Source organism: Podarcis bocagei (assembly GCF_964188305.1).
Source record: "Podarcis bocagei genome assembly, chromosome: 4".
Taxonomy (NCBI): domain Eukaryota; kingdom Metazoa; phylum Chordata; class Lepidosauria; order Squamata; family Lacertidae; genus Podarcis; species Podarcis bocagei.
Window position 1 is genome coordinate 37,934,350 of NC_138128.1, and position 227,127 is coordinate 38,161,476.

At 42.9% G+C, this 227,127-nt stretch overlaps 11 protein-coding genes and 2 long non-coding RNA genes across 27 annotated transcripts; 5 read left to right on the forward strand and 8 right to left on the reverse strand.

Moving 5' to 3' along the window:
• Positions 1 to 5,814: 5,814 nt before the first annotated feature.
• Positions 5,815 to 34,271, reverse strand: UBXN7 (UBX domain protein 7). 3 transcript variants are annotated; one of them, XM_081192668.1, is made up of 11 exons: positions 34,004 to 34,269; positions 28,087 to 28,234; positions 25,045 to 25,112; positions 22,256 to 22,321; positions 18,133 to 18,245; positions 13,217 to 13,363; positions 12,967 to 13,057; positions 12,258 to 12,385; positions 11,154 to 11,544; positions 10,650 to 10,729; positions 5,815 to 9,971 (listed from the first exon to the last, which is right to left on the reverse strand). In XM_081192668.1, the coding sequence occupies exons 1-11, from the start codon at positions 34,074 to 34,076 to the stop codon at positions 9,810 to 9,812; spliced, it is 1,467 nt and encodes a 488-aa protein (XP_081048794.1). In that variant the 5' UTR covers positions 34,077 to 34,269; the 3' UTR covers positions 5,815 to 9,809. The 3 variants fall into 3 exon arrangements, with proteins under 3 accessions (XP_081048794.1, XP_081048796.1, XP_081048795.1); XM_081192670.1 differs by having other exon boundaries at positions 33,936 to 34,008; XM_081192669.1 differs by lacking the exon at positions 22,256 to 22,321 and having other exon boundaries at positions 34,004 to 34,271.
• A 3,431-nt stretch (positions 34,272 to 37,702) lies between these two features.
• Positions 37,703 to 45,461, reverse strand: RNF168 (ring finger protein 168). Of its 2 annotated transcripts, none has more exons than XM_081191219.1 (7): positions 45,117 to 45,461; positions 42,646 to 42,983; positions 41,687 to 41,763; positions 41,378 to 41,554; positions 39,542 to 39,648; positions 38,990 to 39,077; positions 37,703 to 38,763 (listed from the first exon to the last, which is right to left on the reverse strand). In XM_081191219.1, exons 2-7 carry the CDS (start codon positions 42,944 to 42,946, stop codon positions 38,059 to 38,061), a joined length of 1,455 nt encoding a protein of 484 aa, XP_081047345.1. In that variant the 5' UTR covers positions 42,947 to 42,983; positions 45,117 to 45,461; the 3' UTR covers positions 37,703 to 38,058. The 2 variants fall into 2 exon arrangements, with proteins under 2 accessions (XP_081047345.1, XP_081047344.1); XM_081191218.1 differs by having other exon boundaries at positions 44,942 to 45,461.
• Positions 45,462 to 48,263: 2,802 nt separating this feature from the next.
• On the reverse strand, positions 48,264 to 61,517 carry SMCO1 (single-pass membrane protein with coiled-coil domains 1). The gene is made up of 3 exons (XM_081192041.1): positions 60,063 to 61,517; positions 49,998 to 50,147; positions 48,264 to 49,489 (listed from the first exon to the last, which is right to left on the reverse strand). Exons 1-3 carry the CDS (start codon positions 60,110 to 60,112, stop codon positions 49,105 to 49,107), a joined length of 585 nt encoding a protein of 194 aa, XP_081048167.1. The 5' UTR covers positions 60,113 to 61,517; the 3' UTR covers positions 48,264 to 49,104.
• Positions 61,518 to 62,136: 619 nt separating this feature from the next.
• WDR53 (WD repeat domain 53) lies at positions 62,137 to 67,647 on the reverse strand. 5 transcript variants are annotated; one of them, XM_081192039.1, is made up of 3 exons: positions 67,529 to 67,647; positions 64,560 to 65,050; positions 62,137 to 62,921 (listed from the first exon to the last, which is right to left on the reverse strand). In XM_081192039.1, exons 2-3 carry the CDS (start codon positions 65,037 to 65,039, stop codon positions 62,346 to 62,348), a joined length of 1,056 nt encoding a protein of 351 aa, XP_081048165.1. In that variant the 5' UTR covers positions 65,040 to 65,050; positions 67,529 to 67,647; the 3' UTR covers positions 62,137 to 62,345. The 5 variants fall into 5 exon arrangements, with proteins under 5 accessions (XP_081048165.1, XP_081048164.1, XP_081048163.1 ...); XM_081192038.1 differs by lacking the exon at positions 67,529 to 67,647 and adding an exon at positions 67,084 to 67,186; XM_081192037.1 differs by lacking the exon at positions 67,529 to 67,647 and adding an exon at positions 66,976 to 67,114.
• Positions 67,266 to 73,451, forward strand: FBXO45 (F-box protein 45). Its single transcript, XM_081192040.1, has 3 exons — positions 67,266 to 67,696; positions 68,601 to 68,957; positions 70,451 to 73,451. Exons 1-3 carry the CDS (start codon positions 67,382 to 67,384, stop codon positions 70,634 to 70,636), a joined length of 858 nt encoding a protein of 285 aa, XP_081048166.1. The 5' UTR covers positions 67,266 to 67,381; the 3' UTR covers positions 70,637 to 73,451.
• A 9,278-nt stretch (positions 73,452 to 82,729) lies between these two features.
• On the forward strand, positions 82,730 to 90,868 carry NRROS (negative regulator of reactive oxygen species). 2 transcript variants are annotated; one of them, XM_081192619.1, is made up of 3 exons: positions 82,730 to 83,245; positions 86,048 to 86,159; positions 88,571 to 90,868. In XM_081192619.1, the coding sequence occupies exons 2-3, from the start codon at positions 86,064 to 86,066 to the stop codon at positions 90,521 to 90,523; spliced, it is 2,049 nt and encodes a 682-aa protein (XP_081048745.1). In that variant the 5' UTR covers positions 82,730 to 83,245; positions 86,048 to 86,063; the 3' UTR covers positions 90,524 to 90,868. The 2 variants fall into 2 exon arrangements, with proteins under 2 accessions (XP_081048745.1, XP_081048746.1); XM_081192620.1 differs by lacking the exon at positions 82,730 to 83,245 and adding an exon at positions 83,397 to 83,634.
• Positions 90,869 to 92,591: 1,723 nt separating this feature from the next.
• Positions 92,592 to 100,399, reverse strand: CEP19 (centrosomal protein 19). Of its 5 annotated transcripts, none has more exons than XM_081192782.1 (4): positions 99,850 to 100,399; positions 97,496 to 98,923; positions 94,867 to 95,021; positions 92,592 to 94,191 (listed from the first exon to the last, which is right to left on the reverse strand). In XM_081192782.1, exons 1-2 carry the CDS (start codon positions 99,977 to 99,979, stop codon positions 98,565 to 98,567), a joined length of 489 nt encoding a protein of 162 aa, XP_081048908.1. In that variant the 5' UTR covers positions 99,980 to 100,399; the 3' UTR covers positions 92,592 to 94,191; positions 94,867 to 95,021; positions 97,496 to 98,564. The 5 variants fall into 5 exon arrangements, with proteins under 5 accessions (XP_081048908.1, XP_081048910.1, XP_081048911.1 ...); XM_081192784.1 differs by having other exon boundaries at positions 92,592 to 93,012; positions 94,074 to 95,021; XM_081192785.1 differs by having other exon boundaries at positions 92,592 to 93,009; positions 94,039 to 95,021.
• Positions 100,400 to 100,508: 109 nt separating this feature from the next.
• On the forward strand, positions 100,509 to 111,092 carry PIGX (phosphatidylinositol glycan anchor biosynthesis class X). The gene is made up of 7 exons (XM_081192807.1): positions 100,509 to 100,648; positions 103,084 to 103,183; positions 104,071 to 104,128; positions 104,887 to 105,028; positions 106,169 to 106,379; positions 106,619 to 106,719; positions 107,557 to 111,092. Exons 1-7 carry the CDS (start codon positions 100,643 to 100,645, stop codon positions 107,713 to 107,715), a joined length of 777 nt encoding a protein of 258 aa, XP_081048933.1. The 5' UTR covers positions 100,509 to 100,642; the 3' UTR covers positions 107,716 to 111,092.
• Positions 111,093 to 112,574: 1,482 nt separating this feature from the next.
• On the forward strand, positions 112,575 to 161,964 carry PAK2 (p21 (RAC1) activated kinase 2). 3 transcript variants are annotated; one of them, XM_081192664.1, is made up of 15 exons: positions 112,575 to 112,790; positions 143,575 to 143,785; positions 145,197 to 145,297; positions 145,702 to 145,852; positions 147,307 to 147,338; positions 148,575 to 148,673; positions 149,552 to 149,681; positions 150,899 to 150,962; positions 151,759 to 151,807; positions 152,937 to 153,049; positions 153,778 to 153,895; positions 154,958 to 155,057; positions 156,904 to 157,100; positions 157,284 to 157,421; positions 158,267 to 161,964. In XM_081192664.1, the coding sequence occupies exons 2-15, from the start codon at positions 143,599 to 143,601 to the stop codon at positions 158,351 to 158,353; spliced, it is 1,566 nt and encodes a 521-aa protein (XP_081048790.1). In that variant the 5' UTR covers positions 112,575 to 112,790; positions 143,575 to 143,598; the 3' UTR covers positions 158,354 to 161,964. The 3 variants fall into 3 exon arrangements, with proteins under 3 accessions (XP_081048790.1, XP_081048792.1, XP_081048791.1); XM_081192666.1 differs by lacking the exon at positions 112,575 to 112,790 and adding an exon at positions 113,031 to 113,133; XM_081192665.1 differs by lacking the exon at positions 112,575 to 112,790 and adding an exon at positions 113,270 to 113,406.
• LOC308586330 lies at positions 147,519 to 148,558 on the reverse strand. The gene is made up of 2 exons (XR_014007819.1): positions 148,214 to 148,558; positions 147,519 to 147,959 (listed from the first exon to the last, which is right to left on the reverse strand). It is a non-coding gene; the product is annotated as an uncharacterized lncRNA (long non-coding RNA).
• A 1,760-nt stretch (positions 161,965 to 163,724) lies between the features above and the next one.
• Positions 163,725 to 174,293, forward strand: LOC308586301 (aquaporin-12-like). Its single transcript, XM_081192806.1, has 3 exons — positions 163,725 to 166,018; positions 168,948 to 169,064; positions 171,771 to 174,293. The coding sequence occupies exons 1-3, from the start codon at positions 165,412 to 165,414 to the stop codon at positions 171,959 to 171,961; spliced, it is 915 nt and encodes a 304-aa protein (XP_081048932.1). The 5' UTR covers positions 163,725 to 165,411; the 3' UTR covers positions 171,962 to 174,293.
• Positions 167,701 to 169,065, reverse strand: LOC308586339. The gene is made up of 2 exons (XR_014007828.1): positions 168,954 to 169,065; positions 167,701 to 168,824 (listed from the first exon to the last, which is right to left on the reverse strand). It is a non-coding gene; the product is annotated as an uncharacterized lncRNA (long non-coding RNA).
• LOC308586221 (galactose-3-O-sulfotransferase 2-like) lies at positions 173,218 to 188,401 on the reverse strand. Its single transcript, XM_081192627.1, has 4 exons — positions 188,122 to 188,401; positions 182,451 to 182,561; positions 178,828 to 179,743; positions 173,218 to 175,664 (listed from the first exon to the last, which is right to left on the reverse strand). Exons 1-4 carry the CDS (start codon positions 188,148 to 188,150, stop codon positions 174,825 to 174,827), a joined length of 1,896 nt encoding a protein of 631 aa, XP_081048753.1. The 5' UTR covers positions 188,151 to 188,401; the 3' UTR covers positions 173,218 to 174,824.
• Positions 188,402 to 227,127: the final 38,726 nt, after the last annotated feature.

Genomic DNA, 227,127 nt, shown 5'->3' on the forward strand with positions numbered 1-227,127 from the left:
GGTAACAGACGCTTCAAGTTACGCGTTTTCGGTTTGTGCACTGCGCCGAACCCAGAAGTACTGGAGTGGGTTACTTCTGGGTTTCGGCACTCGCGCATGCACAGAAGCGCTAAATCACAACCCACGCATGCGCAGACGTAGTGCTGCAGATTGCAAACGTGCCTCCCGCACGGATCACGTTCGCAACCCGAGGTTCCACTGCACATGGCTCAATTCAGAGCCCTCAAAATAAATCATTTTTAAAAAAGTGCTCTCATTATCACCCACCCATTTCCAAATTAATCTGGACAGAGTTTGGCCAGCACTACGTGCATCACCTTCACAGTCTATAGACAAATGTTTATCTATGGCGGGTCACTGCAGTCTGCGCCCTCTGTGCAGCTCAGCTTCAGATGTGCCTGGTTGGTGTGTGTCCCATGTAAAGGTATACTTGCTGAACTAAGAGGGTGGAAAGCTTTGAAGTGGATGCACCCAGGATGTCAGGGAAGACCTCTATGGAAATATCTCACAGGGGAAGAATGACACAAGAAAAAACCAAGAAAAGTCAATGCACTGCTATAGTGCTCCACTGAGCCTCTTGGGCTTGCTGATCAGAAGGTTGATGGTTTGAATCTCTGTGACAGAGTGAGCTCCCATTGGTCTGTCTCAACTCCTGCCAACCTAGCAGTTTGAAAGCATGCCAGTGCAAATAGATAAATAGGTACCACTGCAGCGGGAAGGTAAACAGTTTTTCCATGCACTCTGGTTTCTGTCATGGTGTCCTGTTGTGCCAGAAGCGGCTTAGTCATGCTGGCCACATGACCCAGAAAGCTGTCTGTGGACAAACGCCTGCTCCCTTGGCCTGAAGTGAGATGAGCGCCACAACCCCATGGTCACATTTGACAGGACTTAACTGTCCAGGGGTCCTTTACCCTTACCCTTTTTAGTGCTCCATATTTCAGCTCCAGATTAATGTATCATTATATGGGTCAACCATTCTCAACTGACTTACAAAAGTCAGGTGGTTCCACCAAGAATAACAAAATTCCCTTTATAGTTATATACAGTGTGTGCGCGCACGCACACACACAACTCACCACACTGAAACAGCTGAAGTGTATAAATCACATTGCAATTTTCAGGGAGTGGAGGAAGAGGAAGGTTAATTTTTGGCACCACTGGGGAAATGTTGCAACTCACTCTTGTGTTCCAGCTACGTCACGCCAGCCACACAACTCTCTGTTTGGATCAGCTGTCTTGAGAGCAAGTCTGGTGTGGTGATTCTACTTTCACATTTCAGGCACTTCATATAGTGTTAGAACTCCTACAGAGTTCACACCAGTGCTAACAAGCGAACTACCACATGCTGATGTATCATCAACAGCAGCTGGCCTAGTGCCACTTATAAAACCACCATGACAGCTGTCAATCACTGAAGAGCTCAGAGCGCTATTTTTTATTATTATTGCATTAATAAATTATTATTGCAGATTGAGTGCCTGAATGCTATAGCAAGAATTTTAAAGTGATGGCCTAGCAGAGTGGGGCAATATTTGTACTCAAAGATATTTTGCTGCCTGAGACAGAGCAGCATATGTTGCCTCCCACCCCCACAGCTCAGTGTGTAAAGTACCCAAGGCAGGCCACATTTTGTGGGGAACTGAGGCAGAAAAACCAACAAGCCTCTCTTCTCCTCTAACACAAAAATGGTAACCATAATAAATTAACTAATAATTTGCGAAGCCATTTGTGAAATCGGCTGCCTCACTCTACCTAATGGGAGAACCAGCCTGCTCCACTTCAGGCAGCAAAATGTTTTTGACCATTAATGCCAGTTGCCAAAGCAAGATTTTAGCAAAGCAAACCTGCACACACACCAAAAAGGGCATAAAATAACCAGTACTGTTTTCTCTTGAAAAAGAGAACCATGAACACCTCCCTCATTCTCTTAGAATGGCAATGGTACCCACCTGAGAGGTGCCAGAACCATCAAGTTTCAGCTGGGGGGAAAAAAGCCCTGAAAATAACTATGATGGTGCATCCTTAGAACTATGACTAGTTTTATTCTCTCTTTTTTAAAATTAGTATTCCAAATTATTACAGATCAAACTCAATTACTTTAATACAATTTATTAAAATCAGGTTTCCCGCTCCTGTTGCAAACATATGTCGATCATTTCCTCCCATAGCTGCATCATCTCTTATTTAATGTCAAATTGATCCTTCACTTGTTGTTAGTCCATTCTTGCAGCTGACCACATTTTTTCCCTCCTTACAAACAGTGCATCTGTTACTTCTTATAAATATAAATTCCATTTCACATCTGTAGTCCTTCATATACATTGTTGTGTCAGACCTGGTGTGCTGGGAGAATTAATTACGATCTTCCCTTGTTCAGTTCTTTGCAGTGTTAATCTGGACGGGACAAAGTCACATTCCATTCCCTCCGCTGTTTACTGACTAGTGTACGAGCTGCGGCCATAAATAACTCACAGAGTGCATGTCCAGTTTCCGCCATTAAAATTCCGCTCTGGAGTTCTTCCTCACACAGTTAAAAACAAAATCTTTTCTCAAATTCGGCCTCTTGCCAGATCTATTCGGCAGCCGTTCATTCACCTTGCTCTGCATTGCTCCCTCACACTCCTGGTCCAATCCAAAGATAATTTTAAATAAAGTCCATCCAACCTCGGTCGAGGCGGGAGGGCATAAATTGCTGTTAAATTCATTGTTGAGCATAACAGACATGGTAACAGACAGAATAACATAGCCAAGGCTACACACGTCTCTTTTATTTTACAGGGGAGGACAAGAAGAAAAACGACCATTTGAAAACCGTATGAAAGCACAAAGTACCTTGTCCTCCTCCTTCCTTTCCCGGCTGTTGTGAGAAATCTCAAGCTTCAGGAAAAACATTCAGATACAGTGGTACCTCTAGTTACGAACTTAATTCGTTCCGGAGGTCCGTTCTTAACCTGAAACTATTCTTAACTAGAGGCATGCTTTCGCTAATGGGGCCTCTTGCTGCCGCTGCACCACCGGCACACAATTTCCGTTCTCATCCTGGGGAAAAGTTCTCAACTTGAGGTAACTCTTCCAGGTTAGTGGAGTTTGTAGCCTGAAACGTTTGTAACCTGAGGTGTTTGTAACTCGAGGTACCACTGTACCTTCAAAGAGCCAAGCTCAGTCCCTTTGGCAGCTGATTGATTGCAGCACATTGTCATATGTCGGTCCAGGAGCGCCTCTTTATTAAGGCCAATATTCCAGATTAAGGAGGAACCAACCACACATCATGCCAGAGGCGGAGGCTCATCCACGACTAGTTTCATTCTCATGCTTTATCCTGGACTTGCACTTCTCTACAAAAATTGCCACAGTATCCACAGAGAGGGCAGGTATGCACTGCAGACCTTTCTCTGGGTCTTTCTAGACCATTAATAACACATGTATGGTCCTCTAAATGTTCCTGGGCTCCAACTCCCATCATTCCTGACCAGTAACTATATTGGCTGGGGAGAACTGGAGTTGGGGTCTAGTAGGGGGAAAGAGCCTTGCTCAGGGAAAATCCTTTTTTGAAAAAAGGATAGGGCATGGATTCAAACAGTGGAAGAGTCACTACAGTATTGGTTAAATAAACAATAGGTGGGGATTTCAAACTGCCATGGGTGGGTAGGAGTGGAATTAGTGCATGTTGTTCAGTATGTTTGCTGGGCTGATATTACCTGGATGTATTTGTAGTATTGATAAAGTCTAGTCTAGGGAAGATGAGTGCTGCCTCCACTCCCCTGAAGAAGTTGGGCCATCCTTATCTTTCAACATATTTCTTCATCTGATAATTTAAGCACTCCTATATTAGCAGTACACCTTGCATCACACGTGATTATTATTGAGCAAATGAACTGCTGCCTAAAGAGAGTGGGTGTGCCCTGGTTCTCCTCCCACTCCAAATTTGTCAGCTTTAAAAAATAAATCTTGAAGTTGCGTAAGAATTGTCCATCTAGCAGCCACAATCACGCCTCCCTTGTATCAGCGTAACTTGCAGTTTCCATGTTCTTTCCCAGTGTGACTCTTGCAATCTCGTTAGCAAATGTACAGGTTTACACGACTATGGAAAATACGGTCAGGCAACTTTAACTCTCTGAACCACAATGAGTGAGCAAGTGAGTTGCCTCAGTCTCCACTTCAGTACTCTATTGCTTTCTGAAACATAACATTCTCGCACACACTTGGAATCACGGCACATTGAAGAGGAAACATTTGCTCCTCTTTAATATAGGTACAATTTTGACCCTTATTACACAATATGTGCAGATTTCCAGATGTTTTACAACTAGTCACAATCTCAGGTTCCTCATCTGTTAAATGAGGCAAATGTTTTATAGCATGTCTTTTAAACATTTAGGGTTGTTTTCAACTAGTTTCTTCAGAGCAGACGCAATGAAATTAATGAACCTAAGTTGATAATGATAATTACTTGAAATGGGTCTACTCTGAGGAAACAATAGTCGACAACCCTTAGTTCAGGCTTCCTCAACCTCGGCCCTCCAGATGTTTTTGGCCTACAACTCTGATCCCTAGCTAGCAGGCCCTGTGGTCAGGGATGATGGGAATTGTAGTCTCAAAACATCTGGAGGGCTGATGTTGAGGAAACCTGCCTTAGTTCCTTAACAAATGCTACATAATATGTCCACAGGCTCAATGGCCAAGCATGTTTTGCATGCATAAGGTTCCAAACAGGATTAGAAATTACCCTTGTCTACAAATCCTTGATAGTCATTGCCCGACTAATGACTGACTCAATCTAAGGGAACTGAGAACAGGCAGGGGACGCTTTGCCAGCTTCTAACAGCAGAACTGAGCGGTGTCCCCTTCCTCTCAACCCCACTATACATGTCTACAATTTTTGAACAACATTTATAACCTAGGTAACTGTCTTGCCAAAGGGAAGGTGGTTCATTTAAAATGAGATTCAGAAGTAATACAAAACACACAAGTGGCTGAGATTAAAGGTTTTATTCTAAAACAGCAAGCAGTGTATACATACAAGGCAAGCACTTCAATCTGCCACCTGGAAGCCCTCAAGAAGCACGAAGAGACTCCCCCAGATAGCCTCAGATTGCATGGCCTTGTGGCCCATTAGTCTGTGAAAAGCTTCAAAGAAACTCTGCCCAAACCGTCTGATTTTATAGATAGCCACCCCCTCCCAATGCCTCACTTTCTCAAAACAATGTACAACATCAAAGAAGATACCCAGCATTATCACCCACAACTTATGAGGCAGCTGTGTGTGTGTGTGGGGGGGGTGATTCACCTCCTCCCAACGTTCTAAAGACATCTAAGACTGTTCTCACACCATCAGAAAACTTAACAAGAGCAGGGGAGGGGGAAGGAACAGAGGCAGGAAGGGCTCCATGTCAGATAACTAATTCCTCAATATGATTTGTCTTCTGGATGCATTTCCCCTACAGTAACTAAATGTGAACATTGGGGCTTCAGTTCCTAAACACTCCTGCAACAGGAAGTACCACAAGTGTTAGGACATCTGTTGTCAGAATGGTTGCTTCTCTAAATCCTCCACTTTCTAATGCAGTGTATTAATCTTTGATATAAAAGAAGTCCTACCTAAAAGAAACGGGGGTAGAGGCAATAATCATATTGAAACAATCATTTGATAGCATATGCCCACCCTTGGCATCACACATTTATTTACTAGAAAGTCAGCAGGCAGACACACAGAGTTAGGTCCTTGTCTGTGAAAATTTGCCTTCACAGAAAACACATTTTTCCTTTTGTATCCCAGGAGAACTTATTCCCTTCTAAAAATCAACAGGCTAAGAATTAGTGAAAAGGTCTGCTTTATTTCCAGGATCATAATATTACAGTAGGAAGGGCATTTACACATATTTATAAAAATGCAGCAATTGTATATATATATTTATATATATGTATATCAGAGGTTGCCTTGAGTTTGGTCCTTCCCATCACAGCAAGCTGAAATCTTCTCTTCTCCCCACCCATCTTAGAATTCTCATAATTACAAAGGAAACAGCTTCTACTGAAAATGTAGCAGATCAGTTTTACATAGCTTAAGCTATAAAGTTTTAAGATCGCAACCCAACATTAAAAAGTCAACCAAATGTCTTGAAGGGTACCATAACTTTGATTATAACAGTATCCAAACCATATGCTCCCAGCTTAAATAGTTTGTAATTTAACACCTCAACCCCCCCCCCATAACCTGTCATTCTATTTTTAATTTCAGAATTCTTTTTGGAATTTGCCTTTCAGTATTATTCCTGTAGCATTATTAGTGTTAACGTGGTACATCTATATACATTTTGGAACATTTCCATGTGCTATGCTTGCCACTAAAAACTAGCTTCACAATCCTTGTTTACCTGTGTTGCATCAAAGACCTCTCTCTAAAATCCAGGTTTCAGGAATGATTTGATAGTGTTGCAGTGGAGGGGGGGTGGAGTGGAGAGAAAAGGGTATCAAAAGCCTCCTACGTACACATTTGCTTCTTCATCATAAGCTTCCATAGCAAAGCAAATCCACCAAAGGAACTGAATATTAATCTAGGGCCCTGAAATGAACTAAAGCACAGCCTTGCTAACATTGAAACATTAGAAAAGCTATTCTGGCTAACACAGTGAGGATTATCTTGTTAATAAATCTGCAGGCACCTGGAGGTAATCAAAAACTAGGTTCAAATGCACAGCACAGCTTAAACAATTTGAGTCCAAATATCTTCTTGAAAAGTACATGCTGAAATACAAGGCCTGTAAGAGCACACTATTAAGAACAGTACAGTTTAAAGTTTCAAATTGGTACGCCTTTTTATTTATATGCTGCTTTTCTGCTCTCAAGGCACTTTTTACAGGAACACTGGTGTCAAGACCTTCTCACCCCAATACATTGCATATCTTAGAACAATTCTGTATCACATGCCTGTTAAGCTGCTGAACTGCTTCAAGGATACAGTAAAACATAGGAAAGATTAAAAACCAATTCATCTGAAATACCTAGTACGTAGAAAAGGCATTTTAAACCATCAGTAAGTTGCCTAAATGGTGCCTCAGAAACTCAATCTCTCCACCCCCATGCCCCATTCTCAGTCTCTCTTTAGAGCTTGATATGTGGAATAAGGACAGCGAGAGTTTGCACAAATTGTCTACTCCCTAGATCTTACAATCCATTCAGTAGGATCTGATCATTCAGAAACCATGCAAGTCACTTGTGTACTTTGAAAGATGCTGCAGAAGAAGTAAACTGCTGAAAGATGCCTAGCTTAATGACTAACAATGACTAAAACCAAAAGGACGCTTACCTAACCCATTTCAAAGCATTTTGTAAAAGCCATCTAAAAGCAGTGGATTGTAACCAATGGCTTAGCAGACAGTGCTTCTGCTAGCTCAAGTCTGGCTACCCAGTTTTCATCAATTCCTTTACATACTGCAGGCCCCACTCTGTTCTGGAGGGTTCCCCAACCCCATAAGCAGCATCTGGGGAGACTTAGAAGGGTAGGGGCCATCAGTGAAAATCAGGTGCCCCAACTTCCACAAGTGGAAGCACTTCTGCTAAAGCAAAGCCACCACTGGATACAAGCCAGCTTTAAATTAAATCTTGAGGAAAGGGCCAACCTACTGCTGGTGAAAAGAGAGTGGGAAATGCACATAAGGCTCCTTATGCTTGGTGTACTTAGAATGAATGCAACAGTTACGGTCAGTAAGCAGTGAAAGGCTTGCACTAACCAATGCCTAAAAGGTTTAGCTGGGGAATAAGTAAGTTGGTGTTGACTATGGGATGGGGGGTGAGGACAAAGTAATACTATTACAACTTGGCAGAATTTTATCCAACCAAGTCATACTCAGAGTAGAATCACTGAAATTAATGAACCTAAGTTAGCCATGTCTATTAATGTCAATGCATCTACTCTAACATTGGACACAACCCATTGGACCTATTATGAGTATGACACGCGATGGATTCAGTTCTCTTTCCATAATTGCACTTTGCGATCTAACCAAAGCAGTAGAGTGCAAACAGCATCTTCTCCTCAGAGTAACATGCACCTTACAAATATATAGGGTGAGTGTGTGAGTCTCTGTTTTACAAACTAGTAACTAACCAGGCAATTATTTGACTTTACACTTTTAGTTTTAACAGGTAATGTCGCCTTTCATCCTTCGCTAAGATCATCAACTATGCAAATCAAATGTATGCTGGCACTGGTGTTTTTTTAAAAAAGAAGTTTCGGGGGTTTGTCAAAAGCTAGATTTCTGAACCAGCACTCAAGTATGACTCCGGTAATGTACTTTATTTGTGAATTTACACACTGCCAACAGTGTGGTTCTTTAATTATGGCCTTTGTGGTCAAATATCCACCAACACCTTAGAGAAGCAAGGGGTTAATTTTTTCCGCTGTACAATGTAGTATAAGCATTTTAATCTGCAAGAATGATCCTTGTGGGACCTTATCAAGTGTGTGGCAACAATATAACCATCTTTTGAACTGGGGTTCGATTACAGCAAGTTTTACCAAGCCGAGGAAGCCACACCATACCTACCGTAATTAAATGGACAATTACAACAAATAGTGGCAAGTAGCTGTCTGAACAACTTGAGCTTCAAGAACACCAATATTACTGCTTGAAACTATCTTATTTTATGTTGTTAGCATCTTAATTTAACTAAGTGTTTTTAAATTAACAGAAGAGCACAAGAGAAAGGCTTTCCTTAGAGCCGAGTACCTGTACAAATACACTGAAGCCCAGTGTTGACAGAATTCCAGAAAGGTACAGTTAATGAAAACAGCTTTTGAGTTATGACAGAAGAGGTTTAATAAGTTTTACATTCATGGTCAGTACCTTGCCATATTCCACTGATGGTAAAATCCTGACAGAAGATGAGAATCAATCCCGCATTCCCCCAGTTTTAATTGTGACAAGGAAAGAAGAAGCCCTGAAGCTATAGACCAAGCAGAGGGTTAGGAGCACAACGGTTAGGTTATACTAAACCTACTGACTACATCACCTTCTTTTAAAGCAACTCATCCCATCTGCAATAAAAGGAACACATACAAATAAACTCAAACATATGTTCTAAGGTGGTTCATTTTGCGCCTTTCTGGGAACTGTGCTTGTGATGACTCCCAAAGGGCTACAATGGGCAATGGATGGGCAGCTGTTTCCATATTTTTTTCCACATGTGGACAAGACTTTTGACACAAGCATCAGGGCATGTGCTAACTGCATTTAAAGTCTGTGTGCATGCCAACCTGTGGCAAGTCAGTTGTGTGCACTTGCCACCGCATGCAGTATTCGACTTTCAGCATATGTTGGTACCCCAGGGGGGGGGGGGAAACTTGTTTGTCATTGCATGCTGAAAACCTAATCCTGCACATGGCAGTGGGGACTAAAAGCTTTCTCAATGCAGCTAGCACATGCTAAAATGTTTCTCTAAAGAGAATATTTGGTCATGTGACCGGTTGAAAAATAAAATATATTAAAGAAAATATATTTCTTTTTTTCTGAGGGGAATGAGAAACTTTTCTTATTCTGGCTGTTCAGTGCCCCCAGCATGCTTGATATACAGACAGCGCTTCTGATTTTGATACAGCAAACATGCCTTCCTCCAGCGTCAAAGCCAAGCAAACCTATCCTGTTGTTTCCATATGGTTCATTTGCTAAGAGTAGCATGAAAGGCGGGAGAGAAAAGAGAAGCCAGCAAACTGCTGCCTGATTTCAGCTCTGTAATCCCATGGAGCCAACTGCACACTCGTGAGTTAATATTGTAGGCAAAGATAACATGGGTGGGCAAGGCTGGGAGTACTAATTCCTTTCCTGCACGAAGACAGTCTCTTGAGGACAAAGACCAGCCTCCTGTAATGTGATGTCATAGTCCAGATGGGAAAGTTTCCTTCGAGGAAAGTTGGTGAGGAGTTCAAAACGTTCATTGGGGTATCCTTTCGACTGTACATGTTTGATGAGAGCCTGGAGAGAAAGCAGAGACCAGTGTCTTAATGATGCAGCACCAAAATACAACAGGGTGGTATCCAATACAGTTCTTTTAGCACAAGGACTGTGCAACACAACTTACCCTCTCTCCTAAATCTGTTCTGGGGTTTCCCAGCCCTAGAACTCTCCCCCAACCCTCCAGAGAAGATGTAGGAAGATGACAGGGACAGGAAGTTCCACCACGCAAATGGAAATATTGCACTACTTTGCTGGATACCGTAGTTTTCAATGCAATGTATGACAACTTATTATGGAAAGCTACGTCAGCAAAAGGGCAGCAATCGCTGCTGTAGGTCTTTAACCTACACTCTGATGGCATTGCTGTTATCACGGCATATACTGTGTTGTGAATGCCTAAGTTAGCAAAAGGTAGTATGAAGAACAAACAGCCCAATTTGTCTGGAGCAGGACATTTGGACAGTAGAAAACTCTAGTCAAGAATTTGGGATCCAGTCTTGGATAGAGACCTGACAGAAGACTAGGCTGTTAAGAGGTGGTTAGAAGTCACACATGAAAAGGGAAAGCATATGTTGTACTATAAGAAGTGTAAGTGGGGAAAAACCAGGTAAACAAAAGCATGTCTGAAATGCACACAGAGACTGGAAAGGACATTAAGACCAAAAAAGCAGTGATTCTTCAATCACTTCTACTTACCAGAAGCTTAGCTTGTTCAGGCAGTGAAATTTGTTCCCTCTTCCCATCTGGATACCTTAGCATTAGCTGTGCCTTTGGTCCTAATAGAAGAAAATCACAATTAAAACAGAATACATGAACAAGCTTTAGCAATCTGTGTGCTGATAATTTAGTACATATCAATATGGAAATGTACACATTTCAAAAAGTTTCGAGTTCATGTGAGGGCTCATAGCTTAGTGGTAAGCTACATACTTTGCATGGAGAAGGTCCCAGGTTCAATCTCCAGTGAAGATACACTTAGCAGGGTTGGGAAAGGCCTTTGGCTGAAACTCAAGAGCCACTGCCAGCCAGAGTGGACAGTACTGGGCAATATGGACCAATGGTCTCACTCACTATAAAGCAGATTCATATTTTAATAACTATTCCTTCACCACCAGAATAAAAGCCCCATAATGGATTTAGCAGACTGAATATTTAACATTAGTTTTTTAATGATAGGAAACATTTAACCACCACACTTACCGTTCACATTAAGTTCCTCCACTGCTGCTTCTGGCTTAGCCCCAATCTCCTCTACTACCCCAGAATCCATGCAAGATAGTCCTCGGTGGTTTGTTACCACCTCTGGTTCAGTCCTTGCTGTGGGCTCAGGTTGGGGCCTTCTGCCTTCCTCTTTCCTACAGCCCAAATCCTTATGTGGAGATTTCCTAGACTTGGCAGGATTCTCTGGCTCATCATCATCAGAACCACAAACAGAAATAAATTCCTCACTTCCAGAGAAAAGCTCCGATTCAGACTCTTCATCTGATCTGCTTTCCTGCTTGACTTGGTCAGAGTCAAAATGTGTCTCCTGCAAAGATGCTCTGATGGCAGCTTCCAACTGGCTATCTTCACTCGCATCAATGAGACTCTCCTAGTTAATATGACCATAAAGCAAAAAGGGAGACATTATATTACACTGAGAAGTAGGACAGAGACAACAGAAAATTATTCCTCCTTTCTATGAATACTTTTGCTTACAAAGCAAAGTATTACCTTTTTTTGGATGTTAATGTGGAGCATGTCATCATCATCAATATTATGACCTGTCCTCCATCAGAAAATCCCATTAGGATATCAAACATTTCCCAAGAAGAAATTGGGACTTCTCCCCACATTACGCCACCACCGCTTGCCCACTCATCCCCCATCACCCTGTGGACACTTGCCTGGTTGCACTCCATAGCTGCTGTCGCCGCTTGCCCACCTAACCACCCTCCCGCACCATCCCACTGCTGTTCACTTGCATGCCGTCTTACTGGCTTGTGTGTATGAGTGCCTGCCACTGCACTCCACCACGCACTGCCCCTCATCTGTGTGCCACTGCTGGCTGTGTGCTGCCACACACGCATGAGGAGGGCCACAGTGATGTACTTCCGGAAGTGGCACTATACTTCAGGAAGCTTCAGTCCTCCTCATGTGTGTGCCTGTCTTTTGGTTCCCTGCTCTTTTCTAAGCTATTGGATGAAATCCGGGGACATCCCAGGATACAATCATAAGCCAGGGCTGCTTCCATAATTCTGGGATGTCCCAGTAAAAATGGGAGAGTTGGAGGAGCTCAACAACGATTATAATTATTATACTCACAGAACGAGAACGCTTCTGGGGAGGGCTAGTGGAATGTCCATCCAGTTGTCCATGCTCACCTAGGAACCCAGTCACTTGGTCCAAAAAAGAAGTTACATCTAGCTGGTGCCACTCAACTAGCTTCTGTCCTATTTAAAATAGTAATAAACCATACTTCAATAATTGGAGTTTCAAAATATCAGACAGAATGAAACAGTAGCAGACAGAATGAAACAAAATAGAAACACTGACTTTACAGAATTTACATTTGCAGTGCAAATATGCTGGAGATTTTAACTCATATGTGTTATTTAAAGAGGACTCCCAACATACTTGCAAAACGATTCTGTGAAGGGAACAGCAGGATCAATTCCAGTGGCTGGAAAGTAATAAATGCTAATCTTTCTCTTAACCCCAGATATCAAATAACCAACTGCACCTAATGGACTTAAAGTAACATGGGCAGAAGAACAGTGAACACTGACCCAGCTAGATCATACTCTGGTCCTGCATTCTAAAAGCAGTCAGATGCCTCTGGGAAGATCATGAAAAAGATGAGAAAGCAAAATCCCTCCCTTATTTGAGCTAAATGGAGATATACCTTGAAACACAGCAATCTTGATTACAAAGCAATCAGCTCCCAGTTTACAATCATTTCTAAAGGAAGGTTTTTAGGTATTATTTATAAAATACCCATAGCTGCAATAGAATCAAGTGTTTCACCTCTTACCTGTCCTAGGGTCCAGGATAGACACATAAGGGAAGTCGGCTAGTTTGTAGAACTGTATGTATCGTTGTCCTTCCTCACTGTCGTGGTACACCTATGGAACAGCCAAGATTTCCTTTTAAATGCTTGAAGAAGCAATTTCACAATATAGCCCAACTTGGAGCCACAACATAGCTAAAATAAAAATTAAATGTAACCCAGATACTGGCTCTTTTACTAAGCTTTTCGTCACTGAGGAAAGCAGCCTTCCCACCTGCCAGAAAATGAAGTGCTCTCTGATAAGGTTTTTCACAGCCTCGTTGCTCCAAACGTCACGGTTGAGACACTGACAGGCGAAATCTTGCACATTCTGTATGTTAATCATGAGCCACTTGTTCTGCATCTGACCACACTCCTTGGCCTGAAGACAGGAAACAACAGTAGGAACATTAGCCAAAAATGAAGGTCTAGCAAGAAACAATGCCAGCAATGACGGCTTCTACTTATTGTGGCAGGCTTCAATCAGGACTCAAAAAGGTAATCTGCAAACCAGCCTGACAAGCGGTGTGCAGGGTTAGAGAATTCTGCAGGTCAACTTGTCTTACTAAAGATCACACGGTGATTATCCCAAACTGCTGAATGTCAACATGTCAAGCATAAGAAAGTTTGGGGAGAAAGCATGGGGGGGGGGTGTTGAGGTATGGAAATCCAAACCCAAGAGTGGAACCTGAATAAAACATTATGTAATGAAGAACAGGAAACGAGTTATATTGATCTGACCGCAAGACAGACAAGTCAATTCAAGAGCCAAAATTGTGGTGGATTGGCATTATTGATAAACTAGCAGTTCCTTGTTCCATTATTCATTCCCTCTGGTTTTCTGTTTGTATATGCTATTTTTTTATATTATTGGAGCACCAAGAGCCACTTTCTGATGGTAATTCAGACTGAAAGTGGGGGAGGTGGTAGGGTTTGAAGTTGCAGGAAGAGATCTTACTGGTTTGAGTCACAAAGCTGGCATTGCCTGATTGGTTGGTTGCAAGTTAATGTAGGAGTTTGATCAAGAATGTAATTCTGATCGCTGAATTGCCATACCTGTTGAAAAAAAGAGTGCTATATCAAAATTTGGAATGCTCATATTTCCTGAATAAATAGGGGGGAAATGGTTGGGCTTCCTTAAAAGAGATTTTACTCATGGGTTTGCACCAACTGAATTCTTCACAAAAAGGAAACAATTCCTGATGATTTTGCTTTCTGGAAAATAAGATTTCACTTTGTAAAAGTGAAGTATCTGATCTATTGACTACTAAGTGATCAACGGGATAAATTGTGGATTGCAGACACACTGTCAAATCACGCTTCATAGCTATGCTTTGCAATACTTTTGCATGGGCCAGCAAACAAACAAGTCATTTCTCCCAATCAAAGAAAAAGGGTGTTACATACGAAAAAGGTCTGGAATTTTAAATATTACCACGTTTTAAAATGAACATTTGGTACTAGATGCTCAAAAAATAAGTGTACATTAAATAATCTTTTAGCTGTATTATGTGAAAAGTATTTAAATCATTTGATACACGAACTATTTGACTGAATCCAAAGTCGCATAATCCAAAGTTCCACTCACACAGCAGGGCTTACCCTTCCTCTTCTTCCCTCAATCTGTCTGAAGTGTCCTCAAGTCTCTGGAGCAGATTTCAGAAAGATACAGGGAGGAGAGTAAAGTCCTTTTGTGTGAGTAGAATTTGTTCCACTTGCACACAAACACCACTGAATACAACCCTAAGTTTTTAAGATTTTGTTGGCAGACGGTAGGCATTTAAGACTGAAAGCTGAAATAGTATTCTTGGATTAGAATTACTGCTTACACCTAAACAGTGAAGTGTGGACTCCTCCTGCCAACTGCTATTAAAATGTATGTATAATTTATTGTTATAACACAGCAATTTTCAAAGCTAGTATATCTTAGAAATTCACATGGTGCAAACTCAAAAATCTCTTTAAATGTGCAAACTTAGTGCTCACATTGTATATAACTAGTGAATTTGCCAATACATGAATTCAGGGTAATGTATTTTGCTTCTATAACCTGTAGCAGACTGATATATGGTTTATGCTACAATAATAGAAGTAAAACATCTGCTCCAATTTAGGCAAAGTGGCTGTAGCAAATTTTCAAAGTATTCCCAAAAGGACATGGATGCTTGAACTTAATAAATTAATTTAATAACTGAATTTTAATAACTGAATTTCTATTTTTTGCTCCGCACTGCTACAACCTTAGCATATTTCCTGTTTTCTCTCTCTCTATAAAGCTACATTTTATAAGGGTATGAAACCCCTCAACTCAGAGAGATGGGCATAAATGAAACAAAAAAAATGACTGCATCCTAGCTTGAGCCGATAGGTTGCTGATTAAATTCTTAACTATACAGAGAAGGTAAAGGAAATTTAGAACATACCAAGTTGTTGAAGAAAAAGAAGCACTCTTATCAATCACTTCTACATCACTTTGCAGTGTATAGGATGCTTTAAAACTCTTCTCAAATACTGTATAGCCTCACAACTATCTTATCAGAAAGTTTAGTCTGAAGTACTGACTTGGCTCAGAATTACCCTTTTAGCTTACTACCAAGCAAGGATTTGAAACTCATTTTCTCATGTGTGAACATGAGAAACAATAAAAGATACTGGTTTCTTTTTGCTTTAACTGATATACTGCCAAACCTGTCTAGATCTGGAAGAAGATAGAAGGAAAGCAACTTGAAGTAATTAATGTTACAGAATATAAACATTCCTAAAGCTGTGATGGACAAAGGGCCTCCAAGCTCAACAAGACACCACCACTGATGCACCAGACTACCTCTGCATTCACAGTTGTTTAGAAATATGTAACTGCATACTGGGTATCAATGGTGATAAAGTGCTGGGAATTTCCATCTGCTTCCTCTCTTCCCCATTCCAATACATGGAAAAACCAACTCATGCCAGTGGTCTAGCTGTGTGAGCCGTTTATGTAAAAGAGGAAACTCTTGTGAAAATGTGGCTCCTCTTATGAAGCAAGAAAACTATGAGACGGTTGCATCTCATGCCAAGTTTCTTCTTCTAATTTTTATCATAAACAAAATAACAAAATGCATTATTTATTATTCTATTCTTATCCCACTTCTCCTCCAAAGAGTTGAAGTGGCACATAATGCTCCTCCACATATTATCCTTGAAACAACCCTGAAAGCAGAGAGTTGGCGACCAGACAAAGATCGCCCGGTGAGCTTCATGGCCGAATGAGGATTTGTTAAAAGTACAGTACTGCTTAGAATCAGTAAAACATTTCACTCTTATTTTGTTTTTTTTTAAAAAAAAACCCAAAACATTTCACTCTTATTTTGCCTAAAATGATTTTACTCATTAAAAGGTGTAGATTCTAAAGGTGCTTTCAATGCAATACTATGAGGTTCCAGCACATAACGTAGAAAGAATTGATTGGAAAACGTGTGTTGATATGAATTAGTCTCCCTGAAGTAGAAACCCACTAGAATCTTACTTTGTAAATCTCTATCGTATTATATAGTAAACAGGGTGGGGGAGAGTAGACCCTGCCTAAAGGAACTATACAGCAAGCAAGAACATAAAACATTTTAATATAAAAGGCAATGCCAGATCAAAAACTGAAGGAAAATTAATCAGATGCAGGTATATGAAGCTTTATGAGGAACGACTCCATTAAAGACACAGAAGTTAGAGGCAGATTTTTACTCAGGACAGAAAGAGGTGTCATGACTGAGAGTAGGAAATACTACCACAAATTAGAAGGAACTGGAAGAGGATGACAGAATGTGAACCTTTGAAACCAGCTACATTATCGACCTAAGAGCAGCTTATACACAATTTGTTCAATACCCCTTGTTTCAGGAGCACAAAGTTGGGGCAAAAAGTACAGCAGATCTTGGTAGAAAATGATTTCTGAAAGTGGTTTCAATGATATGCAGAAATGGAAGGGTTAGAAGAGTGAGTATGATGTTATTTACACATAAAAATATAGAAGTTGTTTAAGTTCTGCAGCTGCAACAGTAATGCTACTTGCAACCAAGGATATGAACATTAGGCATGCATCCTTGACCTATTCTGCATACCCAACAACTAAAGTTTTTTGATTAACATTCAGTTTTGTTTAGTTCATATTAATGCTATATAAAATAGGAAGGGTGTTTTGTGAGCCCTCTTTAATGGGTGTAAAGTGTGTGATAAAAAAAGGTTTTTATGACAATTATTTAATGTTATCCTACTTTGTTCTTTAGCTACAGATATAAACATACTTACTTGTGTGCAAATTCCACTGAAAACTCAATGATATAAGAAGTTAATTAAAAACAAGACAGATAATTTACCAATCAAGCACACTACTGCCTACTTGTTCACAGCAGTTCTTCAGGATTTCAAGCAAAGATCCTTGCTAACCCAGCCAAACAGAGACCCCCAAATATCAAGGATTCAGCTTATGACATTATATACTTAAAGCCTTCTCTACTTTGGACAAAACTCCAAATATATCAAAACAAGTGGCCGATAGAAGGATTGGACAAGCCTGACAAAGAGAAAGAGCAACACAGTTTCCCAATGAACAGAAACAGGATTTTCCCATCAAATGGAGCTACGAACTGAGCCAGAGTATTTCCAATCATATTGGGAAGGGCCATAGCACAGTGGCAGAGCATCTATCTTGCATGCAGAAGGTCACTGTTCAATCCTTGGCATCTCCAGATAGGCCTGGGAATTGTCCCCCATCTGAAACCCTGAAAAATTACTGCTAGTCAGTGTAGGCAATAGTGAGCTAGATGGACTAATGGGCTTAACTCAGTATAAGGCATCTACTTATACCCCTAATTAGTTACAAATATACATATTGCTCAGTTATGGACAACACATCTTAAGAAAGGGGCGGGGGGGGGGAGAGGATATAGAAGATGGCAGAGGAACACAACTGCAGAAGGGTACTTTTTCAAAAATGAATTCAAATTGCTTAAAAGTTGCCTTCTGTGTCCAAGTTACATAAATACAACTCGTTGCCATCATGCTTAAGTGAATTCTTTAAGCATCATATTGAATTATCAGGCTGCAAATGTACACATATTCACATGCAGCTGGGTCCAGGCTACCACAGAGAAACTATACCAAAGCTCAGCAACCTACCGTTTCAAAACTTCCTTTATGCATCAGATCAATTGGAGGCCTGAAGAGATCTGCAAGGGTGGTGAGTTTCTTGTCTATTGCTCCTCCATTCCGCAACTCTTGTTCCTGCCGAACTGCAGAGCCCAGAAGAAGAAAAATAGGAGGTGAACAACATTTTTACTCCAACATGCTAAACTGCTTTTGGCAACTATAAACAAAACATTTGTTAAAAGTGCAGAAAGCTTGTTTTAAAAGATGAAATCAGAAAGGTAGAAGAAAAAAACAAGGGGAGAGTAAGAAAGTATAGAAGTCACATCTTAACATACTAACAAAGAGTTGTGGGGAATTTGAAAGCTTGAAGACCATTTTATGACATATTGGGTTGGCCCTTATATGGACTTTTGAATTTTTCCTATGAGCCAACATGACTATCATTACTCTTAGTCTGAAGCATCTTTTTTATTATCCTAAAATATTTTTTTCTGCTAAGTACTCTCTCTTGATAGCCCACTATATATTTCTAAGCTTAAGTCTCAGAGCGCAATATTATACATTTGTACTGAAAAACATGCCTCACTGGCCTCAATGAGACTTACTCCCATATAAGTGTCCATATAGAATCACAGCTTAAGCATTACTGAAATATAGCTCTTCTACTGGTAAAAATGCTCTTTTTTTCCTCACTTTAGTGTTAAGAGCAGCATGGTTATATTTTAAAAGCTTAACTGAAAATTCTACATGAGAAGTGTTAAGGGTGATTTCTTTTCAAAATAAGTTTATATAATTGCCAACACACATGGACGTGGGATTATATGCACATCACCCCATTTCAACTTATCAAAATAAATACAATTTGCTACCAAGAAGTCCTCTTATGGACTTACCAAAAGGTAAGGCTGATTGTAAGACTTGAGCTGATATTGGGAAATAGTGATGTTTTAGGTACCTGGGTCCCAAGCTACAGTATTTAGGGCTTTGTATGCTAGTACTAATACCTTTAATTGGGCCCAGTAGCTCAGTGGTAGCTAGCACAGTGCCTTCAGGACTGGTGAACACATGGTGCCATCAGGCAGCCCACTAACCAATCTGCAGCCAAATTCTGTACTAGCTGCAATTTCTGGACCGTCTTCAAGGTAAGCCCAACACAGAATGAATGGCAGTAGACCAGACAGAAGATCACTGGAGCATAGAGTATAATGGCCATGCTATCCCAGTCTAGGAGGAACAGCCAAAGCTGGTGAACAAGACTAAACAGGGCATAAGCAACCCTAGCCATAGAGGCCTCTTGAAACTCCAGTGACAGATTAGAACCCAGGAGTACTCCTAGACTATGGACATGTGCCTAAAGCCAAAATTGTGTATAGTCAAACCTCACTGGGTTCATTGGTGGAGGGACTGCCAAAGTAGTTTCTCCTGGAACTGTGCCCCCTTTCTATTTTATTTTTTCTTTGGTCCCACACATAAAGCTGAATGTGCACAAGTTGCGGGCTTACTGTTTAAATTGAGAAGGGACAGTAAGGTCTAATATTTAGCCCACTTTGGCAACACTAAAGGCTATTTCCATTTTAAGATGGAATATTTTAATAGATAATCTATTAAAATATTCCACAATATAGCAAAATCAGGCAGAATAATAAACTACAGAAGACTTGACAGAATCTGGCAATCCAAAGCAAACAGTTACATAGATGCAAATACATTTGTGACTATGAAGCCTTGTTAAGACATTACCCTGTTAAATATCATATTAAGCTTAAGTATGTTACCTACCTTGAATATAGCAGGTTGGGATGTAAACCAACCAACCCTGAGTGTCACTTTCCATACTTCACGTATTCATAGGCAATTTTATTTACATAGTCTTAAGAATTAACCCACACACCAAGAGATCATTGACACCTTGTTTCAATACAGAAAAGTATGATAAAGCATTTTTGAGGGACAAGGAAAAACATTTTTGATGTTAAAATGAGGGCTGCATCTGTTACAGCTGATCAAGAGTCATGAATTTATAGGACAATTTTTTTAAAAAACCCCCAATTAATTGAAAAGTTTACTTCTAAGAAGACTAATGCAACAAATACCTGAATTGACAGAATCCTGATAGCTGTAGTGTTGAACTCTGAGCAATACTCAAAACTAATTGAAGCTTAAATACCTGAACTAGTACATGAGACACCATCAAAAATGTTTAATTGGTACCACATCTGCTGAATAAGGGTGAATGAGTTTTAACTGTATGAGCTACCAAGATGCGTGTGCGTGAAAAATGGTCTCACGTACATTGATATGTGTGAACTCCCCAACTGTGGTAACAAGAACAAGAAAGGGTATGGTGGACATCTTATCTGAAGAAGAGATGGAAGACAATTATGGTGACTAATTTGAAAATGAACAAGTAAGACCATACATGCCCAGGACAAACTAAATAAGCATTTCACTTAACATGTGAAATTGCAGTGTTTCTTGTGAAGCTACTATAGTTGACACTGCCTTGCACAAAAAGCAGTGGACCAGACTCAACTCTATGGTATGTCATAGGGAACATTCATTTCCCTGGTGGTGTGGATGTGTCATTTGGGGTGGTCTAATGCCATGTGTGATAGCCTAATAACTATAGATCAAGGTCATTGCTCATTAATGTCCTTTGCACAAAAACAACTTTTTGCCTCAGAGAATGATGATGCGTCACAAAGGGGAGTTTCTCAGTGACAGAGATGTGATGTAAAGTATATTGGCTATTTATTCAGTATTTTGTTGAATAAGGAATTGGGAAACAACTTCAGTATAATAAAAAAGACAGTAGTAACTGCAAGGTCAACAACACCTGTTTTCCAACTACTAAGGTATAAATCTTCCAAAATATGACATTAAACTTTATTCAGCACACTTGGCACCAATTTCAGTCCTGGCTTGTGTATTAAACACACAGCCTCCAAAGAAGGCCAACATTATTTTATTTCCTCCAAAAGTTTGGAATTAAACTTTTGGCTAGCAATTTCCCCTTTCTTTTATTTATGCAAACACACCACAACCATTAACACAAGCTTTTATATGACAAAATATTTTTACAGTGGTGCCCCGCAAGACGAATGCCTCGCAAGACGAAAAACTCGCTAGACGAAAGGGTTTTCCGTTTTTGCGTTGCTTCGCTAGACGAATTTCCCTATGGGCTTGCTTCGCAAGACGAAAACGTCTTGCGCTTTTTTTTAAAGCCGCTTGAAGAGGCGCAGTTGCGACGGACCGTGCTTCGCAAGACGAAAAACATCGCAAGACGAAAAGACTCGCGGAACGAATTATTTTCGTCTTGCGAGGCACCACTGTAAAACAGGAATGGTTTTATTTATTTCTAGTAGAAAAATATACGAGGACTGGGTCTTATTTCACTTTGTATAGGGTTTTTGCATAAGCAACATGAAGCAGCAAGAGCCCACCCAAAAAAGATACAGAGACCTCCATGGCAATTCTTAGGACAGCTTAGGGGACAGGTAATTTTGGGAGTGGGGACGTTGTTGCTACTGGCAAAATGAAATGCAGACTCTGGATTTAATAAACCATGCTGCAGGAAACCATGCTGCTGCCATTAATTTGGTCTCAAATCTCAATTTAACTTTACATCCAAATTTTTTATTTAATTGTTATTTGAGAAGATGCAGTTTCTTTTTGTATAGTTTTTTCTTTTCTCTCTTTATCTTGACTCTTTTTCCTTTCCTTTTTCTTCTTTGTCTCTGCTGTAAATGATCTTTTATGTCAGTATTTTAAATCAATAAAGAATATTAAAGAAATAAAAATCTCAATCTAACTACACCATATCTAACAACTGCAGCCAAAAAGTGAACAACTTGGCTGGCTTCCATAGACTGTTTTTGACCTTCCTGCCCTGATGCAGGGGGCTCTTTTTACCTAAAAATTACAGACCTCATGTTTGTAATGCATATGTGGCTATGTTATACATATATGGCTACATGAACAGCCCTTAGTGGGATTTCAGGTTGTTGTTTTTGTGTATATCAGTATGCAGCTCCTGGGTGGAGTACACAATGTGGCCCATAGTACAAGGTCTAAGGGATCCACATTGTTAACCTCTATAAAGCCAATAAACAAAGAAAATGGCATGTGAAGACAATGATTCACAGATACCTACTTGTTTCTGTCTGGAAATCCCGAAAACCATCAAATATTGAACGAGCAGGTCTGCGTCTTTTTGGAGCTTATCAAGAACAGAATTTAAAACTCATATTAGTCATAAGAAACCTCTCAATGGAACTGATTTGTGGTAGAAAAGGCTGAAGCTTCAAGACAGATTTGAACTCATGGTGACCAGGTGATTTGAGAATACCAATAATGCATTATGTTAATATGTTACACACATGTGCCCATCAGGACATGATGTCCATGTTCCTGGTTATCAGGGTACTTGTAGATGTTAAATTATTTTAAATTTATAGGCTGCTTTTCTGCCTGAAGGCCTTTGAAACACATAAAAACAACTAAAATACAAAAGTATGCAACAAAGTATCATAGAAATAATAACACCTGGAACAGCGAGATATATCAGCAAAATGCAACATAGCAATAGAAACCAGCAGCAAAGACCCAGGCATTAAAAAAAAAACCCATCCAAAGCCAGTGGTACAGCAAAATAAAGTTTCCCCAGCCTGGTGAAAACTCCAACACGAAGCTCTAGGACAGGGATGGGGAACCCTTTTCTATCCAAGAGTTGCATTCTTACGTTGGCAACCTTTCAGGGGCTGCATACCAGTATTGGAGGCAGAGGCAAACTGAATGGAGCAACAGATAGGACTTTTAATATGTACAGTAGACTAAAGTCAGAGGTTTCTACAAATATTCCTCTTCATCCAAACAAGAAAGAGACTATCTACTTCAAAGACATATTAAGGCCAAGCAAAAGCACTCAAGGTTGATATGGAGCAAGTCAAGTGAAGACTATGGCTTGTAGAATGGTTGTAGCCTAGGGAGAATTCCAGGGGTCAACTAGAGAGCCATAGAGAGCAGCTCTCAGCCTCTGGGCCTGAGTGTCCTCTTCCACTACTGTAGGAAGATTGTGGAACCCTATATGGGTGCTAGCACTAACTGGGTGCTACCCATGTAACCCCCAACTGCACTTCTGATAATGGCATGATGCAGCATACACTGCTTGACCTGATCTCACTATACTTAATGGAGGAACAATTCCCAGAAAAAAGGTAAAAGCATGATTTTGTCCTATTTGTTTAAGCACATGCTATTTGCTAAGGCAATTTCTCAAAGTGGATTGAATCAGGAATTAGGCTATGCTCGAAACATGACACCTTTTGTAGTAGATTATAATGCATAGCATAGCTGGTAAGCCAATGAAAGCATTTGCCGCACTCTTTTTGCACCCAAAAATTGTGTCATAAATGGCAGACGACAGCTTTAGGGAGAGTGAGATTAGTTCTAATAACAATTCAATCTAAAAAGCAATGTGTGGCCAATTTTGGGGGGCCTGTGGACACATTTCCAAACTGGAGTAATGGCACCAAACACACACACACACACACACACACACACACACACACACACACACACACCCCATGTCATGGACCTGTAACACTGCCTATAATATAATGCTTTTTAAAAATCTAATTTCAGTGGAGTGAGGAAATGCTATAAATGCATGGGAAGGTTTCTGCTGGCACATGTGCCGGTGGTGCACCATGTGGGCGACCCTTGACCTATCTTGTTTCATAAATTAAATTTTTTAAAAATAAATTTATTTTTAACAATATTGGCTATCCCATTCAAGTGAACAGCATACATTAACCATATTGTAAGCATGCAGTGAATGTCTATGTTCTAACTGTTGTACTTCATTTTGCTACTTTAGATGCTTTATAGCAAAGACACCTTAAATACATTTATTGGGGCACCTTAAATACACATTATTATGACATAGGCTTTTGCAGAACCCATTTGCTGTTATTTGCAGCAGGCTAACACAGCAACTGTTCTAACATGTATTCAATACATTACTGCAGCAAATTTATTTATGGCACTTCACCTGTAAAACTGAGGTGCATCTTATGTAATATCTTATGTGATGAATCTTATGTCAAATGTTAGTTACCGCCCCCAAGTCTGCTGATTTCCTACAGTTGTGTAAGCAGCTTCATGTAACTTCAAGGGCTTCTCACCAGATCTTATGTTGACTTATTACTGCAAAGATACTTTTCAGTGTGTAACTTATAATTATCACATGGCTTCCAGTCATCAAACCCAACTGGCCTCTAGAAAATGCATTTCTCATTATATCCCAAAGTAGCAGCCTTTCCTTAAAGAGGCAGGCAGCATTTACTGTTAACTATTCCACTAGATTTTAAGAATACAGCTAATTGGTTCCCCATTAACTTATTAATATAATGGAAATCTATCAGTACATAATTTTGGAAACTATATTTAGTGGAAGCTATCATGTAAATCTTGGATTTCGGTTTCTAAAAACTCTCAGCTGCAAAATACTCAACAGAACACATTCCACAGCTGCAATTTCTTATGAACACATGTTAACACCATAAATTACTATTTATTTGCAGCCCTTCAGACGGAGTATTTTATTATGGATATTTTACTATAATGTTTTATTGCAAAAATTTTACTAGAAATTTACTTAGCAGCTAGCATTGACTTTTTGGCACCATTCCCTATCTAGAAAACGAGAATAGCAGCAGCAATGAGTATTTGAAATATCATTCACAGGAGTACCAATTATGTATGCTTAGTTGACAGCAGTGGGAATATGACTTTTGTATAAATACTTCAGTACTGCAAGAGCACATGCTATAACTATAGAGAGAGCAATGGATATGAGCAACCTAGACAAAAGGCAGTTTGGCAGAGTTCTTCCTTACTACAACATTTGGAAGGGTAAACATTAAAATGAAGCTCACTTACCACCAAATAAAGGCTCAGGTTCTACCAGAATTTCCTGTTTTTGAGGAATAGGTGCTCTAACTTCATCTCTATAAGGATTAGAAACATAGGTTTTTGAATATGACAGCAAGAGCTAGACTACACGCCCAAAATAGGACTACATTCATTTAATTAAACCAATACTTGGGGTCTACAATGCAGTAGAGGCAGAACAGCATAGGTGCTAACTATGTTGTACAAGGTTTGAAAGTGTATTATTGGAATGGAGATATTCCTGGTAGGTATCAAAGTAAAGATGCTCTTTAGTATATATGAAAAGGGATTGACAGTTAACACATTTTTGTGAGAGCCACCTCTTCTGTTTAACCTATAGATATGGGAATCTTTAGCTCCCATATCTAAGGAGCTGCTAACATATCTTGTTAAATGGGGATGACAGCTCGAGATGCTCAGAGTTGTACAAAAAGGTAGTGGGGGAGGAGGGTAATAAAATGAGGAATATAAGGAAGTTGCACATATAATGACATATACAGTGGTACCTCCGGTTCAGTACTTAATTCGTTCCGGAGGTCCGTACTTAACCTGAAACTGTTCTTAACCTGAAGCACCACTTTAGCTAATGGGGCCTCCTGCTGCCACTGCGCCGCCGGAGCACGATTTCTGTTCTCATCCTGAAGCAAATTTCTTAACCTGAAGCACTATTTCTGGGTTAGCGGAGTATGTAACCTGAAGCGTATGTAACCTGGCCTTCTGGGAAATGATCTATAATGAAATGAAAAAGGTACTTAAATGTACATTTCCTAAAAAATCAGAGGCCTTTCTCTTGGGCATTGTCGGCCAATTGGTGACAAAGAAAGATAGAAATTTCTTTATGTATGCCACAACAGCAGCAAGAATACTTATCGCAAAGTATTGGAAGACACAAGATTTACCTACTCTGGAAGAATGGCAGATGAAAGTGATGGACTATATGACATTGGCTGAGATGACAGGCAGAATCCGTGACCAACGCAAAGAGACGGTGGAAGAAGAATGGAAAAAATTTAAAAGCTATCTTAAGGACTACTATAAACTGAATGAATGTTAAAATGTTGTGGTTGCCAGAAGCAATAGGGTACAGGGATACAAGGTTAGACAATAAAAGAGGACTAAGATGACAGAGATTAGAAAGTAACAATTGGGAGTTGCTAGTTCAAATATGGACATTGGGATGCAGAGAGGGGGGGTATGGGGAAGTCCAAGAAAAGAGGTTTATGAAAATATCTTTGAAACTATTCTGTATGTTTGTCATTTTTTGTGTTTGTTTGTTTTTCTTAAAAATGTTGTAAAACCAATAAAAATTTATTTAAAAAAAAAAATGAAGCGTATGTAACCTGAAGCGTAGGTAACCTGAGGTACCACTGTATAGGGAAAGCGTAGGTGCATGTACAGGTGTTCCCGACATAGGCAGAGGGTCTGGAGCCCCACGTGCATAAGCAAAATACGCCTAAGTGGGGAGCACTCTCTAAAAAGCCTCTAAACACCATTTCCCCCTGTTCTCCTGCTTTCTTCACACACAACTCTCTCTTCAGCTGGAGTTGAAGCTCTGTGGCTGGCTGGAGAATGTGTAGGACAGAAGCTGCTGTGTTACCATGTGTCAGCTGTTAGGTGGGGGGGGGGATGAGCAACCTAAGCAAAGCCCCACTATGCCTCCAGTCTGTTTGGGACTTCCTCCACCCTCACTGAAGTCCTCTTTGGGTTCTGGGGAGGATCTCCTTGCAAGCCATGAGGACTCTACAGCAATCTCCCACCATTTCCTGGTTTGAATCTATTTATGTCCCAGTGCCACGCACACATGCGTTCATGTGTTAGTTAATCATGCACAGGTTGGGGGACACCTGTAATTGCAAAGGTCTTGCTGGACCCAGCCCCTATTTCTAAACCCACTTTTTTGTTTGGGAGTATGAATAACACATGAAATATTTTTTCTAATTTGTGTTATTTGCCTCTGTCCACATGCAAGATTTTAAAAATAAAATCAACTTTTCCCTTCTTGCTATATAATGCCAAAATTGTGCTTCAATTTATTTATTTAGGACTGCATCTAACATTAGAGCAAAAGGTAAAGGTAAAGGGACCCCTGACCATTAAGTCCAGTTGCGGATGACTCTGGGGTTGCGGCACTCATCTTGCTTTACTGGCCGAGGGAGCCGGTGTTTGTCTGCAGACAGCTTCCAGATCATGTGGCCAGCATGACAAAGCCGCTTCTGACAAACTAGAGCAGCGCACGGAAATGCCGTTTACCTTCCCGCTGGAGCGGTACCTATTTATCTACTTGCACTTTGACGTGCTTTCGAACTGCTAGGTTGGCAGGAGCAGGGACCAAACAATGGGAGCTCACCCTGTCGTGGGGATTTGAACTGCCAACCTTCTGATCAGCAAGCCCTAGGCTCTGTGGTTTAGACCACAGCACCACCCACGTCCCTAAGATTAGAGTAGACTTATGAAAACCCATTTCTGGGTTGTGAATGAAACCCATTTCTGGGTTGTGTCTTAGTTGGATACAACATTCATTCATTCATTCATTCATTCATTCATTCATTCATTTCCTGCCCTTTCTCCTAAGGTCCTAGGGCAGGTTACAGAATTAAAACACAATATTTAAACAATGTAAAACAACTTGCAATCATAAATATAAGCTGGGTCCTAAAAACATAAACTTCAAGTGTTACATATAAATAAATGTATTACGAGCCACCCTATAAAACAGATTATTTAGGCAACAAACAGTATGTTCAACTGAAACAACTTTAAAATGTAAGAATAATACTGTAAACAGATGTAGCCTGTCTACAAGTGGAGGGGGGAGGGAACTGATTAAAGTTAGTGCTAAATATAGCACTGTATGAACTGTATCCTGCCTGCACATCTGCCTTCCCACTTCTGACATGTAAGAACAACAGTAAGATGCAAGGAGTTTAGTAACTGAAACTAAGAACATCTACAGAAAAACATGTTGGTATCTGCCATTTCCATATTTTAAAGCAAATTATCCATCCTATGGATATTCACAAAGTTACATACTCTGCATGTGGTCGAAGGTTTGATACACTTGCAGAACTAGTGCTGGGTTCCTCTGCTATCCCTCCACCATCAAGGAACATAGTGACAGCCATTTCCAGATTATTGTTGCATGCTTCAAGCATATGCTTGCCTGCACTTTCAGTGGCACCTGTGATACAAAGAAAAGCAACATTAGTGCTCAGATTTTAAAAAGAAATTGGACAATACATGAGATCAGAAAGGTAAGCTTTTTTGTTTCTTAAATAAAATGACATTTCATAATACATTTGCTTTGCATGTTATGCTCTTTGAAATACCCAACTGAAACAGCAGCCTACACAAATGAATGAGGCAGAAATAGATTACCTTTCCCTCTTTTGTATCATGGTTAGTCATATTATTATTAATACTTATTAAAATTATATACCACCCTTCATCCAAAAATCAGTGTAGCTTACAACAAAAAACAGCATACGCTGTTCACAAATTTATATGAGCAGCCAATTTTCAGTAAGACAGTTCACAGGGCATTACAATTTACAGTGTCGAAGACTTTAGTCAGGTCAATAAACATCATATACAGGGGTTGGTTTTGCTCTCTGCATTTTTCTTGAAGCTTTTGAGCAGTGAAAATCATGTCCACTGAAGGATGAAAACCATTTTGGGATTCAGTTTGCTAAGATCCTTGCAACAATTTTGCCGGCTGCAGCTAACAAAGATATGCTTTGATAGTTTCTGCAATCTGTTTTATCACCTTTTTTAAAAAAGGCTGATAATTTTGGCATCCCTAAAGTCTACTGGGATCTCCTCTCTCCCCCAGATTTTTTCGATGAGCTTGTGAAATTGTTGTGTAAGTTCAATTCCGCCCACTTTGAAGACTTCAGCAGGTATCCCATCAGGTCTGCTGGCTTTGTTGTTTTTCATTTGGTTAATAGCTGTACACAACTCTCCCAGATTTGGAGATACTGCAAGCTCATCTCTAGTTTGTTTTTGTTTTTCAGCAGCTACGGGGAAGTTGCTGTTAAGGAGATGCTGGTAATGTTCTTTCCAGCGCAATGCAATAGCTTCTTTATCTTTTAGAAGTGTGGTACCGTCTGTTGAGCAAAGGGGGCATATGCCATGATTTATTGGCCCACAGATTATCTTTGTGGCTTTAAAGAAGCTCTGTACATGTCGGCTAAGTGCTGGATCTCTTGAACTTTTTTTATCCACAAGGTGTTTTTTAGTTCTCTGGTTCTTCTTTGAACTTCAGGCTTAGCGTTGGCATAGGGTTTTTTCTTAGTGGCGCAGTTTCTATCTCTTTGCCAGATCTGAAAGGCCTTTCTTTTTGTCAATAATGTGGTCGATCTCACTTTCATTCTCATCAAACCAGTCCTGGTGTTTCTAGGTTTGGTATCCAATAGTTTGTTCACAGGCTGCAATAATGGATGTTTTTAGTCCAGTGTTCCTAGATGTTATCAGGCAACTCCGAAAGAAGCTGGTCCTTAAGAGTCATTTATAATAATAATAATAATAATAATAATAATAATAATAATAATAATTTATTATTTATACCCCGCCCATCTGGCTGGGCCTCCCCAGCCACTCTGGGCGGCTTCCATAAAAACCAAAAATACAATAAAATATCACACGTTAAAAACTTCCCTGAACAGGGCTGCCTTAAGATGTCTCCTGAATGTCAGGTAGTTGTTTATCGCTTTGACATCTGCTGGAAGGGCGTTCCACAGGGCGGGCGCCACTACCGAGAAGGCCCTCTGCCTGGTTCCCTGTAGCTTTACTTCTCGCAATGAGGGAACCGCCAGAAGGCCCTCGGCGCTGGACCTCAGCGTCCGGGCAGAATGATGGGGGTGGAGACGCTCCTTCAGGTATACTGGACCGAGGCCGTTTAGGGCTTTAAAGGTCAGCACCAACACTTTGAATTGTGCTCGGAAACGTACTGGGAGCCAATGCAGGTCTTTCAAGACCGGTGTTATATGGTCTCGGCGGCCGCTCCCAGTCACCAGTCTAGCTGCCACAATCCCACTTTAATAGGAGCTTGAAGGTCTTGAGTGTTCATTTTGTGCCTTGGTTTCCTTCCTTGAAGCCAGCATTGAGGTATAATCTTGATAGCCATCATGGAATGTATTAATCAGTGATCTGTCCAGCAGTCATCGGCACTTGTCATAGCTCTGTTAAGGAGCACATCGTGGTGATCTTTAGACAATTACATAGTCTAAGAGATGCCAGTGGTTCGACCGAGGATGACTCCATGACGTTTTAAATTTATTTATTTTGTTGCAAGAATGTGTTGGTAATAACAAGGTTGTGCGCTGCACATATAGTCAAAAGTAAGATTCCATTCTGGTTGCTGTTGCCAATTCCTTCTTCCCAATAGTCCCAGGCCACAGATCAAAATGTCACCCAACTCTTGCATTAAAATCACCCAGGAGGATAATTTTACCCTCCTTAGATGTCTCTGATAGGATGGCATCCAGCTGAGAATGATTTTTTTTTAATGCCTTCATCGGCATCCGATCTTCAAGTTTCTTGAAGCACTGCAATATCGAAGTATTCTCTTGCAATGGTGGCAGTCCTGTGTTTGAGATGCTCATTACCAGTGTTGTCTAATGAAGTCTGTATATTCCATGTTCCAAAATTCAATTGTCTTTTATGACCACTGGGGAGGCAGACAATGTTTACGGCATCTTTTCTAGCCCTCCCCCTTTTTGGGGTGAGCAGAGTGGATCCTAAATAGGACTGCTATGTTGTGGATACAGCTGCCAAGCTACTCAACTGACTCATTCCTTGAATCAGAACGAATGAATCTGTGTCTACTGCCCATCTGCTGGTTCATGAATAGGGGCTTCCAGATTTCATGGTCCTGCCCCCGTTACTATTTGCCAATTGCCATGGGCCTTTTTTGGGTTTGGGATCGGTTTTTGGATGATGCCTGTGTATAATTTGTTTTATGTGTGTAGATCAGTGCACGCTGACCAACACAGTGTCTTCACAGTAATACTCTATTCTGATGGCATGAGTATCACGATGACAGGTAGATTTTTATCTGCTGCAGCCTTCATCTGCCTTCACAGCCGTTGTAACATACTGCTTGTTATCTTCTGCCTGTTCTGTCGCTGAGGACGTCTAGGATCATTCTAAAGTCTAGTTCCTCCCTTTTGACCTTAACGCCTTGAGTGATCCTGCTGGGAGTACAAGACTCCCGACAGCTTCACTCACAAGGGTCATAGGAATGTGCAAGCCCAATCATCACGACAAGGTGATGATCCAGTGGGGTAGATCATCATTAAACAAGGCGGAACAATCAGAAGTAACTGGGGTGGTCAGTTCTACTTCACTCCCATGTAGTCCAGGCAGAAATTAAAGGAGTAAGTGAATATGGTGCCTCCCATAGATAAGGTGCCTCTTTGCTGGGGCAAGGACTCCTAGCTATATTAAAATACCCCACAAGCATAGGGGATCATCCAGCTCAGTGCACCATCTCTCCTCTTTTCATGAGCTAAAACAGTTAAACCAGTCCTAGTATGCCTTCCCAACAAGTAAGTTCTCTTGATTTAAGAGGATATGCTTCAAAGTAAAAGAGCTTAAGATTTCTGCCACAATCTCTAGTTTGTACTATCTAGAACTTCAGCATAGTATTAACATACACATTGAGGTTGCAGATGCAAAACTTATTTTCAGCTCGTACATTAGTTGAAAACAGATATAAAACAATTTATATTTGTATCTAAACAGTCTTCCATTTTACACCTCTGTGCTTTGGATCATGTATGATGAGCATTCATTTAAATATGGCCAAATTAAGAATTCATCATTAACCCTTAAACAAATAAAACTATTTTTGTGTACTTTTATTATCTCAATGGGCATGAGAAAGTTGATGAACAGGATTATGCATCCCAATTAAGAACTCTTCCCAAGGGACATTTTTCCTGACAGACAGATAACAGGGGATAAATATTTTCTTGGTATATACTAAGATACATTTGTCTCCTTTTAATAGATGATATGCACTTCCTTACATTGAAAGGAAGTTAAATAGTGAACTTGACCTTTTCCTTTTACTAAAAAGGCAGTATGATTCTGTTTTCTTCTCTTTACTTAATTCTACATTCTAAATACGTTTAAGATGTGGAATTTAGTAAAATAATTATTCTCAGCCACAATACTTAATGTAGGCCTGTCATATTCACTACAGAATTAACACAGCAGCAAGTAATAACACCAGAATGATTTACAACTATACAGTGTAGTAATATTGTAATTTTTTGTCCCAAACACAGCAAATCTGAACTTACAATAAAAGAAGTTAGAAAAAGTACAGTCAATTGTATCTTTGTTATTCAACACACTTTTAGAGATAATAGTTCCCCACGACCACAAAGGAGGCAAACAGAAAGTTCCAATTACATCAGTAGACTCTACCCAGTAAAAAAAACCCTTCCTAACAAACAATACCTTGCTAGGATAAAGGGAATACTCAATACTATTATGGTCACTTAGGAGTTCTAACACCACATTTCAAAGGTACATTAGCTTCCCTAGGGTAAAGTTACTTTGACGTTAAGGATTCAGTAGCACAGACCAATTAAAGCAAGGTGATTTAACTTGGTGCAACAGATTATGAAAACAAAAAACAAAGATCTGCCTCTTGCAGCACCAGTTTAAACTGTTCATGTAATCTAACAAAGTTTACAGGGCAATTTTTTGTATATCTACTCAGAAATAAGTGCATGTAGAATTGCAGCCTTAATTTGTCAGTGAGTCCTAGAAAACATAGAGGGGGGATAACTTCATCTCAGGAAAAGGCTGGAAGAAGGTTGGAGAAGACTGCTAAGTGGTGGCCTAAGAGAAATTTGTAAAATTATGAACAATATATAGACAGTATTATCAGACGTTCTACTCTTTCAAGATTAGTATTCAAGATCATTAAAAAAACTGGCAGGCAGTAAGTTCAAGACAGAAGATGGACTTCTTTAAACAGTTCACTATTAATCTATGAAATGCCTTGCCACAAGACGGTCACTAACCTTAGAAACAATTAATGTGTTACCACTAGCTGCCTCTCCCCATGTCCTCAAACATCCATTGCTAGGGTGCATGTTACATTAGTAGAACTGTATTTTGTTGTCTTTATTATGTGCGTTGCCTAATGCATGCAGTTACAAATTTTCTCAAATACCCAGATATAAAGTGGTCCTGTAGAAATTGTTTCGTAAGTATCTGATAAGAATGAATACTTCTGTGGGGCAGTCTTCCTCTCACAACTGTAGAGAGTAGGTATACCCTTCCTTATCTCATTATCAGCCAATTAAAAATGGATTTTTGCTCTACTGCATTACTTGTGTCAATAATGACTCAACCCAGCAGCACAGAAAGCCAAAAAAGAAGGGAGGTCGGGAGAGGAGGTTTTATCTCAGGAAATGAAACGGGACGGGCATTTCTAAGCGTCAGGTCTCGATCTTCCCTCCACCCCCCAAAGGCAACGATCAAGCCTCAACTCCCAACTCCTCCTGGAGGATGTCACACTGCGGCCCGCTTGAGCGCTCTCCTTTTCGCTCTCTGCGAAAGGCATACTCGACCCCATCTTTTGCCCCCCCTACCTTCCTCCACAAAGGAATTCCCCCTCAACTCCCCGCTGCACATCGTACTTGCCCTTACCCGTGGCAAAGCACAGCCCCGGGCCCCTATTTCGACTCCCTCCACACAATCCCGTTTTCCACAGGAGAACCGCCACCCCCTCCCCGCTCCCCCCGCCCGCTCCCTCTGGGTCTCTCTCTCCTCTCTGCCTGCCGCCAACTCCGTCACAGACGTCGCCCTCCTCTCCTCTCCTCCCCCGACCCCAAGCAAAGCCCCTCTTCCCCCAGCCTTACATCCCGCCCCATAGCAGAAACGGCTCCAGCCCTCGCTTAAGCTTATTCCGGGTTTTCGCGCGCCTCACCCGTGATGGCGGTGAATTGCTGGATTAACCCCTTCAACGCTGAGGCGGCAGCGGAGCCCCCGGGCGCCGCCATCTTGCCGCCTCTACCGCCGAACAACAACACCCGCCACCTGCCGGCTGCAGTGCGCAGGCGCAGAACCACCGCACCCCAGTCTCCCCTTGCTCGCTTTCAACTTCAACAGTCAAGCTTTATTGGGAGCGCGACGTTGTGAGACACAGGGAAGAGGAAGAGGGGTTCTGTGTGCCGATGCTCGCGCTCCTGCCGTCCGCCCCAAACAGATGGCATCCCAGTTGCTAATCGACGCCCTCTAGCGGCCGGCGGATTGCATTTCCCCCTAAACTCGCGGCCGGCGGAAGCCGCTGGGAGATAAAGTGGAATCCGAGGAAGTGGCAGCGCAGTTCTCCTGCGGGACTCGGGGCAGGAAGAAGGCGCTTTATGGCAGCTCGCGCCTGTTGCCATTTCTGGGTTGTGTCATTATTGACACAAGTAATGCATATATTTTTAGCTAAGGTAAAGGTCTAGGGCGATATATTATTATTATTATTATTATTATTATTATTATTATTATTATTATTATTATTATTATTATTCTGTATTTCAATCAACTTGTTTTTATAATTGGTTGTTAGCCGCCCTGAGCCCGGTCTTGGCTGGGGAGGGCGGGATATAAATAAAAATTATTATTATCATTATTATTAATACCGTCAGGTGTAGTGGCAAGGCCTGCTTCCCTGGCATGTGCGCAGCCAAGGGAGGCAGGGGGGGGCAGCTGCCCCCCCATCAATAAAAACACATAGCTAGCTCAACAAAATCCTCGCTATGCCCATGCCATGTTCCCTGAGTTAGATATTGGAAGCCTGAAAAGTGAGATGAGTGCCGCACCCCATAGTTGCCTTTGACTAGACTTAACTGTCCAGGGGTCCTTTACCTAAAAATACGCCTCTCCCCCCCCCCCGCATATTCAGTGGCCTGGGCCCTGTGATCATCAGTGGAGGCCCTTCTTCAGAGGCAATGCAAGAACAGGCCTTTTCTGTGGTGGCTCACTTGTGGAACACTCTCCCGCCGGAGGCTCACCTGGCACCTTCATTACTTATCTTCTGATGCCAGGCGAAAACATTTCTCAGGAACTAGGCCTTTTAAAATATATTTATGGGAGTGGGGTTTATTGGTTTGTTTGGGGGGGTTGTTACGTATTTTCTGCTCTCATTTTGTATTTTTATGTTGTGAACTGTCATCTTCAGATGAAGGGTGGTATACAAATCTAATTAATAATAGTAATAATAAAGAATGGGCCGTCATCACCAACCACTTCATGGAAGGTAATGCACAGCCACAGAAAGTAGTGGGACTGACATGAGCTCCCTTCGAGTGGAGTCCCCATGGCACCACCTTGAAGACAAGCCAGATGCACCCTCTCCTGGTGGACCACATAAGCACAGCCATGTCCAGCTGAGCTAGGTAAAAAATCTGGAATGGAAATGGTAGCAATCATTTTTGTATATTGCTTTCATGCAGTATCTGTTCTAGTATCAGTGGAGTACTTAGATAAATATATACATTTGCGCCTCCTCCTGCTGGACTTATGCCTCAAAGTGCACTACTACATTTTTTACAATTATCCTATAAGCCATGGACAGCCAACATCGTGCCCTCCAGATGCTGTTGGACTAAACTCCCAGAATCCCTGACTACTGGTCACCATGAATGGGGCTGATGGGAACTGTAGTCCAACTTCTGGTTACCTCTGCTGTATAGGCATCATCATATAAGGTAAATCAGTATTTCCCACATTGCAAAAAGGACTGGCGCTTAAAGTAGTTAACCTAAGGCTATCTAGTTGATTCATGAAGTGAGTTTTGAAGCTGGTTCAGGTCAATTTGATTCCTAGTTTAGGTTACAATCCTAATCCATGACTGGAAGAAGTGGAAGTATGATGGAGCAGCACATCCAGCTGTGCTTGCACCAACCAGGGTGAAAGGTAGAAGTAGCAGGGAAAGGGAAGGTCATGCATGGACTCTGGAGGCCTTTGTGAGATTTTGGACAGTCCCACAAGATCTTGCGAGACCTTCCCAGAGGTCAGAGAGCTTAAAAGCTCTTTCTGCACAGAAGAAACCCAGTGTGCAATCTGTACAATTGAGTTCTGACTGGCCACCAAGCGCGTAAAGCTGTGATTGTGCAAGTTAAACGCATGCAAGTTGTAAGTCAACTATGTTTCTGGAAGTGAGTTCTGTTGCTTAAAACAGCACAATCCATGGACAAAATGGTGGTATCAGCATGTTGCTCTGAGGTTTGAAAATCTTAGAGGGAAGACCCCCCCCCCCAAATAGTCTGATGAGTACTGAACATGTTCAGTGGTCACAGAATACTGTTGATGAAAAATGGAAAAATGGGTGTGAGGGAATATCAAATGGGGTATCATGAAATTTTTTAAAACCTATAAATAACAATTAGAATGTCATTGAAGAGGGTATGGCTGACTGGAACACTGAGCAGGAACACTCCACAATTCTAATTCAGTATGATAAAAGCATTAAAAGCTTCTTAAAAAATGGTAGGCAGACCACCATGATAATCTCTCTGAAATGTGCAAAATTTGTTTTTAAAGTGAATTTAATCAATTGGAACTACAAAAAGTTATTTTTACAGTTTTCTATAAAGTGTACCTCAATGCAGTTGAATATATACAACATTGGATGCAACTTGGCAGTGCTTCAAATTAAGAGCAAACTACAGGCGAATCCCCACTTATGTAGCAGTTCCATTCCGGGATGCATGCAAACAGGGATTCCCCTGTTCAGCCCCCATTTCACCCCCTTTTGGTACCATTTTTGGTGTGCAAGTCAGAGAGAGGATGTGTGCTGATTGTGTGCAATTGGGGAGTTGCCTGTAAATGTGATGGAGCTGCTGTACTATTCAAACAGTCTGAAATAACGTGTTTGTGGAAGGAAGGAGATTACTTACTCTAATTGTATCTGAAGATTTACTTTCCAGATGATCTTAACTTCTGATTAATATACTATCTGCAGCAAATATTCCAAAAAAAGGAGAAAATAACTGAGAAGTCTTCTACATAACACTGGCCAGGAAATTTTTGAAGTAATCTTCATTTCGTCAAACTAACTCTGAGGTTCAGGAAGGGGTCTTTAAGTTTCATTTTTATCAGAGCTGTAACTAGTTTAGAGATTGTAGGACATTATAAAAATATTGCTCAGGAGATGGTTATTATGAAATTTAGAATGTGAAATATTCATTTGTATATATTGTGGAAATTATTTAATGTCACCATGTTTTTATGGGAAATGTACTTATTACTGTAAAAAATATGAATTAATTATTAAGGGGGGAATATGCACAGGCTCCATCTTCAGACATTACTTGAATATATGTTAAGATCCCCTACTGAACTGTGGAAATTCATTCAAGGTAGGATAGTTTTCTCATGAAGCTTGAAAGCCATTTTAATGGATTATGTTCTAAGCAAATAATTCCAAGAAATAGAGGGGGGGGGGAAACACTAGGGGGGGAAAATATGAATTCTTAAGTTCAGGGCAGATATATATAGGGGAAATGTGAAGGATGACATTTGGGTCATTTACTATGTGTTCCAGCAACAAAAATGTAAGTCTGAATCAACATCATCAACAGTGTCAAGGTTATACTGACCCATCAAACAGAGTGATGTCTCAGTTCAAGCCAAGTTTACATATTTTTTCAAATTTTCTTACTATTGTTGTGGTAGGGAACTGGGAGGGGGTAATAGGAAACTGGTTTGATTACACAGTGAACACTACATGAGCTGTAGTGCATGATGGTTTTAAACAAACCTCTCTCTTGACATTCAGAGCAACCTGCTACCATGCATGCGTTATCAAGAAGTGAATTGCAACAAGTAAAAGCAAGTGGGCATACAGCAGGCACAACTGATTCCCAATCAAGTTTCACATTAATTCTGAGAGCACTTGATCCCTGAAGAAATAATTGTTTGACTAGGTCAGCTTTTCAACAGTGCCCCTTCATTAACTCCAATCAATGTCATGAAAGTATTACTGTTCATCTAGTTTGTTGCAGGCCTCTTAAACATCTGAAGAATTGTTTTTTGCTTGCTTGAAAGCACTTCTGCATCTTTTGAGCTAGAGCTGTTGACACAATTCAAAACATTTCCTCCTTTTACAGAAGGTGACTTTGCCTGGAGCTGGTTAGAGGGTTTCCAGTTCTCATTGTGGGAGCTTCTGTGTAGTTTTCGTTTATCTGTTTCAAGTGGGCTGTTTGAAGACTTTGAGTTCTTTGAAAGCCTGCTCCGTTTCCTTGCAACTGGAGATTCTTTTACTGACTGAGATGTTGTAGGACGCAAATGGTATTCATCTGGAGACCCTTTTTTGCGATTTAGCATGTTCTGTTCTTTGTCCATTTCCCTCTGAAGCTTCAGTGCCAGACGTCTATCCTCTTCTTCTTGCTTTTGCCTTTCATAAAACTGCTGCTCCAAACTTATCTGCCTTTCTATATCATCCATCTCTTCTTCATCGTCAGTTTGTGAGAAAGTTCTTTTCCTTTTATCATTTAAGTATGAATCAACTGCTGCTTCAGGGAAGGATTCTTGAGATGTTCTCAACTGCATGTCTATTGTAAAACTCTCATTTTTATAGTCATAACCATCCGCACCTCTCTTTGCCTCCCTGATTGCCTGTGGAGATAGTGCGGGCATTTCATGCTCTCTTCCCTTTTCTCTTGATGTACAGATGTGTTTAGTGTTGCTGCTCTCCTGGAAGAAAGAAATGTGCAAATTATAGCTGTCAAATACAGTTCACTATTCCCAAAAGATTTTGCATGTACTCATGTTATAAATAAGAAAAAGAACTGGCATTCATATTGGCAATACGGAGTATGGAAATGTATGGGATATTAAAATTCCCATAGATATCACATGTGCTTATCTGAGAATCCTGAAATCTTTATACTCCACAGGAATCAAGATATGTATACATTACCTCAGAAAAGGAGCCAGAGCGTTCTCCTTGCAAATTTTTAAAGCACCTCTTTGGAGACAAGGAATTAAAGGGCTTTGGAGACAAATACCTTAAGGAAAAAGGAACATAAGTATACTTTTACAGCACGTGAAGAACAAAGTCTTAAGGCAAAGTCAACATAATCCTTAACTTAATACTATCCTATTTCTATTCAGAAGTAAGTCCTACTGAAATCAGTAGGTAAGTGGGACTAAGACTGCAGTCTAAGAGCAGAACATGTGGCAAAATGTTATAAAACTAAGCTTTTTTTATTGCTTATGCTGCCAGGAGCAAGGGTGGAAAAGCATGTGGTCAGAACCAGCTTGGGGAAGTCCAAACTAGGCCAAGTTTTCCAAAATGCACCACCTTCATATTGTTTTTTTAAAAAAACCACAACCCCATCAATTGAAAACTGCCAAAATAAAGTCATATCATAAAGCTCCTATTATCATACTGTTAAATTTCTCCTTCCATGGTGTATATAACGACTTATGTACCAAGAAACCAAGAGACAAATTACTGGATCCAACTTACTTTTTAATGTCCACAGAACTGCAGCTTTTGCTTTTTGATGTTTTGCCAGAATCAGAGGGGGAGGGTCCATGTGACAGGCTGTTCATTTGCTCCTCAGCAGAGCTGTTCTGTATTGACAAAAAAGCACAGCAATATAAATAAACATGTTTTTATACAGTCATTAATCTTTTGGCACAATTCAATACAATCCAAATACATGCAAATGATTTAAACCATTATAAACAAACTCTAATATATCCGTACTGTTCCCAACAAAGGAAACTCTTAGAGCCCTTATTTATATCATACAGAGTTCCCAGAGTGTTGAAATAAAATGCTAGCATGAGGCCATCACCCACCAAATCTCCCTAATAAGAGGGAGGTGTAAAAGAAGCATATGTGTGATAGAAGAGGGCAGAACCCACCCCCCTCAGAAACATCTGATTGAAGAATTCAGGGACAGAACCTCTGAGTAGGCTCTAATGTAAAACACCAATGAAAGAAACCACTGTTACTGAGACCAAACCCAGGTGGAACTTTCCTCCCATCTACAATAGAATCCAGTGGGTTTTCATTGCCACCACCTCCCGTTATGGAAGAAAATGGGTTTTGGCTTTTACCTGGTTCAATATGTGCTCATTTCGCTAGGAACACTTCTAGGTTTAATCTTAAGATTCATTCATAACAGGCATTAGATTCTTAACTAGAAGTAGGAATATTAAAGAAAAACGTTCACAAGTGAAGCCCACTAATTTAAATTAAAAGTTATAGGTTGGAATTTCCTGCATTTGTAATATAAATGTGTAATCTGTAGTCATTTCAAAACTTAGAATTCTTCCAAGTTACATCTTTTAATTTTTAACACAGCTTTTTTCAATTCCAGTTTAATCAGAATAGTCAAAGGGGAAACCAGGGGGAAATGTTACGTTGGGATAGTGAAATAAGCAGACTACCTAGAATAAATGTTCAATACACTGATAATATCTACTTTTTATGCAGAAAGCAGATAAATGTTGGCATCCATCTGCCTGAAAAGAAAATGGATTAGTCCTCCAGAGGTGATGTCAAACTGCTGGAGAATCATAGTGGCTGTTGTGGCTGCAGAGACCCGTAATTCTTAACTGCTGCCTCCCGCATTGTTTCTGCTGCATTAGCAGCCCAGAAGTGACCTCTCCAAGGTGCTAGCCTGGGCGGTATGCATGGAGGCCCTGGGCTGCTCAGGTGACAAGAGCCCTCTCTCTTAGCATCGCTAATGTGGTCCAAAGGGAAGTAGAGCAATACATTTGTACCAGCTTTCTGGCTGCAGGAGTTGCCAGAAAGAGGCATACAAGACACCATCCAACTGCCTTAAGGAATTTGAATCTATGTACTGTTTACTTCTTAGCCTTTTCTTCTCCCAAAGATGTCCCACAAAGTAGCAGGTAGAGGTATTTTGCTCTGGGTTTACTCCCAAAGCCTTTCCCTCTCCTAGATGGGCTGCCTTCCCATGCTGATGAGCCCCATCGTGGGGCATATATAGGTTCTTTAGATAAGTAACATTGAAAAGGTGCCTGGTATGTACCTTCAAATTTTAAGGCTTGAGAAAATAAATTGATGGTATTCTAAGTCACACTTTTTGGAACATCCCGTCTGCACAAGCATTATAGCTTGCCAAATGGAACAATCTTCCCCTCTCTTTGCTCTGTGCACTGTTCTGGGGTATTCTTTTGATCCCCTCTAAGCCAGGAGGCACTGGGGGCAGGCGGGGATGCCTCACTGCATAAGTGAAAGCCCTTATGCAGGACTTCAACTGATGGGGCGTATTCTGTCCTGAGAATTTAATTGAACTGAGTTATCTACCATCAAGCTGCTACTTACCAGATCGCAACTTAGTTTCCGTGCCAATATTTCATCTAGTAGTAATTGTTCTTCCATCTGTTTTTTCCTTTCTTCTGCTAGCCTCTGTTCTTCTTCCTCTTCTGCCAATAGCCTTTGAATATACTCTTTGCTTGCATTGCTTGCTTCTTCTTCATGAGCCAGTCGTTCTGCTTCTACCTGAAGTAAGAGTTTATCATAACTTATTTCTGACTTTTTCTTGCAGTTTAGAGACTGAATACCTTAGCCAAAAGCTTTTTCCTTTGACTGCAGCTTTTGTGGTTTTTTCTAAAAACAGCTTTCTAGATTTACCTTGCTTATCTCTTCTTCATACTCCTGTCTTAATTCTCCAGGTTTACTTAAACAGCGCACTGGCTGATGTAGGCACACTATCCAGAAAAGAAAAGATTTGAGAAATATAGTTATTAATGAACCAATGAAGGACTGTAGTTTTCCTATAAAGAAACATCAAGTTCCAATTTAATCTCAGTACTATATGACAGAATACACTTCTAAAGTCACATCAAAATGTAGTTGATCACTTAAGTGCTGTTCTGTCACTGACAGTTTCTGACTTCCTTGGCACTAAAGGATTAAGTAAACCTCCAATATAAATAAATAAAAGAAGGCTTCAAAGTTTTTCAAAAGAAACTGCAATTGTTTGTTTCAGCCCTTGCACTCTTTGATTTGACTTCTTTAGTAATGGACAAATTCTTGAACTAAGTTCCAAAGAACTACACAACTAGTTCTGTGAATCCAAAAGGGCTTTAAATGCTACTGAAATAGAAGATTAAAAAATAATAATAATTTGGCTAAAGGTCAAAGGAAACTTTTTTATTATTATTATTTCACTGGGCTAGGACAAGCTCTTAGTGTAAAACTAAATTCTGGCCCAGAGGTTTCAAACCCATTCATGTAGACAAGACTATTCCAATTCTGTAGTGCTCACTTTCAGCAATGGTTACTTTTCCATATTTTATTACTTCAGCCTTGCAAATAAACCAGGAAATGTTGGTACCCACAAATGTTTTACTATCCACCTGTCCACTATCCACACTGTAGGCATGCCAATGCCTTAAAAAACATTCCCCACCAAAGCAGTCCTTTTTGAGCTTTCAAATGTGTCATTGTCTCGCCACCAGGAGGATATCTTTACTTTCTCCAGACCACAAGGTCTGGATACTTAATTTACTGTGTTCCCAAAAGCATTATTCTAACCTTTTAAACATTTGTAACATATTTATAAGGCCATATATGCCAGGTTTACTCACTATCTTCTTCTACATCCTGTCCACTAATTCTGCGTTGGCATTCTTCTGGAAAATGTTTTTGAATCTTTTCCCATAATTCCAAATTAATAAGAGTGTTATTGCGGGCATTATATCGTGCCCAAGAAGAGACTCGCCGACGACAGAAAGGGCAGTACAGGCTGCTCTTTTCCACTGTAAGCTGAAAACAGGAGTTGCAGAGAGTGTGGTTGCATGGCAGTGTGACTGGTTCCAGTAAAATCTCCATGCAGATATTACAGCGACAGTCAGATAAGGACAGTGGAGCTTCCAATTTCTTCGACATGCTGTCTAAGGGAAGGTGACTAGTGCATCATCAGCATCTGAAACCATAACACAGCATCTACTTAGAATCATCAAAAATGCAGAAAGTTATCAGTATTGGCTCAGCTATTTGACTCTTTACCTTACAATGTTCTCAACATCCTTCTCTAGTCTAACATTTTTATCATACCTTTTCCAATGGTGTATGTTTGCTGTGCACACAGGGGTCAGCAAACTTTTTCCACAGGGAGCCGGTCCACTGTCCCTCACACCTTGTGGAAGGCCAGACTATCTATCTATCTATCTATCTATCTATCTATCTATCTATCTATCTATCTATAAAACGAATTCCTATGCACACTGCGAGAGGGGCAAGTAGTCCTCCTCCCGGCCCCAGCTACCTTCTCAGTTTGCCGACTGCCTCATTCACCCAAGGGCTGGCAGTGGTGGCGCGAAACAGGCTTCCTCCCCACCTAGAGAAAGAAGGCGCTGTGCTTACCTTCCCAGGGGCTGCTGCCGCTGTCACCGCCACCGCCACTTCTCGTGAAGTGGATAGGCAGAGCAAGCTCATCCGCTCTGGCCCACAGGAGCACCAGCAGGAGGAAGAGGCCGAGCGGCAGCGGCGCTGCCAATCAAATACAGCTGAGGTAAATGCGGCGTTTGATTGGCAGAGCTGCCACCGCTCGGCCGCTTCTGTCACCATCGCCGGGAGTCTCGGCTTCGCAGCGGGTTCCGGCTTCACGGCGCTGGCCCGATCTAGGAGTCAGGTGGGCCTGATCCGGCCCAGGGGCCTTAGTTTGCTGACCCCTGCTGTTTAAGTTTTACATAGAGCAGTCCTATCAACTATGAGCCTGCATCAACATATTTGGTGTTCATTCAAGAGCCTGTGCTTTGCTTTATTTTAGGATATCCTCTGCCAATTTACAGCTTGAGGTATTAGAAGTACTGGGCTTGCATGTTCCCCTCTCTTTACAACTGGGCAAGAGGAGGACTTCTACAAAGTTTAGTTTTGCTAAAGAATTGTGGCTTAGCTTTACATGTGGTCAGTGTCAAAACAACCAACTAGCCTTATTGGCTTCAGTCTTCTCTATGTATGTATATGGAGGAATACAGCAGAAGTCCTTATCTTCACTTGTTAAATGGGATGAAAACAAGCATGTATTCATGTTTTACTAACTGAAAGTGGTTGAAATGAATTGAAATACCAGTTTCCAGTCCAAAGAGAAACCTGCAGCTGCTTTTACATGTGCCTGTTAAGCTCAAAATTATAGTAAGAACCCTGCTTAGTATTATTGTTAATTTCAACAATTTGTTTAACACTTAGTCATAGTCATCTCTAATTCAGTGTACAGGAGGTCCAATAAGATGAAAAATAAATGAACGCTATAGAATCAGAATTCATTAAAAAAGTTTGTTGCAATAAAAAAACATCTTCAGTAAGCACAAGAAGATCACCAGGGAGGGGGCCCAAAATACTGAGAGTAAGGCTCTTTGTGGGTACAAACCATGCATCTGAGCCATGGGGCAATGGTGTGTGTTAACAGCAACTCCTCTGATGGCCCCAGTGATTAGGAATATAAAGGATCAGTCAGTCCCTGAGATATCCCAGGTCCAAGTTGCTAAAAGTCTTGTAAATTAATACAAAATCCTTGAACCTGGACTGGTAGCATATGGGCAGTCAGTGCAAGCTTCTGAGTACTGTAGTTACATGCATTTACACTGCATAAAACAGTATTTTCATTACAAGTAGGCATCATGCTGTTTAAGATATAAGTAGGCAGGTTTTTATTAAAAGCTGCTTGCCAATTTAGATACAAAAATGGCTTTACAAAACAATGTGCACAGATATAGGATACTGGTGCAGGAACATAGGTCAATTCAAAAAGCACTGATAATTTCTAAACTGAAAAATGGGGCGGGGCTGACCGTGAGAGACCACTCCCATAAACAAAAGCTTACTCAAGGTATGTCGAGTCAAACCACTAAGAATCCTATTCGCATTTAACCTGAAACTCACCTACATGCACCGTTTTCTGGTTCCCAACTTGTTTTAATAAGATTTTTTTTTGCCCGAAGACTACAGGTGTGTGTGCGCGCACAACAGGAAGTTTGGCCAGAGATATGTGTGCTCAATTCCCTTCCACGAACATTTCAGTGAATAAACACGGGAAAGTGCGGGCTGCGAGTCCTACTGTTACTGCGGTTGGTTCTCCTCGTCCTCCTCTTCTTCTCCTCACACACTTGGAGAAAAGTTCTTCAGCTTCCCCACTGTCAGGAGCGAAGGCCAAGAAGCCTCTCGACGTCCGCCCCACATTTCTAGGCCAGAGGCCTAGGAAACATTCGCCTCAGGGGGCCCCGGCTGACAAGTGGGAACTAAGCGGAGCCTGAGGCCGCGGGGCTTCCAGAACCGATTCACCGTTCCGACGCTTGACTTCCCGTTGCTAGGCGCCAAAATGGAGACCCCGGAAGAGGAAACCGCGCGCGAGCCCGGCGATTCGTTGTCCGCCTGTCTCGGAATTCTGACCCGCCACTTTCCCCCCCCCTCCCCTCCCGTTCCACGCGCGTGCGCGAGAAAGCCCGCCCAACGGCTAGCTTTTATTCCGGGAAAGGGCGAGGGAGCGGGAGAGGCATCTAACCTGCCTCAGCGCGCCCCGACGACGCGCGCATGCGTCCCAGCGGACTCCTGTACAGCCACGCCTACAAGCGCGTGAAGGGGAATCCCGCCCCTTTCTGCCTGTGCGCTAGCCCTGCCGCAGGCTTCGAGCGTGGAATAATCGGGTTGCAATACTGCAATTGGTGCGGGGAGGGCAAGTGTGGGGGGTGTGCTGTTTGATTCGCAGCACCGCAGGCTTTTGAGTACTATGGTGGGGGAAAGCGTTTTATTGAGCCACAATGTATAAAATAATGCAGTGTTTCCCAACCTTTTTTGGGCAAAGGCCAGATGGGGAAAGGTCACTTTTTACTTATTCACTTTTTGAATAATAAGAATTATACGTCATGGGGGGGCAGGATTTTAGAGATGTTTAGGTGGGGCATGGCCCAAAAAAAGGTTGGGAACCACTGCTCTAGAGCAAGTAAGAAAGCTACCCCAGAGGGGGAAGGGTGGATTGAAAAAGTGGAATGAGGACAAGAGCCTATTCTTGCCAGGCTGCTGCTACACCCACTGGTCTTCCAATTGATCCAAATTGGGTCGCAGTGCCAAGTGCAACCGTGCAAACTATATGGCCAAAGATTTAAGAAGCTGGTCCCCCAAGTGCAATGTGTTTGGGTTCAATGTGGAAAAAGTTGACAGCGGCGGGTCTGCACTTGGAGGGCAGGAGCTCTCCAAGGTTTCCAAGGCAGGGATCGACGCCGGGAACTGATGTGCCTGGGATCCTTTTCGTGCAAAAACACACCTACACTCTGCCCGCTGAGTCACGACGCGGAAGCCTCTGTGGTTGTTTGATGCTTGTTCAGCATTTGGCGGTCATTCTGGGGGGTTGGGGGGTGTCTGGAAGAGGGGCAGCCCCCCGCCAAGCCCCTCGAGGCCCTGTCTCGGCTGCCCCTCGCCTCCTTCCCACGGCTCCCGGGGCTCCTTCCAGAGAACAGGAAGGCCCGCGACCTTAGGTGTGTGTATCCCCCCCCCAGTCTCGGGCGCCTTCCTCACCTGTTCAGTGTGGGTCCCAGGGGCTCGCAGGCGTCGGTTTCCCCCTCCGGGACGAGGCGCAGGACTCCCGCCAGGTCCGCCCGGCACTCCCAGGAGCAGGCGGCCGACAGGCGGCCGGCGGGCGCAAAGGGGCCTCCAGCGGCGGGAGCTTTTGCGAGGCCAGCTACCGCCGCCAGGCTGCTGCCGCTCGCCATGGCAAGCAGGAAGCCCCCCGGGCTCTGGGCGCCGAGAGGATGCTACGCGGCGGGACCATACGCGGGCAGCGGAGAAGAAGAAGGGCGGCGGGAGAGGGGCGGTTCTCGAGGGGGGAACTCAGCTTCCCAAGATCGCGGGGCTCACCGGACGGTTCTTCCCCGCAGGAACTTCCGCCCTTCCGCAGCTTCAACCGTAGACGTATTAGCATATGATAGGATGAAAGCTGGCCATAGAGAAAAGGGGAAGTTTGGCTGTCCGCAGCCTGGATTCCTGGGTTTCTTTCGACGTTACAGCCCCGTGACGTCAGCGCCACGCAGGCAGCCAGACGGCGAGAGCCCCGCGCTGGGCGGCCTCTCCTCGCCGCCGCCGCCCCGCCTCTCGCCGCCCGACTCGCCCGCCTCCCTCCCACGGCACACCAGGCAACGTCTCGCGGCACACTAGTGTGCCGCGGAACACCGGTTGGGAAACACTGAAATAATGAAACACTAATAATTGCAAGATTGCTGTACTCATTTTGAGAGCTTTTTGTGTTTATGCTCAAGTGTTTTGTGTCCCCCCCCCCCATAGTGTTTATACAATTGGTTCAGTCTGTTTGGGCAACGACTTTAGAAAACGAACCAACCGTTATTTGCTTTTTAAGATTGCAGTTAATTATATTTTGACAACCGTTTTTAGCTTAAGAGGAGGTTGGAGGACCATAAGGTCCTGGGGGTGGGTGGGGGAGTGGTGTCTAAATGCAATAAGCGACTTGGGACCAGCTTACCTGAAAGAGTGCTTTCTGTGATGGAAATGGGCACAGAGCTTACTCAGAGGCATACTGTGGGTGCCTCCACCCAGGCTGGCCCAAAACATTTTGACACCTGAAGTGTACCCCAAAATAGCACTCCACTACCCACCAGGAAAGAAAAGGTGAGAGAAGATCTACATCAGGAGCGAGAGAGGGAAGAAAAATCAACAGGATTTGCTGCTTCTCTAGATCCTGCCACCTGAGGCAGTTGCCTCACCTTGCCTTGTGCATGGGCCAGCCCTGGTGAAGAAAATTGCTTTTCAGTAGTAGTGCCTAGCTATGGAATGCTTTTCTCAGAGAGACCAACTTGAAGCCATCTCAGTGGGTGTTTTGGTGCCAACTGAATACGTTTCTGCTCTTTTAAATTATTATGCAGTCTAATTAGAGCTGTATGAGCAGCAGGAAATGGGCTTTTCAGGGGGCCCCCACAGTGGGAAGCCATGTTGTCATCATCTCCCCTCTCCATTTTCCCCCTTAGTTTTTAAAATTGATATATTTCAGTTATATTAATCTAACCCATAGAGTATGTTATGGGGCAGCATATATAAATGGATATGTAAAGGTATGCCCCTAGGTGTGTTTCATAGATTACCCCTTACCCATTTTATGCTCCAAACAAAACTTGAGTAGTTTCTGCTGACGAAGAGGACACTGAAAATGGCTAATAATGAAGTGTTGCAGCCCAGCCATTAGACATGAGTGTGCACAATATTTTCTTTAAACTATGAATCACTTTATTGAGCAGTTTGTGATTTCATCAGGTGCAAACAGTACATATTAGAGTGTGCTCTGGTGTCAATTTGCTTTTAAATGGGGCTGAATAAGACATGGTGACTAACTTTTAACCACATTGGTAACAGAGAAGAAGATAATAACATGCAGCTATGTTTCTAAATGGCAAAAGAAAGCATAGGAACTATGAGGGCATACATAATGAACAAAAGTCAAGCTAATCATGGCCAATCATAGATGGCTTACTGCACTTGAGGTTGCAAGTAAATAAGTATGCATTTAAAAAATCACCTGAGGAGGACTTCCTCTTTATACCCCACTTTTTTACTGTGAGAAAATTGATCAACAAATTGGGAGCAGGCACTCCCTGAAGTATGCAGCAGGACCCAGCAAATATGTACATTACACTCGCACCAAGACATATGTTTGTGATATATGCAATTATGCCTGCCTCTCAAGAAGGGCCTGTATTTCAAGTGAGAAACCAAAAAAGGGGAACTTCAAGATTATAACTCTACTGTAGGATCTGGGTGATAGATTTCAAAAGATAGGAGCAAAATGGGAGTTGTTAATATTAGCAGTAATAATAATGCATAGCTTTAGTCATGCTTCACATATGCAATCTTCATAATCCGTACAACTTCTCTGTGAATTGGGCCAGTACAGTGGAACTTTTTCTGTTAAAGATGGGGTGAAGACTGAGAGGAAGTCTTGCATAAAGCTACTGAGTAAGGACTTTGCAGTTATAAGCAGTTTTGGAGACAATTTGTTTCTAGGTTATAATCCTTTAGGGTGTGTCTCTTCTTCTTTGCAAGCGTGTTCAGTTTTTTCTGTATTCCACTACGCGAATAGCAGACAGCAGACTTCGCTGAAGCAGCGGGTTCTTCACCACGTTGTTTATAATAGAGCTGATGTCATTGGCATAATCTTGCCTTTGATCAGCAGGATAGTAGCAGGCATTGTGACAATTTGTAATGAAAAATGCACAGAGGGCTTTAACATCTCCTTCTTGCAGCCCCAGTTTCTCCAGTACAGATTCCCAGGCCAGCCTAATTCTTTGGTTTCTGCCTTTTCGCCTCAGAACAGATGACAGAGTAGGAAGGGCTTTTGCCAGATCTGGTAGCATTTCTACCACTTCAGAATGTAAGCAGTGAATAGTTTCACAAATGTAGCTGTAGAAAATATTTACCTCCACAGAAGAGAATCTGGAAGAAGATACAGAAATATAACCCATTTTTCAAAGAATCAAAGTCAACAGGACCAGGATTTATTGCTATTCAGGTAACAGCAGATATTATAAAGCTACAATCCTGACTACACTTCTTAAGGTGCGTATTTTATTGAACCAGTGGAAATTTAATTTGAGCCAAAAGAAACCATGTTTATGATAATTAAGCCCAACCCTAAAATGTTTATTTGAAGTAATTCCCTAAAACTAAGACTAAGTCAGCGTTTAGGTTTACATTTTGGACATAAAGTTGGAAAGTTTTCAAAATTTATTCAGAAGTCCTAAATGGAATTATTTCTCTCCAATATTCCATCATTATAAATTAAAATCCTAAATCACTACATGTTCATGTGTTGCCCATATGCTAAACCTATCAAATGATGCTTACAATCTTATGATACCATTATCAGGCACTTTACAGCACAGCCTAGTTAAAATTATTAAAACTTTTATTAGATTTTTTGCCCTTGATTTTTCTTTCTCACCTGTCTTCTAGCAGTGATGACCACATTTCATCCTGGTCGAACTGATGCTCCATTACTGTAGTCCGAAACTCAAACTTCTCTGTTAATTTCTGAATGCTAGAGTCTAGCACTGTAAACTGACCCTCTAAAGCCTGCAGTTTGTTCTCCACTCTGTTACGATTTAAAAGCCAGAAGAAGTTATTAAAAGTCAGAACAAGTTAGTCAGGAGTCTCCACTTTTGTAGCATATCCCAAGACTCATATCTACAGGTTGATTGTAATCACTTGATGAATTTAATCAGCATATGGCTCTGGAGCAATACACTTTCTGAATCAGGAAGCATGTTAAACTCTGTACAGTATTGCATTATGGCTGCTGTCACTGCGAAAAACTGAACTTATGACAAAGCAAGATGATACCAAGCAATATTAAATCTGCAATGCTATGCGTGCTTATCTGGAAGCAAATCATACTGAGCTCACATACACTTATTTTCAAGCAAATATGTACACCATTGTGTACACAACCGAGTTTTTATTCACTGCCTTTTATACATAGATTTAGTGGGTTCAAATTGAACAAAATAAAAACAAAAATGATGGTAAAGAACTTAGACGAACAATCAAAAAATAGAATGGAATTAGAATCTGGGATTAAAATATCAAAAAAGGTTAAGTATTTGGGTATCTGGCTTTCAACGAAAAATATAAATTTGGTTGAGGACAACTACAACAGGATGTGGAGAGAATGCAAAAGAGATCTAGACAGCTGGAGTAGATTACACCTCTCATGGGAGGGGAGAATGGCTGCTATTAAGATGAACATTCTCCCTAAAATGATATTCCTATTTCAAAACATCCCGGTGATCAGGGGCACAACTATGTTTAAGAACTGGCAAAGGACCCTTTCCAGATTTATCTGGCAGGGTAAAAGGGCCAGAATCAAATACAAGTTGCTCACTGATAAAAGAGACAGAGGTGGGTTTGCGCTCCCGAATTTACAACTATATTATGAAGCCTCGTGTTTATGCTGGGTAAAGGATTGGATAGTCCTGGATAACACCGACTTGCTGGACCTGGAGGGTTTCAATGCCAGATTTGGGTGGCATGCTTACCTGTGGCAAGATAAGGGAAGAGTACACAAAAGTTTTTCTAATCATATTATAAGAGGAGCACTGTTGGAAGTGTGGAACAGATGTAAGAACTTGGTAGAAAAAGATACTCCACTATGGCTGTCACCCATAGATATCCTGGCAATTAAAAAGGTGAATATGGAAGGTAGAAGATGGACGTATGCCGAACTCCTGATAAGATCTGAGAAAGGTTGGGAAATTAGACCCTATGAAGAGCTGAAAGATAAACTGGATGGGTGGATTCAATACCACCAAATTAATTCTTTATGGAACGTACATAAAAAAGCTGGAATAAGTAAAAATAAATCTAAATTCCACCTAGAAATAATAGAAGGGAAGTCCAAGCTCCTAACCAAAATGTATAACCAACTATTAGACTGGGATACTATGGATGAGGAAGTCAAAGAGGTTATGATCAAGTGGGCCATAGACATAGGACACCCCCTAGAATACGAAAAATGGAAAAAACTATGGACCAAAGACATGAAATTCTCAGCATGTGTCGGCCTCCGGGAAAACATGGAAAAGATGATGTACCGCTGGTACATCACCCCAACAAAGTTAGCTAAAATGTACAAAACCGGAGATAAGACCTGTTGGAAATGTAAAAAGAAAGAGGGTGACTTCTTTCATATGTGGTGGTCCTGTGATCTAGTAAAGAAATTCTGGGGATCCGTTTATGACGAACTTAAAAAAATGCTAAAATACACCTTCCCAAAAAAACCCGAGGCATTCCTTTTGGGTATGGCGGGTAGTGAGATCAATAAGGATGACCAAACCCTCTTTCAGTACGCAACAGTAGCCGCTAGGGTACTGCTGGCGCAGAATTGGAAAAAAACCAGCATCCCTTCAATCACGGACTGGCAAAACAAACTAATTGAATATATCGACTTAGCAATAATGACGCAGAAGATTAGGCAGCAGAAAAACACTAAATTTATTAATGATTGGAACAAATTTTTTTCATACATGGAGACAACATTGGGCAACACCAAAATCGCAGTAGGTGTAGTATAAAAACTACGAGGTAGAACAAGACAATTAATAAAGACACTGCTGTACATATTGTTGAGATAGCGGTCACGTCGTGGTGGTGGGAAGTCAAAGAATGTAAAGATTGTATGCTGATTTTTGAACTACTATATTGTTTCTGTTTTTTTATGTTTCATTATGTATACGCTTTTTTTTTAAATGATGGACTACAATAAAAACTTTTTAAAACTGTAAAAAAAAAAAATAGATTTAGTGGAGAATAAAGGACATACTCTTCAGTTTCAAGTGATCAAATATTTCATGGGTCTCTTAACATCAGAAGGTCCCTTTGAAAGGGAGTTAGTTTTTGGCATGACATATTTTTCATTTATTCACAGACCCTTTAAGAACTAGAATTTTATTCATTGTTTGGGGTATAACCAGGTATTTTTTCTCCCTGCCAGAACTCATTGGAACTCAGTTCCACCACCTCTCAGGTAGGCGCCATTGCCATTATAAGAGAACAAGGGAGGCATTCATGCTGAGCACCAATTTTTCTAGAAAAATAGCATTGGGTACAGCAAATCAACATTAGATGGTACTCTTCAAATGGTAGCGCAATAGGGACATTCCAGAGATGCGGGTCCAAAACTTACAAAGTCTTATGTATAACATAGTGAGCATGCAAGTGCATTCCAACTTAATTTGATTCTTAATTTGATTTTTAATGACTGGTGTTTTAATGTATTTTTAATCTCTTGTTGGAAGCCGCCCAGCCAAATGGGCAGGGTATAAGTAATAAATTATTATATTATTATAATAGAAAAGCCAGAATCAAAGCCACGTGGAAAGCCATGTTTTAGTCCTGATCACAAGCTAACCACTTTTTAATCAGCATATAATATGGAAACAATTCCCTAACCTTAAATTACTGCAAAGATAATTGATGCATATTGTAACACATACAAGAACTTCAGTCCTAAATACATTTACCAATATGTCAACCCATGGACATTTATATCTAAATACAGTATACGTGTGCAGGGCCCCAGTTCAAAAATAAACACCTTGTGGTGTTTAAAAGAGTAAAGAAGAAACACTGTAAACTCTGCAAACCAAGTCATTAATATTTTCATTATTTCTATAATTTCATTAGAAATAAAAGAATATGTGTCAGGGGTTTAGGTGCAGAGGCACGGGCAAGGGAGGAAACAGAGAGCGAAGGGGAGGAGACAGAGGAAAGGATGAGTGATGACGACGACCCGAGATCTCCCAGTCTTTCCAGTGAATCAGAGGATTCACAGAAAGGAGCACCAGTGGCCAGGGCAAGGGGGGCGTCTAGGGAGGCACCCCAGGAAGATAGAGCCAGAGGAGACTCAGGGGGGAGCAGCTGGAAATCGGGACCAGCGTCACCGCCAGGAAGCAGGGAAGAGGAAAGGAGCCAGGAGGGAAGCGCTGGCAGCTCACCACAGGAGGGAGGGCAGGAGTCAGGAGTGGCCACACCTCCATCGGGGAGCGAAGAAACGGTTAAGAGGAAAGTGGAAGGTTGGGCGCGCGCGCCAAGTTCAAATGCAGAGGAAGGCGGCGCAGTGAGCAGCCCCGAAAGGGAACCGGGTCCTAAAGCCCGGCGCAAGGAGGCAGAAGGGTCTGGGTCAGCGTCAGAAGAATCCCGGAAGGAAGAAGCCCCGGGGGGTAGAGGGACCCAGAGGAGGACAGTCAGGAGGAAAAGGTGGAGCAAGGCTAGGATATTAAGTTGGTGCGCACGGGGCGGAGACTCAGACGGAGCCTCGCCGATCTAGCTAGTAGACGTAGAGTTGCAGACAGCAGCGTGAGAATGGAAACTGTAATTCAATAAAGACTTTTACTTAATGACCGCTGGCTAGCGTGATCCTCTGTGAGCTAGGATCTTGAAGCAGCTCTGACAGTAGGCTCCGTCTCTACATTGTGGGCATCTGCAGCCTCGAGGAGAGGAGAGAAACAGGCGCCCACTAGCGAGCTCACGAACGGCAGGAGACATGACGGCTGAGCAGCAGATAGAGGACCTCAGAAAAGCAGTGGCACAACTGAACGCCGAGGTTCTCGCATCCAGGAAGAGAGAGGACGAGGCAGCTGCCGCCTGCAGGGATCTCCAGGTCAGGTTAGACGTACTGGCAAAGCAACCACCCCGGCAGGAGGGAATTGGGTTGGCGAGACGGACAGGCGGGCTGCTCTCTCACTTCGATGGGAACCTGCAACAGTATCCCAACTTTAGAGCCGACGTACTGTGCGCACTGCAACTGTTGCATAAAGACTTTAGAGATGAACAGGAGAGAGTGGGGTTCATCATGTCCCATCTGCATGGGGAGGCGAAAGCATGGTTGCGCAATTTATGGAGAGATAACGATCCGGCGCTCCAGAATGCGGATGCCTTTATTAAAGCGATGGATGGGTGTTTCTTATCAAGTATTGACATTGATCTTGCACGGAAGGAGGTGCATGGGCTGAGACAAGGGAGGGCCAGCGTCAGACAGTATCATGCACGCTTTTTCGCCTTGGTCAGCGCCCTGGAATGGGACAGAGATTCGGCTCCTGTAAGAGACCTCTTTTGGGAGGGACTGCACAACTCGATTAAAGATGAGATAGCGAGGGGGGAGAGACCCCGAACCACCCAGGAGGTCGTTCAGAGGGCACTGGCCGTGGGGGTGAGGCTGGAAGGACGTCCGTGGAGCAAGGACGAAGGACGTGGAGGGCGCGAACCAGCCGGGGGCCCCTCCTTCTTTCCCAGAGAAGCAGCGCGAACGCACTCCACGCCTCCGCCAGGAGGAGGAGCCGAACCTATGGAGGTTGGAGGTGCAAGGGCTCAGTCAGCAACCAGAGCCCTAGCACCGGCAGCAGTGAAGGCGAAGCCTCCTAGAGGGACCAGGAAGTGTTACGTCTGTGAGCAGCCAGGGCATATGGCGAAAGAGTGTCCCCAGAGGCCCCACAAGCTTACTGCAGCCTCAGCAATGGTGACTGCAGCAACGCAGCAGGGAGGACCACAGCAGGGAAACGACAATGTCTGGCTGGAGGAAGAGGCACTGGGGCCCAGCCAGACGTGTTAGTGACGCAGTCCCCAGAAATTTTACAGCCAGTGAACCCCCTCCCGCCCAAACCAGTAGTGAGGCTCACAGCATCTCTCCAGCTGCCCAATGGAATCACCATGGACGTGCCAATCACCATCGACTCCGGCAGCAACGCGGACTTTATAGGGCAGGAATTTGTCGACAGGCACGCTGTGCAGTTGCTGCCGGCCACACTGCCCCTGCAGGTTGTCACGGTGGATGGCAGGGAGCTGCTAGGGGGGCAAGTGGTGAAGCAGACGCCACCAATGGTGATGCGACTTGGGAATCACAGGGAAGTCATCAGCTTCAACGTCACTCAACTGTCTGACACGCCCATTGTATTGGGTATGAGTTGGCTGGACAAGCACAGCCCAACGATGGCTTGGTTCCAGAGGCAGCTGGTCTTCGGCTCTTCCTTTTGTGCTGAACACTGCATCGTACCCAGGCAGGAAGGAGAGGACGAGGAGTCACAGCTGCTGCTAGGCACGCTGCAAGCGATTCCCCACAAGTACGCAGAATTTCTGGAAGTTTTCTGCGAGAAGGAGGCGGACAGGCTACCCCCTCACAGACCATATGACTGCAAAATTGACCTGCTGCCGGGGGCGGCGCTGCCTAAAGGGAAGCTGTATTCCATGTCTGAGGACGAACTGCAGGAACTCAAAGACTTCATCGATCATAATTTGGAGCGCGGTTTCATCCGGGAGTCTAAGGCAGTGGGGGGCAGTCCTGTATTCTTTGTTAAGAAGCGAGACACGCCCCAAAAAAGACTCGTAGTGGATTACAGGATTTTGAACAGTGTGACCAAGCCGTCGGACTTCCCCATGCCCCGCATCGACGACCTCCTGGCGAAGGTACGGAAAGGAAAGGTGTTCACCAAGTTGGACCTGCGGGGGGCGTACAACCTCATTCGCATGCGGGAAGGTGATGAGTGGAAGACAGCCATGTTCACGCCACTGGGTACCTACGAATACAGAGTTATGCCTTTTGGACTACAAAATGGCGCTCACGTTTTTCAAGCATTTATGCATCACGTGTTGGCGGGACTTCTCTACAAGACGTGCGTCTGTTTCTTGGATGACATCCTGATCTTTTCGGAGTCGCAGCAAGAACATGACAAGCACGTCAAGGAAGTGCTGGGCAGGCTACAGCAACACAGGCTCTACGCCAAGCTGGAGAAGTGCCAATTTGACGTGCCGGAGGTGGATTTTCTGGGCTACAAGCTGTCTGCCAAAGGGCTCGCCATGGACAGCGCCAAGGTTCGAGCAGTGTTGGATTGGAAAAGCCCACGCAACCGAAAGGAGGTCCAACGGTTTGTCGGCTTTGCGAACTTCTATCGCAAGTTTATCAAGGGCTTCGCGATGCAGACGGCGGCCATCACGGACACCCTTAGCTCCAAGAAGAAGAAGTTCATCTGGACAGAGCAGGCGGAGCAGTCCTTTCAGGCCCTCAAGCGTCTCTTCGCGTCGGAAGAGCAGCTGCTTCATGTCAACCCCAGCATGCCGATGAGGGTGGAGACGGACGCTTCGGACAGAGCAGTGGGGGCGGTCCTGCTGCAGAAGGACCCGCAGGGCGTGTGGCGGCCGGGAGCGTTTTACTCCAGGAAGCTCAGCAAGTCCGAGCAGAACTACACCATATGGGACAGGGAGTTGCTGGCCATTCATGCAGCGTTCAAGGCGTGGAGGCACTTTCTGATCGGCGCCAAGCACACGGTGCAGGTTTGCACGGACCACAAGAATCTGGAACACTGGCGCACGGCACAGTTCCTGAACCAGAGGCAGATACGTTGGGCTGAGTTCTTTGCGGACTTCGACTTCCGAATAGAGTATGTCCCGGGGGACACCAACATCATGGCAGACGCTCTCTCCCGCAAGCCACAGTATCTGGAGGACGCAACACCAGCGGCCGCCATGCACATCTTTGCACCGACAGTGTGGGCGTGCGCCGCGGCGACCGTGGACCTAGAGGCGGTGCGGCGAGCGTTGCAGGGGGACTCTTTCGCACAAACGAAGATGGCAGAGGTGCGAGGGGGCAAGGCAGCGGCCGACGGTTTCCAGCTACGAGATGGCTTGCTCATCCGTAAAGGGGCCATCTACGTGCCGGGTGACGAACTTCGAGCCAAGGTGCTACAGCAGCTGCACGACGCACCCACGGCCGGGCACTTTGGCAAGGAGAAGACGGTGGAATTAGTAGCCAGGGATTTCTGGTGGCCTGGAATGAGAGGGGAGGTCGCAGACTACGTAGCGAGGTGTGACACCTGCCAGAGGGCAAAGCCGGTGCACAAACCGCCGGCTGGACTGTTGGAGCCGCTGCAAACTCCGGTCGAACCTTGGGAAAGGGTGGCTCTGGACTTTGTCACGGATCTGCCCAGCTCAAGGGGCAAGACGGCAGTGTTGGTGGTGGTGGACCTGTTCTCCAAGATGGCGCATTTCATTCCGTGTGCTAAGGTGGCCACGGCGGAGCAAACCGCCAAACTGTTCATAGACCACGTGTTCAAGGTTCACGGTCTGCCACGGTCTATTCTGTCCGACCGCGGGCGGCAGTTCATCTCGAACTTCTGGCAGAAACTGATGGGCTTCCTAAACGTCAAGATCAATCTGGCGTCGGCGAGACACCCGCAGACCAACGGGCAAGCGGAGCGAGCCAATGCCATCATGCAGCAGTACCTGAGATGTTATGCAAACCAACAGCCTGCGACGTGGGTGGATTACCTGCCGCTTGCAGAGTTTGCCTACAACAACACGAAGCACGTATCCACGGGCGTCACGCCGTTCTTCGCCAACAACGGGCGGCACCCTAGAACCTTTCCGGGACTGGAATGCAGGGGAGAAGGGGAGCCGCAGTCAGCAGATGCGTTCGCGTCGGAGCTGCAGGAAGTCCACGATCAGCTGCGGCGCCACCTGGAGCTGGCTAAACACGCATACAAGGTACAAGCGGACAAACACAGGAGGGTTGGCGAAGAGCTCCACGTGGGAGACTGGGTCTGGTTAGCAGCCCACGCAGTGCCGGCCAGGTCGTTGGCCAAGAAGAAACTAGGGCATAAACAACTGGGGCCCTACCAAGTCGAAGAGCAGGTCAACCCGGTGGCTTTCAGGCTGGCGCTTCCGGAGGGTTCCAGAATGCATCCGGTGTTTCACAGATCGGTGCTCACTCCCTACAAGGCACCGCACAGGTTCCAGGAACCCGGAACGGCGCCGAGTCCGCTCAGAGAAGGAACGGGGCACGCGGGAGTGGCACAGGAGGAGCGCATCAACGAAGTCACGGAGATTTTGGACTCCAGATGGGGGGAAGAGGGAGTAGAATACTTTCTCGCCAGGGAGGGCACCCCGGCCAGTGCGAACAGCTGGGTGCCGGGCTACGCTTTAGACGAACCTCTGCTCAAAGACGAGTTTCATGCCCTCTTCCCACATAGACCTATGCCAGCAGACTTTTTCGACGACTGGCTTTTCACGCCCACGCTTTCGGACAGCACGTTCAGGGGGTTCGACTCGGACGAGGAACCAACACGAGACGTCCGTTCCCCGGAGGGGTCACCCTCGGGATCTGTCTCAGAACCCTCGTATTGGTGGGACGATAGGCCGGAGGAGCAGTTCCGCAGGAAGTGGCTGGACTGTTCCGGCCGAGCAACGCCGCCTGGAGGAAGTGCGGGAGAGACGGACATGGACATTTTCGGGGACGACCCTGGTTTCGAGCACGGCGGCACAGAGATGGAAGAGGAGGTGACTGTCGTCAACGAGAGCAGAGAGGAAGACCTGGAAGAGTTCCGCTGGAGGCCTGCCACGGGAAGCGACCGATATCCGACGTTCGTCCCTTTGCAACAGCAGCCCCCAGCTCCAGCACCGGAAGGAGGGGAGGGGGGACTGGGGGGCTTCGAGGGGGGGATGGATGTCAGGGGTTTAGGTGCAGAGGCACGGGCAAGGGAGGAAACAGAGAGCGAAGGGGAGGAGACAGAGGAAAGGATGAGTGATGACGACGACCCGAGATCTCCCAGTCTTTCCAGTGAATCAGAGGATTCACAGAAAGGAGCACCAGTGGCCAGGGCAAGGGGGGCGTCTAGGGAGGCACCCCAGGAAGATAGAGCCAGAGGAGACTCAGGGGGGAGCAGCTGGAAATCGGGACCAGCGTCACCGCCAGGAAGCAGGGAAGAGGAAAGGAGCCAGGAGGGAAGCGCTGGCAGCTCACCACAGGAGGGAGGGCAGGAGTCAGGAGTGGCCACACCTCCATCGGGGAGCGAAGAAACGGTTAAGAGGAAAGTGGAAGGTTGGGCGCGCGCGCCAAGTTCAAATGCAGAGGAAGGCGGCGCAGTGAGCAGCCCCGAAAGGGAACCGGGTCCTAAAGCCCGGCGCAAGGAGGCAGAAGGGTCTGGGTCAGCGTCAGAAGAATCCCGGAAGGAAGAAGCCCCGGGGGGTAGAGGGACCCAGAGGAGGACAGTCAGGAGGAAAAGGTGGAGCAAGGCTAGGATATTAAGTTGGTGCGCACGGGGCGGAGACTCAGACGGAGCCTCGCCGATCTAGCTAGTAGACGTAGAGTTGCAGACAGCAGCGTGAGAATGGAAACTGTAATTCAATAAAGACTTTTACTTAATGACCGCTGGCTAGCGTGATCCTCTGTGAGCTAGGATCTTGAAGCAGCTCTGACAATATGTAACAGCATATTCAATAATACAGTATTTAAGGCTTGGACAGTAGACATTTTCCACCATACAAAGGCAGTTACTATATAAAGGTAGCAACTGCTGCCTTCCAAAATAATGTATTATATATCACTTTTTGTAAGCTGTCTTGGAGTTTCATCAGGCAGAAAAACAGTATCAATATTATAAACATCTAATTTATAAGGTGTGAATTTTTTTGCTGTTTCTCACAATCTATCCCCAACAAAGCAGATTGGTTTCCCCTTCACAACCTGTTTAATGTCTTGTTCAGAGCACACAGTGATATAGCTTCTCTGGCCATCTTCAGGGAGAGAAAAATAATCGTATGTTTAAATGCTGGTTAGCTTCTCTTTTGCAGCAGACAGCAAACATATAACAGGAGTTCCAACTTGTGCTGAAGGTCAATTTTCACTTAAATCTTTTTATAGCCAGCCAGGACATCCAAGTTTAGCTTATTAACACATGCCCACAAGCACGTTGTTTATTGAACCACAGTGGATCAGTTGTGACAGTTTCTCTTGCTTACATGAAGATAAATGAATTATTTTCACACAAACTACACTAACCTGTTAAATTACTACGGTAATTTTCTATCTGTGTCTGTTTAGAGTCGTATTGGATTGCTATGTGGGCGGTACAGCAGCTTACTGCTTCAATCTTTATGTATTTAAAGTATTAATGTTGCCACCCATGTTAAATACATCTCTTTTCATTTACATCAGTTATGGCAAGTTGCTGCTCAGCTCCCAATACCCATCTGTAGCAATATACATGAGTCACATCAGGTACAAAGAGAACATGTATGAAGAAATTGCCACCCCTCTTTTCATATACATATCTATACCTACGCATACACAAAATATGTGAAAGGAACACATCTGTTTTAAAGTAAAAAAACTAGCTATTTATAGATGCATTGATCTCATTTGTCCTCTGGTCCTGATACAAGAGTACAAATGACTTCTGTATTCTGTTATTAGAACCAGAAGACAAAATATGTTCCAAGAAACAGCTACTTAACCTATAAGACATTCATTCATATAGCAATCAGAGCAGGGAAAAATATGTAGTGGCTGCAGAACTGTGCAGCAATTTGCTCTGAATATATGGCAGTTTATATCAAATAGTAAATATTTTGGGCACAGGAAATGTTATATAATTCAATGCCTCAGTTCATCCAATCCCTCAAACCATTGCTTAGAGGTTTAGAAATGAACGGCAGGCTTGTGTACCTCCTCTTCCCCTCAAGCACACAGCTTCATTTTCAGTTTGTCGTTCCATGTTTGCTAAATAATCCAGATCAACAAACTATGCTTTTGCAGTCCATACTTGAAATGCATGGTTTACCCTCTAAACCAGAGTTTGCTGATTTGAATAGCATGGTCAATGCCTGCCTGTCATTTTAAGATACCAGTACAATTGCATACCCATAAGTTTGGTACTGTCGCAAAAGCAAAAGTTAACACTTTTGTTTATTGTTCTAATCATCCAAAACTTCCTACTTTACAGAAAATGACCAGAAACAATATTAGGCTCTTATAAAAGGTTTAAGTCACCATTTGTATACACAGCTTAGATCTCACAAAAGCCTTATCAGTTAAAGCTTTATTCTTCATAAATATGAAAAGATCAAGAAGAAACCCAGGATTTTAGAGTATGCTGCTACTATCCCTTGTACCATACAGTTGTCAGTATCAATCACATCTTCTGCTCTTACAAATGAAAGGATGAGAATGAGCCAAGAATCACTATGCTATGAAAGAAATACTTCCCTGATAAAAGGAAAGTTGCTTTTATTGGCAGAAAATTTAGCATATTGGTTTTTTCTTTTAAAACTTACATTTTCAGTTTGTGTAGTAAAAGTAAATTGTAAGTTGTGATTTAATAACAGCAAAAGAATATTAATGTTAATAAACTAGGCAGAAGTATCTAAACCTGGGCATATTGATAACATTTTATGATAACAACAGTATGTAACAATTGGTTGAAAAAATTAATTAGGAACTCATGTTTGATTTCTTCATAGAAGAAACCTAGATTGTGCTGCATAATTTAAGACTTAAGGATTCCTTGGAATCAGCTTTTTGCTTTTGAACCACAATAGAGGAAAATACAACTTCTAGGATCCACCATGGAGAAATTCAGGCATACTCATGGATAAATTATACATTAAAGCTCAAATCCAAATACTGGGTAGATGTAGTTCAGCTGGCTTAAGTGTGCATGAAGGGATCTTTTGAAAGTCTTCTGATGGCATTGGAATTTACAATAGCATGTACCAATATGCAATTTTTTCCTCCTGTCAAAAAGTTATTCACACATGCACACATTCACAACTGAATTTTATTTCAAACTCATCAGCAAGTTAATACCTGGTTTATCATAAGATATCCCATTACTGATACAATGAATTAAATTTTATCCACTGCTAAAATAAATATTTTTAGCAATATACAGAAAAGCTGCAGCTGGTTTAAAACACATTAGGGGTAATAAAGGTGGTGTATCAGACAAATGGTTAGGCCAAGGCATGTCTAAGCTTCAGCAATAGGATAGACTGATATACTGGTACTCTGATCAGCAACCAGTATTCTTCTAGAGCCTTTAATCTCTGCACATGAAATCCAGTTCACCTTCTCTCCATGTTCAATCGTTAGTTTTGGTAAAATTGGCACATGCTCATTTGAACACTCTGCATTTATTTTGTCAAGTTTCTTGGTGGTGTTGGGCATCCTAGTTCTCCTTCTGTGGATGGATTTGACTGGACTCTTCTGTTTTCCTAGTTCATTGCTGACATCCCACAACAACACTCTGCCATCATTTCCTCCTGTAATGAACCGGTAGGCTTCTGGTAGAAAGAAAATCTGTGACACTGCTAAGGAGTGGCCCTTAAATGCTGCCTCCTGCTCAAACTTGGTACCTGTTACCCTAAAGATTCTGATTTTACCATCTTCAGCTCCACAGCCAAAAACATTGCCACAAGGAGAAACAGACAAGGAATGGGCCAATGGAGGGTTAAAAAGCTGACCAGTTGAATGTTCATTGACTTCCTCCTCTTGCAAGTCCACAATCCACAGAGGGCGAGCTTTCTGCAAGTTCCACATCATAACCTTCAAATAGAACAAATCAGAATTATTTCTTTGTATAGGGCATATACTAGCACACACTAAATGAGTTCATGTTCCTATTTGCACACAGTTTTAAGTTTCCTTTATGTTGTTCTATTCCCAGAGTCATAAATTGAGGTAGCTGTCACCAAGTGATGCTTCCCTGCGTCTATAAATCGAGTGAAAAAAAGTTTACTATCATTTATATAGTAGCATTTTTCACTGTTAAGCTTTGAGAAGCTTTAAACAAATTGCACAAAAGATTTCTTAAGAGTACTTTTACTACGTTTATTAAATCCATCTACCAAGCTGAACAAATTACCTTGTGCCAAAGAAACAGAGGTTCTCAAAATGTTGCATTATCTAAGCTGTGAAAACAGCATTCCTGTGACAACACCCAGACCTCTATGTTGTATTAATTACAACAACCAGTAACCAAGAACTGAGCAAAAACTATTTCTTTCTTAAATCAGAAGCCTCATTATAGAAACTAAGAACTGAAAGATGTATACCATTATTCATTTAAAATAGTTTAATACTGCTTTTATTATAGATGGGTGTTGGTTAAAATAGAATTGGCTTGTGCAAAAACCAAACTAGACTGCAATCCTTATCTCACTTATCTGTAAGTCCCTTTGAATTCCACAGAACTTATTTCTGAGTAGACATGGTTCAAATTGCATCATAAATTGCTTGTGTGATGCAGGACTCCCTGGTTCATCAACCATCACATTTCAGGTCATTAATTTGAAGATAGGGAATATGCCACAGGCTCACGTTTCTTCAACTGCAAATTTCTCACCTCCTTTCTTGTGATAACTATGGTTTAAAACAATATCAGAATCTAACAAAATACAGGTTAGCACTACCAGATGTGCCTCCCAACACTGTGTGCCAACCTGCTTCAAACCATGTTTTGGAGGAGATGCCCTGTGAGTGCTGATCTTAGTTTGCTGAATCTGAATATAATGAATACCACAAATTGTGGAAAAGAGAGGGGAATCTATGCATAATAGGGAAGCAGGGACCATGACAGCCTGCAACACATTCCCAATCTCTAAGTCACTGTTTGAAGATTGGAAACACAATATCCGATTTGAGCCTGTATAGCCATAATATTGTTGCCTTTTTACTTCCCTACATGCATAATAAAGAAGTTTAATCACCACACTAACTTTAAGAATTTCTCACACAGCAGAAATTTAAGACGATGAACCTGGATATTTCTATAAAGAGAAATGCCAGGGCTCAACATAGCATAAAAACCCAATAATTTGGGATTTGGTCTATACTCAGTGGCATAAGGGCACTTTGCTCACCCTCAGTTGTATTCTTTATTACTTAATTTGTCCCCTCCGTTAAACTACTTCAGCATTTGATTTAGCCATTCACTGGAAGCCAACATTTCAAGAATGATTCCTTTTTATCTTGCCTGCTTGTTTTATCTTGGCTGGCACTCATACTGTCTTTCACAAGGGACTATCTTAATTCCTGATCAATACATATATAGGAGGATTACTTCATCTAATGCCACAGGAGGCTCATAGCCAAATTAACATATAGTAGGAGAGGAAAGAAACATGTATCAAAGATCATTGCTGGTGTGTGCCCTACAGGAAGCTTTCATTTTATGCTGATCACCTTCATATCCAGACCACATGAAAGAAGGCTTTGAGGTCTTTGAGGACGAAACACAACTGATGCACAAATATTTGAGTGTCGTCTAAGGCAGCGGCTTAACTTCTTGCTTTCCAGATCAATTATCTTTATTACTCCAGAATCATCTGCAGCACCTAATAAACTATCTGTTTCATTTACTGAAAGACAATTGATCTCTTCATCATTTACATGGAAATGTTCAACTGGCTCTTTGAGACACCTAGTATCCAAAATGCTAACAGTCTCTCCATGAGAAGCATATAGTCTTTTGGAACAGGTGGGAGAAAACACAACACTGGTGACATCATCAGATTTCTGGAGAAGTGTGTGCTCTAATGGAGTCCCTTCCTCACTCCAGATGGTTAGCTCCCCTCCTTCTGCTCCTGAAGCCAACAGACCATCTTTGTTCACGTTCAAACATAATATTGAAGAAGAGTGTCCATTGGCCCACTTCTCCGCCATAGTAGGAGAGTCTGAAAAACACAAATACATGATTAGCAAGATAGAAGTTTCTGGTATAGCTGATTCCTCAAAAGTCACAGGATGCATCACTTCATTGCATGGACAGAATGTATGTTTTAACGCCACCTTTGAAACCATAATTTGTAATCCTGGAACCAAAACAGCTTTAAGTATCAGTCTGATTTTGTTTAAATGAGAGGCCATGTGTTTAGGCATGCAATATACACCTCTGTTCTCCTCAATTAATTGGTTTATAGCAAAGCTTGCCAATGTGGCATCTGCTAGTGCACATGAAATCACAGATGCCTTCCCTGGCACCACAGAATCCCCTTTTCCTACTGAAATAAGGGATTGAAAGGAACATTCTGCAGTAGTCAACAGAATACACTGTGATATGGGCACCACAACCAAGCATACCGTATTTTTTGCCCCATAGGACGCACTTATTCCCCTCCAAAAATGAAGGGGAAATCTGGGTGCGTCCTATGGGGCGATTGCAGGCTTTCGCTGAAGCTTGGAGAGCGAGAGGGGTCGCTCTCCAGGCTTCAGGAAGACATCTGCAGCCTAGGCAGCCATGCGGGAGTTTCCGCTGAAAGCAGAGCGCCCGGCGCTTCGGGAAGACATCCACAGCCTAGGCAGCCCTTTCTTCCTTTATTCCCCCCCCAAAAAAAACTAGGTGCGTCCTATGGGACGGAGCGTCCTATGGGACAAAAAATACGGTAAGTGGTGCCCGCAACAGTTTGTCTGGTTTACTAATGTACCCATGATGAATATGCCTATATACCTTATGGTCATATAACACTAACAGAGAACTGCAGTCAGAAATCTGAATGGCAAAATAGGATCGAGCAAAAGTAAATCACTGACAGTAAGTTCCTAGCATGACATTTTGGAAAACAAAGCTCAGTATGTCTGTTCTTTGAAAGAATGTCTTTGAAAATAAATGGTATTCCTTAGTATGTATTTAACTCCCTGGAGATGACCCAGTATACCTGAAGGAGTGTCTCCACCCCCATCCTTCAGCCCGGACACTAAGGTCCAGTACCAATGGCCTTCTGGCGGTTCCCTCACTGCGAGAAGTGAGATTACAGGGAACCAAGCAGAGGGCCTTCTCAGTGGTGGCACCCACCCTGTGGAACGCCCTCCCATCAGATGTCAAAGAAATAAACAACTATCTGACTTTTAGAAGACATCTGAAGGCAGCCCTGTTTAGGGAAGTTTTTAATGTTTGACGTTTTATTCTGTTTAATGTTCTGTTGGGAGCCGCCCATAATGGCTGGGGAAACCCTGCCAGATGGACGGGGTATAAATAATAAATTATTATTATTATTATTACTTCTTCTTCATACATATGCTTAGGGACGTTCTATACGGATTGACAGACGAGCATTAATCATCACAAGGGTGTCAAGTGGAGGCAGAGAAGTGGCTGGCATTTGACTAGCCCAGACCAGTACTGGCAAGGAAAGACGGGCAAATCGCGTTCAAACAATACTCCGGACTAGAGAAAACATTCGGTGAAGGGTGGGGGAAGGAAAAGAAAAGACGTGAAAACAGGGAGATGGGTGAGCATTCTTCATAGCTATGAGGACCAAACCAGTCAGAAACACGCCTACAATCCAGCCCTAATCCTGTGTACACCACTTCTGTAAGACTTATTGCCAAGTAAATACGCAATAGGGTGACAGCCTCAAGCCAAGCCACCCTACTGCTGTATTTTAGTATCGAGGAGGCCAAAAACATAACCGAATTACCTCAGACAGGCTTACCCGTCCCGCCGTCTCTCCATGCTACAGTGTCCTCTTCCGGCGAAGAGAAATTACGTCACCCTATTATCACACACCCCCCCCCTTTACATTAACAGGTGAGGTTTTCGCGCATGGATTTAGAGAAGCCCCCTTGACAGCTCTGCCCTCACCCAACATGGTCGGCTCACCTTCAGGGCCTAGCTCTCAACCACCGCCGCCACAATAGTAGTAACAAAAAGCGAATAAAAGCTCCGCAGTCGGAGAGACCCGCGGCAGGAAACCTGGATTCGTCTCACTGCTCCTCCAACCGCGAACCGAAGAGGCAGTGGAGGGGGGGAAGACAGCACTTTCTCCGACGCCTCCTCAGGCCCAGGCTAAAGCTTTCACTTCCGCCCGCACTTGCCGGCAGCTGGTGGGAAGGACGTCGAGCGTCGGCTGCGCCGCCTCCCTCCCTGCCCTCGCTGACGGCGTGAGCCGGATTGGCCGGTTGGCTGCTTGGTGGGCTCGCGGCCTCGCACCGCCTTTGCCTGGGCCGGGGCGGTCGGTTGGCGAGGCGTGCGCGCGGGACGCGAGGACTCGGTGGGACCGGAGGCTATGGCGGCGGCTGCCGGCGGCGGAGGCGGCGGCGGAGGAGGAACGCCGAGCTCGGTGGCTGTTGCTGCTGCAGCCGCCGCCGCTACGGCTGCTAATGCGGGGGGCTGGCGGCTTCCCGGGCGGGTGCTCGAGTTCGTCTTCTCCTACCTGGAGCTGCGGGAGCTGCGGAGCTGCGCGCTGGTGTGCAAGCTGTGGTGCCGCGTCCTGCACGGCGACGAGAACAGCGAGGTGTGGCGGAGCCTGGCCGCTCGCAGCCTGGCGGAGGAGGCACTGCGCACCGACATCCTCTGCAACGTGCCCACCTACAAGGGCAAGGTCAGGATGGCCCCGCACGGGAGGGAGCGACCCTCCTTTTTTGCGCGCGCGAGGAAACCCAGGAGGGAATATATACAGTATATATAATCTGGGTACTCTGCCCCTACATCCCTTGCACGAGATAAGATACTGGAGGTGCCGAGGGTCTCGTCTCCTGTGTTTTGTGAGCAGGACCTCTTTCTTCTTAAACCCAGATGTTCGGGGAGGAGAGGAAATTGTTCCGTGTTGTGAGAGAGAGGGAAAGAGAGGCACTAACGCACATGCTCAAAAGCACTGGCTGCTTACTTTGTTCCAAGGCAGAACTCTGGCACCGATTCTGGGCTGTTTCCTAGCTCCAGTAAAATGCAAACTGTCATTCCCCCTCCCCAATTGCACATGTATATATGCATACCAGTGTTGGTGGAAACACTCATTGAGTACATGTTGTTTAGATGTGGTTCCTCTTTGCAGCCGCTGCCTATGGCCCAGATGCTTTGCATGGTAGGAACTGCAGAAAGGTATGGTGCTCAATAGGGCACCATCTTGGGAACTGGATTGAGGACCCCCCTGGGGGGGTTGATGCCTTCCTCCAGCATGCCTGGAATAGCTGGTGTTTAAACGATGCTTTTCTCCTGCTTACTCTGTTTCCAAAAGACCTTGGCAGGCCTGTTTTTCTATGTTGAGCCAGGTAGCCAGTTCTAGCCCAGCTGGGCAGGTGGTGAGGACTGAGGTTGTGAAATCACAGCGTGTTCTTACTCTGGGTGGCATTCTTTTACAGATGGGTTAATTATACATCTATTTGGGTTTACCATACCTTATTAAGAATAGGTGTGTAGAGTTGTTGTTGTTGCTGTCTTAATAGCCTTGCCTAGTTTAGTAATCTTATCTCCAGCATTGCTTTTTCAAAAAATACCTTCTGTTCTAGGTACGCGCCTTTCAGCATGCTTTCAGCACCAATGATTGTTCTAGGAATGTCTACATTAAGAAGAATGGATTTACTTTGCATCGGAATCCCATTGCACAGAGTACAGATGGAGCAAGGACCAAGATTGGTTTCAGTGAAGGCCGTCATGCTTGGGAAGTCTGGTGGGAAGGCCCTCTTGGCACAGTGGCAGTAATTGGGATCGCTACAAAACGAGCTCCCATGCAGTGTCAGGGCTATGTGGCACTCCTGGGCAGTGATGACCAGAGCTGGGGCTGGAATTTGGTGGACAATAACTTGTTACATAATGGAGAGGTCAATGGCAGCTTCCCCCAGTGCAACAATGCCCCCAAATATCAAGTGAGTGAAACCTGGAATGTATATAAGACTGTTGGATCTGTGAAGAGCTATGCCAGGGAGGTCCAACCACTTAGACCAAGTGCGCCTCAAGAGCACTTTGACACAGAACCTGTGGGCCACACACTGAATTAAATTTCCATATTGTAAATTAAAGAGTACACAATATAGTTAATATATTTAATGTAAGCAATTAATATATTTAATTGAATATACCGGTATATAATTAAATACACAATTGATAGATTGAGTTCCTGTCAGGATAAAAAGGTCGAATATAAATCAAAATAAAATAATTTTAGACGACTTCTAGTCAAAACGATTTGAGCCTCTTGTGAAGCCATTAAATAAATGCAGCCCATGGAGGAGAAGACAGCATAAGATGGGGTGGTAGGGCAGGCAACAGCTGCCTCATCCTCTTCACCTGCCAGCCAGTCACCACAGCCACCACCATCTATCCTGCTTCCCCACCCCACCCCCGCACAGCCTCTTCAGGTCAGTTGTTGACTGAGGGGGGAAGGATTTGTAGAGTTGGAAGGGGACCCCAAGGGTAATGTAGCCAGGCCCCTTGCAGTCCCTGGCAGGCAGTCACCCCCTCCCCATCTGTCAAACAGGGCAGCAGCAAAGCTTCCATGGCAAGGGGCAGCCCACCAGTCTCACAGAGTGCTGGGCAGAGAGGCCCCACCACATCCCTCCTGTAGGCTGGCTGCACACCATGCCTGGGCTGTGTTGCGGCCTCCCTCCAGCCTGGCGGCTCTGCCATCACTATTGTTGTTCCTTCAAAGAGGCGCCAGCACCAAGCCACACCTTCCTCTCCATGTTGCCATGCCGGTCCACCAATCAAAAGGTGCAACCTCAAACATTTGGAAATTTGTCGCCCAGCTCCCTTTCTCCTTATTGGTGGGTTTTCAAGCATCCCTCCCCACCACATATACTCTCTCGTGCTCATTTGCTGTTGAGGGGAGAAGCAACCAACCAGCTCTTGCTCTTCAGGACAGGAGAGGCAGAAGAGTCGCTAAAGAGTAGTAACAGGTCTCAGGGCAAGGGCCACCAAAAAAGGTCTCATGGGCCACATGTTGGACCACCCTGAGCTATACATTCCAGAATTTTTTATAGTAAACTCTGACACATTCTGTTTTAGGCACAATTCTGTTTACATTTACTTGGAAATAGGTCCCAATCTGTTCAGTGGGGGTTACTCCCTGGTAAGGCTTCCTCCCTAACCTCACTAGCTTGGGAATTAGCCAAGTTGAATTCAGCAAGGCATGCATCAAAATGAAGAATATCTGTTTAACCAGTGTAGTTGTTCAAAGCCCCATGACTGACTCTTAGCTTTACCATTGATCAGCAGAAAATGTCTTCAAAGGGCTTTTCTGTATGTTAATTGTTTTAATTAATCCCCCCCAAGTTATTTTGCCTCAGCATCTGTTTACCTTCACTTTGTCTTGTCTTTTTCATTATCCCTTTTCTTCAATCAGTCTTATTTTTGTTTACAGATAGGTGAGAGAATTCGTGTCATCCTGGACATGGAAGACAAGACTTTGGCTTTTGAGCGAGGCTATGAGTTTCTAGGAGTTGCATTCCGAGGACTGCCAAAGACATGTCTGTATCCAGCAGTGTCTGCTGTCTATGGAAACACTGAAGTGACGTTAGTTTATCTGGGAAAACCTTTAGATGGATGACATTTTGTTTTTAACTGGGACGTGAACATCAAGTTGACAATATGGAGAAACTTGCATGTGGGTTAATAGGGAAGCATGAGTGAAGTGTGTGGATGCGTATCCAAGAAACATCAAGGAAAACCAAAATTTGCGATCCAAAAGGCCAGCTGTACGGAAGAGAGTTTTACTTTTCCTTTTTCTGCCGGACCAGAAAAATTCTCAGGGGGTTGCAGTTGGTTGAATGGGCAGCTAACCACATGCATGTTGCATAAGATTTCACTGCAAAGGTGGCAGAATGGAATCATGTACATACCGTACTTAAGGGACTCCTGTATAGAAGTGGTTGAGGAAAGCTGACTGAGACCTGTAAGCAGTGTGTTCTGTGAAAAAGACTTCATTTTTAAAATTATTTGTTTCCTTCCTGCCTTTGATCCAGTGTGTTTTACCAAAGGTAACTGAAATTGGTTGGATTTTATTTAATGTATTTTTAGTGTAATGAGGAGTACAATGTATTGCACTTCTCCAGAGCAAAACATTGTGCAGTTATGTTAAAGCGTGTTTTAAAGACAGTTTCTACAGAACACTTTAAAAACCAGAACAAAACAAAGGGTTGCTGTTGCTTTCCCTGGGATGTAATTTTGTTAATTGGAAACCTCCCCCCCCCCCACTACATATCAGGTGTTGGTGTCTGTCCAGTTGAACAGCATACATACAAGTGCACTTCTTTTGTTTTGTTGTACAACATCTCATGTGACAAAAGAAACTATGAATGTTTATTGTAAAATGCTTTAGATTTGATAGCTGAAAATTCTGTGCAGGTGGAAGGATAAAGTCAGTTTCTAATGTGAGTGTTTTTGTTTTACTTAAAATGTGAGTGTGTGTAGCAAATGACCATATGTCTTTCATCCACCTTCTAAAGTATGACTTAAAATTAATCTTGCAAACTATGAGCCGTCCACCAAATACTGCTGCTCTTTACCCATTTTAATCAGAATTGTATTGTGGTTGTGGGGTGGCCATGCTTGGTGGGTTGTTACCATTATGGTCTGCAGTACCCCAACACTTCATTTTGGTCTATTGCCAAATGTATTGCTCTCTTCCCAGTATAGATATTAGATTGCAAGTATTGCATATTTAACTAAATATTTTGAAAAATAGGTTTCCAAAGTACTACCTAAATACATACCATGTTAAAATTGCATAGAAAAATATTTTAACATATTTCAATCTTTAGCATAAATAAATTGAACTTCAAACAGGAATCAAATTTCTGACACAATTATGGAGTCTGTCCTTTGGTTATATTAATTGCTGAGAAACGTTTTACAAAGCTAATTTGTCGTGCATAAAGAAAGCACCTTCAGATGATGGAGCAACTGCATTTCCCCATTCTTTGGCACCCATATCCTGCACAGCTTGTATGTCTTAATCGTCTAAGTCCACAGGCTGGTTCTTGGTACTAAAGTGCTATTTTGTTCTGCCTTAGACATCTATTTATTTGGTGTAGAGTGAGAAAACACTTTCAATGCAGTCCTGGGCATTTTTTCTTCTTCTCAGAAGCAAACCCCACTATGTTCAGTGGGATGTACTCCTAGGTAAGTATGTGTAGGCCTTTGGGAGGAAATGAGGTATTGTTTACATTCTTTACATCATAATCAGAATTATGCTGTCTCGCAGACATATAGTTCCTTAGATGTGCAAAAGAGAACAATTCCCTTAGGCATTCTTATTTTTGTTAAAGTCAGGGAAAGCTGCTAAACACTACGTTTTTATTTTTTTTAATGGGCTGAAGAGTACATTCTTGCTGCATGCAAGGTTTAAAGTGGCAATCCAGTATCTTTGGTAGTGCCATCGGTCCTCAATACTTAAAAATTGGTCATGCTATGACCTTCCCAGCAACCTAGCCTTCTTGCTGTAGGCTTAGCCATCATGTTACCTGTCCTACCATCTTGACATACTAATGCATCTTGTTTTACTATTGTTTCCAAACCCCTCTGCTCCCTTGTAGAAGTTGCAGAAGGAAGTTATGGTTGATTATTGGTTTGGGACTGCTAGTATTCTTTGGTTGGTGGCACAGGACTGTAGTGAATAGCATCACACTAGGCAGAAAGAGGCTCTTTTATGAGGCCGCTGAAAGTGTGAGGGATAAAATGTGGATTCAAAAAAAAGGGCAGTGATTGTACTGGAGGAGTCTATGTTGCATGTTCTCAGCTGTTCAGGCTTTCCTAGATCTTCACTTCACTTTCCTTCCATGTTCAGATTCCACAGAACTGCATTTGAGGTCTGCATGTGTGAATAAATGTTTTTAAAATATTTGTTCTATGTGTAGTATGCCGCTTAACAAGTTCATTCCTGGTCTCTTTCTAAAATTAAGCAAGTGAATCATTTCAACACTGGTACTATGAAGAAATGAATGATTTTGGAAAGATGTATCACTTCCAGAAAACGTTGACTGTATACTATGCTATAAAATATATCACTACAAGATTCTATGGCATGAGCTAAACTAAAAGGAAAGAAGCTTTCGTTAGAGTAATATAGTCTCTCTGTGCAGTCTCGGATGGATTGCCCTCTGCACTTATTTATGGACTTTTGAGTTGAGAGAGCTGGTCCTAAGAACTGTGTCAGGGAAATTTTTGCTAGGTTTTACTTCCATTTATACAGGATGTCTTGCTCGCTTTACCCTTACATGTGGCATAGCATTCTGCTTGTGCCAAGTGGTCAAAAATTCCTTGGGGCACAGGGGACAAATATGTATATAAACCTCTTATAACTTATTACCCGAAGACCAATTCCAAGCTGTACAAACAACTGAAATAAATTGTTAAAACATAAATATACTACTCTGTATTATTGTGTGTTCTAATTGAGTCCTATTAGTACTGGGTGATTTTCTGTTTGACTGGAATACAGAATTTTTTTACAATATTTATGTGATCGACTAATGTCAAATTGTGAACTTTCCCTGGAGATAAATATGTAAACCCCTTTGATAAGCTGAACTACGGTATGTGTAAACTCTCCATGATGGAAATGGTGGTGTTCGTTTTCCTGTTTTGTTTTTGTAGAAGCCTTGTAGCAAAATACGCATTTCTCACAGGTACGATGTCTCAGCATTTTTGCAGAGACAGGCTGTCTGGGAGTTTGTTCAAGGTCTATGAGGAGTGTTTAACTGGATCTCAGCCCTCAGATTCTGGGGTGGAGCAGAAAATGAAGACAGCTTACTTGGGCAGGGCTATTTCACAAAACTATACAGATACAAATCCTGTCCGTCTCCCCAACAGAACACACTCAGTAGAATGCACCAGTAAACTGCAGCTCCCTAATAAGTATAACACATGCATCACCTGCATTGATTTTTTATATTTTTAGGTGCAGACACAAACCATCTAGAGAGTATTCCTTAAACATTCAATGTGAAGCGGCCTTCAAATGAAACTTGGCTACTTCCAGAGGGCACATGGGAACTGCAGTTGTTACTGTCGTAAAAGTGTACATGCTTGGAAAATGAACTACTATTATTAATACTGTACATCCTAAATGAGTTGCTTTGAGACTTCAGCTGTGGGTGGATGGTGAGACATGGTAATTCATAAAGGAAATAATCAACTGAGACTATAATGTGGTGACTATAGCTGATCAAGTCTCCATATGCTGCCACACGCAATAGAGACAGGATTCCTCTTGGGAGTTCTTTCAGCAGAAGCACTGTTGTATGATGTAAGTTTAAGAGCAGAGAGCTATCATGCTCTGGTTGCTGGGCTTTCCCTTTCATGCATATGAGTGGCTTGTACGTCATTTCACTAGTGGACTAGGAGAATGGTTCCAAGTGCCCTTTTACAGAAGTATTAGTGTAGGTTTACATTATTCCTGATGGTTCTCTAATTCCATGTTGTGTGAGGGTGATGACCATGATGAAAACAAGAGAGGGAAAGGAGAATTAAATTCCAACTGTAATATGTATAACAATTGTGGATTGAGGTTAGGTTTAAAAACAAAACAAAGCAGCAATTTCAAATTACAAGCAGGCAGCAAATTGCCAAAAAAGGATTACGGTTGCATTCTGTTGTGAGAGGCTGACTCTCTAGCACAAAAGCTTAAAAGGTAAAGGTAAAGGTACCCCTGACCATTAGGTCCAGTCGCAGATGACTGGGGTTGCGGCGCTCATCTCGCTCTATAGGCCGAGGGAGACAGAGTTCGCAGACAGCTTCCAGGTCATGTGGCAAACATGACTATGCCGCTTCTGGCGAACCAAAGCACTGCACCGAAACGCCGTTTACCTTCCCGCTGGAGCAGTACCTATTTATCTGTTTGCACTTTAACGTGCTTTCAAACCGCTAGGTTGGCAGGAGCTGGGACCGAGCAACAGAAGCTCACCCCTTCGCGGGGATTTGAGCTGCCGACTTTCTGATCGGCAAGTCCTAGGCTGTGGTTTAGACCACAGCACAAATGCTGATAGGACTGAAGCCCTAGCTCCACTGAAGTAAGCAGGCATGCTGCAATCTAGAGTAGATTGGGGAGTAGGCCTCATGAAGAGAATTGGAACTGATGTGCGTTTAACTAAGATTCAAGTTGAGTCCAGCTTCATCTGAGGTTTGTCTATTGATAACAAACTAAGTTCGCTCAAAGTGTTCTGCCTAATCTAGTAGGTGTAAATGATGGTGGAATTTAATTTGCTGTAGAATGTCTATGCTAGGCAACAAGTAGGAAAATTATAAACAATTCTACATGGTGGAGCTGCTACCTCATATGTCACATGAGAGGCGCTGTACAGACCCAAGAGAGAATGTTCTTGTCCTCATGGAACTAGAATATCCTGACAGTGGAAATGCTCAGGAGTGTTGATTATATAATGTTTGTGCATTCTCTTTACCTTCAGTGCAAGAGAGGTACAATTCAGTAGGAGTGTTAAAAGGCTGTATTAGCAAGTCTGCACACAAAGTCTTTGTGTTATGTTTTTATATTAAATTCATGTTTCAGTGAAAGTGAATGACGGGAGATGTGCACCTGGCAGCCTGAGAATCTGTTCTGGTTTTGAATGTAATACCCAGCACAGTTTGGAAATATGACATCCTCCAGTAAATGTGTCAGGGTTCTGCCTGCCCAGACATTGCATCTGAGGTCTTCTCAGAGGTAAGAGAGGTAAGAGCAGGACCCTCCAGTAGATTTCCACACTGCAAGTGACCCTGAAAAACCATTTGATCCAGATATCCCTGGCCTATGACTGGAGCTGCCTGGGCTTCTGGCTAACTGAAATCCCCCCGCCCCCAATCTCTTCCAGGGTCACAGGAGCAGGCAAGAGTTTCAGAGCAGGCTTCCTCAACCTCAGCCCTCCAGATGTTTTGAGACTACAGTTCCCAGCACCCCTGACCACTAGTCTTCCTAGCTAGGGATCATGGGAGTTGTAGGCCAAAAAATATCTGGAGGGCCGAGGTTGAGGAAGCCTGGTTTCAGAGCCACTGCTGCTGTGTATGCCTAGCTGCACACGAGGCTACTCAGAAGGAGGGAAGCAAATGGAAGCACCTGTCTGAATCAGCGCCTGAGTGGGAAGGTGTGATGCCTCTTGCTCCTACATGAGCCTCTAACCAGCCTTTCTCAACCTGTGGGTCCTCAGATGTTTTGGGACTAGAACTCCCATCACCCCTAGCTAGCAAGGACAGAGCTCAGGGATGATGGGAGTTGTAGTCCAACAACATCTGGGGACCCACAGGTTGAGAACCACTGCGAGCTGTGGCATTGCAGACCCAACAACTCTCTCCTACATTCCCAACTTGGAGAAATGGACACTGGGAGAAACACTTAGAACTTGGAAAGGTAGAGAGAGCTGTGTGTTGGTTGGAGCATCACTGGAGTTCACAAGCTTTCTTTGGAAAACTGATACTGGACTGTAAACTGTGGTGTCTGCTTGGATGAGTGCCTGTTTGCTTCCAATATGCTTTAGTGGTATATTTGTAAGTAAAACAAGTTCTACAAATATAGAATATGTCTCCAGTGATCTCTCATTTGTCATCTGGAGCTTTTGAAATTGTGAAGGTGAATAACAATTTATCCTTTTTCCAAAGAGTTAATGTTACTTACTTTTTATGCTGTTCTTTTACATCGTGCTGCTTTCAAGGTTTTAAAATTGTTTGTGTAATTGTGATTCTTTGTAAACTACTCGGATTAGGGTGGAAGATGTGAATTCCTGGAAGGAAGGGAGCAATTTAATGTGTGTGCCTCTGTCAGAGAAATGTGTTAACAACAGCTATGTAAAAAGAAGAAAGAAAAGCTAATCACTATGTGTTTTGGGTGTGAATATTGAGAAGAAGGAAAGCAGCCCTAATTTCCTAACAGCAGGGGACAGCAGTTTGCTGCAGGAAGGCCAAATGAAACCTTAAGCAAATATCCTCAAATGTAAAGCAGCATGATGTATCTTTCCTTAGCGGATATATAAACACTTGTACACTGGTACCTCGGGTTAAGTACTTAATTTGTTCCGGAGGTCCGTTCTTAACCTGAAACTGTTCTTAACCTGAAGCACCACTTTAGCTAATGGGGCCTCCTGCTGCCGCCGCGCCGCTAAAGCACAATTTCTGTTCTCATCCTGAAGCAAAGTTCTTAATCTGAAGCACTATTTCTGGCTTAGCGGAGTCTGTAACCTGAAGCCTATGTAACCTGAAGTGTATGTAACCTGAGGTACCACTGTAAATAAAAAGTGGTATAATTTGTTTTATAAAGAAATAACAAGCCATGGTAACACCTGAGGACTGAGCATGCTGATAGAAAGTTGAACGGTGGTTGGAAATGAAAAACAGAAACAGGTGGAAAAACCTGCTGAAAGAGGATCTGACTTGCTGACCGCCGGAATGCTGAACAAGAACACTCCTATTAGAAGATGAGAATGCAGCACAAAGTTTTGTACAGAGCTTACTTGTTAGAATGTATTTTCATCGCCTTATGGCTCAGTTCTGGAAACATGAAGTAATAACGTCTGAGCGTGTGCAAAGTACCTTTCAAGCACTGAGAAGTCATTGCAAGCCTCCGTAAGAACACTCAGCAAAATGGCTTTAATATTTTTCATTAAGCCGGGAGGGAGAGTGGTTTGGCTGAACAGGTATTCAATTGAATGTGGGACAGCAGGATGGAAAAAAAATCAGATGGAAACAAGTCTAATATGCTGCTCAAACCCGGGTGCATCCATACTCTGAGTCTGCTCCATTGAGCAGGATATGGGCTATTTTTTCTCAGCCTACCTATAAAACTACAGTGGTACCTCGGGTTAAGTACTTAATTCGTTCCGGAGGTCTGTTCTTAACCTGAAACTGTTCTTAACCTGAAGCACCACTTTAGCTAATGGGGCCTCCTGCTGCTGCCGCGCCGCTGGAGCACGATTTCTGTTCTCATCCTGAAGCAAAGTTCTTAACCTGAAGCACTACTTCCAGGTTAGCGGAGTCTGTAACCTGAAGTGTATGTAACCTGAAGCATATGTAACCCGAGGCACCACTGTAACTCCTTTGCTTTGGTGGGCAGGGGAGGAGGTGGAGTCTTTCATAGACAGCCAATAACTTGCAAGGATTCTAATTGCCAAACAAACATGAACCAAAATAATTCTTTCTGTTTTAGGGAAGTAAGTGCTACTGTTTTTGAGAGGCTGAATAGTTTTTGAAAGAGGAAAAACTACATGCACTCAGAAGCAAGGGTATTTTTGTGTGTGATGGATCAGACCAATGGCCCATCAAGTCCAACATCCTGTTCTCGGTGGCCAACCGGATGCCTCTGGGAAACCCCTGAGCCCAAGAACACTCTCTCCCCTCCTGTGGTTTCCAGCAACTGATGCAGTATGAGTTCCCTTAAAAAACTGCATGAATGTGTAGTATGGCTTAATTCCCCCACCATTTTAAAATGAATTTTAAGGAAACCACTAGAGAACTCAAAGCAGGCCATCTCCAGTTGCAACTTACAGGCAGAACAGCCCTGTTTAGCTACTCTGTAAATGGTACTTAAAGAAAGCACAGTTCTCAAAGTGTTGTAGAAAGTGAGTCTACCACTTCCATAGTGTGGCATTTATTTAACAAAATTTATACACCTGTTTAAAAGAAAGGCAAGAGGTTTACAATAACATAAAATAAATATTAAAATTATAAATAAAACAGTTAAAATGGGTATTAAAAATATCCAAAAGGTTATTAAAATAAACAGTAGCTAAAATGACAAGATGTAACTTTTGCATGTCTGGGTAGGCTTTTCTAAACAAAAATGTTTTAACCAGGCACTGGAAAGATTACAGTGAAGATGCCTGCCTGATGCCTATAAGCAGGGGCTTCCAAAATCAGTGGCGTAGCGTGGGTTGTCAGCACCCGGGGCAAGGCAAGTAATTTGCGCCCCCTAACCCGTGGATTTGCACCCCCTAACCCGTGGATTTGCGCCCCCTAACCCTAACCCCCAGATGTTGCGCCCGGTGCGGCCGGCCCCCCCTGCACCCCCCACGCTACGCCACTGTCCAAAATGTAGAGCTGCAACACTTAGACATTGGTTTTTACAAGGGCAGAACAAGTATTGTGTGACTTCCAAAATAGTGCCCATTCTGCAGATTGAAGCAATTAAGTGGGCATGTATGGGGTATGGTGTAAACTGGCCTCAAGGTAATGTGGCACAGTAGCAAATAGGCAAATGGCGCAGATCTCTGAGCAATTGACTGATGTCTCAGACACTGGAATCATTTACAGTGCCTCCGTCTTGCCAGGATTAAAGCTCAGCTTATTTTTTCTCACCTATCCCACCACTGCATCCAGGTGCCCAGGGCCCGCAGAGCATTTCTTGATTCAAAAGTTATGGAGGAGTAGAGCTCAGTACAGGGTCAGATTTAAGTTTGATGAGGCCCTAAGCTACTGAAGGTAATGGGGCCCTTGTATGTCCAGCTGTCCTTTGTCAACAACAAATTGTTGCTGTTTTTTGTGTTGAATATATCCTATATGGTAATTTATGGACCTAATAGGTATCTAAAGCCATTTGCACATGTTGCCATGCAACCAGTCCAGGCAGAATGTAGGCACCCTGTATATAGAAATGAGCAAACCAGTGATATTTTAGGGAGCAGGCCAGCAGGCGAGGCCCATTACTTACACCATAGGCGCCTACACAACACAAACCACTGTTGCTGTATGTAGGTTTTAATTTATTTGTTTTTTATCTTATATTTTGGAAATGTACATCCAGTTCCCCCCCCCCTTTAATTTTTTGGGGGGCCCCTAAGAGAGTGGGTGGCGCTGTGGGTTAAATCACAGAGCCTAGGACTTGCTGATCAGAAGGTCGGCAGTTCGAATCCCCGCGACGGGGTGAGCTCCCGTTGCTCGGTCCCTGCTCCTGCCAACCTAGCAGTTCGAAAGCACATCAAAGTGCAAGTACCGTATTTTTCGCCCTATAGGACGCACTTTTCCCCCTCCAATAATGAAGGGGAAATCTGGGTGCGTCCAAGGGGCGAATGCAGGCTTTCACTGAAGCTTGGAGAGCGAGAGGGGTCGGTGCGCACCGACCCCTCTCGCTCTCCAGGCTCCAGGAAGACATCCGCAGCCTAGGCAGCCCTGCGGGAGGTCCTGCAGGGATGTCTAGGCTGCGGATAGCAGCCTGCTTCCCGGAGCGTCGGGCGCCCTGAAAGCAGAGCGCCCGGTGCTTTGGGAACACATCCGCAGCCTAGGCAGCCCTGCAGGAGTTCCCCGCAGGGCTCCCCACGCTGCGGATAGCAGCCTGCCGCCCGGCGGGCGGGGCGCCCTGTAGCAGAGCGCCCCTCGCGCTGGGCATACATCAGCAGCGTGGGGAGCCCTGCAGGAGTTCCCCGCAGGGCTCCCCACACTGCGGATAGCAGCCTGCCGCCCGGCGGGCAGGGCACCCTGAAGCAGAGCGCCCCGCCTGCCGGACAGACATCCGCAGCGTGGGGTGCCCTGCAGGAGTTCCCCGCAGGGCTCCCCACGCTATGGATAGCAGCCTGCTGCCTGGCGGGCGGGGCGCCCTGAAGCAGGGTGCCCCTCACGCCGGGCAGACATCGGCCAGCCCCACAAGCTCGGGGGACAGCAGGGAGGCGCAGCACCGCCATCCCGCTGTTCCTCGACCTGGTTCGGTTTCCCCGACCTGCTTTTGGGGGGGAAATAAAGGGGAAAAAAAATCCCTTTATTTCCTTCCCAAAAAACTAGGTGTGTCCTATGGGACGGAGCGTCCTATGGAATGAAAAATATGGTAGATAAATAGGTACCGCTCTGGCGGGAAGGTAAACGGCATTTCCATGCGCTGCTCTGGTTCTCCAGAAGCAGCTTAGTCATGCTGGCCACATGACCCGGAAGTTGTACGCCGGCTCCCTCGGCCAGTAAAGCGAGATGAGTGCCGCAACCCCAGAATCGGTCACGACTGGACCTAATGGTCAGGGGTCCCTTTACCTTTAAGAGAGTGGGGCCCTAACCTATAGCTTGTTTAGCTTATACATAAATCCGGCACTGGCTGAGTGTCATCAGTGTAGTCAAGGCACTTTGCCCCAAAGCTCCTCCTAATGACCTCTCCCAGTGGCTTCATGTAGATATTAAATAACATTGAGGATAGAATAGTATCCTGCAGCATCCCACTAGACTAACCACTAGAGAGCCCCAAAGAACTACCCCAGTGCTACTGTCTGGACACTGTCCTGCGAGGTAGAACAGGCCCTCTATAACACAGTGCCCCCTAATTCCAACTCCACAGAGCTGGTCTAGGAGGATGCCATGGGGAATGGTACCAAAACAGATGGAGAAGCCGGAGCAAGGTGACACTCCTCTCGTCCCATTCTCAGGGAGACCAAGCCCAACTCAGTCCCATATCCAGGACTGAAGCCAGTGGAGCAGTTTTAAATAATCTGCGTCATTCAAGAGTACTTTCAGCTGCCTCACCACAATTCTCTTTGCCACCATTCCAAGAAGAGGGTATGAGTCTTTGGAGGCTCATAAGAATAGTTACTTCTGTTAATCAAGCTAAGAAACGGAAACTATGCAATGCCAAACATGTCATGCTTATCTGTGTCTCTCTTTACTAGGTTGGGTCATATGTTCTGAAACAACTACAGTGGTACCTCGGGTTACATACGCTTCAGGTTACATATGCTTCAGGTTACATAGACTTCAGGTTACAGACTCCGCTAACCCAGAAATAGTGCTTCAGGTTAAGAACTTTGCTTCAGGATGAGAACAGAAATCGTGCTCTGGCAGCGCGGCAGCAGCAGGAGGCCCCATTAGCTAAAGTGGTGCTTCAGGTTAAGAACAGTTTCAGGTTAAGTATGGACCTCCGGAACGAATTAAGTACTTAACCCGAGGTACCACTGTACTTCACACCCTTTGACCCCCCCTTCCTTTGTGGGCCCTTCCGCTAACTTAATTTCTAAATGAGAGGTGCTAGGATTTCACTCTGTCTTGAATTCATGCTTGCCGTAGGTGGAGGTCACTCTCTCATGGGCACGTTCTCTCTGAGGGCTGAGTCTTGGTTCCCATTTTGTACTCTGGGATGGACATCCTTGCAAATCTTCTTAACTATGAAGAATGGTGTTTTGCTTGGGAAAATCCACAGAAGCAGCAAGTGGGAAAGGATCAGGAATCTGCTTTTGTGGATTTTGCTGAGGGGGGAAAAAGTGGCAATGTTTCTGTAAAATATTCTTGCACTATTCTTAGCTGGTGTATTTTATCCCTGGGGACAAAATCTGAATAAAATAAAAGAAGAGGTAGTGACTTTTCAGGTTCTACTATACACACTGAGGAACATCATCTTGATGTTCAAAGAGTGGCTACATTCAACTTACGGTGTGTATGATTACAGGGACCGTTCCTTTTGGTCGGGGTTTTACAGCTTCCTGGAGACACCACCTAGTGATGTTTTTGGAACTCTGGCAACACTTTTTGTCCTCCTCCCATCCAACACTGATAGGAACAAAAACAACAAAGAGCCTGATTGCACCTTAAAGGCTGCATGCAACACACCACATATTGGAAAAAACATTTACCCTCTCCCGCAAAAGAATCCTGAGAACTAATTTATCCCTCCCAGAGCTACAATTCTCAGCACCCCTGGCAAATTACAGTTCCTAGGATTATTGGGGCATGTGTTCTTTAAATGTGCTTTAAATGTAAGGTGTGCATGTAGCCCTCGCACATGAATTATTATGCCATAAAATGTATTACAGCAAAATTTTGTCTGCAGAAGTAGTCCCTAGTCCACAAATCCTTATGCCGCAATGAATTTGTTAGTCTTTAAGTGCCACAGGACTCTTATTTTTCTTTCTATATCGATAACAAAACAGCAGTTGCTAATGGCTTCAAAGATTTGCCCTGCACAGCTTCCTTCCTCTCATTTCCCTTCTTCTCAGCTCCTTCTCATTTTCGAGTGGCTTGCACAGCCTCGACCTTTCAGTGTGCAACTGCTGAGCTCTGGCTGGGGGTTGCTGGGTGAAGCAACTGGCTCTGTGATCCATGTGACTGCAGTTTCCGTTGCTTAGTTCCTTCCGCAAGTTCTAAAATAATCTGATATTAAGTGAGAGGGCAAACAGCTATTTTTAATATTATTTGTAGAGATACAGCAAGAAAAGAGGGTACGGGCTGGAGCAGAATGAACGTCCCAGACCTGAGCATATTGCTCCTACCCCCGGTGAGTAAGAACCTCAAGATTTGCCTCCATTCTTTGCCTGAAAAAGGGGTGCGGAGGTGGGTGGGTGATGGTAACCAAAAGGAACCATTCAACAGCTTCTGTTTCATTCTGAACACCTACACTGCAAAAAGGCAGTCGGCGTTTTGTGGCGTGGTTGAGCTCGCCAAGAACGTGTATCAGTTCCATGTGGTGTGGTTCTGGGAGTACACAATGGAGGGTTCTGTAATACAGAGGTGCTTCATAAAATAGATATATGAAGGAGAGATTAGGCAGTGAGGTGGTTGCTGAGAACTCTCCAGTCTCACTCCAAGGCATCTGCCACTCAGCGTCTTTGAAGAGTTACAGGGCATCGAGAGCGCAAGGACCAAACTGAGAAGGCAGGACAGATGGTGAGTGAAGTCCTTAAAGGCCTTTGTGATGGCAAAGAAAAAGAGTCATTAAGCAGGGGAGGAACTTGGGGTCAATAACTTCGCTAATCACTGGCAAGGTGAGAAAGTATGTTGGGGATCCCTGCTTTGACAGTCAATCTACTTTGTAAAATTAAAAAAGCTTCATGCCTAACTAATATATAGTCTCAGAAATAAATCTCCTTACTAGGTTAAAAATCAGTCTTGCTTTTCATCTTAGAGAACTATGAGTACTTTCAGGAATGGGGCAAATATGATGGAGGAAATGGTAGGATGAGAACAAAGGGTTAATTCCCCCTCCCTCAGCAGCACTGCTCTGATCCACCAGGCACCCACCCACCCACCCACAGCAACCTTTCTGTAAAATTAAACATGTCAAACCCAATCATGGATCTCTAATGTCAAATGGGGTTTGGCCCTACGCTTCCACTTGGGGGCAAGATCATTTCCAGAGAGCTAAGCGTTCACAGAATGTGCCCCACTTTTGCCTTTAGTAAACAGGTTTTGCAAAACGCGCTTGAACAGAAGTGACAGCTGGCTAGACAAAATATATGTGCACATCATCAGACCCAAGGCACGCGGGTGGCACTGTGGGTTAAACCACAGAGCCTAGGACTTGCCGATCAGAAGATCGGCGGTTCAGATCCCCGCGATGGGGTGAGCTCCCGTTGCTCGGTCCCTGCTCCTGCCAACCTAGCAGTTCGAAAGCATGTAAGTGCAAGTAGATAAATAGGTGGTTCGCCAGAAGTGGCTTAGTCATGCTGGCCTCATGACCCAAAAACTGTACGCCAGCTTCCTCAGCCAGTAAAGTGAGATGAGTGCCACAACCCCAGAGTCGGTCACGACTGGACCTAATGGTCAGAGGTCCCTTTACCTTTACCTTACATCAGACCCAGCTTCAGATTTGGGGAGAAGCTGGGCAGGCTGCCCTTAGTAGCACCCAGTGCTGACAGGACCTGTTGCCCAGAACCTGCTGCTATGTCACTCTGCCTCCTCTGGCCATGGTGCTGCTGCTGCCACAATCACCCCCCCCCCATATTTGCAAACTTTGCTGGTGGCGGTAGCAGGACATGGGCCCCAGCAAATGCCTTAGAATAGTGGGTGTTGATGCTGGTCTGCATAACATTGGGAAGGGAAGGCTCCTTCAAATCACCTTTAACTTGGGTTACGCACACATTAGCGGCTTAAAATGTAGTGAGGTCATTTCCCCCTGCTGTGCTTCGAGTGCTTTTTTACATTGTGGTACACACCAGATGCACATTACCTGATTTGTTTCCCCATGCCAAACTTGTAGAGTGGTACCTTGGGTTAAGTACTTAATTCGTTCTGGAGGTCCGTTCTTAACCTGAAACTGTTCTTAACCTGAAGCATCACTTTAGCTAATGGGGCCTCCTGCTGCCGCCGCGCCACCGGAGCACGATTTCTGTTCTTATCCTGAAGCAAAGTTCTTAACCTGAAGCACTATTTCTGGGTTAGCAGAGTCTGTAACCTGAAGCATATGTAACCTGAAGTGTATGTAACCCGAGGTACCACTGTATTTGGTAAAGCTTCCACCTACCTGCGCATGTGCAATTGCTGTCTCAAATGTGCACAACTTAGCTTAGCCGCGGCTTATGTTTTCAAATCGGATGGAAGCTGGTTTTGGGGAAAACAACAGTGTTTCTCAAGAAGCTACAGGAGGCAAATGGATTGTGGCTAGCATTATGTGTACTCAGGTTCAAACAACAACAGTGGGAGTGTACTAGAGCCGAAATAAATAGCCACGGGTATACAACCTTCTTTAAAATTAATGTTCCAGCCCCAAGCTGTTTATGGTTAATCTTTCTGGGCCTGTGGGACCATGCACATACCACAACTCCACACCCACTGCAACCAACACTCATTCACTCACTCCCCACCAGCAATTAGGTTTCTAAAATGTCTTCTGCTGGCTACAATACAAGATTCCTTTCAAACCCAAGGAGAAGAGGCAGGGTAGGGGCTCCTAGGGACCAGGGAAGGTCTCTGCATGTGCTTGTGTGACATGGGTGCCACATTGGCAACTCATGGTTTATAAGGAAGGGCCTTTGCAGTCATTCCTGATCAAAGCAAGCACCTGCCCACTTGTACACAAAAACTAATTAAGAATAGCCAATGTGATCTGAAAAGTGTGCTTGCACACCAGAGGGTCAGATGTGGGGAAGGCAGGTGCGTTGCACAAATAAATTAACAGATTTTGTTGTATGAAAAGTTTGAGAACAAATACGCATATGGCATAAATTGCGTGGAAGAAGCCTTGGGATGTCTGCTTTCTAGTAAGCATCTGGTTCTTTCTGTAATACAAAATACAATAAACTGTCAATACTGCCTTTTAAAACATACCGGTATATTTGCCCTGCTTTGTGTCTCTTTGCAGGAGTCCTGCTGTTGAAATGGCACTAATAGCCCTGAGTATCTTTGTGTGGATAGCTTTCCTAGATACAGGATGGGGAAGCAAACCTGCAGCCTATCACAGCCTTTGCAGACTGGTGAGTCTGTCTTCTATCAGCTTTCTTTTCTTCGTTTATTTTGAACCATGTGTCAGCAACTCCAGGGGTCCACAAATGACAATGGGTTGTATCCACCAAGCTTTCCCCATTAGTACTAGGACTTCCACCTGTGCAAAAAGGACTTCTTCTCCCTCTTTTCTCCCTGCATGCTCCCTACCTATCCCATAAATCTGTTCTGGGGGTTTCCCCAACCCTCCAAGAAGATTTTGAAGGCATGGGGGACATGCAGTGAGAAGAAGTCCCGTTGTGCATCTAGAAGTCATTGTGCCAACTGGACAACTTTATTGGATACAACCCAATATTATCCTGTTTTTATTGTAATTATTGCTATAGATTTTATATATGTATATAGTTTTAATTCTATCAATGTTTAATTGTATTTAATGATTGATCTTTCTATGCTTTTAACAACAACAGCAACAGCTAATTAATAATAATGAATAAAACTTTTATTATTTGCACCCCACCCATCTGAGTAGGGTACCCCAGCCACTCTGATGGCTCTTGGTGTAAATATGTGTCACAGATCACGTCTGCATTGCCCTGGCAACCTCTGTTCCCCCACTAAGCCTCAACAATATTAAGAACCACAAGAAATTGCTGGGTTGAATCTACACCTGATTTCTTCTGCTACATTAGCAGACAGGGCTGTCTTAACCCGGGGGTGTAAGGGGTGCGGTGCACCTGGGTTCCAAATTCTGGGGGGCACCAAATGTATTCGGGGGTGCACCAAATGTATACCTACTATACATCGGACCCTCTCTACCAGTGGCAGTGAAAAGCAATGGAGCGAAAGTCCCTGCCCCCCCTGCTCCGTCGCTCTGTTACTACCTGGCATTATGAAAAAACAAGCAGTTATTTCCGCTGTGTCGTTGTTACAGGTGAGCGATTTCCCTCCCCAAAAAAGCTTAACAACTTTGAGTTGCCCCCTGCCAAATCTGGGGGCAGCTAAACTAAATTTGGGGGTGCTGGGTGGATCTTTGCACCCTGGTGGCGCATATGCTAAAGACGGCCCTAGTAGCAGAGCAAGGGTTACAAATTTCCCATAATCTGATAATAGCTTGATCACTTTTTCCACACCATTCAAACTTGCATGGTTATTCAGAAAGAGAGAGAAAAATCTAATTCTTGCAGGGCCATAGAGTTTCCAATAAACGAAGTAGCAGAAATGTTCTCTTTGGTAGTTTGTCCATAGGCACAAAAAAGCAGATACCTTAGATTGCTTTGTGCTGTTCATGACGGGCGGTATTGTTTGAAAGCAAAGCCTTGTCACTTTATAACTGGCTCTGCAGTCGTCCAGATCATCCTTAGAAATGTTTCTAAAAGATTACAAGTCAGGATTGTTGCATATTCAGAAATTCTGCATGGGCAAAGAAAAAAAGGTAGAATCGGTTCTGACTACAGAACTTGAGACTCTCAGCTTTCATTTCTAAAAGAGAAGATTTCTAGTCCATGGAGAAAGAAAGGTAGGGTTGAAAGGTGGGTAATGGCTGGTAGAAATTCAGAAGCTAGAAGTGTGGCTTGAATGAGATTTTCTATGGTTAGGAGACAGGTTTCAGTGTTGCCACAAACATCATAGCTCCTTCCTTTTTAGATTAAATGTGCAAATTTGTATCATGAATATTAGTTCCCAGAATTTGTTTTTCTTTGTGCAAATTTGGGTGGGTTACAGGGACGCGGACTTATAAAAAATATTGGGGGGGTCCGGGAAAGCTCATGAATAATAAATAAGCTCATGAATATGCAAATAAAGTGGCGCCGCCTCCTCGTGAGCAAATAGGGGAGAGCGTGCTGTGCCTATTAATCAGCTCCGAAGGAAATTGGGTGGAGCTTTTGCTCGGGAGGGAGGGCAGGAGGCATGCAGCCCGACCCTGTGCATTTTGGGCTGGGGGAGGGGCGGCGATGGCGCTCTGCTGGAGGGGCGCCGGAGATTATTGGGGGGGCGGAGCCCCCCCAAACAAATTTTTGAGGGGGCTCGGGCCCCCTCAAGCCCCATGGAGTCGGTGCCTATGGTGGGTTACCATAATGAAGATTCTGTTTTGTTTTGAGTGTAGCTCTGAAAATATTGATATGGAAAACATTTACTGTCAAAGTGTTTTATCCATTAAACTATTTTTGCCCGATATTGTCCACACCAACTGGCAGGAACTCTCCAAGATATCGGGCAAAGATCTCTCCCAGCTCCCTGAGATACTTCACAGGATATGCCAGGGACTGAACCTGTGATCTTTTACATGCCAAATATGTGCTCATTCCCTAGCATTTTAACTTAGAATCTACAGGGCTTGAGTTAAGCCCTTTGGTTACTGTGCTCATTTGAAGTGCAGTATGGCTTTAGTAGCTGGGCCCACCTTTTTTGTCCCATACATCTCTTTCTTTTTCTGCTGCAGGAAGAGAGAACTGCAGACTGCAAAGGCAGGAGGCTGAGCTCTGTCTCGCAAGACTTGCCTCCTGGAACAATGGAGCTCTTCCTGGATGCAAATGTTATACAGACCCTAAAGAATGCATCTTTAGTAAGGTATCAAGTCCTGCAGAGCCTCAGTCTGTGTGAGAATGGATTGGAGCTCATTGAGCCTGGGGCTTTCCTTGGCACCAGGAGCCTCAATAGTCTATCTCTGGCCAACAATGCCCTCTCTGTGAACTATTCTGCAACAGCAGCTGCTCTGGGGACTTTGCCTGCCCTGAGGAAGCTGGACCTATCTGGAAATCTGCTCAATGAAGATATGATGGCCACCTTGATCCAGGATTTGTCCTCTCTAGAATCTTTGTCCTTGGCCTGGAACTCCATCATGAGGCTGGATGACTCTCACTTAAAAAATCTGCCCAGGCTGCAGCACCTAGATTTGCAGCACAACTACATATTTGAGATTGAGACTGGCGCCTTTGATGGTTTGCGATGGCTACAGCAGCTTAATCTGGCCTACAACTACATTCCTTGCATGGTGGAGTTTGACCTGACCCAACTCCGGATGCTAAATGTCAGCAACAATCAAATCGAGTGGTTCTTGGCTGCAGAGAATGATGCTGCCTTTGAACTAGAAACACTAGATCTTTCCTACAACCAGCTCCTCTTCTTCCCGCTGTTGCCCAAGCAAAATAAACTGAGAACTCTGCTGCTGATGCACAACCAATTGAACTTCTACAACAATATTTTCAATGACTCAGAGGGCACAGTGCAACTGTTATTCCTGGATGGCAACATCACGAACATCACCACCCTTGACCTCTGGGCCGAAAACCATCATAGCAACCTCTCTTCCCTGCAGTTCTTAGACATGAGTTGGAACCAGCTCTGGTACCTTCCAGAAAGGTTTTTTGAAGGCATGTCTTCCCTTGCTCATCTGAACCTCAACCACAACTGCTTAGAGACATTACAGATACAGGAGAGTGACCTGCTAAGCACTCTCGTTGACTTGGATCTCAGCTACAACCAACTTCAGGATCTGCAGATGAACTTGGACCATAGAAGCAGCTTAGCCAACCTCAGAACATTGAGTCTGAGCACCAACAGACTGCGTGGCTTGCCTGCTAAAATCTTTACTCACACAACAAAGATCACTACACTTGACCTCAGTAAAAACCCTATAATGCTTTGTGCCTCACATGCTGCTGGAAGTTCCAGTTGCATAGATATCAGTAATGCTGGCTCCATAAGGAATCTTTTCTTGTCTGGCTGTGACCTAGAAATACTGGACACCCACATCTTTCAGGGGACTTCTATAGCACACTTAGACCTTTCTGACAATCCCAGGTCACTACTTGATGGCTTAGGACCTCTGAAAGATGTTGCACAATCACTGCAGGTGCTCTATCTTAGGAACACTGGACTTTCTGCTGCAAGGACAAATATGGACTTCTCTGCTTTTCAGAAGCTGGTAAACCTAAATCTATCTGAAAATTCTCTGGCTACCTTCCCTGAATCTTTAGCAGGCCTGGAACTGCAAATTCTGGATCTAAGGAGTAATCGTCTCCATGCCCTACCTCAGCATGCCATGCAGAAGCTTGGAAAGAGCTTACATGAGATCTACCTCAGCCAGAATCCTTATGACTGCTGCCAGCTGGGTTGGTGGGATGCCCTGCATGACAGTGACACTGTACGCATTCTAGACTGGAATCACGTCACTTGCAACTTTTCCTCTAAGTTCATCCGTGTAGCAAATTTGCCTGAATCAGTCATCCAGAATTGCAAGTGGCTAACGGCAGATATGACCCTGCTGCATCTGGTCCTTGTTCTTCCTACCTGTTTGGCCCTGCTAGTTGCCTTTGTTATCATCTTTCTGACTTTCAGGCAACGAATTCTTCAAATGGTGAAAAGCAGGTACAGAAGGTCCAGCCCTTATTGACTCTGGGATGGTGTGAAGAAAACAGGCACTCGGACCCTCCAGAATGGGCATAGGTAGGACTGGGAAATCCTATTGGGTGATAATGCATCCATGAATGGGGCTCCAGGAAGCCACAGTGTGTGGCAATGCTTTATATGGAGCTGCCCAATGTGTGTAATAAAGTGTCCTCGTATGTAGTTGGCAGGGATGGCATAGCACACAGTTCTGTGCAAAGACAAATGCAAGATAGTAATCCTGTTTAATGTTCACAATAGGAAGAAAAAGGCCTTTATAAACATGAAAGACAAGTGAAAGGGACTGATGTTGGGAACCAATCATGATGTTTGAATAAATGCAGCTCCCAAACAGGTGTAACTTCTTGGCCAAGCACTAACTAATTTTTTTTTCCTTTCAGGAGGAACACTTCCCCTACCCCCACCCCCATTTGTGGGCTTTATCCACATGCCAGTTGAAATACTCATATGACAGACCTAATGTTGGAGGGAACACTGAGGGGCATTCCAAGGCCATCTCAGCAGTGTTGGCTACAGCACAGCTTCCCAACATTGTGGAGGAGGTGCAATTCATAAAACGAGATGGTGCAGTATAAGGAAGCCATAACTTCGCTGCAGATGTGAATGGCATGTAGAAGACTATATGAAATGATTACCAACCTGGCACCTCTTACTCCAACTGACCCCCCAAGTGTTGTGTTGGACTAGAGATGCAGGTGGCAATGCAAGCATCTTGCTGCCTACATGCTCCAAGACAGCTGTTTGATCATTAGCTGAAATTGCTATGGTTGCACAAACAAAGAAGGGCAAGGGGAGAACAGAGCAAAATCTGGACCCCTTCGTCCCCTCACCATGCTGTGGTCCAGTGCAGTGGTCCATCCCCTTTGACTGATCTCTCAAGCCAGAAGTGAGCTACAAAGTGCAGTGGGGTAAGAGCCTATTTTGTTTTGTGTAAAGAGTAGACACACCCATTTGATATGTGAGTGGGGCAAACACATTTCAGCGTAGACACGGTGGCCCTGTATGTCTGGCTTGGCCCTCAGAGCATTAAGTCAGGGTGGTTATGATAACATTGTCAATAGCAAAAATGCATCAGTTCACAAAGAGATTGGCAACATCTGAAGATCCTTCAGAATTTATTTTTTCTTTTTTAAAGGTTTCTAGTTCATTCCTCACTTGCTGTGTAAAATGTGTGGCCTGCTAAAGTTGTTAGGAGACCTTTGACAAATTGTACTAATGTGTGGTCTGAGATTCCCATAATTCTTTAGGGGAAGCCATGACTGTTTAAATGGTGTAAATGTGATTTAAATTCAAGGTATAGACATGATCCTAATGACAGCAGTAAAAACAATGTAATGGAAGTGGGTGCCACAAGGCAAGAGCAGGGCTGCTGTACCAGAGGAAACTGGCATTCTCTTAGTAAGCAGCTTGTTTTTGGTATGTATGTGGATCAGCGCTAGCTGTTTGAGGCGTCCCTGTGGTAGAGGTTTACAGGCAGGAAAACCACATGCTGCGAAAACCTCAGGCTATGTTCTGAATCTGATGCCTGCACACCCTGCAGATGTGTGGGTGCATCTTGGTCGACTTTTCGTTCTGAAACGTAGGGTCAGGTTTCAGTTACCAATAAGTAATGCACAGTTCAAATGAAAGAACAGGACAGTTTCAGATGCTTGCGTTTCACTTCGCCTCATGTCAATCACGAGGTAGTGCAACCTAAATATTATGTGCAAAGCTGTCCACTTCACTTACCTCATGAAGAAGAATATTGTTTCCTGTGAAAAGTCATGCATAATTAGCACAGTCTTCAAGGCAGTACTACTAGGCTACTGTGACTAAGACTTACTTGTTTTACGTGCAGGGTAAATAGTGAATAAATTCTAAGGCAGGAGTGGCTAAATATTTTTGGCCTGAGGGACACATTCAGCCTTGACCAATAGTGGTCATATGCCAGTGATGGATGTAGTCACCCCACACGATTGCATGAATACTCTTGCACATACGCAGGTGCAACCATATAGGACACAGACACACAAAGTCCGACAAGCAGCCCCCCACCAAACATCTGGAGAGAGAGATTTAATTGTCTTTGTCCAGCACAGCACCATGCCAACTTTATTCTCCTCTCATTTTTCTGCCACTACAAAAATGGATGGGGTCTTGGGAGTGCCAGGAAAATAATTCTTTGTGGGAGCCAAGTCAGACTCCTGGATATAGAAACATTATGGTTGTAATGTTTAACTGTTGGATTGGTTAGGTTAATTAAAACTTTTAATAAACTGCAAAAGGTGCTTTGAAAAGGAGATAGACTGCAATTGCTGGCATCTGTTCCTCCAAATGTTTTCATCGTTGCTCTCCCCAAACTGAGTATGGTGGTGCAAGACGCCCTGTTATTTTCGTGTGCTGGGAGATGCCAGAAATGACTGTGCCTCTTTTCCTGTATTAGGCAGATGTCTTAGCTTCCTCTGTAGTACGATCAGTGAAGATTAACTGGTTCTGCTTTTGTTAGAGGGAAAAAAATTACTCAGTTCAGGATGTGGTTAGCAGAATCGGCATCGGGTGTTGCCCAACAGAAAACTGGTAGGTGGTTAGGGAGAAAAAGGAATTAACTTCGCTTTTTATCTGATCAAAGTACACCGATGGAGAAACCACATCAGTTGCAAGGAAAGCTAAAAGAAGTACTGTGAAGGCAGGAGCTGAATCATCTGAAGGCCTGGGCTCATGTCCCAAGCTTGTGGCTCAGACTGAAACCTGAGGGGGCTAGTGAGTGGGATGGCCCAGGTTTTTGACAAGGAGCTGGTCTAGATTGGCTAGCCTTTGAGTCCCTTTGAACTTTTTGAGCCTAGAGGTCAGCACACTGAAAGCTTTCATGTGTGAATGAGGCACCACCAGTCAACCACCCCGGGTACAATTTTCTGCTAACCTCAAACACAGCACTTTTCAGTGAAGTTGCTCCACATGTTTGACTTCAAGGCTGTGTACACACTATACCTTTAAAGTACACTCAAAACACGTTCGTTCTTTCTCAAAGAATTCTGGGCGCTGTAGTTTTCCCCTCACAGAGTTACTTAACAGCTTTAACATGCCTTTCTATTACCACCTCCAGTTTCCTACAGTCCTCTAGATCGCAGGGGCGGGACTGGATCCAACTGGCAGGTCCCACCCTTGTCTCCCACACCTGCCAATCACTTGATGCTGCAGCGGTGTCAGGCGAGCTGTTCTTGCACGGCACTGTGCACAGAAGCCCTGATGATCAGCTGATAACCCATACATTTAAAGCACATGACTTTCACCCAAAGAATTCTTGGAACTGTAGTTTACTTCTCACAGAGCTACAGTTCCCAGCACCCATAATGAACTATAGTTCCCCACATAGTTTGGGAGGGGGAGTCGTGCACTTTAAATGCTTGGTACGAATGCAACCCAGATATGGAGTCTAGGTTTTCAACATGAGTCTACAGTGTGGGCCACATCAGTGCATTGCCCTGCTTTGTGCAACAACAACATTCAGCCAGCTGAGCTTACCCTCGTGTATTTGGCTAGACTCCAGCTGCCTTTACCTCAATGCTTCTTTACATGCTCTTTCAGTGGCTTTTCCCTTCTGCCGCACAATGTTGCTGCACTTTCTTTCTGCCACAAGTTTGCTTGCTGGTGTTTTATGTGGTCCATTTCTAGAATCTTTGTGAGAGGAGGGGCATGGAACAGAGATTGGAGTGCCTCAAGGAAGAGCAGTGCACAATCAATCAATCAAGGTTTAAAATACCATTAAAGAATGTGGCTCAACTGGCAAATCCCCCTCCATTTCATCTGTTTCACAGACAGATTGATTTATCCCAAATGATTAGTGGCTGCTTTTGATCAGCCTAGTTTCCCCCGCCCCAAACGCTTTCATAGATGAGGATTCCACAAAATCCTTCGATAGTTCTGTAATGTGATATAGAGATGCCTATCAGCACCCAATTCCTAAAATAATTGTTTTCCCACACTTATACCCATGTCCCACCCTCTAGCCACTAGTGCAATGCACACCAAATGATGGGAATGCATATGGAAATATAGCCAATAATGTGGGCTGTAGGAGTGAGTAGGTTGAATGCCAGCCCAAGCTTCCCTTTTGTGTTCTCAGTCAGCTCTGATCTCCCTCCTTTCCCTTTCCTTCATCCCAGCCTTTGCCTGCTGGCTTAGGACCAAACTAGATGCCCTGTTAATTGTGTGAATGCATTAATTGGCAGCAATGGGAGCCTCCCTTGAAATGCAAAGATAGTTTTGTCAGGATAACTGCAGATAGAGTTAAACTCCACCCCACCCCACCCCAGTTTGCTTCTCCCAGTCATTCTCTCTGACTTTTGTTACCTGCATCCTATTCCTAGGCCACTTGGATGGTCTTATAAGCATCCCTTATCTGGACCACTTGCTTCCTTAATTCCTCCTTCCATTCCACTCCGCATCCTCTTATCTCCAGTTTCTGCTTCATTGCTGCCCTCGTGTCAGTTTCTTGCTGCTCTGAACTGATGGAGAATTTGTAATTTCATGAAAAACTATTTCAACCAATATGCAAAGCAAAACACAACTATCTTATGAAATTCACACTTCTCCAAATTTTGTGATGCAGTTCTCCAACCAAATACGGAAAAAAATGCATATATTGGGGGAAATTACCTAAAAATCTATTTATGAGTCAAAATAACATCTATAATTGCATTATATAAGGGGTAATTGCTTCCAAAAATGTGTGTATTAGGAGAAACGTGCACTAAAATGCTGGTAAGTGTTCATGATTTTTTTTTAAAGGAAGAAATCTCAAACTGCTGTGGAAATGTAGAGAACTGAATTTAAGTTTGGAAAAATGAGAAACTTAAGACAACTGAAACTGGCAGATTCATAGGTCCCTACTCTAAACAACGGGATTTGTGCTGCAAATGTTTTTGGGGAAAGGAGTCTATAGATTGCAGCTTACTGAGAAATTGGTACTCTTTATGCATGCAATTTTTGGCAGCATCCACACACCATCATCAAACAGCCAGCTGGCACATCTTTTACAATTAATTTCCCCTTACTGCAGAAAAGTCAATTTTTTAATATTAAAAAGTAACCTATTATACATCTACAATCACTGTAGGTATAGAAGCTTGTTAACACATTTTGCGTTTGTGGTGATAATTTGCTGAGCAGGCTATATCCTCACACCCTACTTCCATTTATTCCTCATCTGAGTACAGCCTAGGAATTCTGTGGCTGGCCAACCAAGTGGGAACACATCTGACCATTGCTGCATGCTGATTGGATGGTGTTCCAAAATTTAAACATCTGGGTTTGGGAAAACAATCTCAATGCAGTACATGCAAGGGATGCCCTTGAAGACTGTAACTGCAATACATACATTGGGATAATAATAATAATAATAATCTTTCACGATACTGTATCTCTTTGTCTTTCTTCTGATTGGGCTATTAGACATTTTAAATATAACTTAAATTTTGGCCTCATAAAATAGGAAGGCAGCTGACATTCCCAGATGTACTCTTTTTATAATTAAAAAGGAGGTCCAGCATCTAGTGTTCATTTCTTTTATCATGTTGTAATTAGAATGTAATTGACTTCACAAAGAAACTTTCTATCACAAGTATATGTCTTACGGGAAAAGGCCTCCTGTCAAGTAAATAATAATAATAAAAAAATCCAATTAATCAGTTTTAATACTTTTCCAAACACTAGAGAGTGTACAGTGTCCAAGGAGCAATACAACTTATTCCTAAGCTACTCTGTGCCTGGAGAGATACTTTTAAATGTTCTGAGGTTCCTGCAAAGTGAAGAAATTTGCCAAATGTGAGTAGTTAAGTAATAAAACATTGCCCTCTGGAGACCAAATTTTATATATGTTTGAAATTTATAGTTTGCATACATGTGTCTTGGGGTACATTTTTGAATGTGTGTGTGTGTGTGTGTGTGTATGTATGTGTATATACATACAACCAATCAACCACACCAGACCCAAACCCAGACCCTCTCCACAGATAAATTACAGACACCATCCAGTAGCCAAACCATAGTGGCACCTCCGGATGCTGCACCTCCCTGCAATCCCTACACAGATCTGGCTGGCACAGGGCACAAAACCACAGCTCGCCCCTATACACGAAGCCAAGCCAGAGCACAACTAAGTGCAGTACAGCCATCTTCTCAGAAAAACTCTTCACTAGCTCAAGAGGTCAAGACACGAAAGCTTTAGCAACTAATCCACACCTAATGACCCTCCTAAGTGGTACTCAGAATATCACTCAAGAAATCACTCAAGATATCCCTCAAGTAATTAATGAACAAAAGAAGAAAAGGCACAATAACCTGGGAACTTCCTCTCTGCCCAGAACGTTGGAGGCTATACACCACACCCCCTCAACAGTATTTATAGGAACTCAAACACTGAGATCCTGCTCTGTTCTAGTAACAAGAAGCCGAAAGCACCAGCCTGAAGATGACGAGTGAGACCTCGTCGAAACGTCGCCTAGACACCCCAACTCTTACACGGGAAGATACCCGAAGACACCAAAACCTGCATTCCTGTACCCGTGAAAATCTACGAAAGCAAATATATATACACACACACACACACACACACACACACACACACACACACATAATATATTGTGGTGTCTTTATGTATTCTCTGAGCCCAACTCACATACACATACCCATTCCCAAACTGGGTTAAAATTCTACAGAATGGGACCCACAACAGGGTCAATAAACAAGAGAACTGCAGTGGTGAAGCATCAGAAGTACCTTTTCAGTTTCACATTGTTTTAGCTGGACTCCCAGCTATGGAGGTGAAACTGAGAAGGGAAAACTAATGCACATTTATTACACTATTCAGTAGCCCACCTGCAGGGCCCTTAGAAAAAAAATGCAGTGGCTAACACATTCTTCAGGCGGACTCAAGAACCTTTTCTGAAAAGCAGTCTATTGTTGCCATGATTTCATACACCTGTCGTTCTTGTTATCAGACATCATTTAATTCTGTCAACATTACCGACTCTTTCAGTTTTTCAAAATTACTTTATTGGACAGTTATTTCTTCAGGTCTGACTACATAAAAATGGAAACAGAAAGCATACCATTTTAGTATCACAATAAAGCATCCATTATTAGTACCACATAAAAGACTAACTGAAACAGAACAATCCTAAATTAGTGCCTGTTTGATTCTGTGGCAAAGGAATAATCACTTCCTTCGCTCCAATCAAGGTAGAAAGGGGGAGAGCAGTTTTCCCCCTGCTTCCTCCCCTATTACTTTTATATGCTAGCAGTGCTTTCCGCTAGTGTAGTAAGGACCCCCTCTTTGCTAGCAGAATGCTGCTTAATGTTTCTAATGGCCTCTTAGCTGGCTTTAGGACTGCTCGTTAATTTGACTTCTAAATCATTATTTATCACACCCCCCAAAAAAACATGTTAACAATAACTTAAGAGCATTAGTTTCAACACAGCCCTGCATATGTAAACATAAATGGTTTCACTGTGATTCCCCAAAAGAAATTCTTTAAAAACAAAAACAAACAACGGTATCACTTCAGTGTGAAACAGTAATATTAAACTATCAAATATTGTAGCTCATATTCTGATGCATTAAAAAAATAGAGAGGTAACTGAAAGTTTGGAAGTTCAACGGACAAACTGGCACCTCTGGTAATCAAACAACATTGCAAAACAATAAATAAGACATCAATTACTTGCAGAGTTAATTTTTTTGCAAAGTTAATGCTGCAGTGTGAAGTACTGAAGTAGATCCATTGTTTTATTTACAACAGCTAAGAACTAGCATACAGTCTATATAAAACTCTTTTGAGTCTGGTTGTATCTTTTTCATCAAGCACCTCTGAACACTTTTTCATTAACATGTTTACATTTTTTTAAAAAAATGTAAGTCTTGATCTAATTTCACAGTATAAAATGTAGCAGCTGACTGATTACTCAAGTTTGGTTGCTAAAATATGAAGGGGCATGAGATATATATTCCCAATATGAGAAGACTCATCAATCCGTGGCTTGATTATGGATCAAAACTCATCATCTGATTCATCATCCCACTCACAGGCTTCAAGCTCTTCTTGTGGGAACTTCACCTCTACATTGTAGACAAAATCAGGGTCATCTTTCTTTTTCCTGTTCTTTTCAAACAATGCATCCATAATTTCTTTCCTTTTGGCTAGCTCCTTGTCATCTAGTTTGTTCAGGTCCTCTTCTGGGTCAATTGTTTCTTCCCGCTGAATTTGCTCCAGACCCTGAGTCAGATTTTGTCCCCCCAACTGGCATCTCAGCAAATTGTGTAATTTTTGTAGCTGTTCCATGGAGACACCTTCTAAATAAGTCTTGTGCCGAGGATTATTCTTTAGCTGTTCTGCTGCCCTGCTGCAATCTGAACCAATGAAAAGACAAAAAGTCCAGGTAACAAAAAATCATAATTTTGTTTATTTGTAAATATGCATTTTAAAATGTTTTTCCTAAAGTTAATCCGGAAATACATGTCTCTGAGGACTATTTCCCACCTCTTTCACATCTATTTGTGAAGAACAGAGGGAGATGCAGACTATATATATACAGTCATACCTCGGGATGAATACACTTCGGGTTAAGCATTTTCGGGTTGTGCTCTGCAGCGACCCAGAAGTAACGGAGCTTGTTACTTCCGGATTTCGTCATGCGCGCATGCGCAGACCGTCAAAATGATGTCACGTGCATGCGCAGAAGCGCTGAAACGTGACCCACACACGTGCAGATGCGCAGACACAGGTTACGTTCGCTTTGGGATGTGAACGGGGCTCCGGAATGGATCCCGTTCGCATCCCAAGGTACCACTGTATATAAAACACCTGCAGTCTTCTGTGGAGTGAAAAGCCAAATTCCACTATAAAATGCATCAAAACTTAAGAACTAAATGGCTGAAGCAGTACGTTTCTCAAACACAATCCTGAATGTGGTGACATGCATTCAATGATAACTAAACAATGTACAGTTTACAGGTTGCCAGTATTCCCACCTGTGCTTAAGGAATTACTCCTTTCCCCCTGCATATTGGATTGTCCACCATCTCCAATGCTGAGCTGCTAGATCAGGCTTCATCAACCTGGTGCCCTCCAGAAGTTTTGGACTACAACTCCCATCAGCCTTAGCCAACAGCCACTCATTGGAGCTGATGGAAAGTGTAGTTCAAAACATCTGGACAGCACCAGTTTGGTGAAGGTTGTGCTAGAGTTAGACAAACTCCTGTGGTGGCAGCAGTATCTGAACTTGCCTATTTGGGGAAGGGACCAGCGATAGGTTAGAAAAATAAGCATGCTATACCTGAGAACTTGGAGAAATTCCGAATAGGCATGATGCGCTTGCGAATATTATTCCTGAGCTGATCTTCATAGATTAAAACAATAGAGGGAGGGTTTAATTTGATGCCGCACTTCTTTGCCACGTAAGACATCCTGCTGTAGGCTCAGTCAGAAGACACCACATTTATTCATGCCCAGTGAACCAACTTTTTATTTTGATAAGCCATTGAGACACGTTAGCGGTGTTTAAATGGACCAAGAAGTTTAAAACCGCTTATGAAACAGGATCCCACTTCAGATATTAAAAACTGCCAGTGGCTTCACAACGGCATGCTTGAGTGGCACTGTCCACTGAATAGCGAAACTCGTATTTCGCCACCTAGGAGAGGATCCCTCTCAGACCCCATTCAGCGCCTCAGCTTTTAAAAAAGTGTGTTTCCAAAGGCGAGCAGGGCGACTAAGGCAGGCGAAGGAGAAACCGAGTCCCGGTCTCTGCCCGGCCGGCGCACGCACCGCGGCTCCTCCCTTCTTCCGAGGCCCCAAGTACCTCACTGCTTCGTACGTACTTTCCTCTGCATCGGCTGCAGCCGCAGCGTGGCGCACGCGCGCCAGCATCCAACTCGTCACCATGACAACGGCTCTGCGCCGCCACCGCCGCCGCGGCTCCATCAGGCCCCCTTCGGCATTGCCGTCCCTGAATGTGCCTGCGAAGGGACGTCTTCGCAGAGGTTCCGCGGAGCTTCTCTTTGCTTTTCCTCGCTTCCTTTCCTTCTCCCTATTGTCCTGAGAAAGGCGGAGGCGGAGGCCCTGCCTAGATGGAGGTCAGTCCGACTATGCTCTCCAAGTCAGGCGCCCATGAGGACGCTCTGGAAGAGGGGAGGACCTTGGTTGTGGGCGGAAGAGGCGGCGCGTGCATGAAGTAAGGGGGCACCGTTGGGCTGCGTGGGGTTTAGACCCCGCGGCCCTCTCGAGGTGCGGGAAGAGCTGGCCCTTCCGCTCTCGTATCTTCAGCCCGGGAGGCAGCATATTCCGAGGGGATACTCTCGACTGGGTGCTTGCGGGAAGCGGGTGGGAGAGCTCAGTGGCCCTGCGGACGCCAGCCTTCGGGTCGTGGGAATGGTCGCCTAGCAGCGTCGCCTAGAGTGACATTTAGACCAAGAGAAAGGGCTGCGTCCTGGGGCGCCGCTAGATTTTCTTCTCTCCGGGGGAGCCTCGGGTGGTTTCTGCTTCAGAAAGTTGCACTCGCCGTCACTAGTTTTCGGATTGCTTTCCCCTCTTTCCCTTTGTGCCCCCAAATGCTTGAGATAGGTATTCCTCGGAAGGTTGAATGTTCCCGCCTCGTGCGAGTTTGCAAAATAATTTAATTTGCTTAAAAGAGTCCAAACTGCTGACAGAAGTGTCTTTAATACAAGTAGAAGGGTCTTCTTTTTTATATATATATGGTTCCTGCTCTATGCGGAGGAAAAATATATATTATTTCACTGGGGCTTATTTCCTTGTAAGTCTGTTGATGGCTCGGGCAGGCTTCTTGGCTGTGAAGCAAAAAGCTCCCAAGAGAACATAGTTGGCAAAAACAGGAGCACTCTTGTATGGATGATATAAATATATAGTGGGCATGAGATTGGAAACACATTATTTATATTATTTATTTAACAGAATTTATATACTGATTACGGTAATCATCCAAAACCCCTAAGTGGTTACAATCAAGTGGTATATAAATTTTGTGAAATAAATGATAAACAGAACAGAAATATTCATTAAAGTATTGATAAAATTGAACGTTAAGTGCAAATATAAGTAAAACCAGCAGTTGTTAACAATGTACATAATTAAATAAAGTATGGGTAAGCTTGCCTAAAAAAAAAAAATCTAGCAGGTGCCAAAAACAATACAGTGAAGGTGCCTGCCTAATATCAGTGGGGAGGGAGTTCCATAGAATAAGTGCTGTCACACTGGAGTATTGGTTTCTTGCAAGTGGCACTTGTAAAAGTGCCAGTTCATACATAATAATACATACAAAGTAACATACATATGATTTGTTCAGCCACATTAAGGCTTTATAAATCCACATACATGGTAGAATACTGTCAGCATGGACAGTATCTCTGTCAAGGCATCTTCAAAGAACATTCACAACGGTGGATGGAAAAGGCTGTAGGGTGGAGTAGCTATGTCCTTGGTTTTCTTCCAAAGAGGGAAAGAAAGGAATACTGTACACAGATCTTCCCACAGGCTACACACTTGTGATCTCTGATTCTGTGACAAGATGGTTTAGGTGCTGCAGTGCCATTAACTTCATAAGCCTGTATACGTTGTAGTGACATGAATAGAGTGTTGATTCTCCTTGGTTATCTTCCCACAGTGCCAATTTCCACCTCCAAGCAGGAGTCACTTCCTCACCCACCTGCCACATTATCTTTTCTAGTCTGAGGATATGGATGGGAGTGCATTGCTCATAATGAACACTTACTACACAATAAATTTTTTAACTAGAACAATGCAGGGTAGGCTAGATAAGTTAAATACAGACACCTAACTTTCCAGGCTTGGTTGCAGAGGTTGCGTTTTTTTATAATTATGATCAGAGTACTGTATTCACATGACTGAGTTAAGTGATTCTAAGTTACACTTTTGTTAATTTTGTTACAGACACTGGGTTTCAGAGACATATGAGCAGGGATAACATTGATTTACACATGCCCTTCAGATGGCTAATTGTAGGGCCCATATGGACATGGCAGTGTATATCTTATATTCCTTCATTGTTGTAAAGCTCTACATTATCTCAGGCTTTCAGTGTAATTGGGGCACAAATATTCATAGTTTGAGCCAAAGCATGCTGTGATACAATCCTGAGAAAGTCTGGAAAAATGCACATACCCTAAAAGCAATAATGTTTCACTTTGCTTATTATTTTCTTTCATGGGAATTTCCATTTAAAGACTTATCTTAGAGCAGGGGTAGTCAACCTTTTTATACCTACCACCCACTAATGCATCTTTCTTGATAGTAAAATTTCCTTACTGCACACCAGTGCTCGATGGAAGGAGGATTCAGCTTGTGCCGTAGAGCCCCCTACTGCCCACCTAGAATCCAGAAATGCCCACTAGTGGGCAGTAGGGACCAAGTTGACAGTCCCTGTCTTAGAGTGAATTAATTGTTACTGTTACTTCCACACAGTTTTGTCACAAATCAAGTTCTAAACCATGGACAAAAGCTCCTATTCTTTAATGTGATTTGTTTTTCCTTGCAGTTTTATTCTGAAATGTTTCAGCAGGAAAAGAATGTGCTTCTTCAGATGAGTATCCACTCATTTTGGATCATTTTTTGTGTGTGCATACCAAAATGCTTGTGTAAGTTGAAATCCATGTTATTTTCCCGAAGCTAGTTGGTGAACAAAGGTTGTACAGTATTCTTTTTCTTGGATTCCATATGTGTTGCAGAGTGCTGAACTGTCCTTTATTGATATTGTGTTTGCATTTTTAATATATATATGCAAATCCACTTCATTGCCTTATTGACTATATTCTAACACATTCAATAAGCTTATGTTATGTCTTTTTCCTTTATGTAAAATCATTTTACATTGTTGAGCAGTCCACTGAGCCCACAGGAGTAACTCAGGACCATTGTGAGTGGTTAGATGGCAATATTTAAACTGCCTAATTAGAAACAAGTGTTTTGATATCTACTCCTAGCACATCCCTTCTTCTGCTGCATTTGAATGTCTTCCTCCACCCTTAGGAGAAATCAGCAGCCATTGATTTATGCATTGCTTGTCTACCCAGGGAAACACAATGATGATTTCTGATTGTTGCTAGCTTCTTTCCCTCTCTCTGACATAGAGGGAACACTGTCAGAAACAGTGGAGTGTTCTGGTTGTTGGGAGGCTCAGTTTTTTGTGGTGGGAGGCTCACTGCAAACATAGATCTTTTGTTTTTCTTTAGCTGTAAGCTGTGCCTTCTAGAATTGGTGGTAGGGAGGTGGAAGAGCTAGTGTGGTTGCCGCTGGGTTATTTAGGCTATTAGTCAGCAACTAATTGCAAAACTGGATTAAAAGTCTGTTGTCTGCCATGACAGTCAAGAGAAAATAACCTTTTTATTGATCAAAATTACTCCAGTTCCTCTGTCCTGTAAAAGGCGTTCCTAAAGAACAGAAGAACAAACTCTGACTGTGTTGAAATGGTGTTTTAGATTGCTTTAAAATATGTCAGTTTCTCATGTATTTTCTGTTTTTATAGATGCACAGAACATGTGTCCTGAGGTCAGGCAACAGCTTTTGAAAGATGGCTTTCACAGGTGGGTTTATGACAAACAGATATTGGTTAGTGGTTCTGTTATTAGTGTCTTAATAAGCCCTGAATTCTTTTGCATCTGCTTTACCATGGCAGTATGTACGTAATCAAGTGAACTGATATGTTAAACTAAATGTACTAGTGGCATGTTTATGGATGCTGTGGGATGCTGGGACTCTATTGAACAATTGTTAATAAAAGTTGCAGTCTATCTTAAGTCACTTGGATTCATAGACAGCTCGGACCAATACCTAGTTGTATTGAATCTTAGTCCAATTAAAGTTATGTAGAGCCAATTAGATTGAGACTTCTCAGCTTCAACTGTCCATTAATACAAAGATAAAAAAGTTATATGTTGTGAGTTTCTTCTGAGTTTCAGTGGGGGTTATTACCATTTATTTATTGCCACATACCAGAAAATGGTTTCAGAGCAGAAATATGGAAAAAGACACACAGCTACAATTAAAACACTAGTTAGTTAGTTAGTTAGTTAGTTAGTTAGTTGCTTTAACTTGCCCAGAGCAACACAAAGCAACTTACAACCAACAATCAAAACACATAAAATTGAATGTTAGTGATAAATCTCTCAGAAACATTCTCAGTTTCCCCAGACCCAAGTGTGTGGGGCCCTGTAGCCATAGGAAAAAACCCTGAAGATTAAAAAATATAGTAACACAGTCTTTTAAAAGTACTTTATACACAAGTGAGATTGGTATGCTTTGATGGCATTCTGTTGTAAAAGCTTCTTGTTTTAAATATTAGAAATCTGCTGATTCGGGTAAATATCAGTACAGCTGACGAAAGCCTCAGAAGCTGCATGGTGGCAACTAAGGTACACTTACCAAAAGGACTATATGTGGATCCCTATGAATTGACATCTTTACAAAAGCACAATCTCACTGAGGTAAGGTTTTTGGGATGACTTTTGTAGGCAGGGAAAGCTAATAGGGCACGAAATAGCTAGATGTACATAAAGTTAGGCTTCTAATGGCATACAGTTATGAGCCTAACTGCTCTATCTCTGGCAGAGCAATACTATACATACCTCCAATTAAGCTAGCCCCACTGAACTCAGTGGTGCTTGCTCCCAGATAAGTGTGTATAGGATTGTCAGGGATGATGGGAGTTGTAGTGCAACAACTTCTAGAGGGCATCAGGTTGGCTACTTATGGCATAAAGGCTTGATAATCAAACCAAATCATACTGGCCTTACATAGCTTTTTGGATCCATGTCCTTGTAACTGTTATTGTAAGTGTTATCTGTAATGTTACATTCCTGTGTTCATGTTTTAAAGGTACGAGTAGGCACTTGATTAAGAAACCATTGGAGATGAGATTTTATCACATAAGGGGCTAGACAAAAGTTTATTTTGGGTATTTGCCAAAAACAATACTGTGTCTCCCCTGCTTCTTTCTGAAGTTGTCTTTATTACTCACGTTGTTTTCAACTTCCATTTTACTTTACTGACACCCCAACAATTTTCGCTTGCATTGTTAAGTTGTTGTTAAGAACATTATTTCACAATACAAGCATCCCCCCTTCACTTACACACAATCGAGTCATGTGCAACTGCATATATGCGCAGTGCCAGGAAACAAACAGACAGACAGACAGACAGACAAACTCTAACCTGAAATGCTGGGAGAGAGCTGGAAAGTCCTTGTGGCTCACAAGGAGATCTTCCCCAGAGCCTAAAGAGGATGACAGTGAGCCAGAAGTCCAGAAAAAAGCCTCCAAAGGCTCAAAAATGGCATATGGGAGCTCTCCCTGTTGCCACTCTACCCCACTCAGGAGCTGTTGGGCAGGAAGCTATAAATACTGCATTGGGCTCCCCAGTTATGAACATTTCACAGGCTGTAACTCCCACATAAGTGAGGAGTCACCCGTACTGCATTACTAACAGACAAGTACTGTACATGAATAAGTCACTGGTACCAGCCTTGGGGCTTCTCTGCAAGATAGCTGTGGTGCTACTGCCTATAATGGGATTGTAGTCTGAAATAATGCCCTGATTTTAATTATGTTGTTATACTTTTCCTACAGGCATTGATGGCAGATAACATAGATTTGGAAGCTCCCGAGTACTTAGCGGCTGACGTTTCTGTCCTCGTTTATATGAGACCTGACCCTGAATGCTTTTCCTGTTTTAGAGCATTATTACCTCTGCACTGCCGGTATCATCGGCCGGCAGAGAATGATGGGGAAATCTCTACTGTACTGAAGAGTCCAGATCTTTTGATGCATTGCCAAAAATGTAAGCAAGACTGACTTTTCTTCTTTGGGGAATGAGATTGGGAACAATTGGAAGAAGAATAAAAACAGGGCAATATAGACTCATTAAAAATGTGGGGATAAAATGTTATATTTTTTAATAGAAGCATTAAGGAGATGTGTAAAGATAGATACAGAATTGAGAGACATACTTCATGAAAAATATGAGTGATCTCTTTCCTGAATATTAAGTTTATGTTCTGTTTCCCCCTTCTCTTTTAGTCTTCCTTTCACTGGAATGTTTGAAAGAAACTGAAATAAAAGCTCCATGTTCTCAGAAGAATATACACACATGCCACTGGGATAGCATGAAGTTCAAAGATGTGTGTTCATACTTCTTACATCTCTTAGTTTTACTAGAAATAGATCTGTCTGTAACAATTTTGATTCATTTGTTTTAGTTTTTTGTCACTGCTTGGTTCTGGTAAATAGGCTCCACTTGGATTTTAGTAGCCTAAACGTTCATAGGATTGTAGGTCCTGTTTCCAGATGAGAAGGCTGTTTGACTGGAAATGCTAATCTTCCATTTTTTCACCAGATTGCTATATGGAAAAATGATTTAAGGCTACAATCCCTTCCCTGCACATGGGATGAAACACCACTGGACTTCCTGGAACTTGCTCCTGAATAGTCATGTGTAGGATTGCTCTGTAAAGTTGGTTGGTGCAAGGCAACTTTTAAGATGCTGAAACAGACCGCTAGGCTAAGAAGCTGCTTGCTTGCAAGTCGCCTGACCAGAAAGCAGCCAGTATAGGCTGTAGGTACATAAGGGTGGGGCTGATAAGAAGATGGGAGCGTCCACACTGTTCCTTGTGGCTAATAAACCTCAGAGGTAATCATGGGACGGGGAAAGAGGCAGAGATTTTCTCTTGTGGATAAAGTAACTGGAAATGAGTGGTAGGCTGGATTATCTATTCTTCCCTATGATGTGAGCAGTTCTTCTTTGGTCTGACAAGGAAGACCAAGAAGGTGATGTTGCCTGCTTCTGAAGCAAGCAGGGAGCAGCTGCCCCAGGCTCTGAAAGGTATGGGACGGCTGGATTGCAATACATTTTAAATTAAAGAATATAGGAAGAGAAATGATTACAGTTAAATTGTGAATATACATTTTGAATGAAAGTGGCCTTATTTGACTTCTAATGTGCAAATCTTCTTTTGTAGGTAACCGAAGAACTGAAACTGCAGATACCAGTTGGGCTCAAACACCATCTTATGTTGGTATGCACAGTGACTCTTGCTACCACAATATTGTGTTCCAGTCTTATCCTTTCAGCTTTATTCAAGCATGGATGCTTCTCCTTTGTTCAGAGCTCACAGTAAAACCGAACAAGGTTATTGAATCATCATGGAAAAACTGTCTAAATACACCAGACAAACCAGAGACAGGAACAGAAGAAAAGGCTTAGAATTGGCCCAGCATCACAGACTGGGAGCAGGCCAAGTGCCTCTTACTTGACTGTGCAGTATCATATGCTTGGCTGCATTGCTTTTGATCTGTTCTAGTCTCCTCCCCCCGATTTTGTACCTGTTTCCTGAATAGGCTGATCTAGTATCAGATAAATATGTGCCTTCAAAATTGCCATGTAATCAAATTTTGAAATAGTGAAACCTGCCTAACTTAACAATTCTGATATCACCAATAAAGCGGGGGTGGATAATTTTTTGAACCCTAAAAAACCCAAACACAGGTTCTTTCTTCATGATATCATAGATCTGATATCATAGATATCAGACAAATAGAAACAATTATAAGTGGCAATAATACTTTGGAAGGAAGTTTATAAACTGTTCATTTTTAAACCATGAACTGAATAAACATGTCTCATAAGATATAACAGAACAGGTGGAATTATTCCAAGTTCTGAGAAAACACTGGACGTAAATCATTAGCGTTGAAAATACAAGGAAATACAGGGAGGAAATTGCTTCATTAATGGAAAAACTGGGCAGCTCCAAAGATTCTTAACGTTTCTATTGTCAACAAACTTCACACATCAAGTGGCTGCTGGTATGCAAAATAGGTTCAAAGGGAAAGATGTGCCACTTTCCATATTTGTGGACAGCATAAAATATTTATCAATTCATAAATTAAATAAAAGAAAATACCTCTTTTTAAATGTACAACTGCAGTTTATGACTGAATTTACATCATTTGGTTGTTTCTTACCTGTACTGGTCTTGTCTCTGAATTATCAAGAATTTTCTTTGGATCTCCACTAAAACTATATCAAAGACTTGTTTTGTGGCATCTTTCGCTAGCTGATGAGATGCTTTTAACACTGGTCTTTTGTTCTCCCTGTACAAAGTGCTGAATGACGATCGCTGAGGCAATACTTCAGCTACTACCTCAGGTTCTCTGTGAAGATTGCTCTGCATCTGTTTGGGGGAAGGGAGCCACTGCAGAAAACAATTGCAGATGGGTTATTTTTGTTTCTCCACTTTCCATATATGAGCAGCTGTAGCACATAATGGGAGGACAGCTGTGAGCTTCAGTTGTTTATCTTATCCTTGTTTCCTTTTAGTTTAATGTCAATTTGACAGTTTTATACTGCATACTATGGATCCAAAGCTGGTCTTCTTGATCATGTCATCAAGAAGTTTCATGTTTAAATGTTTCCCCTTTTGGTAAGATTAGATGCATTTGATACATAAGACTTTTGAACTGCAAGTCTGAATTTGTTCATTTAGGTATGATGGAATAGAAATAGTTCCTTGAAAAAAATTATATTGATAAAATCAAAATGGAAGCATGCCTAACAAAATTGTATAGAAAAAGCATGAGGATAGTTCTCCATGAAGTCATAGATTTATTCAAAAGTTCCTTTTCAAAAGTGCTGCACAATTATATTTCCCAGTACAGGTCCTTCAGTACCTTGCTAGTTGGATCTGTGAATTTGCAACCAGAAAAGCATATGAATGTGCATCAACATTACATCACAAGCACATTTTCCAACACAGAATAGCTTGTGTCCTGGAAAAATGGCAGAATTTGTGTGTTGAGTTTGTCCAGGGAATACATGTACAGTGTACAAGCAAGTTGTTTGGTTTATTCAATGTGTACATTATTTTAACAGGATGAAACTTACTGGAAATTAGTTTATTTTCTACACTTACTGGAATGTGCCTGGACATCTAGGAATGATATCTAAGGGTTTGCAGATAGCTTTGTCTTTTGGTAGTGATTCTAGTTTTGTTTAACGGAAAAACAACTGTTGTATGGAACTGGAGGTGAAGTGAGAGGCCCAAGCCTCAGGATGTGTAAATAGCATGAAAGGTCAATAGAAGGATTCCAGCTGTCAGCATCAATTTCTGTAGGAGCTGGAAGGCAGACATAAAACTGTTGCTTGCACTCTTTGCTCTGGCTCCCATTCAGTTATTGTGCATCTCTCTCCTCCACCCACTCAAACATAATTGCAGTACTAAAGTGATAACATTAAAAGGGCTGTTTGGAAGAAGGTGACTTAAATTATGTATATATCGGTAACTATATTGGGTGGATGGTTAGCTTGCAGCCAATTTGATGTATCATCAGTGTACGGTCAGTCCAGCTGAGGCTCAGATTTCACAGATACCATCTATCACAAGGAGACTGTTCTTTTTCAAGAAAGGGCTATGAAATTTCTCTCAAGCACCAGTGTTCTTTTAATTTATAAAACAAGCATATTTTTATGACCCTTTATATTTCATATTAAAACTGGAATGGATGTTTCTTTTTAAATATTTCCACAAAAGGAGGAACTGAGGGGGGAGGGGATATAATATGCTGCTGCAGAGTTCCACTGGCAGCACTAGCTGGTGCCTTGAGCTGGAAATGCTGAATGGGCAAGCAAGCTCTCTGCTTGTTTTTTCTTTCTAGCTGATCATACAAGATAGAGCTTGTCCCATGGGAAATTTCTTGTACCCTCAAATATTTTTTTCTATGGCAGCCTGGCCTTGGTGTTTATATAAGCAAAGAGACGTTGCAGTGTCAGTATTATGAGTTCTGTTTTTTTAGTGTTACATGTTGTATAGTCACTAGGGAGGGGTGCATGTGCCCACTGCTTTTTCTGATTCCTAGAGGATGATTCATTGTTAACTTTCCTTGGGTTTGGCTTGCAGAAATCAGTACATCTAGTGATAGCGGCCAGAGAAACATGCCAAATGTGGACTGAGCCAGGGTTTTAGGCCTTTATTTTTCCCATCATGACTTTCTCAGTATTGATACAAGAACTGCTAAGTGTTAAGTAAGCATGAACATATGCACTTTAGCATATACCATCCTAAGAGTTTTGAATGAAACTGTAAACCCACTTCAATCTGGGTTTTCATCCAGAACTGAAACTCACTTGGTTGTTTTGTGGGGGCAGATTTTAGGTGGTTGCATCCTGTTATGGAACTCCCTCCCAAAGGAGATTGATTTGGCACTGCCTTGACTGTATTGCAGGTACTAGAGGAATTCTTTCCTGTTGATCTGGGTTGGGTTTAATTTGTTTTCCAGTCTGGTTTGAGTCAATCACTTGGTAATTGCTTTGGCATTGTGGGTGCTGCAATTGTTTTTGAAGTGTATCACTGATTTTATTTGGAATTTAATGGTATGTTGGCATTGTTTTAGGCTTCTGTGTTTTATGGTTAATACTTTTCCGTTCAGCAGATGTGAATGACTTTACAGACAGTAAAATGATACATATATGTATTTTAAATAAAAATGGTGATACTGAGTGATGTTCATTTTTGAAGATAATACTGTGTGTATGGGTAAGGAGGGCATGGGAAATGCTTGAATGTTTGGTGATTTCTGACTCTGATCAGAAGCAAGCTCATTATCTAAACCAGAGGGCTAGGAGGATGGAAGAAGGCAGGAACTAGGTTTGGGGGTGTCTGCAGAACCCGTATCATTTTTGCAGAGGCAACAGCTCAAGACCTTTTTTGTGTGTGCAAGCCTTGGGTGCCTAGCAAGAATGAAAGTACTGTACTGGTATAACTAAATTCTGATGGTTTTTGTTTTTAAGTACATTACTGCTTTTTAGATAATGATTTTAACTTTGTTCTTAATGTTATGTCTGTTATCCATCCTGGGCTCTGTGAGGAAGGGCCAGATGCAAGAACAGTTAATAATAATACAGACAATTCACTGAGAGCAAGGAGGGATGGTGTCATCTGTGTCAACACAAGAGGGAGTCTACTGAGTGTTTGTATGTGTTGAGTATAATAAAGTTGTCCCTGCATCAAAAGCTGCCCTGGAGCTGTGCCAAGGGAGAGAGCCTGAAAGAAAAACAGAGCTGCTCAGCAAGCGCTGTTCCTTACAAGTCTGATGTTGAGGTGCTTCCCCAGCCTGCTTCCCTAGTAACATTTTTAGGGAAGTTTACAAAACAAGCTCAAGTTGCAACTTAGGTAATAAACATGAATGCTAGTTAATTTAATCAGCGTCTTCTTCTTCTTCTTTGGCGATCACTCATAGCTGAGTAAGATTGTCTTCCATAAACACGATTTTAACAATGAGTCCGTAAGTGACTGTGGAGGCAAATTCTGGATCCACACGACCTTCCACAGTGAGGACATTGGTTTCTGGGCGGGAGTTGATCGCAGTGTGGATTTGCCAAGTGTGCCTTCCTCCTACCACATTTCTCCCTCCTGTCCTGAGTTCAAGTGCCTTCAAAGCCCATGACACCATTGGTAAAGGCTGTTCTCCAACTCGTCCCATATACTGTGCTCCCCTTTCCCCAAGAACCAAACAACCAAACGGAAACACTACACTGACCAGTTCCTACTAAAAATTACTCCGAATATACTGCAATTCTTACTGAACAATATCCAGCAATGTCCTAAATTTAAAATGGGCAAGAGCAAGTATAAATAAATAAAAATTAAAAATGGTATTTTTTTAAAAAAATTATTCCTGTATTTTTTAAAAAAGAAAACACATTTATTTTAAAAGCTACAGACTTTTAGGGAAGAGACACCCGCTACTCTGCTCTTCCCAAAGCGCAAGCTGTCTCCAGGACCCCCAAGTCACCGGACAAGAGCATCTCCCCTCCCAGCTTTCTCTTCCTCTGACAGGCGGCCTGGGGGCGAAGCGGAGCGCCGCTGCGCCCCGATGCATGCTGGGAGTTGTGGTCTCAGCGCCGTTCTTTCCACGCCCGCTCGGCGGCCCCTGCCCACCTTTCGCGCCGCCGCCTGCGCCAGGAGCCGCCTGGCCAGCTCCGCCCCTTCCTCTCCCGGGCTGTGGCCACGCGCGGCGGTTCCGCTTGCTTCTCCTCTGGCCGCCCGGTGGGCCCTCCCCGCCATTGTCGGAGGCCGCGCCCTGCCCTGCAGATCTCTTGCTAGCGAGCCAACGGGGCGGCGGCGGCGGCGACGAGCTCGGCTAGTGCCTGAGGCGTGCGAAGCGGCCTGGAGGCTGCGGGAGTTCTTGGCCGGAGGTGGGCAGGAGCGGAGACCCAGGCGCGGAGCGGGGGGGGGGAGGCGAGTGTGTGTTGTGTGTGTGACGGAGCAAGCGAGTGTGCTTGGCGCTTCGCATGAGGAAGAGCGAGCGAGCGAGCTCCGCAGGCCCAGAGGCTGCGCTTCCCGGAGGCTCCCACCACAGCTCTGAGGAGGAAGTGCCCAAGGGGCGGTGGAGAAGCGGGGAGGAAAGGAAGAAAGGCAAAGGGGGTGGTTTTTTTTACTGCACTTTGCGGCGCGGCGAGCAGGTGGGCGCGGAGGCCGCGGAGGAGCTCCCCATTACCTGGCGGACAAAGGGCGCTCGCCCCAGAGGGAACATCTTCGGTAACGTTGAAAAGGCGCAGACCGGTTCGGGGCGACGCCTTCCTAGAGCTTTCGCGGTTTCAAACGGGCTTGGGAGGAGGATGTTTCTTAATCAGTAAGGGAGCTCCACCACTTCTCTCTCCACCCACCCAGAAGCAGGCAGACAAATTCCTCATGGCCTTTGGTGCTTCCTTCACAGGGGATCTTGAGTTCTTGGCCAGGCCGCTTGGGTGTCCCTGCTTCTGCAGTTGAGAGCAGCTCTTCCGTCTCCCACCGCACCCACCTCAAGCGCAGGTGAGGCACAGGGCTGCGGCTGCTGCCTCCAACTACTCACCTGCCCGCTCCTTCCAGCAGGTGTTGGGGTAAAGGTCGCGCAAGAGGGGGTGGGGGCGGTTCCTGCTTCTGCCTTCCCAACCCCTCTCTCCTCAAACCAAGTACAGAGAACCGTGACCAGTTTTACTGCCCAGGAAGAGCCTATGAAGAATCAGAGAGCTCAGTAGTACCTCCTGTCTCCTCGCTGATCTCTCTTAACTGTCTGGTTGAGAAAGCCTGGGCTACTGCCCTTGTCTGTTCGCTTTCCTGTCTGCTCTCTCCCCCTCTTGTCGCTCTCAGCAACACAGGCGTGCAAGTGGGCAATTCGCTGTTTGCACATTTGTCCAACCTCTGGCTCGGATTCTCTGTGATCTTTCTTTGGGTTGTGTAGTAGTAAGGATTGGCCCAGCAAGCTCAATCATTCCTACTACCCCATCCAGAGTGAGTGTGATATAGGACAAGCGAGCAGAACATGTGGTTGCAGCCTCATGGGGCCCAATCCTCCTTGTCGCTCTGCTGAAAGAAATATAGCTAACAGGGAAGTAGAGGCTTCTAGAGAAGAACATCACCTCTTGCTTAGTTCCCCTTGTTCTGTGGGTATTCTAGCATGGTAGGGAGTATTAAATGATGGGTTGTATTCTTTGTCATTGTACTGTTCAGAGGAAGAGTGCAGGTAAATGAGCAAGAAGATGAGGTGGCTGTGCTTTATATGAACAGCTGACTGCCAGTTTCTGTTCCTGCACTGTTCCTCTTGGAGTCACAGAGAGAAGTATCATGAAGAAGAAAGAGGATGCCTTAGCAGGTTGATATGTCAGGTGACCCCTCCATATTTCTCAGTATCATTCTCTCCACACCACACTGCCCATAGAGAGTGTGTTTGCATTCTGTTATCTCTGCCTGCTTTGTTGCCCTCTTGGTGGCATGATGAGTATTGGACTGAATGTGGGGACAACACAAAGCAATGTTGCTGAGGTTCTTCCCTATTCAAATATCTGCAATATCCCTATTTCTTAAAATAAGATCACTGCTCATAATTTTGCATTGCATTTGCTGAAATTTGTTGTGTTGCTTACAAAGCCTATCTCTAGAGAATGGGAGTGTCATATCAGCTCTTGCTCTCAGATTATCAAATGGAAAGGGTATTCTCTGGATTTTGAACACCCTAGCAGTGTGTGTTGGGCAGAACTGGCTCAACCGTTAGGCAGACTGATGTGGCTGCCTCAGGCAACAGAAGCACCCTAGCTGGCATCCCATGAGTATCCTGCTGCTGGTGCAGAAGCAGCACTGGTATCTGCAGATTTTGGTAAGAACTTGCTCAGAATTAGTGCCAGTGCTGGCACCACTTCTCTGCCAGCCGTAGAGGTGGCAGGGTGGGTGGAGAAACGGCAGCAGCAGCAGGTATAGCTTGAACAGGGCAAGGCGGCACTTCCTTTGTTACATATCTTTAGATGCCAGGCAAAAAAAAAATCCTTTTCTCCCAGTCCTTAGTCATTGGCTAAGTGTTTCTCAAATTTGTGTCTCCAGCTGTTGTTGTCCAGAAAGTGGTGGTGGGGGATGAGTGTTCAGACCCCTGGGCTCTCACTTGTGGGGTGACTCAGGGTTCTGTCCTCTCCCCCATGCTTTTTAATATGTATATGAAGCCGCTGGGAGAGATCATCAGGGGGTTTGGACTGGGTGTTCATCAGTATGCAGATGACACCCAGCTCTACCTCTCTTTTAAATCAGAACCAGTGAAGGCGGTGAAGGTCCTGTGTGAGTGCCTGGAGGCGGTTGGAGGATGGATGGCGGCTAACAGATTGAGGTTGAATCCTGACAAGACAGAAGTAGTGTTTTTGGGGGACGGAGCGGGTTGGTGTGGGGGATTCCCTGGTCTTGAATGGGGTAACGGTGCCCCTGAAGGACCAGGTGCGCAGCCTGGGAGTCATTTTGGACTCACAGCTGTCCATAGAGGCACAGGTTAACTCTGTGTCCAGGGCAGCTGTCTACCAGCTCCACCTGGTACGCAGGCTAAGACCCTACCTGCCAGCGAACTGTCTCGCCACAGTGGTGCATGCTCTAGTTATCTCACGCTTACAAATGCTTCGGGTAATGAGTGCCGCTAACCTGGAAGTAGATGCTCCTTGTTGCGAACTTTGCCCTGGGATGTGAGCGGAAGTTGTATGCCGGTGGTGCGGCAGCAGTGGGAGGCCCTGTTAGCGAAAGCGTGCCTCATGTTAAGAACGGTTTCGGCTTAAGAACAGACCTCTGGAACGGATTCAGTTTGTAACCGGAGGTACCACTGTACTAGTAAGCTTTCTCCATTGAGAAGACAAAGGGACAACCTAACTTACGTTGTCCATGTGCTGGTAACCTCTATGTTGGATTACTGCAATGCATTATACATGCTGCTGCCTTTGAAAGGTATTTGGAAACTGCAGCTGATACTGAATTTAGTGGCCAAATTGTTGCCTAGCACATATATGTCTTAACATATAGCACCAATTCTGGCATAACTCACTGACTGCCAGATAATTTCCTGGCTCAATTCAAAGTGCTAGTTTTGACCTGTAAAGCCATATGTGCTCACGACCCCACTACCTCAAGGACCGTATTTTCCCACATGAACTGGCCCAGAACCTGTGGTTATTGTCTGAAGCTCTTCTCCATGTGCTTCTTCCACATGAGCTCTGGATCAGGGGTCAGCAACCTGCGGCCCGTGGGGGACATTTAAATGGCCCACGAGCTGCCCCCGAACCAAGCCGCTTACACAGTGAATCCCCGCCCGCTGCAGTGCGGAGCGGGGACTTGCTTCTGCGGCGCTGGAAATCGCATCTGTGCAGACGCGATCTGGCCCATGGAGCGATTTCCGCAGGAGTGAACCAGCCCAGGGGAGGTTAACCTTGCTGATCCCTGCTCTAGATGGTTGCAACAGAAGAGCGACCCTTTTCAGTGGTGGCTCCCTGCTTCTGAAATGCTTTTCCCAAAGAGAAACACCTGGTGACATCTTTATCTGTTTTTAGGTGCTAAACAAAGTTTTCCTTTTTAAAAATCTGGGCTTTTCTTCCTTAATTTGAAGTGTCTCAGATATTTGTGGCCTCTTTTAGTGGGGTAGGATCTGTAAGACTTTTCTTATTTGTATAGATGTGTTTATAGGCTTTTATTGGTTGTGTTTGTTATTATCGGTTTATAATTTGGTTTATACCGTTTCTGTAAGTTGTTTTGGGTCACTTTTGTTAGGAACGTAACTAATAATAATAATAATAATAATTTTCCTGTCAACACTTGCCTACCATTGGACTTTTGGCCATTTTACTTGATACATTTTATTGTAATGTTTCCTAAGCACAAAAGGGGTTTGCATAAGGTTTTTGCATTTGTGATTATATTTATATATATATATATATATATATATATATATATATATATATATATATATATATATAAAACTCAGATTCAGTTAAATTCAACAGCCTACTAGTACAGCCTGCATACTTTGGCCATATTCATCCTGGCTGCTGAAAGCCATGGAAATAAATGAGCATTGGGATCCCTCCAGAATTCCCTCGAGAGAGACAGTTCATGACCTCTCTCAGGAAATTATTCAAGAGTTTTGAGGTAACTGTAGAGGAAACCTTGTTTCTAGCTGCTTCTGATCTTGCTTTCTGTAATATGCAGATGTGTAGGGCTCCATACAGGGTTAGAGAGTTTCTAAAGTCTAAACATATATCACCAATTCTTGCATGACTCACTGACTGCCAGATAATTTCCAGGCTCAATTCAAAGTGCTAGTTTTGACCTATAAAGCCATATGTGCTCATGACCCCACTACCTCAAGGACTGTATTTTCCCACATGAACTGGCCCAGAACCTGTGGTTATTGTCTGAAGCTCTTCTCCATGTGCTTCTTCCACGTGAGCTCTAGATCAGGGGTCGGCAACCCGTGACCCATAGATCAAAATTGTGTTTGAAAAAAAATCATTCCAGTAGCACCTTAGAGACCAACTAAGTTTGTTATTGGTATGAGCTTTCATGTGCATGCACACTTCTTCAGATACCATGCACATGAAAGCTCACACCAGTAACAAACTTAGTTGGTCTTTAAGGTGCTACTGGAAGGATTTTTTTTTATTTTGTTTCACCTATGGCAGACCAACATGGCTACCTATCTGTAACCAAAATTGTGTTGTGATTCAAAGATGAGCACTGGCACCTTGGATTGGGCCCAGAAATTCACAGGCAGCTGTGCTGTTGCTAAAACAGTTAATTGTACATGTTCATCCGTCCTTACACATTAGGAGGTGAACTGTGGCATTCTGAGCCAGCTATACCCTTTGAGTCTTTGACTCGATTGGCTTCTTGCCAATCTTTGAATCTACAAAAGCATAGATCAGTAGGACTTGACCTCACAGCTTTGGAAAAGAATGGAGCCGGTTCAACAAGTGTGGCTGAAGAAAGTCACTCCTGGCCATTGCCAGTACATGCTTATAGGGACAAAAGCACCCCCAGGCTCTTAAGCTGTTTCAATGGGGTGAATACAACTACCTCTAAAATAGGTATAACAACTCCCTTGTGCATTGCAATTACTCTGTAGCATCATTTTTACCTTGTCTAGATTCAGTTTCAGTTTGATTGTTTCACTTACTCACAACTGCTAGACACTAACTAGCTCAGGACTTAAGAAGCCTCTTCCTAGACACATAACTACCGGTAGTTAAATATGTCTTTGGCATACTGATGGCATCTAACTCAAAAGCTCCAGATGGTTTCTTTCTGCAGCTTCATAGAGATGTTGAGCATTATCTGGGGCTAATACTGAGCCTTGTGGAACTCTGCAGGTCAGTTCTCATCTTTCTGATATGGTCCAACTTTTCTGAGATGTCCAGCAGAAGTAGTAGAGAGAGATTATCCCTGATTACTCATGCTTTCTCAGTCCCATTACAGAGGAGTCGGTGGCATGCTGTAAGGTGCATCATCACTGGTGGTGGGAGAGCACTGATTAGTCTGTCTTATTGCCATGCTCTAGAATACACCTCAGTGACTGTGCATTGTGATGAGAGACCTATAGCCATAGTTAAGTGTTCTTCCAGCAAAACTTGTCCACCATCACTTATTTTCTCTGGGTACCTCAGAATTTCCTATTACACAGCTTGAAAATCTTTATGGATAATATATATTTTTAAAGAAGATCATTAGATACACCATCATCCAGTTTGTTTCCCGTTATCAGTGTTTTAGTCTTCTTCCTTGGCCTTTTTCTTGCTTGCAGTGTATTGAATATTTATTACATTTATAAATAACAGTTGTCAAGGCATTTGATGTTTTAATAATTCCACATTTTTGTCAATTTTAGTACTATCTATTTTGTATTAATGTGTTTACTCTATTTTATGTCACCTTTATTTTATTTGCTTGTTTGCTTTTTAATGGTGATGTGATCTTAAAAGAGGTACTAGTATTTACTTGCTATTTTATGTAAGAAAATAATACCCCTGATAAAATAAGTACATATCCGACTGCTCTTCCTTTTAAGGAACTCAGAACAAGGCATTCACAGAGTTGGCTGTGTTTCATGCACTTGTCAGGCCTAGATCTAAATTCTGGAGATGGAATTGGTTTATGAATAGAGCAAAATACTGTCGCCTAAGACCCATTTTTGTGTTGAAAGCTTTAATGATTAGGTGTCTGATTTATGTAGGAACAGAAGGTGAATCACATTTTTCTTTTTGCAGGCAAAATGTGCTGTGCTGCTCTTAAGTTTTGAGTGAAGTGAGGGGATAGTAAAATAAAGGACTCTTTTATATCCCTGCTGTAAAATGCTCTTGTGAATATTATTAGACCATGCCGTAGTCATAGGGAAAGAGGCTACTTCCTTTAGTAAGCAGGATGGAGAACTCCAAGAGATCATCACATTGCTTCACTTAACATAATGTTTCATATGGGTTAAAGTGGGTAAGCTCTCCTGCACAGAAAGCGAGATATCCAATGTGTGCCAGTGCAAGCAAGATCTCCTTCCCTCTGCCTATGCCCCCCCATCTATTCCAGAGAGCCCTCAACTCTCTAGGGCAGATTTGGTGGCATGAAGAGGTAGAGGGAAGGAAGGAAAAACAAAATCCACTTTGTGCAATCACAAGTCTGTTGTGCAAACAGACTGCCACAGTTAGATAATTGCCCAAAATGTGTGAATAGAACAGGTAGATGGCATACTCTCCTGTATAACCTTTACAGGATTACCTACTTTTGCTTGCTTGTAATCATTTCCATACTGAATTTGTTTTTAAATCTTCTGTGGTCTATGGCACCATACCTGCTTATTTTATAATTGCCTTGTTGATGCTGTGAAAAAGATTGGTTGGTTATCATGCATTGATTCTTTATGACACTGGTTTCTAATTTTTGAGACTGGATTGTCTGCTGAAGACCCACATCTTCCCTCCCACCCCCTGAATTATTGTGATAATAGTTTATTTTGTTGTACTGGTTAAGTATGTTGTTGAACAAGATATGCACCAGTGTCTAATTGCCTTAATTTCTTGCTAGTAAATTAGGGATGGAAGTAACTCGAGTTCTTAGGAAGTTTAATTGCATGTCTGTAATTTGTGATTGGGAGACATGATGAAGTAAATTGGTAAAATAATTTTAAAATAATTAATCTGAACTGCCCCTATATCTCAGTGAGATTAGGTGACTATTGGTGTGGCATTGCCATGTAATGTTGATGTTACTATATTTATTATTTAATCAGAAACAATGCTGGATTGTTTCCAGGCAACTTACAATCAAGTTTAAAACAAAGGTTTTATTTTTAACCATTTTCTATCAACATTTAAAAACAAATTACTACATAATTATCAAGTGACATTAACATACAGCCTTGACACAGCTGGATCATAGTCCATGAAATAACTGGGAGATTCTTATTTTAAGTGATTGTTTCCTAGTAATGGGTATTTGACTTATCAAAAGGTATTTGGTTAACTGACTGGTCAAATAATACAGTATTTGTTTATGATATTTATACATTTATATCCTACCTTTCCTCCAAGGAACTCAAGGTGGCATACATGATTTTCTCCCTCTTCATTTTATCCTCACAACAGTGCCGTGAGGTAGATTAGCCTGAGAGACAGTGACATGCTCAAAGTCAGCCAGAGAGCTTCAGAGTTGAGTTTGGATTTGAACCCTGGTCTCCCCGGGCCTAGTCCAACATTCTAACCATTGCACCACACTGACTCTCATTCTTAGTTTTATTACATTTTAAATGGGTCCTTTCCTCGCGCAATTCCAGGTGCTCAATGTAGTATACATTTCTCTCTCCTTGCCCTTCACCCATTTGATCTTTGCATCAATTCTGAGGTAGGTTGTACTGAGCGTATGTGACCGGCTTCATTTCACCTAGTAAGCCTCATAGCTGAGGAAGGAATTCAACCTGGGTACCTTTGGTCCTAGTCTGACTATCTACTGCCTAGGCAGGGACCTCTGCAACTGATGCATGCTTGTGTTCCATTTTAGAGATGCCTACAGTTATAGCAGGTAGCTAGAGGGAGATGCTCTGCTGCATTACTGGGTTTTCCCCACTGCTGCAGGGCTGGGGCTAAAGCTGTCTTCACTCCTTCCCTCGTTAACAAATGACAGCATACTTATTCTTTTTAAAGAATAATAAGCTGCCCTCTACTTTGTGACAGTCTTGGAATATTTGACAGTACTTGGCCACAATCAGATAGCAGGTGATCAGTTGACAATATTTGACCAATCAGTTGACTGACATGGCAACCTATTATGTGAAATTAAATAGGGCACAATAGTTTAATCATCAGTAGCTGATTTAGTCACAAGTGCTACTTCAAGAATGACTGCTACTGTATGCTTCAGAGGAAGCCACAGGCAAGAAGAAACCTGAAACCAGGAAAATTATTTCACAACCGCCTGCAATAGACACACTCCTGAAATAGCTACTATTAAGCAGGAAGCATAGACAATTTCTTCCCTTACATCCACTTGTGCTTTTTAACATTAACTCTTTTGCTTCTGTATTAACATCTCTGTGCTTTATTTTTATTTAAACATACTGTAAAAATCTATGTTAATACCATTCTGCTTTGGAAGTAGCTGGGTGTGGGTGTGTTTTAAAGAAGCATCAGCCTTATACCATCCAGCTACTGCTAAAGTGCCCCCCCCCAGCATTCCCCCACTTTTCTCTCTTTTACAAAGTTCTGTTGCTTCATCACAGCCAGTCCTACCATTAGACAGCGTGAAGAAGCCTTCTTCAGTGACAGTTGCTGGGGTGGGTGGTTAGTATCAGTGCAGTGCAGGAGAACAGAGCTGTGGGTGTCACCTGGCGTGCTCTGCACCCACTAAGCTAGCCTGCTGCTCTCATTGTGGTGGAGAATGCTGGCCTGTAACCAGTGCTGAAGTAAGATTCAGCTACCAGTCCAGTGGACCCTCTGGATATGGATTTAATTCGTTCCGGGGGTCCATGTGCACCCCAAAAAATCTGTAACCAGAGGCGCCGCTTCTGCGCATGTGCATGGTGTGATAGAGCACTTCTGCGCATGCATGAGAGGCGAAACCTGGAAAAATACTTCCGGGTTTGCCGTTTTCGCAACCCGAAGATTACGTATCCAGAGAGGTACGTAACCTGAGGGTCCACTGTATATGGGATGTGGGGGAGGGATAGGATCCATATTGTCCTTCACCTCAGGCAGCAAAATTTATTGGACCGGCCCTAGGTTTCACTCCGGTAACATCATTCTGAAGCACTTCTGAATGTTGGCATGATGTTTGTGTCATTTTACCTGCTGATTAGTAGCATATACAGTCGTACCTCGGGTTAAGTACTTAATTCGTTCCGGAGGTCCGTTCTTAACCTGAAACTGTTCTTAACCTGAAGCACCACTTTAGCTAATGGGGCCCCCCGCTGCCGCTGCACTGCTGGAACATGATTTCTGTTCTCATCCTGAAGCAAAGTTCTTAACCCGCGGTAATATTTCTGGGTTAGTGGAGTCTGTAACCTGAAGTGCATGTAACCTGAAGTGTATGTAACCCTAGGTACCACTGTATTGCAGGATGCAGTAGCAGTAGCAGTAGCAGAAATGGCATTCAAAGCTACTTTGATAATATATTTGTATCCTGCTCCATTTCAGGGGCCTTGGACAAGTACTGTAGAAGTAATTTTTCCCTTGCTACTGATGACTGAGAGCTTTGTCTAAGTATTTCCATAAAAATATTATGGCCTTTTGGTAGCTGTAGCGTGGGGGAGAAGTCACCTCTCTTTTTCATTGCCATCTTGGGTTGCTTCTTACTGTGTAATAATAATGTTTCCCTTTCTAGTTGTATATCAAAACATCAGTTTTATGTTACTGTATACAGGTTAAGTACTAATTATCTAGTGTCTGGAGCCATTGTAACTAGCTCATATTTATCTTAAGCCTTCTAAATATAGTGCCTTTCAGACATGAGCAACAAAATATCTGCAGTTAAATCTCTAGAGTTAAGCAGTAATTTTATAAAGATGAAAGACTTAGAAGGGCATAAAATAAGCATAGATCATAAGTTAAATAATCTCCAGATGATTCATTTACTACTTGGAAACATTGGTAGAATTCTGTTAAGGCACTTGATTGCAATATGATTTTGGAGGTGTGCTTAAAATTCCTTTTTATCTATTACTTAAAATACTGAAGAGGTTTAAGTTACAATTGCTTGAATAATAGTGGATGGTGTATTTTGCAAGATGACTGGTTTCTGTTGGCTTTGCATACTTGCACCAACTTCATGTGTTTAATAACAGCAACAACAAAGGGCTGTATTCAAACAACAAAGGACTGACTCAATGGACTTTGGTCCACAGAACAGAGCTTTTTCTTCTTCTCTAGGGTTGAGGACCCTCCAGAACAGATTTGGGGGGCATACAGGGGAAAGGGAGGAAATGGAAGTCTCATTGTGCCAGTGGATACAACCCAAAATAGGCCAAAGAAAGAGTTGCTATGATAAATCTTGTCATAGAAGCTTGGACATTACGTTGAGTCAACAGTAAAGATAATTGTGTTAAAATTGACTCCTGCCGGAATCATGGGAACTATTCTGCAGGCTGGAAATAGTGCTCTGTGTGTAATATGCTAACACCTTTTATATTCCATCTTGAGGCAGCTAAGTTGGGACGTTTTGGGATACGAAATGGAAGTGCTGTTCTATCTACTGTAATTTGTTCTGGCTTCTGTTGAACAGTTGTGGTGGTCTTAAAGAGAACATATAGGGGATGCTCCCCCCCCCCAAGCTGGTCTTGCTTTATCCACTATGTAAAGCAAAAGAAACATACAGGCAACTCCCCGTTTGCTCAGGGGGTGCGTTCCGGCTCATAGTGTATGTCAGCAGAGTGTGCATTAGCCTGGCCCATTCCACCCCCTTACATGGCTGAAAATGGCATGTATGTCAGTGGTTGCACATGCCTTGAACACACGCAAAAGGGGGGGGTTGCCTGTGCTCTACATTCAATGGGGGTTGCATGGAGGGATCTTCTTGGGTGAGGATGGGACTTTGTGCCTTGAAAATTGACAGAGACACTTTCTTGTGATTATTTGAATTGCTTGTAATTTTCCTGAAATGTATACTAATGAAAATATGCTACTTCATATATTACACACAAGTAAACCATTACTTGCTATTGATTGAAGCTCCCTATTGTGTGTGTTGTCTTATTACTGCTTCTTGATGTATCTGCTACATGATATGTGTGTATTTGCAGTCACATTTCTGTCACATTCACATTTTACATTTTTTGATCTTTTACATGTACTTGTAACACTATCATTGACAGAATACCTTCAATGCATCTAGAAGAAACCAGACGTATGTTTCCTGAAGTAACATGTCTCTAAATTGCCTAGAGATAGTTAAGATTTTTTTGCTGCAAAACCTCTTAGCACCTTATGAACTAACAAGCTTATTGTATCACAAAACTTTATGATATATTGTTTGCAGGGGTATGTATATACAGTGGTACCTCGGGTTACAGACGCTTTGAGTAACAGATGCTTTGGGTTACAAACTCCACTAACCAGGAAGTGGTTGCTCCAAGTTAAGAACTTTGCCCCAGGATAAGAACGGAAATCACGCGGCAGTGGTGCAATGGCAGCAGGAGGCCTCATTAGCAAAAGCGCGCCTCAGGTTAAGAACTGACCTCTGGAACAAATTAAGTTCTTAACCTGAGGTACCACTGTATATGTACATATGGGTCATGGAGAAAAAAATGAAAATAGCACGTGACAGTACCTGCCAATAATGCTTATTACTATCAATACATGAGAAAACAATTCATTGTCTACAGAAAAGAGTAAGAGGACGCAAATCTGACAGATCATTAGTTTATGATTCTATCATGGCAGTTATCAGTGGGAGAACATTTTGCTCCCTGGATGCTCTATTGCTGACCTAAACATTGCTGTTCTTCAACAGGGAGTATGAGTCACAATACCTGATTGGGACTGTGTGTTTATTACATGAACCCCCCCCCCCCCCATTTCTAGACTGTTGAAATATGTGATTTGGTATTTGTTTACCTTTTGGCGGAAAATATATATATTTCTATATATATATATATATATATTTGCTGGGAGTCCTCTGTTGGAGTGTTACAGTCTCTGACAAACCTATGTATGTCTATTCAATAGTACAAGTCATTGATATCCATGAATTTACATCCCAGCCTCTTGCAGCCTCTCCAACACAATGGTGGGGAGTTATTTGTTGTTCTTGACCCATCTTTTTTTGAGAATGTTTGTACTTGTTTTAGCCTGTGTGGTGCATGCCAAATAATACACAGTCAACCAGATATTCTGTTGTGACTGTCTAACTGAAACTGCCTTGGTCGCACTGGTCGATAATCTCCTGCGGCCTAGGGACAAAGGTGGGAGCTGTTTCCTAGTTCTGCTGGATCTCTCAGTGACTTTTGACACCATCAACCATAACATCCTTCTGGACCATCTGGAGGGGCTGGGAGCACTGTTATACAGTGGTTCCGCTCCTTCCTCCTGGGCCGTGTTCAGAAAGTGGTGGTGGGGGATGAGTGTTCAGACCCCTGGGCACTCACTTGTGGGGTGGTTCAGGGTTCTGTCCTCTCCCCCATGCTTTTCAACATCTACATGCAGCCACTGGGAGAGATCACCGGGAGTTTGGGCTGAGTGTTCATCAGTATGCGGGTGATACCCAGCTCTGCGTCTCTTTCAAATCAGAACCAGTGAAGGCAGTGAAGGTCCTGTGTGAATGCCTGGAGGCGGATGGAGAATGGATGGTGGCTAACAGATTGAGGTTGAATCCTGACAAGACAGAAGTACTGTTTTGGGGGGACAGGAGGCGGGCAGGTATGGAGGACTCCCTGGTCCTGAATGGGGTAACTGTGCCCCTGAAGGACCAGGTGCACAGCCTGGGAGTCATTTTGGACTCACAGCTGTCCATGGAGGCACAGGTCAATTCTGTGTCCAGGTCAGCTGTTTATCAGCTCCATCTGGTATGCTGGCTGAGACCCTACCTGCTCGCAGACTGTCTCGCCAGAGTGGTGCATGCTCTAGTCATCTCTCGCTTGGATTACTGCAATGCACTCTGTGTGAGGCTACCTTTGAAGGTGACCCAGAAACTACAACTAATCCAGAATGCGGCAGCTAGACTGGTGACTGGGAGCGGCTGCCGCAACCACATAACACCGGTATTGAAAGACCTACATTGGCTCCCAGTATGTTTCCGAGCACAATTCAAAGTTGGTGCTGACTTTAAAGCCCTAAATTGCCTCGGTCATGTATTCCTGAAGGAGCGTCTCCACCCCCATCGTTCTGCCTGGACACTGAGGTCCATTGCCGAGGGTCTTCTGGCGGTTCCCTCACTGTGAGAAGCCAAGTTACAGGGAACCAGGCAGAGGGCCTTCCTGGTAGTGGCACCCACCCTGTGGAACGCCCTCCCACCAGATGTCAAAGAGAAAAACAACTACCAGATTTTTAGAAGACATCTGAAGGCATCCCTTTTTAGGGAAACTTTTAATGTTTAGTAGACTATTGTATTTTAATATTCTGTTGGAAGCCACCTAGAGTGACTGGGGAAACCCAGCCATATGGACGGGGTATTAAATAAATAAATATAATAATAATAATAATAATAATAATAATAATAATAATAATAATAATAATAATTATTATTATTATTATTATTATTATTATTATTTAATTAGTTGTTGTAATTAGTGTCTGTATGCCTAATCAGTGCTGCCATGCTTTGTGCAAAAATTCAGCTCTGTTTTGCTTTTGAAATGGCTTGCAGTAATTCACTTCCTGTTTTTAACATGACTATAAAGTACAAAAGAGGATTTCCTCTTACACCATGAACAAGCTTAGTAAAGGGCATCTTGAGTAGTGCATTCATAAAGCAAAGGTTCCAATTTGTCAAAAGTCAAGACATATGCTGTAAGGCTCCTGTTTTAATAAAAGGAGACTGGTAGACCACACACCTTCATATCTCAAACCTAGCAGCTGAAAGGGAAACACTTTGTCAGTTTGGCTTGTTTCATGCAGGGCTTTTTTAAGGCTTTAAATTTTTTTTTTATAAAAGCATAGTACTCTTAAAGAAACCAGAGTGTAGACAACCAGGAAGCAGAAGTTGCTATTTCTCCCAGTGCACCATTAGACAGTGAAAGTGGAGCATGGAGAGAGATTACTTAACTGTCCTTGCTGAAAAGTAAGGAGTTAGCTCTCCATACAGCTTCAAGTGAAAGAAGTAAATAATGCACTCTTAATGTAGCAGCTGCACAAACCTCCTTAGGGGAGATCTGCTTGCACTTTAAAAGTTCATTAATTTAAGAAACATAATTCTTTTTAATACTGGACCACATTAAGTGTTCTTGTGCCCATATTTAAGTAGCCAAAACACATGCATGAGAGAGGGAATCAGTAGATTCAGCATCACCCCAAGGTTTTCACGTTCTCAAAAGCTGTAGTGGGAGTATAAAAGGTGGTGGGTGGTGGGACTCAAAACAGTCACATAAGAACTTAATGCCATGAAATCTTGTGAGACTGAGGGGGGCTGAAATGGTAACTGGATAGAAGGGGAAATTGAATAGAGTAGTGGCATGGAAAGGAGAAGACACACAGATAGGGAAAAAAGTGGAAAGTGCCATCTCATTGTAGATCACTCACTTTCTGGTTGAGACAGAGAGGCTATTGTAAAATATCCCCAGAGACATAGCCCATAGAGTTCAGTGGAGAAACTGAAAGACACGTGTAGCTGGAATTGGTCACATGTGCGCTCACCTCTATAGGAACCTCTAAAATGGAGGAGAAGGGGGTAAGCTGGCCTATGAGAACTGGGCAAACTCTGCAGTTCTCATAGGCCATTATACTTCAGCATTTAATGCTTTTGGTTCAGGTTTTCCTGTCATTTTCCTTGCTCTGTGCATAGTTATTGAAGAGGGAAGAACCCATTTGAGTTAGGGTTACTTTGCTGTTTTGACTGCAAAGGTGCCCTTCTCCATTGTCTCTTGAAACTGACGGATGCCAACAACTTTATTAAGAATTTTGGTACTGTATTTTTCGCACCAGAGGACACACCGGGCAATAGGACACACTTTGTTTTAGAGGGGGGAGAACAAGAAAAAAAAAAAAAAATTATCCGCCTCTCTGCCCAGCGCCCCTTCAGTGAAGCAGCAGGAGGCGCTGCACAGAGAGGGGGAGAACTTTCCCCCTCTTGTTTTCCCGCTCTAAAACAAGGTGCGTTTAAGGTGCGTTCAGGCGGCTACCTTGGAAGCCTGGAGAGCGAGAGGGGTGTGCACTGACCCCTCTCGCTCTCCAGGCTTCAGGTTCCTTTCGACCTGCTCTTTGGGGCTGGCGGGGGGAAGCCCACCACCAGCCCCAAAGAGCAGGTCAGGGAGCAGCGGAAAGGCGCAGCGGAGAGGCTCCTGCCATAGCCGCGTGTCACCTCTCCAGCCGGGAGAGGGTCGCGGGGCTATGGCTTCTTTAGCCCCGCGCGCGCTCTCCCGGCTGCAGAGGTGACGCGCGGCTATAGAAGCTCCTGCCATAGCCATGCGTCACCTCTCCAGCCGGGAGAGGGTCGCGGGGCTATGGCTTCTTCGCTCCATAGGACGCACACACATTTCCCCTTCATTTTTGAAGGGGAAAAAGTGTGTCCTATAGAGCGAAAAATACGGTACTTCATGAAAACTGGTTTTCTCTATGTTCTTTCAAAAAGGGGGGGGGGAGTAGGTACCCTTTACAAACAGAATTTAGTTGGAACCCTGGAATATATCTGGGATATGGTTAATTTTGTTGAGTTCTCTGAACTTGTTTTTGGAGCAGAGATGCACATAGAATAACTCTCTAACTTGGATTCACATGTACCTTCACTGTGTTCCTAGTGAGAGCATCCCTGTTCTGTATTTTTATGGAACTTGGGACCATTCTGTTTCTATCTGAAATAAGAGCTTGCCTATGAATAATCACTTAAGCAGTGACTAATAGATACTTGAGCAATGACTAATAGAGAAGTTGAAAACTAGAGTTCCTGAAATAGCCTGCCAGTTTTCTTGCATAAGGTAAACGGCAATACAGAACAGCTACTTGCTGCTGTCCTTTAGGTGGGCGGTTAGGGGAGTTTTGTTCCACCAGACCCTTAATGTTTGTTGACTTGATCTAATTGCAGTTTTGTTTATTTGAACAATTATGGCCTGAATGTTCCTCTTGAGGTGTATTACAGTAATGCCAAAGGGGATGTTAAATAAATGTTTTTATACATTTATACAATAATATTGAATAGGAGGAGCAATCCTCTTTTTGTTGTTGTGTACCCCGCACCCCCGAATCATAGTTCAGATTCTCCTTTGACTCTGTGTAGTTGGATATTTCCCCTTTATGTGTATGTTTTTAAAGGAATGTGGTGAAAAGAATGCCTGTATATTTTATACTTGACAAGGCCCAAATCTTTATTGATCTCAGGTATGTGTATTGGAAGTGCTGGAAGCTAAATGAGAATCTGCCTTAAATGTAAACTTGGCTTCCGTGTAAGTTACCGTATCAGGGGTCAGCAACCTTTTTCAGCTGTGGGTTGGTCCACTGTCCCTTAGACCATGTGGTGGGCCAGACTATATTTTGGGGTGGGGGTGGGGAATGAACGAATTCCTATGCCCCACAAATAACCCAGAGATGCATTTTAAATAAAAGGACACATTCTACTTATGTAAAAACACGCTGATTCCTGAACCGTCTGCAGGCCAGATTGAGAAGGTGATTGGGCCGCATCCAGCCCATGGGCCTTAGGTTGCCTACCCCTGCTCTACACAGTTTGTCCATCTAATTTCCCAGGAGTGAACATTGCTTTAATTAATCCTGGATGATTCTTTTTAGCCTCTGGTTATGTCACTACAAATTTGCACATGCTTTGCTGAGTCAATATCTCAAGTTTAACAAGACTGTCTGATAACTTTGTTCAAAGCAGGCCAAGTTTCTGCCTTGTCTAGGTTCATTGTAAATGGGTTCTCAAAAAATGAAGTTGGAATGGAAGTATAATTCTAGGTTGACATGGTTGGTTTTAGAGGGTTCCATGGGCTCAAACACTCCCTTTCCTTCTCTACAAATTACCACTCGCTTTTCTGATGAATGTTAACTATCATTTGCTATTTCACTGCAGGCACAAAGCCGAGTCAGAAATACAGTGCCATATTGGGTATGAAGTATGTGAGAGACTCTCTTTCTGTTAAACATTTAGTGCACTTTGTTTCAATGTCTGTTTGCTCTGGTCACTGGATAATTACTTGTAAATAACAGGACTGCTGCTGTTACTATAACCCCCAGTTTATAGTGTGACTCTTCAGCACAAAACATGTCTGGAAGCTATGGGTAGTTGCACAATTCTGAACAGATTAAATTTGAATCCAGAGAAACTGGAGTGATCCTAATTAGACCTCCTTGTATCCTTAAGGGAGAAGGTTTGAGGTCAATGGAGTAACAATTATTCCATCAAAACATATACAGAATCTGGGAGCCTTGTTTGATTTTGCCCTGTGTTTTGGTCAGCATGGTCAAGTTCAGAATCTCTTTTAAATGTCTCTCATTGTTGGATAAAAGCAGAAACTATTTCTCTAGTGCCAGCTGAGCCACAACTGATTTGGAGAAATCCCTGATATATTGTCTCTTCTTGCTGATTTGAAGAAGGTCCTCACTGTGTTCCTTCCTCCCTGTTAGTAACTGTGTGCATGTGCTACAGCAGGGAAGTACGTCTCTGTCTTTGGCCAGGCAGACACCTGTCCCTGAAAAGCTTCAGGAGGGCTACTGGCCAGGCAGTATTGGTGTATCTTGCAGCTAGCTGGTGCTTCTCCTAGTGGGGTAGGAGAGCTGAAAATAATGCCAATATATTTCACAACTGGCAACCAGTGTACTCCCTTTGGTTTCAGATAGTACATGGATACACCAGTAAAAAAAAAGCGTGGGGCTTAGTTTGGTCAGAATTGAGTATATACTTCCAGAATTAATTCTAAATACATTACTTCTGGTAAATGAGCCACCATACCTGCATGAGGGCCATGAAAAGTTGTGTCCTGGGTGTTTTGGACTCCTCTATCCATGTACTGGGATGTGGGTGGCGCTGTGGGTTAAACCACAGAGCCTAGGACTTGCCGATCAGAAGGTCGGCGGTTCGAATCCTTGCGACGGGGTGAGCTCCCGTTGTTCGGTCCCTGCTCCTGCCAACCTAGCAGTTCAAAAGCATGTCAAAGTGCAAGTAGATAAATAGGTACCGCTCCGGCGGGAAGGTAAACGGCATTTCCGTGCACTGCTCTGGTTCACCAGAAGTGGCTTAGTCATGCTGGCCACATGACCCGGAAGCTGTATGCCAGCTCCCTCGGCCAATAAAGCGAGATGAGCGCCTCAACCCCAGAGTCGGTCACGACTGGACCTAATGGTCAGGGGTCCCTTTACCTTTTATCCATGTACTATTTGAAACCAAAGGGGCGCATTGGTTGCCAGATGTGATTCCCCCCCCCCCAACTATCCCAACATAGCCTGAGATGGACCACCCTCAGGTTTCTGTAACAAAGAGGTCTCTGGATCATCCCCTTGCTTTGCACTGAGAGGAATACCTGCCAGATTCCTTTGTGAAGTGAGGGCTAGACCATCCCTGGTGAAATATGACTGAGGGAGGATCTTGGTAAGAGAGTAGGCTCTCCACACTGAATAAATTGGTAGTCCTTGGTGTAAATCAAAGCATATTGTGGTGGGTGGCTGTTTGTTCCTGCACAAAACTGGGCAAATATACCTCTAATGTTGCTTACTCTAAACTTTAGAATAACGTTTTCAAACAGTAAGTCATTAAAATGTATATAGGTTATCTGTACTTCCTGTAGGGCTGCAATGTTTAATCAGTTAATTGGTTAGTTGAAAAAAACAACAACTAGAGAAATGCTGTCAAGTAACCAAATACAGTCGTACTTTGAAAGTCAAGCAGCCTAGTTCTCGAACGTTTTGGCTCCTGAACAATAGAAAACTGGAAGTGACTGTTCTGGTTTTTGAACGTTGTTTTGGAAGCCGAACACCTGACAGAACTTCCACAGCTTCTGATTGGCTGCAGGAGAGTTCCTGCAGCCAATCAGAAGCCGTGCTTTGGTTTTTGATTGTTTTGGAAGTTGAGCAGACTTCCGGAATGGATTCCGTTCGACTTCCAAGGTACAACTGTAGTCCTTTTTAAAAATTTTTTAACAGAAATACTTACAAAAGCTGCAGGTGGCAAACATCTTAAAAAGTATTCTCCCTTTCCTTTAAAATAGGTAATTTTTTTTTTAAGATTCCTGCTTTGCTACTCACACATTTCTTATAGAAATGGAAGAAAATATGCTTCTTGCTTTTACCAGAATTCATTACAATTAATCAGTTAATATTTATTTGTAATCAGTTACCGCTCTAACTTTCTGGTTTTCATGTAGTAACAATTCAACAGGGCAGTTGTAAGCTGCATCGTATTACCGTATTTTTCGCTCTATTGGACGCACCGGACCACAGGACGCACCTAGTTTTTAGAGGGGGAAATCAAGGAAAAAAATATTATCCCCCCCCCCAGCCCCAAAGAGCAACGGACAGGCTGCATGCAGCCTGTCCACTTCTCCCAGAGCTTCTTGGGGCTGCGGGGGAAGCCCGGGTTCCCCCCCCCAGCCCGAAAGAGCAAAGAAGCCAAGACAGCGCACGGGATCCATGGCCGCGCAACCTCTCCAGCCAGGAGCTAAACCTCTCCAGTGCAGCTAAAGAAGACAAGGCAGCAAGCGTGATCCATCCCGCTCATTGCCTTGGCTTCTTCTTTAGCCTTGCACAGCATCTTTAGTCTTGCGCAATGGGATGGATTGCGCCCGCTGTCCACCGGGGCTGGACTAGATGACTCCTGGGGTTCCCTTCCAACCCTGCAATTCTATGACCTTGGAAGGTGTTTGGGGTCTCCACCACTGGAGGCTTTTAAGCAGCGGTTGGGGGACCATCTGTCTGGCGTTCTTTAGCTGTGATTCCTACATTGTGAGGGGGCTGGGCTAGATGACCCTTGGGTGGCCCTCCCAACTCTATACAGTCCTACAGTTCTGCGGCAGGAGATCCACAGCCACTTCACACAATGCCCACTCCCAATTTTCATCTGAGAGACATGTCTCTCAGTACCCCCCTACCTGCCACACTTCCCCCACCCCACTTAAGCTGAGGGAATTCCTGCCCAGAGAAACTCCCAGCAATCAAGGAGGAGGAATCCGCTGAAGCCGTGAGCAGCGGAGGATCCATGGTCCCCTTCCTTCTCTCCTCCGTAGTTGCTTTGAAGGAGGAAAGTGGGAGAGGAGCTGCTTACACGAGTGTAAGCTGCTCCCCTCCCACTTTGCTGCTTCAAAGCAATCACGGAGGAGGGAATCCGCTGAAGCCTCCAGCAGGGGAGGATCCATGGTCCCCTTCCTTCCCTCCTCCGTGTTTGCTCTGAAGGAGGAAAGTGGGAGAGGAGCTGCTTACACGAGTGTAAGCTGCTCCCCTCCCACTTTGCTGCTTCAAAGCAATCACGGAGGAGGGAATCCGCTGAAGCCTCCAGCAGGGGAGGATCCATGGTCCCCTTCCTTCCCTCCTCCGTGGTTGCTTTGAAGGAGGAAAGTGGGAGAGGAGCTGCTTACACGAGTGTAAGCTGCTCCCCTCCCACTTTGCTCCTTCAAAGGGAGCCCGGGAGGAGGGAATCTGCTGCAGCCTCCAGCAGCGAAGAGGATCCATGGGTCCCCTCTTTCCTTCCTCCGTGGTTGTTTTGAAGCAGGAAAGTGGGAGAGGAGCTGCTTACACGAGTGTAAACTGCCCCCCTCCCACTTTCCTGCTTCAAAGCAATTACGGAGGAGGAATCCGAAAGTGGGAGAGGAGCTGCTTACACGAGTGTAAGCTGCTCCCCTCCCACTTTGCTGCTTCAAAGGGAGCCCGGGAGGAGGGAATCTGCTGCAGCCTCGAGCAGCGAAGAGGATCCATGGGTCCCCTCTTTCCCTCCTCCGTGGTTGCTTTGAAGCAGGAAAGTGGGAGAGGAGCTGCTTACACGAGTGTAAGCTGCTCCCCTCCCACTTTGCTCCTTCAAAGGGAGCCCGGGAGGAGGGAATCTGCTGCAGCCTCCAGCAGCGAAGAGGATCCATGGGTCCCCTCTTTCCTTCCTCCGTGGTTGTTTTGAAGCAGGAAAGTGGGAGAGGAGCTGCTTACACGAGTGTAAACTGCCCCCCTCCCACTTTCCTGCTTCAAAGCAATTACGGAGGAGGAATCCGAAAGTGGGAGAGGAGCTGCTTACACGAGTGTAAGCTGCTCCCCTCCCACTTTGCTGCTTCAAAGGGAGCCCGGGAGGAGGGAATCTGCTGCAGCCTCCAGCAGCGAAGAGGATCCATGGGTCCCCTCTTTCCCTCCTCCGTGGTTGCTTTGAAGCAGGAAAGTGGGAGAGGAGCTGCTTACACGAGTGTAAGCTGCTCCCCTCCCACTTTGCTCCTTCAAAGGGAGCCCGGGAGGAGGGAATCTGCTGCAGCCTCCAGCAGCGAAGAGGATCCATGGGTCCCCTCTTTCCTTCCTCCGTGGTTGTTTTGAAGCAGGAAAGTGGGAGAGGGGCTGCTTACACGAGTGTAAACTGCCCCCCTCCCACTTTCCTGCTTCAAAGCAATTACGGAGGAGGAATCCGAAAGTGGGAGAGGAGCTGCTTACACGAGTGTAAGCTGCTCCCCTCCCACTTTGCTGCTTCAAAGGGAGCCCGGGAGGAGGGAATCTGCTGCAGCCTCGAGCAGCGAAGAGGATCCATGGGTCCCCTCTTTCCCTCCTCCGTGGTTGCTTTGAAGCAGGAAAGTGGGAGAGGAGCTGCTTACACGAGTGTAAGCTGCTCCCCTCCCACATTGCCGCTTCAAAGGGAGCCCGGGAGGAGGGAATCTGCTTTAAAGGGGCTGCGCGGCTTCTCCTGGCTTTTCTGGGAGGTGGGGGGATTCCCCCACCTCGTAGAAAAGCCTGCAGGAGCCGCGCAGCCTTTAAAGAGGGTGCCGCTCTTGGGGGCTTTTCCCCCAGGAGGGAGAAGGGACTGCTGCAGCCAGTCACTCCCTTCTCCCTCCTAGAGAAAAGCCCGCAAGAGCGCACGAAGCTTGCGTGCGGCTCTTGAGGGCTTTTCCCGCCTGCCTCCCCCCTGCATTCGCTCCATAGGACGCACACACATTTTCCCTTGCTTTTTAGGAGGGAAAAAGTGCGTCCTATGGTGCGAAAAATACGGTAAATCTACTGGAGAGACACTTGAGAGAAAAGGAACCAAAGGAGCTCTTAAGTTGTACATTATTTGCTAAAGAACTGTTATGAGTTTGCATTAAAATAGAAAGAAAGATAATGCTAAGCAAGTATCATCATTCAGTAAATCCTCACCAGTGCCAGTAACAAAGAAATACCTTTCCTGCTGTAAGCCAGAGTGCCTTTTAAGTAGCTCAGAAGAACATCATATCAAGTAACCTTTCATCTTGGCTCTTTGCTGGTTGAGATGGGAGGAGTGGAATGGAATTACTAAAAGGTGTGTAGCCTGGAGGGACAAGCTGCTCCTTTGTTAACAGGAAAACTGAGGCTGCAGTCCTGTTATAAACTCCCATTGAGCTCAGTGGGACTGACTTCAGAGTAGACGTGCCCAGATTGCACTTCAGTTGCACTCTTAACAAATGCTAAGTTGAACACAGAATTCAATTGTATTTTAGTCATGACATTTCTTATTTGGGGACATTTTAAGGCGCTTAAATCTGTCCCGACTCCTCTAGACAGCGAATAAACAAAATCTGATATGTTTATGACAGTGAAGCTTCTGGCATATACGGAATTAGGTGGTGTGGTGGGATGGAATGATCAGTGAACTAAATGGTTTATAGTCCAGCTTCTGTGGAAAGAAGTGAGAATAGATTGGAGTTAAAGCTGCATGTGGGTCAGTCCAAAGAGCAGGGTAGCAGAACTGTGTGGTTAACTAGAAGGACTTGGGCAAAACTATAAATAGGGCCTAAAGTCAGGAGGGATGAAGCAGGAGTTGCAGGCAAGGTGGATTGATTAATGGATTTAAACCAGTGCAGTTTTAAATAAATAAATAAAATAAAATAAAGTCTTACGGTTACTGGAATACTACAGCAAGTGTTTTTCATCTGATGAAGTTGAATTGCCTATGTTTACTAGGTAGAATGTAACTACTCACATTTGCATATCACAGTATGCCAACATCTTCATGGCAGATTTAGAACGTTTCCTGAACTCCTACCCACTCAAACCTCTCTTGTACCTGCGATACATTGACGATATTTTTATCATCTGGACACATGGTCAACAGACCCTGGACACCTTTCACCAGAAATTTAATGATTTTCACCCCACAATCAACCTTACAATGAATCAATCTATGCAAGAAATACATTTTTTGGACACTACTATAAAAATACAGGATGGGCGCATAGACACCACCTTATACCGCAAACCAACTGACCGACAAACATATCTACATGCCTCTAGCTACCATCCCAAACATACCAAACAGTCCATTGTATATAGCCAGGCACTACGTTACAGCCGCATCTGTTCCAATTCTACAGACAGAGACTCTCACCTAAGAGATCTACAGCAAACCTTCTCAGAACTAAAATACCCAGCAGATGAAGTTAGACAACAGATCAACAGAGCCAGACTGATACCCAGAGAGAACTTGCTGCAAGACAGACCCAAAAAAGAAAATAACAGAACACCTCTAGTCATCACATACAGCTCCCAAGTTAAAACAGTACATGTGACTAGGCTCCACAGGAAAGTATTAATCAATAAAAGACTTGGCCAAGAATTTATTTCATCTGACAAAGTTAAAAAAAGAGGCGTTGTAATTTATGCAAAGGAGAACCTGTCACCAAAATTTCTATTTAAAGATGATCATGGAAGAACTCTCGCAATTGAAATTCAAACACAAGGAGAGAAGATTTTGATATTAGGAATTTATGCGCCAAATGATGGAAAATCAGAATTCTACAAGAAGCTGCACGAGACAATGATGGACTATCTGGATTATTCTAACATTATTGTGATGGGAGATATGAATGGGGTGGTGTCAACAAATATGGACAAATCCCAAAATCAAAACTTAACAACAGACGGCAGACTTCCTAAAACCTTTTTTGAAATGACAGACAATATGGACTTGATTGACATTTGGAGGACAAGGAACCCCTTGGGTAAAGAAGGAACCTTCTTTTCTGAGGCCCATCTGTCATGGACACGAATCGACCAAATTTGGATATCTAGAGGGATGGCACCGAAAACAAGAAAAGTGGAAATCTGCCCAAAAACCTGCTCCGACCATAACGCCTTGAAAATGGAATTGAGACTTATCCCAACCGGATCCTTCAGATGGAGAATGAATGACACCTTGTTGAGAGATCAAGAGATTGTTAAGAAGGCCCAAAAAACCCTAAAGGACTATTTTGAAATAAATTTGAACACTACGGTGGAGAAAAGAACAATCTGGGACGCAAGTAAAGCTGTAATGAGAGGGTTTCTGATACAACAGAATACAATAAAGAGAAAATTTTGGAATGGAAAAAAGGAAAAAATTCTAGAGAAAATAAGTGAAGGAGAGAAAAAGCTGAGAACCAAACCAAAGTCAAAAGAGGTGCTAAGAGAGATCAAATTCCATCAAGCACAATATTCGAAATTGATCAATCAAGAGATTGAATGGAAAATTAAACAAATGAAGCAGAGATCGTTTGAATCAGCAAACAAATGTGGAAAGTTGCTAGCTTGGCAGTTGAAAAAAAGACAAAAGTTAAACACGGTTACAAACTTGGAGATTCAAGGAAAAATAGTTCAGAAACCAGAAGAAATAAGAAAGTGCTTCCACAGATACTTCAAAGAGCTTTATGCACAGGGGCCTCAGAAAGAATCGGAAATAGACCAATTTTTGAGGACAAATGGACTATCCAAAATAAGTCAAGACAAAAGATCAATTCTCAACAGCAAAATAACTCAACAGGAAATTGAAGGTGCCATTCAAAATATGCAACTTGGCAAATCTCCAGGCCCGGATGGACTCACCTCCAAATATTATAAGACTTTGAGGGACTTCTTGATACAACCGTTGTTGGAGGTCTGTAACCAGATTATGGAGGGGAGGAGGGCACCGGAAACGTGGAAAGAAGCATTCATCACATTGATACCCAAATCAGAAAGGGAAAAGACCCAGCTTAAGAATTACCGTCCCATCTCACTCCTGAATGTGGATTACAAAATATTTGCAGACATTTTAGCGAATAGACTTAAAAATGTATTAAATGAAGTAATCCACAAGGACCAAGCAGGCTTTCTCCCTGGTAGACACATGTCTGACAACACTAGGAACATTATTGATATATTGGAGCTGTTGCGAATTAGAAACACAAGGGCAGCCTTAATCTTCATTGATGCGGAGAAAGCATTTGACAACATTTCTTGGATGTTTATGAAGAAAAACTTGAAAGGGATGGGAGTGGGACGGGGGTTTGAAAATGGACTAGAAGCAATTTATTCAGAGCAAAAAGCTAAGCTGATAGTGAACAATGTGGTATCGGAGGAACTCCAAATTGAAAAAGGGACACGACAGGGGTGCCCTCTATCCCCTCTGTTATTTATTTCTGTTCTGGAGGTATTGCTGAATATGATCAGGGAGGACCAGTTGGTGCAAGGTATAGTGGTCGGAGCGAAACAATACAAACTGAAAGCTTTCGCAGATGACTTAGTCTTGACAGTACAGGAGCCAGAATCTAGTACAAAAAGAGTTCTGGAACTTATCTTGGAGTTTGGTCGGGTGGCGGGATTTAAGCTAAACAAACAAAAAACTAAGGTTTTGGTCAAAAATCTGACACCTACAGAGATAGAGGGGTACCAGAAAGAGACAGAGCTAAGTGTGGTTAAAAAAGTGAAATACCTGGGGGTATCCTTGTCCACTAAAAATTTAAACCTTTTCAAAGATAATTATGAAAAATGTTGGTTGGAAATTAAAAAAGACTTGGATATTTGGTCAAGATTGAAACTTACCTTGTCAGGCCGAATCGCAGCTATAAAGATGTGTGTTTTGCCAAAAATGTTATTCTTATTTCAAACCCTTCAGGTCGTGGACAGAATGGAATGTTTTGGAAAATGGCAGAAGGATATCTCTAAGTTTGTCTGGCAGGGCAAAAAGCCCCGAATAAAATTTAAAATACTAACTGACTCAAAAGAAAGAGGGGGGTTTGCCCTGCCGGATTTTAAGGTTGTACTACGAAGCTGCAGCCTTCTGCTGGTTGAAGGATTGGTTTCTGTTGGAAAACACCTATGTCCTAGATCTGGAAGGGTTTGATAATGTGTATGGTTGGCATGCATACTTGTGGTATGACAAGGCGAAGGTTCACAAACTGTTTAAAAACCATATTGTCAGAAAATCAATTTTTGCCGTCTGGATGAAGTACAAGGACTTATTAGAAAGTAAGACCCCGAGGTGGTTATCACCAGTGGAAGCCAAGATTTCTAAAAAAAGGCCCAATATGGAGGCCTACTGGCCAAAATATTGGGAATTGATTGAAAGAGTTGGAGATAATTGGAAGCTCCAAAGCCAGGACAAACTAAAAAGTAAGGTGCGAGATTGGTTACATTATGCTCAAATTCAAGAGGTATTTAAAATGGATAAAAAAGTGGGTTTTCAGTTGGAGAAATCGAAACTGGAGACGGAGTTACTAGAACCAAAGACTAAGGTACTTTCGAGGATGTATGACTTGCTGCTTAAATGGAACACACAGGATGAGACAGTTAAATCTGCTATGATAAAATGGGCACAGGATGTAGGACACAACATTATGTCTGAGGACTGGGAAAGGTTATGGAACACCGGTATGAAATTCACGGCATGTAGTGCCTTGAAAGAGAACATTATGAAAATGGTATACCGGTGGTACATGACCCCAGTCAAGTTGGCTAAAATATATCATCTTTCTGATAATAAGTGTTGGAAATGCAAGGAGGCAGAAGGGACATTCTTTCACCTCTGGTGGACCTGCCCGAAAGTAAAGGCCTTTTGGGAAATGATACATAATGAGCTGAAAAAGGTATTCAAATATACCTTTTCTAAGAAACCAGAGGCCTTTCTTCTGGGCATGGTGGACCGGAAGGTGCCAAAGAAGGATAGAACCTTGTTTATGTATGCAACCACAGCAGCAAGGAACCTTATTGCAAAGTTCTGGAAGACACCAGATTTACCCACACTGGAGGACTGGCAGACGCAGCTGATGGACTACATGGAGTTGGCAGAAATGACTGGCAGAATCCGAGATCTGAGCGAAGAAACAATGGAGGAAGACTGGAAAAAATTTAAGGACTATTTGCAAAAATACTATAAGTTGTTTGAATGTTAAGATTGTGCACGATTAAGAAACGTCACGCTTCTGCAATTTATCTAAGTAAATGATAAAGTAAGTAATGATGAAAAAACGAGACAAATTAGAAACAAAATATTATGTTTATTAAAAGTCTTGAAAACAAATTACAAACTTTCGAAATTGGTAACATAATAAACTCAAAGGTACAATAAGATGTGAAACAAGATAATAAATTGCTGAACTGGTTAGAATAATGAAAGCAATGTTGAGAGGATGTGAGGAGGTCTAAAAGAAAGTGAATTTGATGATATTTAACTTTTGTCTTCTTTTTTCTATTTTTCTTCATATATATAAAAAAAATGTTTCTTGTATGTTGCTATGTAAATTAATCTGTTAACCTATGGAAAGAAACGCAATAAAAAAATTTTATATATAAAAAAAAAAAACAGTACAACGCATCATCAGAGATCTACAACCTCTCCTGGACAATGACAGTTCTCTTTCTCAAGCTCTGGGAGGAAGACCTTTCATTGCCTACAGACAGCCACCCAATCTTAAACAACTCCTAACCCACAATAATACTACAACCAGACTTAACACAGACACTGGCACCAGAGCCTGCAATAAACCCAGATGCCAACTTTGCTGCCACATACACCCGGACAACACCATTACTGGCCCCAACAACATCACACATACCATCTCGGGACTATTTAATTGCTCATCGTCTAACATTGTGTATGCCATCAAATGCCAACAGTGTCCTTCAGCTCTCTATATTGGACAAACAGGCCAAACCTTACGCCAAAGAATAAACGGACATAAATCTGACATCAAGAATCACAAAACAGAGAAACCAGTAGGAGAACACTTCAATCTCCCAGGACATTCTATACAAGATCTCAAAGTAGCTGTTTTACTACAAAGGAATTTCAGAAATAGACTGGAAAGAGAAGCTGCTGAATTACAACTCATTACCAAACTTAAAACCATGGAAAGACCTGGGCTGAACAAAGACATTGGATTCTTATCTCACTATACGTGACTAAACCATTTCTCACCTTCCCACCCCTTGCCTTTTCCTGTAAGACCTATTACAGTCGTTAAGAGTCGTCAACAGGCTCTCTCAGCTATCTGCCTACCTCCCATTCCCACCACCCTTCTGAGTAACACCCCTCCCCACCTTCTCACTATATAGAAGGATCTGGCAACTTCTGTTTCAGTGTATCTGAAGAAGTGTGCATGCACACGAAAGCTCATACCAAGAACTAACTTAGTTGGTCTTTAAGGTGCTACTGGAAGGAATTTTTTTATTTTGACTATGGCAGACCAACACGGCTACCTATCTACTACTCACATTTGAGAAATGATCAGATTCGTTCTTCATTTACATAGAAACGTTCCTTTAATCCAATGGCCTGGTTCATGCTTCACATTAAACCATAGTTAAAATAAGCTGTGGTTTAATGTGAGTGAACAAAACGCTGGTGCACACTGCAGAATAATAGGCAATTAGCTTAATCCCCGTTTCTGTTGTGCTGCTGAGAAATGTCATTCGGATTCAGGCTCATGGTTGGCTTTTCTCCAGACAAACCAGAACAGAAGCCAATGTTTGGTCTTTGGTTTAAAGTTTGTAGTTTGGAGGAAACAAATTGCAAACCTGAGTCGCATGATTCAATAAGCCAGACCATAGCTTGTTTTCCAGGAGTGTAACAGGAAGAGGGGAGGAGCAGAAAAATCATTCACATTGATTTGAACTTGCCTGGTAACTATTTGGTTGCAGGAATTAAGTCACCTTCCTAATCAAAATAGTCTTGTTTGATGAGTAGTAATTATTTGTGCACCTGTGACTTCCATTAGGCAGTTTAATGAAATAATGAGCCCCACGACAGCAACGGAGATTGTATTTGATACAAACATTTTAGAATAGTGACCCAAATGCTGGAAACAGCTTTCAAATTACCTGCTTGAAACAATTAAACATATATACACATTTATTTTGCATCCAGCCTGATGTTCATTTAGCAAGATAATTTTTTTTAAAAAACACACACACAAAAGAATAAGATTTCATGGGCTATGTTAATTGGGTGACAGAGCACCTTTCCTTGTTGGAGGGGTCATGTTACATCCACCCAAAACAAAGCACTGGAAAACCACCATCAAGCAAATATAAAGAGACTTAATTGCAAGCCATTTCCTAGGCTCTTTTCAGTTCTGTTTGCTTCACAGAATCTACTGCCTTATTACCTTTTTGCTGCAGAATGATCAAAGTTGTGTGTTTCTACTCACTGCTGTTTTGCAGAATTATGGGAGGATTGCAGGTATGAAGTGCCTCAGTGAGAAACACCTCTATTGCCAAAAAGTGTGGTACCCAAATTTTGTATCGCGTCAATAATCTCTTTGGGAGGTTACAACATACAGAATAAAATCTAGATTCTGTTCAGTGTGTGTGTGTGTTGTCTGATGCGTCTTTAAAGTTGATGCTTTTGTGGTGCTGGAAGAACTCAAAGGCATTTTCTTCTCTTTCTGTGGTTTTGTGGGCAGTGATGTTAGTATGAAAATGGCATTCTATATTAAGGTGCCACCAGGAAAATAATGTTAAAATTTCAGAAGTGTAGGTGGAAGGGCTGGTGAGTCAAGATGAAAGGGAAGAAAACCAGCTTCAGGCGTATACTTTACTCAGTTGGCAGCAAAAGGCATAGAAATTTAAGCACAAAACGGATTTGACAATAGTAGATGTGAGGGCATGTGACAGAGGCAGAAGGACTTGAACAGTCAACATTTTCCAAACAAGCAGCAAGCTAGCAGAATTGGTAAAAGATCAAGGTGATGTCTTGCTTCAGTGTCCCACCCCCAAAACACTGTGACTGGAGAACCCTGGTAAAATAAGTACAGTATCTTTGATTAGAAACTAGAACAGTTAGTCACAGAGATCTCTCGCCCACCCCTATCCTGCTCTGCCCAAATATTTTTCTTACGTGCAAACTTGGGTACAAATGTTTCACTTTTTGCAGGTGTACTATCTGCAGTGCTTTTTTCGATGCCTGAATTTCCAAGATGCCCCAGATTCCTTCAGAGGTCCCTGATTTGGTTTAAGATGCCTCAGGAAGATACTACTTGCCTGAATCTGTCTGAAACACCATGCTTCTGTTCAGGATTCATTTGAATCTGTTGCACATTTCTAATAAGATCTCTTTCCCCTATAGAGAATATTCACAATGTGTTCAAGACTTGGAATTCAAGAAGAGTAAACAAGGTGTAACATGCTTTTGCTATCTCTACTGACTCTGTGTTTTATTTAATTGCAGTGCATTGACTAGCCATTAAGTATCATGTCTGACAACGGAGAACTCGAAGATAAGCCACCAGCTCCACCTGTTCGGATGAGCAGCACTATCTTCAGTTCAGGAGGGAAAGATCCATTATCTGCTAATCATAGCTTGAAACCCCTGCCCTCTGTTCCAGAAGAGAAAAAGCCTAGGAACAAAATCATCTCTATTTTCTCTGGCACTGAAAAAGGTAAGATGCTGCATTGTGTGGGTTCAAGACATTCTTCCCTTTGCAACTCCATTGTGCCATATGCATACTTTTAGCTAGGAAACACATGACTTATAGAACAGTGCAACATGGATCTCATTTCGGTGATTGCACTGGCACGCAAAAAAGTAGCAACCAGCTTCACTGTTACTCAGCTGAGCAAATGCTGCAGGACTCCTTGGGTTTGTGTTCTCTTTCTGTCGGTCCCTCTCCCTAGGAATGGGGAAAACAATCTGGTTGAGTACATGCAGGTTTTCTCTCTGTCCCTCTTCCTGCTAGGAAAAGATTGGCCAAAAGCAGGCCATTCCAGCCAGGGTAGATCCAAATAGAGTCCTGTGACAGAGGTCTACCTGGAGGCAGCACATTGGAGCTATGTTTTCTCTTGCTCTTCCTTCTCTGGGAGGCAGAGAGAAACAGACTGGTATGTAGCCTATGAAATGGAGAATCACCCTCCTTTTTACGAGGGAATGGGAAGAGAAGCAGCCTGTAGAATTACAACCAACTGAACATACCGTACACTCTTGTCTAGTTGGCTGGAGGCAATCCTCCCTGGATTCATCTTTATTAAAACAAATTTAATACCTGAAGTCAGACTATAGGCCCATCTAGCGCAGTATTTCCTACTGTCACTGACAGCTGCAGTCCTAATCCCACTCGTCTAGGAGCAAGCCCTGTTGAATTTAACAGGACTCACCTCTGAGTAGACATGGTTAGGATTGTCCTGTAAATTTCACTAAGCCCACTTTTGACTAAAATTAGTAGAGCTGTGTTACAGACTTGCGCAGCTTTAATGTTCTGAAAGTTTGGAGGATTTGAGAAAATTAGGCAAATGTTTTGGAGAAAATGGCCGGGGGAAATGAAAATGCTTACATCTTAATCTTCGTTATAGTCTTTAACTGCCCACCTAATTGTAAGCTTAGACTTGAGGTGAAAAATATAGGTTGCAAATGTACTTAGCTCACACAAGTACAATGTTATAGAGCCAACATGCAGAAACTAGTTTCAAATGGTCACTTTCCAGTTTGAATTGCAAACACAAAGATGCAGAAAAATCTAGGCAAAATGCCTTCACCCTACCAAGCAAGAAATGCAGACCCAAAAAAGCAGGCAGCCCCCTCCTGCAAACAACCAAATTCCCTCAATTAAAATAAAAAATTGAGAGAGGCTGGGGGGCTTAGTGAGTGCCAGGATGGGTGTTTGAGTTTCCTTCTACGTGATTTAGCTGAAATTTGTTACATGTCTGTTTCAAGACACCCTGGTTACTAGAATCATGGGGCATATTTGTGCACCTAATAGTTATGTTTAAAGAATATTTGCTGGCTAGGTTTACTAAATTTTAAAAGAGCTGTTTTACAGCTGTTTTCCTAGGCTGACTATTCTGTTGTTCTTGTAGGGAGTAGGAAAAAGGAAAAAGAAAGGCCTGAAATCTCTCCCCCATCAGACTTTGAACATACCATTCATGTTGGCTTTGATGCAGTTACAGGAGAATTCACTGTAAGTATGCCAAGATTCTCTCTGTTCAGTGTGTACTAACTTATGGTTGATAAGAAATAGAATATTAAGAAATAGAATATTTTCTTTTTAAGCACTGTTGTTACCAGTGTATTTCATCACTGAAAAACATTCTCAATGCATATTTCTCCTGTTGCACCAATAGGAAAGCTGTAGAAAACCGAAATAATGAAATGGGGTAAATTTAACTTAAAATAGATGTTATATTGCAAAATACTGTTTCTCATTATAACAACAAACTGGTCAGCTTTATGAAATTTTGGTTATGCTGACTTGTTGCATTGTATTGTCTGTAGGATCTTGAAATAGTGATTTTGTCCTGTGTCCATTTGAATTATTTATTCTGGATTTTATACTTTAGATGTAATTTTGTATTCTTTTCCTAGGGAATGCCAGAGCAGTGGGCTCGGCTGCTACAGACGTCAAATATCACCAAGCTAGAACAGAAGAAGAATCCTCAGGCTGTCCTAGATGTGCTGAAGTTCTATGATTCTAAAGACACAGCAAGGCAGAAATATTTGAGTTTTTCTGCTACAGGTAATCTTTAGAATACTGTGGGAAAATTCAGGGGGAACCTCAGATTGTTCTTGAGAAGCGTTAAAGAATTTGCTTCTAAAATGAAGAAGCAGTCTGCAGTGAAACTCTTCAATGTATAGTTCTTTGGAGAAATGGCAGTGTGGGGCACCAGCTTTCAGTAAGCCAAAATTCTAATGATGGATAAGATCCATTACTGCCCCTTTAGTTTAAATAGTTAAAAGAAGTTTATTTAAAGTACTTGATCATGAAAGAATAAATAATATCCATTCATTTTCTTAAACATTTTTGAGTCTACGATCCCTATCTTTGTATTCTTACGTTTTTTGTTTTTTTGTAGAAAGTTAAACTGAGTTATACACAATTGATTCCCAAAGGATGGAGGTTTAGAAGAAGGGCTGTAAAAAACTTGCAGGAATCATTGTATATATTGATACGTTGTCATTAATAGTAGGGTGGGGAATTGTAGTGAGCCCTTGTACAAAATTGAGGGGGAAGGGTCTTGAAATTCTAAAGCTCATTAACTAAGCTTTCAGGCAGACATAGTTGGATACAACCCTAAGTCATTCTCAAAGTTAACCCATAAAAATCAGTGCAGCTAGTCAAGTTTACGCATTTCACTCTGCTCTGAGTGTGTTGAGTTGGATAGAACCCATATGCTACTTGATACTTTCAGGTATTCTCTGTATTTGATGAGGACAGATTTTCAGAATAGTTATAATATTCTCACATTACTAATGAATTTGATACCACACAGTTTTAACATAGGCTCACAAAAGTACTGTGAACTAACATCAAATGTGAACATGTAAATAATAATTAAAAAAAACCAGACAAACAAGGCTTATAATACCAAAATGACATGAAGACTTGGCTTGCCCTTAATTTGGGGTTTGAATTCACATTAGTTAAGGGTCAACAAGTTTGGGTTTACCTACACGTATAAAACTTTGCTTTTCCAGATTATCCTAAGTTTCGATGTAACAGTTTTGGCATTGACTTTCAGTTTATGTAGAGGTTTTGTTTAATAGAAAATAAAACTGGCTCCAGTGGCGTAGCGTGGGTTGTCAGCACCCGGGGCAAGGCAAGTAATTTGTGCCCCCTAACCCGTGGATTTGCGCCCCCTAACCCGTGGATTTGCGCCCCCTAACCCCAACCCCCAGATGTTGCGCCCGGTGCGGCCGGCCCCCCTGCACCTCCCACGCTACGCCACTGACTGGCTCTAAATGTTTTAGGCACCGATTATATCCACATTTATCTAGAAAGCTGGGTTTTAAAAAAAGTGAACCTATTCTACTGAGAGCATGAAAGAAGAATAGAGTTCTTAACTCACATTTCAATCTCTCCTATAGAAAGACCCCAGTACTTTTCATTTAGCATTGTTACTCCTATTGTAAAATGCCTTAAAATCTATCGGTGTTTCTGTTGGTTAAATTTTCAAATTTCTCTCTTTTTAGACAAAGATGGATTCCCCTCAGGAGCACCAGCAGTAAGTGTGCTTTATTACATTCCTTACATTTCTCAGAAGTATTCACACTGCTCTATTGCAGTTCTTGATGTGGATCGAGCCTAGTGAGATTCAGTAGCATTCAAGCTTTGCTTTTTCAAGTATTGTCTGGTTTGAGTTATGAGTCACCAGAGGCCTACACCTGACTTTTTTTAAAAAAATAAAAAAATTAAAGCTGGATACATCGGTAGATGGGATTCTTTCTTGGTGCACTTCTGTAATTTATGACATCACTTGTCACGTGGTTGACAAGTTCAGAGGCTGCTGTTGTATCAAAGCTAAAGTTCCATATATCCACTCTCTTGCTTGCCAGTAGCAAGACCTGCCCCCCTCCCGGTCCAGTGTGCATCAAAACATTGCTTCTCCTTTCCTTCCTCATTTTGACTGTTGAGAGGTTATTTTTTGTCCTTTTGAGTTGGGCTTCTTTGGCCAGTGCTTTTGCTGGCTTCATGTGCTGTTGTTACTGCCTCCTGCAAAAGCCCATAGGGAAGGGGGAGAGATTATATACTTTATTCACTCCACAGAGAACTTGGGGAGTGGGTGGAGGGAGTTCAAAGGCAGTAGCAGTGAGGAGCTGCTTGAAATGCTATTACAGTGGTACTTCTGGATGCGAACAGGATCCGTTCCGGAGCCCCGTTCACATCCTGAAGCGAACGCAACCCGCGTCTGCGTGTGCGCGGGTCGCGATTTGCTGCATCTGCACATGCGTGTGACGTCATTTTGAGCGTCTGTGCATGCACAAGCGGCAAAACCCGGAAATGACGTGTTCTGTTACATCTGGGTCGCTGCAGAGCACAACCCGAAAATGCTCAAACCAAAGATACTTTAACCCGAGGTATGACTGTATTGGGATAGACAAACTGTGGCTATAGGGCTGCATGCAACTCCTAGCCTAATTTTAAAAGGTCTCTGCAAGCAATCCGTTCAGAGCCCTGGCAAGAGTGATCTGCCTTTCTCCTGGCAGCCTGTTGGGCAAAGGAGAAAAGAGAGAAGTGGTGGCTCTGGCCACACCTACTGCAAGTATACCATCCTCAATAGATTAGTTCAGAGACAATGCAAACCTCAACAGAAAAAAATAGTTTCCCACTCCATACTATTCTGATCTTATAGTTTTGTATACTTCCTTATAGTGAACTTTCTAAATGTTCTATAGTAGGGCCTAATTTCTTTTACTCCTTTCTTTTTTTTTTAAAAAAAAACAAAACTCAAAACTTCTAGCCCAATGCAAAAGGGTCGGAGCCTGCAGCACCTGAAGAGGAAGATGATGACGAAGTGGCTCCTCCGGTTATCGCCCCACGGCCAGATCATACAAAATCAGTGAGTCATTTTATTTCACCTAATAGTTTCTGTCCATAACTTACCAGTCTGCAGGTACAACGGGAACATGATTTGGGAGTCTCATATTCAAATGTCACTTTAGCCAGGAAAAAAAAATCCCTAGATTTCAGCAGTGGTCGTAATCTATAGCTTGGAAATAATATTGACCTATGTGGTATATGTGAAGCTCTTGAAGGGAGGCGGCAATGCTATATAAATATGTAAAGTAGTGGTAGAATCCTTTCTCATAATTGCAGTATTCTTTGTGGAGGCTTATAGCCAGCCATTTCCTCCAAATTGAGCATTCTATCTCTCTTCTTCCATTGACCTGGGGGGTGGGGTTGTTTTGCTGAGCATGTTGATACCTGCCTCTTGTTGTTCAGTGCCTCCACTCTGGTTCCATCTCTTGTCAGTACTCCCCACTTGAGTTTCCTATTAGAGGGGGCGACTGGCTTTTAATTTGAAACAGCATTACTTGTGCAGTGAGAGCTTGGCTTGTATAGTTGTTTCTGAGTTTGCAAAGAATGTTTTAGTAGTTGTATACAAGGGAATGTTACTGTAATTTGCAAAATTGTTTGGGAAAGTTCTTATCTACCATACTCCATTTAGAGCTTAGTTCTATAAAGGATTCATACGACTGTATACTACTGTAATATACAGCAGTCAGTTGGGTCAGTTGTAATTAAGTCCCTAATGCTACAAAAACCTATAGCTATTCATATCGGCCTGAAGGCTGTAGTAGCCGGGGAGCCACATTGACTAAAAGGATAGCCATAAATCTTTCATGAGAGATGTTAAGTATTTGTGGCAGTTTCAACCTGAAAAGAGATTTGTTAATAGTAATATAATGGCTTTATAATTATGATATTTCCTTGCAGATTTATACGCGATCCGTAATAGATCCCATCCCAGCACCTTCTGGTGACACGGGTGACACAGTTGCTAAATCAGCAGATAAGCAGAAGAAGAAAGTTAAGATGTCAGATGAAGAAATCACGGAAAAGCTGCGTAAGTTGAAATTCTAAGTCAGCACTTGACTAGGGATATGTATATGATTAGCCCAAAGTCATATGTACTGAGTATTCTGTATGGTGAATCAGCCATTGACCCTTCTAGTCACACACTGTATTTAACCTTATTTTGACATCTTTTCACCCCTTTGTAGGAACTGTGAGCAGATTCTCTTGAAAAGAGGCATTGTGTGAATGGTGTGAGCATTGTTATTGCTAGCTAGCAATCCAGGAGCTGAGGAAATGCTGAAGCAGGAACTTATAGCTGATGCATTGTTAAGGAGCATATCCTGTGTTTGCACTGTTCTCACATTATTTTTCACAGGAAGCGAACACTTTTGTATGAATAGACCTATATAGGTACAGCTCTTCCTATGCAGGATAGGGACAAGATATGACAGTGTTTTAGAAAGTAATGAAAAAGTGGCTGTCTGTACTATGTTGAAAACTGCTTTTACTATCCAAAATACTCATATTATGTTGTCTTTTGAAAGTGTCAATATTTAATGGAAAGGCATTTATCAATATTTTGTTACACTACATTTGGTAGCTGCTTAGAGCAGTGTTTGAGATGATCATGAAGAGTCTTCCTCTGTTTAAAATGATAACTTGCGTGAAGTGGTTTGATTTGTGAGAATAGTTGTGGGATTTTATAGAAGTTTCAGCATTTCAATAATCTTCTAGGCATGTATATGTTGCTCATACTCGTTCCATTGTCAGCAGTAAAGTAAGCAAAAACTGACTTCCGAATGCTCGTAATTACACCTGCTAATCATAATGAAGCCATATATTCCATGAGTGATATGAACAATTGAGGTTCTTGTAAAGGTTTAGATCACTGCTACATCATTGAAGAAGATAAAATGGTGTGGATCTTAACTTTCCTTCTGTGAACGGAACACTTTGCATTCATGGAACAAGGTTTTCCTGCTTCCTCCTTCCTTCTGTTGCCTCCTGTACCTCCTGAAAGTTTGCTCCTGAGGTTTGGAATATCCTTGAAATATGATGTGGGATATGGGATGGCTCAGGAGGCATCAGGTTGAAAAGGGAGTTGATGAAAGTCCTCGCCCCCTTTAATTGAACAGGGGAACAACTTAGGAACTGAATCAGTGTTGACTGTTTTATTGATTGAAATGTTATGTATTAGCTTTCCAACGAAAGTCAATAGTGCATCTTAGTTGGTTTCTAATACTCCACATGGAATTTTCTTTTTAGGAACTATTGTGAGTATAGGAGATCCCAAGAAAAAATATACAAGATACGAAAAAATAGGACAGGGGTGAGTACTGACTATGAAATGAGTTAGTGGAAGTACCCTTTTCTTTGTCTTATTTGGCATTTGGTTTCTGTTTACAAAACCAGAAGTATCAACAATAGATTAGTATACATAATAACAACAACCAGATGCAAGCCTCCAACAGAAGTGGAAATTTTGAAACAATTATTTTGACTGCTTTGCTACTTATCCTTTACTTTATGGGATGAGGAGGAACATTTGAAAAAGAATTCCAGTCAGCTTGCCATTTATTTGCTGTCTATCTTTGGACTGTTACTGGGGCAATGGAGTATGGAATTAACTTATCTTAAGCATTAGTTATCTGACTAGTAGTCTGTGTCTAGATAATACTGCAAAATGCTCTGTTAAAAGGAAGGTCTTGCTTTTCCTATTCCTTATTTTACAGTGGAACCTCGGGTTGCAGACATAATCCGTGTTGGAGGCATGTCCGCAACCCGCAGCATTCATATCCTGGTATACAGGTGCTGGTGCGATTTGGCGCTTCTGTGCACGCGCAAAGCCCAATTTAGCACTTCTGTGCATGCGCGAGCGGCGAAACCCAGAAGTAACCCGTTCCAGTACTTCCGGGTTTCCCGTGGCCTGTAACCCAAAAACACATAACCTGAAGCGTCCGTAACATGAGGTATGACTGTATAGGCATTGATCTTATTCTGTCGGCTTTTTTTAACCTAGAACTGGAATAAAAACGAAGTACAGTGAAAGTTAGTGCAGCCTCTTTACCTGTTCATGCACATATGCATTAGAGATATTAATAGAATTGTGTATTTTCTTTTCATAGGGCTTCGGGTACAGTTTTCATTGCCATTGATGTAGCAACAGGACAGGAGGTAGGAACAATATACCTTCTGCCACCTTTGAATTTTCTTTTTAGAGTGGTCGAATCAAATGTTACTGTGCTTTGGTTTGTTTGGGTTTTGTTTTTTTTAAAGACTCATCTCCTAATAGTGAATTCCTCATAGCTGTGTGCAGAAGTAATTGCTTTGTACTGTAGAATCAGATGATAAATTTTAAAATAACATTTTGCAAAAATCAAATGCATGGAATTGGTTCTAAATTAGCCTTCTGCAACCAAGTGGCTTCCAAATCTTCTGGGCTACAACTCACAACATCCCTGAATGCTATCTAGGACTGATGGGGTTATGGTCCATAACATCTGGAGGGCACCACATTTGGGAAGGCTGTTCAAAATTCCAAAAGGAAGTTAATTTGTTAATTAAACTCTCCCATGTTTTTATCATAGAAAGCTGCTTCTGTTTAAAGAGTTAAATTATAATTTATAATTTGTTATGCTGCTAGCGCTTTCTTTTTTCTTTTGCAATACAGTTTTATCTGTCACTGTTAGTTCATAACTAGTAAGAACTGAAATAATGACTTTTAAAATGTGGAAAACTGAGTTTCTTGAAAATAAATGTGAATCAAAATTGGTATCAACTACTGTATACCCCATTTTTGGGGTGAGAAAAAATGGACACATACCACTATACCTCTTTTTTGGCTGTCTGGTGCCCTTGTTTCAGATTCAAACCATAAGAGCTAATTTTAGTACTGGGTCCATTACACATCATAGATACCTCCTTTCTTCCAAATGTTACACTTCTAACCACAGCGTTACATGTTATCAGGCTTAATTGTGTAGTCTTGTTGCTGCTGTTTTTATTTCATTCTTCTTCTACCTTATGTTCACCCCTGCACATTCTTGGCTCTCATAGTTTCAGACTTTGTTGTTGGTGAACATTTCTTTTGCTGCCAAAATGTCCTGCCAACTTTTGTCTGTGAGGATTATGTTAGTTACTTGGATCAGTTGATCTGTCAATGGCAACCAAATGGTTGTCTCAGGAAAAGGAGTGTAAAGAAACTACCCATTTGCCTTTTTTATTGTAACATTTGAAAATGTTCATACTACAGTTGTCTTTCTTTGAATATAAACTTCTGTTGAATCCCTTTTCACCCTTTTAGGTTGCTATTAAACAGATAAATCTTCAGAAACAACCCAAGAAGGAGTTAATTATCAATGAGATCCTGGTAATGAAAGAGTTGAAGAACCCAAACATCGTCAACTTTTTGGACAGGTAACAAAACACATGCTATAGCAGCTAGAAAGTTTGGACGTGAAAACCCAAGTTCAACACCTTACTAGGTTGTGAAGTTCACATCCTTGGACAAATCGCTTTTGCCTTTTTTCTATCTCTTGCAAATTTTGAGAGACCAGGGTGCTTCTCTGAGTCTTTAGAAGAAGGGTGGGATAAATATGCAATGCATAGTAGACTGGTCTCTCTCCTGAGGTACAGAACACATTTAAATATCTGATACTTCTGTAATAAAGCCTGAAATAACTCCTTATTCCCTATATCATTTGTTGTCTTAAGTCAGGTTATCAGTTCAGCTTCTTAAGAAGTCTAGATAATAGAGACATTTTTTATATTAATAACTTCATGTACCAGACCTATATTTTGTAGACAAGGGAAGTGTCTGATACAAGACTGATGTTCCTGGAAACATGCACACAGACCTTCCTGCTGCAAATATTGCTTCAATTTTGGATCTTTTCCATATACAGTGGAACCTCGGTTGGCAAACACTTCGGAAGTCGAACGTTTTGGCTTTTGAACACTGGCAACCTGGAAGTGAATGCTTCCATTTTTGAACGTGCCTTGGAAGTTGGATGGCTTCTGAGGCGTGTTTCTCCATCACATTGCGATTGTGTTGTGCATGGTGATACATAAAGTTGTAATAATGGTAATAAATATTTTGTCTCAATAATTTGTTATGTTTGAACTTCATCAATTTCTACCTTCAGTTTCCTAATGGAAGACGAATTGTTTGTCATAATGGAATATCTGGCTGGTGGATCCCTCACAGATGTTGTTACGGAGACTTGCATGGATGAGGCACAGATTGCCGCTGTCTGTCGAGAGGTAGGTGATTGATTGAAGAAAGAGAAAATTTGCTTCCCTTAGCTAATTGACTTTTATTATAATTGCATTTACATTACTGAGGCAGGTTTATCAAGGCTGGGAGTTGGAAGCCTGTAGCTCAGCATTTGGGTTTGAGCCTTGTGAAGTAGCAGTGGCCATGCAAGTCTTTTCATCTTCTGAGATACAAACCACAACATTTTAAGAGTACACACTGTCTAGTTTTCACTGAGGTGGCATCCCTGTATGTAGTCTGTACCAGTTCAGACCATGGGAGGTCTTATATAATGAAATGCTCTTCACAGAAGAAAAGTATTTGAACACATAGAGAACAGTGTTGGAGAAGAGAAGTTGCTGATCCAGTTGTAGAGATTTAACACATACTGGATGCAGTAGCACTCTCCATAAAAACAGAGGTTAGTAGTTTGAAGAGTTTGGTGATGATTCTGGTGGAGGCAGCTATTGTTAGGTTACTGTTGTGAGATCAATGAAGTGCAAAAACTACGGAGAAGATTCAGCAGAGATTTCAGCTGGCGATTAGTTCTTTCATTCTTTTTAAAGAAGAGAATGACTAAGCAAAGTTTGGCAAATGGCACAATTGACAAAAGTTAACAAAGTGTATTGGATAAAGAGAAGGAAGACAGCATAAATCAAGTTTTGAGATAGAGGGTGCCCCATTGCAAATTATTTTATAGACCACTGGAAAGGCACCGTATTTTTCTGTACTATAAACATGCTTCCTTCTGAAGTAAGCATATGAAAGACCTTTCACTGAAAAACAGTGGATTGACCTTAATTATGTCAATGTTTATTAATGGTTTTGTTTGATGTTTTTAGCTGGAAACTTTTGATATTAAAAATGAGTGAAGATTTATATCATGGACATATTGTGTGTATTCAACTTGTTAAGATTGTAAATATGGAACATAATTTTTAAAATTGCTAGACTATACAAATCATTTGTTAGCCAGTGAGTAAAGCATTGTTTGAGGTTACTAAACTGTCTCTAGCCAATGTGAATTTTGAACATGTCTAGACAATATCCCTTCCATTGTTTCCATACAGTGTTTGCAGGCATTGGAATTCCTACATGCCAATCAGGTTATCCACAGAGATATTAAAAGTGACAACGTACTATTGGGAATGGATGGATCAGTTAAACTGAGTAAGTGCATGTCAGTTACTTCCAAACATGAAAAATGTGGCTGAACAGTTGGGTGGTGTTACTTTGCACATAAGTTTCACAGCAAAATTCACTGGTATGAATTTTAGTGTAACAGCTGCAGTGACAAGTATAATTCTGGGCTCAACAAGTCTTTGCCACTAGAGTGGCTATGCGGCTGAGAAGACAGGGAGAATATATTATTTGGAAGCCACATAAATATTTTTGCATGTATAGATCAGATTTCAGTATAAAGTACGTTAAACTAAGCCAGCTTCATAACCCATGGTTTGAAACTGACACAGTGGACTGATTCACACATAATGTTAAACCATGGTTTAGTGCCACATGCATGATCTTACACACGCCTTCCTCCACCCAGTGCCCACAATATGGCTTTGGAAGCATTTAATTGCATTTTCATTGACTCTTGGCTTCTTGTGTCATTTAGATAAGAGTAAAAGCTGTAGATAATATGGCAGAGTACCTGTTTGCCTTTAAACTAAACAACAGATTCCATTTATAAATGTAAAGCAGCTTACCATTGCAGTTTGCATTGTTTAGCACATGGGTAGGCAAACTAAGGCCCTGGGGCCGGATCTGGCCCAATCGCCTTCTAAATCCGGCCCGCGGGTGGTCTGGGAACCAGCGTGTTTTTACATGAGTAGAATGTGTCCATTTATTTAAAATGCATCTCTGGGTTATTGTGGGGCATAGGAATTTGTTCATATTCCCCCCCCCCCAAAAAAATTTGTCTGGCACCCCCACAAGATCTGAGGGACTGTGGACTGGCTCCCTGCTGAAAAAGTTTGCTGACCCCTGGTTTTGCACACACTCTACAAGTTTGCATTTTTTAAAACCAGCAGATGGCAGTCTTGATTAGACTAACCTTGAAATTGTTCAGTTGGCCTGAGTTCTCAGTAGCATTCTTCTCTTCCGCTTCAGTTTAAAATTAGATTTGAGTACAAAAGCTAAGGCTCAAGGTTGGGATAATTAAGAAACCAGAAGTACAGAATATTAAATACTGCAACAGCTGCCTTCAGCAATTTTAACTCGTGCGTTGCAATAATAGATTAGTAAAACAAATATGCTGTATCATAGATTTATGAGCTTAGTCAATAGCTCCACAGATTCCATTAAAATTGTGTCTTATAAGTTTAAAACTTCACTGAGGGTGGGGGCTTGCACTAAAATGAGATCCTTTTTCACAAGTCCCATGTCTTTTGTGATAGTTGATCAATTGAGCTCTGAATTCCTTCACTGCATTGTGTTGCAGCAGCAGCAGAAAGAACACGGCTGGGCTGAATGTGCAATAGTGTGAGGTATAAATAAGATGGTAAATCTATGAAGTGGTAGAATGAGCCAAACCATTTCTCACTGCAGGTGTGTGCGGAGGTTACGTTTGTGAGTGTCCCCCTTTGTGAAGGACCCTGCCAAATACAAAACTAGCACACATGGAGTGGTCTGGGCTAGAACTTGTCTTCTAGGTTGTTGCTACTGTGTCTTTAATGTATTAGACTTTAAAAGGAAAAAAAAATGCAGGGGATTATTTCAAATCTCGAATCTGCTACCCACAATTTAAAGTAGTACAGTCCACTCTACCACCTCATTCTGCTACATTTGTTTTAATAAGTGGTAGAATGAACTGCACCACTGTTGGTAGTGGATTCCGTTGCTAAAAGGATGCCTTCGGGTGGGGTGGGGGGGGGTTGAAGGTGCATCGTGTGGGCACTGAGACACCTGTAACTTTTTCTGGAAGCAGAATTGGGTAACAGGGATACACCCAAAGTGTAGGACTTACTATTAATTTAACTTTCCAATAACTACACTCTTCTCTTCTTTTTTGTAGCTGATTTTGGTTTCTGTGCACAGATTACTCCAGAACAGAGCAAACGTAGTACTATGGTTGGAACACCTTATTGGATGGCTCCTGAAGTGGTCACACGAAAGGCCTATGGCCCCAAAGTGGATATCTGGTCCCTGGGTATCATGGCTATTGAAATGGTCGAAGGCGAGCCCCCATATCTCAATGAAAACCCTTTGAGGGTAAGGCATAAGTTTTCAAGGAACTCTTGATTCCCTGGAACATAGCAAAACAGAGTAAAAACCCACAAATTTTGAATGATTTTTCAGGTCCTTTTCAGTTCTGATTTAAACTCAGGTGCTCATACAACCACATTTTTTTGTTTTTCATAATGCCAATGTTTGTTTGTTTGTTCGTTCTTGCAGGCATTATATTTAATAGCAACAAACGGCACTCCAGAATTGCAGAACCCAGAGAAATTGTCCCCAATATTTCGTGACTTTCTAAATAGTTGTTTGGAAATGGATGTAGAGAAAAGAGGGTCAGCCAAAGAACTGTTACAGGTAAAGCCGCTGGTATCTTGCAAATGGCATCAGTTGTAGACAGTGCTTTCTGTTGACAAGTCAAGCTACTGTAAAGGAAGACTGATATATGATCAACAAATTCAGAAAAAAATGGGATAGAACGGGGAACATAAAGGTAAAAAAGAATGGTCGAATTCCACATTATGCTAATACAGTGGTTCAGTCAGCGCAAGCATTCTCTCTTTGCCAGGTGGAAGAATCTCCCTTCTCCTCACCCTGTTGCATTGTTCTGGGGGTTCTCCTGACTCTTATAGAGTACATTGGGAGAAGGGAGGGAGTCCTGTTGGGCCAGCAGGAGGCTTTTAATTGGCTTCTGTTACTGCACCGGGATAGCTGAATCCAACCTAGTATCTTTGCACATCTTAAAATTTTATTAGTAGATCTATATGATCACTCATCAATGCATGTTCCCTGGACAACTTTTAAAAAGAAAGTAGTAGTAGTAGTAGTAGTAGTAGTAGTAGTAGTAAAAGAAAGTAGTAGTAGTAGTAATAATAATAATAATAATAATAATAATAATAATAATTAATAATTGCAAACAATTGACTAAGGATTCAGCTAAGTTTTACTCAGAGTAGACTTGTTGAAGGCAATGACCCTTGGTATAAGTTAATTTTAATAGCTCTGCTCTGAGTAAGACTTAGCTGAATACCACCCACTAATACTGATCATATTTTAGTATGACCTAAGCACAGTAGGTAACCTGTCTCCCTGGTCATCTCTCCTTTGCATTTTTTGCTAAGTGTATGACTCAAAATGCTGCTGCTGGAGTTTCCTTTTAAGTGTTTGTTCATTAAAAGGTTGTTTCTTTTCTCTTTTGATAGCATCCTTTCCTGAAACTGGCCAAACCTTTGTCAAGCTTGACGCCGTTGATCCTAGCAGCCAAAGAAGCAATGAAGAGTAACCGTTAGCATTGCTGCTGTGGCCTTCATCATTTTTGTTTTTTTGTTTTTAAAGTTTTTCATAATATATAAATTGTTGCTCTTGTTAGGGAGGTTGAAAGTCTGCAAAAGGGAAAAAAAATCTCATCTGGAAGACACAAGAGAAGAAAAAATGGTGGTGGTAGTAGTGAACTCTTCTGGAAGAAGTTGTGAACTGAATCACTGGCCTTTTCACCACTTTTGCAGACAACTCCGATGTATTTTCCTATGCCTGGGAGGTGTTTTTTTTTAATGACTTTGCTGTACCAGATCCCATTCATTGTGCTCTGTTGGGCACTTTCAATACTTGAACAACAGATTCAAGCTTTTGGAGGGAGGCATTACTTTGATCTGCTGACCTTCCCCCCTCCCCCTTCCATTTGTCAGTCATTCAAAATATTGCAACAGCTGAGTTACTAAAAGGCGGATATGGTAGAATTGTTAGCTATAACTGTATTGTAGCATTAACCACCCAGCTACCTAAGAACTGTAGTTTTTTCCAATGACTGTTCTTAAAGACAGAAGAACATGAGTAGAGGGGAAGAAGAAGGTTCAGCAACGTCTGATACATAATTTTGTTGCATGGACTTTTTAACATAAGGGAAAGATGCCTCTGAATTTAGGAGATTGAATACATGTGGGGAAGAGGAAAAAGGTGTTGCTTTTCTTTTCTTGGTTAATGCTCAAACCATCCCGTGGGCTCGGGGAGAGAACTCCATCCCTGTGACTTGTCTTCCATTCCTTCCTTGCCTGTGTAGGCTTGTGGGTAACATTTTAAAGGGATGTCTTGAAAGTGTGTGGTTTTATAGCAAAGTGTTGTATCCATGTTCTGACTTGGGCTTTGGGCTTTATGCTGGTGCCTTCTGAATTTTTAAATTGCTCTTCTTCGTCTTAAGTACCTTTTGTATATGTTGTACATTTCCCCTCCAAAGCAACTTTGGAGCTGTCAGGATTAAGTATTAGAGCTCTCTTCCTTTTTATATGTATAAAAATGTATATCTTCACCATTTCTACTAACAAAGACCCAGCAGATTTTCAAAAATAGAAGATCCAAGACTTTTTGTATAATTCAGCCAACTGAATCTTCTGAACACCAAAAGTGCTATTCTGTGGAGACAAACAATTGGAGATGGCAAAGTAGTCTAGATTCAACATTATTTGAATTGGCTTGTGAGTGGCTGCAGAACCTTGCCTTCTCATGGTTCTCTTGAAAGACTTACCAACTGTTATGGCTGAAGACAAACACAAGATAAAGTGCCTCCCTAAATGAAAGAAAGTAATTGGAGCTGTAGAGGAATTGAAGTTCTGGTTGTGGTGGTCAGGTGCACCGTGGGGATTCTTCAGTCACATCAGCCTTCTAGAAGCACTGTGATTTATGTGCAGCTCTTTATCAAGAATTGCCAAGTGATGTGCCAAACAGTAACATAACAGACTTACTAATTTGGTGCTATAGCTTTGTCGCATTCCTACGTGGTATTCTTGGGAGAACATTTTAAAACCCTAGCTAAGAGGCAGTCTTTAATGCCTTTAATGCCTGATGGTCAATGAAAAGCCTGTTTCTTACCTGTGTACAATATTAATATGTGTTGACATAAGGGCATGATTTCTGCTGGGTTTTATGAACAGGTTTGCAAAATTCTGGGTTCTGAGTCATTGCATCACAAAGGGCTCCATTCCCTCAGATCTTGGAGCTTCTTGCACCCTGCTCTGTACCAACAAATGCCTTATTAATGCTGATGAAAGCAGTGCCATACTCCAGTCCTGTGTCCTATGAGAAGTATTCATTTGAAAACTGTAACAAAGCAGCCCAGTTGCTTTCAGAGCATTTTGAATGTGTTTTGGTTTAGTCCAAGAAATGTGGTGTCCTGGTCTGAGTGGTATTTTAGGTGGTGTTCTTCCTCTGGCCATAACTTGCAATACAGTTACTATAAAGTATAGAATAGCCATGCTCTTAAATTTGATTTATGTGAGTCAAACAAAGAGATTTAAAGGATTCTCTACAGTTACCTTTTCTTACCTTTGAGCTGTCGTCTGTTGCTGGCAATGGAATATGTGGAACCCATGACTCCTGCTGTGAGATAAGTGTATGTTTGTGTTCTTATGGTAGCAATTAAAGGTAACACTTCTGAAATAAACAAAAAGCAGCATTTACTGATTTATAATGTGATTAAAAATTATCTTAAATGAGTAGTTGACTGCCTCATCATGAGGGTTCTCAAATCCTCCTTTAAAAGTTGCTTACAATTTGGGTTGGCTCAGGACTTGGCTGAAGCAGGACCCACTGGCAACTCTTGTGCCAGTCATGATCATGAGTACTATCACAGCTTGTCTGCATGGGTGCTCTTAAGTATAGCAGCTTTGTACTATGGCAGTGTGTTCATCTAATTTCCCTGTCCACTATTGCAATAAAGGGTTAGGGATAGAAACAGACATGAACTGAATAGGAACACTATGTTTAATGCGAGCCATCGGGAAGTTCCTGATTATTGTGCAGCGATGCATGTGGTTTGTATAGTACAAGGACTGAACATGTATTGCCAATGTCTTAAAGCTTGGTTTAGAAGTGGAAAAGTGGCAGTCTTTTTCTCCCCGCCCCCTCTAATGTCTGGTTTGAATGTTCAAGATTGTATCTTCTGGGCACGGAAGTATAGCTTATGAGCACAGGAGTAAGAACACTCAGCATAAGATTGCATAGGCTATTGACTCCTAACTGCTCTTCCTGCTAAAGATGCCTTAACCAAATATCCAGGCACCAGTGTGAGTAAATATTGATCGATTCACATAGTTACTCACGGCTTACTCACACAGTCATCTTAGATTAGATGTTAGGCTGTTCAAACAGTATCCTGAATACTCCAGCATCGTACCAGATCCCAATTCAATGCGTTGCTGCAAAAGACTGTTTTGTAGAGTTTGAAATGGTCGTAGCTGAGCATGTATTGAAGTGTTCAGGGCAACCACATCATAGCTTCAATACTCAGTCTGGGCTTACAAAAAATGCCCCCCCCCCATGTTCTTGGCTGAATCAGTCTTTGAGTGTTGGGCATGTTTGCAATGGCACGTTATGGTTATTGGTGTGAACCTACAAGGAGGAGAGAAGGGTATCTCATTCCATGAAAGCAGGCTTACCTGGAATGACGAGTTCCCAATTCTGCCCCCCCCCGGCAAAAAAATCCAGTTGAAATAGACACGACTACTTACCACAAATAAGTTTAGCATTTGCTGGTTTGAATGGAGACATTAACAACTTGAGAATATAACTGATTAACTTAAGCAATCACCATATGTGTTCTCTGGAGTAGTTTGGAGTCAATTAAACTCTGCTGTTAAGAGTTACAGAATTTCTTTGTCTTCGTAGCTGGAATTAAGTACATCTTCTTGAAATTGTTTCCTTCTCTTTGTTCCCTTTCTCTCACTTCATCAGATGGAAATGAAAGTAGTGCAAGCTTTCAGGTTCCCCCCCCCTGTCTTCAGATTTTGTTGCCTTTTGTTTAATTTAATCCCATTCTGTTATTTAATTGTTACTGCAATATTAACTACTGTATTTGACTATGTTTAATGACTTTGTTCTTTCAGGGCTAGAAATAAACATTTCTAAAATGCTTGATGGTTCTCATTCTCTCTCCCACCCTCCCCCAATAGAGAGGCTTACTTGAGTTAATAGGGACAGAGAAGAATTTTTGTTTCATACTATATAGTGTGATCGTTCATTTGATGTAGACTTGCAGCTTAGTCATCATTTGTCTTCAAAGCTTTTGTAATACCCAGCGAGCAGCTGCAACTTTTCCGTATTGAGCACTGTTTTCAAAGCAATTCTGTAAAAACAGCCATGAACGTTTCGCTTCATGTTTTTTGTGCTGTTTAGGTTGTTATACAAGTTGATGGATCAAATTGGTTCTTCGGCATCTGTATAAAAAGCCCTTAATGGATACTTTATGGAGATGAATTTTAGCCACCTGTTTGGCAACTTAGATATTTTGCAGATGTGCTTGAAATTATAACTTGATTACAATGTTTTGTGCATGATCCTATTGTTAGGGTTCACAGAGTCAACCACACACCTTTGCCTCTGGATACTGTCTGTTTTGTTAAGGATCAGGAGTGTCCATTATATCTAGTACCTGGGACCAGCTCAAGATGTCAGAAAAGATAAACACCATGTGATTACCCCAGGCCTGCTTAGACTTTTGTGCCCTTTCTGGATTTACTCTTGATGGGTCTGCAACCCAACGCCAGTTACTTGATTCATAATTGAGTGTGCAGAGATTGTAGAGTTGAATATGGCTCCTACAGTGTTGATCCTCAGAAATAAATCGAACAAGCCTGCCCAGAGTGCATTTGCCTTCCCAATGAGGAATCTGTTTATATTTAATAAAATGATTCCACCACAGGTAACTTCAGTCTAAAAGATAAACTCACTGGGTTGTATCCAATGCTAATCCTACTTACAGTAGCCCCACTGAAATTGTTGAGCATGACTAACTTAGGACCCGCTTTAGATACAACCCTTCATTGCCTGTTTCAGTCATGTGATACATGGAGTTACTGCCATCCTTTTACCAAAATGCCAAGGGGGACCACCCCGAAACAAGTGGTTCTAGCACCAGTAGATAGTAGTCACTGTAATGTTAAGGGAATTCATGTAATGTTATGGGAATCCAGTGTTTTATGCGTTCTACTTCACGAGAGCCTAGAGCAGTTCCAGTCCAAGGTTTACAAAAAAGTTGCAAGTCACACAGCATCCAGTGATACCTAAAAAAAAGAAGTCCTACCATGCACCTAAAGAAAGAAAGCTTGCCTGCCACCTTTTCCCTTCTATCCTCTTCCCCCTCTTTTTAGCATTATTATGTGAGCTTTTTAACGCCATCAGCTTCTAATGAGGTTAACTGCTACAGGAAATGTGGCAGACACACTTTTTGAAAAGTAAATTGTCTCCATCTCCATCCATTAAAAAAAATGTATAAGTAAAAAATAACAAACCAATCTAATTGCTTTACAAACAAGATCCTGAAAAGGGCAATAAAGAATCAAACGGGAAGCTGGGTTCTCTGAGCTTGGCTACTGTGTTAAGTGTAGCCTTTAAGGAAACAGTTCTGAGCATGCTCAGAACATTGGCTCCTGGATTTATCAGAAAAGTAACCTGCTAATGTGGCTGGATTGCCATCCAGGAGGGAGGGGAGAACTGCACAACTAGGGCTAAGAGCTAGTAGCTCCATTAACGTACAGATATCTGAAGAAGTGTGCATGCACACAAAAGCTTATACCCAGAAAAAACTTAGTTGGTCTCTAAGGTGCTACTGGACAATTTTTTAAAAATAATAATAATAATAATAATAATAATAATAATAATAATAATAATAATAATTATTATTATTATTATTATTATTATTATTCAGATTTACTATCATGTTTTATTCCTGCTTGGTGATAAATGGATGGAGCCTCCTGGTCATAGCAATGCTTTTTTTGCTTTGAGAATCTGGGTGATGCAATGAACATCAAAACAGCAGAAATAAGAGATGATTGGACCCCTTTCTGAGCTCGAAGCATGGGTACCCCCAACAAAAATTTAAAATTCGGTTTTGTAATTTGGAACTAATGTGATTTGATTGGTTTGTTAATAAAAATTATTTTTTTTTAAAAAAGAGAGAGAATCTGGGTGATGCAGAAAACTGATTGACCAGAGAACTGGAGATTCACAGAAGAGTGGCTTTGAGATTTTGATGGAAAGTCTCTTAAAAATTGTGTGATAATTTACATGGTAGGGCTAAGCCCTTGTTGCCCTAATAGACCCGCCTCCACTGACTTTAATCGAGATAGGAGAAATGAAGAGTGGAAACCATATAAAATACTAGATTTTAGCAATGGCAATTCATTATTTTTTAGTCATGTTTACAAGGTGTTCTCTCAGTTTACAACATACACTAAGCACTGGAGGGGGCAGCTTTATGGGGCCCAAATTCTGTACATGCTGTGAATACCTATAAATTGCCAATGAGGTGGATAAGAAGGATGAAGTGCGAAAAGTGGCGAAGAATTTCAGAGCTGGAATCACGTGGAGGAACAATCACTAGAAGTTAGTCTTGCTTCACACCCACAGGCGAATTCTACAGAGCTGCACCTTGCTTACTACATATTTCATTTTTGTTCCATGTGTTTCATTTTTATCCAAGGAGCCTAGTGTCCTGTTATGTGGTTCCATCTACGTAGATCCCAAAATAACCATTTGTGGTTGGTTCCTTGAGAGCGTGTGAGATAGAAGAAGCTTCATATCGGAGTAGGTATCTCAATCTGGATCTTCCTGCTCAGCCAGGCACTCTGATCATGGCATGAGATTGCCTTCCTGTTTACTCAAGGACCTGAATTTTGTGGGTCCATAATTCATCTCTTTATTCACTCTTCATGCTTAGTTGTGTGTCTTATTGGTTTGGTATGAAGAAAACATCGTGAAGGTGACCAGAGACAAACTAAAAATAAACGCCACAGTCCGAAGAACCTAAATACTATTGAACCTAAATGCCTGGGCTGTGTGTTTGTGTAACTGGTGATATTAGCCAATTAACCCAGGCAGCAAGAATGAAGGTAAATGAGCCCCAGGAGCATATCGTCCTCAGCTGTAAAAAATTAACTTTGTTTACAAGAGCAAATATCTCAAATGTGCTCCTGGAGTCACGATGCTGAATTGAAATATTAAATTACTTACTGGTTTTACTGCTTTCCAAACCAGTTTCTTTGTGTTCTAGCTAATGCGTTTTGACTGGGTTGGTGGTAATCATAGAAGAGTCAAAATGAAATCTTGGCTATTGCTGATGTGGCAGTGATAAGGGAGTAGCTCTGTCCGAGGCAGTTGCACTATGGTGTCAAAATGTGTTGGTTTTCCCAGAGATTTCTGTGACCCTGCTGACCTGTCAGCTTTTGCCACGTTTGCTTAAAAATGCCTTTCTGTGGAAGAACAGCAGGTGTGGGCTAACCCTTATCCCTCCCCCTCTTTTAAGCAGTGCCGATCCTTGCGTTACAGGCCACCTCCCATCTCCTGTGTGACTTCCAGCATGGCTGGTTTGAATGTCTCCATAGCCTTTTTCTTCTCCATTGTCGCCCTTTGTGAAGTAACCAGAAGGCTCTCAAAGAGAATTTTTCCACCTAAGCTGTACTCGTGCTTTGCTAGCGAACTGGCCAGCTCATTCCAGCTGTGTGCTTGCTGCCTGGAGCTAAAGATGCTTGTGGAGATTGGTCCATGGCGTGGTGGCTTTGGCCCAGATGTGAGCTTCACACTCCTCTTCCTTCTCTTCTTGGTTCATGGCGCTTCTTTTGATGGAGCTTCTGCCAACCCTGCCGTCTCCCTCCAGGAATTTTTAGCTTTGGATTCTCCTTTTGTGGCCACAGTTGCCAAACTCTTGGTCCAGTTTATGGGGATGATAGCAGCTGGTGCCTTGACCAAGCTATATTGGTCCAGGGAACTGACAGACTTCCACATGATTCAAAACATACTGGCCCAAGACTGCAGCTCATCGCTCAACACATCTGTCTCCCATGGCATCTTTGTGGAGGCCGCATGCTCATTTTTTTTCAACATAGCGATTCTCAGGTTCCGATCCATTTCTCCCATGTACAGAGCCCCTGTCATTGCACTCACTGTTACTGCCTTGGCCTACACAGGTAAGGATTCAAAGCTAGTCTCCTCCTCTTCCCAATGTTATATGTTTAGAAACTTAACCAAACAATTTAATCTGTGCTGTGCTTTTGTATATAAATGGAATTGACCATGCGGTAAATAAGGGTCATTTGCTTGTGTGACTTTTTAAAAAATATATAATTTTATTTATAATTTTCATTTATATACATTTCAACAAAAGTTCAACAATAATTCTATCATTTCAAATCTCAACTTCCTCCTCTTTCTGCAGTTCCTTAAATTTATTTTCATCATTTCCTACATATTCCAAATTATCTTAACTTATTCTTTTATTAATCTGTTTTCATATATGCTTTTGAAACTGCAAGCTATTACAGTAATCCTGCCAATGTCTTAATCTGTTTACAATTTGTAAATTTTCAATAAACCATTTCCATTCCCTTATAAAAAGTTTGTTGTCTTGATTTCTTATTCTTCCCAAGTTTCTGTAGCCATTCTTCTTTCATCAGGACATCATTCCATTTTGGGGCAAATAACATTCTTGCAGTTGTCATTGCATACATAAATAAATTTCTATACTGTTTAGGTAGTTCTGCTCTTATAATATCCAAGAGAAAAGCTTCTGGTTTTTTAAAAAAATCTTAACCACCTTTTTCAATTCGTTATATATCATTTCCCAGTAAGCCCCAACTACATATGAAAAAATGTGCCTTTGTCTTTACATTTCCAACACTTATTCAATTTTTATTTATACATTTTTGTCAATCTACTAGGTGTTAGATATAACATTTTCATGTAATTTTCTCTTAAACCATAGCTTGCTGTAAATTTTATATCCATAGTCCATAATCGTTTCCATGCTTGCATTTCTATATTATGACCAATATTTATTGCCTAATGTCTCACTGAAGATTTCACTTGCTTGCCTTTTGTCTTCCATTCCAATAATATTACACATTTTATACATCACTTTAACATTACAGTCTAATGGGTCTCTCTCCAATTGTAATAATTGTTGCCCAAACCCCTGTTTCATATCTTTATTAAATACTTCATTCAAATGATGGTATTGTATCCATGTTGTTAACATTTCTGATAGATCCTTAAACTCTTTTAATTTAAATCCTCCCTCCTCTCTTAATAAATTTATGTAAGTTGCCCAACCTTCCATCATATTCTTCTTCACCGCTATGGCTTCCAATGGTGAAAGCCAGAGTGGAATTTTGGTCTCCAATAGATTTTGGTATTTATCTCATACCCTATAGAGATTTTTCCTAATTATATGGTTTGTAAGTCCTATAGGTACTTTCACTTTTTCATACCACAAATATGCGTGCCAACTAAAACTATTATCATGACTTTCCAAATCTAAAATGTGAGGATTCTTTAATATCAACCATTCCTACAACCAGTGCAGACAAGATCCTTCATAATATAATCTCAGATCCAGCAGGGGAAAACCTCTCTTTTGCATCTCTCAATATTTCATTCTCTGTTTTTCCAATTGCCCGATATATTTAGAAATGTCTTTTGCCATATGTTGAAACAATCTGTCTTGCCAGTCACCGGTATTGATTGAAACAAAAATAGCATTCTTGGTAACACATTCATTTTTATAGTTGACACTCTACCCAGCAATGCAAGTTTCATTCTACCCCATATTTGTAGGTTTCTTTTAATATCCTCCCATATTTTCAAATAATTATTATACCTAAGGGCAGTATAAAGGGTGAGATGCTGGGAATAAGAAGCTAAGGTGGTGCTTGAAATTGACAGTGATAGAGGCCGCTAGAAATCACAGTTATAGGGGATCTGAAAAATGGGACCAGGAGGATTTGCTCTTTGATTCATTGATTCTCAAACGGCTCCTAACCGAAGAATGGGAGACTGTAGCATCTCTTGCTGCTGGGGATAGATGTGTCACAGTGCCCATTCTACTCAAGGCTTCCTGAAGATACAACATCCCTGGTCTTACTGCTCTCTGTTCATCAAAGGTCTAGGTCCTTCTAGAACTAGAATTTCCTTTCCCTCCACCTTTCACTGGGTCTCTGTGAATGAATTCTGTGCTCAGAAGTAGAGGGCTTTCTATCTCTATTACTCAACCTTCTTCAGCGCCTGGTGGGAGGAGAGGCTGCCGCCGCCCAGCCCTACATAATGCACTGACTCGAGGGGCAGGCAGAGGGCAGGGACACCCTGGGTGGGAAGAAAGGGGGAGCAGAGCACAAGGAGTCTTGATTTTTTATTTTTTTTAACGCTTTGTGTGTCCATGTCCAGTCTTGCCCCTTTCTATAATCTATTTATCAGTGTGCTGCTTTTTTTAAATAAATCTACCAAAGAATAAAATAAAACCAGGATTAAGGGGTTTCCTCAGGACAGTGGAGGGTGTGTGTGCTGCCCTGTTGGTGGCACTTACCCTTCTCCTGATAAGAAATGCTCTTGGGCAGGGGTGATACACAAAATGTGGGGTAGAAGAGGGTCAATTGGACAGGGAGTGAGAAACGTCCCTATGTTCATCTGAAGAATGTTAGAGGGTATGACTGCTGTCAGCTTCTGTACATGGAATTGGTGATGGGGTGCGGCAGGGGGGAACCATCTTATCCTTAAAGTAGTTTAAGGGTGCTGGGAATTGTAGCTCTGTGGGGGGGGGACTACAATTCCCAGGATTCTTTGGGGGATGTCATGTGCTTTCAGGTTGGGTTGAATGTGCCTTAAATGTCTGGTATGGATCTCCCCAGAGAGAGACAGCACTGACCCAGGGCATATTGCTTTCCTGAGTCGCTACCTAGCAGAGTTGCAACTCAGTACTTCAGATTAAATTCCCAGATTCTTCTGTTCTTGTTTCAAACTAAACACCTTTCATCATGTCAGTTTAATAGATCTTATCATGCACATGTTGGTGTCTAAGCCAATTTGATTAGGTGGATTGAACTGTTTGCATTTCTCTTCCTGCAGCTGCACCTTTCACAGGAGCCTTTTTTAACCCTGCCCTGGCATTTGCTGTGACTTTTTCCTGTTCTGAGAACAGCTTACCAGAGTATATGCAAGTGTATTGGTTGGGGCCCACTGCAGGTAAGTCAGATTTCAAGACAGTGCAAGATACAACTATGGTTGCAGCTGTGACAAAATTTTGTAGTATGGATGAATAATGCCTAAAATAATGCCTTTGTGGCTTAGGGTCCTCATATCTACGGGACCGCTTCTCCTGGTATGCCCCACAGAGGACCTTAAGGTCCATGAATAACCATAGTTTAGAGGTCCCAGGCCCTAAGGAAGACAGACTATCCTCCACCAGGGCCAGGGCCTTTTCAGTGATGGCTCCGACCTGGTGGAATGCTCTGTCCCATGAGACTAGGGCCCTTCAGGATTTAACCTTCTTCTGTCGGGCCTGTAAGACAGAGCTATTCCGCCTGACCTTTAATTTGAATTCAGCCTGATCTTTTATTTCCCTTCTCTTCCCTCCCCCTCCCTTTTTATGAAGATCACCCGCTCTGAGACTCCACAGCTAATTCTCCTTTGGCCGCCTTGCTGGCCCAAGTAGGACCAATTCAGTTAGCCCTGGGGATTATCTAATTGATTTTTGAATTTTATTGTTATTCATGCTTTTATACTGTATTTTATGCTGCTTTTATAATTAAGTGTTTTAAAGTGTTTAAAGGTCGGGGTATAAAAAAATGTATTATTATTATTATTATTATTATTATTATTATTATTATTATTATTATTATTTATTAAAAGGTAAAGGGACCCCTGACCATTAGGTCCAGTCATGGACAACTCAGGTTGCGGTGCTCATCTCGCTTTACTGGCCGAGGGAGCTGGCGTACAGCTTCTGGGTCATGTGGCCAGCATGACTAAGCCACTTCTGGCGAACTAGTTTTATTTTGATTTATTTGGTGTTATTCTAAGGCCCAGGTAGTTTATATCTGACTGTAATTTATCTCACTGGAACAAGTGGGTCCCAGCCAGACTAGTGGGGGATCACTATAATTTTTTTAAAAAAGTTTTTGTAAATGGCTGCAGACATTTTGGGAGGTGGTCAAAGTAGCAGGAGTAGAAAATTGAAAGAAGTTGGGAGATACATCTCAAGCAGTCAGAACGGATGAGTTTGAACATTTCCAGGAAGCTAGCAATCCATCTTTTGAAATGCATCCCCCTGATTCCTGGGAAAGAGAAGACAAACTCCATTAGTAGAAGGAATGAATGGATCCATCAGTTTTGGTTCTGTCAGTTTTTAATTTTTCCAGATTTAAATTCAGTCCTCCACAATTCTGAAGCCATTTGTGAATTTCTGACCCTGAACATGGGAATTTTTCAGCTGCTTTGGAAACATTAAATTAAGATGTTGTGTCTGTGTATATATATACAGGCTTGCACTTAACAAAAACTAGCAAGCAGTAAATGAAACAAAGTTGGTTTTGTTGCCATAAAAAAGTATTATGTTTATTTATTTAAGGAGGTGGAATGATAAAAAAATAGTATTTGGTTTTTTAAAAAAGTTGGGGAGGAGTGAGGTGTGTTTGTGCCAGAGATGGGACACAGCTTTGAAAAGTTTGAAGACTACTGCTTTAAAACAAGTTAAAACATAGACGCTACAATTAAAATCCTGCTGCCTACCAGCTAAATTCTGACTTCCAAATGCCGAGAATGAAATTCTATATGTTATGAGGCAGCCACAGTCATGAACATGTAACAGAGCATGACCCAGAAATCTTCATCATTCTTCCCCAGCCTGCAGCCTCTGCTCTCTTCCCCTTATTTAGGGCTGACTAAACATAAACACTGATCACCATGATCACTGCAGATGGTGACAGCAGTCACGAAATTAAAAGATGCCTGCTTCTTGGGAGAAAAGCAATGACAAACCTAGATAGCATCTTAAAAAGCAGAGACATCACCTTGCCTACAAAGGTCCGTATAGTTAAAGCTATGGTTTCCCCAGTAGTGATGTATGGAAGTGAGAGCTGGACCATCAAGAAGGCTGATCGCCGAAGAATTGATGCTTTTGAATTATGGTGCTGGAGGAGACTCTTGAGAGTCCCATGGACTGCAAGAAGATCAAACCTATCCATTCTTAAGGAAATCAGCCCTGAGTGTTCACTGGAAGGACAGATCGTGAAGCTGAGGCTCCAATACTTTGGCCGTCTCATAAGAAGAGAAGACTCCCTGGAAAAGACCCTGATGTTGGGAAAGATGGAGGGCACAAGGAGAAGGGGACGACAGAGGACGAGATGGTTGGACAGTGTTCTCGAAGCTATGAACATGAGTTTGACCAAGCTGCAGGAGGCAGTGGAAGACAGGAGTGCCTGGTGTGCTCTGGTCCGAAGAGTTGGACACGACTAAACTACTAAACAACAACAGCAACAAAACATAAACAGCATTGTTCTGTTCTGCCTTGAAAGTCTTTGCAAGTTTATAGTTTTTATCTTAATTGCCAGCAATGTTGTCTTAGAAAGTCTTTGACAAAATCAACATACTGTTTTCTAAAACAAAAGCAAACTAATATAATGAAATAAAAAATGAATGGGGACAAAATGGCAGTTCAGAAAGATTTATTTCTCTTCTCTAATTCAAGATAAGATGTGTTTGATGCCCCATTAGGTTCTTCCAATCTGGAGCAAGCTTGCCTATAGTGAAGGTGCCCTTGTATGAAGGCCTCAGAGTCTTTTCACAAATAGTTGCAATCCCTGCAGGTTTTATAAGGTCATTCTAGCAATAAGCTGATCAGACTTTTTGTGCAGACTGATTAAGTCTTCCTTGTTCTTGACTCTCTTCCAGGGATGCTGGTAGCTCTGTTCGTGTATCGGGGGAACATCCCACGACTCTTTCAGACAAACCTGCTGTACAGTCAAAAGAACAAATACAGGATCCCCAAAGGAAAAGCAATTTCAGTGTCTGGTGCTGAACAAAGACAGCCAAAAACACAGAAGGCGACCAGCTGCTCAGGACCATCTGACAGAACAGAGTGAAAGAGATTGGCATTGGTGGGTGGCACTGGGGGTCCTTTCAGTCTTTGATTGTTATTATTTGGCGTGAGGAAGAAGACCTTGAGTATCTCTCTGTGTTCCTGAGGTCGCTTGTAGTGCATTCTGGCTGGAAAGAGGGACAAAAAGTCATCTCTCATGTGCTGCCATATCACCAGTGTATTGCGTTGAGCTAGGTCCTTGCAAAGGTCTGTAGAAGTTAAGATCCTTAACGTTCCATACATTCAGGTTGTCTTCTTAGTGCCCTGTTCGGGATATTTTTCATTCTGTAGCATTCTTATGAATGGGTGGGATGATGTAGTACCTTGTGGCCCCCACCCAGAGAAAGTTAGCTATCTTCAGTGCTTTTTTCCTATGGGTACGCAGGGGTACGCATACCCCAAAACATTTTATGAATCTTTGTACTTTTGTCCATTTACTGTATTTATTTCCCTCGATTTGAACTATTTTCTTGAGTCAAAATGAAAGTACCCCTAAGAAAAAAGCACTGGCTATCTTTATGTTCTGTGATATGGGATTAAATAAGGGAGGAGCCTGTGACCCTCTGTATGTTGTTGGACCCAAGCTCCCATCAGCCCCACCCAGTGTGGCAAAGTGGAAAAGGATGATGGGAGCTGTAGTCCAAGTTCCCCAGCCCCATTATATAATATGGGGGGATCTTTGGCATTCTTGAATGTACAGGCAACTCGCAACTCACATGCATTCAAGTCGCGAGGGACCGTACACATGTGTGACATTTTTGGCGCTGAAAGCTGGTGGGGGCAGAATAGGATCAGAATTGGGTAGCGTGGGGGCAAAATAGACCGGATCAGATCAGAAGGGACTTACATGCATCCCACTGACTCATATCGCGGCCTGGAACAGAACTCCTGCGTAAGTGAGGATTCCTCCATATGTGTTAATAAGGGTTTGACACTTAAATCATATATTTGATTTCATATGAGAGCTGCTGGAACTGAGTTCTGGTGAGTTCTGGCTGAAAAAAGCCCTGGGTATTTTTTGCACTTGTGTAATGCACTGGAAGTGTGCAACAGCTTTTTTGTGTGTGCAATTGCTTATTCATTAGATTTTTCACCTCCCCTTTACCATGAGCTCTCGGGGTATGTTACAGCAATTTAAAAACACAATCTTTAAATCAGTTTAAACAAACCACAGTCAAGAGAAATGAGTGCTCCCACCCCAAAATGTGCTAATAAGCTTCCAGCGGTGACAGCAGATGTACAGCAGCTGACTTACTGGCTAAAAAAAAAGTATTTTTATTAAATTTCCAAAAAGAATCCACATAAAATACCAGTGCATATTACAAACTTTTTTTCTTTCTTTTGTATTCTCAACTAATATTGACTTACTGACTTTTTATGGCAAAGGGAAATCCATATTCAATCTGGGCAGGGGGAAGAGTACAGGCATGGCGACATCACATAGACAACGCTGAAAGTTTGTGTCAATGAACAGCCCCGATTCACAATCAACACTCCATCTGGAATTTGCTCCTTGCACCTGTGTTGCACCTTGAACTTACCCTGTATCCTTTTGCACCCTCACTTTCTCTACCCTTGAGTACATAAGGGATAATAAATACACAGTCATTCAATATATTCCTTGCATACCTCATAACAATGTGTTCTTATCAGCTGATCTGAATTAAGTCATTTGCAATGGGGAAAGCACATCTCTCTCTGTAAACAATGAGTAAGGTAAACAATTCGTTCAATTGCTTAAATGCCAACCGATTGCCCTCGTTACAAATTAGAAGTATGATCCAGCTAAATTAAGCACTAAGGCTGCAATCCTAACTCCACATACTTGTCTAGAAGCCCCACTGAATTCAATAGGGCTCATTTCTGCTTCTGATGAAGCATGGTTAAGATTGTTCTGTAAGACTACAATCCTACTTTGCATATTTTTTGGGGGGAGTAAGCCCTGATCGTCTATGGAAATCCATTCTTAACTCTGTCCTTGAAATCAGTTTGCCTTTGAAAAGTGTCCGTTTCCATGTTGTGTCTGCTTTATCTCCCCCCCCCCCCGAGACGTGATTGTGATAGTTTAAAAGGACCTTGTGATCATATTGAAAGTATCAAATAGAACCAATACTCTAATAGCAGATGGGGAAGTAGTCATCAGAGTAGAGTTGGCCACACATGATGAGAAATCCTTTAATGTACTGACCCACACAAAACTTAATTTCAAGTTGGTTGTCAGGATTTGGGGCTGGGGAGGTATTATTTATATCTCTTAGAAATTCCTTCCCTATTGGCAGTTCTTGATGTTTGGTGATAAGCCAATTGCTAATAAAATAGATTTTTGTTCAGTTCAACTTAATGTGAATTAATTATTGCTTGGTTACTTCTAGCATTTTTATTTTGTATTTTTTTACATTTGTATAGTGGTTTCCTACAGTCAGCTTGCTTATTGATTGATTGATTGCCCAGTTTTTTCTCAAAAGAGCTCAAGGTGGCTGACATGGTTCTCTCCCCCCCCATTTAACCCCCCCCCCAAACAACCCTTTGAGGTAGGTTACAGCGAGAAACAGTGATTGGCTCAAGACCACCTAATTGGGATTTGAACCCTTGTCTCCCAGGCCCTAGTCTAGTACTCTAACCACAACACCACACTGGCTCTTTAGAAGAGGGGAAGTTGTAGGGACTCTGGTATTACAGATGAAGGGTGGGAGGCAGCACAGGAATAGGTGGATTCTGATTCCCATGTGGATCAAAATACCGTTTTTAAAGGCCCTGGTAGTAGGTGACTTGTGCTAGACATTATCATATTTTGCAGCTGACCATGCTTTAGTCCTGATGTCGACTATGATCAGAACCTTGTTCCTACGTGTCTCACAGATTTGTTCTCAAACTGCCCTGCGGTTGTATAGATTTGGCAAGTGAGCTGGGTTTCTGGGTGTCAAAGTTTTCTGGGGAAACTGTTTCCTATACAGGAGGCTACTATACTGAAGCTCAGGTGTCACTAGATGTTGGCACATCTGCCTTGTTGCCTTATCCAGCCCAGGCTTTATGTTATAGCCTAGTATTTTTGCTTTGCCATACTGCAGCGGGGCCAGTGCTGGGTCTGCGATCTTCATAGGGGCGACGCTGCCACCTTCTTGAAGGCAAACCTTGGCCAGCTGTTCCCGCTTCTGCTGCAGCGCCCTCACTTCCTGCTGCATGCGCTCCCTGCCCATGTGCCTGTCTATCTTCTCCCAAAAGGTCCTGTTGAAATGCACATAGAGTTCCCAGTCCAACTTGTTCCAGCTTTTTATCTTCTCTATGGTGTCTTTGGAAAGGTGGGACTTTGTGGTGTTGTCTCTGCTGTTGAGAGGGAAGGAGACCACATCATCCAGGTCCCAGCACAAGGCCTCCTTCAGCAGCACCATGGATTCGTCAAAGTACTCTGAGATGAGGAGAAGGTCAAATTGGGCCTCAATGGCTCTCAGCATGAGCTGGACATTCTTTGCGGAGAAGTTCCCGTTGTGGTTATAGCCAAAATCGAACGTCATTAGGTTTTTGGCATACTGGCTATCGCTGGTTGAGGCACTGTAAAACCTGGAGGTGTCATTGAGAAACTCCTCTAAGTTCTTGGCTTTGGCAAAGGCAGAGGACCCTTTGTAGTAGGCAAAGGATGATTCCATGAGATGAATGGGATTCCGGAGGATAGAAAAGTAAAAGCTTGTGTTTGGCATGACTCGAGCAACCTGGGATTGCAAACAGAGGAAACATTTTTAAAAATATTAAAAATAATCCAAATCACGTTTTTCATTGAACTTTTGTCACAGCTCCTTGGTCCCCATATGCCAGGCTGCTTTAATGGTGGTGTATTGTGCAACTTATTATTAATCCTGACACAATAATAGCACATCAGTGGTGAATTTATTCTGCTTTACCTTGTTCTGTGAAGCTTCCCCAATGCTGCCACATGATTGCTGTTTGGAAGGGCTACGGTGCAAGAAAAGCAGTGCAAAAAAGTAAACCAGAATAGCTGTGGTATAAAAATGTGTTGGATTTCAGCTGGAGGTTGCAGGATAAGCACACTGGAAATGAAGCAGTGCGACCACCCTGACACTTTTGCAGGAACAAACAACAGAAGCCCCAGCCAGCATAGCAAATGGTCAGGGATTATGGGAGTTTTAGTCTTGTGGCATCTGGAGGGCACTACATTGTCTACTCCCATATCCCTCAAACCAGTGACATTTTTCTAGAAAAAGAGGTGTTGGAACTCACCACGAATGCCTTCCTTGTTTTCTTATAAAGGCAATGGTGCCCACCTGAGAGGTGCCAGAACTGAGTTCTGGCGAGTTCCGGCTTGTGGGGGGGGGGGAGCCTTGCCCTCAACTGTTCTGATAAAATGGGGACATCCTGTTTTTTCATGTGAGAGCGTGGCAGCCATTTTGGGTGCCACAATCTCATGCAATCTTGCCCCCCCCCAATAGGTGGGAGTGGGGCCCGTGGAGGGTATGTACTCCTGGTATTCAGCATATACAGTGGCACCTCAGGTTACATATGCTTCAGGTTACATACGCTTCAGGTTACAGATTCCGCTAACCCAGAAATATTACCTCGGGTTAAGAACTTTGCTTCAGAATGAGAACAGAAATCGTACTCCGGCAGCGTGGCAGCAGCAGGAGGCCCCATTAGCTAAAGTGGTGCTTCAGGTTAAGAACAGTTTCAGGTTAAGAACGGACCTCCGGAACGAATTAAATACTTAACACGAGGTACCACTGTAATGGCAGTACCCATACCCAGCTGACCTACTGATCCCTACAAGGGAAACAAAGACTACATTTGCCTGATTTAGCCATAACAAAAAACTGACTCCCCACTACAATGTGAATAAGCTGCACTGAACATCAGGCTTGCATACTTCCCTTTCCCCTCTCTTTTGTACACCAGAAGAGGAAACCAAGGTTGTCTGTTCCCAGTTTTACACTAACCACATTTCCCCTTATGATACCTGAACTCAGAAACTGTCGTTTGATTCCCACAAATTAATTAAACAAACTGTTTTCTCAGATGCTGACTTGTGCTGACTAGCTAGTTAATAAACAAACAAACAAACAAACCACTCTCCAGGCTCAGACATTATAGGAACTTGACCTCATTTGTCATATTTTATTTTGAAATCTTTAAGACAGTATTTTAGTTTCCTGTTAATGATGTTGCTTTGAATGTATACTTAATATTTGACTTTTTCCTGTAATATGTTTTTCTGGATTGTTTTATTTAATGTAGGCTGTAAACCACTTTGAGATTTTCCCGCTTAAAAATATAAAGTGGTATAGAAATGAAATGAACAATGAAAATAAAATAATAAACAGTACTGAAAACAGGATTGCATGTGACTGTTTCAATAGCATCATGAACACAAATAATCAAGAATGTGCAATAAAAGGCATGTCTGGAGGGGCCCAGAGTTCTTCTTGCTAGCAGTGTAAATGGTAACAACTCTTTGCAAGATTGTTTGTGTTTCCAATTAAAAGATGAAGGTTGCATTTGAGTGAGCTCAATGTGTTTTACAAGTTGAACCTAATGGTTGGCATCCATCTGTCTCGAGAGACAATGGAGTGTGCCTTTGGGGGTGAAGTCAAAACCCTGTGTTAGCAACACCAAAGTGCTGGGGCACAAGCTTGGGCAGTGTGTATGGAGGTCCTGGGCTGCCAAGACAACAAGACCCCCACTCTTGGCCTCCCTGATGTGGTCCAAAAGAAAGCAGAACAATTTGTTTGGCACCAGCTTGGCTGCAGGAGTTTCTGGAAGGAGGAATACATGGCGCCATTCTTCTTAGAGATGCCATTCCAGATTTGTATAGGGTTACTCCTTAGCCTTTTATTCTCCTGAAGGTATCTCGCAAGACAGTGGAGATTTAGGACCAGAGTTTTCCTTCTCTTAGATGGGCTTGACAGGATGACAAACCCCTTCAGCATGTGCGGAAACTGCCTTCCTGACCCTTTGAACCAAATATTGGTCTTGTCCGCTCAACCCACCAGAGCCTGTCTTCACATGCAGTCCCTAACTCACCAAGGGTTTGAGGCCCATCAACTATCTTTGACTGGTTTAGCTTGCCAGTCAAGGCCATTCCCAGGTGTTGACAGCTTCTAGGAGCCACAGGTGAGAGCTGAGTGCAAGGTGGGGGACCAAAAGTTGACAAACTACCCAAAAAGGAACACAAATTTTCCCTTACCAGAGGTACTACCCCTCACCTAACACCCCATAAACTCCAGGTTGAACCTTTGTAGTCAGAACTACGATGTGTGGGTGTGATTTATGCATTTCAAACTCTCCTTGCAGCTGTGAATATCAGGGCTGCCATGATAAGCTTCTGCACTTCAAAATATGCCACTAGATCAGAGGTGAGTGTCATTTTGTTGTTGCTGTTGTGGAACAATTAGGATTTGGAAATCCTTGTCAACCTACTGCAAAGCACCCAGAGATTTTTCCATTGCATATTGATCTAGCTTCTGCTCACCCCTGCTCTAAGGAATTTGCCTCCTATCCTACAGATGCTTGCGTATTTCACCTTGTTGTTCCCTCCTGTAAGCAGCATGGGACTCATCTTGTTACCTTATCACCAGTCTTTTCTAACAGAGACTGATTACCTTTATCCCTTTACATTGCAATGATGGCATCCTGTTCAGTGTAGATTAAGGATGGTCAAAGTTTCATAAATTGAAAGATGCATATTCTGCACCTAAGTGTCCCCACTCCTAGACCTTCTTCTCACCTACTCATGACTTCCAGCATCCCTCCCTTGCCCCACTGAGCTTCCCTTCCCACTCCTTACAAAATCTATTCTTGTCCACCTCTAGAAAGAACCAGTTTCCTACCCATAATTTTAGAGGAAAAAAGCTGCTCAGCTCTTACCTCTGGTTGAAAGAACCTCATATGATGACACATAATGTGGAACTGGGGGTCTTTTTGGGGAGAAAACCCCTGCACAGCTGCTGCCGTGAAATAACGAGGATAGAACAATTGAGTGGCACCATTGCTTGGCAAGGCAAAGGAAAGGTTGCGAGTATCGCCAAAGCGAAACAAGATGTTCATGACGGTGCTGCTGGCACTCTTGTGCACTTTGAGGAAAACCACGTGGGTCTTGGGCATGCATGTTGAACCTTGAGAGGGGCTGGAAGTGCTCCCTCCCTCCTTTGCTGTTCCAACTTTGGGAAGAATATTGTTTTCTGGTGGAGGTAGTTTCATGGTTGGTGGTTTTGCTGATGCCATCCCAACTGTTCTTCTGTCTCCTACAGCACTGAAGGCCTCTGATTGAGTCTTTGTTGTGTGCTTCGGAAAGGGGCGTCTTTCTGGGTCTTTGACATGTGCTGTTTGATCCCCTGCAGAAATCCTTGTTGTGGATTCTGCCACCTTGATCAGGGAACTTCCATCCTTTGTTGCAGCAGCAGATGTCTGATCATCAGCAAAGTTCACCACTACTTGGTCTCCTCCGGGATTTTTGGGGGTGCTGTGTTTCCACCAGTCCCTCAGCCTGTTTGCTGTATGCTGAGCCTGCACCCTCTCATCACCCGCCACAAATGGGTTTTGCCAGAACTCTTCTTCGCTGCCGAAGCTGGCAGCCAGCAGTTTGGTTTTGTTGAAGGCTGTGTTCAGTTTTGTGGCTAGCCTCTTTTTCTCTGCAGGGTTAGGCCTGGGCTCCCTCTTTTGTGCGGTGCTTTTCTGCAGAAGTTGAGCATAAGTTGGGCTCCTTTGAACCTGGGTGGAATTCTCACTGGCTCTGTTTTCTTCAAGGGAAAGCTGATTCTGTTTGAAATCGCATCTACAATTGCTATGGAAAAAACATCAGATCCTTCAGACGGGGTTGAAAATGACATCTCCTGCGCTCTGTGTCCACTTTCCAAAAACCACTTCCTATTGCTTGCTTTCCCTGGATCCCTTCCACTCCACCCAATTCACATGCATTTCCTTTCTATATGGACCCTAATGTCACTACTGCAGGTAAGTGTTTCATTCTTTAAATCTAAAAATAAAATAGCATGGTTGTTACTGTATGTACACACAGTAACATTATAATTCTCCCCATATAGACAAAACCCTTTGGTCCCATCATCTGCCATACTTCTCTTGCATCACCCACCCCTATTATAAACAAATCTAGACAGCTTCTCCAGCGTTCCTTGACATACAAATGTTTATGTCCACTGGCTGTGAGCCAAGATACACAGGATGCTGCCCTCCCAATGCAAATAGCAGCCTGGGCGGGGGGGCATTAAGTCAGCACTATGGCAGCTGGATGGTGAGGTGGGAGAATAATAATAATATAATAATTTATTATTTATACCCCGCCCATCTGGCTGGGCCTCCCCAGCCACTCTGGGCGGCTTCCATAGAAACAAAAAATACAGTAAAATATCACACGATAAAAACTTCCCTGAACAGATGTCTTCTGAATGTCAGATAGTTGTTTATCGCTTTGACATCTGCTGGAAGGGCGTTCCACAGGGTGGGCGCCACTACCGAGAAGGCCCTCTGCCTGGTTCCCTGTAGCTTTGCTTCTCGCAATGAGGGAACTGCCAGAAGGCCCTCGGCGCTGGACCTCAGCGTCCGGGCAGAATGATGGGGGTGGAGGCGCTCCTTCAGGTATACTGGACCGAGGCAGTTTAGGGCTTTAAAGGTCAGCACCAACACTTTGAATTGTGCTCGGAAATGTACTGGGAGCCAATGTAGGTCTTTCAAGACCGGTGTTATATGGTCTCGGTGGCCGCCCCCAGTCACCAGTCTAGCTGCTGCATTCTGGATTAGTTGTAGTTTCCGAGTCACCTTCAAAGGTAGCCCCACGTAGAGCGCATTGCAGTAGTCCAAGCGGGAGATAACCAGAGCATGCACCACTCTGGCGAGACAGTCCGCAGGCAGATAGGGTCTCAGCCTACGTACCAGATGGAGCTGGTAAACAGCTGCCCTGGACACAGATTTGACCTGTGCCTCCATGGACAGCTGTGAGTCCAAAATGACTCCCAGGCTGCGCACCTGGTCCTTCAGGGGCACAGTTACCCCATTCAGGACCAGGGACTCCTCCACACCTGCCCGCCTCCTGTCCCCCAAAAACAGTACTTCTGTCTTGTCAGGATTCAATCTCAAACTGCCTTTTCCCATGGTCCTATCTATACCTGATGTCTCCCCCACCTCCACCATTCATGGCTGCTATTTTGTAAATGATCTGTGAAACTTGGTTGTTTTCTTTTAAAGGAAGCACCCTATGTGCTTTGGGCTTACTGTGCTGCTGATAGCTGCCTTCCCTTCCCATTTGCTACCCACATCTGGGCATGATTTTGAATAATTGCTGGCATTTTCTGCTGAAATTCTAATTATTATTATTATTATTATTATTATTATTATTATTATTAATATGCCACCCTATACCCAAAGGTCTCAGGGCGGTTCACAAAAAGGATCACAATATATAAAATAAAAACAAAAACAATAAGCCAATAATACTGCCCCCCAAAGAGCCACATTTTAAAAGGGTATAGGATGTTGATCAGGTCAACCAAAGGGAGGGTTAAAAAGGAATGTTTTTGACTGGTGCTTAAAGGTGTATAATGAAGGCGCTAGGCGAACTTCCCTGGGGAGAGCATTCCACAGGCAGGGAGCCTCAGCAGAGAAGGCCTGTTTTTGTGTTGCCATCCTCCGGACCTCTCGAGGAGGAGGCACACGAAGAAGGGGCTCAGAAGATGATCTCAGGGGCCAGGTAGGTTCATATGGAAAGAGGCGGCCTTGAGCCGTTTAAGGCTTTATAGGTCAGAACTTTGAACTGGGCCCATAAACTAATTGGTAGCCAGTGCAGCTGGACCAGGATTGGTGTAATATGCTCAAACTGTCTTGCTCTGGTGAGCAACCTGGCTACTGAATTCTGCACCAGCTGAATTTTCCGAGTCTGTTTGTCTTCAGAGGTAGCCCTATGTATAACCCATTGCAGTAATTCTGTGCAAACTCTTACGTTCAGTAGGGACGTTCCCCACCACACAACTGCAAAATCCATGGGCCCTCTAAATTAAGGCAATGCAATTTATTTACAACAATTCTTTTTTCAGATGTCACGAATGCAATTTTCCCTGAACATTTAAATTTCTTCCTGGATATCAATTTTTGACAGAGGCGTCCTCCCTCTCTCATACACTACACTAATTTTGTATAATGACAGGTATTTTAATGTCTACATTTATTCTGATAAAAGTTCTTGTGGCAAGTGAAAGACTAACCAATTTATTATGGCATAATACAGGGTTGGGGGAGATTAAACCATTTACTCCTCTGCTGTGTTCCTGACAAAAATGACACCTTTAGACTGAAGTTGCTCTCTTCACTGGAAGGGAGTTATCCAACCGGCACTGAGGGTGTCACCAATGAAACTGAGCTGGTAGCTGATTGAAGCAAGCAAGCATCAGTATCTGGGCAGCTCCATGTCTGTGTTCCTGGAAAAATATATATACAGCATTTGCTATCCTGCGCAGCATTTGCTATCCCACTGAGCCTACCTGATACACTGGAACCGCTCTGCGACTTGGAATATGAGACAGAGGAGGAAGAGGAGCAAAAGGGCCACCCAGAGTCTTCCCAGCTGGCTGTTACATGAAAGTTTCCATTTCCTGCAGGGAAGGAAAAACATCAGCCTAATAATCTGGGCTTTTGATTTTTTTTAAAAAAATTGCATTTTATGCAATGGGTACAAGTTTAAGTTAAGATGACAGGACTTAGAGCAAATGTCAAGCAGGCTTAGGTTGGGTTTCTTTTCATGCACTTTCTGTAAGCATAAGGTCACGCTCAGAGAAGGGAACCCCTGTTTACACACAGTCAAGGACGATGGATTTTTGTCCTATGATAACAGCCCCAATTTGCATTAGCAAGAAAGTCCCAGGCCTTTCTAGTCCCCACCCGTATGTGTTTTGGGTTTTTCTACAGGCAGCAAGTTCCACCCACCAGAAAATTCTGTATTGGATGAAGTGGACTTTAGTCTACAAATGCTTATGTCATGATACATACGCCAGTCTTTAAGGTTGCCTTCAACCACTAGTGCCTTTCGGATGTTTCAAACTACAACTCCCATCAGCCCCTGCAGCCTTTAATAAGTTGCATAATTTTTCAATTGTATCCAATGCGAGTCCTACTCAGTGGACCCACTGAAGTTAATTTCAATGTGTCTACTCTGAGTAGCAGTTAGCTGAATAAAAAACTTTATTTTTAAGATTATAAATAGATAGATACAGATAGATATATACACGGGGTACAGTACAGCATAGTCCTGAATATTGTGTTGTTCTGTAGTGAAGATAAGACGTTTGTTGGAGGATGAAGATTTGTAGTTATACAAAACTGTGTCTCGTGCTTGGGGTGAACTGTTCAGCTGAACACACTTTTTGTGCGTGAATTGCATTTAAGTCGTTTCTTAAATGAAGCTCGTCCTGTACAACAAGGATTGTGTGCATTGGCTCTGAATCATCTGTAACTGAAATATTAGCACCCTGATCTCATATTTCAATAAGCAGTTTTGTTTGCCTGTTTAAATAAAGGTTAAGTGTGCATATTTCGATTTGCTTTTTGAAACAGAGTTGGGAAAGCATCTGAGAGAATGATAATAGCCTCAAGTTAGGTTTTCTGCCTGGGAAAGAATTGCACACAGGGCTGGCCCAAGACATGCTGCCTGGGGTAGCAAAACCATAAAACGAAAACAAAGAAGACAGCATGAGAGGTTGCGCTTCTGTGTCTTCCCAGGGCTCCTTTGCAGATTGCATGACTGTGGGATAAGCCCAGCAGCTCAGTGGCAGAGCACATGATTAAACTAGGAATGGGCAAATATGTAAATTTGTCTCTCATTTTTCCAGGCTTAAATTCAATTCTCCACCTTTCTACATCCATTGGCTTATTTTAAGTTGTCGTGAAAATGCATAATCATTCAGTGTAAATCTATCCTAATATACACATTTTTGTGTGCATTTTTGTCTCATATTTATATTTTGCAAAGCATTTTTTTGCGCAAGATCATGCATTTTTGTATGTTATTTTAACAGCTATATGCATAGCTATTATACACATATTGCCTGGCTGCAAAATTTGGAGAAGTGCAAATTTTGAATCACGGCTGTGGTTTGGTCTGGAAACTGCAAATAATATAAAACAAAAAAATTCCTTCCAGTAGCACCTTAAAGACCAACTAAGTTAGTTCTTGGTATGAGCTTTCGTGTGCATGCACACTTCTTCAGATACACAGTGTGTATCTGAAGAAGTGTGCATGCACACGAAAGCTCATACCAAGAACTAACTTAGTTGGTCTTTAAGGTGCTACTGGAAGGAATTTTTTTATTTTGACTATGGCAGACCAACACGGCTACCTATCTACTACTGCAAATAATATAGTTTCACCTTTAAACCTGAACTGAATCAAATTTCTCCCTCAGCTCTAATTCCTACTGTATTTTCTATGCTCTGTGCTTTCATTAGAGGAAGGGCAAGATATCAGCATGGTAAGTAAATAAAAAATAAATAAAAATATTGCCTCTCTTTCTCTTTTTCCATTTGAAGTTACTGTTGCCAGCAGGATCCAGCAAAAGCATGCTATGCCTTGTTGAAGGCCCCATTGACATTTCCCCAAGACTGGACTCATCCTATCCTTTCCTAGATCCCATTGCCCTTTCCCATTGAGCTAATAGATGGGTCATGGTTTTTCCTGCTGTGGCCTTCTTCCCACTGGTGTTTCTACTCTCCTTCAGGCATATCCTCAGGAAAAGGCAGTAATGGAAACACTGTGTACCTCATGTTGTGGACTTGGTTTGTATGGAAGCATTTTTCTCACCTTGAGACTCAACCTTTCCTCTGGGCTTTTCATGCAGGCCATCCATCTTCTCTACATAGGACTTTGTGCATGAGGAGAATCTATGGACTCTTTCTGTTTGGCTGGATGTGCATTGTGTGTAAGCACTAGGTTGGGTCATTTTGCAGTCACCATAAGTGCCTGGTGTGCTTGAGAAATGTGTGTGTCTTGTTGGCGCAGAGTGCCATGATTGGTGGTGGGTGGGTGGTAGTGGAGTTGCCAGGGATCTGGTGGGAAGATCTTGCCAGTACAGTGGTACCTTGGTTGTCAAATGGCTTGGCTCCCGAACGCTGCAAACACAGAAGTGAGTGTTCTGGTTTGCGAACATTTTTCGGAAGCCGGATGTCCGACGCAGCTTCCGCAGCTTCCGATTGAGTGCAGGAACCTCCTGCAGCCAATCGGAAGCCGCACCTTGGTTTTCGAACAGTTCCAGGAGTCGAACGGAATCCTGGAACGGATTAAGTTTGACAACCAAGGTACCACTGCATGGTTAACATAACTTTTGCTTGTGGTTCGAGGACCCGACCCCCGCGAAGTGAAATGAAGACACAAGGACACGTGATATAAGGTTGATGGGCTAGAAAAGGCCACAACTTTATTGATTACAGCAATGAAAAGGTATTGGCTTAGGCATTGGATTGGAATGAGGAATGAGGCCAGGGAGAGGCTGGCACTGCAGCAAAAGGCTGCTGAACACGCCCCCTCCACAGCACCTGGTTGGGTGGCCACCGGGGGGGCGTGAGTGCCAGCCAGGTGAGCTGGAGGCAGGGGGCCACGCCCCCTGCTGGGCGGTGCTCGGGCTGCCGACCACAACCACTCCCCTCTCTTTCAGGGAGGAGAGTCTTTCTACACCTATTGTTATGCTGTTGACTGTCCTGCGGCTGGAACGTAGCATTCAAGATATGCTATGTCAACTTTAGTTTCCCAGTGTACCGGGACTATATGACTTCATAGTGAACCATCTTTCTCTGCTGCTGTAGCAGCCTTCAGATTTCCAGATGTCCCTCTTAGTGAGCACTCATCATGATTTGGGCTCATTATATTGCTGGGGCAGTTATATGCAATCATGCCATTTGCATCTGCACAAGTTGTTGTGGCAGTCATACTGCTTGGTGTACAATATTTTTCTGTAAAAAAATAAAAAAATCCTATAATCTTTCATATCACCAGTGTTCTGGGGTCTCCCCACTCCTGCTTTTGTTGCACCATAGTGCCCCTCCTGACAGCAATGATGCCACAGCATTGAAGAAGCATCACAAAACAACTTAAAAAGTGCAATGATGTGAACACTGTCCACTGTAAATCCACTACTAATGCAGTACTCATATCTTGATAAAAAGTGTTGTGGGTGCCAGCACAAAATGGCTCCCATGGACAGCAAAGAGAGAGAGAGAGAGAGGGAGAGGGAGAGGGAGAGGGAGAGGGAGGGAGAGAGAGAGAGGGAGAGAGAGAGAGGGAGAGAGAGGTGATGGTATTCCTTACCAATGAGTATTGACTCTCTCACACAAAATTACTGGACATGTATACAGTGGTACCTCGAGTTACAGACGCTTCAGGTTACAGACTCCGCTAACCCAGAAATAGTACCTCAGTTTAAGAACTTTGCTTCAGGATGAGAACAGAAATCGTGCGGTGGTGGCGCGGCAGCAGTGGGAGGACCCATTAGCTTAAGTGGTACCTCAGGTTAAGAACAGTTTCAGGTTAAGAACAGACCTCCAGACCGAATTAAGTTCTTAACCCGAGGTACCATTGTATAGGATTGCGCTATAAATCACTAACCATTTTGTTAGAGAAGAGGAGAAATAGCTTGCTGAGCAACCACTATCTAGCTCAGGCATAGGCAGACTTGGCCCTCTAGATGTTTTGGGATTGCAACTCCCATCATCCCTGACCACTGGTCCTGTTAGCTAGGGATGATGGGAGTTGTAGTCCCAAAACATCTGGAGGGCTGAGTTTGCCTATGCCTGATCAAGCTCCTAGCTGTGGCCCCTCCCTCTCATAGAAGCCATCAGATGATCTTCTTAAAGAGCAGATGAAGCTTCTTCAACAACAGTTCGATGCTTATTGTTTCAATAATTTTATGTAAACCTGTGAGATCTGTCTGAAAATCCGTATACAAATACCTTAAACAGAACAGAATAAAAATAATAACTGACAGACAGGCTGAGGGAAGGATAAGTTGCAGAAATCAGGAGGAAACAGCAATAAGATCTCCTACTGTGCCCTGTAAAACTCTTTTTAATGAGAGAACCACTTCTTTTGTAGAAAACACCCTGCACCAGAGCTTTACAAACTGTGTGTCACAACATGTTAGTGTGTCGACTGCCGTGTGTATGTGTGTCAAATGAATGCTCTCTGCGCTCCTCCCAGGGTTGGAAAGGGGTTAGCTTAACCTCCGGTTTGCTAGTAAAACTGAATCACTGTGTCACCAACATGAAAAGTTTGGAAAGCTCTGCCCTACACCCCATTCTGGTTGTATCAGTGGCGTAGCGTGGGTTGTCAGCACCCGGGGCAAGGCAAGTAATTTGCGCCCCCTAACCTGTGGATTTGCGCCCCCTAACCCGTGGATTTGCGCCCCCTAACCCTAAACCCCAGATGTTGTGCCCGGTGCGGCCGGCCCCCCCTGCACTCCCCACGCTACGCCACTGGGTTGTATGTTCTACTTGGTTGGTTGTGTGTTCTACTTTTCCTACCACTAGAATCTCAATGGCATGTTTTTAATTTTCAAATCATATGTGTGCATACACAGTATATTTTCATAGTTAACACACACTGATTCGTGTGAATGCATTTTGCTTAAAATGTGAAAGAAATGCTTTGTGGCATCCAGTCAGATCCAGCTCTTTTCTTCTTTGTAAGAATTCCATCAACTAGCTGGAACTTGGTAGTCCACCAGAAACCATAATCTATTTTTTCTGCCCACCTTGCATATTATTAATTAATTATTTTAAAAAACTTCTAAAGGAAAACCTAGAGCGTCTATGGGTCTGATGATAAAAATGAGGTTTTCATCAATGAAACAGAGGGCATAAACCAAAAGGAAGATTCGCTGTGCTTGTAAAAAAATGTATCCAGAGAAATAGCTCTATCATCAACAGCCTATTGGGCCTTATTTGTTCACAGTCTTCCTAGACTTTGTCCCTTGTAGTGAGAAATCACTCTAAAATGTTTCCAGTTCAAATCCCCCCCCATCTTTCTTATAGCTTGGGGCCGAGTTTCTCTCTACCACCAGTATGCGACACAACAGCACTTTGTGTCAGAGCCATATGGCTCAAATTTACTCCTTCCCCATAGCTAGATTGTTTTTTTCAGCAATAAAATATTAAGATAAAGTCACTTACTTGATCCAGGTTCTTCTAAGTTTGCACATGGTTTAGTTTATGGAGCACAGAAACAGTACCTTCTTCACCAAAATCAACCCAGGTTGCTCTGAGATGCGCAAAAGTATAAAGCAAATATACTTTTCTTCTTAGAGACGTGTATATGGATAGTCCCGCCTACGTTGTCTGCAGGTAATATATGCAAAATTGGGTTGTTGTTTTTTTATTACGAGAAGGGCTTGCCTTCTGTTGGCACTAACCAGGAGCTGCCTGGAATTTGCCACATTATTAATAAAGCACTACTAATGGGGAATAATGCCTTTGCTAGTTCCCCTGGGGCACTATTATAGTTAGGAACCAGCAAACATCACATGATGAAATGAATGCGTACTCGCCCAGGTTTCTGCCAAGTTCTCCAACCAGCTCTGCATGTGATAACACAGCATCATTCTTCATGCATATTTTTATAAGATCATTAAATTGAAATACAATGTTCACGTCATCCTAAGAAGTCCACGGATGTGATTTCAATATGCACAATATGCTTATGACCCCCAGTTTTAACTATCTGTGCCAAGTGAACCTACGCAGATCCTGATGTTTAGAAGCAATTGTGGGTTACGTGGGGGTCAATAAGTTGAAATTGAACCCTGACAAGATGGCAGTCCTGTGGCTGGGTAGTTCTCAGATCTGGGCATCAGGCAGATTGCCAGTTCTGAATGAGATTGCCATGGCATTGCCATTGTCTGGGGTTCCTCTAGACCAGGCATGCCCAAACTCAGCCCTCCAGATGTTTGGGACTACAATTCCCATCATCCCTGACCACTGGTCCTGTTAACTAGGGATGATGGGAGTTTGTAGTCCCAAAACATCTGGAGGGCCGAATTTGGGGAAGCCTGCTCAAGACAGTTGTCTAGTTGAGTGTGATGTATGTATGGTTAAATTATATTTTACTTGTGAGCTTGTCTCTTGCAACAAAGAACAGGCTAAAAGTGTTTCAGATAAATAAGTAAAAAAGCACAGACCCTTATTATCCCACCTGTAGACTGTGTTCCCTAAAGCATCCAACCCCGACCTGGTTACCTCTACATGTTTTGAAGCATAGCTCCTATAAGCCACAGCCAACCCAGTTGGGCTGACTAGGGTTGATGGGAGTTGTAGTTCAAATCATACACCAAAGTCACATGGTAGAAGGAGGAATGCCCGACATGTTCTATCAGTGTCAGCCCAATATTGGGTCATGTTCCATTTCTCTCTTTTTTTAGCCCTTGTTGTGTCTCATAGTGGCTTTGACTGTGACACTCAAGTGGAGGAAGCCAATGTATGCATGAATCACACACCTGCTTTCATCACTTTGGTTGTAATACTTGAAGCAGAAGCCCGTGTCTGAGCATAAACACATCCCAAGTGATGTAGAAATTCCAGATGTGAGAACAGTTGATGCATTTTACAATGGCAGAAGGGCATGAGACATTCTATGAAAAGCATAGAAAATTGAGCAGACGATTTCCTTGTGCGTCTACCACTTTAATACCTGAATTATGCTACTTTAACTATTTTGTGACTGCAGCACAAAAATATCAAGATCAGTAGAGGAACAAGCACAATGAAGTCCAACAAGTACAGTGTACATATTTGCAGGGAGGTAAACCATTTCCCATTTTTAAGGGAAGACCAAATATAGCAAACTCTGCCTTTTATGACTGTGGTTATTTCAGAGGCAGCTGGCAAGCACAGCAGAGTAAAATGTTGGCTTACCCAAGGCAGCTCCTCAAATCCTATAGCTTTGGGTGCCAACCCAAAGCTTATTTATCATGATTCTCAGAGAAACAAAGGTGTGTATGAGAAAATTATACAGTCTGCATCATAAAGCTGGCTTGAGAAAAGCAAATACTCTGGAGCTCTAGGAAATAAACTATTCTGAAGAAACCAAGAGAGATTCCATGCTACCCATTAGCAGGTAATTGCCAGACTTTGTTCAGTCACTCTATATGGGACATCCACATGACAGTGGACACTGCTGGGCTGTTGCTATTTGCAGGTGGGATTCAATCACATAATGGCGGATTCAAGTTGCACAATTCAAGTTGATTTGGAGCTCTTGTACAACAAGTCTCTGCATCAGATTTTTTTTTGCAGTAAGGAAAGTGACTGAAAAATGCCCTGGAAAGTGTGGGATAAAATTAGCTTGATGCAACACCATCTAATCCCCCTGCAATCAAACCAGATTGAATGTTCAATAAATAGGTGACATAGTCTAACCTGCTTTCAAAACATTGTGCAAACAAATCTGGATGAATGGCCAAGAAACAGGTCATCTGGAAAGTGACCACCATAGTCTAAAATCTCATCATGTGGTTCTTCTGTCTTTTCTCTGACTGTAGAAAATCTGACTTTTTCAGAAGAATGAGTAGCACCATCTTCACAGGTGTAGATGCCTTTACCACTAGTCAGTGGCAGACCTACATTTTTTTGGAGCCCTGCAGCTTGAAATGTTATGGAGGCCCAGCACAACCAGCAATGAGGTCTGAGTAGCCACTGCTATTTTCATCAGTTGGGTTGTCTACAACCTTTACAACATCTGTGCTGCTGACTCTCAATCAGTTTGAGTTGTGAGATGCAAATTGAGTCTACTAGACCAAAATATTTTAAGAAATGTGGGCAAAAGTCACTTCTGGGGCCCCTGCGGAATTAGGGGCCCTGAAGATAAGCTTCATTGGTTTCATAGTAGATCTGCCCCTGCCACTCGTCTTTCCTCCTTTTTAAAGGGTGGGGTTTCAATATGGACAGTGACCTAGCTAGACACTGAAGTGATTCCAAGCCCTACCTGGAGATGCTGGGACTAAACCAGAGACCTTCTGCATGCAAAGCAGATGCTCTACCACTGAGCTATGGCCCTCCCGGAATACTTGCTCAGATATTTTCTGAGACCTTTTGTGGTCACCATAGGAGGTATTGGTGTGTGCATGAGTTAGTGACCCAACATGTCTGGCTGCAGGAGACTCTATAGCTGAGCATGCTGACTTGCCTTCTCTGTCTCCATGAACAGCCACCTGGAGATTCTTGCAATTCTTCAACCATTGTGTTTGTCAGCAGGTGCCATTAGTTTTCTCTCCTATGTTTCACTGAACCGCAACATAACAACCCTGCTGACATTTAATTTGAAGTTACAGTGAGCTAGATGTTTGGCACACTGAGCTGGAAGCCATCCTAAATCTTTTGACCTGCTGGGCATTCTTAACCTCCTGCAGACTTTATTAAAAGCGGCACACTTTGAGGAATGGAAGCGACTTAGGCCACTGAAGTTGTGATGAGCACGCCTTTAAGGAAAAGCTTCCTCTGCACATCCCAGGAAAAGGCCCTAGGCAGGCATGGCAAAACATGCTTTTCTGTTAACTCTAAAGTAAACCATACCAAGTTTGAGACCTGTATTTGCAAAGGATTACAGCTGACCTTGAAAGGCATCGTAATACTGTTAGGAGGTAAAGTATTTTGATGACTCAGGGAGTCGGCCTATTTTGAGATAGACAGTGCCACAGGGGAATATATAGATATAGAAATATTCCCATGCAACCATTTTAAACCATTTTTGCATGTGTGTAAGCGGGTGGCGCTGTGGGTAAAAGCCTCAGCGCCTAGGGCTTGCCGATCAAAAGGTCAGCGGTTCGAATCCCCGCGGCGGGGTGCGCTCCCGCTGCTCGGTCCCAGCGCCTGCCAACCTAGCAGTTCGAAAGCACCCCTGGGTGTGGACTTCCGGGTTAGCGCCATCGGCAATGGCGGAGTTCCTCTGACCAAGAGGAACCCGCTCCGCGAAAATCGGGTCTTGCCGCGGCGGCGAAGGCGGAGACCCCTCAAAAATCCCAGGCGGAGGAAGCCTGGGAACGTGGGGTTCGGCTGACACCAAGAGCGCCTCCCCTACTCGCAGGGAAACCCTTTTTCGGGGATCCGAAGTGAAGTGGGGTGAGTGGCGCGGTGTTTTGAATCGACCACTACTTTTACGGAGTGAAGCCACACAGCCGTTGCCGGAGAGCGCTGACTTTTTCCTGTGGACATTTGGACTCTAAACAAGTACCCGTGAGTAGAACGGCAAATTGGACTACGAAACATTTTAATTTGGCACCGAAGCAGGAAGGTTCTAAACAGGAAGTCCACCTTCCGCTTTTGTAAATAGATTGAAGCAAAAATTTTGCAAGCTAAAGTCTGGAAAGTTGTATATAAAGGACTAAATTTCCTTCAGTTAAAACCACCAAAACCCCTCTTGGAAGCAGGAGAAGAGGGGGGGAATCTTAGATTGTTTAAGCCTGCAGGAGAGAGAGTAAAGAAAGATAAATTTCCACCGTCTCAAACCTGGGAACGGGGTGTCAGAGACAGAAATTTTTGGGGAAGTTCATTGACTGTGAATGGAACGTCTTTTGACAGATAGTTAAAAAAGAGAAACATATTGATTCCAATGTTGCCTTTTGCATTCAAAAGAAACAAAATATTTGAAAAATGAAAGTAATTTTCTTTTGTTGGACCTGCTTTCAAAAGATGGATACAAATTGAAATTTTCTCCTCTAGAGGGAGCTTGTTAAACTGTTGCTGGAGTTGATCTGGGGAATTTCACAGCTGTGGAGATTAAGGATCGTGAGACCAGACTCTGACCTTGGATAAGAATGTGTTTAGAAGAAGTTTTGGTGCTTGCTTTTTGCAAGACAAGCGCTTTGTTGAAGCAGCTGCATGAGAAGATGGATTTGATGACTGTTGCAGTCAATAATTTTGGACAAACAGTGAATACTAATATAGAAACCATTCAGGAACCAACCCAGGAATCTGTTTTGACAGGGCAAGTGCAAGTGCAGAAGATAATGGAGGAGGTTGTTGTTGAACCTCAAGTAACACAAATGGAGAGACCCGATGCCCTGCAGGAGCATAAGCTGCTGTTTTTGAAGACTGAACCTGGAGAAAGTCAGATTTGGAGAGAGGGAGTATTGTTTGGTTTGGAGATGGGAAGTTGGTTGGATCCCCCTAGGCAGGGACGTTTTGGCTTTTGGGATTTGGTTTTGGGCCGGGGGGGGGTCTGGAGTTGTGGGGGCTCTTAACTTTGGAGGGACTTTGAAATATGCTTTTAAATACTTTCTGGATTACAGTGCTGACTGTGGGGAATGGGCTGACCTGTCGAGGGGGGATGGAGACATTGTTGGGTTGGAGTCTCCCCGAGACCTACTCCTCAATGAGAAAGGAAAGAAATTAAGAAAAAGATCAACAAAAGACAATGTAAAGTGCAGGTATAAACAAGAAGAAGATCTGCAGAAGGGACATGGAAAAGACTTAAGAGCCTCGGACACAAGATCACCAGGTTGATGGACTAATGGAATGGATAGAAAGGACTGACATAACCCGAGACCAGGAAGAAGAGACATTGGATGAAGATTGGAAGAAAGTTTTTAAAAATTTATTTTGAGAATTAGTGTAAAATTAATGAGTGTTAGGAAAAATGTTGGAATGAAACTATTTGGCTTTAGTAGAAATGATATAAGGAGTTATGTATAAATAAGTATTAAGTTTTAAGGCTTTTTATGGTAAGATAAGGTTAAAATAAATTAAGGTAAATTTAATGACAGAATATAGTGAAAGATGGAAAGGATTTGCTGAGTTAATTAATAGGTTAGACCGTTAAGATTAATTATACAACAAAAATTGAGAAAGATGGAAAGAATTTGCTGAAACAATTAATTAAACTAGAATACAAAAAGGGAGGTGTGAGGAGGTCGATGAAACAAGTAAATGAAAGATAAAGATATGGAATATTGGATGTGTGTTTTAATGTTATTGTTCTTTTTTGCTGTATTGTTGTATTGTTTTTTATGTTTTTCTTTTTATGTATTGTAATGTATGTCCTGTTAAATTTTTTGTTGTTTTCTTTTCTTCTTTTTTCTGTAATTTTTAAACTTCTAATAAATATCATTAAAAACAACAACACATGAAATCACCCCCGGGTGCAAGTAGATAAATAGGGACCGCTTACTGGCGGGAAGGTAAATGGCATTTCCGTGTGCTGCACTGGCTCGCCAGATGCAGCTTTGTCATGCTGGCCACGTGACCCAGAAGTGTCTCTGGACAGCGCTGGCCCCCGGCCTCTTGAGTGATATGGGCGCACAACCCCAGAGTCTGTCAAGACTGGCCCGTACGGGCAGGGGTACCTTTACCTTTACCTTTAAGGGAACAGGACCAATTACTTGTGATAAATTCAAAATTCTACACACATGCACTCAAAATTATGCCAGTATTTGCCATTTTTCTGACAATAGCTTGTAATCAGAGGCAGATGAAATGAGGTCTCAACTGGGCACTTTCCCCCCAATTGCCAGTGCAGGGGGCCTAATCCAGATTGGGATCCTAGCATGAAGGGTAGGGAAGAGTTAACCCTTTGCCCCCTACTGTGGCTCTGCTGCCAGAGAAGTTGGAGACAATCTTGGACCAGAGGGACAGATGGTCTGGCTCATTATAAGGGAGATTTATGGGTTCCACTCAATAAAACATTAATCATACAAAAAAGGGAGGGAATGTACAGGTCTGTGGATTAGGAAACTTTGACCTTCTCTCTGGGATGTCAGTTACTGCCACATATTTATTTAATCTCTTTGGATATCTTATCAGACCATTAAGAACAGCTAAATAAGCAAAGCCATCAAGGTGAACCTTTGTCCTTGCTATATACTTTTCCAAAGAAACACAACAGGTTCCGAAGATTAAGTCTGGGGTTCTTTTAAGATAACAAGATAATCTTAGGCTTATTCCAAAGACAAAACTGTGATTCTACCTCACTGAAACTGAACACAAAGTGGGAGATGTTGGGCACTTACCTTCCATGGTCTCTACCTTTTTTACGTGCTTGAAATACAATATTTTGTAGCTGGGGGAGGTGCTATATTCTGTGCATGTTTATTGGAAATAAGTCCTACTGTGTTCAATGGGGCCTACTCCCTAGGAAGAGGGTACAGAATTGCAGCTTTCATTGCTCTTGCAATTGTGATGTGGCATGTGGCTGTGTTGTATCATGGTCACACACCTATTGTCTAACAGTGGTGGAGTTGAATAACTGACAACCCCCTGCCCCATTTCATTTTTTTTAAAAGTGTTTTTATTTTCAATGTGTGTGCTTCAAATTCTGAACACTATTCCACACTGTTTCTCGAAAGCTGGAGAGCTCTCCTAACAATAAATTCAGCAAATGCCAGCAAATGTACTACCTTTGCTGCAGCAACAAACTGCCGTTTTGTGAACATTTATGTATTTTTCAACTGCTCATCTACCTTGATTTTTAAGAAAAGTGACAAATCATAATATTTCTGCTCCTTGCAGATATGCATTGGAAATCAGTGCAGTTGAAGCAATCGTACACTAACAGTTGAACAATCTGAAGAAGACCCAAGAGAAACCTACCAAGGCCTTTTCCAGATGGCCTGTTTATTGAGCATTCACCCTGATTTTGTTCACACAAAAGTTTCATGGAAGGTTATACAGCCAGCATCCACTGGGGGTATTAGAATTGTTTAGGGCAGTTTGATGTGAGAAAACCTATTCCCTCCCCCCTGTGCCCAGTGAATATTTACTTTTAAACAAAAAATACATAATTAAAACTGATGTGAAAGAGATATGTGTATCATCTATTATATTACAGTATTAATCACATTGTTTTAATGCATGTATCATAATGCATGCATACAATCTCAACATAAAATAAATTCACCAAGAGCAACTTGGAATGAAATTTTGGCCTTCGATGTGGGAAGGTAGAACTGTGCAGAGGAGACAGACAGGGCCTTGTCCAACCCCCACAAAGCAAGCTTTTGCGTGTTCAGACCCAGAGACCTCCCCCCTAAATAAATTCACACTTGACACAAATTTTAGTTTGGTTTTTGGCAGAATTTAGGCCACAACTTTACTGATTACAGAAAGTGAGTGGTTGCATAGGCTCCGGTTCGACTAGCTCCCTGCACTTGCAGGTAGCGCTAACCCAGGGTTCCAGCATAGGTCAGCCAAGGGTGTGTTAGGTTATATCTTGGTGACGTAACCAACTACCTATCTCTGGAAACAGAGAGAGACCAAGATGGTAATATTTTAGTAGACCAGTCACAGAAAATGGCTGATGTGCTAACCAAACTGAACCTGATGGATGCTAACCCTGTAGACACACAAATGACAACAGGTTATCATGTAGATGATACTGAAGAAGCATTTTCTGACACTACACTGTACAGAAGTATGCTAGGCAAACTAAACTTCATTGCCAGATGTTCAAGACCTGACATTGCAGTTAGCACCAATTTGCTAAGCAGACACGTCAACAATCCTACTGTTAAGGATTGGAAAGCTCTGAAATGCATAGCACACTATTTGAAAGGCACTATGTACTACAGACTGAGATTTAACAATCAGAAGTCTGGCAGTCTTGAGATATTTGCTGATGTGAGTTTTGGAAGTGACACCACAGACAGGAAAAGCACGTCTGGAGTTTGCTACATGTACAAACAGGGTCTATTTGATTGGTCATGCAGGAAGCAAACAACAGTAAGCTTAAGTTCTTGTGAAGCTGAACTGAATGCACTGTCTTATTCACTTGTGGATTATGAATGGTTGTTACAATTGTGTAAAGACATGAGAATTCCTGTAAAGTGTCCAATTCAAGTTTATCAGGATAAAAAAGCATGTTTGGCTTTGATGACTTCTGAAGGTTGTAAGCAAAGCATGAAGCACTTGCAATTGAAGCTACAACATGCTAAAGAATGTGTTCAGAAAGGACTTGTAACAGTGTCCTACATGCCAGGTAATGAAATTCCTGCTGATTTATTGTCCAAGGTTGTTCCAAGGGATCAACACTGTACCTATGTACAGAAACTGGGTTTGTACTGAGATTGTACTGACACACAGCCCAGTGGTGTTCACAGAAAGGGGGAGGATGTTAGGTTTCTGTTATGCCACTGTGCAGTTTTTGGAGTCACAAGACTCTATTGACATTCCAGACTGTTGGAAGTCTCACGGGAGACGGGAGAAGGATGTTGATGTTACTGGTTTCCTGTTTCTTTGTTCCTGTTGTTTTCTCTCTCACACAGAGAGCAGACGCATATTCTGTTCTTTCCTGCATAGTTAGAAATAAACGTAGCAATGTAGCACATATTTCTGTCTCCTTCTGCTGTCCGGGTACTCTGCGTAATGGGGAGTGTGCCTGAAGCCTCATTCAAAGGCTTAGGTCATTAATCACTGTCGGAGGAGATTCTGAAGACATGACCGGAGGAAGAGCCATTTCAGCTCGGTCGTACGGCGGAGGGTTCGACAGGGTGAACACCTGGATGGGCGAAAAGTTGGGAACAGACTATGTCCGTCACCCAGATGTCCCCCTGGACTCAGGCACAGGCACAACCCCCTCTCAGGGTTTGACCAAACCATTTGAGTCCCTGTATTCCTTTAATGGAATACCCTTCACATAGGGATGGCAAGAGCGTTCCCCCATCCCTATCACCTAAACCAAAGCCTATCCGCAACCTTACAAGTTGTGACGATTTGCTACGTGGCAGGCGAAACCCAAGTGGCAACAGCCAATCAGCCGAGTGGGGAAAATTCCTGCCGTGCCCCTGCCCCAATGACAGACAACACACGACGGCATAGCAAGGTCAAGCGCACAAACCCTAAAAGTAGGGAGAGGTGGGCGGGTGTTCCGAATGCACACGCTGAAAGAGGAAGCTCTGGGTCACGTGCATGGGTATATATAGGTCCCTCAATCCATTTGGAATGTGCCCCATTGGCCAGATTGAACCCAACATTGAGGGACCTACCGATCGGGTGTTGTGGCTGACCAATCTTACCCACCCACAACACAGGGGATCGGTCTCCAGGTCTCACTGCAACACCTCCTCTTTTAGGGAGGACACGATATAGCAACAGTCCTGTGGGAATGAACACCCAAAGCTGGTTCTTGCTCTGGTGGGGCTAGTTGTTTTGTTCTTTGAGCATGTGGTTCTTGGTCTATCTGTTGTGCTTTATAAATGTTATTAGCCACTTCGGGGACCCTAGCTGAAATAGCAGAATATACGTTGATCTACTAAATATATAAAACACAGCCTTGTTGCTTGTGGTGCATTCATTCTGATTTGTTTACATGGATATGACATCACTTGATTTGGCTATGACCTCACACTTGCCAGTGCTTTTTCCCATCACTTTTCTTATCCCCAAAATGGGTCTTTCTTTCTTTCTTTCTTTCTTTCTTTCTTTCTTTCTTTCTTTCTTTCTTTCTTTCTTTCTGTTCTGTCAGAGTGCCAAATGCACTTCAACTGCACAGCCTAACTTTGTCTGTATATGATTGAATCATACCTGCAAAATAGTGACAGTGCAGAAGTAGCTGGGGACACATAAATAAAGTTGTTTAACAGTGCCATCTACTGAACCAATCTGCAGAACAGCCCTGCTAACCTTTCTCTTTTGAATGTCTATAGGAATAGTTTGATCCTGTTTACAGAGTCGCAGCCGTATTAGGTTTGTTCCAACAAAAACAACCAAGATCCTTAATGACACCTTTGAATCTAGCCCATTGATTATGGCATAAACTTTCATGGGCTGAAGTCCATTTTATCAGAAGCATGTAGTGTAATTCTCAGTAGGAGATACACAATGTTTTTCTGATGCACAAGAGCTATAAACATTGAGGTAAGAGGGTAGGGATGGAGAAGAAATTTGATTCAGTTCACATTTTGTGAAACCAAATAAGAACCAAAATACAGGCATCCTTCAAAATCCAAAGTTCTCTGAATTTTGCAATGCAGTTGTCCAGCCAAGTAACCCAAGTAATGTGTACAGAAATGCATATATTTAGGTAAAGTGTGCATAAAACAAATATATCAGTGAAAACAACATACAAAATTAATTGTATTCTGGAAAATTGCACTGCAAAAAATGTGTATATTAGGCAAAATTGCATACAAACTTGGGTACATTAGTTGAAACGTGCATGAATACGCTGATGAATTTTCACGAGATCGTGTTGTTTTTTTAATTGCAAACTGATGTGGAAATGTGGAGACCTGAACTTAAGATTGGAAAATAAGAAACTAAGAGATACCAAAATCGACACCCATCCCTATAAGAGAGCAATAAAATGCAGAAAGTATAGATAGTGGGTGCTTTCAGAAAGTAATTATTTGGGAGTTAGATTCATATACTGGCAAATTCAGGTTGTACAATCAAAGTTGATTAGGTGCTCTTGTGCAACACAAACATGTTGCACATGAACACACCAAATCAGAATTTTTGTTGTAAGGAAAGTGATGGGAAACTGCACAGGAAAGTGTGGAATAACACTTGTTGATGCAACATTATATATGCTCCCTGCAAACAAATCTGGATAAATGCTCAATAAACAGGAGCTCCTGGAAGTGGCCAGTGATAGTTACATTATTAGCAGAGGTGATGTTCAAGATGGTTGATGGTTGTAACACAGGCATCCTGGCAAGGATGAGCTAATTAGCTGATATAGTGTGATTTCCCCTTTTGACTTTCCTTTTTAAAAAACAGATTGTTTTAAAAAATGAAAGTGGGACAGACACATAAAGAAAAAGACTTACGAAGTGGGACACTACACTTGGTATAGAATGATAAGTACTTCTTTCCTGGAAAGTAATCTGGATTCCTGGTAGGGGTGGAAAATAGGAAAGGAGCACTCATCAACAGACACCATTCTCTTTGGCCCATTTTGTGAGTGAGACTACTACTTCTCTTGCTTAACTATCAGTGATCCTCAGTCTTTTCACTTAAAAACCATTCGATATTGTGAAATATCAGGGCAGTGTACAATGTTAAAACATAAAACATATTTTTTAAAACACATAAATGGCATGATGGGGTGTGTATATGTGGGAGATGACAGGTAAATAATATTTTTTTGCCAGCATGGCACATTATTCTTTTAGGATACTTCAGCTTAAGTGGAACTAAATGTTCCACAGCTAACATGGGATCCCCAACTTCATATTTGCTTCCAAAATACAAAACAGGGACAAGTAAATAAATGGAAAGGGAGAGGAAGAATGTTTAACCCTTCCCATCTACTACATTTCTACTGCTATCCCTCCACCCAGCTGCTTTTCCCTGAGTGACTGTCAATCGCATCTCATGCCCCTCTGATGACTTTCCACTGGCAGGCAGAACCATTTTTATTTAGGCAGGTCTTTGGTTCTTAATCTAATGTGCAAGTGTGTTGAAACTGGTTTTCGTTGTTGTTTCTGCTTTTATTGATATTCTTCTGTGTTTTAATTCTGCCTTGTTCTTCTGTGTTTTAATTTTGTTTCATTGTATTTGTCTTAGCCACCTGAAGCACTATTTGGTGGAGAGGTGGGATAGAAACCTCAGAGAGAAGCAAATATGGTTGGGCATGTACAATGTTACACAGCATTCCTGCAGTGACAGGCGGAGGACTATAGCATCCAAACCAGATACAGTGGTACCTCGGGTTACAGACGCTTCAGGTTACAGACGCTTCAGGTTACAGACTTTGCTAACCCATAAATAGTACCTTGGGTTAAGAACTTTGCTTCAAGATGAGAACAGAAATCTCACGGCGGCTATGCAGCGGCAGTGGGAGGCCCCATTAGCTAAAGTGGTACTTCAGGTTAAGAACAGTTTCAGGTTAAGTACAGACCTCCAGAACGAATTAAGTTCTTAACTTGAGGTACCACTGTAATGTACATTTCTACTTGAATTTGTTTGCCTGTTTGATACATTTGCCAGGTCCCACCTGGGACAAAAAATGCCATGAAGCTCCAGGGATTGGCAGTGGGCCCCAACTAGAGCATGGGACTTGGCAGCAATGATGCCAACCCTGGCCCCGGAACCACCTATGGTGAGAACACATGGGAGACTGAACTGGCTCTCATCTGATGTTTGCAAAGATGCTGTGGCTGTCTTTAAAGCATATTATTTCCTTCCACGAATTCTAGGCAATGTCGTTTCTTAAGGGTTTCTGTGAATTATAACTCTGAGAGGTGTAAACTACAGGGCTCAGAATTCCTTAAGATCAGGAATGTGCTTTGAGTCTGTTTTAAAGGTATGGTGTTGTGCATAGCCCGTGTCAGTCTAGCCTGTACTTCCTGATAAGTGAATCATGGGGTTGAGAGCTACTTCCCCATGCAACCCTAAAAGGTTATGTTATGCAATGTAAAATATTCTTCAAATTGTACTGTTGGTGTGCCATATTACTAAATTTCCCAAATGTCCCCTCAAAGCTGTCCTGCTTCCTTCTATCATTAGCTCTCCAGAGTGTTGTTATTCACTTCTCTTGGTCCTAACAAAAAAGAAGTAATTCAGAGAGAAGTGTGTGCCATGCAAAAGTAACAGGGGGGACCAGAGAACAGCTAGTGCTGGCCATGTCATGGAGGCCTGTAGGACAAGGGTTTTCTTATTCAGCGTGGTAACCCCAATTATTAGAGCTAGTAACTAACAGGGAAACATTCTTGCCCAACCATCACCAGCCAGTTTGGCCCACTGGTTCCCGTGAACAGTTAGAGCCCAAATCATAGAATCATAGAATCATAGACTCATAGAATCATAGAGCTGGAAGAGACCACAAGGGCCATGGAGTCCAACCCCCTGCCAAGCAGGAAACACCATCAGAGCACTCCTGACATATGGTTGTCAAGCCTCTGCTTAAAGACCTCCAAAGTAGGAGACTCCACCACACTCCTTGGCAGCAAATTCCACCGTCAAACAGCTCTTACTGTCAGGAAGTTCTTCCTAATGTTTAGGTGGAATCTTCTTTCTTGTAGTTTGGATCCATTGCTCCATGTCCGCTTCTCTGGAGCAGCAGAAAACAACCTTTCTCCCTCCTCTATGTGACATCCTTTTATATATTTGAACATGGCTATCATATCACCCCTTAACCTCCTCTTCTCCAGGCTAAACATGCCCAGCTCCCTTAGCCGTTCCTCATAAGGCATCGTTTCCAGACCTTTGACCATTTTGGTTGCCCTCCTCTGGACACGTTCCAGTTTGTCAGTGTCCTTCTTGAATTGTGGTGCCCAGAACTGGACACAGTACTCCAGGTGAGGTCTGACCAGAGCAGAATACAGTGGCACTATTACTTCCCTTGATCTAGATGCTATACTCCTATTGATGCAGCCCAGAATTGCATTGGCAATTCTAACAAATGTATTGTTAGAAGTGCTGGGTGCCACCCCCACTCGTTGTCGAGCCGTAGCAAGGTTCCAGGGGGTTCCAGGCACTCACCCAGGATCTGTGTTCCTTCTTAGAATTGAAACACAGCAGAGACTGTCACAGATTTAAGAAATATAGTTTATTCATCTATTTACACCTTCAGTCTGCATGAGGGAGTCCAAATCTTACAGCAGGTAAAAGGTAAATCTCACAGCATGGCCATCTCAGGCAAGGCTTGTTTCCCATTGCACTGCAGCACTGGAGTCAAAGGCATCTCTCCCAAGCCAGCCTTCAGCCAGCCTGCCCGAGGTGGATCCCAGTCCTTCCCCCCCCTTCCTCTTCCCAGCACACCTTGCTCCAAAGACCCTCTTTTCCTGACACCTGACACCCAGTTACCCAGGCAACCTTCCAAATCCCCAGTCTCTGTTCACACATCAGGGCGGGGGGGGGACAGTTTCCCTTGTATTTCCAATGGCCCTCAATGACCCTGTATTGTTTCTTAATGGCCCTAGCTAGCCCAGGAATTCCTCTGCAGCTTGTATTTGCGTGGACAGGCGGAGTCCCCAGATCCCGAGAGGTCCCCCCCGTCATGTGGAATAATGACTCAAGACAACGTGCTATGGGATTAAATTGGCCACAACTTTATTAAATTTCAAATGTGGGTAGACCTTGGCTCAGGCATTGGGCGTTCTCCCTCCCCAGTCCCCAGCCAGGGACCTAGGGAGCATCAGGGTTATCCAGAGTGTGTGTGGGGGGGATGGGCCGGCTCTGGAGAACATATGTTCAAGCAGAGATAGCCGCCCCCATTACGCCGCCGCTGCAGGGGAGAGCAATGACGACCTTTCGGCATACGGTCAAAGCCTCCCTTCAGAAACCCCTTTAACGGGGAACCCTGGTATCGCCGCCGCAAAGAGGAAGATGGACTAAAGGATTCCGCCCAAGACCTGATACCGCCAAAGTTGTGACGTTTTGCTTACTGTAGCAGCGCCCGCATACCTGTGAAGAAAAGTTAACCTGCAAAACCTGTGAAGAAAAGTTAACCTGCAAAATAAGCCATTAACTGAGGGTGGGTGGGGTGGGAGAAGCTCTGGAGCCAAGTGAGGATTCCCAGGTAAGATCCTCCCTCTATTGTGTGGGCAGGTAATCCCTCCCCTACCTGGCCTGGTCTCCTTGGCAACGCTTCCCCCAGGTGGGATTGGACAACTGACTGAGGTAGGCAGAGACCTCCAGGTATCCCACCTGAGGGAAGGCAAAGCCAAGCCTATGCTGTTGGAGCTGCTCCAGATCTAGGGGCTGCGCGCGTCCACGCAAAGGGCGCCCCCTGTTTTAAGCGGGGAGCGGTCATTCTCCCTTCACATTCCAAATAATAAAAATCATACCATTTATTAATTTATAGGGTTGGGGCGGGATCCCCCCAAATCTGTAACAGTATGCTGTTCTCATTGGTGCCAATAACAGACACAGAAACGTAGAATGCTCAGGTAGTTTCCTTAATAGCTGCTTCATTCTCATTAGTGGTGTTTTCCCTCTGCTATAGAAATGCCACAATTCCTGAGCAGCTTTTTTCCGTGAGTTCTTTTGACTCTGAATGGATGAAGCAAATGATTGGCCCTTTCTCAACAGTACTGAATGGGTTTTTCCACCTAGTGGTGGCTCTAGTCCACATCCAGCTCAAATCACAAACTGTGCTGGCAGTATCAAAAGTCCTAAGGTCACTGGTGCCTGGATAGATTATCTCTCAGTTTTCTCTTGAGCATACAATTGTGCTGAATGGCTGGATTGCCAATCACCTGTCTTTACTGACCCTCCAGTGATTGCTTTCTCATGTTGATGATTCACTAAGGGATAAAAGCTAACAAAGGACTTCTCTGTGTAGGGAAGAGAAGAAGCAGAGAGATCTGGTTGCAAATTTGGAAAGAAAACAATGCCCACCGTTACTACAGAATGTGTCTGTGAACAATAACTACAGAAACTTAAAAGATTTCATATCAATATGATGCAATATTACCATCATTTTCATAAAACAATAACAATGGTCAGTTGCAAGCAAAATAAGCTACTTTTTTTTTTTGGCTGCCTGTTGCTGCATACAGAGACATGCTTTTGGTGTTTGGTCAAGGACTACACAAATAGCTGGGCCAAGGCTGGACCTTTAACTTCCTCTAAACAGCAGGTCAGCACTTCAGATGCAAACAGGATTAGGGTTCAAGGTGCATGCAATAGGAAAAAAGTCACAGAGCCTATCCAAGGAAGAGTCTAGTGAATTAGGGAATAGGGGCAGGAACTGAGAGAGAGAGAAAGGCCATTCTGTGGTTCGCCTCAGATGCCAATACAGTGGTACCTCGGGTTAAGTACTTAATTCATTCTGGAGGTCCGTTCTTAACCTGAAACTGTTCTTAACCTGAAGCACCACTTTAGCTAATGGGGGCTCCTGCCGCCGCCGTGCCACCATAGCCCGATTTCTGTTCTTATCTTGAAGCAAATTTCTTAACCTGAAGCACTATTCCTGGGTTAGCAGAGTGTGTAACCTGAAGCATATGTAACCTGAAGCATATGTGACCCGAGGTACCACTGTATGTTTGGGGCCAACCCTGTGCCAACTACACATCTGAGGGGAGGGCATTCCAAAGACCTGCTGTAGAACTATGGTTATATAACTGCAGGCCAGGAACACCAGTCTAGTCAACACTTGTGACACAACAATTTGTGTCAACACTTGCAAGGCTACTCCTCTCTTGCTGTAAAGCCCTGCCACTCTGTGAAAAAATTATTTAGTGTTTGATTGATTTTTGGACATTGCGAATTCCCATCATTGCTGCACTAGTTCACCCACCTATACTGAATACATTATTAAGACAGGGAAACAGCAACACAGCTGCCCTCCTGCAACAGCATTATCCCCGCCATCTGTAAAGTGCGAATGGGACAGAATGCTGTGATCACTGGAAAGGGATTTATAACTGTATTGTACAAAGACCTAATGCTGCTAGGGCGTGGTTTGTCTAACTGACCAGAAGTGCCTTCAGATTCCAATTCTGAATTAGAAACGCAAACACATAAACTAAAAAAAAAAAAAATTATGCTACCTCTACACGTGCAGCAGTACTTTTCGTTATGTAATTTGTTGCAGGAAACTCCCCCCCCCATCATTCAGTTTGTACAAACCCGACACACACAAACACACACACGACATACGTGGCGTTTCTGTTATAAATTCATAGTAAATCAACCGTACATCGGATTTACACCGGTCCACTTTTATTTTGCTCCATGAAGGAAGGACTATCAAAGGGGGATGGTTTGATACAGGATGGCCATAATCCCTTAAGCGTACCAACACGTACTCAGGAGCCCTACCCAGTTGGCATGACAACCTTGATGGTCCCAGACAGAAGACCATCAAAGTCACAAAGGACTTGCATATGGGAGTGGATTCAACACGGACTGGAACAAAGGACAATGATCAGATCTTCCCTCTGGGGGCAGGAAACTGCCAACTCCCTTTTGTCCTCTGGAAATGAGTCATGGGGAGGGGGAAAGGAGGAACCAGCCAGGTGACAAGATACTCATGTTACCGCCACAACTCCTTCCTCAACCCCTCCTTTTTGTTGTGTGTCAATGATGTAGTCATGATGTAGTTGTGATGTAATTCTAGGGGTGTATCTTGGGAGATTTGCAACTAATAAAAGTTGGGGTCTTCTTTTGTTCTGGGCTTCCATTTTGTTTCACCTGGTGGCAGGTGGGAGCCCTGTTGCGACAGTCTTCAATAAAGACCAAGCTTACTGGCTGCTGTTTTGCTCTGGTATTCCTGGCTGGTGTCCTTGTTTTTTTGTCCAAGGGAGCCCTCGGATTTCTCCGTTAACAATTTGAAGAATGGGGTATCTGTGGTCCTCTAGATGTTGTTGGACTACATCTCCAGAATCTCTGGCTATTGGCAATGCTGGCTGAAGTTACTGGGAGTTGAACAACACCTGGGGGGCCATAACTTCCCCGCCCCTGATACCATGTAGGAAGGGCTGCAACCCTGTCTATAATGACCTGGGGAAAACTGCCACTGAACTCAGCAAAACTCAGGGGTGCCAACTTGAATAAAGTATTGTGGGGGCCCAGGTAAGCCCCGCCTCGCACACATACCATTTGAATGGGAATGCCTCTCAACTTTGTGGGGACCTGGCCCCCACTAATATTTTATTTTGTTGGGGCCGAAGCCCTCACAGCCCCTAGGAGTTGGCTCCGACGGTGGAACTTAATTCTGACTGAGACGTGTTGGATTGCAGTCTTACAGTAAGACTGCAATCCAATGCATGATTACCGAGGAGAAACATTGGGATGCAAGTCTGCATAGACATGCGTAGGGCTGCATTGTAAGTTACGGCCATCGGTCACAGCTGCTTAAACAATCCCTTCACTGAACCCTTTTGAAACACTCTGTCCAAGGTTGTGTGAAGATCGGCTGTTTGCTTAGTAAAGAGCCAGGTGTTTACATGTAAGGTAGTAGATTAGCTTTGTACTTTTGCTCCCCAGATGTGACATTGCAATTGGGCTTCAGCAATCTAGAGCCTGAATCAGCTAATTCACATAATTCTTTGCCTCCTCTGTTCATTATAGTAATCGGTGTTATTTAATTCCCAACTTCTACTTCTCTAGAGATGATCAGTTTCACCAGCATCTAATTCCCGCCAAGAACAAAATATTTTAGGCATTAAAAAAATCTGTCCATGCTCTCACAACTTTTTGTGTAACGTCTGAGACATGCATACAATGTCTTGCCCTTGTAAGTCTCCCTAGAAAGATTCATTGGGTGTGCATATGTGACTTTTTACTGGACTGGACAGATATATATTGGAAATTGCAGGTCCACAGTGAGTACAAGTTTTTGAGTTTTCCAGAGATGGCAAACAGAATGATGTGGGGAGGGTGAGGTTTCAGCTGATGTTTAAATTGTAGTGTGTGCATAAGGGCACAGTCTTAAGATGGAATGTGGTGCGGGGAGCAAGCAGAACAGGGGGAGGAGCTAGTATTCAAACAAGACCCTTTTGGGTGCTGGTTGGCCTAAGAAAGATTTTGCCCCAACATGGATTTTGTAATTATACATTTGCAGTCTCTGGTGTGTTGGGTGTCGAAAATGTCGAAATGAGTGGTCTGTTTGCAACATGGCAACAGATTCAATCAAAAGTATTGCAGCATTTGGGTAGCTGCAACTGCTGGAAGTTGCTAGAACAAGGTAAAATCTTCCTGACCACTTCTTCCTCAGGGTTTGTGTGTTTTGAGTAAGACTGATGCTCACATTCCTCAGCAAGGATAAATACGGGAGCCATGTGACATTTGTGTACGACTGGCATGTAGGAAGGTGCTGTTCTTTAACAAGGAAATCTCAAAAACCTGACGGCATTGTGGTGTTTGTTTATTTTTTTAAAAAACCAACCGAGGGGAAATTGCAACAAAAATAAAATTGTAATCCTCTTCAGATGTTCTGTACTAGAGTTAATTAAACATGAAATGGTGGCACAATGATGTATCAGTTTTGATTCTCTCAGGTTCCCCCTTTTTACAATCTTAAATTCAGCTCTCCACATCTGCAGCAATTTTGTGTGTGTGTGTGTTCATGAAAATTCATCAGCATTTTGGTGTGACTTCTCCTAGGAAAAACATTTTTATATTCAGTTTTGACTAATGCACACATTTTTGCCTGCAATTATCCTTAATAATAATGCCTTTTGTGTGTTATTTTCACTAATGTCTTCATTTTCATGCACACTTTCCCCGAATATAAACATTTTTCGGTTGGAGAATTGCATTGCAAAATTCAGATAATTGCAATTTCGAAGGGTGGCTGTGTTTCAGCTTTCATTTTGTTTTGGAAAGTGCAGACTTGATAGATTTGGGTTTAAATGTGTACTAAATTAAATTATTTCTCCACCCCGTCACTTGCTCACCCCCCTTTGCCATTCCCCTTTGTGTGCACAGGGAAGTTCCATGAGTACTGGAAGCTCCCTGCTTCATTAGTTTCCTTTCCAACTGGTGGGGGGAGGCGACTTGAATGGTGTCAGGAACAGCAGAGCTATTGCATTTGCTCCCCCTGCCCACCTTGTGTGCTTATTTAACCCTAATATGGAGCATCTGAAGAGGGCTTCTGCATCGCTGAGGGGAAGGTGTACATTATCCGTTTCCTGTTCACTGCTTCTCTGCTCCAAATCGCACCCCTAAACTGTTTTTACACCTGTGAAAGTAAACATATATGTGGGGTGGGGAGTGGCTGCCCCCTTGCTTCTCTGTTCTAAATTGCCCACTAAGTCACCTTTTCTTATGTGGGGGTAAATAAGTTTGAAACCCCAAGGTAAGGAAAGTACCTAGGGATAGGGGAGGGAGGTAATTTGGGGCAGAAAACTGACAGGCATAGAAAGTGTTAAATACCCCCTCTCCTCTGCTACTTTTCATTGTTGGAAGTGACCTCCAAACAGCTTTCCTGTGTCTCCTTATTTTTTTTTTATTTAAGACTTTGGGTTTTCTTACATACAGTGTTTACTCAGACCTGTCATAATATCTGGAAGCTTTAAAAGTCTTTCTTTCTTTCTTTCTTTCTTTCTTTCTTTCTTTCTTTCTTTCTTTCTTTCTTTCTTTCTTTCTTTCTTTCTTTCTTTCTTTCTTTGACTTTTCAGGCCATATGACAAAGTTTGAGATCACTTGGCACAGTGAAAATCCAAAGCTGGAGAATGTTGGCAAGCTATCAAAGGCTTTACAAGAAGTCAGGCAATGTGGTGCCACAAGGCGTCGTTATTTATTTATTTTTATAAAGCTACCCTAGGAAGAAGAGAACTGAAGGAATGGAGAACAATCTGCTGAATCATTGCAGCAGGAAGCTAGGGGGGGGCAGGGGAGCTGAAACATTATTAGTTTATGCTGAGAGATCTCGGTTTTGCTGTCCTCAAAATACCTGTTTAGGCATTCTCCATATAGATTATGATCTAGATGAAGTCCAAGTACTACTAACACATAGATCAACCTTCCCCAACCTGTTTGGGACTACAACTCCCATCAGCCTCAGCCAGTATAGCCAATGGTCAGAAATGTTGTAGCCCAACAGCTTGCGGAAGGCTAACATATAGCGATTACAGTGGTACCTCGGGTTACAGACGCTTCAGGTTACAGACTCCGCTAACCCAGAAATAGTACCTCGGGTTAAGAACTTTGCTTCAGGATGAGAACAGAAATTGTGCGGCAGCAGTGGGATACCCCATTAGCTAAAGTGGTACCTCAGGTTAAGAACAGTTTCAGGTTAAGAACGGACCTCTGGAACGAATTAAGTTCTTAACCAGAGGTACCACTGTACCAGCCACAGATCCATTTTTATGGACAATTGTCAAGACCCAGCACATGAAATTTGCTTCCTAATTGGGTCTGGCCCAAGAAATTGTGTTCCCTGAGGCAGAGAAGCAGATGGTGCCCCCTCCCCAAGTCAAGGTGCAAAGATGAAGTAATTTTGCATTTGAGGCAGAAAATCCCACAAGCAACTATTCCCCTCTTTCACAGTAAAAATAGGGGGAGGGGGGGAAGAGCTGACAATTTAGTGTCCTTTCATGACTTCCAAAATCAGCTCTCTGGTAGCCACATCATCCTACCTAACAGCAGGGCCAGCCTTGCCATAAGGGAAGCCTGCATGCCAAGCCATAATGCCACAACACAGGAGCTTTGAAAATAAGCTGGGTGTTTTAGCTTTTTGTTGTTGTTGTTTAGTCATGTCTGACTCTTCATGACCCCATGGACCAGAGCACGCCAGGCACTCCGGTCTTCCACTGCCTCCCACAAACTCATGTTCGTAGCTTCGAGAACACTGTCCAACCATCTCGTCCTCTGTCGTCCCCTTCTCCTTGTGCCCTCCATCTTTCCCAACATCAGGGCCTTTTCCAGGGAGTCTTCTCTACTCATGAGGTGGCCAAAGTATTGGAGCCTCAGCTTCAGGATCTGTCCTTCCAGTGAGCACTCAGGGCTGATTTCCTTAAGAATGGATAGGTTTGATCTTCTTGCAGTCCATGGGACTCTCAAGAGTCTCCTCCAGCACCATAATTCAAAAGCATCAATTCTTTGGCGATCAGCCTTCTTTATGGTCCAGCTCTCACTTCCATACATCACTACTGGGAAAACCATACCTTTAACTATACGGACCTTTGTCGGCAAGGTGATGTCTCTGCTTTTTAAGATGCTGTCTAGGTTTGTCATTGCTTTTCTCCCAAGAGTTTTAGCTTTACACACATGAAAAGGGAACAGATGAGGTGGCTGTACTGAAAGGTAATAAAATAATAGAGTTAAACAATTGTTTAAAAGTAAGGTACTATAAGAAGAGAGAGCAGCAGGGGCTTTGTGCACTGACATCAGCAGGTTAGCAGACCAGAGAGATGCACAGCTTATCTGGTCAAAGTCTTCCTCATTATGGCAAGATTTACTGTATTTCTATTTAACGTATACTAATTATAATTTAGCCGCTGCCTTGAGTGACATCTTTGGGAGAAGAAAAAGCTATGGAGTAACCCCTGTACAAATCTAGAATGGAGTCCTTAAGGTTGTTGGATGGCATTTTGTACGCCTCCTGCAGCCAAACTGGTGATGTATTGCTCTGCATTCCTTTGGACCACATCAGCAAGGCCCAGAAGGGATTTTGTTATCTGGGCAGCCCAGGACCTCCATCCATACTGCTCAGGCTTGTGCCCCCAAGAAGTCACTTTGGTGCTGCTAATACAGCAGTTTGATTTCACTCCCAAAGGTGCACTCTATAGTCTCTCAAGGCAGACAGATGCCAACAACAACAACTGGCCACTCTAGGGTCAAACCTCATATATGTGGGACTGTTCTCTTCACATGCTTTAGCAATCCTTCGGTTGGGGGCGGGCAGCAGCAGAAAGGAATCTACCTATCGTCTATCATCTATCTATCTATCTATCTATCTATCTATCTATCTATCTGTCATCTATCTACCTATCTATCTATCTATCTATCTATCTATCTATCTATCTAATCTATCATCTATCTATCTATCATCTATCTATATCCTTCCTCTCTCTCTCTCTCTCTCTCTCTCTCTCTCTCTCTCTCTCTCTCTCTCGGTATAATATAGGGATACCAGTAGAATGCAGGAGAACAGAAGAGGATGCAGATTTGCTTAACATCTGCAAATATTAGAAATGCATTTAAAAATGATTGCTGTAATTTAAATAGAATTACATCTCTTCACGTGAGGAAGTTTGTAGTGTGATGACCTATGTGCCTGCTCTCTTTGCAGCCCATCTGTTAACTTCAAAACTCCTGCTTTGCCTTCTTACATTTATTTTTCTTTAAACCACACTCGGATAGGACTATCTGCACGAAGGCTTAGAGGTCTACCTGGGATTTCAAAGCAATGTCAATCGTTTGTGGGACATTTACCTCTGACACAGTTTAAAAGTCAACTGAACTCCACAAATCTCCAAAGCAGCAGGTCAGAATAAACCCGACCTCCTTAGTTCTCACTGTGTTGTATAACTTAGGATAGAAATGTGAAGATTTAAGATGTCATAGGTGTGGTGAATCTAGAACAAAGTGAGAAAAAGAGCAGGCAGATGGGAATAATATTCTGAGAACTCAGATTGTAATGTATGCAATGCTTTGTGCAGTTTAATTAAATCTGTTCAGACTAGTATTGCAGGCAGTGCTATTTTTCTAGAAAAGGAGGTGCCAGAACTCACCAGGAAGACCTTCTTCATTCTCTTAGAATGGCAATGGTGCCCAACTGAGATTCCGACTCAACATCAGGAAGAACTCTCTGACAGTAATAGCTGTCCGACAGTGGAATGGACTCCCTTGGGAGGCGGTGGACTCTCCTTCCTTGGAGGTCTTTAAGCAGAGGTTGGGTGGCCACCTGTCATGTATGATCTAGTTGGGAGTCCTGCATTGCATGGGACTAGATGACCCTCGAGGTCCCTTCCAACTCTACAAGTCTATGATTCTATGACTCTAGCCACTACAACTGGCTGTCTTTACCCTACCCTAAACGGCTTCGGCCCAGTATACCTGAAGGAGCGTCTCCACCCCCATCGTTCTGCCCGGACACTGAGGTCCAGCGCCGAGGGCCTTCTGGCGGTTCCCTCATTGCGAGAAGCGAAGCTACAGGGAACCAGGCAGAGGGCCTTTTCGGTGGTGGCGCCCGCCCTGTGGAATGCCCTCCCATCGGATGTCAAGGTGATGGACAACTACCTGACATTCAGAAAACATCTTAAGGCGGCCCTATTCAGGGAAGCTTTTAATGTATGATATTTTAGTGTTTTTGGTTTCTGTGGAAGCCGCCCAGAGTGGCTGGGGAGGCCCAGCCAGATGGGCGGGGTACAAATAATAAATTATTATTATTATTATTATTATTACTACTACTTTGGAAACACCTCCCATAGGAATTTATAAACATCGCCCACAGTGGTGAGCTGTGGGGTGCTGTCTTCTGTCCTCAATTCTCCTAACATCCACTGTGAACACTGGATTCCTTTAAGGCTATCCTGAGAGCTCCTCAGATCCATAGACTGGGCGACAAATATTGAGTAAGCTTATGGCAGACTGCAGACTCTTGGTTCCAAATTCAGCAGAAACGCACAAGGCGCAGCAGTGTATTCTGGATCACATGCCAAGAGCCTCATTTTCTTTGCAATTAACAGATCAATGGTGTAGAGAACCTTTCATCCTGCCAAGCATCCAGTGTTCTTTGTACAATACCATCCAATCATAGCAACTTATTTCAAAACAGAAAACAATCCCCTTTGGCATGTATAATATTTGGTGAGGTGTTTGAAGCAAGAATCCCTTCTTGTTATTTCCTTATTCTTACAAAACAGCTTGTTTTCAACAGCAGGTCAAACCTTGCTGAGAATATAAAGGATTTCAACCCTTGGTGCTCTTCTTGCTTAAAGAAAAGATTATTATTTAGTCAATCACCGGTGGCAACACAATGGCATTTTAGAGTAACGAATGTAAGTAAACATGTATGTGAGCTTCCTGCACCTGGAGGTGTTTTCGAGAGCATTTTTCCTGCGGTCTTGCTAACCAGAACTGCTGTGGCTACTTTGGAAACAACATTTCTCAGTTTTGCACCAGTTCCTGTGGAGCAACATTTCATGCAAGGATCTTATGTCATGTCTGTAGTCATCAACTCCCAGAAGCCCCATGAAGGAAGAAGGGTAACAATGCAATCCATAACTAGATTTCTTCCAGAAACAGCATGGTGCCAAGCAATCTGGAACATGAATTATTTCTGACAGGGCTGGCCCTACCATTAGGCAACATGAGGCAACTGCCTCAGGCCCCCTGATTTTGGAAAGTGGGCAGCAGTAATGAGGTGTTAAAGAACTGAGCTGTGTGTGCAGCTCTCAGCTTCCCTATTGCCCTCAGGTGGAAGATACTACCTATGTTGAAGTAAACTTCAAATGCCAGTCCAATTGGTTTGTGTGTCATCTTGCCCTTCATCTTGGGCAGCAAAATATCTTGGGCAGGTCTGATTTCTGACAACATAATATAGTGCACTATCATGAATGGTAGCATTGCAAAGCTTGAGCAGAACATTCAGAACATTGGGTAACCCACTAACAACCTTATAAGTGCGGGAGTGTTCAAGTTCAGTCTGTCCTCTGACAGTGTGAGTTTCACCCATGGTTTCACTAGGCCAACCCTGAAAAATTAAAAGGGAAATAAAAATCAATCAATCAAAGTTTAACATTTTAAGTAAGTTCAGTAGTTTTATATATAAATCACCAAAGCATGTAAATAATGGTGACAACTCTCAGGACCATTTAAGACTGATTACTAAACCCATTCTCTGTATCAGAGATGACAAATGTCTTCAGCACCCTTAGGATGCCCAGAATAACAAAGAAACAGTCCTAACTGAAACGGCTCATAATCCTTGGGACTTGACATTGCCCTTTAAAGATAGCAGAGTTTTATTGATGCTCAAGCCCTGCAAATAGTCAAAAGCAGTCCAACAAAGGGTACTTATTCTAATTAATCCATGAAGGGGTTAATGCTATAGAGTAAGCTGTCCTGCCAGGCTTAGCTATGTCACTTCCCCTCACCTTGGGAGGAAATAGGTAAATCTATTGTATCTTGTCTACTTGAGAAACTCAGCATGTGAAAAGATTTGAGCTGGTTGCTCCAGCCACTCTTGAGTTCCTATATCAATAATCTAGGAACTTTTACTACTTTGCAACTAAGCTAAGTTATAATGTCATTACAACTTTTCTGACTGATGTATGGGAAAACACATGAACTAGAACTTTGAAGAGTTTGTAAGTAAACCAATTTTTAACTTACCAAACATGTGATCTTTTCCCTATGCACCAAAAAACCCTTACAATTTTACTTTGTGTTATGAGGTTCTTGATTTTTCTCATTCTTTCTATAATTTGTTTCATGAATACTGTGTTTGCTTTGAAGGATGAGGGATGTTATCCTTTATATCAGGTGTGTGGCATATTTGTCCCGCTATATGTTGCTGAACTACAAGCCCCATCAGCCCCAGCAAACATGACCAATGGCCAGGGAGGATGGGAGATGTAGTTCAGCAACAAGTGGAGAGCCAAAGTTTCCCCATGCCTGCTTTATATAGTGCTCCTGCAATTATAGCTCCAGTCCTTATATTCATGTATTATTATTATTCTTTTGTTAGGTTTGGAAATATTTATGCTTTGTTATAATTAAGGAACATATGTATAATCATATTTAAAACAAACAAACAGATTCTCATTGACTTTTCTGGAGGAAGTTAAGATCTGTTGGCAGAGTTTCCTACTGGCATATTTCCCTGTGCAAAGCAGAACATTCTCTCTTGTTTCTGTTTATCCAGGCTTGTTATTCAAAACATCAAGTGAAATAGCAGTGAAGGCACATACAACAAAAGCCTTCCTGCATTAATCTGACATGTAATTATTGTTTTTGGGTAGTTTTTTTGTTAATACCACCCTGGGGACATTAATGTTCTATAAACACCTGAAGCTTTTATTTTCAATATTGAAAAATAACCAGTACTGGATGGTAAAAAAGAAGTTCTACAGAGAGTTCCTGGTGCTATGCTAAATGCAGGTGTGGTGAAATTTAAAAAGAATACACAAAATTGTTTCCCGTAAGCCAGGTTACACGCCACCTCTCTGAGCCATTCAAGATTTCAGGGGTTCCAGGCGCTTACCCAGAGTTTGTGTTTCCTTTGGAAATGAGGCACACTGAAGACTGTGGAGTCTTTATGATATATGGTTTATTTACACATATGTGCAACCCGAGCCTACAATTGAGAGGTTCACATCATTAACACTCCAAAAGGTTTCTGCTTCTCAGTCTTGGATGCCAGCAGAAATCAGCCATGTCTCCCTGTCCCCCTGCTTTAGCCTTCTGTATTTTACAGACAGAAAAACCTTTGCCCCAGAACATGCCACAGTAACTGAAATCCTTATAAAACCCCTCTCCTTACAACCCTAGGCTTTATCCTGCTAGCTAACCCTGAGCTGAAGAAGGGGCCTCTCTCTCTCAGGTGAGATTCCTAATGGCCTATTACTTTCCTTTTGTTCTCCTTATCAGCTCATCCCAGGCAATCTCCTGAACACGGGAAGCCAGCCTGTATTGATTTTAACATGCTAGATCCAGTGTCTGGCACTTAGGAATTAGAAGGGGGTCCAGGAATTAGAAATGGGGTCCAGGCATCCCACAAACTCATAACAGTATTCACAGAATCAATTAGCTGGTGGATTTTGAAATCACCATATTAAAAACAGAATTAAATAATAAATGTAACAAAGCAAACAACTAGAACTAAATTACTGTGCTGACGAGGGTTCAGCTTCTGCTAAGTCAAGTAACTTCAACCTTTACAGGTATTGTCAACCTTTTAACCCAATTATGCACGTGGGCCCCATTTCCTAAGCTTTTACAATATATTTGCATGATGGTCGTGCTCCTATTGCCAGCCATGTTGGGTCAGGCCATGGTCCACTAGGGAGTTCTGACACACCTGTTGAAGACCAGAGTGCTGAGTATATACCTATATTGCATGGATTCTGTCTTCAAGCAGGGACGCTCTTCAAATATGGATTTGGGCAAGTGTCCAGTCTAAGCTCAGCTGTGTGAATAGAACTTTTAATCAACTCAGCAATGATTCCAGGCAAAGGGACTGCCCTCAGAGTTCCCTTTCAACATTCCTTACCCTTGAACTTCCTCATTATAAGCATCCCCTGTGGTCTGACTATTCATCTATAAACGGTCTGGCTTCCTCGTTCCAAATTCTCACTAGCTTCATGAAGTTTAGCTCTCAAGGACCCTGGCATCGTGATGAAAGAAACTTTTGTAGATCTGAAGTGTGCTCAGTTGGTAAAACAGCTTATCCCTTTATAGATGCAAAACCACCTCCAACTCACAATAAAAAATGCAACAGATCTCTGAAGTGGAACTAACAAGCTCTCATTCTTTGCCAGGGCAAGTCTCCTTTCAAGCTTTCCCCCCTCAGTAACCCCTTTTCTTCCACACAATACCTACTATGAGTAAATGGCTTGGGGTTAACAACCTTTTCCTCCTTGGTGGAGTACTCTGTGCCTTTTAAAAGCTATTGCATAGGCAGAAATTCTAATCAGGTGTAACCTCCCCACCCCCAGCATCCCTGTGTTGAGAAAAAATAATATGTGTTGGATTTCTGCCTGTTGGGAAGTTACAGACATATGGTTTCTGTCAGGAGAAATGGTGTGAATCCCAGAGACATCACCTTGCCAACAAAGGTCCGTATAGTTACAGCTATGGTTTTCCCAGTAGTGATGTATGGAAGTGAGAGCTGGACTATAAAGAAGGCTGATCACCAAAGAATTGATGCTTTTGAATTATGGTGCTGGAGGAGACTCTTGAGAGTCCCATGGACTGCAAGAAGATCAAACCTCTCCATTCTTAAGGAAATCAGCCCTGAGTGCTCACTGGAAGGACAGATCCTGAAGCTGAGGCTCCAATACTTTGGCCACCTCATGAGAAGAGAAGACTCCCTGGAAAAGACCCTGATGTTGGGAAAGATTGAGGGCTGAAGGAGAAGGGGAGAGAAGGGGACAACAGAGAACGAGATGGTTGTACAGTGTTCTTGAAGCTACGAACATGAGTTTGACCAAGCTGTGGGAGGCAGTAGAAGACAGGAGTGCCTGGCGTGCTCTGGTCCATGGGGTCACGAAGAGTCGGACATGACTAAACGACTAAACAAAATTCTGGGACTGCCAATGTAGTGCCTGTGGGTATAATGGTGACCCTGAGAACATCTGGATCTGTGCAGTGTTGGTGTCTGGGGCAGGGAAGCAAGGGGCATTTTGCTCACAGCATCAAAATGTCCTGGGCCACACCTGGGTTTTGCCATTTACTCATGTCTCATCATGTCCCTCAGGCTCTACCCAGCAGATTAAATATGACCAGGCTCTTCTCCCACAAAGCACCATCAGGTCCTTCTCTTGTATCTAGGCTCTCCCCATGAGCTGGCAGGCACTGCCATTTAGCTCTTAGGCTCCAAACTCTGTCACTCAGAATCGGAGCTTCTGTAGTCCTAGTGATTCTAACCCTGGGTAGCTGCAAGACCCATTGGCTCCCACCCACACCCAATGTGGTATGGGGACAACCCTTCAAGGTCAGCCCCACTCCTATTACATCCAGTTGGGCATCTGTTCGTTCCATAGCCTCCAACATTTCTCTGATGAAACTAGGGATGTCCCATTCCATAATGATAATTTTACTGGGCAGCTTCCAACATATATAAATACATAATAAAACATTGTTATTTTTTTAAACTTCCCTATACAGGCTGGCCTTCAGATGTCTCGGGGATCATATAACTCCATATCCTCCAACCTTTCTCCAATGAAAATAGGGACATCCTAAGGCAGGCTTCCTCAACTTCGGCCCTCCAGATGTTTTTAGCCTACAACTCCCATGATCCCTAGCTAGCAGGACCAGTCAGGGATGCTGGAAATTGTAGTCTCAAAACATCTGGAGGGTTGAGGTTGAGGAAGCTTGTCCTAAGGAAAAGTGGGACATTCCAGGATCAAATCAGAAACCGATATGGCTTCTCTAAATCAGGGACATCACCGGAAAATAGGGATACTTGGAGAGTCTGTCACTCTAAGAACAGAACATTATCTCTGGCTCTGCTTTTTGACTGTGTCATTCATGAATGGTTTGTATAAAACATATTTTGTTGCATTGTGCAAAATATGAGCAAGCCAGGGCTGAACTGATACTAACCTTGCTGGTACCTTTCCCAGGAAAATCAGAGACTCACTATGTCAGGTTCCTATTGGAAGACTGGACAAATGCTAGAACATTAGCAGTGGCAAAGTTTTTATGGGTGGTTGCAAGAACAAATGAGCCCTATATTCTGAACAAAATGCTTGTTTAACCTGGAGGTAGACTGTATCAATTGTGTATTGCTTTTTACAGATCAAACTGATTTCTGAACATAGGAAGCTGCCTTATAGCAGTACTGTCACAATGACTGGCAGCAGCTCTTCAGGTTTTTAGACAGGGATTTCTCCAAGCCCTACCTGAAAATGTCAGCGATTAAATCTGGGACCTTCTACGTGCAAGCCAGGTGTTCTACCACTGAGCTATTGCCCTTCTGTTTGTGGTTTGTGAGTTTTATTAGCCACCATCTTCTTATTTTGAAATCCTGGATATTTTCTGCAGCTAGTTTACCTTTTAAAGGCAATGCCCTTGAGATATGCATTCAGATATGTGAGCCACATCTAGCCATCTTTTCTTTTTTTACAGGATACTTAAAATGCCTCCAAGCCTCTGTAACGCCAATTCTGCATATGTATAGATATGGTCTAGTCAGGGGTACAGGGCAGCAAAAAGCCATTTTATATAATAATAATAATAATAATAATAATAATAATAATAATAATAATAATAAAATTATTTATACTCCGCCCATCTGGCTGGGTTTCCCCAGCCACTCTGGGCGGCTTCCAAAAGAATATTAAAATACTGTGATACATCAAACATTAAAAGCTTCCCTAAACAGGGATGCCTTCAGATGTCTTCTAAAAGTCTGGTAGTTGTTGTTCTCTTTGACATCTGGTGGGAGGGCGTTCCACAGGGAGGGCGCCACTACTGAGAAGACCCTCTGCCTGGTTCCCTGTAACTTGGCTTCTCGCAGTGAGGGAACCGCCAGAAGGCCCTCAGTGCTGGACCTCAGTGTCCGGGTAGAACGATGGGGGTGGAGACGCTCCTTCAGGTATACTGGGCCGAGGCCGTTTAGGGCTTTAAAGGTCAGCACCAACACTTTGAATTGTGCTCGGAAATGTACTGGGAGCCAATGTAGGTCTTTCAAGACCGGTGTTATATGGTCTCGGCGGCCGCTCCCAGTCACCAGTCTGGCTGCTGCGTTCTGGATTAGTTGTAGTTTCCAGGTCACCTTCAAAGGTAGCCCCACATAGAGCGCATTGCAGTAGTCCAAGCGGGAGATAACCAGAGCATGCACCACTCTGGCGAGGCAGTCCGCAGGCAGATAGGGCCTCAGCCTGCGTACCAGATGGAGCTGGTACACAGCTGCCCTGGACACGGATTTAACCTGTGCCTCCATGGACAGCTGTGAGTCCAAAATGACACCCAGGCTGCGCACCTGGTCCTTCAGGGGCACAGTTACCCCATTCAGGACCAGGGAATCCTCCACACCTGCCCGCCTCCTGTCCCCCAGAAACAGTACTTCTGTCTTGTCAGGATTCAATCTCAATCTGTTAGCCGCCATCCATCCTCCAACCGCCTCCAGACACTCACACAGGACCGTCACCGCCTTCACTGGTTCTGATTTGAAAGAGAGGTAGAGCTGGGTATCATCCGCATACTGATGAACACCCATCCCAAACCCCCTGATGATCTCTCCCAGCGGCTGCATGTAGATGCCGAAAAGCATGGGGGAGAGGACAGAACCCTGAGGCACCCCACAAGTGAGAGCCCAGGGGTCTGAACACTCATCCCCCACCACCACTTTCTGAACACGGCCCAGGAGAAAGGAGCAGAACCACTGTATGACAGTGCCCCCAGCTCCCAGCCCCTCAAGATGGTCCAGAAGGATGTTATGGTCGATGGTATCAAACGCCGCTGAGAGATCCAGCAGAACTAGGAAACAGCTCTCACCTTTGTCCCTAGCCCGCCGGAGATCATCAACCAGTGCGACCAAGGCAGTTTCAGTCCTATGATGAGGCCTGAATCCCGACTGGAAGGGATCCAAATGGTCCGCTTCTTCCAGGCGTGCCTGGAGTTGTTCAGCAACCACTCGCTCAATCACCTTGCCCAAGAATGGAAGAATTGAGACTGGGCAATAGTTGGCCATCGTGGCCGCATCTAAAGATTTTAAAAACTGAATATACATCAATGTAGGTTTTCAGTTTAGATTACAGACAAGAAAATTCAAAGGAAAGAAAGAGAAAGTTTTGTTTTGTTTTGTTTTGTTTTTTAAAGGACAGTAGGTCAATGCATCAATCTTAAACCACAAAGACAAAGGGGGAAAGAGAGGTTTTAATGTCTGCCAGGAGGGCAAAGATTGAATTTTGATAACTAATACACTACTGCTTTTGGCTATGCATCTTCTGCTGGGGGAGGAGGGAATCATCCAAAATTGTACTAGGATCCTAAGATAAACCAACTTCATGAATGGAATATTTCCTATTCCCTCCTCTTAAATCAGCCCTCTCTGACCCATCCCATATTGTTCCTTCAATAGAGAGGCTTTTTGGGGAGTGTAGGTGGCTGCTTAAGGGATGGGGGGATGGGGACATTTCCTTTCTGGAAATCCGCCCCCTTCTTAAACCAATGTTATTCTAAAAACAAACAACCTAGTTATAACCTGTAATTATAGGTGAAATGGGATCAAGATCCGAAGGGGAAGTTAACAGGATAAATGTCTTTGGACTTACATAACCTCTCTACTCACCCGCACTTCCTACAAGACCTTTTTGCTGCCACCAGCTGAAATTGTCTATTTAGCCCTTGCTGCCTTCCACCAAACAGCCTAAAATTTCACTGCATCTCGTTTTCTCACTGTGAAAAAAACAAACTTTCAGGGCAGTGTAGAATTTGGTGCTTAGACATTGGTGGTGAATCAAAGGAGACGACAAGATTTTATGAATTAATATTAAAAGTTTACTAAAAAAGATAAAATATGGCTCTTAGGAAAAAGGTTCAACATAGGAACAGTTACAAACATACACAGCTTTCCTCCCACTTGGAGTAAAATAAAAAATAAACTATCCATCCTTGATCTGCCTCCCATGCCAGATTATTTGGGGAAAGTATGTGCTGAGAGTGCAGCAAAACTTTCAAAGATGGGTTGAGAAAGAGAGAGCAAAAGGTGTTCACAGTTAAATTGCAGCGATAGAAAATTCCACTACCAACTGAGATCACAGCAGTGCACTCCTGACATTCAAAAATCTTACTGTGGTCTTAATAATGTGGCAATGCTCGTTATGATCCTCGCCACCCAGGGCAGGTGGGGAACAGGACTCCTGTATTTTTTTACAGGATGAACACAGATTTCTCAGCAGCAGTAGGGAAAACTTCATCAGTTGGATTTCTGCAAAACATGTGACTATTACTAACACAGGAGGTCTGCCAGATGAAGAGGTTGGCAGCCTACAACGCTCAGCAGGTTAAGCAACATGGGCCTATAGCTGCCGGGAAGAGAAAGGAGTAGATATCTCAAGCAGACTGAGTGCCCTTTTTGCTTTCGTGGTTTGTAAATTGGGAAATATTTACATGCAAATATTGATTCAGTGGGCACCAGAGCTCCCCCCTGCTCTGGTTGCTTCAGCTCATCCTAATCACACAAGGGAACAAATGGAATTTTATTAACTTTACAGTGGGTGCCTAATATCACAAATGGGTCATTTAAATATTGCAACAGTGTTTGCCATGCGACTAGTGATTTGGCTTGGTACTGCTTGTGTCAAAACCAGGAGTGGCTAGCGGGAAGGACTGGCCCTGCAGACCAGACCTTCCAGCACCAGCAACACTGCCATGTACCAGGACTGGGTGGGGTGGAGCAGGGTGGCAGTGAGGTCAGGATGGTGCAGCCACACCAGCAGAGCCAAGCTGGTATTTGTGTTGGTGCATCCACACTGCCATGCCCCCATCCCAATAAGTATCAGAGAAGTCGATGCTGAGAAGCTAGGTTTGTAGCTTTGGCCCTCCCTGCTGCCTGCTCCTGATGAAAACTAATTTGACACCTGAAACAAGTTCAATCTGAATGCTCTAGAACTGGGTGTAGGGTAGGAGACCTTGGGGGAAAAATCACATCTGGCAACCAATGCACCCCTTTGGTTTCAGATAGTACATGGGTAGATGAGTCTAAAGATCCCAAGACACAAATTTTCACAGCCCTTTAGCAGCTATGGTGGTTTCCATGCACTCTGGTTTCTGTCACAGTGTTCCATTGCACCAGAAGCGGTTCAGTCATGCTGGCCACATGACCCGGAAAGCTGTCTGTGGACAAACGCCAGCTCCATTGGCTTGAAATCGAGATGAGCACCGCAACCCCATAGTCGCCTTTGACTGGACTTAACCATCCAGGGGTCCTTTGCCTTTTTTTATTTACCAGAAGTAATGTTTGTAGTGTTAACTCTGGAAGTGTATACTAAATTCTGACCACACAAAGCCTCCTGGTGTACATATGTTACTAAGATATGAAGGCAACAGGTGTTTCACACTGTGGCTAACCAGGTGCCCATGGCTAGTCTACTAGCAGGACTTTAGGGCAATAGCTTGCTTACAGACTTTCTGAACCCTTGTTGGAATGATGCTGCTGGACTAGTTTTTGGTCAGAGCCAACAGGGTTCTTCTTACGTTCTGTTTTACAACTGTTGGCTTCACTGATCATTGTGGATCTCTTCAGTGTTGTTCCTATCAGCAATGAAAACTCTTAAGTTGCTTAGTCTTTTTTTGTTTTGTTATTATCCATGCTTGCACATGGACTTACATAACCTGTGGTCTATATTGGTAAACTATTAAACTTCGAGGTGAAGAAATATGCTGTTGGCCTTCTAACTTCTCCTTCTCTTATTTTGACATGGGGGTGTTCCTCTTTGGTTGTTGGTAAGAAAAGAAGTGAATTTCCAACTCTTCACAATTTCTGTTGCAGAATAAACACATGGTATGTATGCAGCCATAGTTCATCATATTAATGCAGACTGTGATTCATATCTTTAAAATCTGTAAGATTTCAAGTTATATCTGGTTTTTATATATCACTATACAGTGGTACCTCGGGTTAAGTACTTAATTTGTTCTGGAGGTCCGTACTTAACCTGAAACTGTTCTTAACCTGAAGCACCACTTTAGCTAATGGGGCCTCCTGCTGCTGCCGCGCCGCCAGAGCACAATTTCTGTTCTCATCCTGAAGCAAAGTTCTTAACCTGAAGCACTATTTCTGGGTTAGCGGAGTCTGTAACCTGAAGCGTATGTAACCCGAGGTACCACTGTATAAAAAACCAGATTTATGCGTATGCACCCTTTTAGCATGGTGAAATCATAGAATCATAGAGTTGAAAGGGACCATGATGGTCATAGGTCAACCCCCTGCAATGCAGGAAGCTTTTGCCCAAAATGGGGCTCCAAGCCATAACCCTAATATTAAGAGTCTCCAGCTCTACTGACATTTGCTATGTCAGTTTGGCACATGGTGAAGCAGTTGTAGAAGTGTTCAGTCCACATCCAGTCATTGTAAGTGAGGCTTCTTTATTCTTTAAGATAGGGGTTGTGGTGAAACCTGTCCATCCAGATGCTGCTGTACTACAAATCCCATCATCCCTGAATATTGGCTCTGCCAGCTGGGGCTGATGAAAGTGGGAGTCCAACAATATCTGGAGGACCACAGCCATTCCTGCTTTAGGAACTGCTTCCTCTCTCTCTCTCTCTCTCTCTCTCTCTCTCTCTCTCTCTCTGTGTGTGTGTGTGTGAGAGAGAGAGAGAGAGAGAGAGAGAGAGAGAGATAGAGAGGGAGGGAGGGAGAGAGAGAGAGAGGAAAAAAAAACTTTCCCAGTAAATCAAGTGGCAATGCTGAGTTTCTGGGCAAAAGTGACTTTTCTTTTACACGATAACATAATCATTGCTATTGTGAGCACAGGGTGTGCAGTTGCCCATTGACTAGTTCTCATGCCTTCATTAGTCATCTTATTTCTATACTTCTTCTATTTTGTGTTTGGGGTAGAGCAATCCAATGAGAGTTGAGGGGGTGAAATGTGGTACCAAAATGAAATAATAATAATAATAATAGCATCTTACATATGTTGCTGATGGTGGAATGGATGCATGGTATGAAGGGAAAGGGGAAGGTTGATTGGCAGTTGTGGGTATAAATCTTAATACTAATACTAATAATAATAGCAGCTGGTGGCTAGGCCGCATTAACTTTCTGTTAACGATCTGAGTCCCCGAGGCACTTGCTATTCAAGGCAGAAAGCAGACACAAACACAGATGAATTTTATGCCATTCAGCTAGCTTCTCCTGCAGCATCTTGTAGCAGAAAGTCAGTTTTAAGCAACTAATGAGTGGGCCACAATGCAACAAAGCTTAAGAATCTCTGGGGAAGGGCCATAGCACAGTGGGAGAACATCAGCTTTGCATGCAGAAGGTTTCAGGTTCAGTTCCCAGCACTTCCAGGTTGGGATGGGAGAAGCTCCTGACTGACAGCCTGGAGATGTGCTGTGAGTCAGTGTACACAGTAATGAGGTAGATGGACCAATGAGCTTCCTATGTTCCTAATTACTGACAACTAATTTTAGGGGATCAGTTGAGCATGCCTAGAATTACCACCCAAGGATCTGGTCCTTGGGACCATCACACCAAAGGAAGTGCCCTTGAAATCTGTATTTCAAATAAATATATTCAGAAGTGAGGTGCAAAATTCACATAATCACCAGCTCTTTGTCCTTTTTACTGTGAGTGATGGCTCTGTCACTTGTTTGGGTGGATCAGGGTCCTTCCCTTTTTTTTGACCAAACCAAGCCTTCCATTGTTGCTGAAGAGGAATGTCTCTCCACAACTACCTTATTCATCCAGTGTGTGATAAATATCTTGAATGCAAGGGTTATGGCATGGAATGCAACTCTTCAACATATTTCCCCCTTTTATTTGATCCACTCCTCCATCTTCAACTTTTTTTAAAAAAAAATAACTTCATGAATCATGGGAATCACTCGGCTGACAAAAATAAAAGGAGTTGCCAAAGCTATGCACATACCAAAACACCCTTATCTCCACTGAGAAAATAGTCCCCCTCCTCCTGGTAAAACTGGTACAGCTAACATGTTGCATGACGCATCTCACATTTGTACCTGATGATACGATCATATAAATAGTTTCTGAGCAGCTGTCATATTACACATAGCAGCTTCCTGTACCCATGGTGCATTATGGGTTCATTCTGGGAAGTCCCGGAGAGAGCCACATACCTTCCCTGTCGCGTGTTCCCCATCGACATCCTCCTTGGCCAATAGTCTGGTGGCAGCATTCTGAACCAGTTGAACTTCCTGAGCTGTCTCCAAAAACGGCCCAGGGTAGATCATGGCACAATGGCTCAAGTGATGGGCAACTAAGGTATGTGTAACTGTGGTCATACCCAATGTCTTCAAAAATGGGCACAGTTGGCATGCCAGCATGAACTGTGCAAAGGCTCTCCTGACCTGAGCACCACCAAAACCCGGGCATTCACATTAATGAAGTGAATATACATGGTTTTATACTATTTCATATGTGGTTTTATATTTTTTTACTTTGCCTTGAGCTTTAAATTTTTGTAATTGGTGTGGGTGTTTTATACACACACACACACACACACAGGTCATTGACCGTAATAAAACAACAGAGACTACTACATTCAGGACTCAATCCAGGAGTACACCCAAACTGTGAAACTGAATTGTCAAAGGGAGTGTACCCTTATTCAAGACAGGTTGAACTCTTATTCCCTAATCTGCCCATCTACTGACTAGGAACACTACTGGCTTGTCTGCATTAAGTATTTTATTTATTTATTACATCTATATCTTCTAAGGAGCTCAAGGTGGTGTACATGGTTATCCTCCTCTGTGTTTCCTCCTCATAACAACCTGTGAGGTAGGTTAGGCTAAGAGATGGTGACGAGCCCAAGTGAGTTTCAGTTTGCTTGCCCCTTGCTAGCATCAGACCTGATTCAGTACTTGAGCATATTCCTTGGATTCAGATGGAAAGGAGAAAACAGAGTTGGGTGTCATTAGTATATTGAAGTCACTGAACCTCAAAACCCTAGGTGACCTCACACAATGATTTCATGTGGGTGTTAAATAGCACGGGGGACATGCTGGAACTCAGAAGGGACAAAACTGATTTGGAATCATCAACATAGCACTCTTGGATGCAACAGTGCCTTTGAGGAGGACTTTCCTGACTCTCACAGTCTCTGAGCCACACTCATTGCCCCTTTTGTCATGAGATGGTGAGAGTAGTAACTCACCCACCGAAAGGTACATAGAGCTGAAGGAGGAAGTTGCACAAGTGATGCTCTTTCACACTTCCCCCTTCATCTCTTGGAACTGGACCACCTGAACTGAAAGAGGGTGAAAAGGTAGCAAGGGAAAAAGGGGGATCAGAACCACAGAACCTATAAAGCCTTAAATGGCTCAGGACCACAATACCTTTTTGCATGAACTGACTCGGACCCTACAATCGTCCAGAGGGTGGCAAAAAGAGAACAGGCCTTTTCTGTGGTGACTCCCCATTTGTGGAATGCTCTCGATCACCTCTTGGTTTTAATTTATCTCTGTGTCTTTTGGGTTGCCTTGGGCAAGATAAAA

Excerpts from the sequence above, each read along its gene's own strand:
- WDR53 (XM_081192039.1), bottom strand. The coding sequence starts at position 65,039 with ATGGCGGAGAAGTGGGCCAATGGACACTCTTCTTCAATATTATGTTTG. Across the intron at positions 62,922-64,559 it reads CATGTGGTCTGGATATGAAG|GTTATGATGTGGAACTTGCA; the intron begins GTGATCAGCATA and ends TTCTATTTGAAG.
- FBXO45 (XM_081192040.1), top strand. The coding sequence starts at position 67,382 with ATGGCGGCGGCTGCCGGCGGCGGAGGCGGCGGCGGAGGAGGAACGCCG. Across the intron at positions 67,697-68,600 it reads TGCCCACCTACAAGGGCAAG|GTACGCGCCTTTCAGCATGC; the intron begins GTCAGGATGGCC and ends CTTCTGTTCTAG. Across the intron at positions 68,958-70,450 it reads ACAATGCCCCCAAATATCAA|ATAGGTGAGAGAATTCGTGT; the intron begins GTGAGTGAAACC and ends TTTTGTTTACAG.
- PIGX (XM_081192807.1), top strand. Across the intron at positions 103,184-104,070 it reads GTGCATACCAAAATGCTTGT|ATGCACAGAACATGTGTCCT; the intron begins GTAAGTTGAAAT and ends CTGTTTTTATAG. Across the intron at positions 104,129-104,886 it reads TTGAAAGATGGCTTTCACAG|AAATCTGCTGATTCGGGTAA; the intron begins GTGGGTTTATGA and ends TTTAAATATTAG.
- NRROS (XM_081192619.1), top strand. The coding sequence starts at position 86,064 with ATGGCACTAATAGCCCTGAGTATCTTTGTGTGGATAGCTTTCCTAGAT. Across the intron at positions 86,160-88,570 it reads ATCACAGCCTTTGCAGACTG|GAAGAGAGAACTGCAGACTG; the intron begins GTGAGTCTGTCT and ends TTTCTGCTGCAG.
- LOC308586221 (XM_081192627.1), bottom strand. The coding sequence starts at position 188,150 with ATGTGCAAACTTAGAAGAACCTGGATCAA. Across the intron at positions 182,562-188,121 it reads CTTAGAAGAACCTGGATCAA|GAAATGGAAACTTTCATGTA; the intron begins GTAAGTGACTTT and ends CCTTCCCTGCAG. Across the intron at positions 179,744-182,450 it reads GAGCGGTTCCAGTGTATCAG|CAATTGTAGATGCGATTTCA; the intron begins GTAGGCTCAGTG and ends TTTTTTCCATAG.
- CEP19 (XM_081192783.1), bottom strand. The coding sequence starts at position 99,979 with ATGTCTTACGTGGCAAAGAAGTGCGGCATCAAATTAAACCCTCCCTCT. Across the intron at positions 98,924-99,849 it reads GAATTTCTCCAAGTTCTCAG|ATTGCAGCAGGGCAGCAGAA; the intron begins GTATAGCATGCT and ends TCATTGGTTCAG.
- RNF168 (XM_081191219.1), bottom strand. The coding sequence starts at position 42,946 with ATGTCGAAGAAATTGGAAGCTCCACTGTCCTTATCTGACTGTCGCTGT. Across the intron at positions 41,764-42,645 it reads ACAGGATGTAGAAGAAGATA|TGTGCCTACATCAGCCAGTG; the intron begins GTGAGTAAACCT and ends TTTTCTGGATAG. Across the intron at positions 41,555-41,686 it reads ATGAAGAAGAGATAAGCAAG|GTAGAAGCAGAACGACTGGC; the intron begins GTAAATCTAGAA and ends CTCTTACTTCAG.
- SMCO1 (XM_081192041.1), bottom strand. The coding sequence starts at position 60,112 with ATGGCCAGAGAAGCTATATCACTGTGTGCTCTGAACAAGACATTAAAC. Across the intron at positions 50,148-60,062 it reads CTGAACAAGACATTAAACAG|AGTGGAGAACAAACTGCAGG; the intron begins GTTGTGAAGGGG and ends AAATCGTAACAG. Across the intron at positions 49,490-49,997 it reads TCATCACTGCTAGAAGACAG|ATTCTCTTCTGTGGAGGTAA; the intron begins GTGAGAAAGAAA and ends ATCTTCTTCCAG.
- UBXN7 (XM_081192668.1), bottom strand. The coding sequence starts at position 34,076 with ATGGCGGCGCCCGGGGGCTCCGCTGCCGCCTCAGCGTTGAAGGGGTTA. Across the intron at positions 28,235-34,003 it reads GCAATTCACCGCCATCACGG|GTGCCACTGAAAGTGCAGGC; the intron begins GTGAGGCGCGCG and ends TTTGTATCACAG. Across the intron at positions 13,058-13,216 it reads AGCACTTCATTTTCTGGCAG|GTGTACCACGACAGTGAGGA; the intron begins GTGGGAAGGCTG and ends GCTGTTCCATAG.
- PAK2 (XM_081192664.1), top strand. The coding sequence starts at position 143,599 with ATGTCTGACAACGGAGAACTCGAAGATAAGCCACCAGCTCCACCTGTT. Across the intron at positions 143,786-145,196 it reads TTTCTCTGGCACTGAAAAAG|GGAGTAGGAAAAAGGAAAAA; the intron begins GTAAGATGCTGC and ends TTGTTCTTGTAG. Across the intron at positions 145,298-145,701 it reads CAGTTACAGGAGAATTCACT|GGAATGCCAGAGCAGTGGGC; the intron begins GTAAGTATGCCA and ends TTCTTTTCCTAG.
- LOC308586301 (XM_081192806.1), top strand. The coding sequence starts at position 165,412 with ATGGCTGGTTTGAATGTCTCCATAGCCTTTTTCTTCTCCATTGTCGCC. Across the intron at positions 166,019-168,947 it reads TACTGCCTTGGCCTACACAG|CTGCACCTTTCACAGGAGCC; the intron begins GTAAGGATTCAA and ends CTCTTCCTGCAG. Across the intron at positions 169,065-171,770 it reads TTGGTTGGGGCCCACTGCAG|GGATGCTGGTAGCTCTGTTC; the intron begins GTAAGTCAGATT and ends ACTCTCTTCCAG.